Raw genomic sequence first — 288,358 nt, 5'->3', positions numbered from 1 at the left:
TTGCCCTACCCTTATGTGGGGCATGACATCCATGGGTGAAAGTGTCCCTGGCAGGATGGGAGATGACTCCCAGGGATGAATTGCCCTGGCACTGTGGGATCAACAATGCCTTCCTGACCAAAAGGGGGAAAAGAAGTGTAACTACTAAAGTATCAGTGACTGAGAGTGTTCAGAGCCGAGAGGGTACTCTAGAGGTCACTCTTACACAAGCTTCAGTTAGACATTGCTACCTGTCATGACTTGCCATTACAATTTACTTTGCAATGCAATAAAATAGATGGAATAGACTAACATGAATACATGGACAGATACATGGCAAGTCTTTGCAATGCAATAAAATAGATGGAATAGACTAACATAAATACATGGACAGATACATGGCAAGTCATGACAGGTAGCAATGTCTAACTGAAGCTTGTGTAAGAGTGACCTCTAGAGTACCCTCTCGGCTCTGAACACTCTCAGTCACTGATACTTTAGTAGTTACACTTCTTTTCCCCCTTTTGGTCAGGAAGGCATTGTTGATCCCACAGTGCCAGGGCAATTCATCCCTGGGAGTCATCTCCCATCCTGCCAGGGACACTTTCACCCATGGATGTCATGCCCCACATAAGGGTAGGGCAATGATTTCACTTAGTGTTGGGCTTAGAGAGAATGAATCCACATCTGAGGAACAAAAGAGGCCCTCCAGAAGTAACTGTTAGGCATACCTATAGGTGGGTTAAGCTTGTCCATTTTGGTTGGACTTTGCCCCAACAAAACCATTCCAGTCAATCCTAAAGAACACTAAAGTAACACATAAGATTCTACAGTTTCTATGCACTAGGGTAACTTTCCAGAAACTTACAACCTCCAGATGGGTCCATGGACCAGATAAATCCTGAAACCAAGAGGGCCCAGCCTTTCCAGAACATCAGCTAGTTCCATCTCCCTACCCCATATTATTGAAAGCCCCATCCAATATGAAAAATTAGAATGGCCATAGCCCCAATATCCCTAAATAATGGGATATAAAGAGCAAAGGTAATGATGGAGTTATACAGAGAGTGTAGGGTTTAACAAATAAATATGATTTCTGAATCATTGAATTGATATTTCCTTTAGTCTCCAGTATCTTAGAGCAGCTGGAAGTAAAAACCTAAAATTGTGGAATTGTAATCCATATGAAACTCTGAAATCCATTCTACAAGAAATTGTTGTGCTGTACATAGAAAGTTATTGCTTTTTTGTATGTGTGTTACTTTTCATAAAAAAGATGATTGTGATGATTAAATATATTTATTCCTTCTACCCTTCTATATTCCAGAGCAGCTAGAAGGAAAACTCTGATGTGATGGTATCATAACCCATGACAAACTCTGGGATCTGTCCTGTAACTACATGTTGAATAGTACTTTTAAAGCTATTGATTTTTTCTTTCTTTGCTTTGTATCTATGTTATATTATACAATTAAAAAGTTAGAGGTAAAAAAGGTTTATGTTACACAGATTCATGAATGGTCAAAATTTGCTAATACAGAGTTAAGATTTGTGTATTTCCTTGTATGTAAATTTTGCATTAAAAACCCTATAAATACTAAACTTTTGTCAGTGAAATGCAAACTGAAATATCTAGGGGAAGCATATGGATGTCTACAATTTACTTTACAATGCAATAAAATAGATGGAATAGACTAACATAAATACATGGACAGATACATGATAAAGCAAATAAAAGTAAATATATGTGGTAGACTCTAAGTGGTGGTCAGTTTAAAATTCTTTCAATTTTGTTATATTGTTGAATTTTTCATAATAAAATATAGAAAAATTTTCCAAATAATATGGATTTCAGGATTCATTCTTTCCCATTCTCAATCATTTTATATAGGCAGCACCCAGTAGGAGCCATACTATCAGCTTTTAGAGTCTGGGAGTTTCTTCTGAGGCATCTGAAATCCCAATGCACCAAAAAAGTAGAGATACCTTTTGACTCCTTAGGCTGATTGGTACTTTTCCCATTTAGGCAATTTTGGCTTTGGAAATCTTATTCAAAAGATTATTTACTTGAGCTTTATCTAAATACACATACTAAATGTGCCAGTTTGAATTTGTTGTGTAACCAGAAAAGCTAAGTTCTTTAATCATTCAGAATTGCTGGGTGGGATCTGTTTTATTGTTTCCATGGAGCTGTGACCCTCGCAATTGTGGCTGGTAACTTTTAATTAGAAGATTTCCATGAGATGTGTCTCCACACGTTCAAGGTGAGGTTGCTTCCTGGAACCCTTAAAGAGGGAAGCATTTTGGAAAAAGCTTGAGAGCCAACAGAGCTGAGAGAGCCACATAGTGATTTTTGGGGATGCACTTGGAAGCACCCTTAGGGAATCCTTATAAAGTAAGATGCCAGGAGAGAAATCTAGCAGATATAGCCATGTGTCTTTCTAGCTGACAGAGGTATTCCTGAGACATCACCCTTTCTTCAATCAAAGCATTTTCCCTGGGTGCCTCAGTTTGAACATTTTCAGGCCTTAGAAATGTAACCTTGTGAATAAATAGATTTCCTTGTATGAAGTCATTCTTGTATATTGTATTACAGCAGCTTTTACAAATTAAAACACTGAATATAAAGTATATTCCCAGGAGGATATCTAAATGCATCTCCCCTTCAATTTTACACAATAATGGCATACAAAATGAGGAAAAGAGGTTGGAGTGAAGGGAATCACTAGGTAGGAAGGGTGGTTTCTTTATCCCATTTCCTTTCAACTTTTATTAGGACTCTTAAAACCATCATAACGTTCAGCCATCCTGAAGTTAACACCACCATATTTATTCACTTATGAAACATTGATTTTATTCCTACTGTTTCTAAAGCATTGTGTTTGGCACTCTGGTCCCAGAGCTTTGGAAGTTTAGAGTTTGGTGAGTATATTTCTCACATAGAAAATAGTTTGGAAATATTAGTGGTGGTATAAAGTCTATAATAGGGAACCAAGAGAGCATCACCAAGGAGGGAGCATGTTTAGGATGAGAACATGTGGATAAAATTTTCTTTCTGTGTTCTTTCACATGGTTGGACTATTTCAATCAATGAAAGTAAACATTTTTCCCACAAATTTAAAACAGGAAAAGTAAATGAAGTGTAAGATCCTCTAGCTCCACTTCTGGCAGCAATATTTTCCTGAAAGTGAAATGTTGCCTTTGCAATTCCAAATGTCTCACTCACAGTTAAGAGGAGAGTTGAATAAAGAGATCACCTTTTGTGCTGGTTTGAAAGGATGCATGTCCCCTACAAAAGCCATATTTTAATCCAAATTCCATTTCATAGAGGCAGAATAATTCCTATTCAACACTGTATGTTTCAATCTGTAGTTAGATCATCTCCCTGGAGATGTGATTTGATCAACAGTGGTTGTTAAGCTGAACTAGGTGACGGCATGTCTCCACCCATTTGGGTGGGTCTTGATAAATTTCTGGGGTCCTATAAAAGAGGAAACATTTTGGAGAATAAAAGAGATTCAGAGAAAGCAGAGGAAAATGACATAGCCACGAGAAGCAGAGTCCACAGGCCAGTGACCTTTGGAGATAAAGAAGGAAAACGCCTCCCAGGGAGCTTCATGAAACAGGAAGCCAGGAGAGAAAGCTAGCACTTAATGCTGTGCTCACTGTGTGTCCTTCCAGCTGAGAGAGGAACCGTGACTGTGTTTTCATGTGCCTTCTCACTTGAGAGAGAGTGAGACTGAACTTCATCGACATTCTTGAACCAAGGTATCTTTCCCTGGATGCTTTTGATTGGACATTTCTATAGACTTGTTTTAATTGGGACATTTTCTTGGCCTTAGAACTGTAAACTAGCAATTCATTAAATTCATCTTTTTAAAAGCCATTCCATTTCTGGTATATTGCATTTGGACAGCTAGCAAACTAGAACACCTTTCATCTGTGTCTCCTTCCTCACTAGGTATAAGTCAAATATGGCTCTCTGTGTCAGCTGCATTGATCCACACTCTCTTATTTCTGCATTAGATCCTGATCTGTATTGGAGTATGCAATAGTTACATGATTCTTTTCCTCTGGTCTATTTATAAATGCATTTATAATGTTACTCCAAAGTCCAAGGATTTATGCAACACTAACAAAATAAAGAGAGGCAAAAATGATTAAGAGAACTGGATTTTGAATCAAGTTTCTATGTGTAAACTGGTCATATTATCTATATTAGTTGGTATAGTTTTTACATAGAATGGCAAAGGTAGAGGGTTGCCAACTTGGCATTTGCTTCTGAACTTCATCCATCCATGGGAAGGCAAAGAGAAACCAGTTGATGAGGTCAACAGTTTTCTCCAGAGAAGAGCTCCATGTCCATGGAGTCTGAAATCCTTCTCAAGGAATATCTCATTGGCATTCCTCAGAAGAGAAGAACTTTGGAGCAAATTGTGAAAGACTGATGGATGAAGGTGGTTCATGAAGATGACAAACCAGGGCATTATGTGGACATATTCCCCTATGAACAAGAGTCCACAGGGCATTGATTGGATGGTTTCCTTGGGTTACACAGAAAAGACATACCAAACTCCATAATGGGCAATTAGAGGAAGAGGTGGTGGGCATCTACCTATTCCTAGGGTATAAGAGATTCCACGTGGAAGCCTCCCTCCAGTTACCCATAATTCATAACTTTCAATTATCTCAAAAATTTCACCAGTCCTTCCACATGCAACAAATTAAAGCATATGATCTTTGGCAACCCTAAGCCACCTCAACCGTCATTTATCATCAATGTTCTAATAATACTCATAAGTACACAGATGCTGACTATGGGAGAAACACCACCATAGAGTAGATGCTGAATCAGAACAGACACATCCTTCTGGAGAACATTGCTCCAGTCCTGCAAGGTATTGCCACCTAATTGATACTGTAATTGGGGCCTCAAAAGGTCATTCCACTGTTCTATCAACCCAGCTGCCTCTGGACAATAGGGGACATTGTCATCAGAGAATTTCATGAGCATGTGCCCATCCCTGCAGTACATTTGCCATGAAGTGGGTGTCTTGATGAGAAGCAATGGTGTATGGAATACCATGATGGTGGATAAGGCATTGCACAAGTTCACATATGGTAGTTTTTGTTTATTCAGTACATGCAGGGAAGGTAAACCCATATTCAGAATATGTGTCTATTCCAGTTAGAACAAATTGCTACACTTTCCATGATGGAAGTGATCCAATGTACTCAACCTGCCACTAGAGAGAAGGCTGATCATCTCAGGGAATGGTGCCATATATCTAACATTCCAATCTCCTTGAGCCTCTGGATCCTCTCATCTACATCATACCAGGGTAATCCTGGCATTTCAACCTCAGTAAAATTTGCCACCTTTTGAACTATCTTTCAGCCAACCATCTAAACACACTGTGAATGTCTTTTCTAACTCCTTGAGTTACAACATTGAATGTAGAATCTCTACCTGGAGGGTCCATATCAGTAAATTCAGCTTGATCCAACTTTAAATTCCTTCCACTACTAACCCACACCCTTAATATCCATTCCCACACATATTCCCCTGATTTCTGTCTACATAGATTGGAAAACTCATACAGTTCTTTTGGTGTATTGTGTATCTCTTCATGGGTCACAAGCTTTGTATCTCACCTTTCTGGGCCTTATGGGACTTTATCCTACTTACAAGACTTGAAGAAATGCTTGAATAAGAGTCTTTTGAGCCTATTACTTCAGGACATTACACTGCAGTTTTGTCTAGTGAAACAGGATTCATCTCTACAGACAGAGGAGAGAGGGCTGTTTCCAAAGGGGAAGTGTTTACATGGTTAGCAGGCATTGAATTGTTAATCTCATTAGGTGTAGGTTGGACAGCAGACTCCTCTGGGGAGACTGAAGGTGGGGAAGACTGGAGGTCAGGAAGCTCTTTTCTCAGGGAAGTCTATTGCTGGTCCATCTAGGAGAGGCTCAGCTGATTCCAGGGATCCCATCTCCTCATTGTCATTATTATCGTGATATATCACCATCTCACATTTCAGGGTCAGATTCTTTTCCAATCAAAGCCCTTACTTCAACAGGAGACACCTTACAAGGCTGAGATTTTAGTTTACATTGTAAATCTGGTACTTGCATAATGAGGCTTTGTGTTTGGTTTTCAGAGATCTCAAGTCTATGACCATAGGGAATAAGAATTTTTTCAGGACACACGTGGCCATTTTAAATCATTCATACAGAGCTTCAGGTGCAAATTTGAAGTCTTCAGTTAATCTGTTTCCCTCATCATTATATCCAGCATATCTAACAACAATCAGCCATTACACTCTTAATCCCACAAAACTCCATAAAGGTGTCAAAATATTCTCATCCAGCGCAATGAGCAGAATCTAATGGTGGTATATTGAGTATATCTTTTGCTAACTCACCCCATAGACTGTCAGTGCCATCTTGATTACTGGAAATAGAGGCATTAGTGCCTCTGGGTCTAGTCAGAGTAGCAAACCAGTTGTTAAAACTCATTTTTAAGATTCTGTTTCTCAAGAACGACTTCTAGTACCAAGCTGTGTTAGTCAGGCTTCTCTAGAGAAACAGAATGAACAAGAGAGATCTGTAAATATGAGATTTATAAAAGTGTCTATGCAACCATGGGAATGGAAGAGTCCTAAATCCATATGGCAAGCTGTGAGGCTGGCAGCTCCAGTAAAGTGTTTGGACTAACTCCACAGGAGAGGTTCGCTGGCTGAAGAAGCATTAAAAAAGAGTCTCTCTTCCTTAAAATCTCTAAACTATTTGGATCATCACATTGTGGGATCCATGCCTTAGGTTATTGCAGAGGTAATCAGCCACATGCAATCACCTGGTAGATGATTTAATACATCAGCCTTCTGGTTTATCAATCAGCCATGAAATATCCTTGCAGCAATCATCAGGCCAGTGCTAGCCTGACCCAACAATGGGCATAATTACTTGGCCAAGTTGACACCAGAGCCTAACCATCACAAGTGGGACCAGAAAATAATTGACAAGGAATTGAAATTTTACTCTTATATCTCAGAAGTAAAGTGACTACATACCCAACTGTATTTTAACTAACATCATCAGAGCATATAATGTGGTTTTGTTTTACAGAAAGAGGAAATGTTTTATTTAGATAAATTAAAATAGTTGTTATTGTGATACTCACAATCAAAGATCAAATAAATTCCTGGAAATCTTGAGTTCACTTCCTAACCAGAATTTAAATTGCTTATTCATTAACAAAATAGACCCGCACAAAAACAAGGTAGATACATGTTTAAACCAAACAGGTAAGCTAAGCTCATATAACAAACAATACATGTTCAATCAAGTCTCAGAAACTCCGAATTGTATTCTGGTTTGGATATTAAAGATGGGATCACATCTAGCTAGTGTGGGTAAGTAAACCAAAGAGGGTTTTGCAAACAAAATCTGTCACTAAAAACAATACCAGGCCATTATGAGTATGCGCCTATCACAGTTAAAATCTTTAACTGTGACCAACAAGACCAGGCATGGGAGCTCAGGTGTTATGTCCAATAACTGTAAAGCAAACAGACTCCAATGGAAAGGAAACAGCTGGAGGCAGGTGAATGGTATCCACTCTGCAGGTACATTCTTTTGGTTCTACTTTTTCCACACTTTCTTTTTTTGCCTTTCTGATTTTATAAGGAGACTGTTTAAGTATATTATACCAGAGAGAACAAGGCAAAAGAATCAAAGACGCAAGAACTAGAGCTTTGGGTAACTTAGAAAAGAAGCACTAGGAGTTGTCAGAGTTAAAAGTTAAAAGGACTTAAAGCTAAACATAAATGTCAAGGTTAGCATCATTACTCAACCTTACTCATGTTGCAGGTGAGGCTTGACTACAGCAAAACAAGTCACATGTTGGGTAAGAAAAAGTAATATAAAGATAAAAATCCCAGGGCAGGCCACAGTAACTCAGCAGGCAAGAATGCTTGCCTGCCATGCCAGAGGGCCCAGGTTCAATTCCCGGTGACTGCCCATGTAAAAAAAAGATAAAAATCCCAATTTAAATATTGAATAAGAGGCTTATGGGGCTCTTTTCTTAAGCTAGTCAGTCTATCCAACTTGAACAAAGGAATTCAAGGTATCCTACTTCTGCCTGGGATAGATGGTACTTTCTCAGACACTATGACAAGAATATTCACATGTCTGAAAGCAGAGTATGAACACTTCTATTTACCTTCATAGGACAAAAGGAGAGGATGGTACTACACGGCTGGCTCAGGGATGATGCTAGCCAGACAAGCATGACATAGGGGGAAGAATATAAAAAGAAACTCTAAAAAACAGTGAAATAAGACTTCTCCACTTATAGCTAACTGTGTTGCTTTGAAACTGTTATGTAACTCAGATATGTCATGTCGTTTTCCTAATCCAATCTTGTGGCATGAGATGTATTGTTTATGATGGAAACTGATTAGATTGTTTCCATGGAGACTGACCCACTTATTGTGGGTTTGAGCTTTTGATTAGATTACTTCCATGTACTTCCAAAAGGTCACACAAAAGGTGACCTTTTGATTATATGGGGATGTGATTTTACCCTCTTCAGGTGGGTCTTGATTACTTTATTGGAGTCCTTCCAAGGGGAAACAGTTTGGGGAAACCTCAAATGCAGATGCAAGCACAGATGTTTGAAAATGCAGAAGCCCAGAAGATATAGCTGTTTCAGAGATGCAGACATTTGGAAATAGTTGATTGTTGATGGATGCCTAGACATGGATGTTTGGAGATGCACAGCCCAGTAGATGTTGCCATGTGCCTTTTCATGAGATGCTAAAGCCAGCCAGAACCCAGAATTGTGTCTCCGAGGGGCTAATTTAAGGCCCACATATACTTAGAAAGGGAACCAATGGCATTAGAAACTGGAAGGAACAGAACCAGGAACAAGGATCAACAGATAACAGCCATGATAGACACTGGCCTTTCTCGAGTCAACATATCTGTCTCTGGATGTGTTAATCTTGGACATTTTTATGGCCTTAGAACTGTAAACTTGCAACTTAATAAACTCCCTTTTAAAAGTCATTCCATTTCTGGTATATGGCTTTCCAACAGCATTTAGGAAACTAAAACACTACTGATGCAAAAGAAAAGTACACACAACAAAGAGGTAAAGCCCTCAAAGTATCTGCCTATGAATAAGAATTTGAAAGTGAACAGGGCAAGCTACATGACCCTTAAGTATATTTCATATACATAAATTCTCAAAAATACACCTTCCAAGAACAGACATAATACTTATGGCACAGTATATAAAAATATAACAGAGCGATGCAATTGTGGCTCGGTGGCAGAATTCTTGTCTGCTGTGCTGGAGACCTGGGTTCAATTTTTGGTGTCTGTCCATGCAAAATACAAAATAAATAAAATATATCAGCATAATTCAATTTATTCTTAGAATTTTATTTGGTTGTTAATAAATTTGTAAGATTTAAATGTTCTAAAAATGGTCATGGTGATGAATACACAACTATGAGATGATATTGTGAGCCACTGATAGTATACTATGTATGGACTGTATGTATGTGAAGATATCTCAATAAAAGTATTTTGAAAACAGTGTTTGTGGATGGAAGACAGCTACAATGTGTAGAAGTTGTCTTCAAGTTACCTGAAGTTCCAGGCTCATTTTATTCTATATTTTACCCCTTCCAGTTAGAGTAAAATAACTCAGGTGGGCATAAGAAATGTTTTTAAAAATTGAGAAAAGCATAAGCCACAATGAGATAAACAGATACATTCATGGGGAAAGTCTTGCTTTAATTAAACTTTAATTCTTCTAGAGAAAAAGTTAAGGTTAACTAACACCCCCCCCCCCGAACATCATTCAAGGGGGGAAAATTAAATGTTAAAGTGTGCTGGATTGCACTCCTGACTGACAGGGCAACTTGGACAAAAAGTTAAAATCGAAATGAGTGCTACTTAAGGCTATGCTATGAGAGGTTCTTTAGTATCTCCCTGACTTGACCTACAGCAAAGTTAAGTTTTGCAGTTTTTTTTTTTCCTTTTGTGTTGTCCAAAGTCTTCTTCTAGGAACAACACGGCAAATCCAGACTAAACATGTAGGTAACATTGTTATTTTTCTTCCAGCCCATGGACCTTCAATATAAGTCCACAAAGTATTTAAAGGGAGGAAACGTATTACACTGGCTTGTATTAGATTTCAGGAAACGTGCCACCATCACACAAAGCCCCCTACTCCAAACCAGTCTGCTGCCACTTGGCATCCTCTGGACACTCTTTCTGGCCTTAGATCAAAGAAAAACATATTAGGCCCTTCGTTATTCCCAAGGTAAAAGTCTCAATGGGTGGAGTTTCCTGAGTCAAAATCAGAGGCATAGCTCTCAAAATCTCCTAGGTTCTAGGCTAAGACAGGTACCGAGGGACTTACGGTCCTGCCACTCAGAATGAAGATGACATCAGACATGTAACCAGCTAAACTTTGGGTGGGTGAGGGCAGATAATCTAGCTCAGATAGGGGAATGGGGTGTGTGTGTATATGCAAAGGTTGCTACTCCTTACCAGATAAGTTTCTATAATCATAAATCCTGAAATAGGATTTAAAATGAAAAAAAAAAATCCCTAATGAGACATCTTTGGTTCACTACTTGATATTAGCTGAGGGTTTAGGAAAAAGAAAACAGAATCATACTCTACTGAGCCTGTGGTTGGCATTTCCACACACTGACACCAACAGAAGCTTAGACTAACCAAATATGAGCAGAAACATCTTTCTCAAAGTTCCAGAAAAGTTAAAGAATTGCAGTAACAGGGTGAGTGCTAAATCAGGAAAGGGCATCTTAAAGGTGGTAGAATTAATTTCCAGAAAGATGGTGGAATAGAGTAGCTCTAGATTAGCCCTGCTACATGGAAAAGGTAGATCAGGGACAAGAGGGTGACTGAGGTGGTGATTTGGGAGTGTGGTTGACTTGGGAAAGCCTTCTACACCACAAAAGCAACCCTAATTGCAGAGGCCAAGGAACTGACAGACAGAAAGTTGGAGCCTGGCATGGAGACATGGAGCCTGTGGGAGGGCACAGATGGGAGCCAGAGACTAGGAAGTAAACCAGGCCATGTTCTTTGGGCACGCTACCCTCACCAGTGCAGCCTCATGACCGGTGACTCACTCCACACCTCACACATGGGAACACCATCACTTGCTCCACTTATTCCCTGTGTGCCAGGTGCCCCCACTCCATCAGCTCTGAGTACATATACCTGCCACACGCCCCCACCACAAGTGCAGTCCAACCCACCTCACCTGCACCCCTCTTAAGCATTACCTCCTCCTCCCTGTTCCCTACAGGCTATTTCCAGTGCAGAAAGGCTGCTGGCACTAACCTCCATACCCAGGCTACCCCGACCCCTGTCCAGAGTGTCACACAGCCTCACTGCACCTCCTCACCCAAGGATCTCTGCACATCAGTTTACAGCACTCCTAGACTCACACACGCACATGGGCCTCTGATCACGTCATTCAGCTCTGGGAAGCACAGTTTACAGTAGTCCTAGAACCACACACATGCTCAACCTTCAGCCACATCTCCAAGCTCCAAGAAAGTGCTGACCTGTGCAGCCAGGTCATATCTGCCCCCAATCCATAAAGGCATAATGCCAACCTGCTGCCACAGCTATATGCATACACACAAAGAGCCCCATGCCTTAGACCTGCACACACCAGGGTTATGCCCCCCGGACCAGTGCACTGACACAGCTCCATCCTCCCTGGCCACTCGGCACCCATGTTCACAAGCATCTGTGTAATATCCCCAACCTGCATCTATACCTGTCCTGAAACAAATCACAACACTGAGTGCCCCACCCTGTACCCTGCTACATGTTGTACAACCAGCCCACACACACAAGGCCTTAGACTACTGAAAGAAATGAACCCCCAAAATAAATCAGTTAAGATACTTACATGACATAAAGATAGCAGAAGGTCACTAAGCATATCAAAATGCAGACAGATATAGCCCTGCCTAATGACCAAATTAAAACACCAGAGGAGACACAGATATTGGAATAACTAATCAAAGATCTTCATACAACTCTACTTAATAAAATAAGTAGGATAGCAAATGACATAAAGGAGATCAAGAAGACAGTAGAAGAGCCCAAAGAGGAATTTGAAAGAATGAATAGAAAAACAGTAGATATCACAGAGATTAAAGGCTCTTTTGACCAAATAAAAAACATACTAGAGACTCACAACACCAGATTTGAAGAGGCAGAAGAAAGAATAAGTGATATAGAGGCCAGGATAACTGACTTCAAAGACTCAAAACAGCAAATGACAAAATGGATGGAAATAATTAAATTGGATCTCAGGGAAATGATAGGCAAAACAAAGCACGCAAATATAAGAATCATTGGTGTCCCAGAAGAAGAGAAGAATAAAGGGTTAGGAATAGTAGTTGAGGATATAATAGGGGAAAACTTCCCAATCCTCATAAAGGAGATAAATATACAAGTCAAAGAATCCAAATGAACTCCAAACAGAATAAATTCAAAAAGGTCTTCCCCAAATACATGCTAATCAGTCTGTCAAATGTTGGAGAGAAATAGAAAATTCTGAAAGCAGCAAGAGAAATGCAATCTACCCCATAAAAGGGAAATCAAATAAGACTGAGTTCAGACTACTCAACTAGCACCATGGAGGCAAGAAGGCAGTAGTATGATAAATTCAAGATTCTGAAAGATAAAGACTCCCAGCCAAGAATTCTGTATGCAGCCAAACTGTCCTTCAAACCTGAGGGGGAGATTAAAATTTTGACAGACAAAGAAGTCTTGAAAGTGTCTTATGTAACCATGGGGATGTGATTGTGAGAACTTTGTGTTTGATGCTCTTTATATTCAGGATATGGACAGATGAGTAAAATATATCAATAAAAATAAATAAATAAGTAATAGGGGACACAAATGGTAAAATAAATTGGGTAGATGGAAACACTAGTGGTCAATGAGAGGGAGAGGTGAGGGTCTGGTATGTATGATTTTTTTCTCTTTTCTTTTTATTTCTTTTGCTGGAGTGATGCAAATGATCAAAAACTGATCATGGTGATGAATGTACAACTATGTGATGATATTGTGAGTCACTGATTGTACATCATGTATGGAATGTTTTTATGTCAAGAGTATATGTTTGTATGTTGTTTTTACAATAAAAATATTTTTTAAAAAAGCTTGGAAACAAAGATCTTCCATGGATCTTTGGAAGCAAATCAACAGACTTTGGAATATCTATCCTTGTACAGTAGTTAAAAAATGGATTATTCTGAAATGGGTTTATGTATAATAATTAATAATAAAAACGTTCATGAAAGCAAAAAAAAAGTGAAGACATTTTCAAAAATGATGAGACAGTACACCTTATACTAAATAAATAAATTTTAAAATGGTACCCTACGTTTGAACAGTGAATAGAGAAGTATTTGCAAAGTCCCCTGAGGGGAATGATGAGTAAGGGGGAAAATTCTACTTCCCCATGTGGAGAATTCCTGATATTCTCACAAGCAGTAGGGACAACTAAAGCAATAGGCCAAGCCCTTAATCCTGGGGTTTGTTCATATGAAACTTATCCCCACAAAGGATAGGCTAAGCCTACTTAAAATTAGGCCTAAGAATCACCACCAGAGAACCTCTTTTGTTGCTCAGATGTGGCCTCTCTCTCTCAGCCAACACGACAAGCAAACTCACTGCCCTCCCCCTCTCTACATGGGACATGCCTCCCAGGGGTGTAAACCTTCCTGGCAATGTGGGACAGAAATCCTAGAATGAGCTGGGACTCAACAACCATGGATTGAGAAAGTCTTCTAGACCAAAAGGGGAAGAGAGAAATGAGACAAAATAAAGTGTCAATGGCTAAGAGATTTCAAACAGAGTTGAGAGGTTATCCTGGAGGTTATTATTATGCATTCTATAGATATCACCTTTTCAGTTAAGGTATATTGGAGAGGCTGGAAGGAAGTGCCTGAAAATGTAGAGCTGTGTTCCGGTAGCCATGTTTCTTGAAGATGATTGTATAATGATATAGCTTTCACAACGTGTGTGATTGTGAAAACCTTGTGTCTGATGCTCCTTTTATCTATGGTATGGGCAGATGAGTAAAACATGTGGATTAAAAATAAATAAACAATGGGGAACAAATGTTAAAATAAATTTAGTAGATTGAAATGCTAGTGATCAATGAAAGAGAGTGGTAAAGGGTATAGAAAAGTAGGGGAAACAGGCTAAAATACATAGAGTAGATGGAAATATTAGCAATCAGTGGGAGGAAGGGGTAAGAGGTATGACATACATGAGTTTTTTTTATTTCTTATTCTGAATTGATGTAAATGTTCTAAGAAATTATCATAGTGATGAATATAAAACTATGTGATAATATTGTGAGTTATTGATTATATATCAAGAATGGAATTATCATATGGTAAGAATGTTGGTGTTATGTTGTGGTTAAAAGAAATTTTTTAATGGTATCCTATAGACTGTGCTGATTTGAAACTGTTGTTTCAAATTGCAGAAGAGCAATGTTGTTTAATCCTGATTCAATATTGTTGGGTGAGATCTTTCCATGGAGATGTGACCCACCCATTTGTGTGTAGGACCTTTTGATTAGGTGGTTTCCATGGTACCCAACGCACGGTCACTTGTTGGAGTCTTTTAAGAGAGAACCACTTTGGTAAAAGCCTCAGAGCTGACATAGACATGAGATGTTTGGAGATACAGATAGGAAATGACTCCATGGAAGCCTTTTGAAATAAGAAGCCAGGAGAGAAAGCTACCAGACATTTCCATATGCCTTTTCAGTAAAGAAACACCAAGCATCATTGGCTTTTTCTTGAGTCTAGATATCTTTCTCTGGTTGACTTAGTTTGGACTTTCTTATGACCTTAGAACTGTAAACATGCAACTTAATAAATTTCCTTTATAAAAGAATTCATTTCAGGTATATTGCATTCCACCTTCTCCTCTGATCTTTCTCCCAATATTTAGGGGATATTTGGGCTATGCCCATTCTAACATTTTCATGTTGGAAAGTGCTGTTGTTAATATGGGATGGAATAATTTGATGTCATGGTGAGTCTGGCTCCTCTGGATTTCAGGACTTATCTGGCCTAGGTACTTATCTGGAGTTTTAGGATTCTGGAAAATAAACATAGTGCATAGAACCTTTGTTGAATCTCAGATAAAGCCTAGGTGCTCTTTAGAGTTGGCAGAAATGATTTTGATTGGAGTTTGGCAAACCATGATATATAGTAATATCTAGCTGAAGCATGCATAGGAGAGGCCTCCAGAGTAGCCTCTTGACTGTATTTGAAGCTTCTCTGTCACTGATACCTCATTTGTTACAGTTCTTTCCTCCCCTTCGGTTGGGAAGGCATTGTCGATGCCACAGTGCCAAGGCCAGGCTCATCCCTGGGATTCATATCCCATGTTTCCAGGAGACTTTCACACCTGGATGTCATGTCTTTTATAGGGGGAGGGTAATTATTTTACTTGCAGAGTTGCAAACACTATCATTTTAACCTGGAACATCCCACTTTTCAAATCTTATTTTGTCAATACTTTAAAATATAGGCAATAAGCATACGCATGTATAATATTAGAATACTGTATATTTTGCATCTATATAAACCCTTATCTATAAACACAGATACATATGCAAAATTCTGAAAAGCATTAGAATTTCTCTCCAAGATATAATGAACATTACTTGATTTGAAATTACATTCAACACCATAAGATCTTTCTTCTTGTTATAAGGAACAATTACATGGAATATTATGATAATCATAATGTAATCAATTACAAAGTAATTCTTAACCAAAAGTAAGTTAAATTTAATACACCTCTGATAATTAGACTTGTGCTGTATGGAAGAAGAAATGAAGCAAATGTTAGAGGATTTCTCAAATAAATTTTCTGCCTCTTTACTTGCTGTTTTGGTAAAAATGTATTTTGTAAATGGAAATTTTAAAACCTATATAAATGATTACACCATATCTTTTCATCCAACAATAAATTGAATTATTTTAAAGATTTCAGTTTAGTGTCCCCTTCCTATTATATAGGAAAAAGACTTAGATATAGGAGTTTTTTGTTTGTTTGTTTGTTTGTTTTTATGGACAGGAACCAGGAATCAAACCTGGGTCTCTGGCATGGCAGACAAGAACTCTACCTGCAGAGCCACCGTGGCCCACCCTAAGATATTATCTTGAAGGTTTAGATGAGTCACTCTTTAAATATGAAAGGGGATGGACAAAAATGATCCTTTTGACACATTCTGCTGTTAAAAATCTAATCAAGCACTGAAGTAATAATTTTTTAGAAGCAAATATTCTTTTTAAAAAGAAACAAATATACATTACACAATTACTGAAACAACTTTGAAATGTACTCTTGCATTAAACTGCCAAATATGTGGGCACTGAATAATGAAGCTATATTAACAAAGGAAAGCCAAGTTCTCACTTGAGTATCAAGACAAAAAAAAACAAGAATTCCTGAGACAAATTCTGATAGGTGACAGGATTAGAAAATATCCAGAATCTGACACTGCATTTTACAGCCTCAAATTGGTATGCTATAACCAGCAATAACTTCAAAATATGAAAATCCTATAAGAATGCACTGTATTAGGCCCCAAACCATTCACACCCTCACCCTATCTCTGCATCAAAGCCCCCAAAATTTGAATAAAAGTTATTACTTCTTGAAAACCATGAAAAATTCAATGAAAAAATCTTTAAAATCTTACCAAAAGAGGGAAAGAAAAACAAAATGCTAACCAGGACTAGAATATAGCTTTTGAGATACATAGATAAAATTAACCTACCATATCATAAGCACATAAAAAGAAAAATATTAGGACATTAAAATGCAGTAATTCTGAATAGGCATCAGAGATTATAGTGGTACAGAAAATTCTTGAAATTAATGTTTTTTTCTAAAAACAAATCTTACCAAAAAACTTAAAAAAATCTACCAAAGTATGATAGACCTGAATATTTTCTTGAAGATTGTAAACTTTTTCCCCCAAAATAACTACAAAGCTGTTTTTCCTTTTAAATGGTCTAAGAACATGAGCTATTGCTAAAAAAAAGTGTCATTTGAAATTTCAGTATATTTTTCCTAATAAAATTATTAATTATTCTGATCTTACTAAATGCAGGTTGGCTTCCACTTAACTTCTTTGGTGACAATTGAGACACCTCATTTCTCCAGGTAGTCTAAAAACTAAAGATGTGCATTAGTCAAAGGAATATCTTCTAGAGGGGGAGGAATCAATAAAATGAAACCTACAAATTTATATAAATTTGCATCCAATACAATCTAATGCTTTGGGTAAGTTTTTTAAAATTGATGTCAATGACTGGATGTCTACATTTGGACCATGAGAACAGCTGTGTTTATGGGCTCTAAAGATTTTGAAATCTCTTACCCCTTTGATTGTCAAGACAATCATTTCAGTGAGATCAGACTGATACACTCTAAACAGCTATTAGCGAGGGAAAATGGGAACTATCTGGACCTCTATTTGACCCAGTGAACTACTATGTACAGGACCCTATCACCCTCTCATAAATATTGTTGCTACTTAGATGAAGTACCGTTTACTCTAAAATCATAAACAAAGCAAACACATCTGTTCCTACTGTTCCGAAATTTAATCATTGAGACAAAATATGTCCATCAGTGATCCATTACAGGCAAACACAGAAGCATATTCATTTACCTTAGAAAACTCCCACATCAAAGACTTCACATTCTCCTAACCCCAAAAAACAGACAGCATTTTCCACCACTGATTTATAACTCAGCCACCCAATATCCAATTATTTTCCCAATCCCCTCAATTTTCCTCACAGGAAACTCATGACCACAACCTCCCCTATTTTACATAAACGATTTACCATGATTGTACATTGAATACAGTCTTCATCATGAAATTCCTGGATCTCCCCAAAGGGGGCTCATTCTTCTAATAAATACCTTTCCCTCTTATTTCTTGTCTTTATAGCTTTCCCTCCTATTTCATGTTATTGTGCTTATCCATAAATTGAGTATTTTTAGCACACCAAGGGCATGTCACAGAATGACACTGTGCAGGAATTAATGTTGATTGGGTGGTGCAATCGTGTCTCAGTGGTGGAATACTTGTCTACCATGCTGGAGACCCTGGGTTTGATTCCCGGTGTCTGTCCATGTTAAAAAAAAAAAAAAAAGAAAAAACATACCCAGTGATTCATTCCTATGGAGCCTACTTATTTTATTTAAAGTATAAATTACAAATTAAGACACCCAATATTGAGTACAGACATAGACTCCTAACATACAATTTCTCTGGCTTGCTTATGTGAATGATAGATGAAAACTTTCCACACACACATATATATATATATTGTGAGTTGTTTCCTATGGTATATCATCAGACCAACTACTAGGGACATTGCTACAAAGATGACATTCATATGGATTGTTTCCTATATAAGCTTTCTTGTAGTAACTGAAGTAGTGCTAATGACAAAGGCTGATACCACATTGATTACAAATATAGTGAATGTAGTATTTCTTAAGTATGAGAATTCTCTGGCGTGTTTAAAGGTAAAAGCTATGACTGAAAGGTTTTCCATATGTGAGTTCTATCATTCCATCTAAGATGAGAATACTGACTGAGGGCTTTCACAGATTGATTACATTCATAGACTTTTCTCAAGCCTGAACAATTTCATGTTATCTAAGCTTGGAAAATTAAAGTGTTACCATATAGATAATTTTCTGTCCACTGTATAGTTCATGATGCCTGAGTGCAGAAATATGATCAAGATCTTTCCCACAGGGTGGACCACCATGGCTCAGCAGGCAGAGTTCTCATCTACCATGCCAGAGACCCAGGTTTGGTTCCTGGTGCCTGCCCATGTATTAAATAAATAAATAAATAAATAAATAAATAAATAAATAAATAAATAAATAAATAAATAAATAAATAAATAAAAATAAAGCCAAATTCCTTTAAAAAAAAAAAGAAAAGAAAAGCTTTCCCACATAGATGAAATTCAAGGTGTTTCTCTTGAGTCTTGGTTCTCTCATGTTGTCTGAGATTAGAATGGCTGAAGACCTTCCCATATGTACAGCATTCATAGGTTTTCTCTCCAGGTATGTGTTCTCATGTTGTCTAAGATAATATTGACTAGAGGATTTCGCACATGAGGTAGCATTCATACAAGTTCTCTCCAGTGTGACTTCTCTCATGTTGTTGAAGATGAGCATATTGACTGAATGTTTTCCCACATTAATGATATTAATAGGCATTTGCAATCAGCTAAGGGGAGAGTCCCCTGCAATGAGTGATGCTTAATCTAATCACCGAAAGGCACTTAAGGAGGACTCAGAAGACACAATCACTCTTCCTGCTTTAGCCAGCAAGACCCTCCTGATAGTTCATTGAGGACCTTCATTGCAGCTGCCACCTTGTGGCCTGCCCTACAGATCTTGGATTCTTATATTCCCATAGTTGCTCAGCCAGCCTCTCCTGAGTTTGTTGATGACATTCATTGGAGCTGCGAGCTTGCAGCCTGCCCTATAGACCTTGGACTCTACATCCCCACAGTTACATGAGGGCACTTATACAAATTTTATATTTACAGGTATCTCCTGCTGATTCTCTTTCTCTATAGAACCCTACCTAAAACAGCTTGGTACCAGGAGTGGCTCTTAAGAAACAGAATCTTAATCATGGTTTTTTTTTTTTTTTTTTTAATTTTGTAACTAATAAACATTTTTTGCTTTAGTCTCACACAGAAGGTGACATTTTAAAATATTAATTACCATCTATTTTCAGTACCCTGCAATAATGACATTCCTTTGTTCTTCTTCATGCAAAAACATTTTTAAAATTGTACCTTGTACATTTCGCTATTATTGTACACTCTAGGCATTTCTAGGTTATACCATCTCAATCTTTAACATCTATCTTTCTTTCTGATTTCATTTATGTCCCCAGCCCTCCTCCCTCTATCATTCTCACATGCAGCTTCATTCAGTGTTTTAACATAATTATATTACAGCTAGGTAGTATTGTGCTGTCCATTTCTGAGTTTTTGTATCCAGTCCTGTTGCACAATCTGTATCCCTTCAGATCCAATTACCCAATATCTTACCCTATTTCTATCTCCTGGTGGTCTCTGTTACGAACAAAATATTCCAAGTTTATTCACCAATGTCAGTTCATATCAATGAGTCCAAACAGTATTTGTCCTTTAGTTTTTGGCTAGTCTCCCTCAGCATAATGTTCTCAAGGTCCATCCATGTTGTTACATACTTCATAAGCTTATTCTGTCTTAAAGCTGCATAATATTCCATCGTTTATGTATATACCACAGTTTGTTTAGCCACTCATCTGTTGATGGACATTTTGGCTGTTTCCATCTCCTTGCAATTGTAAATAACGCTGCTATAAACATTGCTGTGCAAACGTCCATTTGTGTCTTTGCCCTTATGTCCTCTGAGTAGATACCTAGCAATGGTATTGCTGGGTCATATGGCAATTCTATATTCAGCTTTTTGAGGAACCACCAAACTGTCTTCCACAGTGGTTGCACCATTTGACATTCCCACCAACAGTGAATAAGTGTGCCTCTTTCTCCACACCCTCTCCAGCACTTGTCATTTTCTGTTTTGTTGATAATGGCCATTCTGGTGGGTGTGAGATGATATCTCATTGTGGTTTTGATTTGCATTTCTCTAATGCCCAGGGACGTTGAACATCTCTTCATGTGCCTTTTGGCCATCTGTATTTCCTCTTCTTAGAGTTGTCTGTTCAAGTGTTTTTCCCATTTTGTAATTGGATTGGCTGTCTTTTTGTTGTTGAGTTGAGCAATCTCTTTATAAATTTTGGATATTAGGCCTTTATCTGATATGTAATTTCCAAATATTGTCTCCCATTGTGTAGGCTGTCTTTTTACTTTTTTGATGAAGTTCTTTGATGTACAAAAGTGTTTAATTTTTGAGGAGTTCCCATTTATTTATTTATTTCTTCAGTGCCCTTGCTTTAGGTGTAAGGTCTATAAAGGATATTGGACAAGGATGTCCACTATCACCACTGTTATTCAACATTGTGTTGGAAGTTCTAGCCAGAGCAATTAGACAAGAAAAAGAAATACAAGGCATCAAAATTGGAAAGGAAGAAGTGAAACTATCACTGTTTGCAGATGATACGATACTACACGTCAAAAACCCAATTATAAGATTTAAAAGATATTTCCCTATATTTTCCTCTAACTGTTTTATGGTCTTAGACCTGATGTTTAGATCTTTGATCCATTTTGAGTTAACTTTTGTATAGGGTGTGAGATACAGGTCCTCTTTCATTCTTTTGCATATGGATATCCAGTTCTCTAGGCACCATTTATTGAAGAGACTGCTCTTTCCCAGGTGAGTTGGCTTGAGTGCCTTATCAAAGATCAAATGTCCATAGATGAAAGGGTCTATATCTGAGCACTCTATTCGATTCCATTGGTCAATATATCTATCTTTATGCCGGTACCATGCTGTTTTCACAGCTGCGGCTTCATAATATGCCTTAAAGTTAGGCAGCGTGAGACCTCCAGCTTCGTTTTTTTTCCTCAAGATACTTTTAGCAATTCGTTGCACACTGCCCTTCCAGATAAATTTGCTTATTGGTTTTTCTATTTCTGAAAAGTAAGTTGTTGGGATTTTGATTGGTATTCAATTGAATCTGTAAATCAATTTAGGTAGAAGTGACATCTTAACTGTATTTAGTCTTCCAATCCATGAACATGGTATGCTCTTCCATCTATTTAGGTCTTCTGTGATTTCTTCTAACAGTTTCTTGTAGTTTTCTTTGTATAGATCTTTTGTCTCTTTAGTTAAATTTATTCCTAAGTATTTTATTCTTTTAGTTGCAATAGTAAATGGAATTCCTTTCTTTTTTTTTTTAGGATCTTTTTTTTATTATTAATTAAAAAAAGAATTAACAAAACAATTAGAAATCATTCCAATCTACATGTACAATCACTAATTCTTAATAACATCACATAGTTGCATATACATCATTTCTTAGTACATTTGCATCGATTTAGAAAAAGAAATAAAAAGACATCAGAATAAGAATTAAAACAATAATAGAAAGAAAAAAAACAAACACAAAAACAAAAACAAAAAACCTATACCTCACATGCAGCTTCATTCAGTGTTTTAACATAATTGCATTACAATTGGGTAGTATTGTCCTGTCCATTTCTGAGTTTTTATATCCAGCTCCGTTGTACAATCTGTATCCCTTCAGCTCCAATTATCCCTTCTCTTTTTTTTTTTTAATTAACGGAAAAAAAGAAATTAACCCAACATTTAGAGATCATACCATTCTACATATGCAATCATTAATTCTTAACATCATCACATGGATGCATGATCATCATTTCTTAGTACATATGCATTGGTTTAGAAGAACTAGCAACATAACCGAAAAAGATATAGAATGTTAATATAGAGAAAAAAATAAAAGTAATAATAGTAAAATCAAAACAAAACAAAACAAAACAAAACAAAAACCTATAGCTCAGATGCAGCTTCATTCAGTGTTTTAACATGATTACTTTACAATTAGGTATTATTGTGCTGTCCATTTTTGAGTTTTTGTATCTAGTCCTGTTACACCGTCTGTATCCCTTCAACTCCAATTGGCCATTATCTTACCCTGTTTCTACCTCCTGCTGGACTCTGTTATCAAGGACATATTCCAAATTTATTCTCGAATGTCTGTTCACATCAGTGGGACCATACAGTATTTGTCCTTCAGTTTTTGGCTAGACTCACTCAGCATAATGTTCTCTAGGTCCATCCATGTTATTACATGCTTCATAAGTTTATCCTGTCTTAAAGCTGCATAGTATTCCATCGTATGTATATACCACAGTTTGCTTAGCCACTCTTCTGTTGATGGAGATTTCGGCTGTTTCCATCTCTTTGCAATTGTAAATAACGCTGCTATAAACATTGGTGTGCAAATGTCCGTTTGTGTCTTTGCCCTTAAATCCTTGGAGTATATTCCCAGCAATGGTATTGCTGGGTCGTATGGCAATTCTATATTCAGCTTTTTGAGGAATCGCCAAACTGCCTTCCACAGTGGTTGCACCATTTGACATTTCCACCAACAGTGGATAAGTGTGCCTCTTTCTCCGCATCCTCTCCAGCACTTGTCATTTTCTGTTTTGTTGATAATGGCCATTCTGGTGGGTGTGAGATGATATCTCATTGTGGTTTTGATTTGCATTTCTCTAATGGCCAGGGACATTGAGCATCTCTTCATGTGCCTTTTGGCCATTTGTATTTCCTCTTCTGATAGGTGTCTGTTCAAGTCTTTTTCCCATTTTGTAATTGGGTTGGCTGTCTTTTTGTTGTTGAGATGAACAATCTCTTTATAAATTCTGGATACTAGACCTTTATCTGATATATCATTTCCAAATATTGTCTCCCATTGTGAAGGCTGTCTTTCTACTTTCTTGATGAAGTTCTTTGATGCACAAAAGTGTTTAATTTTGAGGAGTTCCCATTTATTTATTTCCTTCTTCAGTGCTCTTGCTTTAGGTTTAAGGTCCATAAAACCGCCTCCAGTTGTAAGATCCATAAGATATCTCCCAACATTTTCCTCTAACTGTTTTATGGTCTTAGACCTAATGTTTAGATCTTTGATCCATTTTGAGTTAACTTTTGTATAGGGTGTGAGAGATGGGTCTTCTTTCATTCTTTTGTATATGGATATCCAGTTCTCTAGGCACCATTTATTGAAGAGACTGCTCTGTCCCAGGTGAGTTGGCTTGACTGCCTTATCAAAGATCAAATGTCCATAGATGAGAGGGACTATATCTGAGCACTCTATTCAATTCCATTGGTCGATATATCTATCTTTATGCCAATACCATGCTGTTTTGACCACTGTGGCTTCATAATATGCCTTAAAGTCAGGCAGCGCGAGACCTCCAGCTTCGTTTTTTTTCCTCAAGATGTTTTTAGCAATTCGGGGCACCCTGCCCTTCCAGATAAATTTGCTTATTGGTTTTTCTATTTCTGAAAAATAAGTTGTTGGGATTTTGATTGGTATTGCATTGAATCTGTAAATCAATTTAGGTAGGATTGACATCTTAACTATATTTAGTCTTCCAATCCATGAACACGGTATGCCCTTCCATCTATTTAGGTGTTCTGTGATTTCTTTTAGCAGTTTTTTGTAGTTTTCTTTATATAGGTTTTTTGTCTCTTTAGTTAAATTTATTCCTAGGTATTTTCTTCTTTTAGTTGCAATTGTAAATGGGATTCGTTTCTTGATTTTCCCCTCAGCTTGTTCATTACTAGTGTATAGAAAAGCTACAGATTTTTGAATGTTGATTTTGTAACCTGCTACTTTGCTGTACTCATTTATTAGCTCTAGTAGTTTTGTTGTGGATTTTTCCGGGTTTTCGACGTATAGTATCATATCGTCTGCAAACAGTGATAGTTTTACTTCTTCCTTTCCAATTTTGATGCCTTGTATTTCTTTTTCCTGTCTAATTGCTCTGGCTAGAACCTCCAACACAATGTTGAATAATAGTGGTGATAGTGGACATCCTTGTCTTGTTCCTGATCTTAGGGGGAAAGTTTTCAATTTTTCCCCATTGAGGATGATATTAGCTGTGGGTTTTTCATATATTCCCTCTATCATTTTAAGGAAGTTCCCTTGTATTCCTATCCTTTGAAGTGTTTTCAACAGGAAAGGATGTTGAATCTTGTCGAATGCCTTCTCTGCATCAATTGAGATGATCATGTGATTTTTCTGCTTTGATTTGTTGATATGGTGTATTACATTAATTGATTTTCTTATGTTGAACCATCCTTGCACACCTGGGATGAATCCTACTTGGTCATGATGTATAATTCTTTTAATGTGTTGTTGGATACAATTTGCTAGAATTTTATTGAGGATTTTTCCATCTGTATTCATTAGAGAGATTGGTCTGTAGTTTTCTTTTTTTGTAATATCTTTGCCTGGTTTTGGTATGAGGGTGATGTTGGCTTCATAGAATGAATTAGGCAGTTTTCCCTCCACTTCGATTTTTTTGAAGAGTTTGAGGAGAATTGGTACTAATTCTTTCTGGAACGTTTGGTAGAATTCACATGTGAAGCCATCTGGTCCTGGACTTTTCTTTTTAGGAAGCTTTTGAATGACTGCTTCAATTTCTTTACTTGTGATTGGTTTGTTGAGGTCATCTAAGTCTTCTTGAGTCAAAGTTGGTTGTTCATGTCTTTCCAGGAACCCGTCCATTTCCTCTAAATTGTTGTATTTATTAACATAAAGTTGTTCATAGTATCCTGTTATTACCTCCTTTATTTCTGTGAGGTCAGTAGTTATGTCTCCTCTTCCATTTCTGATCTTATTTATTTGCATCCTCTCTCTTCTTCTTTTTGTCAATCTTGATAGGGGCCCATCAATCTTATTGATTTTCTCATAGAACCAACTTCTGGTCTTATTGATTTTCTCTACCATTTTCATATTTTCAATTTCATTTATTTCTGCTCTGATCTTTGTTATTTCTTTCCTTTTGCTTGCTTTGGGATTAGTTTGCTGTTCTTTCTCCAGTTCTTCCAATTGAACAGTTAATTCCTGCATTTTTGCCTTTTCTTCTTTTCTGATATAGGCATTTAGGGCAATAAATTTCCCTCTTAGCACTGCCTTTGCTGCATCCCATAAGTTTTGATATGTTGTGTTTTCATTTTCATTTGCCTCGAGGTATTTACTAATTTCTCTTGCAATTTCTTCTTTGACCCACTCGTTGTTTAAGAGTGTGTTGTTGAGCCTCCAGGTATTTGTGAATTTTCTGGCATTCCGCCTATTATTGATTTCCAACTTCATTCCTTTATGATCCGAGAAAGTGTTGTGTATGATTTCAATCTTTTTAAATTTGTTAAGACTTGCTTTGTGACCCAGCATATGGTCTATCTTTGAGAATGATCCATGAGCACTTGAGAAAAAGGTGTATCCTGCTGTTGTGGGATGTAATGTCCTATAAATGTCTGTTAAGTCTAGCTCCTTTATAGTAATATTCAGATTCTCTATTTCTTTATTGATCCTCTGTCTAGATGTTCTGTCCATTGATGAGAGTGGGGATATGAGTCTCCAACTATTATGGTATTTGTGTCTATTTCCCTTTTCAGTGTTTGCAGTGTATTCCTCACGTATTTTGGGGCATTCTGGTTCGGTGCATAAATAGTTATGATTGTTACGTCTTCTTGTTTAATTGTTCCTTTTATTAGTATATAGTGTCCTTCTTTGTCTCTTTTAACTGTTTTACATTTGAAGTCTAACTTGTTGGATATTAGTAGAGCCACTCCTGCTATTTTCTGGTTGTTATTTGCATGAAATATCTTTTCCCAACCTTTCACTTTCAACCTATATTTATCTTTGGGTCTAAGATGTGTTTCCTGTAGACAGCATATAGAAGGATCCTGTTTTTTAATCCATTCTGCCAATCTATGTCTTTTGATTGGGGAATTCAGTCCATTAACATTTAGTGTTATTACTGTTTGGATAATATTTTCCTCTGCCATTTTGCCTTTTGTATTATATATATCATATCTGACTTTCCTTCTTTCTACACTCTTCTCCATACCTCTCTCTTCTGTCTTTTCGGTTCTGACACTAGTGCTCCCTTTAGTATTTCTTGCAGAGCTGGTCTCTTGGTCACAAATTCTCTCAGTGACTTTTTGTCTGAGAATGTTTTAATTTCTCCCTCATTTTTGAAGGACAATTTTGCTGGATATAGGAGTCTTGGTTGGCAGTTTTTCTCTTTTAGTAGTTTAAATATATCATCCCACTGTCTTCTAGCCTCCATGGTTTCTCCTGAGAAATCTACACATAGTCTTATTGGGTTTCCCTTGTATGTGATGGATTGTTTTTCTCTTGCTGCTTTCAAGATCCTCTCTTTCTCTTTGACCTCTGACATTCTAACTAGTAAGTGTCTTGGAGAACGCCTATTTGGGTCTAATCTCTTTGGGGTGCGCTGCACTTCTTGGATCTGTAATTTTAGGTCTTTCATAAGAGTTGGGAAATTTTCAGTGAAAATTTCTTCCATTAGTTTTTCTCCTCCTTTTCCCTTCTCTTCTCCTTCTGGGACACCCACAACACGTATATTTGTGCGGTTCATATTGTCCTTGAGTTCCCTGATACCCTGTTCAAATTTTTCCATTCTTTTCCCGATAGTTTCTGTTTGTTTTTGGAATTCAGATGTTCCATCCTCCAAATCACTAATTCTATCTTCTGTCTCTTTGAATCTATCATTGTAGGTATCCATTGTTTTTTCTATCTTTTCTACTTTGTCCTTCACTTCCATAAGTTCTGTGATTTGTTTTTTCAGCTTTTCTATTTCTTCTTTTTGGTCAGCCCATGTCTTCTTCATGTCCTCCCTCAATTTATCGATTTTGTTTTTGAAGAGGTTTTCCATTTCTGTTCGTATATTCAGCATTAGTTTTTTCAGCTCCTGTATCTCATTTGAACTATTGGTTTGTTCCTTTGACTGGGCCATATTTTCAATTATTTGAGCGTGATCCGTTATCTTCTGTTGGCGTCTGCGCATTTAGACAGATTTCCCTGGGTATTGGATCCAAAAGTTTGGAAGATTTTCCTGTGAAATCTCTGGGTTCTGTTTTTCTTATCCTGCCCAGTAGGTGGCGCTCGTGGCACACGTTTGTCTGCGGGTCCCACCAGTAAAAGGTGCTGTGGGACCTTAAACTTTGGAAAACTCTTGCTGTCCAGGGGGTTCGCTAGCCGAAACGGCTTGAGCCGGCCCGGGGTCCGAACGCAGGGAGGGTTGCTGGTCGCCGCAGCCCAGGAAAGAGCCCGTCCGAATTTCCGAGTCGGCCCTGGGCGACAAGCGTGGCGGGAGGGCGCCAGTGGCAGTGGCCCGCCCGAGAGAGTGCACGTTCCCCGGGAGTCACGGGTTTGGAAGGGGCCTCCCCCACCCGTCACCGTTCTCCGCGGCCTGGGGATTTCCGATCCAATTCTCTCAGTTGGTCCAGGGGGCTGCGCGTGGTGTGGGCGCCAGCCGCCTTGGTTTCAGGGGACCGCCTCTCCAATTCTCCCAGCCGGCCCGGGAAGGGGGAAGGGAGTATCTCCGGCCGCTTGCAGCCCCGCCCGGTGAGGCCCGCGCGCCTCCGCGATCTCACCCGAGCTGCTTCTCTCAGCCAGCCAGCCATTCCAGGATGGGGTACGCTGTCTTTTTTATCTCTGTTGTGGCTTCGGGCGCTTTCTGTATTGTTTCTACTCCCCTAGAAGCTGTCCTGGAGAAGAAACTAAGATCCGCGCGTCTTACTAAGCCACCATCTTCCAGGAAGTGGAATCAATCATGGGTTTTTATGATTGGTTTTCTACACTGACTGGACTTAAAAAGGCATTAATGACTCTGTTTCCTGTAATCAGAATGACAGTGCTAATCTATAGGGTGTGCTAACAAAAGCGATAGTAAAAATGTCGCCAATGGATTCTACTAAATCTTTGCTTATGTGAAGCCAGGCTTTGAGTGATGTTTTTGATACTTTTTTGGAGTTTTGTGGAATTAAAGTGTATAGAGATGTTGGCTGGTTGTTGTTAGAAATGCTGTATACATTGATGACGGAAAGGGATGAGCTGAACACTTTAAATGAGAAGTTTATGCACCATATGACAGATGTAAAACTTTCTATGAATGCCCTGAAGGAAAATCTTATTTCCTGTAGCTGATGATTTGAGATCTTTGAAAATCAGACTCAGACTCTCATTGTTAGGGTAGCAACTTTACAACATACAGTGAAATCTCAAACTTGCATAGTATCTGCCATAAAATGAGGGCCTTTATTGGAAAAGAGATGGATCCTGAAAAATGGGATGGTGCTATATAGATTAATAATGATGGCTGAGGAGAGGTTAAAACCCCAGAAAATGCTGAGTCTTTTCTAGATAACCATATAAGAGTCTGCCTGAGGAGTTGGAGGAATTAACTCTGGAGTGATTAATCCAGTTTCATTGATGAAATTGCAAATGTATGAGCTGAAGCAATTGGTTTGGAAAAGATACTTCTAATACTCTACATGAACCACATCACCACGCCTCATTTCTTCCAGACCTATAACTAGACTAAAGACCGAACAGGCTCAAAAAGGTGAGCTATAAAGTGTCGGCCAAGAGCAGGTATGCCATACTCCAAAGGAACAACAGGAGTTTTCCAATTTATATAGACAGAAATGAAGGGAATATGCATGGCAATGGATTTTAAGGGTGTGGGATAAGCATGGGAGGAATATAAAACTGGATCAGGATAAATTTATTGATATGGGGACATTAAGCAGAGGTTCTGCAATGAATTTTATACTTTGAGTGGTTAGAAAAGCATTAACAGTGTGTTTGGATGATTGGCTGAAACCTGGATCAAAAGGTGGCTGACATTTCCTGAGGTTTAAATGCCAGAACTACTCTGGTATAATGTAGATGAAAGAATCCCATGGCTTACAGAGATTGGAATATTAGAGTGGATTTATCAGGGAAAACCTGCTCATACACCTCAGGAATGTCTACAGAATGCAAATTTTATCAGACTGTGAGAAATAAAGTTGTGAGATTAGCTACATCATCTCTGAAGAGCTCTGTAATCACCCTTTTCTGTATGTCAGATATTACTGTGGGAACTGCTGTCACTAAGCTGGAATCATTAAACACAATGGGGATGATCAGATCCTGAGTTGGTAGAAGTCAGGTGGCAGTATTTAATCACCAAAGACAAGGTGGAAGTGGCTATGATAATGGAAAGCAGACTCAAAGCAGGGGTCAAAATAATCTCACTTGCAGAGACTTGTGTCATTGGCTAATAGACTATGGGGTACCTAGAGTAAAAACAGATGGACAGTCTACTAAATCTTAGTTTGAGATTGTTCTAGTTTACTATCTGCCAGGATGCAATGTAGCAGAAACAGAATGGCTTTCAAAAAGAGAATTTAATATGTTGCATGTTTACAGTTCCAAGGCTACAAAAATGTCCCAATTAAAGCAAGGGTATTAAAAAGTGCATCTAAGACATCCAGGGAAAGATATCTTGATTCAAGAAGACTGATAAAGTTCAGGTTTCTCTCTCAACTGGAAAGGTACATGGTAAACCTGGTGACATCTACTAGAATGCTCTCCAGGCTTCTTGCTTCATGAAGCTCTCCCAGGGGTATTCTTCTTCATCTACAAAGGTTGCTAGCTGGTGGACTCTGTGGTTCCCATCATCCTCTCATAATTCTCTGCTTTGTCAGAATCTCAAGCCTTTTCCAAAATGCTTCTTCTTTTAAAGGATTCCAGTAATAGAATAAAGATCCACCTGGAAATAGGTGTAGTCACATCTCTCTCGAATAAATGATTAATACCCCCAAACTGGGTGAGTCACATATCCATGGAGACAGCCCAACAAGTTTCCAAATTACATTATTAAATAGGGATTAAAAGAAATTATTGCTCTTACAAGACTGACTAGGATTAAAACAGGGCTTTTCTAGGGTACATAAATCCTCTCAAACAGGCTCAGAGCTTTATAAGCAAAAGAATTCTAGGTCAAGTGAACAGGAGTCTAATGAATTACAAAAGCAGAGAGTCACAGGCTCTCAATAAATTTCCATTCTTAAGACAGTTTAAAGATCCAGAGCCTCTTGAATGAGGGTCCCTTTGTGGGAGGACCCTGTTAAACTGCCACAAATTTATACTGTTAATATTCCTCCAAGCCTTCCCCAAAGAAACTTATAGCCTTTTACCAGGGTAACTGCATTGGGGAAAAGGAAATGATTTTATATTTAGGGGATTATTAGACACTGGTTTAGAAGTGACATTAATTTCAGAAGACTCAAAATATCACTCGGGTCTACCAGTCAGAGTGGGGGCTTCTGAAAGTCAGGTGATTGATGAATATTTAGCCCAGGCCCATGTCACAGTCGGCCCAGTGGGTCCCTGGACCTATTATGTAATTATTTCCCCAGTTCCAGAATGCATAGTTGGACTAGATGTACTGAGTAACTAAAGAATCCCCACATTGGCTCTCTGACTCATGGAGTGATGGCCATTACAGTAGGAAAGGGCAAATGGAAGCCAGTAGAAACTGCCCCTACCTAGCAAAATAGTAAATCAGAAGCAATACTTGATTCCTGGAGGGATTGCAGAGATTACTGCCACTCTAGAGGACTTGAAAGATGCAGGGGTGGTGATTTGAACCACATCCCCATTCAACTTACCCATTTGGCTTGTGCCAAAGATGGGTCTTGGAAGATCAGTGGATTATTGCAAACTCAACCAGGTGATGACTCCAATTGCCACTTCTGTTATGAATGTGGTATCATTGTTTGAGCAAATCAGTGCATCCCCTGGTACCTCATATGCAGCTATCCATCAGGCAAACACTTTTTTTCTGAATTGCTGTTAATAAGGACCAACAGAAATAGTTTGCTTTCAACTGGGCAGGTCAGCAATATACTTTCAAATATATTGAAATTTCAAGTATATCCAGCCCTATATCATAATCTTGTCTGCAGGGAGCTTTATCATTTCTCCATCCCACAAGACATCACTTTGGTCCATTATATTGCAGATATCATGTTGATTAGACCTAGTGAGCAACAAGTAGCAACTACTTTAGACATATTTGTAAGGCATTTGCATGTCAGAGGATGGGAGATAAATCTAACAAAATACAGGGGCCTTCAACCTCAGTGAAATTTCTAGATGTCCAGTGGTGTGGGGTCATGTTGAAATATCCTTCTAAGGTGAAGGGTAATTTGCTGCAACTGGCCCCTCCTACAATCCTTTTGGGAAACAGCTTTTGGTATGCTACTGGGCCTTAGTAGAGACTCAACGCTTAACCACCAAGTTACCGTAAGACCTGGGTTGCCTATCTTGAGGTGGGTGTTGTCTGACCCACCAGGCCATAAAGCTGGGCATGTGCAGCAGCACTCCATCACAAAATGGAAATTGCATATATTAGATAGAACCAGAGCAGGTTCTTGATGGCACAAGTAGGTTACATGAGAAATTGGCCCAACCATCCATGGTCTGAACACCTGCTACATTACCTTCTTTACCAGACCACAGCTATGGACTGTTGGGTAGGACCTAATAATGAGTTGACTGAGGAAGAGAAAACTCTGTCCTGGTCTACAAATCGTTCTGTACAATATGCAGGTACCACCTGAAAGTGAACACCTGCAGCATTACAATCCCTTTCTGGGGGTCCCTGATGGACAGTGATGAGAAGAAATCATCCCAGTGCGCAGAAATTCAAGCTGTGCACCTGGTTGTTCATTTTGCTTGAAGGAGAACTGGCCAGAGGTGCATTTGTATACTGACTCAGGGCTGTTGCTAATGGTTTGGCTAGATGACCAGGGAATTGGAAAGAGCATGATTGGAAAATGGTGACAAAGAGGTCTGGGGAAGAGGTATATGGACAGTCTTTTCTCAGTGGGCTAAAACCATGAAGATATTTGTGTCCCAAGTGAATGCACACCAGAGGGTGACTTCAGCAGAGGAAGGTTTTAATTATATAGTGGATAAGGTGACCAGGTCTGTGAATACCAGTCAGCATCTTTCCCCAGCAACTCGTTTTTGCCCATTGGGCTCATAAGCAAAGTGGTCATGGTGATAGAGATGGAGGTTATGCATGGGCTCAGTGACACAGACGTCCACTAATCAAGGCTGACCTGGCTACAGGCACTGCTGAGTGCCCAATCTGCCCACAGCACAGACCCACACTCAGCTCCAGATACGGCACCATTCCCTGAGGTGATCAGCTGACCATGTATGGTGGCAGGTTGATTACATTGGAGCACTTCAATCATGGAAAGGGCAGTGATTTGTTCAATTGGGTTAGACACATACTCTGGATATGGGTTTGCTTTCCCTGCACTCAATTCTTCTGCCAAAACTACCATCCAAGGACTTACAGAATGCCTTATACATTGTCATGGTATTTCACACAGCATTGCTTCTGATCAAGGAACCCAATTTACAGCAAATGAAGTGTGGGAATGCACATATGCTCATAGAATTCTCTGGTCTTGCTATGTTCCCCATTATCCAAAGGCAGCTGGATTGATAGAATGGTGGAATGGCCTTTTGAAAACTCATCTATGGTGCCAATTAGGTGACAATACCTTGCAGGGTTGGGGTGATGTTCTGCGGGAGGCTGTGTATGCTCTCAATCAGCATCCACAGAACGCTAGTGTTTCTCCCATAGCCAGAATCCATGGGTCCAGAAAACAAGGGGTGGAAATGGGAGTGGCACCACTCACTATTACCCCTAGTGATTCACTAGGAAATTTTTTGCTTCGTATTCCTGTAACATTAAGCTCTGCCGGCCTACAGGTTTTATTTTCAGATGGGGAAGTGCTTTCACTAGGAGAAACAACTGGAATACGATACTACCACCTGCTCACTTTGGGGTACTCATGCCTCTGGATCAACAAGCCAAGAAGAGGATTACCTTACTGGCTGGGGTGATTGACCCTCACTATCAGGAGGAAATTGGACTGTAACTACACAATGGAGGTAAAAGAGTTTTCCTGGAATATAGGAGATCACCTATGTGATCACAGGGCATCTCTTAGTACTACCATGCCCTGTGATTAAAATCAATGGAAAACTGCAACAATCCAATCCACATAGGATTACCAATGGCTCTGAAACTACAGTAATGAAGTTTGGGTCACTCCACCAGGCAAAGAACCAAGACCAGTTGTAGTGCATGCTGAGGGTAAAGAGAACATGGAATGGGTAGTGGAAAGTAGTGATAAATATGAACTATGACCATGTGATCAGTTACAGAAATGAGGACTCTAATGCTATGAATATTTCTTCCATGCTTTGTAATAAGTATCTGTGTATTTATACATCAATCAAATGATTGTTCTCCTCTTTATCCACTTTATAATATGACATAAGCTGGTGTGCTCATGTTATAGTATCTATGTAACATTATATCAAGTTATAAGAGTGAATATTACCAAAGGACTTCACCCTATTATGGAGAAATTTAATGCATTTCCGGTTGTATGAAGGACAGTTGAGTACTGTTAGATGAGGAAACAGTATCTGTTACTGTTTTCTATTTAGAGATTAAGTATGGTTAAGGTGACGTATATAGCTGCCAAGTGGACAAGAGGTAGAATGTCATGGTCAGGATCATGTGTCAACTTGGCCAGGGGGTTGTGCCCTATTGTCTTGTTCAACGAGCGCTGGACTGATTGTTATGAGGACATTTCATGGACTTAAGTCATTATCATGTTGGTGGCATCCATAGCTGACTGCATTTGTAATCAGCTAAGGGGAGTGTGTGCTGCAATGAGTGGTGCTTAATTTTTTTTTTTTTTTTTAAAGAGAGGGAGGAAAGGAAGGAAAGACAGAGAAGGAAGGAAGGATAGAAGGAAGGAAGGGAGGAAGAAAGGGAAACATCTTAAACATTTTCTTGTTTTTATTATATTTTGTTTGTTTGTTTGTTTTTTTACATGGGCTGGGGCCGGGAATCGAACCGAGGTCCTCCGGCATAGCAGGCAAGCACTCTTGCCCGCTGAGCCACCGCGGCCCCCCAGTGGTGCTTAATTTAATCACCAGAAGGCACTTAAGGAAAATTCAGAAGAGACAATCACTCTTCCTGCTTCAGCCAGCCAGACTCTCCTGAGAGTTCATTGAGGACCTTCATTAGAGACGCCAGCACATGGCATGCCCTACAGATCTGGGATTCTTACATCCCCATGGTTGTCCAGCTGGCCTCTTCTGAGACTGTGTTGTGGACATTCATTGGAGCTGCCAGCTCATGACCTGCTGTACAGACCATTGACTCTAGATGCCCATAGCTATGTGAGACACTTTTATAAGTTTCATATTTACAGATATTTCTTGCTGACTCTGTTTTTCTAGTGAACCCTAGCCAATATAGGTTGTTACTGGGAGTGGTTCTTATGAAACAGAATCTTATAAATGGGTTTTTATAATTGCTTTTGTACTGTCTAGACATAAAGGCACTAATGACTCTATTTCCTGTACTCAAAATGGCACTGCTAATCCATGGGGTGAGATGGCAAAAGAGATAGTCAAAATATGACAATTGGATTCTGCTAAGTCTTTGCTTATATGAAGCCAGGCTCTGGGTGATAATGTTTTTGACATTGTTTTAGTTTGCTAGCTGCCAGAATGCAAAATACCAGAAATAGAATGGCTTTTAAAAGGGGGAATTTAATAAGTTGTTAGTTTACAATTCTAAGGCTAAGAAAATTTTTCAATTAAAACAAGTCTATAGAAATGTCCAATCTAAGGCATCCAGGGGTAAGAGACGTTGGTTCAAGAAGGCCAATGAAGTTCAGGGTTTCTCTCTCAAGTGAGGAGGCACATGGCAAACACAGTCGAGGTTTCTCTCTCATCTGGAAAGGCACGTGGTGAACACAGCATCATCTATTAGCATTCTCTTCTGGCTTCCTGTTTCATGAAGCACCCTGGGAGATGTTTTCCTTCTTCATCTCCAAAGGCCGCTGGCTGTTAGACTCTGTTTCTTATAGCTATGTCATTCTGCTCTCTCAGAATCTCTTGCTTTCTTCAAAATGTTTCCCCTTTTATAGGATTTCAGTAAAATAATCAAGACCCAGGTGGGTCTAATCCAGTTTAACAACCACTCTTTATTGAGTCACATCTCCAGGGAGATAATCTAATTATCACCTAATCCAGCTTAACGGGCACCCTTGATTGAATCACATCTCCAGGGAGATAATCTAATTAAAGTTTCAAACATATAGTACTGAATAGGGATTAGAAGAAACAGCTACCCTTGCAAAATGGGGTTACGATTAAAATGTGGCTTTTCTAGGGTACATACATCTTTCAAACTGGCACAGACACCTTTAAAGACCGTGTAATTAAGAGGTATAGAGATGTTGGCTGGTTCTTGCTAGATATACTATATACACTGATGAGGGAAAGGGATGAGCCGAAGGCTTCAAATGAGAAATTTATGCACCATATGACAGGTGCAATAGTTCCTATAAGTGCCCTGAAGGAAATCTTATTTCCTGTAACTGCAGACCTTACGTCACTGAACATCAGACTCAGAGACTCATTGTTAGGGTAACAACTTTAAAACAAACAAATCTCAAGCTTGGATGGTGTCTGTAAACTGAAGGTATTGACTAGAAAGATGGCAATATATGGATTGATACTGATGGCTGTGGAGAGGTTAAATGCCTAGATCATACTGAATCTTTTTAGATAACCCCATAATAGACAGCCCTGAGGACTTGGTCACCCAGCCTCCATCTGAAAGGATTAACCTCACAGTGACAAATACAGTTTCACTGGATGGAACTGTAAATGAATGCCCTGAAGCAACTGGCTTGGAAAAGACACTTCTAATTATTTTCATGACCCACCCAAACCACCCCTCATTTCTTCCAAACCTATAATTAAAGTCCCAAAAGGCCCCAAGAGATGAGGTACAGAGTATTACTCATGAGAAGGTGTACTATACTCGGAAAAAACTGCAGGAATTTTCTAATTCATATAGACAGAAATCAGGGGAATATGTGTGGCAGTGGATTTTAAGAATGTGGGATAAAGGTGGGAGGGATATCAAACTGGATCAGGCTGAATTTATTGATATGGGCACATTAAGCAGAGATTCTGCATTGAATGTTACAACTTGAGGGGTCATAAAAGGCATTAAAAGTTTGTTTGGATGGCTGGCTCAAATATGGATCAAAAGGTGGCTGACATTACCCAAGGGTGAAATGCCAGATATGCTGTGGTATACTGTAGATGACAGAATCCCACAGCTTAGAAAGACTGGAATGTTAGAGTGGATTTATCAGGGAAAGCCTGCAGATATACTCCATGAATGTCCAGAGAATATAGATTTTACCAGACTGTGAGAAACAAATTTGCAAGACTAGCTCCATCATCCCTGAAGAACTCTGTAGTCACCCTTTTTTTGTAGGTCAGATATTACTGTGGGAACTGCTGTCACTGAGCTGGAATCATTAAACACAATGGGGATGATCAGATCCTGAGTTGGTAGAAGTCAGGTGGCAGTATTTAATCACCAAAGACAAGGTGGAAGTGGCTATGATAATGGAAAGCAGACTCAAAGCAGGGATCAAAATAATCTCACTTGTAGAGACTTGTGTCATTGGCTAATAGACCATGGGGTACCTAGAGTAATAACAGATGGACAGTCTATTAAATCTTAGTTTGAGATTGTTCTAGTTTACTATCTGCCAGGATGCAATGTAGCAGAAACAGAATGGCTTTCAAAAGGAGAATTTAATATGTTGCATGTTTACAGTTCCAAGGCCACAAAAATGTCCCAACTAAAGCAAGGGTATTGAAAAGTGCATCTAAGGCATCCAGGGAAAGATATCTTGATTCAAGAAGGCTGATAAAGTTCAGGGCTTCTCTCTCAACTGGAAAGGTATATGGTGAACCTGGTGACATCTACTAGCATGCTCTCCAGGCTTCTTGTTTCATGAAACTCTCCCAGGGGTATTTTTCTTCACCTACAAAGGTTGCTAGCTGGTGGACTCTGTGGTTCCCATCATCCTCTCAGAATTCTCTGCTTTGTCAGAATATCAAGCCTTTTCCAAAATGCTTCTTCTTTTAAAGGATTCCAGTAATGGAATAAAGACCCACTTGGAAATGGGGGGAGCCACATATCTCTCTAATGAAAGATTAAAACCCAAAACTGGGTGAGTCAGATTTCTGTGGAGATAACCCAAGTTTCCAAATTACATTAAAAAGAGATTAAAAGAAATGGTTGCTCTCACAATATTGACTAGGATTAAAACAGGGCTTTTCTAGGGTACATAAATCCTTTCAAATAGGCATAGAGCTTTATAAGCAAAGGAACTCTAGGTCAAATGAACAGAAGTCTACCTTGAATTAAAAAAAAAACAAAACAGGGCGGACCACGGTGGCTCAGCAGGCAAGAATGCTTGCCTGCCATGCCAGAGGACCTGGGTTCGATTCCTGGTGCCTGCCCATGTTAAAAAACAAACAAACAAAAAACAACAACAGCATCACAGTCCATTAAGCAATTTCAAGGCTTGAGACAGTTTACAGACCACAGACCCTTGAATGAAGGGGAGGCGAGGTCCCTAGGGGGAGGACCTTGTTCAACTGTTACAAATTTATACTGTTAATATTCCCCCAAGCCTTCACAAAGTAAACCTATGGTCTTTTACTGGGGTTACTATGCATTGAGGAAAAGGAAATGATCAGATATTTAGGACATTATTAGACACTAGTTCAGAAGTGACATTAATTCCAGGGGAACCAAGATGTCATTCTGGCCCATTAGTCAGAGTGTGGGCTTATGAAGGTCAGGTGATTGGAGGAATTGTAGCCCAGATCAAACTCATAATGGGTCCAATGGGTCCCTGGACCCATTCTGTAATCATTTACCCCGATTAAGAATGCTTAATTGGAATAGCCATACTGAGCACCTGGCAGAATCCCCACACTGGGTCTCTGACTGATGGAATGAGGGCTATTACTGTAGGAAAAACCAAGTAGAAGCCACTAGACCTGCCCCTACCTAGCAAAATAGTACATCAAAAGTACTACCAGATTCCTGGAGGGATTGCAGAGATGAATGCCACTCTTAAGGGCTTGAAGGATAGAGTGGCGGTGATTCCTACCACACCTCCATTCGATTCTATTTGACCTGTGCAAAAAGTAGATGGGTCTTGGAGGAACACAGCTGATTTTCATAAACTCAACCAGGTGGTGACTCCAATTGCAGCTTTTGTTCTGGACCTGGTATCATTGCTTGAGCAAATCAATATATCCCCTCATACTTGGTATGCAGCAGCTGATAAGAGAAATGCTTTTTTGCATAGTTGTCAGTAAGGACCAACAGAAACAGTTTGCTTTCAGCTGGCAAGGTCAGCAATATACTCTCACTATCCTACATCAGGGGTATTCCAACTCTCCAGCCAATTCTCATAATTCATGGTAGCTCTCAGCTTGTGGCTTGCCCCACAGATCTTGGTCTCTTAAATCCCCATGGCTGCAGGCCAGTCTCTTCTGAATGTTCACTGAGGAACTTCATTGGAGTTGCAAGCTCACAGCCTCCCCTACAGACCTTGGACTCTACATCCTCATGGTTACATGTGACACTACATCCTCATGGTTATGTGTGACATTTTTATGTATTTTATAGTTACAGATATTTCCTGCTGATTTCGCTTCTCTAGAGAACCCTAGATAATACAGTAGGGTTTCTCTCCAGTGTGAGTTCTCTCATGTTGTCTGAGGTCAGAAGAATAAATGAAGGCTTTCCCACATTTCACATCCATAGGGTTTCTCTCCAGTGTGAGTTCTCTCATGTTGTCTGAGGGCAGAAGAATAAATGAAGGCTTTCCCACATTTCACATCCATAGGGTTTCTCTCCAGTGTGCATTTTCTCATATTGTCTGAGGGCAGAAGAATATATGAAGGCTTTCCTGCATGTTTCACATGCATGGTGTTTCTCTCCAGTATGAGTCCTCTGACGCTGTATGAGGGCAGAATAAACAAAAGCTTTCCTGCATGTTTCACATACATAGGGTTTCTCTCCAATGTGTGCTCCCTCACACACTGTAAGATGAGAATGTTGACTGAAGGTTTTCCCACATGTATGACATTCATAGTGTTTCTATCCAGTGTGACTTCTCTCGTTCTCTGAGAACAGTGGAATAAAGGAAGACTTTCCCACATGTATTGCATTCATATGGCTTTACTACAAAGTGCATTTTCTCATGTTGTCAAGGAATAGAACATCAAATGAAGGTTTTCCCACATGCACAGCATTTATAGGGTTTCTCTACAGTGTGAGTTTCCTCACATTCTTGAAGTACTGAATATTGACTTAAGACTTTCCCACATTGATTACATATATAGGGTTTCTCTCCAGTGTGATTTCTCTCATGCCTTTTAAGGTAAGAATTTTTTACTGAATGACTTTCCACATGTATGGCATTTATGGGGTTGTTTTTCTCCAGTGTGAGTTCTCTCATGTTGTTTAAGATAAGAACATTGAATGAAGGCTTTCTCACATGTATGACATTTGTACGGTTCCTCTCTGTGAGTTCTCTCATGTTGTCTAAGATTAGAACATCCACTCAAGGCCTTCCCATATGTTTGGCATTCTTCGGGTTTCTCTCCCGTTTGAGTTCTCACGTTTTCTAAGAATAGAAAAAAGACTGAAGGCTTCTGCACATGTATGGCATTCAGAGGGTTTCTTTCAAGGTTGTGTTCTCTCATGGGGTCTAAAGCTAGACCATCCGTTGAAGGCTTTCCCACATGTAGCTTACTCATGGGGTTTCTCTTCCCTGTGAGTCCTCTCATGTTTTCTGAGGGTAGAACTAAGACTGAAGGCCTTCCCACATACATGGCATTCATACGATTTCTCTCCTGTGTGAGTTCTCTCATGTTTCTGAGCCTTTGAATATTGACTGAAAGCTTTCCCACATTGGTAACATTCATATGGCTTTTCTCCTGTGTGAGTTCTTTCATGTGTTCTAAGATTAGAACAAGTGCTGAAGGCTTTCCCACATGTATGGCATTCATAAGGTTTCTCTCCAGTGTGAGCTCTCTCATGTCTTTTAAGATGATAATTTTCTCGGAAGGCTTTCCCACATGTATGGCATTCAAAGGGTTTCTCTCCGCTGTGACTTCTCTCATGTTCTTTCAGGTGAGAATTTTGAGTGAAGGCTTTCCCACATGTATGGCATTCATAGGGTTTCTCTCCAGTGTGAGTTCTCTCATGTTTTCTAAAATCAGAAGACTGGCTGAAGGCTTTCCCACATGTATGGCATTCATAGGGTTTCTCTCCAGTGTGTCTTCTCTCATGGTATCTAAGTTGCGAACGTTGACTGAAGGCCTTCCCACATGGATGGCATTCATATGGTTTCTCCCCCATGTGAGCTGTCTCATGTTTCTGAACGTCTGAATACTGACTGAAGGGTTTCACACATCGATAACACTTATATGGTTTTTCTCCTGTGTGAATCCTCTCGTGTTTTCTGAGATTAGAACAAGTACTGAAAGCTTTCCTACATGTATGGCATTCATAGGGTTTCTCTCCAGTGTGAGTTCTCTCGTGTTTTCTAAAATCAGAAGACTGACTGAAGGCTTTCCCACATGTATAGCATTCATAGCGTTTCTCTCCAGTGTGTCTTCTCTCATGGTTTGTAAGTTGGGAACACTGACTGAAGGCTTTCCCACATGCATGGCATTCATATGGTTTCTCTCCCATGTAAGTTGTCTCATGTTTCTGAACCTTTGAAGATTGACTGATGGATTTCCCACATTGATAATATTCACAGGGTTTTTCTTGAATGTGAGTTCTTTCATGTGTTCTGAGTTTAGAACAAATACTGAATGCTTTCCCACATGTATGACATTCATAGGGCTTCTCTCCATTGTGAGCCCTCTCATGTCTTCTAAGTTGATAATTTTGTCTGAAGGCTTTCCCACATGTATGGCATTCAAAGGGTTTCTCTCCATTGTGACTTTTCTCATGTTTTTTTAGGTGAGAATTTTGTGTGAAGGCTTTCCCACATGTATGGCATTCATAGGGTTTCTCTCCAGTGTGAGTTCTCTCATGTTTTCTAAAATCAGAAGACTGACTGAAGGCCTTCCCACATGTATGGCATTCATAGGGTTTTTCTCCAGTGTGTCTTCTCTCATGGTATCTAAGTTGTGACCGTTGACTGAAGGCTTTCCCACATGCATGGCATTCATACGGTTTCTCTTCCATGTGAGTTGTCTCATGTTTCTGAACCTTTGAAGACTGACTGAAGGCTTTTCCACATTGATAACATTCATAAGGTTTTTCTCCCATGTGAGTTCTCTCATGTGTTCTGAGGTTAGAACAAATACTGAAAGCTTTCCCACATGTATGGCATTCATAGGGTTTCTCTCCAGTGTGAGTCCTCTCATGTCTTGTAAGTTGATAAGTTTGTCTGAAGGCTTTCCCACATGTATGGCAATCATAGGATTTCTCTGCAGTGTGACTTCTCTCATGTTTTTTAAGGTGAGAATTCTGAGTGAAGGCCTTCCCACATGTATGGCATTCATAAGGTTTCTCTCCAGTGTGAGTTCTCACATGTTTTCTAAAATCAGAAGATTGACTGAAGGCTTGTCCACATGTATGGCAATCATAGGGTTTCCCTCCAGTGTGTCTTCTCTCATGGTATCTAAGTTGACAACATTCACAGAATGCCTTCCCATAAGTATGGCATCTACAGGGGGTCTCTCCAGTGTGAGTTCTCTCATGGAGTTTAAGGTGGGAAACTCTACTGAATGCTTTCCTACATAAAAGGCATTCATATTGTTTATCTACATTTTGCATTCCATTATAATGTGTCTGTTCAGAGCATGTAAAAAAGGCTTTAGTACTTTGATGGCATTCATAGGATTTACTTCTAGTATGAATCTGATTATGTGGAATAAAAGGTGACTTGTCACCAAGGACTTTTCCAAGTTTGCTTAAATATGGTTTCTTTCTCATGGGAACTAAGGGATGTTGAGTCAATGTGGAGTTGAGAGTGTCATCTTCTTGCAAATAATTACACTGAAAGGAATTCTTTCGAGTGTGAGATATCTGCTTTGGGGAGATGGATGAGAGACTGTCAGACATTTGTCCATATACATACACTTACTTACTTACATAGAAATATTCAACTAGTTTTTAAGTTAAAAACTCTAATTAGAATCTTTCTCATTTTAATTTTATATACACATTATTCATCTTCATGCATGTAGATTTTTCTCTAATATACCATTCTTACTGCAGAGCTATTTGGTCCATTTTAAACTTCAAAATGTTTCAAAATTTAAGTATTTGAATCATGTTTATGCCATCATCTTTTATAAGAACTCACATTTTGCATTCAGTTTCATTTTTTCCTGAAGTCAAATGATTATAGATAATGTTAGATTAGCTTTTAACTACAACATTAATTATAGCTACACAATTGTACTGAATTCCTAATTTATTCAAACCCAAGACATTTATTTGGAAAACTATGGTCCACACCAATGAAGCTTACCAATGACATGATGTCAAAATTGTCTTTCTTGCAGGTAAGTTGCATGAATATCATTTCTTGGCTTTTACAGTCAATTTTCCTGCCTAAAACTATTTTGGGGAAAAACATAATAAATTGTTAGAGTATCATTATAGTAACAAAGTTTGAAAGTCCAAAATGTCTGTACATTTCAAACATTGACACTTGGCTGAGAAAGAATATCAAATTAAGGAATACTCTAGGCAGAAGAAAACACGATAAAACATTAAAAATCAGAGATTTTCAGGATTGAAATATGGCAAAACTAAAAAGAAGTTGGGATGACAGAGAGGTAAAAAGAGAAAATCTTCTAAGAGTAAGACCAGGACAGGGATCATGTGAAAGCTTAATTCCAAAGTACATGAATATTCCTTTCCAAATCCAAAGACACTTGAATAGAGCTTGATACATTTATTATATAAATGTACATATCATACATCTTTATATGGTAAGAAAATTTCACCAATATTCTCATCTATATTTCAGAAACAATGGCTCACATAAGGTAATCCGAAATTGATATTTCAAAGGACATACTCATTTATTCATGAGGCCCCTCAACTACTGATGCATGGGTTCCTAGAACTTACCTAGATTCTGCTTTTGGAGAAACTCCATTTCTTCTCTCCACGCTGTTTCTCCTTGTGCCAATTGGGAAAATACATCTGATTTGCAAACCAGACATCCTGTTTGTAGGGAAAAAGATAACGGGAGTTTGAATTAAGTGTTAATAATGCATTCTCATGTCCACAGTAGAAAAAGGAAAGCATGAAAGGACAGTAAGGCAAAAATATTTTGAATACAGAACACTAATACTTTACCAACAAGGGCTAACTTGTGACCATGTTTTGCATTGCAATGGGGACTTCTGTTTGCTATTGCCCATGCACAACTTGAAAGAAACACTGCAGAAGCCTCCATATTCTAAATGGGGAGAAATTCTGTTTCCACAGTTGATTATATTTAAGAAAATTATCCAGTAAGAATAAACTGTACTAAAACAAGCTAAATTCCAAGTGGGAAATGATAAATGCATTGTTTTTATTATTGTGTAATTATTTTAAAATGTATAGTGCCTTATTTAGCCTTTCCAAAATTATAAATTAACTTCCCATCATTGCTCTGAGTGCTGAAGACAGATTCAAGAAAGACATTTGTTGTGGTCAAGAATTTTAAATTCTATGGGGTGAACAAGATGTAAGTTAAAAGAAAACATTGCATTGAGGTGGCTGAATGTACATATAATATAGAGAATATAAAAAGGTTATATAAAACAATATAGAGAAGCTGACCTAGGTACTTGAAAAAAAGAAATACAAGATGATATATGATAGATGTGATAAACAAGTAGACATTAGATAGATTAGGTAGATGACTGAAAAATACTGGTGATAAATTTCTCACAGACTCACCAACTGAAACCAGATGATTGATAGTCTCCAGTATCACTTCTCTGAACATCTTTCTTTGGGATGTTTCTAGCAATGCCCATTCTTCATGAGTGAAGTCCACAGCTACATCTTTGAAGGTCATTAACTCCTAATATATCACAGAAATTTTCATTCACACAAAGCCATCTTTAACACAATTCTGAATGTGATGCTCAAAATGACATCTCTGAGGAAGCAGAGATTGTGCATATGTAAAGCAGAAATGTATTTGGAGTTCCAGTAAGGTCAAGCTCAATGCTCAACTGGTGTCTGCCTTTCGGATACACTCACAGACACATAGACATTCTGAATACATACAACTCCACTGTCAAGGAATACTACATGACATAGTGTGATATATATACATCTGAAAATTCTTCTAATACACTTGTAATCATGACTTCTTCATACTGAATATAATACTTGCTCTACAGTATCTGTGAAATAAATGACCTTTTCCATCAATTTCAGGTAAATCTACCGACTCATCATAAGGCAAGAAATATTCACGATTATGAATAGTTTAAAAATGACTAGTGTTGACTTACTCCCATAAATAAGTGACCTCACTTTCCTCACTTATAACACTGTTTAATGTATATTATGCATTTGTACAGACCCAATGTACTACTGTGTGAAGTGCTTTCTTATCAAAAGTCAATTCATTGGTCTCTTATTTATTAATGTGGCAGGGAATGTTGAAGTAATATGTAGAATTCTGCAGAAATGAACAGGATTTCATCGAGAATTCTGAATCAGTAAGTGCTATCTCCCTAATTCTAAATAACCCAGTTGTTCGGGACAATGTTAAACACAGTGAATGCAGGATCACACGTCAGGGACCATTGAGACAGCTGTACTGAACGATGGCCCTAATACGACCATTTCTGTGGTAGAATACCTCCAATCTCAACATTTTATCAGTCCCATAATGCTAGATTTCATTTTCCCTCATATCTTCAACTTATCTGTATGTTCAAGATTAAAAGACAGCCCTTTGTTGCTTCTGGTCTCTTCAAGTCTTGAAAAATTTTCAGAAACCAATAGTTTTAATTCCACATAAGGGAACAATACTTCTCATATATTGTATCCATTTATATAAATTGAATATCCATCTATATAAATTGAACAGTTAATTTACAAAAATTAAAGTTGGGAAATTGGGAACAATATTTGTCAGGTAAATTTTAATTTTTATTTAAGTATTTAAAAATGTGCAAATATATTTTATCAAGACTTTATTCCTTTTATTTCCTTCTTTGGTGCTCTGGTTAAAAATACCGACTTACACCCCAGCATGTGTAAAGCTGGATTAACTGAATGTACCTGGAGAAACATCAGTATCCCCACTGACTGTTAACTTCTGCTTTTATTAATTTCTATCACCTATGTTCCCTGCTTTCCTAAGCCAACCTGGCATTGATATGATCCATGAGGGCATTATTTCTCTAAAGAGGCCATGAGTTGAGTGAGAATACAAAAACATCTCTCTTCTCGTAAAGTAGTACAGAAACTGATTGAAGCCTGGAACAAACTACTGTAATACTGGAAAGGAGTTTACTTATTGATGAGCCCCAAATGTACTGTAACTATTCTACAGTCTAGATAAACTAAAATGAAGCTCAGATCCTTGAACAGCCATGAATGGATTCTGAATGTTTATGCAACTAGTAGAAACCTCCCCAACTTCTAGTAACAGTGGAATAACTTCAATTGAAGAATTTCCTACTCACTTGTGATTGCATTGTCAATAAGTCAGATGACAACTTTCTTCCTTTGGATTTTCACTCACAACAGAACAAGCAGTAGGTAAGCAAACCTGAGAAGAGATAGAACCATTTAAGTTCAAGACTTGACCACAAATCTGGACTCATCTGTCATGAATCTCAATCCCTTCACCTGGGAGTTTACCCAGTCCAATCAACAAGAATATGAAGTGTGTTCCAAGGGAAATAGGGGGAGGTTTCTGTTCTTGCTCCATCAGCACATAGGAGGCCTTGGTTTCTCTAGTAAATTCTGAAGCTATGAATACCTTCATTTTACAGATAAAGACATAAAAATCACTGAATTTTATGTATTAACTCATCATGTTCAGAGACTTTTAATTCCCTCCCTGATTCTAAAACATAGGATTCCCGATACATGTCTTATCGGGAATTAAGTTTCCACCATTAGAGAAAGCCATTTAGCATTCCTCACATTTAATTATGCTTGGTTGATGCACTAGTCCTGGTTCTCCAATATCCATTCCTGCCCTATGGACTCTCCATCCCTCCCTGCTCTAACCTGCTCCTGCCATCCTGGGTACACTTGCTCTAAATCATCTTGACTCTTCCAAATATGACATATAACAATTTATGACCCTCAACACTAAGTTCTAGATCTCAAGCCAATTGGTTTTGATAGCAATCAAGAAACTGATACTTAATTTTGGGATAGATATTTTCAAGGTCATGATCAATTTGGAGCATCAATGACCACTGCAATGCAAACTTAACCATAAAAGTCTCCTGTATCAGAGAATGGCAGAAGTATATGGGTCATAATGTCACAGTCATGTCCCACAATCATTATGGTATTTGAAGGCCCAGAAAATACAGAATGAAGAGATTTGGGTGAAAATCTTTTTGCTCATTGTGCTATTTCTGTGAAGCATTTTCATGCATTAATCATCATCAGCTGTGACATCTTATTTTTCAATATTTATATACGTGAACTGATTGTAAATTCTCTAAAACATCATTAATAATTATATGCATTTCTTGTACAAATAATGATAATGTGTCATAAACCAGAGGTAGGATTAACTTATTCATTTTCTATTGGGGAAAAAAGGTTGTATTAAATATATTTGGAGAATTACCTGTTTTTCCAAAGTTTCATCCTCATACTAACCCTGATGATAAAGGTCAATTTACTCCATGAATTTCCTAAGAACAATATTTATGAGGTATATTTCAGTATTTACCCCATCAGATAATAAACACCAGAGCACAGCTAAATGCTATAGAGTCTATTCATTTTATTTAAACAATAAATTATAAATTAAGGCACTCCAATATTGAGTATGTAGAATTCCTCACATGTAATTTCTCTGGCTTGATTATCAAACTGGCAGATGAGGACTTTCTACTTCCATTAGATTTATAGCTAATTATCTGCCTTGTACATTACTGCATCTAACAAAGCACAGCACTAAGCTATTGCTTTAGGGTGAAATGCAGAGTCACGACTCCTAGCACTGTTAGATATATCCTGATATCTGAATCATTCTTCCACATTCTATAATTATTTCAAGTCCCATACTTTTGAATCTCACACATGCTCACATTTCTTTCAGTAGACAGGATTAAACTCATACAAATCAGATGAATGATGTAGTTTGACAAATCCCCTCAGTTTAGCACCAAAACCTCTGTAACTATTTCTGCATACATACCTATTAATTATTCTTTCTTTCTCATTAAATGGGTAAATTTCCCCTGATTGAATTCCTGTCTTTCCTATCTTTTTAGAAACCATATTAGTAATTGTCATGGTCAGGTTCATGTATCAACTTGGTGGTGCTCAGTTGTCTGATTGGGCAAGTGCTGGCCTGTCTGTGGCTATGAGGACATTTCATGGACTTAAATCATGATCATGTTGGCTGCATACACAGCTGATTGCTTTTGTAATCAGCTAAGGGGAGTGTCTTCTGGAATAAGTGATGTTTAAGCTAATTGCCAGAAGGGTATTAAGGAAGATTGAGAACGGACAGTAACTCTGTTTCAAGCCAGTCACTTTCTCCTGAGAGATCACTGAGGACCTCCATCAGAGCCAGCTTGTGGCCAGCCCTTGAGAGCTTGGACCCTTACATCCCCATGGTTGCCCAGACAAACTCTCCTTAGAGTTTGTTGAGGACCTTCATCAGAGCTTCCAGTTTGCAGTCTACCCTACAGACTTTGGACTCTACATCCCTACAGTTACATGAGACCCTTTCATAAATTTTATTTTATGGATATCTCCTGCTGATTCCATTTGTCTAGAGAACCATAACTAATACACCTTGGTAAGGGGAGTGGCTCTTATGAAACAGAATCTTAAAATGGATTTTTATGATTGGTTTTCTACTCTGACTGGACTAAAAGGCACTAAAGACTCTGTTTCCCATCATCAGAACGAAACTGCCAATCCATGGGGTGAGCTGGCAAGAGATAGTCAAAATATCACCATTGGATTCTTCTAAAGTTTTGCTTATATGAAGCCAAATGCTGGGGGATAATGTTTTTAACAAATTTACAGAGTTTGTGGAAATAGGATGTATAGAGATGTTGGCTGGTTGTTGTTAGATATGCCATATACACTGAAGAGTGAAAGGGATGGGATGAAGGCTTCAAGGGAGAAGCTTACGTGCCATATGACAGATGTAAAAGTTTCTATGTGTGCCCTGAAGGGAAATTTTATCTCCTGTAGCTACAGACTTGAGATCTCTGAAAATCAGGCTCAGAGTCTCATTGTTAGAACAGCAAGTTTACAACATAAACTGAAATCTCAATCTTGTCTGGTGTCTGCCATTAAAGTGAAGGCATTGACTGGAAAGGAGTGGGACACTGAAAACTGGGATAGTGACATACAGATTGATGATGATGGTGGTGGAGAGGTTGAAACCCTAGATGGTGCTGAGACTGCAGATAACCCCATAATCGTCTGCACTGAGGACATAGCTGCTCTACCTCCAGACTGCCCTGAGTAGATGGCTACTGTACCTCCTCCTGAAGGGATTAACCCTGGAGTGATTGATCCTGTTTCAGCAGATGAAACTGAAAATGAATGCCCTGAGGCAATTGGCCTAGAAAATATTTCTCTTTCCATGACCCATTCACACCACCAATGATTTCTTCCAGACCTGTAACTAGACTAAAGTCCTAACAGGCCCAAAAGCTGAGGTACAAAGCGTCACCCATGAGGAGGTATGTTATACTCCAAAAAAACTGCAGTTTTCCAATTTATATTTCCAGAAATCAGAGGAATATATGTGGCAATGAATTTTAAAAGTGTGCAATAAGGGTGGGAAGAACATAAAGCTGGATCAGGCCAAATTTATTGATATGGGCACACGAAGCAGAGATTCTGCATTTAATATTATAGCTCAAGGGGTTAGAAAAGGCATTACCAGTTCATTTGAATGGTTGGCCAAAACCTGGATCATTACCTGAGGTTGAAATGCCAGAATAGCCCTGGTATAATATAGATGAGGGGATACAATGACTTAGAGAGACTGGAATGTTAGAGTGGATTTATCATGGAAAGCCTGCTCATACACACCAGGAATGTTTGGAGAATGCAACTGCTACCAGAACTGTGACAAATAAATTCGTGACACTAGCTCTATCACCCCTGAAGAGCTCTGTAGCTGCTCTTCTCTATAGGTCAGATATTACTATAGGAACTGCTGTCCCTGAGCTAGAATTCTTAAACACAATGGGAATGAGCAGATCCCAAGTTGGCAGAAGCCAGGTGGCCACACTTAATTGCCAAAGATTAGGTGGACGTGGCTATCATAATGTACAGAAGACTCAAAACAGGAGTCAAAATCTCACAGAGACTTGTGACATTGGCTAGTTGATCATGGGGTACCGAGAAGTACAACAGATGGGCTGTCTACTAAATTCCTGTTTGAGCCGTTTAAGCAAAAGACTTCTAGGTCAAGTGAACAGAAGTCTAACTTGAATTACAAATACAGAGAGTCATGGCCCCTTAATCAATTTCTAGAATTGAGACAGTTTACAGACCTACAGCCCCTTGAATGAGGGTAGGCCAGTTTCCTTTGGGGGAGGACCCTGTTACATTGCTACAAATTTATACTGTTAGTCTTCCTCCACGCCTTCCCCACGCAGACCTACGGTCTTTTACCAGGGTAACTGTGTATTGGGGAAAAGGAACTGATGAAATATTTCAGGGGATTATTAGACACTGGTTCAGAAGTAACATTAATTTCAGGGAACCCAAAACATCATCCTAGCCCACCAATCAGAGTGGGGGTTTATGGAAGTCAGGTGATCGATGGAGTTTTACCTCAGGTCCATCTCACAATTGGTGCAGTGGGTCCCCAGACCCATTCTGCAGTTATTTCCCCAGTTCCAGAACACATAATTGGACTAGACATACTGAGCAAGTGGCAGAATTCCCATACTTATTCTCTAACTCATGGAGTGAAGTCAATTATAGTAGGAAAGGTCACTGGGACTATTCCTACCCAGCAAAATAGTGATGAGAAGCAATATGAGATTCCTGGAGGGATTGCAGAGATTATCACCACTCTTAAGGGCTTGAGGGATGCCAGGGTGGTAATTCCCACCACATCTCCATTCAGCTCTGTAGGACCTGTGCAGAAAACAGATGGGTCTTGGAGGATCATGGTGGATTACTGTAAGCTCAAATCAGGTACTAACTCGAACTGCCACTCTGTTATGGATGTGGGATCACTGCTTGTGCAAACTAATACATCCCCTGATAACTGGTATGCAGCTATTGATCCGCAAATGATTTTTTTCTCAACTGCTGTTATAAGGACCACCAGAAAACAATTTGCTTTCCACTGGCAAGGTCAGCAATACACTTTCACTATCCTACCTCGGGGTATATCAACTATCCAGCCCTATGTCATAATCTTGTCCACAGAGACTCTGATCATTTCTCCCTCCCACAAAACATCACACTGGTCTATTATATTGATGATATCATGTTGATTGGACCAGATGAGCAAGAAGTAGCAACTACTCTACATTTATTGGTAAGGCATTTGCATGTCCGAGGATGGGAGGTGAAGCCAACAAAAATACAGGGGCCTTCCACCTCAGTGAAATTTCTACATGTCCAGTGGTGTGGGGCAAGTCAAGACATCCCTTCTGAGGTGAAGGATGAGTTGCTGCAATTGGCACCTCCTATGACCAAAGAAAAGGTCATACCTAGTTGGTCTATTTGGATTTTGGCAATAACATATTTCTCATCTGGGTATTCTGCTCCAGCCCATTTATCACATGATGAGAAAAGCAGCTAATTTTGAGTGGGGACCTGAACAAGAGGAGGCTCTGAAACAGGTCAAGCCTGCTGTACAAGCTGCTTTGCCACTTGAACCACATCATCTAGCAGATCCAACGGTGTTAGAAGTGCCAGTAACAAGTACAGATGCTACCTGGAGACTTTAGCAGGCCCCTATAAGAGAATCACAATGCAAACCCTTAGGAATTTGGAGCAAAGCCTTACCATTTGCTGTAGATAACTATTATCCTTTTGGGAAACAGCTTTTGGCCTGCTACTCGAGCATACTAGAGACTCAACACTTAACCATGTGCCACTAAGTTACCATGAAACCTGAGTTGCTTTATCATGAGCTGGGTGTTTTCTGACCCACCAAGCCATAAAGTTGGGTGTGCGCAGCCGCACTCCATCATAAAATGAAATGGTATATACAAGATAGGGCCACAGCAGGTCCTGAAGGCACAAGTAAGTTACATGAGGAAGTGGCCGAAATGCCCATTGTCTGCCCACCTGCCACATTACTTTCTCTTTCCCAAATCAGAGCTATGGCCTCTTGGGGAGTCCTTTACAGTGAACTGACTGAGGAAGAGAAACGTTGGGCCTGTTTTACAGATAGTCCTGCACGATATACAAGTACCACCCAAAAGTGGATAGCCGTTGCACTATACCCCCTTTCTGGAATGTCCCTGAAGGACAGTGGTGAGGGGAAATCCTCCCAGTAAGAACTTCAAGGAGTACACTTTGTCCATTTTGCGTGGAAGGAGAACTGGCCAGAGGTGCATTTGAATACTAACTCAAGGGCTGTTGCTAATGGTTTAGCTGGATGGTAAGGGACTTGGAAAAAGCATTATTGCAAAATTGGTGACAAAGAGATCTCAGGAAGAGGTATGTGTATAAATTTTTATGAGTGGGGTAAAAGCATGAAGATATTTGTGTCCCATGTGAATGCTCCAGAGGATGAATTCAGCAGAGGAAGGTTTTAAAACATGTGGATAAGATGACCCATTCTGTGGATAACAGTCAGCCTCTTCCCTAGCAACTCCTGTCATTGCCCAATGGGCTCATGAACAAAGTGGTCAGGGTGGTAGGCACAGAGGTTATGCATGGGCTAAGCAACATGGATTTACTTTACTACAGCTGACATGGCTACTCCTCAAATAATATTACAACATCCCAAGACGATGCTATCCTCTCCTTTCCCATTTTGAGAGCTGAAGTAACTATGGAAGTAAAAAATCACATACCAATAAAATTTAAATACTTTATGATACTACTTTGAAAGAATAATATATGGAAATGGTGAATATTGGTAAAACTGAAATGGGTAAAGACAATTTATATCTCACTGATTCCAAAATTAAGAGGGAACATTGATGATAATTTAATTCTAAGACAAGTTCCACAAAATAGTGAAACTGCTCTCCTCCTGAAGTTCTGAAGTATTCAGCTTCTTTTGCTATGGGATAATTTAATCTCTATGTGTCTTCCCTTCATTTAGGGAAAAAGATTTAATAAATATAGGAGTGATGCATTCCAGGGGACAAACGCTGACTGCATAGATACCGGACCTATGGTGTACAACATAAATTAAAATTGAATCCTCATACAATGTTGGAAAACAAAGGATAATTTTAAGGGCTAATTAATTACTAAATTCTTTGCAGCTAATTCTTTATTACAGGAAATATACAAAGACCTGGAAATACAACAGAGAACTAGATATGTTGGGTCTGTATGGACAAAGAGGTAGAATTCCTTGAAAGAAGGCTGGGATGAAAAATAAAGGGAAGATGAAGAAATATAAAAATTTGTGATGGATAAAAATGAAATAGGATACTCAGTTGGAAGATGGGGGAGGGAAGAGTTGGGGCAGAGGCCATATATTACTAAGTCTTGTTAAAGATGTTTACTAACTCTCCCAAAATAAGGTGGGAAGTCCTTTTCATAAGTAAGTTTTTGTAGAGCTAGAAATCCCAATTTTAGTAGATTTTTCAATCTGAATATGATTGCAAATATCACTAGGAAAAACAGACATATAAGCCTATGCTTCTATATACCAGAAAACAGGCAATTGTTTTCTTATGAGTGCATATTTATGTAGAAGTTTAGCATATTGGATCGCATAGAAAATGGAACTCAAAAGCCACCTCAACACTCCATGGAAAACACAAAGAAATCACATGAAAAAATGCTCAGAAAGAAGTGAGAAGGACACAAAATGGCTCAATGGAAAAAACTCAGGCATATGGAAATGGGCATTAACAGAAAAACTGAGGGTAAAAATGCATGACATATAAAGCCAAAAGAGCTAAACAGTAAAAGAATATACCTCATTATCAGTAGTTACTTTCAATGTAAATGGATTCATTATTCAGACAAAAAGCTGATTAGGAGGATAGATAAAAAATCATATCCTAACTATATTCTATAAGAAGGGACTCAATCTCAAACAACCCTAAAGAGAGGTATGGAAAGATCAAAGGTGACGGTGGAATTATACATAGAAGATAGGACTTAACAAATGAATATGAAGGCTGAATCATTAAATTGATATCTCTTTTAGTCTGCAGTATTTTAGAGCAGCTAGAAGTAAAAACCTAAAATTGTGAAATTGTAACCCATGCCAAAGTCTGAACTGTGGTGCTGGGCTTTGAAATTTATAGCTTTTTTGTATATATTTTATTTTTCACACACAAAAAAAGGGAAAAAAAAGTCTATGGTGATGATAAAAAAAGTATTTAAGCCCTCCCTCCTATATTCCGGAGCAGCTAGAAGGAAAAATATGAGAGGATCGTATGGTAGCCGATGACAAACTCAGGGAGCTGTCCTGTAACCACTTGTTGGAGAGTGCTTTGAAAACTATTGCTTTTTTATTTCTTTGCTTTGTATATATATTATACTATATAGTAAAAAAAAAGTTTAAAAAAAAAAGGGACTCGTCTTAAAATCAAAGATCTAATGGTTGAAAATGAAAAGATGGAAAAAAATGTATACCATGCAAGTAACAACCAAAAGAGAGTTGGGTTAGCTATATGAATATCAGATGAGACAGAATTTAAATGTAGTATCATTAAAAGGGACAAATAAGGCCATTATGTACTGATAAAGGGGCCAATTTAATAAGGATATCTAACAATTTAACAAGGAGACTGTTGTAGTTTACAAGCTGCCAGAATGTAATATAACAGAAATGGAATGGCTTTTAAAAAGGGGAATTTATTAAGCTGCCTATTTACATGTTATAAGTCTGCAAAAATGTCTAAATTAAAGCAAGGTTACAGAAATGTCCAATCTAAGGCATCCAGGGAAAGATACCTTGGTTCAAGAAGGACAATGATGTTCAGGGTTTTTCTCTCTTAACTGGAAAGGTACATGGCAAACATGGCAATATCTGCTAGCTTTCTCTCCAGGCTTCTTGTTTCATGAAGCTCCCCCCGGGGTATTTTCCTTCTAGATCTCCAATGGTCCCTGGCAGTATGGGATATAAAGCTTTTTCCAAAATGGTTCCCTTTTAAGCAGCTCCTGTAAGCAACCTCACCTTGAATGGATGGAGACACATCTCTAAGGAACCCATCTAATAACAGTTACCACTAACAATTGGGTGGGTCACATACCCATGGATAATCAAAAAGCACCTACAAAGCAATATTGAATGAGGATTAAATGGTGTGAGTTTTCTGGGGTACACCACAGATTTAAACCAGCACATTCCAACCTTAGGACCCAAAGGACATGTTCTTGCCAAATGCAAAATACAGTCATTCCATCACAATATCAGAAAGCCTTAAATCATTTCAGTAACAATAGAAATACAATACAAAGTCAAACAGTACAAAATCACATCAAAGTCAGCTACAGGCATGGTCTGTCCTAGGGCAAAAATTTCCTTTGCCTCTGGACCTGTAAAACTCAGAACAACTTATTTGCTGCCAATCCACAAAGGAGGGGCAATCACAGGATACATATTCCCATTTCCATAGGGAGAAATTGGAAGAAACACAAGGATCACTGGACCCAAGCAGTCTCAAAAACCTGCAGGGAAAACACCGCTAGATTTCAAAGTCTGAGAGCTATTTATCTTTGGAATTTTAGAAAGCGGCAGTTCCATCCATTCCAAGGGCCTAAGCAACAGTCCATCTCTCTCTGAATGCAACATTGGGGGACACTGGTGAGACTACCTTTTCTCAGCTCCACCCAATCCAAGCATCAGGGCCACACCATGCTCTTTACCATCTCCGAAGCATACACACATCCCTCCAGAACAATGGGTAGCCAGACTCTTCCCCCATCCCCAAGGAATGTGCTTTAGCCTCTCCAAGGCCTGAAGTGGCACAACTCCCATTCACTGCAATAAGGTAGATGGCCCACTCCCTACCTTCTGGGCAAACTCACCCTCTCCAAGTGCATGGGTGGGTCCAGTCTCCCAGCCTGTGGCTTCTTGACTTCAGACTTTAGCTTCCATTGTTCTGCCTCTGAAGTTATTTTCCCTCCAGTGTGTCATTTTTCTGTCCCTCTCACTCCAGACTGGCAGTGGTTGTGTTTATACAGATTCCACAACACTCTTGTTGACTTTCTATGCAGTAGGCTCAATCATCTCCATCAGACATAAGGAATTTCCACAGATTCTTCCTGAATAACACCATCTCTAATCCGGGCTTTTTCTGAAACGGCTGACTGGTTCAACTTTGGTTAAATCTCACATGGGGCACTATTCTCTATGGTTTTCCTGGAAGCCCAGAATTTTCCAAAACATCAATTTCCAGTTTCTCTGAATTCAAGAGTTCAGTTCTCAGTTTATCCCCTTCCAGTCACATTTCACTACAAGCTGCAAGGAGAAACCATGCTGCACTTTCCACATTTAATTCGGAAATCTCTTCTGCTAGGCATCCAAGTTCACGGCTCTTAAAACCTGCCTTCCATCCAAATCCACTAGTCAATTTTTCCAGATTATCTGTCATTTAAAAACAAGAATTGCCTTCCTTCCACTTTACAATAACACACACCTCGTTTCCGCTTAAGGCCTTATCAGAACTATTTTTAGAGTCCACATTCCTATAAACAGACATTTTAGGCTTTCTCTATCAAGCTCCTCACAATTCTTCCATCATCTTCACCTTATCCACTTAAAAAGCCATTCCAACATATTTGGTATTTGCAAACTGCAGCAGCACCCCCACTTCTCTGGTAGCAAAATCTGTTTTAGTTTGCAAAATCTGCCACAATACAATATGCCAGAAATGGAATGGCTTTTTTTTTTTTTAACTGTTTTTATTGTATAGTATAACATATATACAAAGCAAAGAAATAAAAAAGCAATAGTTTTCAAAGCACTCTTCAACAAGTAGTTATAGGACAGATCCCAGAGTTTGTCATGGGCTATCATACAATCCTCTCATATTTTTCCTTCTAGCTACTCCAGAATATAGGAGGCTAAAGGGGTTTAAATATATATTTTTTATCATCCCAATAGACTTCTTTTCCTTCTTTCTTTGTGAAAAATAACATATATACAAAAAAGCTATAAATTTCAAAGTACAGCACCACAATTAGTTGTGGAATATATTTCAGAGTTTCACATTGGTTACAATTCCACAATTTTAGGTTTTTACTTCTAGCTGCTCTAAAATACTGCAGACTAAAAGAGATATCAATTTAATGTCAGCATTCATATTCATTTGTTAAATCCTATCCTCTCCATATAACTCCACCATCACCTTTGATCTTTCTAAATCCGTTTTAGTTTGAAAAAGCTGCCAGAATGCAATATGCCAGAAAAGGAATGGCTTTTAAAAAGGGGAATTTATTAACTAAACTATTAACTAACTATAAACTTGCAAGTTTATAGTTCTAAGGCTGTGAAAATGTTCAATTAAGGCAAAGCTATGAAAATGTCCAAATTAAGGCATCCAGGGAAAGATACCTTGGTTCAAGGAGGCTGATGATGTTGGGGCTTTCTCTCTCAGCTGGAAAACCATATAGCAATGCATGCAAGCTTTCTCTCTGGGCATCCTCAATGGCTTCCCTGGGGGGCATTTTCTTTATTCATCTCCAAAGATCTCAGGCTGTGTGGGCTCTGTTCATTCTGAGCTTTTTAAAAAAATGGTTCCCTCTTAAAGGACTCCATTAAGCAACCCCACTTTGAATCAATGGAGACATGTCTCCATGGAAATCATGTAATCAAAACTTACCATCCACAAGTGGGTGGTTCACATCTCCATGGAAAATATCAGAAAGATCCCACCCAGCAATATTGAATGAGGATTAAAGGACATGGCTTCTCTGGCATACACAACAGATTCAAACCAGCACAGGCAGCATTAACAAACCATAAAATACCCAAAGTAGACTAACATCAGTTAATGATTTTTGAAAAGTTTAAAACCGAATCACTGTACCTAAATTACTAAGATTAATTTTACATATCTTATTTACCTAAGATCCAAAAGTTATTTTCAAAATAATTATCCAAAAGATAATTTCAGAGCTTTACACAGGCATAATGTAGGCAAAGATTTATCTTAGGGTAATAATTATTATTCCTCAAAAGAGAGATTTTAATAGTGCAACAAAATGTTTCTCTGCCCAATTTTAAGTCTCTCCAGGTGCAGGGACTCCAAAATATCTGAACTACAGGCATCCAAGGATACTTCAAACTTGTCAAAAATATGTTAAATGATCCAAAAATAAACACTTGATCCCAAATTAAATATTTTTAGATGTTTCTGAACATATGAAAGCACAACATGTGATAGGATTCAGGTTTCAAAGCTTAAACTATAAATACATATGTTCAAATGTCTTTATACTTAAATATGCATAAAATGTTATATTCTGTAACTATGACATTGTTTATTTTTAAATACCAAAATGAATGAAAGACGTGTCTACAAAATGAATCAAAATTTTACTCGACTCTCAAATCAAGCTAAAAAGAATTATGAATATGGTACAAGACATGAAAACAGAATGTAAATAGTAATTAGAAAGTCTTAGAAATAAGGTGACAAGAAAAAATAGAAATAAATTGTTAAAATCACTTCAGAAATTAAACTGTTAATAATCATTTCAGAAATGATGAGTACATTGACAAAACTAGATGGGGGCATAAGAGTGAATAAGGACAAAAGATAACGGAAGTTGAAAGAAAAACATTTCAAGTTAAAAAAATATGAGGACTATAATGATGATAAATTTTAGGAAACAGTGGCAGAAATAGGAAATTAAATTTAAAAAAAAAAGAAGAGCCAACATGACTGTGTTAGTTTCCTATTACTGTGTATCAAATATCCCCCAAGTCTAGAGGCTTTAAATAATAAAAATTACTTATTATTTCTTATGGTTTTCAAGGGTCAGAAACTCAGACAGAACATAAATGGGATGGATCATGTCTGCTCTGTGATGTCCGGAGCCTCAGCTAGAAGGCTTGAAAGTTGGCATCTGAAGATTTGTCCACTCATATGCCTGGAGGTTGATACTGGGCATTGGCTGAGGGTCTTCCTGCATCTGCTGGCTGGAACACCCTCTAGTGGTCTCTCCAAGAAACCTGGGCTGCCTCACAAGGTGGTAGCAGGGTTCCCAAGGCAAGTGCCCTAAGAGAGAGAGGGCCATAGGAAGCTGGATGATTTGGAATACAATCTCGGAAGTCATGCAGCATTATTTCTTCTGCAACCCAATAGGAGGGGTACTCACAAGGCCTGACCCAGATACAAGGAGAGAAAACCTCCATGTAAACCTACCTCATGGTGAGATATGTCGACCACATGGTGAGAAAATCATGTAGGTTGGAATAAATATACAGGTGCAACCATCTTTGGAAAAACTAGTCTGACACAAAACCTCTCCTTCTGAAGAAGAAAACTAAGGCGATGAAACACAGTAACAAAAACTTTAAAACTTTACTGAAATTCTGAAAAAAAAAAGTGACATGATATTTTGTAAAGGTTCACAGTCCTCCTAGGAAAATCAGTTCAGAAGAACCAAAAGCTAGTGGACTTTAAAGAAAAAGAAAACTCCTTTGCACATCCAAGCAAATTAACCAATTCCCCTATATGTAAAAGAAAATCAGTGTCATCAGGCTTTTTAAACCAATAGGCCAGACAATAATGGTATACTATATTTAAGTAACTAAAGGAAAGGAAATATGGAGCATTATTTTGCACAGAGCCAAACTGATTTTTAGGTATAAAACCAACAGATAAACTGATATAAGCATGCAAGAAGCTGAGAGAATGGGTTATTTTAGGCCTTTCCTAAGGAATCTACTAGGCAATGTGATCATCCAAATGACTGAAGAGACATTGACATACAGAGTACTGGGCTGGTGAACTTCCAGAAGTCATAGTCTATAGAGAAAATGAGCACAGAAAGGTTTAGCAACTGGTCTATGGTCACAGCAAGCAAGCAATAGAGCTGGATTCAAACTAGGAGTATGGCCCCACAGTTATCTTTATCAGTAGGCAATGGCGCCTTCTTTGGACTATACTGGCAAACTCTACAGTGCTGTCACAATGAAGTAAGATTTTGGATCCAGACACATTGGTCTAATTGAAGAGCTGTGGCCTGGTAGGCGGAGGCTCTAGTTTTAGTCCTGGATTGAACATTAACACTGTCTTTGAGCAACTCAGTGATCCCAGGTCTGCTTCCCTTTCCCTTCTCTAAATCCTCGTCCTTATTTATCACACATTTAGGCCTTACTCACACACTAGCTGCACCAGCTCATTGCTTTGGATTAGCGTCCTTCGTTGGATTATTATATAACGCTTAATCTGGGGAGAGTTTTTCACCTCAAGTTAGTTGGAAACAACCTGAAAGCAGGATCCATACATTATCTTCTTTGTTATTTCTCAGTGTCTAACAGAGCACCATACACAAAGAAGAAATTTGCCAAATAGTCCTGAGATTCATTAATAAATATGCTCTGAGATTCATTAATAAATCTGAATATGCTCTGAGATTCATTAATAAATTCATTAATAAAGCTCTACATTCAACAGACTCTTTAGTATCTATCATGTGCCCAGTTTACAATGAGCTAGGTACTTAAAGCATAGTCCTTGCCATCTAGGAGCTCATAATCTAGTGCGGGAAGAAAGAACGCAAACAAGTACCTACAATGAAAGAAAGTGCTATAAAAGAGTATAAAGAACTAAGGGCATGTAGCAGAAACATGAATAAAATTAATGAACTGCCCAGGTTAAAAAAAATCTAGCTTCTTCAGTTACTGGTCATGTGACTCTGGACAAACAACTTAATCTTCGTGATCTTGAGTTTTATCATCTGTAAAATTATGATAATAATAGTATGTACCTCATAGTGTTCTAATGAAGATTAAATGTGTTCATATATATAAAATGCTAGGGCGATGCCTTATCTCATTAAATACCTCATAGATGTTGTATACCTATTATTAATTATTGTTAATATTCCTTGTAAAGTACAAATGATAATATGGTAGTTGATATGCCTATACTATGAAATATTTTAAATGAATATTTAAAAAAGTTTTAAAAATGAGATAGATCTGCAAGCATTTTAAAAAGCACCATGTAACTTCAAGTGATATTATTTACAGAATTATATTCTCTTCTTTATCCTCTCAAATACAATCAATTAGTTAATGTAATTCCCCCTGTAACAGACTGAAGGAAGAACATATACAAGATCATCTATACAAAGGTAGAAAAGCATTTGAGAAAAGTTTGCATTTATTAATTTCTTTTTAAATGCTCAAAGCATACTGAGGACATGTTAAAAACACATAGAATCCAGCTTGAAATAGCTGGCCAAATTTGGAACAACTCAAGCACCAAAATAAACAATGAGAATAATGAATTATACCAAAACAAAATGAAATACAAGACATGAGTCCATATAGATTAGATATATAGATAGGTAGATAGAGGGACAGATACAATAATTGATGGAGAATGAGACATTTATATAGTTTCACTGAATCTCCCCATAAAATAATTTTCAATTACAAAAAAAATAGAGTAATTCCACCATGAAGAATCTTAGCAGACACCACATCAAACGAAATGACCAGTTATAATCAGTAAAGGAAAAAACAGAAGTCACATTACACCTGATAGGAGGTAATGGAAAGATTTTGAATCCCTTTCATGATATTTCTGCCAAAGATGTGTAACTTGAATTTGATAATGCACAAGTATCACAAACACAAGCCAAGGATAGTTTATAAAACAAATGGTCTATTTTATCAATGTCAATTTCCTGATTTTGATGGGTAAATTGCAGTTATATAGGAGATTATCCTTGTCTATAGGAAATATAAACTATTTAGAAGTGAAGATACAACTGATAAGTAACTTACTCTAAAATGCTTAAGGGAAAAGAAAATCTGTGTAGTATACCTTTAAATTTGCTATAGTTTTTCAAAGTAAAAAATAAAAGTTAAAAAAAAACCTCTTCACAAACTAGGAATAAAAGGCAATCTTCTTTAACAAAGACTTGAAAAAAACATCTATAGCAACACCTGGAAGAATCTCTTTAAAAGCACAATGCTCAGTATCACTATTTATAAACAATCCTTTGTATAGGTACTAGCCAAGACATTAAGTTGACTAGAGATTAGTATTAATTAATGTAGAGATTAAATTAATATATAAAAACTCCAAAGAATCTATACATAAATTTTTAGAAGAAGAGAGCTTAAATTAGACAAATACGCAAAGAGGAGTTTCATAAAGTTTAGTATATTAATATTAGAAACTTCTCATCAAAAGGTACTGTAAAAAAAGTGAAAAACAAGTCATAAAATGGGATAAGATATTATGATATGGCAATCATCAGCATCTAGACAATATGAAGAATTACAAGACATTTTAAAAACGACAATACGGGAGAAAAACAGGTAAAAGGCCCTTCATGGTTCCCAGAAAAGGAACCATGAAGGGCCCATAGACATACCAAAACGTGGTCAGATTTACTGAGAACCAGAGAAATGCAAATTAAGGTCAGCAGACACCATTTTACACTTACCAGATTGAAAACTTAAAAAGGATATAGAATAGCAAGAAATATTAAACATTGCTATTTGAAGGTTGTATCGTTTCGGAAAAATAAACATTGCTATTTGAAGGTTGTATCGTTTTGGAAAAATAATTTGGTATTAAACAATGATGCTGAACAATGCACTATTCATCACCTAGTAATTTTATTACAAGGGAATTACTGCAGAAAAACCCTTATTATATAAGCCCAGAAGATATGTGTAAGAATCATCCCTGGTACTTCAGAGTCCCTTTTCTTTTATTATTTTACTCTCTACTCAAGGGTCTACAGACCCTCGTCCCTAGGTGGGACTGCTGAGCTCTAAGGCCCTGATCTGGCTGGGCCATTCTTCTGAGGGACCCTAACTATCAGTTTTTCTTTTGACCTGGTAGCTGCTACAGAGAGGAGATTCCTCACCAAGGAACCTTAGAACAGGGAACTGTGCCGGGTAAGCTTCTGAACTTCTACCCTGGAGCTCACTTCCCAGTAACTGGTGGGTAGGGGGCCATGCCTGCCAGCCGCACGAGTAGGGAGAGAGGTCTACCTCTCAAGTCCAACAGCGGCTCGGGTAGGTAGAGACTTGCGTTTCCAGCTGCATGTTCATGCACAATGCCTCAGCCTCTAACCTCCATGCCCCTGTCTTCCACGGCAGGGGCCACTGCCCACCTACCTCCAGCTCCACAAGATTCCCAACTTATTACCCTCATTGGTTTTCTTTTCCTTTTTTTTTTTTTTTAACCCTCATGGGTTTTTGCCTTTATAAAAATACTTTCCTATCATATTAGAAGGGTCTCAGGAGGAAGAGGAGGTAAATCTACCACATTTATCAAAAGGCTTTCTATATTAAATTCTAAACTTTGTTCAGGATTACTGGCCCAACAATCTAGGGTGCCTGAGCTTACGGAGTTGGTTTCTCCCGGGTCAGAAAACTGAATTCCAAGCTTGGGACTGGGTCCACCACATAGCAACTGCCCAGAGAAACTTTTCCAAAGCCACGAATGACCACGATGAACCTTTTAAAAACAGCTGAGGGACTAAGAGGACTGTGCCTGCAGACCCTTCACAACAGATTGGTTCCACACGCCCCACCAATTGGGTTGATGTTCTTACTGCGTTGCATCGAATCTACACGCTATCAGTTTTAAGATACACTACTGTATCCTGAGTCACTAGCTGAGACAGAATGCTGACAATTCAGCAGGAACACACCGTTTATTGTGAGACATTCGTTTAGAGATGCTAAAATGCAAAGAATACGCACCTTAAAATCGAAGAAATATGGCGTTCCGTTTGTCACTTTTCTAATCGTGATGGTTTTGGGAGATGGGCTTCTGCGTCTGAGTAAGCTCCTACAGCCCTAGAAAGGTTCTGCAGTTCTTCTCCGCGCCTCACTGCCGAGAGTGAGACGACACCGGAAGTGCGTTTCTTCCTTTCACCTCGCGGGATTAAAAGTCTATTATCGCGAGCGTTCTGTGCTCCGGGGAGTTTCCGCCAGATCCCAGATCCCTCGAGGCTGCTAGGGGATATGCAACCTGAGGACTCCAGCGGGCTATCGATGCATGTAAGATTCAGACGGGGGTTATACCACGCAAGTGAGTCCACTGTTCTCGCGGGCCGCCCCTTAGCTGGCGAGCTTGTCACTGTTCTGGCTTGGGGCGCGGAGGGCCTCTCAGAGATGCGGGTGCCTCCACCCGGGGTCCAATGAACCCAAGCCGTCTTGGAGTGGGGGAATGAAGAGGCGGGGTGCGCTGCCAGTTAATGCCCGGGCGGGTACCAGGTGAAAGCTTTAAATTATTGAAAGGCAAACTCTCCAGGAACGAGACGAGTCGAGGAGTTCAGCTAAGTCTTTATTTTAGTGAGAAACGGAGCTGCCCGGCCAGCGTTTCAAGAGAAACGGCCGCGCCGAATTTGCCGGAGGTAGGGGTTTTTATGGCTTAGGGCGGGAGGTTGGGGCAAGGGTAGGTAAATCTCTATTTTCTAACTTTCAGAATTAGGTTGGGGGGGGTTGGGGGCAAGAGTTAGGTAAGGTTCTGTTATCTAGGTTTCAGAATTAGGGGGGTGATTTAGGAGTTTGCAGTGCTTCACTGGTAAAGTTAAAATTTAAGCGCTGCGTGAAGCATGCACGGATGTGATTGTCTTCTGCTGGAGGGTGGAAGTTGAATATGGGGGATTATTATAAGAGAGCAGTTGCTAGAGGGTGAAAAGGTGCAGGCTAGAGTGGAAGAACTGTTTGAAATATTTCCCAGGTCTTGTCATGCGGAGGAAGGGGTCCTGTTCTCCAGGCCTAACAATTAGGTTACTTAGCTTTCATTCCGTGGAAGCCAACGTATAGAGATATTGTTCTAATAAAAATGCATTAAGACTTCAAAAAGATAGTAGATGTTAAGGAAATTGTGAGCAATCGCTCATATATTCTAGGGGATTGAAATTACTTCATAGGTCTATTAGATTGCTAGCTCAATTCTTGCTCATGGTTCTTATCAATTTGCATACATTTTTCTAATTTGATAAAACTTTGTGAAGGTGAGTAACCTTTCTTTTGAAAGTGTGGGAGGGTTATCAGGCCATAATAAATCTAACAATGTACATCAGGCAAAATTGTTTGTACTTAGAATGTACTAACTCGTTATTTCTCACAAAACACTACGTAAGAGATAGTCATAATTATATTCACCTACATAGGTGAGAAATCTTAGGTCATAGTAATCCTCAGGGGTCTCCGGTTTGACAATTATAAACTTAAGCAATACCTAGGGTCTCCTATTGTTCCCATATCACAGAGTGGAAAATGAGAGCATAGAAACATCATGTCATCCCAAAACTCTCTCCTGTATATTCATATTTTCTCCTATAGCTTTCCTTCTGGTGACATATACCACCCTAGTCTTCCTCTTTCAATCCTACTCACAGTCAGCTTGGCTTATTACACATATGGTATTGAACTACCAACATACAGTATTGTGCTGTCCATTTCCAGACCTTTACACTCAACCCTGTTAAATATCCTGAACTCCTTAACCATCAGTTGCCCAGTTGCCACACTCTTTCTATCTCCTGATAATCTATGCTCTTGAATTAACTTCTAGAGTTTTCTCATTATAGTTAGTTCTCATTAGGGAGACCATACAATATTTGTCCTCTTCTTTGTGTCTTATTTTGTTCAACGTAATGTTATCCACAATCATCCACGTGGTTACAAGCATCATGACTTCATTCCTTCTTACTGCTGCATAATATTCCATTGCTGAATATGCCAGAGTTTGTTTTTCCACTAATCAGTTGATGGATATTTGGGCTGTTTCCATCTGTTGGCAATCATGAATAATACTGCTTGTAACTTCAATATGCAGATATGTATTCATGTCCCTACTTTCAGTTCTTCCATGTATAGTAACAGGATTGCCAGAGCATATGGCAATTTATATTTAGCTTCCTGAGGAATGACCAAACTGCCTACCAGTATGGCTGCACCATTTTTCATTCCCACCAAGAGTGAATAAGTATACCTATTTCTCCACATGCCTTTCAGCACTTGTGGATCAGAATGTTTCAAATAGTAACAGCAGGACTCCGGACCTTCAGCTGCTCCTGCCTGAACCTGTAAAAATGTAAAAAAGTAGAAAATTTTCCCAACTCTTGCTGTTATGAGGGCAGGCTGTTCACAGCTGGAAAGGCAACTGGACTGGAAAAAACTGCCCTCTAAAGGCACTTGTGCTTCTGCCTTCGTATTGGGAGTCTTCTCTTATGCAATTTTATGTGGGTAGAACACCAGTCAATTCTGAATACACGTGACCTTGGTGAGAACCCACTTATTTTTTTTTTTGCCAAAAGTTGAAGTATTTGTCCCCAGTAAGTTATATTCTATACAAGATTAAAAAGACTATGAAACATTTAGCTCATTAGAAAGAACAGTGAAAAGAAGATCAGGATATAGATACAACAAAAACCTGCATATAAAACTTTGAAAAAAGTTATGAAGTATTTACATATACTTCAGGATATGATGTGAAATTAATTCACTGTAATATCTCTTTATTCTGACACAAGAAATTTTACATAGCGTTGAAATGAAGTTTAAATTTTCTCATGGTCTTAAGTTTCGACAGTGTCGACTGTTCATCCTGGACAAGAGCCTGGGTTGCCAAATGGCTTTACTCATAAATAAAGCTGGACTCAGTACAGAAGGAGTGAAACAACTGCATTTCCGTGTGGCACTCTCACAGCTCAGGGCATCCACGTGGTTGTATGGCATTGCTGTGCGTGGGCTGTGCATGCTCTGGCCCAGGAGTCTAAGTGCTATGATTCAGCGCCTGGAATTTCAATTGATCTTCCTACAAGAAAACATCTGACATGCAATATTAAAACAAGCCCAATATTAATCATTTATTATGAAATGGACTGGCTCTTGTACAACAACAAAGTCCCATTAAAAATACCTTTGTTTAAATGGTGAAAATGATTTTTTATGACAAATTTGGGAAAAGCTTTCATGGGTACTGCATGAATGGAATATACCCTCTGAGAAAAACTACAGAGCATGTTGATTTGAAGGTGAAATAGTGATAAATGTGGACTGAATGATGTCTGCAACAAGTGCTAATGGACAAAGATAAGCAAAATGAACAGAGAACTGGTGACAGGGCAGTGCAAACATTGCTTCCTGCATTTTGTAAGTTTTGGTGTGTTCTGTTTTCATTTTCATTTGTCCTAAAGTATACTGATTTCTCTTGTAATTTCTTCCTTGACCCACTGGTTGCTTAAGAGCGTGTTAATTAGCCTCCATATATTTGTGAATTTTCTGGCCCTCTGCTTTATTAATTTCCAACTTCAATCCGTTGTGATCCAGAAAGTGTTTTGTATGATTTTAATCTTTTAAAATTTATTGAAACTTGCTTTGTGACCCAGCATATGGTCTATCCTTGTGAATGATCCATGACAACTTGAGAAAAATGTGTATTTTGCTGTTGTGTGGTGTAATGTTCTGTAAATGTTAAGTCTAGTTCATTTATCATATTATTCAAAATCTCTGTTCCCTTATTGACCCTCTGTACAGATGGTCTAGCTATTGATGAGAGCAGGGAATTCGTCTCAACTATTGTAGAGTTGTCTACTTCTCCTTTCAGTGTTCTCAGTGTTTCCCTCATGTACTTTGGAGCACTCTGGCTTGGCACCTAAATATTTATGATTGTTATGTCTTCTTGTTGAATTGTTCCTCTTATCAATATATAGTGTCCTTTTTCTCTTTTAATAGTTTTACATTTGAAGTCTAATTTTTTGGGTATTAGTATAAGTGCCCCTGCTCTTTTCTGATTGTCATTTGCATGAAATAGCTTTTCCCAACCTTTCACTTTCCATCTGTTTTAGTCCATGGGTCTTAAATAAGTCTCCTGTAGACATAATATAGATGGGTCCTGTTTTTTAATCAACTCTGCCAATCTATGTCTTTTGATTGGGGGAGTTTAATACATTGATATCTAATGTTATTACTGTGAAGGTAGTACTTTCTTCTACCTTTTGACTTTTGGATTTTATGTCATATCTTATTTTTTTTACTCTTTTTTACTTTGACTGATAGTCCTCATTTCTACACTGTTCCCCTGACCTCTCTCCTGTCTTTTCCTATCTACCTGCAGTGCTCCCTTTAGTATTTCTTGTAGCATGAGTCTCTTAGTCACACATTCTGTCAGTAACTATCTGAAAATATTTTGATCTCTCCCTTGTTTTGAAGAACATTATTGCTGGGTATAGATTCTTGGCTGGCAGTTTTTCTCTTGAGAATCTTAACTATATCATACCTCTGCCTTCTTGCCTCCATGGTTTCTAATGAAATATCTAGACATAATTTTATCAAGCTTCCCTTGTGCTGATTTGAAAGAATTTATGAACTCTAGAGAAGGCATGTTTTATTCCTAGTCAATCTTGCAGGAACAACTGTTTCTCTTAATCTCTATCCAGTAATGTAAGTTGGAAATGTGATTAGGTTATCTCCATGGAGATGTGACTCACCCAGTTGTATGAACTTTTTAGTAGCAAGAGATGTGACTGCATCCATTCCAAGTGGATCTTGATTACTTTACTGGAATCCTTTAAAAGAGGAAGCATTGTGGAAAAAGCTTGAGAACAATGGGAGAGCAACAGAGCAGAGTAATGAGAATGACAAGAATAATATACCCAAGAGAAGCAGAGAGCCCCCAGCCAACAACCTTTGGAGATGAAGAAGGAGAATGTCTCTGGGGGAGCTTCATGAAGCAAGAGGCCTGGAAAGGAAACTCGTAGAAACTTTGCCGTGTTCACCGTGTGCCATTTTGGTTGCGAGAGAAACCGTGAACTTCATTGGCCTCTCTTGAGTGAAAGTAATCTCTTGTTGCCTTAATTTGGACGTTTTTATGAACTTACCTTAATTGGGACATTTTCTTGGCCTTAGAACTGTAAACTAGCAACTTATAAAATTCCCCTTTTTAAAAGCCATGCTAGTTCTGATATATCACATTCTGGCAGCTAGCAAACTAGAACAACTAGTATGTGATGGATTGCATTTTTCTTGATGCTTTGAAAATTCTCTCTTTGGCATTTGATAATTTGATTAGTATGTGTCTTGGAGTAGGTCTGTTTGTATCTATTCTGTGGGGTATGCTGTATTTCTTGGATCTGTAATTATATGCCTTTCAGAAGAGATGGGAAATTTTCAGTTATTTCCTTCATTAGTCTTTCTGTTCCCTTCCCCTTCTCTTCTCTTTCCGGGATCCCCGTGACATGTATATTTGTGTGCTTCATGTTGTCATTCAGTTCTCTGAGAACTTGCTCATATTTTTCCATTCCTTTCCCTATGTTTTCTTTTGTGTGTAGGATTTCAGATGTCCTGTCCTCTAATTCACTGTTCCTTACCTCTGCCTATACAAATCTATTGTTGTAGGTATCCACTTGTTTTTCCATTTCTTTCAGTGTAACTTTCATTCCCATAAGTTGTGCAATTTGTTGTTTCAGATTTTTCAAGTTCTTCTGTATGTTTGCCCAATGTCCTCTTTATATCCTTCAGCTGTTTTGCTGTATCTTCCCTCAACTCATTGATTTTATTTTTGATGAGATTTTGCATGTGTGTTTAAACATCCTGAATTTCTTGGTTCTACTCCTGTATCTCACTTGAAATGTTGGTTTGTTCCTTTGACTGGGCCTTATCTTTGATTTTCCAAGTATTATTTTTTACTGCTGTCTAGACCTTTGATTTCCTTAATTAGTTTATTCTGGAGGTCATTTTCATTCTCTTACCACAGGTTTGCTTGTTAGGTGGCTTTGTTATCTTTCTGTTTTTTTTGGCATTCAGTTCAATTTATTGTAGACCTCTAGCCTAGATTCTGTTTGACTGATAGAATTTTATAGGTCTTGTTTTTCTGTTTCTTGTCCTGCCTATGTGGAACCTCTTTTTTGTTATTGTTGTTGAGGAGGTTCTCCTCAGATATGACCGACCCCAGGCATATTTTCTCAGACTGGAAAGGTCCATGTCTCAGGAGGAGAGAATAGCCATTATGAAATTTTCCTTAGTGTGAGTCCCAGCAAGTTCTCAGCCTTTCCTGTGAAGCCTCTACACTGTGTGTTTTCCCTACCCTATCCAACATGTGGTATTTGCCTTCCACAGCTCCCCACAGTGTAAAGGGATGTGGTGCCTTTAATTACTGCAGCCTCTCTCTCCCAGTGGTTTGTTCAAGCCAGAGGCTAAGGTAGAGAGTGGGCTTAGGAAACTTCTGATTTTCCAGCCTTTGGGACCTGAATTCCCTGAAGGAAGACTGCCACTTGAGCTGGGCCCCACCCTCCTTTTCTTGAATATACCTTACCCCAATCATATATTTACTTTATCTCTTAGACATTCCTTAATTCCACCCTTGTGTGGGGCAGTGTTGAAGCTTGAGTGAACTTGCATTTCTATCTAATGAGCTGTTAAGAACTAAAAGAAAAAAAGAACAAGGGAAAGAAAGCCTTTTCAAAACCTGGCCCCAGTAACCTGGGTTTCTCAATTTGGAGCTAAAGTTGGTACCTGGCTCTATGTGTCCCCAGGCCCTATGTGCACCCTTTTCTTGGAGTCCAGCCCTTTTCCATTATTTTGTGCTTCCAATCCAAAAAACCTCTTTTTTCCCCTATTACCCCTATTACTCTGCTTGGCTGAATGCTCCTGGCTCCTTATTGCTTTCTTCAGGTTTATCTGTGCTCTGGGCATATTTTTCAGCAGTAGGAATTTGTTAATTTCATAATTGGACTTTGGTTGAGCAAATTTCCATGTTACTGGTTAAGTCTGTTTTCTTTCTTCTTGGGTAACCAGCTTGTCATGCTCAGGGGGAAGAGGTGGCAACCTCATCTGATTTGGAGACTTAGAGTTCTGTGTAGGATTTCAGTCCTTCCACCTGTTCCAGACTGGTATATGATGTGGGCCCAGTCACTGATATCTGCCCCAACAGTTGTTCCATACTTTTCCTGGCTATTTACTAGCTGTTTTGGAGGATGAACTAAATTCCATCCTCAATATGCTGATGTCTTGTGCCAACCATCATTACCAATACTTTTTAATATATCCTGGGATATATCCAGGAATTACATTAAGCTATACAGAATTACAAGCCCTTATTCCCAATTTTGGGTTCCATGTGCTTGAATTGTTTAAATGAGCTATCTAGACATATAAGTTCAGTTGTGTGCGACAGAAAATTTAGGGTTTAGACAAAATAGACATCTCTTATATTGTTTTTATATAGTAGGTGAATTTGTTGCTATTCTACATTAACGCTCTTTTAGTTCAGTACACTTCTTTTATACCTTGGTTTTAAGAGTCTGTTTTGACTGAAACACCCCCTATCTTTGAGCTTTTAAATGCCACAGTGCCATAGGGTAGAGAATAAGAATTTTAAGAATCCAAATAACTTTACCCTTTCTCCTTCACAGGCAGAGAATCTAGCAGTAACGAAAATGAACCTGTAGACTGCACCAACATTCAAGGGGCTCAAGATTTTTTTTTTTTTTTTTTTTTTTTTTTTTTTATTAACGGAAAGAAAAAAAAGAAATTAACACAACATTTAGAAATCATACCATTCTACATATGTACTCAGTAATTCTTAACATCATCACATAGATGCATGATCATTGTTTCTTAGTACATTTGCATCAGTTTAGAGGAACTAGCAACACAACAGAAAAAGATATAAAATGTTAATATAAAGAAAAGAGATAAAAGTAGTAGTAATAGTAAAAAACAACAACAACAAACAAACCAACAAGCAAACAAAAACAAAAAAAAACCCTATAGCTCAGATGCAGCTTCATTCAGTATTTTAACATGATTACTTTACAATTAGGTATTATTGTGCTGTCCATTTTTGAGTTTTTGTATCTAGTCCTGTTGCACAATCTGTATCCCTTCAGCTTCAATTACCCATTGTCTTACCCTGTTTCTAACTCCTGCTGAACTCTGTTACCAATGACATATTTCAAGTTTATTCTCGAATGTCCGTTCACAACAGTGGGACCATACAGTATTTGTCCTTTAGTTTTTGGCTGGATTCACTCAGCATAATATTCTCTAGGTCCATCCATGTTATTACATGGTTCACAAGTTTATCTTGTCTTAAAGCTGCATAATATTCCATCGTATGTATATACCACAGTTTGTTTAGCCACTCTTCTGTTGATGGAGATTTTGGCTGTTTCCATCTCTTTGCAATTGTAAATAACGCTGCTATAAACATTGGTGTGCAAATGTCCGTTTGTGTCTTTGCCCTTAAGTCCTTTGAGTAGATACCTAGCAATGGTATTGCTGGGTCGTATGGCAATTCTATATTCAGCTTTTTGAGGAACCGCCAAACTGCCTTCCACAGTGGTTGCACCCTTTGACATTCCCACCAACAGTGAATAAGTGTGCCTCTTTCTCCGCATCCTCTCCAGCACTTGTCGTTTTCTGTTTTGTTGATAATGGCCATTCTGGTGGGTGTGAGATGATATCTCATTGTGGTTTTGATTTGCATTTCTCTAATGGCCAGGGACATTGAGCATCTCTTCATGTGCCTCTTGGCCATCCGTATTTCTTCTTCTGGTAGGTGTCTGTTTAAGTCTTTTTGCCATTTTGTAATTGGGTTGGCTGTCTTTTTGTTGTTGAGTTGAATAATCTCTTTATAAATTCTGGATACTAGACCCTTATCTGATATGTCATTTCCAAATATTGTCTCCCATTGTGTAGGCTGTCTTTCTACTTTCTTGATGAAGTTCTCTGATGCACAAAAGTGTTTAATTTTTCAAGATTTTTTTTGATATCACACTTTTATTAATGAATAAACCCACAAATTGTGCAGTATTCAAATCATGAAATTGATGGGGAACTCTGTAGCAGGAGAGCAAGAGCAAGGATTATATAGCCAAAACAATGTAATTATTTTTTAAAAATAATTTTTATTGAGAGATCTTCACACACACACACTCCATCCAAAGTATACAATCAGTGGCTCACAGTAACATCACATAGTTGTGTATTTATTTGCATGATCATTTTTAGAAAGTTTGCATCACTCCAGAAAAAAAACAATCAATAAAACAGAAAAAAACACAGTTCATACCCCTTAACCCTCCCTTTCATTGACCACTAGTATTTCAATCTACTCAATAATGATTAATAATTATCAACACTCAAAACTACATCATTATCAGAGGAAAACTGTTTCTTTAATGACTAATTACACTAGAAATATCCAGGACTTTATGGGATTTTTAATATGTACTAGGTTTGATGCATACCTAAGAGACAGGACACAGCATTGCTGGATCATTAGGGCATGACTTATAATGAGAAACAGTGATTTGTAAAACATTCTCTGTAATTTCACCCTGAAATTAAAACAGAAAATAAAATTTACCTTTATACCTAATTTTAGCTATAAATCATAGCGATCTCACTTGAAATTTTATGGTTTTAATGTTACTCTTTAAAAGGAGCTCAAGAGAAATTCAAAGCTCATTTTTAGATCAAGAATTTGAGTATTTGTGTTTGCAATAAAGTTGTGATCTCTCAGCCTCAAAATTTATTACACAACAATCCAGCAACAGAGACTGTTTCTAAAACAGCATTGGTTTTGCTTCCTTGTTTCTTTTCAGCACTGATCATTCTAAGGCGTTGTGAGTACATCCAGCAGTAGAGCAGGGGCTGCTGATTTGGTCACAGAAATCCCTCTTGGAGGAGCTACACTTTTCGTTTGGAAGAAATTGCAACTTTATTTTCTTCTGTTCCTTTTCTATTATGAGAACAGAGCTAAACAGAATCTTTGTTTATATATTTTTTTATTGTAAACAATGAACAAACATACAAACATTCTTGGCATACAAACATCCTTGACATTCAAATGTTCTTGACATGGTTACAATCAGTGGCTCACAATATCATCACATGCTTGTATATTCATCATCATCATCAGTTTTTGAACATTTGCATCTCCCCAACAAAAGAAAAAAAAAAAAGGAAAAATTCATTCATGCTATACCCCTTACCACTCCCTTTCATTGACCACTAGTATTTCAGTCTACTCAGTTTAACATTTGTTCCCCTATTATTTTAAACAGGGTCTTAAAATCTCATTTTCTGCTGAGTGTTTTAAAGTATCTTCGTCTCTTAAAATCCATTTGACATGGAGGAAAAACATTTTCACTGAAATATGGTTTTCCCCATTTTCTCCTCCATTCTCTCAACATGAAGTCAAAGCAAAAGTAGAGCCCCATAGAAATTTCGACATTGAATATTATTATCTCTTACAGGTAAGTAGGAGTCAAAAAGCTTTGTATAAATCAGTAGTGTCTGCATATTTGTTAGCTTAGTAGAAACCACAATCTGACAGACTACTTGTATTCAAAAACCCATCTTTCAAAAAGGTCCTAGTTTTCTAGATAGTCTGTTTAGACAGAATTTACTTCCTTATTCATGTAGGGAAGCAGTAAACAGATGACTCCCATTTGAGCTCATGAAAGTTACTTTACTGTGGTATATGAAGGATGAACATCAGAATCTGCAGTTTTTTTCAGTCCATAAGCATGCACGCAAATACATAGTTAACCAATTCTCTAATCAACATTTTTGACAACTCAAAAGCCTGCTTTTCTAATGGAATTCTAAAAGAAAAGTACCTTGAATTTAAATTTTTAAAAATTTCAGTCTTCAATATTGAAACTGCTAAGTTACTCCATTTTTCCATTAAAAAAATAGAAAAAATTTGGAACATAAAAATTTTTTTAAAAATTAGAAAACATCTGTTACTAAATATTTAAGGAAAGCACATAGAGAATATTCTGATTGAAGGAAAAGCCTGTGTACACAGAGTTGCCCACCAAAGCATTTCTGGCAATAAATAATAACTGAGATCAAATGAAATATCCAGTAATAGAGCTCTAAAGTAGATTAGGAAGTGTCCAATTGATAAAATATGTGACAATTAAAACTCATTAGAACAATGATTAAATAACGGGAAAATGCATGACAACGTTAAACTAAATTAAAAAATTATCCCTACTACATTTACATAATCCCTATTTTCAAAAACTACACAGGAACATGATTTGACATGCTGTCTCACTATTATGAGTATATCTTTTCCTTTGTTGAAGAAACAATGTGAAGTTTTTATTGTTCCTGTACATTAAAGAAAATAATCTCTGTTCCTGAGGGTGGCACACCACTGGCCTTGTCCCAAGATCAATTTGCCTCTACTTGGGAAGGCAGTTCTGTGACCAGCGATCCAGTTCTCTTGAGAGGGGTGCTCATGAATAGGACCAAAAGAAGGCGGGTGGAAGGCAGCTGGCAACCCAGATGAACTGGTTTAATCCCTGTCATCGATTTCATAAACTAAGCATTAATTTGTCCATTTTGAAACTTCTGTATTATGTATGTATATACATTTGAAGACAAAATGTCACATTTAAGTCTTTATATTTCTGCCTTCAAACAAATTTACATACATAACTGTGTCTTTGCCATAAAGCAGTTGTCGATTAGCTATCAAATTTTTTTTTCAATTGGTAAAAATTGGTGTTAACCATGACAATCATTAAAGACCTTCAATAATTATCATCTGGTGAGATCTATCAGAAATGATATGAAACAGAGGATTACTTACAAACACATTTTTCAATTGAAAGTTGAATATTTTCATTGGGTTTTACAGCTAAGTAACTGGGCAAAAGACTGGACTTCCTGTAAATGCAGTATAGCAAAATTATAAAAGCTTTCCTACAGGCTCCCAGAGTTTAAGGATGTGATACTTTCTATGGGTTTTATGATAACAACTGTAGGTTCCTAGGCTATTTTAGCTCTCTAAAAAAATGTCCATCAAAAGACTAAAAGCACTCAATATTTTCAAACAGTTGCTGAAACTTTTAAAATGTGAAATTATATCATTGAGTCTGTTTGTGAAATGTCTCAATAAGCAGTATTTAGATATGCTACGATAGAGAGGCTTATTACTGTGCTGCAGATTGTACACTGATAAAAAAATGCTCATAAAGAGTTTTACATACCCAGTGTAATGGTTAACGTTTCATTTCTTGCAAGTCGTGTGTCTTTCAGTTACAGTTTCCCAATTGAATACATTCCAAATAGCTTATAGATGATCAGATCTGACATTTTTATACTGAAGGTAATAAGCATGCGTCTGTACATCGGTTTCCAGCAGTGGAATAAAACCTGTGTCTTGCAATGGATCCTGATTAGAGCATGTAGCAATCTGTAAGTGTCCCTGTTCCTTATTGAATCCAAGCGAACCCCAACCTGAACCTTGAACATCAATAGATACAGCTGGCAACTTTTCCTTAAATTAATCAGAGGAACCGAAGTCACACTTGCTGGCTTCCAGCAACTCCCCTTTGGGTTCTCCGCCACCATTAGGGCTCATGTTTGTCAAAAAAAATGGTATGATTGCTATGGCCTCTACATTGAACTTCAGTGTAAGCTGCAGAGCTACCTGTATTGTAATATCACCCTTTACCAATGCCTCTTTATACTTCTCGGTGACATTTGTTATTCATGTATGCAGCCTGGTGTTTGCTGTGGTGCAGCTGCATGATTGCATTAATGTTGGGGCTCCAGGGTACCATAATCATAAGGCAAATCAGGGAGGCTGTGCTTTTGCCTGGAACTCCAAATTCCTAAAGCTATAATCAGCTCCCTGCTCTCGCTGCACACAACTTGGGACAGCATGGTGCAAGTGCCTGGACTGCTCTTGCAGCCTTTATGCAGCACAGGTACTGGAGCTGAGTTTGAGCACAGACCCAGTCAACTTTATTTTAGCCCTTATCCCCCATTATTAACTTTGTTTTTGTCATTTTTTATTCGTCTGTCCATAAAGGGAGCATCAGACTCAAAGATTTTACAATTACACGGTCACATAAAAGCTGTAGAGTTAGACAGTCATCTTCAAGAATCAAGACTACTGGAGAACAGTTCAACTGTTTCAGGTACTTCACTCTAGCCACTCCAAAACACCATAAACTAAAAAGGGATATCTGTATAAAGCATAAGAATAACCTGCAGGATAATCTCTGAACTCTGAAATCTCTCAGCCATTGAAACTTTATTTTCTCTTATTTCTCTCTTCTCCCTTTTGGTCAAGAACAATGTATTCTTTTAAAAATTCTTATTTGTTGATGCAGGATAGAATTCCTCATTTGGCTTACCCTTTACTTAGAGGTACCTAAACTACAGAAGGAAAAGTGAGCTGGCAAGTTATAATTGGCTCCCAGGTTTTAAGTTTTGGAAGCAGGAACACTTACAGTACACTGAACCTTAGTTAAGCAAAACTTAGCATGCAGGACTCCATCTCAGGCCTCCTTAACTTATTTATCATCTGTTATGCTTGCGTCTCTTAAAATAAAAATCCTTACTGCTTTCTAAAAAGTAAAATAAACTATAATTATTCAACAAATATATACATATGAAAATACCACATCCAAAATAGAACATCTGTCTTTTTTAAAGAGATCGTGAATTGGCAGATAAACGGTTCATAAATTAAGTTGGCAGAAAACCTAAACAATTTGGAAAGTTTAGCCAATATTCACTATTCAAAAGAAAATAAAATTATAAAATAGTGGCCAGCAAAAAAATATAATCTAGGATGTGAAAATTAACAGGGGAAAGACCTCTAAATAAAGCGCAAATTTTTAAAATACATGTTATGGGGGAAAAAATAGTTGAATACTACATAAATCTGCAAAAATCACAATTCTAAACCAGAATTCCCAGGGCAATTATTGGCCTTGTATTATGAAAAATTAATTAAGATAAGTCTAGACTCTTGAAGGAGGCAATTAAAAATAAATAGATTCAAGAGAAAAATGGGAATGGACACATATAGTCAAATTAGGAAATTAGTGTTGTGAGGCAAAAGTTGACATGATAAAATGTAAGATTGGTTTGATATTAAAAAGTATGAATATACTCAGAACTCATCCAAGTTTAAGTGAATGAAGCCTACTCAGGTATTTTTTGAAAAATTCATTAGAACTCAAAAATTGAAAGATTGGGAAAGGTCAATCAGGTTGTGAGACAGGTTCAAAATAAAAGCAGCATTATGTTCTCCCCAAGTTCTGCCCTGGTTCAGCTTCTCAAGGTGAATATGATCTATATTTTGTATTTCTTTAAAACATTCAATAAACCCAATAGGGGCTATTTTCCATGGGTCACACATTGATTACACAGATAATGTATCCAATGCCTCATTCTGTGGAACACACATTTGTTCATCTGAATTGGAAATACCAGAAAAATGCAAAATTGTAACCCTCATATGATGTTGGGTATGTATGACCACTGTAAAGGGAAGTTTTGAAAATAACTCATTTCTTCATTCATAAGTCCTTTTGACTGTATTCTGTGTACAAGGAAATAGTCCAGGTCCTGGAGATTCAGCAGGGAACCTAAAACACTGGCTCTCTATGGAGAAATGGCTGGAATTCTTTTAAATAAATCTGGAAATAAAAACTAATTGAAGATGAAGAGATGTGAATTTTCCCACATGCCTAATGATATGACAAAAATAATACAGGTTATTTAAGGTGGGAGGAGTAGGGTAGAGGACACTAACACTCTAGAACAGGTTTAAAATGTTAGTGATCATCCTTAGCAAAATTGGACACCAATTTTATACATTTTTTATAAGAAGTTGCAAAAAATATATATAGTGTATAACAGGGCAGGACAATTTTGTTGGCCTTTCATTCACAAATGAATTGGACATTTGAGAGGAATTCAAGTGTTTCTTTTTAGTTTTGTCATTTAAAACTTTTCTCTGAATATTGTGCTGTTTTTGCATGAAAAAGAAACATTAGAAAGTATTAAAATTTAAGTGTTTCTATTATATATATAGAGAAAAATGTTTTATATTCCATAGAAAATTAGATTTCTGTGAATAAAATCTCATGCAGTTATTCTGCTTGGCCTTATCTGACATTTTTTTATGGAGATGAAAGTCAAGTGACATAAATTTAACCATTTTAAACAGTATAATTCAGCAATGTTTAGTACATACACGATATGATACATCAGCTATATCTAGTTCCAGAGCATTTTCATCACCTCCAAAACAAGCCTCATACCCATCTAAAGAACCAATCCCCATTCTCCATGCCCTCAATCTCTGTCACCCATTAATCTTCTTTCTCTCTCTCTATTGATTTACCTATCTGGATATCGCAGGCAAATGGAAACTTTTTTAAAAAGTGACTTTTTTATCTGTCTTCTTTCACTTAACATGTTTCTGAGACTTGTCCCTGTTTTAGCTTGTACCATTACTTTATTCCTTTTTAAGGCTAAACTGTATTCCAAAGTACAGATTTAGAATATTTTTGTTACTCATTCAATAAATAATAGATATTTGATTTGTTTCCACCTATTGGACATTGTGAATAGTGCTGCCATGAATATTTGTATGCAATCATTTGAAAATGTTCTTTAACTTTGGGGTTTATGTTAAGGAGCAGAATTGCCAGATCATCTCCTAATTCTGAATGAATGTTATTGAGGGAGGCTGGGAAGATGGCAGAATAGGATAGGGCAAGTGCACCCCTGTTCCCAAGAACAGCTAGAGAAGGGATAGGAAGGCTACTGGGACAGTGATTCCAGGGTGTAAGTGGTCCCCTGTACGTGTCCCTATGCAAAAGAACACACCTGCAACTTGCCCTCCATGTGCCCCAAGCCCTGTGCCACCTACCATATACTCTGATATCCATGCACCCACCCACATCCTGCCTGCACACCAATTCCTGTGCATCTGTAGAGCACCCCTGTTCAGCTCCTGCAATGCCCTACCTTTGTATCCCCCACACTGCACCCTGCTTCTGTGCTCAAAAGGCCTGCCTAAGCTGCACCCCACCCAAATGGCCCCCACACTGCCCTTCCACAACCCTGCACCCAGCACCCCATGCTCACAGACACCAGTGTAGTGTCCCCAACCTGTGCCTATACCTGCAATGGAACCCATCACCACACTGTTGTGCCCTGCCTTACCCTCCACATCCTGATCCACATCCTGATCCACATCCAACCCACAAATACAAAGCTTGAAACTACTGAAAGAAGTCAACTTACAAAGTAAACCTATCAAGATATTTACATGCCTCAAAGGCAACAGAAGATCACTAAGCATATCAATATGCAGGCAGACATAGCCCAACCTAATGACCAAATTAAAACACCAGAGGAGACAGACATTGGAACAACTAATCAAAGATGTTCATATAACTCTACTAAATAAAATAAATGGGATGGCTAATGACATAAAGGAAATCAGAAAGACACTAGAAGAGCATAGAGATGAATTTGAATGAATAAATAGAAAATTATCAGATATCACAGAGATTTAAGATGATGTAGACCCAATAAAAACATACTACAGGCACACAACAGCAGATATTTAAAAGGCAAAAGTAAAAATAAGCAAACTAGAGGATAAGAACTGATTTTGAAACTTCAGAACAGGAAATGGCAAAAAAAGATGGAAAACTTTGAATTGGATCTCAGGGAAATGATAGACAAAACAAAGTGCACAAATATAAGAATCATTGGTGTCCCAGGGGAAAAGAGAAGAGTAAAGGACTAGGAAGATTCATTGAGGATAAAATGGGGGAAAACTTCCCAACTCTTATAAAGGACATAAATATGCAAGTCAGAGAAGTCCAAAGAACTACAAGTAGAATAAATCTAACTAGGCCTTCCCCAGATACATACTAATCAGTCTGTCAAATGTTGAAAAGAAGCAGAAAATCCTGAAAGCACCAAGAGAAAATCTGCATACAAGGGTAACCATGTAAGACTGAGTTCAGACTACTCAACTGGCACTACGGAAGTGAGAAGGCAGTGGTATCATGTATTTAAGATCCTAAAAGAGAAAGAATTCCAGCCAAGAATTCTGTACCCAGCCAAATTGTCCTTCAAAACTGAGGTAGAGTTAAAATTTTCACAGACAAATCCTAAAAGAATTTGTCAAAATGAGAGACCACCCATACAAGAAATACTAAAGAGAGTTATGCCAATTGAAAAAAAGACAGGAGAGGGAGGTCTGGAGGAGGGCACAGAATGAAGAGTACCAGTAAGGTTAACCTAAAGGATAAAAAGAGAAAGAGGGAAAAGAATATATAGATCTGACAAATAGAATACAAAAGATAAGATGGTGGATTCAAGAAATGCCTTTTCTGTAATAACTTTGAATGTTAATTGAATAAATTTACCAATTAAATGATACAGATTGGCAGAATAGATTAAGAAATATAATCCAGCTATATGCTGTTTACAAGAGACTTATCCTAGACATAAGTGTACAAATAGATTGAAAGGGAAAGATTGGAAAAAGATGTTCCATGCAAGTTGTAACCAAAAGAGAACAGGATTAGCTATACTAATATCAGACAAAATAGACTTTCAATGTAAAGACATCACAAGAGATGAAGAAGGACACTATATATTAATAAAAGGGACAATTCACCAAAAAGAAATAACAATCTTAAGTGTTTATGCTCTAATCAGGGAGCTCCAAAGTACATGAGACCAACTTTGGCAAAATGGGAGGCAACAATAGATGTTTCAACAATAATAGTAGGAGACTTCAATACACCACTATCCTCTTTAGAGAGAACAACTATGCAGAAGACCACAAGGAAATAGAGAAGTTAAACAACTTGATAAATGAATTAGGTCTAACAGACATATATAAGTTGCACACCCAAAACACCATGATGTACATTCTTCTCATGCTCATGAAACATTCTCCAGGATAGTTCACATGCTGAGGTACAAAACAAGTCTTTGTAAATTAAAAAAAAAAAACATTTAAATTATTCAGAGCACTTTTTCTGAACACAATGGCATGAAGCTGGATACCAACAACCACCAAAGAATGAGAACTTTCACAAAAAGATTGAATGACTCACCCTTAAAGAATCAGTGGATCAAAGAAGAAATTGCTAGAGAAATCAGTAGCTATCTGGAGACAAATGAAAATGAAACTACAACTTATGAGATATGGCAAAGCTGTGCTTAGAGGGAAATTTAATGCCCTAAATGCCTAAATTAGCAAACAAGAAAGAGCAAAAAATGAGGCCTACCTGCTCACCTGGAGGAACTTAAAAAAACAAACAGCAAATTACCTCCAAAGTAAATAGAAGAAGAGAAATAACAAAGATTTAAACAGAGTTAAATGAATGGGAGAACAAAAGAACAATAGAAGCAATAAAACAAAAGTTGGTTCTTTGAGAAAATCAATAAAGTTGATGGGCTACTAGCAAAACTGATAAAGTAAAAAAAGAGAGAGGATGCAAATAAATAAAATCAGAAATGGAAAGGCGTGTGTTACCAAAGACCCTGAAGAAATAAAGGAAACTATATGAGGATACTATGAACAACTATCTACCAGCAAATTATACAACTTAGATAAAATGGACAAATTCCTGGAAACAAACAACAACAACAAAAAAAAAAACAGCCACTGACTCAGGAAGAAATAGAAGATCTCAACAAACCAATCACAAGTAAAGAGATTCAATCAGTTAATCAAAATCTTCCTATAAAGAAAAGCCCAGGGCCAGATGGCTTCATGAGGGGATTTTGTCAAACATTCCAAAAGAAACTAACACCAATCCCATTCAAATTTTTCCCAAAAAAAAATGGAAGAAAAAGGAACACTACCTAACTCATTTTATGAAGCTAACATCATTTTAATTCCAAAACTGGGTAAAGATGCTATAAGAAAGGAAAACAACAGGCCAATCTTCCGAATGAACGTTGGTACAAAAATTCTGAATGAAATATGAGCACAACAAATCCAACAACGCATACACCACGACCAAGTGGGGTGTATACCCAGAATACAAGGATAGTTCAAAACAAGAACACCAATAATGTAATACAGCACATTAACAAATTGATAGGGAAATTTGTATGATTATCTTGATTGATACTGAAAAAGCGTTCAATAAAATTCAACATTCTTCTCTAATAAAAGCACTTCAAAAGATAGGAATAAAAGGTAATTTCCTCAATATGATGAAGGGCATATATGAAAAACCAATAGCCAGCATCATTCTCAATGGAGAGAGACTATAAGCTTTCCCTGTAATATCAGGAATGAGACAACAATGCCCTCTGTCACCACATTTATTCAACATTGTACTAGAAGTTCTAGCTAGAGCAATCAGGCAGGACAAAGAAATAAATGGCACACAAATTGGAAAGGAAGAAAGAAAGCTTTCATTATTTTCAGATGACATGATACTATATTCAGAAAATCCTGAGAAATCTACAACAAAGTTACTTGAGCTAATAAACAAATTAAACAAGGAATGGGATACAGAATTAATACACAAACATCAGTAATGTTTTTATTTTATTTTATTATTTATTTATTTGTATGGGAACCTGGGTCTCTGGCATGACAGGTGAGAATTCTGCCACTGAGCCACCATCGCATCACCCTCAGTAATGTTTTTATCCACAAGCAATGACCTAACTGAGGAGTCAGTTAAGGAAAAAATTCCATTCAAAATAGCTACTAAAATAATTGAGTCTTTAGGAATGAACTTAACTAGGGATGTAAAGGACTTATACACAGACAACTGCATAACTGTGCAAAAGAACTCAAAGATCTAAATGCATGGAAAGACATTACCTGCTCATGGATAGGAAGGTTAAGTATAGTTAAAATGTCAGTTGTACCCAAATTGATCCACAGATTCAATGCAATACTGATCAAAATTCCAACAACCTACTTTGGAGACTTGGAAAAGCTAGTTATAAAATTCATCTGGAAGGGAAAGAGACCCCCAATAGCTAAATGCATCCTAAATAAGAATTTAAAAGTGGGAGTATTAGTACTTCCTGACTTCAAAACTTATTATAATGCCCCAGGGGTCAAAACAGCATGGTACTGGCACAAAGATAGACAAATTGACCAGTGGAATCAAATTGAGGCTGCAGAAATAGACCACCAAATCTATGTCAAAACTGATTTTTTACAAGGCCCCCAAACCACTAAACTGGGATGAAATCATCTTATCAATAAATGGGCATGGAAGAACTGGCTATTATAGTCAAAAGAATGAAAGAGGACCCTTACTTTACACCCTATACAAAAATTAACTCAAAATGGATCAAACACCTAAATATAGGAACTAGCAATATAAAACTGGTGGAAGATAATGTAGGGGAACATCTTCAGGACCTAGTAATAGGAAGTAACTTCCTAAACTTTACACCCAAAGCACAAGCAATAAAAGAAAAAAATAGAAAAATGGGAACTCCTCAAAATCAAATGCTTCTGCATCTCAAAAGACAGTCAAAAAGGTGTTCTGGTTTGCTAGCTGCCAGAATGCATCACACCAGAAATGGATTGGCTTTTAATAAAAGGGGATTTATTTTGTCAGTTCTTCAGAGGAAAGGCAGCTAACTTTCCACTGAGGTTCTTTCTTACATGGAAGGCACAGGATGGTCTCTGCTGGTCTTCTCTCCAGGCCCCTGGGTTCCAACAACCTTCCCCGGGGTGACTTCTTTCTGCATCTCCAAAGGTCTGGGCTGAGCTGCGAGTGCTGAGATGAGGAATGCCAAGCTGCTTAGCTGTGCTATGTTGCGATCTCTCATTTAAGCCCCAGCCAATTAAGTCAAACGTCACTCATTGCAGCAGACATGCCTCCTAGCTGACTGCAGATGTAATTGGCAACAGATGAGGTTCATGTACCATTCACTCATGTCCGCAGCAACAAGACTAGGTATGCTCACCTGGCCAAGTTGACAACTGAATCTAACTAACACAAGGTGGTCTCTCCAACTAAGTGGGAGAACATATCTGGAAATCACATATCAGACAAGGGTTTGATATTCTGTGTATATAAAGAAATCACAACTGAAAAACAAAAGAACAAACAACCCATTTTACAAAATGTGCTAAAAATATGAATTGGCATTTTTCTGAAGAGCAAATGTGGATTCCTAAAAAGGACATGAAGAGATGCTCATTTTCATTAGCTATAAGGGAAATGCAGATCAAGACTACAATGAAATACCACCTCACACCTATAAGAATGTCTGCTATTAAACAAAGAGGAAACTACAAATGTTGGAGAGGATATGGAGAAATTGGGACACGTATGCACTGCTTGTGGGAATGTATAATGGTACAAGCACTATGGAAGACAGTTTAGTGGTTCCTTAGGAAACTAAATATTGAGTTGCTCTATGACACTGCAATAGCACTACTTGGTATATACCCAGAAAAACTGAGAGCAGTGACAAACAGACATTTGCACACCGATGGTCACAGAAGCATTATTCACAATCACTAAAAGCTGGAAACAATCCAAGTGCCCATCAACAGACAAGCAGGTTAACAAAATGTAGTATATACAGAATAATAAGATATTATGCAGCAGTAAGATGAATTGACATCCTGAAACACATAACAAGATGGGTGAGCCTTGAGGACATAATGCTGAGTGAAATAAATAATGACACAAAAGGATGGATACTGTTTGATTCCACTTTTATGACCATGGTAAAGGTAAAATCACAGGCTTATAAAACAGAATATAGGGGACTTAGAGATATATAGAAGTTAGAGTTGGGTTTATGCTTAGCTAATGAGGTTCACCTCAAATGTAACGGAATAGAGAGGAGTAAAGCTGGCTCTCTAGATGGTCTATAATTAATTTTACCATATTGAAAGTGAACATGATTGAAAAGGGTTGTATAGATTTATGTGTCCCACTGAGTAACACTAGAAATACAAATAAGTTCTTGCAAGAAATACTTCAAAAGTATGATTCATGTAGCAAGAGTGTTTATGTCCAGGATACAGGGAGAAAATTGCTATTGCATGCTATGGGCTATGATTATCAGAAAAACATGAGCAATACCACAGCAACTGCAGGGGTAAATAATGGGGGTAGGGCCAAGATTTAAGGGGATGTTTAGATCTATTTGGTGTGGGTGTGATTGTTGGTTATCTTTCTCTTGCGAACAATGAAATTATCAAAATTTGAGAGTGTTGATGATTGTGGACTTTGGGCATTATACATGATGCCTAATGAATACAGGTGGCTGAAGGATACACCATCTGAGAAGATTGGCCAATGATGGTGTATACATATTATCCAGTATTGTTCTGCTACAAAAAGGAATGAGATCATGAGGCATTCAATCATGTGAATGAGCTTGTGGGACATTTCGTGAGGCAAAATAAGCCAGAAACAAAAGAGCAATTATTGTATGGTCTCCTTTAGAAAATGCTTATAAGAAAACAGGGGCCTAGATTGTAAGCCCTTATAACAGACACATTTAGTCCAGAGTGGTAATTATTATCTCTGAATTTTGAGGGGATGTTTTATATACCTATAACCTGTTATTTAGAGATAAGGATGAAGCCTAGCAGGTCAGGATTAAAATAATTCAGAACACAGGGTTAAGGTAGACACTGGTCTATATTTAGAACCACACCTACTCTTTGAGACCAAAGGAAGAAAGGTTTACTTTGTCCAGTACCTAAAGTTTCTGTAGCAGATAATTGAACTCAACCTGTCTGGATATTTCATTTGAGTAATTGAAGAGGAGACCAGAAGAAGAATGAGAGCTTTAATCCTGTATAGCATAATGTAATACCTGGATACATCCTAAAATATATTAAGCAGATAACCAACAAGTGGAAATGTCCTTTGAGGGATGGGAGAAAAAATATGGAACTCTTAAACTTTACCATCAGGGAATACAAATCAATACAAATCAATTTGTATAGGGATATACAAATCAATAAGCCAAACCCTTGATCTTGGGCTTACTCTTGTGAAGCTTATGTAGGCAGTGGATAAACTTAACCCACCTATTCATATGCTTATGGGTTACTTCTGGAGGACCTCTTTTGTTTATCAGATGGGGACTCACTCTCTCTAAGCCCAATACTAAGTGAAATCATTGCCCTACCCCTATGATATCCATGAATAAAAGTCTCCCTGGCAGGATAGGAGATGACTCCCAGGGAAGAATCTCATTCTGACACCATGAAATCAACAATGCCTTACAGACCAAAAGGGGGGAAAGAAGTGTAACACTAATGAAGTATCAGTGGCTGAGAGAGTTCAGAGTTGAGAGACTTCTCTAGAGGTCACTCTTACACAAGCTTCAGTTAGACATTGCTACCTATCATAACTTGTCAAACTCCAACCAAAACCATTCCGGCCAATCCTAAAGAACACCTAGGGTAATATATGAGATTCTACAAAGTTTCCATGCACGAGGGTAACTTTCCAAAAGATACAACCTCTTATCCAGATGGTTCGCTGGACCAGATATGTCCTGAAACCTAGAGGACATCAGCTAGTTCCATCTCACTACCCCATATTATTGACAACCCCTTCCAACGTGAAAAATTACAATGGCCATAGCCCAAATACCTCTAGAGAGTGGAATAGAAAGATCAAAGATGATGATGGAGTTATACAGAGAATGTAGAGTTTAACAAATAAATATGATTCCTGAATGCTTTAATTGATATTTCTTTTAGTCTCCGGTATCTTAGAGCAGCTAGAAGTAGAAACCTAAAATTGTGGAATTGTAACCCATACCAAACTCTGAAATCTGTTCTGCAACTAATTGTTGTGCCGTGCTTTGAAATTTATTGTTTTCTGTATATGTGTTATTTTTCATAAAAAGGTGATTGTGATGATTAAAAATATTTATTCCTTCCAGCCTCCTATAGAGCAGCCAGAGGAAAGCAGCTAGAAGGAAAACTCTAAGATGACAACATAGTAGTCCATGACAAACTCTAAGATCTGTCCTATAACTACTTGTGGAAGGTGCTTTGAAAACTATTTCTTTTTTTCTTTCTTTGCTTTGTAAATGTGTCATATGATACAATAAAAAAGTTAAAGAAAAAAGGATTTGTGTTACACAGATTCATGAATGGTCAAAATACAGACTTAAGATTAGTGTATTTTCTTGTATATAAATTTTGCATTAAAAATCTTATAAATACTGAACTCTTGTCAATGAAATGCAAACTGAAATATCTAGCAGAAGCATACTGATGTCTACAATTTACTTTGCAATGCAATAAAAATGATGAAATAGATTAAGAGATAAATAAGTGTACAGATACATAATAAACAAATAGAATTAAATATAAGTACTAGGCTCTAAGAGGTGGTTAAGTGGATGTACACTGTAAAATTCTTTTAATTTTGCTGTATTGTTGAATTTTTCATAATAAAATCTAGAACATTTTCCAAAAAAAAAAAAAGAATCTCAGGGTTCCTTCTTTCCCCCTCTCAATCATTTTATGTAGGCAGCACCCAGTAATAGAGCCTCGTGGGACCATACTGTCAGCTTTTAGAGTCTGGGAGTTTCTTCTGAGGCATCTGAAATCCCAGTGCACCAAAAAAAAAAAAAAAAAAAAAAAAAATAGAAGTACCTTTGCCTCTTAAGACTGATTGGTACTGTTCCCATTTAGGCTAGTTTGACTTTGCAAATCTTATCCAAAAGATTATTCACTTGAGCTCTATCTAAACACCCATACTATACATGCCAATTTGAGTCTGTTATTTAACCAGAAAAGCCAAGTTCTTTAATCCTCATTCAGTGTAGCTGGGTGGGAACTTTTCTATTGTTTCCATGGAGATGTGACCCACCCAATTGTGGGCGGCAATTTTGTATTAGATGATTTCCATGGAGCTGTGTCTCTGCCCATTCAAGGTGGGGTTGCTTACTGGAGCGCTTTAAGAGGGCACCATTTTGGAAAAAGTTTGAGAGTCAACAGTGCTGAAAGAGCCACACAGTCAGAGATCTTTGGGGATTCGGAAGGAGAGCACCCCTAGGGAATCCTTATGAAACAAGAAGCCAGGGGAGAAATCTAGCAGATATTGCCATGTGCCCTTCTAGTTGACAGAGGTGTTCTAGTCCTCTCTGCCTTTCTTGAATTTTCCCTGATGCCTTAGTTTGGACATTTTCATGGCCTTAGAATTGTAACCTTGCAACTGACTAATTTCCCTGTATAAAAGTCATTCTGTTATATTGCATTACAGCAGCTTTTACAAACTAAAACACTGAATATAAAGTATATTTCCAGGAGGATATCTAAATGCATTTCCCCTCAATTTTACACAATTGGTATACAAAATGAGGAAAAGAGGTTGGAGTGAAGGGAATCACTAAGTAGGAAGGGTGGTTTCTTCATCCTATTTCCTTTCAAATTTTATTAAGACTCTTAAAACTATCATAATGTCCAGCCATCCTGAAGCTAATACACCATATTTATTCATTCATGAAGCTTTGGTTTTGTACCTACCATTTATAAAGCACTGTGCTTGGCACTGTGGTGCCAGATTTGGAAGTTTGCAGTTTGGTGAGTTTGCATTTCGCACATAGAAAATAGTTTGGAAATATTAGTGGTGGTATAAAGTCTATAACAGGGAACCAAGACAGCATCACTAAAGAGGTAGCATGTTTAGGAGAAAACATGTATATATAATATCCTTTCCACATTCTTTGGCAATGGTTGAACTATTTCAATCATTGAAAGTAGAAAATTTTCCCACAACTTAAAAACAGGAAAGTAAAGGAAATGTGAGATCTTCTCTTTCCGCTTCTGGTAGCACATGTTCCTGAAAGTGAAATGTTGCCTTTGAAATCCCAAATGTCTCAGGCACAGTTAAGAGGAGAGTTGAGTAGAAAGAACACCTGTCATCTCTGTCTCCTTCCTCACTAAGGATAAGTCAAATAATGGCTCTCTTGTGTCAGCTGCATTGTTTCACACCCTCTTGTTTCTGCTTTAGGGTGTTCCTTTATCTTGATCTGCACTGGAGTATGCAGTAGTTACATGATTCTTTTGTTCAGGGATATTTACAAATATGTTTATGATATAACTCCAGAATCCTAGACTTAAGCATCACTAACAAAAAAAGAGAGGTAGAAATGATTAAGAGAACTGAATTTTGAATCAGGCCTCTATGTGTAAACTGGATATATTTTCTACCTTAGTTGGTATATTTTTTTAGAGAGAAAGGCAAAGGCAAAGGGTTGCTAACCTGGCATTAGTTTCTGAACTTCATCCATCCTTTGGCAGACAAAAAGAAGCCAGTTGAAAAGGTCTAGTTCTTCTCTAGTGAAGGCCTATTCAGATTTGCATTGAGTGCTGCCAAACTCAGAGTCTGTAATTTCAGAGGACTGACAGCCACACAGGACTTGAGGGCTACATAGGCTGCTGTCATCAGCCCAGGTTTCTCATGGTCTTTTTTATGTTTTTCATCACAGGCAGATATATTGTTGGCTCGTTCTTTTTTGCCTGCTGACAGCATGCTGGCACTTTACTATAATAGTAACCAAAGCAATACACACCAGGATCTCCCAGGGAAATCTAAAGATATCTGAGATGTTTCAGGCTTTCGGACATCACTAACAGAACACTCCAAAGGTGCTTCAGAATCACCTGGAGACACACTCTGTGGGCCATCAGCAGGCTATCTATAGCACCAGACCTCACTACAGCTTTGCCTCTAAGTGCCAGTATCCTGTTAGCCACATGGACTCTCTGTAATCCTGTGGAGGGTTCAGTCACCATAAAAAAAAAGTGTCTGGTGACCAGGACATGCTGTCAGTTGGCCAGGGGAAGGTCAGCAAGGTTCCATAAAACAGGGCTCTCCAGCTTTGCTCTATTCTCTATAAAAACGGGTTTTCATTGTACTGTGAAATAATTAAAGAAGAAAAGGCTGATGGCAGCAGGATAGACCAGCCCATGAGTTGTGGATTCTCTGTGCCCCACCTGGGCCTACAGCAAACTAGAGAATTAGACAGTGCCATGCCATTACCCCTTCCCTGCACAGGAGCATGTCAAGGACTGATGGTGGGATACACAGCAGTAGACTACTCCTGTGCCCTTGTCATTGAGTAGGTTTATTTTCCTGTCTTTAGTTTTCCCTGCCTTTGGGAGGTATGATACAGCCTGAAAATGTTTTAGGGATCTCCTTTCCCTGAAGTTTCCCTTTTTGTTTAGTGATTGGATATGACAAGCAGGAGCAGAGGACTGCAATATCTCATCAAAAGTTTCAACTTACAAACTTGGATCTCAAGTGAAATATGTTAGAAACAGAAAGTCCTCAAAATTTGATAGATTTTCTGTGGAGCCAGTTTGTCCCCCTCCAATCCAAGTATTAATGGGTCAGGAAGTCTCTCCTGTGGTGATTGGGTGACCAGTCCCCTCTCTCCTGTGACCCTGCTATTTACAGCACATATTTCCCAAGGTTGCTTCAGAAAGGAGACTGCAGAGTTGAAGTTATTGTTTTCAGCTGGATTTGCCACCTTTTACTTCATTAAAGTACATCTCAGTCTCCTAGGATTTCACTGGAAGATTCACACTTAGTGCCTTTTTGTCCAACACCTGGGACCGTTCAATAGTGACTCATCCAAGTACCTTTACTTGTGATGGAATCAAGAGAATCTGAGGTAAGGCCAATGAGCGTTGATAGGAACCAGGGTTCAGGAGGCACAAGTCCCTCTTGGTTACAGAGATATAATCTCTGAGCAGTCTTGGTGGTGAGTTGTGGAGGTGGCAAATGCTTGAAGAGATCATTTTTTCTTTCTTTAAAGGTCATTTATTAATTAAAATTGAATTACCATTTTAAAGTTTTTTCTTTCTTTCTTTCTTTTTTTAGCTTTTTCTGAAAGTAAAGTATTTGGGAGTGGTCAAAATATGAAGAAAAGCATGCTGTAAGGGATTTTAGTCAGGACTGTTTAGTTGAGGATGGCAGAAAAACATCCAGAATTGCCTTACACAAAATAGTGGGTACAGTTTGAGATATTGGGGTCCACAGAACAGGACTACCTTGGAAACTTGGATCTAAATCAGGGAACCACCATGCACAGAGAGGATTCTGTGTTCCATCTGTGAGTTAGAAAAGGTTTCCAGGTAGCTTTGAACAGTTTTCTCCTTCTCATGTTGGGATTGATAGACTAGATTTTTAAAATAAGGTTTAAAAGAGAAGCTTTGAGTTCTATTTGGCTGTCCTCAAAGAATAGTATTTTGGAACCTCCCTATGATCTCCCATCAACAAGAATGCTACTGCTAATTCAATAAAATGATGACTTGTTTCTTAGGAAAGTATTGCAAATATTTTTAAAAGCTGATAAATTTCAATCGATATATTTTTTCTTTATTTAAACAGTTTTTTCCCACACCATACAATCCATCCTCCATGTACAATCTATGGCTCTTGGTATAATCACATAGTTATGCATTCACTACTACAATCAATATGAGAACATTATCACTTTCTTTAAAAAACAAACAAAAGTCCCTTTCCTTATATCTCCCTATTATTGACATTTAGCTTTGGTATAGTACCATTGTTAATGAAATAATATTACAATCTTACTGTTATCTATACCCTGTTTGCATTAATTAGACTTTTTCCTATATAATACCCTATTATTAACACCTTGAATTAGTGATATACATTTGTTCTAGTTTTTGTAAGAACTTTCTTATATTTGGACAATTAACTACCAATATTATTCACTCTCAGTTTGACTGAGTCCCAGTTTTTATCCTCTAGCTTTGTCTAGTGGCACATACAACCCTACCCTTCCTTTTTCAAATATACTCACATCCTGTTTTCTTAATTATGTGTTACTTACCTTATTAGTTTCATGTACAATATTGTGCTACCATCATACAGTATTTTGAAATGCATATCCAAACCTTTACAATCAACCATATAAAACATAAAGTACCTTAAGCACCAATTGCCCACTCTCTACCCTCTTTCTATCTCTTGATTACCTGTACTCTCAAATTTAACTCCCAGAGTTTTCTCATTATAGTTAGAACATTATATAGTGAGATTATACAATATTTTCACTTTTTTCTGCCTCATTTCTCTCAATGTACTGTCCTCCTGTTTCATCCACATCGTTTCACACATCAAGGTTTCATTCCACACAGGGAGTCATTGTTATAGAACTCCAAGCTCCTATAGAAGTCCCTGTATCTTAGGTTCTTGGTCTTCTAACCCAGAAAGCTATTTTTGGTGACCTTTATGATTGGACTAAACTCAACTTATTTATATCTTGTTCTTATGAATTTTTTATTTTGTTTTTATTCCTCACTAATTTTTCTCATTTTCTTTTTACTTTTCTTTTTGTTATGTTTTTCTTTCCCTCAAATTTCCTTTTCTTTATTTTGTATTTTTTAATTCATTTTACTTTTTTCGTTTCTGTGGAATATGGAGGTGTACAGACTACCAAGGCAGGGTTATCATAGGGTGTGAGTCAAAAGGATATCTGGGACTTCCAGACCCATCAAAACTAATCTAGAAAAGGAGCTTTAGCTTTATATGGCTCCCAGAAGCTGAATGGAGACAAGAGAGGGGACTGTAGGCCTTCGGTGTCAGGCAGATATTCCACATACCCCCTGGGCAAAACACCAGAGATTTGACTGGTATGTTGACCCTAGGTCCCTGCTCTTTTCTCCTGTCCTTCTTCCAATCAGTTGTCAAGGGACAGTGACCCTCATCTTCACTCTCACCTGTCTCCTTAAGGTCTGCTAACACAGAAACTCCTTTAAGATTTTCATGGTAGTGTTTTTTAATTCTATGGAGGTGGTGGGATACTCCTCAATGGAACCACACTGAGATCATGCCACAACATCTGCACAACTCAACTCTGCACAACACAACATTCCTTGGACCAGTGTGAAAACAAATCACAGCAGCATATTATTAGTTGTTCAGGTCCCATTCATGGCTGCTTTTTGTGTTCAGCAACAGTCAATCTCCCATATCATCTCTTTGAGCACCTTGGACCTTGTGATCTTCATCCTCCCTGGAATGTCTAGTGACTGAACCTTGGCTTCCTGAAGATTGAGTATATCCACTAGGTATTTATTTTAATGTTCCTTTTGGCAAATGTGACATGCATATTCCTACCTCTAACCTTGCAGAAGCACTGATGGCCACAGCTATTGGTAGAAGAGTATGGGGTCCCACCGCAGAGGAAGTTTTCCTGGCCACATACTGTGGGAAATGCCTAATGTGAACAGAAATCTCTTTAACTCAGCCCATGGAAGAATGGTCCTATTTGGGTTCCATCCTGCTGCTATTATTTAGGATAGAAGGTAAGCAATGGAGCCATGCTGCAAATTTTGCTGGGCCAAGGTCCCTCTCAGTAAGTCTCTATATGTCTGTCAAGAGACTCTGATGTGCTATTGTGAGTTGTGGTACCAGCTACCTTGGATTCTTAGTGCCAGTGAGTGGATCTGGGAAATAGCAGTCGAATCAGAAATAAGTTTTGTTTCTGTAAACCTGCAATGAACAGTCCAAAATGCAAGTTAAGAAAGCATTTCCATATATAATATCATCTGCTAGAACAAAATCGTGGGGAATAAATTTTCCCAAAGAGATTAAAGATGTGAATAGTACAAAACATTGCCGTGTAATATTAAAGATGAAAAATATATTGAAGGACAAACTTTGTTCATGGGAAGAAAAAGTTCATTTTGTATAATGTCTACACTACCCAAAACAATCTATTTATTCATACAATCTCTGTCAAAATTCCAAAGCCTTTATTCTATTAGAATTGGAAAAGCAGATCTTCAAATACATATGAAATTCCAAGGGGCTCTGCATAGCCAAGAAAATTTTCAAAGAAGAATGAACTAGGAGGACTCATACTTCTGCAGTCCTCCTAGAACTACAAACTTACTATGAGACTATAATAATCAAAAGCTACTATGAAGCTACAATAATAAAACAGTGCCATACTGGATTAATGACAGGCATATAGAGTAAAGGAATAGAATTGATATTTTAGAAATAAACCCTTACATCTTTGAGTATTGATGTTGAAAAAGCTTTCAGGTCCATATACTGGAAAATGAACAATGTATTTAAGAAATTGTTACGGGACAACTGTATTTCTACATGTAAGAGAGTGAAAATTGGTTCCTTCTTTGTGCCAGGAAAAAAAACAAACTCAAAATGGATCATTGACTAAATATAAGACATCCATCCATAAAACTCTTAGAAGAAAAGATAGGAAGAATCTCAATAGCCTTGTGTGCCAGTTTGAAACTGTCCTATACCCCAGAAAAGCCATGTTCTTTAATTCTTATTCAATGCAGCTGGGTAGGATCCTTTTTATTGTTTCCATGGAGATGTGACATGCTCAATTGTGTGTGGTAACTTTTGCTTAGATGGTATCCATGGAGATGTGTTGCCACCCATTCAAAGTGGAGTTGCTTGCTGGAGTACTGTAAGAGCGAACCATTTTGGAGAAAGCTTTAGTGCTAACAGAGCCACACTAGAGACCCCTAGCTCTATCTCTTCTCTTCCATGGGGAAGGCATTTGAAGAAGCAGATAGAGAAAGCTAGCAGACATGGGTATGTGCCTTTCCAGCTGAGAAAGAAATCCTGAACTTCATCAGTCTTTCTTTGGAGTTAAATTATCTTTCTCTGGACCCCTTAGTTTGGACATTCCTGTAGCCTTGGAACTACAAGCTTCCATCTTAATAAATTCCCTCTTTAATAAGCATTCCATTTGTCATATATTGCACTCAGCAACTTAACAAACTAAAACAGATTTTGGTGCCAGAGAAGTGGGATGCTGTTAGGTTTGCAAATACCTAACATGCTGGAACAGCTTTTAAATGAATAAGGGGAAGATCTTGGAAGTATTGTGAGGTGCTTAATAGAGAAGGCCTAGCATACTCTGAAGAGACAATGGGTAGAAATGTGGACTTTAAAGATACCTCTGATAAGGCCTTAGACAGAAATGATACATGTGTTTTTGCAAACTGGAAGGAAAGTGATCCTTGTTTTAAAATGGCAGAAAATTTAGCAGAACTGACTACTAGCTTTGTCTGGAAGGCAGATTTTAAAAGCCATGAATGTGGATATTAGCAGAAGAGATTTCCAAATTAAATATGGGAAATGCATCCTGGTTTCTCCTTGCAGCTTATAGTGAAATGCAACAGGAAAGAGGTAAGCTGAGAACTGAATTATTATGTACAAAGAAACCAGAAATTAATGGCCTGGAAAAATCTGGGTTTCCAGAAAAGGAGACCCCAGAGAATAATAACCCACATGAGGATATAATGAAATGTGGAGCCAGTCAGCCATTTCAGAAAATCCAGGATTGGAGATGGTGTTATCCAGGAAGTATTTGTGGAAAGTCCTCTTGTTTGATGGGTATGATCCCAGTATGCTTCATAGAAAAAACAACAAGAATGTTATAGGATCTTTATAAACAGAACCGCTGCTGTCTGTGAAAAAAGAGTCAGGAAAGGTTCAAATGAACTTCAAAGGGAAAATAACTTCACAGGGAAAACCATGGAAGCTAAGGTCTGAAGCCAAGAAACCTTGGGCCAGGAGACTGGACCCAACAATGCACATGGAGAGGGTGAGTTTGTCCCAGAGGCAGAGGGCAGGAGTTTCAGTGCCCCAGGCCTTGGAGCAGGTGGAGTGCAATCCTTGGAGATTGGCAGGGGCATGGCTGCCACCAAATTGTTCTGAGGATGTTGAGCATATGCTCTGGAGATGACCAAGTGCCCAGGTGTTGCTATGATGTTTGGAGAGGTTGGAGCCAAGAAAAAGTTGGTCTCCCAATGTTGTTCAGGGTTGCAATTCTCACCCCAGCACTTGGAGAGAGCCAGAACACTGCATAGGCCCTTGGAAAGTGTGGGACTGTAGATTAATGAGTCTCATTCTTTGAAATATAATGGAGTTTGCCCAGCAGGTTTTCAGAAATATTTGTGTCTGGTGACCCCTCAGTTCCTTCCAAATCCCCACTATGGAAATGGGAGAATTTTGCCTTAGGACAGACCATACCTGTGGCTGACCTTATTGGCATTTTGTACTTTTCTGACTTTGCATTGTATATGTATTTTCCTTTTTTTTTTTTTTAACATGGGCAGGCCCTGGGAATTGAACCTGGGTCTCTGACATGGAAGGCAAGAACTCTGCCACTGAGCCACTGTGGCCCATCTTGCATTGTATATGCATTTTTACTGAAATGTTTTACAGCTTTGTGATAGTGATGTAATGGATGTATTTTGCATTTGGAAAAAACATGTCTTTTGGGTGTCCAAAGTGTGGAATGTATTAATTTGAAATTGTCATGTACTCCAGAAAAGACACGTTGTTTAATCCTCATTTTATATTACTGGGGGGATCTTTTTATTGTTTCCATGGAGATGTGGGTGGTATCTTTTGATTAGATGGTTTCCATGGAGATGTGTCTCTCTCCACCCATTCAAGATGGGGTAGATTACTTGAGTCCTCTAAGAAGGAGCCATTTTGGAAAAAACTTCAGTGCTAACAGAGACCACACAGCCAGAGACCCCCAGGGCAGCCATTTAAAGAAGCCAGTAGAGAAAGCTAGGAGCCTTTGCCATATGCCTTACCAGCTGAGAGAGAAAACCAGAACTTCATAGGCCCTTTCTTGGCAGTTAAGTTATCTTTCTCTGCATGCCTTAGTTTGGATATTTTTATGACCTTAGAACTGTAAACTTGCAACTTAATAAATCCCCCCTTTAAAAGTGATTTTGTTTCTGGTATATTGCACACTGGCAGCTAAACAAAATAAAACACCTTGAATTTTGCAATGGATATGATATCAAAACCCTAAGCCAAAAGAAAATGTAGACAAATGAGACTTGATCAAAACTAAAGCCTTTGTACTTCAAAAGGCACTTGAGAAGATGTTTGAAATCATTAGTCATTAGGGAAATGCAAATTAAAACTGCAAAAACATATTACCAAATGTAATATGTAATATGTAATATGTTATTACATTTGGTAATATGTTACAATTCCTAAAATTGCTGCCCTGGAAACATAAACAGGAAAACAACAAGTGCTGGTGAGGATATGGAGAAAATGAAACCCTCACACATTGCTAGTGAGAAAGACTGGTACCTTGTCCTGGAGCACTTAAGTGCTTGGGAGGTATTTAATTATCTCATGGTTCAGTGCAGTCAGAAAGATAAGGCCTGAAACAAATTCCCCCCAATAGTGTCTGCTGTTGCAGTACAGTTACTAGAAATATAGTGTTCATAAAGTCTTAAAGGCCAAAATCTGCAGTTGCAGGTTGATGTGAACATTGAGAATGTGTACTTATGTAAAGCCATGAATTCATGTTTGGTAACAAGGTGGATACCTTGTGTGGCAGTCTCCCTTGTGCTTCCCTGCAACACTTATAGAACTAAGGCTGTGCTGGATCTGTAGGGGATGTGTGGGACCTAGGAGTCATCATCTATATGATGGTCAGTGAGTTCCTTTCTTTTGAAGTACAGAATGTCAGGAGATGTGGGAGAAGGTACTAAGCAGTGAAGACATGTTCTTTTTTCCATGCCCATAGAGTGTGTGAGAACATGTTCAAGGAATATCTTATCATTCCTTGAAGAGAAGAATGTTGGAGCAAATTGGGAAAAATTGATGGGTGAAGGCAGGTTGTGAAGATGACAAACCAGGGCATTATGTGGACATACTCTCCTAAGGACAAAAGTCCCAGGACACTGGATGGGATACCAAACTCCATTATGGGATATTACAGGAAGAGGTGATAGGCACCTGTCTATTCCTGGGGCACAAGATTCCACATGGGAGAATTCAAAACCTTCAATTACACAGAATTCAAAACCTTCAATTATCTGAAAAATTTCACCAGCCCTTCTTCATGAAAGAAGTTAAAGCATACAATCTCTGCCAACCCTAAGCCACCTCAATTGGTATCTATTACCAATGTTCTAATAATACTCATAAGCACACAGATACTAAGTGTCTTAATAGAGGGTTAGATGTGAGGTCAGTAAGCACAAGCTATGTACTTGCAAATTTTCTGCTTGACTTGGAATGGAGGAATACCACCCAAATTTCTTCAGGGAACAGTGACCTCAACACTAACAAATCCAAAGCAGGATTCCCCATTTTGGGGAAGGTTTAGCCTTAGGCCTCCATCCGAAAAGTCAGTATCCATGACTCCAGAGTTCCTCATTTTGAACCTGAAAGAAAAGAGTGAGTGAAGATCCTCCCACCACACATGGTGAGCAACTGAGCAGCTACCAGAAAAAGAAAACATGTCAAGAAGACAGACACTTTTCACTAGACTTTCAATGGAGGACAAAGTTCAAAACTTCCATGGATCCAAAAACCCTAGTGCAGGAAATGGGCAGGTACTGGATTCAATCAGCTGTAAGTTGGATCAGAACAACAAATTCAGTCTGCTGGGCATGGATGTCATGCAATTCTGGCTGGAGGACTTTGGTTAATGGAGGTCAGAGGAGTGCAGATGCTGCAGCAGGTTCTCAGTGGGATTCACCTGCAGGGGATATCTGCACCTCCATGGCTTTCAAAAACATTGAATGCAATATATCAAAGAGGCTTCAGCTTTCAAAATGTGTGAAGAACATCCTGGAAGACCACAGAATGGGATCACTGAACCTAGCTGCCAAATAGCCATTTACCCCCACCTGAGCAGCTACAGGGACTGGACTGGTGAGTTTTTCCTGACAATCTACTCCCCTCTCCTGCCTTTCTCCATCTTTTCCTGTTTGTTTGTTTTTTGTTTTGTTTTGGATGTTGGATTTGGTTCTTCAGAAATACATTGACTCAAAATGAAAACAGAATTTGTTTATTTAAGGATGGCTATAACAAGTGGGTCAGCAACCATCTCTTGCAGGACCTAAGGTAGGCAGGACCTCAGGAAAACTTCATAATTATTAGCAAGAAGGCTCAGGTGTGCTCCCATAGAAAGCTGTTGGTACTGAAGCTGCAGGAAGGCTAACTAAAAGCCTATATGATTGAGGGCTTTATTGTGCTTCCCCTGGTAAGTTCTAATTTGGAAGATGTGTTGAGTTGGACATCAAAATAATGAGGCTGCTTGTTGTAGTCCAAATTTCTCCCCTCTTGGGTCTTATGCTTGGAAAGGTTTTGGGTCTCTCAGCTCTTTTCCTGCCCAGAAATTTCCCTTCCCATCCTATGCCCTAGACAATTCTTAGGAAGTGGAAGAGGGGAACAGGTGACAGGCCTCTTTCACAAAAGAGGATGTACAGAGAATTTCCTCCAAACCACAAAAGAAATGTTAATAATAAAATAATTCTAGGATTTACTTTTTCTCTTGCTCCTGGGAGAGTCAAGATGGGACCCCTGGGGTTTACAGTTAGGCTGACTGAGGGTAGAACACTCTCAGATCCATTGGTGGAGTTCCCCATCATTCCTTCCCGTGGTCACTTAGGCTTCTATCCTCACCTCCCTCCCTTCCTTCTAAGCAAATGCTCAAGGTGACCTGCTGTGACCTCAGGACCCTGGTCTCTGTGGCTAGACATCTGTGGACTTGGTCTGATGCAGTCCTGAGCAGGTCCGGCTAGCTGCTGCTCTGGGCTGTAGAGATGAGGGTGCTCTGCTTCCTTTCACACACCTGGGCATGTTCTTCCTGAAGCTGCTAGGGATGTTTCCTTGTCCTCTGAACAGCCTGTGCCATCATATCCCACAGTCCTCCAGGATAGAAGGAGGAGCTAGCACAGGCTGGAAGTAGGCTGGTAACTTCAGAGATGATGGGCTACTCCAAGTCACCAAGAGGGTGCTTGAGTTGCTACTCTTGGTGTTGATTGTGACACTGAGCATTCTCCCTTCCAGAGAGGCTCTGTATGAAAGCACCCTACCCTACCCTCCTTTTCCCAAGGATTGCCCTTGGCTGTGATTCATCCAGCTCATTCCACACAGTGACTTCCTCCTACCCTCACCCCACTGTCCCCTCTCTCTGCTTCATGTCAGAATCTTCCTTCCATGAGTTTGTACAGCCAAAATGAAGTAGCTCCAGCCTGCTTCCTTCAAGAGCTTTGCGGGAGTGGGTGGTTATAGGCACTTAGCTGGCAGCAGCCACTGTATACTTATTTATTTTTCTTCTATCTTGCTTTTGAGATATTAGGGAAGGGAGCCATATACAGAGGTTTTCCCACCCTCACCTGGGCCGTCCAACTTATTTATGAGGGGATATTTTTTACTTTTAATTGTTTGATTCATGACAAATCCACAACTACTCAACATCATCCCCCTCCCCTGGTCACAAACCAGTATCTGAGAAGGACAAGGCTTTCAGAATGTGAAGGGGTCCTAGCCAATATCTGCCCTCCAGTTATAATACTGACCCTGGGCACACACTCCCTGCCTCTTTTCCTCCCCCGTGGAACAGCTCAGATGAGCTGTCTGCTTCCAAGGCTGTATCCAATTAGCGGAATTTACCTCATTTGACCATGCTCCAGCTGTAAGGAAGTCTAGGAAGGCAAGTGTCTGCAGTTCCATAGGTGCCTCCCTCTATAATAATAAACTTCTAATAAAGTTGGGAAATCCCAAACATACATGGGATTTCAGATGCTAAAATCACAAGTGCCCCCAAGAAAAAGTATATCAGATTAGGACCAGTGAATGTCTTATGGATGCATAATGAACACAGCATTTTCCTTGTCTAAGTTAGTGGTTCTGATCTACACTACCAAAAGGAAATTCTAAAATAAAACTTTAACAATGTTCCATCTTTTCATTCTATGAATTAGCTACTAGAGGGAACCATGTTAAATGATAAACTCATTGGATATTTGTTTTGAAAATTATTGTGATAAGAATGATAAAATTCATATGAAAAGTGCATTATGATTGTGATAAGAATGATAAAATTCATATAAAAAGTGCATTGTGTTGAGGGTGCAAGGATAGTTCAGTGGTAAAATTCTCACCTGCCATGTAGGAGACCCAGGTTTAACTCCTAGATCATGCATTTCCCTCCCCCCAAAAATCAAAAAATTGTGCTGCAATTATGGGATAGTTACATGAAAAAAGAATGGAATGTGATCTCCACTATATAACTACATATTGTATATATAATATGATAAAAGTGTATTATATATACCTATATACATGCACATACATACTAGGAGACATAAGTGTGTGTGTGCATATATATATATATACTAGATCCCTAAAGATATCATTTGATATTCTGCCTTTATCCAGGTGTACCTAGAACCAATTCAACATTGAAAGCTGAAATTTTTTAAAAAATAAAATTCAAGATATTTTTCTCTTAGAATTCAGTTTTAAAAGTGTTCAGGCTTTCTGAATTGTCAACAATGTTGATGAGAGTATTGTTAATTCTGTGTGCTTCCTTCTCTGTGTGTGTTTCTGTGTTAACAAGTTTGCAGTTGTGGGTTGAATAAATTTTGGAGACTTGATTGCCATCCTCCATAAACCACAGGAAAGTGACTCTCATAGAGCTCAGATGGGAACCATCTGCTTGCCTGTGTGAAAATGGCAGTGAACTTTGTGTAACAGATAATCGAGTAAACTAGGGCCTTTTGGAAAGAGAGGCATTTGATGACATGTAGTCTGTGAAATTATTATTTGTATTGAATTAACAAAGATATTCAGAGACTGGTGACATATATAAAATTTTTGACACCTACTGAGCTTTAAGACTTCAAAAGAAAGTCAAAGTTGAAATTTTTATGGGGCTTTACTTTTCCTTCGAATTTATATTGAGAGAACAGAGGAAGGAATAAGGGAAAGCATAGTCCTTCACTAGATTTTCATTTTTCCTCTCATACATTAAGAGACTAAAAGAAAAGATTTTATCATCCAGCAGAAAATTGGACTTTAAGGTTTTGTTTCTTGTGTTCCAAATAGAAAAGAAATAGAAGAGAATAAAATTGCAGTTTCTTCCATAAAGGAAAACTCCTTCTCATCCATGAGGGAATTTTGTGATCATACCAGCAGTTCCTGCTCTACTTCTGCACTTGTTTCTGAAGTCTTAGAAGAGTCTGTGCTGGAAATAAACAAGAAGACCAAACAAACACTATCTTTAACACAGTATCCTTTATTTGAGTGTTGTTTAATAATTAAACTTTTATGCTGAGAAATTTCAACATTAGTGCACACTTAAGTCCATGATATTAAAATGAAAGTTGAACCTCTATTGAGTACCTTTTACAAAGTAACAATAAGACCATAAAATTTCAAGCAAGATTAAGGTGTGTTGCAATTTATGTTCAAAGCTATGTTTATTCATTTCATATTTTAATTTCAGGGGGATTACGGTTTGGAACAGGTATACAGTGAATGTTTGATGAATTATTGTTTCTCATTATCAGTCATGCCCTAGTGATCCCAGTGTGCTTAGAAGACAAGTTCTGTTTCTAAAATACATACCAAACCTAGAAAAATAACTTATTTTCCTATTGTGTGTAGTTTTATGACCGTGTATAAAAAAACCTATCAGCCACCAAAGGAGTCTGCATTATGCACATGCCAAGACATAAATAATTGCATAATACCTTATCGTTTTTACTGCTAATGAGTAGTGTGACAGTCAGGATTCTCTAGAAAAACAGAACCAACAGGAGAGATGTGTAAGTATTGGATTTATAAAGGAGTCTCAAGCATCCATGGGAATGGAAGAGTCCTAAGTCCATAGGACAGGCTATGAAGCTGCTGACTCCAATGAACGGTCTGAATGAACTCCACAGGAGAGGCTCGCTGTCTGAAGAAGCAGGGAAAGAGTTTCTCTTCTTCCTTAAAAGCCTAAATTGGTTGGATCATCACATTGTAGGAAACACATCTTAACTGATTGCAGATGTACTCAGCCACAGATGCAATCAACTAACTGTTGATTTAATTCGCCAGGCTTCTAGTTTATCAACCAGACATGAACTATCCTTGCAACAATTGTCAGGCCAGTTTTGCCTTACACAAAAACTGGGCATAATCACTTGGCCAAGTTGACACCAGAACCAAACCATCACAGTTCACCCCTTGTCAACTTGGCAACTATACACATTATCTTGAAACATGCTTAATTTCCAAACAGAACAGAGTAACAGACATATATTTCATCAAACAATAGCCAACTGTCTGGCATACAACCAGAAATGAACTACAATGCTTCATAATAGGGTACAACTCCTTAGGCAACATCCACTCTTAAACTTCATATCCTATGACTTAAATGCTATAACATGTACAATGCAACTTATGCCATATGATAAAATAAATACAAGATATTTGCTTACATACAAATGCAAACATACTCATAACTAAAAAGGAAAGAAACATTCATACACTTATATTCTTTGTTTATTCTTTGTTTCTGTAACTGGTCACATGGTCATACTTCCTATTTAGGACTACCTTCTTCTACTACCCATTCCATGTTCCCTGTATCCTCAGAAAGAACTACAGCTGGCCATGGTACTTTTCCAGGTGTTGTGACCCAGATCTTCATTGCTGAAGTTTCTGGGCCACTGGTAGTCGTGCCTGGATTGAGTTGTTGCAGTTTTCTATTAGCATTAATCACAGGGCATGGTAGTATTAAGTGACACTCTAGGGGATCTCCTGTATTCCAGGAAAACTATACTTTACCTCCGCTATGTAGCTGCAATCCTATTTCCCCTTAATAATCCAGGTCAATCACCCCAGAAAGAACAGTAATCCCCTTTTGTGCCTTTGGATTCAGAGGTGTAAGAAGTCCAAAGTGCCCAAGTGGTAGTTTTAACTTCAGTTCAATGGAATCATTGTTGTGTCCTCTGGTAGGAGCACTTACTTTTGGAACTAAGACCAGTAGACCACCAGAGCATAATGTTTCAGGGACAGGAAGAAAAAAATTTCCTACTGGACCACTAGGGGTGGTAGTGATCTTCCATTTCCACCTCTTAATTCCTGAACCTATGAATCCTGACTATGGGAGACACAGCACCATAGAATGGATGCTGAATCAGAGCATACACAACCTCATGGAGAACACTGCCCCAGCCCTGCAAGATATTGCCACCTAGTTGATACTGTAATTGGGTCTTCAAAAGGCAATTTCACCATTTTATCAAAGCAGCTGCCTCTGGATGATGGGAAACATGGTAAGATCAGAGAATTCCATGAGCATGTGCCCACTCCCACAGTTCATTTGCTGTGGAGTGGGCTCTTTAATCAGAAGCAATGCTGTGTGGAATACCATGATGGTGGATAAGTACATTCCATAAGTACACATATGGTAGTTTTTGTGAAAGCAGTACATGCAGGGAAGGCAAACCCATATGTGGAGTATGTGTCTATTCCAGTTAGAACAAATTGCTACACTTTCCATAATGGAAGTGGTCCAATGTAATCAACCTGTCATAAGATAGCAGGCTAATCACCTCAGAAAATGGTGCCATATGAAGGACTGAGTGTGGGTCTCTGCTGCTGCAGATTGGGCAGTCAGCAGTGGCCATAGCCAGGTCATGCTTGGTGAGCGGAAGTTCATGTTGCTGAGCTCATGCATAATCTCCATTCCTATCACCATGCTCATTTTCTTCATAAGCCTATTGGGCAATGGCAGGAGTGACTGAGGAAAGAGGATGACTTGTATCCCCAGGATGGCTCATCTTATCCACTTGATTGTTAAAAACTTCTGCTGAAGTCACCCTCTGGTAAGCATTCACAAAGGACACAAATATCTTTATGTCCTTTGCCCACTCAGAAAGGTCTATCTGTATATCTCTTCTCCAGAACCCATTGTCACCAGTGTTTAAATCATGCCCTTTCCAAGTCCCTGACCATCCTGCCAACCTATTAGCAACAGCCCATTAGTCAAAATGCAAATGCACCTCTGGCCAGTTCTCCTTCCAAGCAAAATGAATGACCAGGTATACTGCTCAAACCTCCACCCACTAGGAGGATTTCCCCTCACCACTGTCTTTTAAGGATATCAGAGAATGGTGTTGTAGTGTTGCAGCTGTCTATTTCCAGGTGGTCACTGCATACTGTGCAATACCATCTGTAAACCAGGCATAAGTTTTCTCTTCCTCAGTCAACTGACTGTAAATGATTCCCCAACAGGCCCTAGCTGTTGTCTTGGAGAAAGAAAGTAAGGTGGCAGGTGTGGGAGTCATGGGCATTTGGGCCACTTCCTCATATAACTTAATCGTGCATTCAGGACCTATTCAAGCTCTATCTCTAATATACCATTTCCATTTTATGATGAAGTGCTGCTGCACATGTTAAAATTTGTGGTTTGGTGGATCAGACAACACCCAGCTCATGATGGACAACTCAGGTCTAATGGTAACTTTGTGGCCCATGGTTTAGCATTCAGACTCTACTAAGGCCCTGTAGCAGGCTAAAATCTTTTTCTCAAAAGGAGAATAGTTATCTGCAGTAGATTGTAGGGATTTGCTACAAAATCCTAATGGTCTGTATTGTGATTCTCCTATAGGGGCCTGCCAAAATCTCCAGACAGCATCCCTATTAGTCACTGAAACTTCCAGCACCATTGGATCTGCTGGATCATATAGCCCAAGTGGCATAAGAACCTGTGCAGCAGCCTGGACATGTCACAGAGCCTCCTCTTGTTCTGGGCCCCAATCAAAACCAGAAGGTTTTCTGGTCACTCAGTAAGTGGGCCAGAGTAGAACACCTGAATGAGAAATATGTTGTCTCCAAAATCCCAAGTGGCCAACTAGGACTTGTGCTTCTGTTTTGGTTGTAAAAGGAACCAAATGCAAGAGCTTACACTTCACCTTAGAAGGAATATCTCAACATTCCCCACACCCCTGGATATCTAGAAATTTCACTGAGGTGGCAGGCCCCTGTGTTTTTGTTGGAATTATCTCCCATTCCCTGACATTCAAATGCCTTACCATTAAGTCTGGAGTAGTTGCTAATTCTTGCTCACTAGGTCCAATCAGCATGACATCATCAATATAAGGGACCAGTGTGATGTCTTATGGGGGGGGAGAATTGATCAAGGTCCCTGAGGACAAGATTATGACATAGGTCTGGAGAGTTGATATAACCCTGTGGCAGGATAGTAAGGTATGCTGCTGGCCTGGCAAATTGAATACAAACTATTTCTGGTGGTCCTTACTGACAGCTATTGAGAAAAAAACATTTGCCAGATAAATAGCTGCTTACCAGGTATCAGGCAATGTTTTGATTTGCTCAAGCAATGATAACACATCTGGGACAGCAGCTGCAATTGGAATCCCCACCTGGTTAAATTGATTATAATCCACTGTCATCCTCCAAGACCCATTTGTTTTCTGCACAGGCCATACAGGAGAGTTGAATGGGGATATGGGTGAATCACCATCCTTGCATCCTTCAAGTCCTTAAGAGTGGCACTAATCTGCAATCCCTCCAGGAATCCGGTATTGCTTCTGATCCACTATTTTTGCTAGGTAGGGGCAGTTCTAGTGGATTTCACTTGGTATTTTCTACCATAGTAGCTCTCACTCCATAAGCCAGAGAACCAGTGTGGGGATTCTGCCAGTTGCTGAGAATGTTGATTGCAATTATGTATTCTGGAACTGGGGAAATGAGCAGCTAATGGGTCCAGGGACTCACTGGACATTTGTTTGTTATTTTTAGTTTTCTGAGTATTTTGTATTATCGATTTGTTGTGTTCATTCATCTCTAAGTATTTTATAATTTCCCTCATGATTTTTAAGGAGAGTTTTGTTTAATTTCTACTTATTTCTGAATTGTCCCTATTTTCTTCTGTTGTTGATTTCCAACTTCATTCTCTTGTAGTCAGAAAAGATGCTTTGTATGATTTCAATGTTAATAAATTTATGGAGACACATTTTGAGGCTTAATATATTATCTATGCATATGAACTTAAGAAGTGGCAGTATGCTGTTGTTGGATGTACTATTCTATATGTGTCTGTTAAATACAGTGTTTTTATGTCCTCTATTTCTATTTTTCTAGTTTGCTATCTACTGGAATGCAATATACCAGAAATGGAAGGCTTTTAAAAAGGAGAATTTCATAAGTTGCAATTTACCATTCTAAGGCTGATAAAATGTCCCAATTAAAGCATGTCTGTAGAAATGTCCTATCTAAGGCATCCAGGGAAAGATACCTTGATCCAGGAAGGCTGATGAAGTTCCAGTGTTCCTCTTTCAAGTGGAAAGGCACACAGGGAATACAGTCAGGATTTCTCTCTCAGCTGGAAGGGTACATGGCAAATATGGTGTTGTAGTAGTTAGATTCAGTTGTCAACTTGGCCAGGTGAAGATGCCTAGTTATATTGCTGCGGACATGAGCCGATGGCATGTGAACCTCAACTATTGCTGATTACATCTGCAGTTGGCTAGGAGGCAAGCCTGCTGCAGTGAATGATGTCAGGGCTTCTCTCTCATATGGGAGGACACATGGGGAACACGGCAACATCTACTGGCTTTCTCTCCAGGACTCATGCTTCATGAAGCTCTCTGGAAGATTTTTTCCTTCTTCACCCCCAAAGGTCACTGGCTGGTGGACTCTGCTTTTCATGGCTATGTTGTTCGCAGCTTTCTCCAAAATGCTTCCTCTTTTAATGGATTACAGTAAAGTAATCAAGACCTACCTGGAATGGGTGGAGACACATCTCCACCTAATCAAATTTAATACCCACACTTTAGTCAGATATTGATGGAGATAATTTAACTAAAGTTTCCAACATACAGTACTGAAAAGGGATTAGAAGAAACAGCTGTATTTACAAGATGGGATTAGGAATAAAACATGCTTTTCTAAGGTACATAAATCCTTTCAAACTAGCACAACTTGGTTCCTACATATGGGCTGCAATCCCACCACCATTTGGGAACTGCAGATACCATAGCCCCATCACAAAAAGCCTCACCAGTCCACCCTGCCACCCACCGGGTGCCTCCCTGATGTTGTTCAATGACCCATGGTGCTTTGTCTTTTAAATCTATATGTTCATCCATAAGCAATCCCCAACCATTTTGGATGGTGTGGTAGTTAGGTTTATGTGTCAACTGGGCTAGGTGAAGGTGCCTAGTTCTATTGCTGTGGACATGAGCCAATGGTATGTGAACCTCATCTGTTGCTGATTACATCTGCAGTCAGCTAGGAGGCATGCCTGCTACAATGAATGATGCTTGATTTAATTGGCTGGTGCTTAAATGAGAGAGCTCAACGTAGCAGAGGAAAAGCAGCTCAGTATACCTCATCTCAGCACTTGCAGCTCAGCCCAGGTCTTTGGAGATGCAGAAAAGAATCACCTCAGGGAAAGTTGTTGGAACCCAGAGGCCTGGAGAGAAGGCCAGCAAAGATCACCCTGTGCCTTCCCATGTAAGAAAGAACCTCAGTTGATAGTTAGCTGCCTTTCCTCTGAAGAACTATACATTAACTAAATAAATCCCCTTTTATTGAAAGCCATTCTGTCTCTGGTGTGTTGCATTCCAGTAGCTAGCAAACTAGAACAGATGGCACACCCAAAAATGTGGGGGTGGGGGAAATGTCCATGTTCCATATTAGCAAAGCATCAACTGCTTGCCATACTTCTCTCCCAAGCTGGAGAAATACTATTACCTCATTCCAGCCATGTCTAGTTTTGTTCAGTGGCTGGTGATATCTTCCATGGGAGTCCTTCAGCTGCATCTGCTGGAAACTCAGTACATACCTAGCAACAGGAGGCATTGTGGACCTTTTAATAGGTGTGTGCCCATTCCACAAGGTTGTTATCTGCAATCAGCCTGGTCAGAAAGATAATAAAGCTTTAGAAACCACTGGAGGTAGATTTCATTCCTCAGGCCTAAAACAGGCCACCTGCTCCTTCTGTGAAAGAATAGTGGCAGCCAGGGAATTCTGCCCCAGGAAGGAGTACTAAACCAGGTCCCCTTGGGCCATATTGGCATGATCAGGATGAAGTTCCACAGGTGTAAGAAGTATGGGCCAAAAATGTAGGACATGCATTCCTTGCAGCAGAGAGCCTTTCCCATCATTGGGCAAGGACACACATACAGGAACTGGCCACCACATATCCAAGTTTGTACCTGCAAACTTTGGATGACACTGTCTCCACAGGGCAAAAGACATACCCAGGAAGAGGTTGCAGTCATTATTTTCTATGGCCATGTCTATTCATCTGAGGTTCCTGGTTATAAAACATGGGGGGCAAAAAAGAAACATGGGGGGCAGATAATCTTATTTTCAGCACATCATTTTCTTTGACTTATATGTACAAGGACAAGGCTCATCCCCTTATTTATCAAGCCTAAAGGCTCTCTGCTGCAAGGAATGTATGTAGCCTAAGTGAACAGCTGCAGCCAATGGGGGTAGCCCAACACTTCATTGTTGGCTTCTCCAGGGCTAAAACCTGAAGCTTCTCTGTCAAGAGGCCATTGTATCTTTTAATCATTCCCAGAGCTTGTGGTTTAATGGGACATGCTGTACCACTGCATATCTAGACTTTGGCCCAATCCTTACTACACATTTGGCCCAATCGTGTCCACACCTCTGACTCAATCCTAGCCACACATTGGGCCCAACCTTGGAGCACAAACCCACTGCCATTCAGTGGGAGACTGCCTCTATTATTTGTAAATTCTACTGATCTTCCATTACAGACTGGTACTGAACTCGCTTGCAGGGCAGCATAGACAGTAGTTACTTGCTGCTCAATGGGGCAGCATCTCACTTCTGCTCTCTTCCCTAACTGGGACCAAAATCCTATGGGGACATTGTGTCTGCCCTGGAACTACCAGAGTCCCCACTCAAAGCCTGCTTCATAGACTGTCATATCCAGGTGGGAAATAATCACCTTATCCAACATCTGTAGCACCTGGGCTTGTGCTATTGATTTTTATTTTGCTACAAAAAAGCATTTTCCTGGTCATCTCCCTGTTGCCTTTCTTGACCAGGATCACATCCAGGTGGAAAGGAAATGCCTAATCCACTACCTTTAGTGCTTGGGTCTGCACTACTGCCCTTTTTCCTGTGGCAAATGCCTGCTCTTAATCTTCTTCCCAATCCCACGGGGCATCTTTTTTCATTAAGGCTTATAAAGGATGAAAGACCTGAGTGAAATGGGGGATAAACACTTTCCAGTACCCAAAAAGTCTACAAAAGCTTGTAGCTGCTTTATTGTGGTTGGTTTTGAATATGTTTGTACCTTATCTATCACACCCTCTGTAATTATTTTGGTTTTACATGACCAGAGAACTCTCAAGAACATTATCGTGGCCTTATTTAACCAGACACTTCCCAAGAGCATGAAAGACCATCCAGGCCCTTGGGCTTTGGCCTTGTTGATTGCCTTTTCCCAGGTATCTAGTGCATGGTGCAGGCCATCCATGGCTTCTAGATCTGTAAGAGAATCAGAGGCTAGCATAATATTATTTATACAATGATGTAAAGACACTGTATCCTTATATTGCCAGGTGGTCAAGTCTTGTGTCATCAACCCATGGCACACAGTAAGGCTATGTATCTAGCCTTGTGGCAACACCACAAATGTGAGAGCACAAATGTGAGAGCACAAATGTAAGAGCACAAATGTCCATTGCCTCTCTTTCCATGTGAATGCAAACTGATCCTGGCTCTCTGGGGCCAGGTCAATGGAGAAAAATGCATCTGCCATGTCCACCACATAGTGGAAATGTCTTAAGGAAAGAGTCAGATGATCCATCATATCAATGATGATATTGCAGCATGCATGGGAGGAGTGACTTTAATGAGCTTGAAGTAATTAGCAGTCATTCTCCATGTGCTGTCTGGCTCTTGGACAGGGAAAACTGGGGAGGTGTAAGGGCTATGGGCCATCCTCAAGATCTCAGCCTTTTCCAATTGTAGGATCATTTGCCCAATTTTTTCATATCCTCCAGGCAACTGCTATTGCATGACCTTGACAATTCTTCAGGGCTCAGGCAGGCATACCAGGGAATGGTGAGGATGATTTCTAAGCACAGGTTTTACTACCCATACCCATAACCAAAATTCTACTTGGGATGTTCTTAAAGTCAGTCTTTGCAAAATATTCATGCCTAATATATATTTAGGAATAGCAGAGATATATACTATGTAGGCTCGGGGCAGCAAGTGACCAATGCCAGGTACTACCATAGCTTGTCTTGCATGGACCATGCACTCTCCATATCCATCAAGGTGAGTTAGAGGGCCACCAAATGGTCTGGGTTGCCAAACAACCTGTGCACTCGGTCCCTCTATTCATTAGGGCCATGACAGGCTGTACATTGTGGGGAAACTAGTATTTTAAAAGTTCCCTTGGTCTCCCATTTCCCCTGCCCACTGGGCCCTGTGGCCAGTGCTTCAATCAAGTCATGTCATCCCAGCCTCACAGTTGTAAAATGTCAGATAAGTGCAAGCAGTGGGACTCAGCCTGCTTTTTTTTCTTTAGCTTAGTGAATTGCTGTTCAGGGGCAACTGTTTTTACAAAGCCAGTAAAACATCATTGGGCTGTTGATCAATTGCCTCTGGATTCACCCCTGTGGCTATTAAGTTACCCACATTTGTAACTGAGATACATTAGTGGGGCCACCAACTTTGCCAGCCCCTTTCTGCTCACAGGGTGGCTTTTATTTGGATGGCAGTTCAACCTCTTGCTTTACTGGGTGCATTCCCTTCTCCCATTCATGCACCTCTACATTGCTTAACTGTGGTGTTTTGCTTTCTGAGAGTTCCAGGCTGTTAGCCCTATCATCTTGCAGGTGTAACAGCCACACCAGAAGTTTTTTCCTGAGGCGTCTGCCATACTTATTTGATAAGAACTTAGAGTCCTTCAGAGTATATACCCTGTATGTTGTCTGTTGGCAGACTGGTGGAGAGCCGATAGGTCCACCCTCTGGAGCCAAGGGCTGGTTGCGCTCAACCTGTTGTTTTATTATGGGGCAGACATGAAATAACTGGTGTGTGCCTTTGACTGGGATGTCACTCACTCACTCCCAACTCCCTCCATTTCAGGTGGTCTCCACCCTGCTGCTTCCTTTTACAGGGCTCAGATCAGGCTTTTAGTTCATTTTGCTTCTGCTGCAGTCTCCAGACCTGTGCTTTCACTGCTAAACCTTCCTTATGCCACTCACATAACATAGTTAAGGAAACCAAGACATTTTACCTGCCATACTTTGTTGGGGAAACTGGATGCCAGCTTTGAAGTCATTTAAAGTCTTGGCACTTCCCTGTGGGTGGGATTCACATAATTCTGATCCTGCAAAGTAGACCACTTCCGGAAAACTGCCACTAAGGGATACCACAAGCTTGTGGAGTGCCACATCCCATCTGGTCCAGTGTCCTCTGGGGCAGAGGGGCCACTCACTGCAATCCTTCATGGAAATCCTGCCAACTACACCAATTATCAGGTTTTCAGATTAAGGTTTGGTCATTCTGGTCTGGTAGTGAATTTGAAAAAGCACAAGATGCTGCTGGTAGAGTGGTCATCTTTAATCATTTCCTCTACTCTGCTCTGATGCTTAGAGAACAGTAGTCCTTATGTATTAAATTACACAAAAGTTGTACTTTACCAACATATGGCATCATTTATGGATATATGATTGGACACATGTATATTACATCTTTGGTTATAAGTTATGCTGTATCATGCTTCCCCAGAAATTCAGACCCAGATGCAATTATGGCAGCCATATTAACCACTTATAATAACCACTTCCTTGGGTCCCATAATTAGTAACTTAAAGCACACAGGATAAAAAAGAGAGAAAAATAAATTTGACAAATAAAACCCAAATGATACAATGGCTGAACTAAGAACTACCCTTACAGTAATAACTTTGAATGTTAAGGGTTTAAGCTTCCTTTGCCCTCTGCTTTCATCACCTGATAACCTCTAATCTATTTTCTATCTCAGTAACTTTGCTATGTCTAGTCAATCCTGCCTTCAGAATATGTCCACAAATGACCACTTCTCCACTTTCCCCTTTTCCACATTGGTCAGAGCCACCATCATCTCTTGACAGGATAACTAAAACTGCCTCATAATCATGCTTTTCCCAACTCTTATACTTGCAGTTTGCTTTATACCAAACACCAGATTTAATGTGTCAGGTCACTCCTTGACCATAACATTTCCAGATCATCAAAGTAGAAGCAGAAATGCACACATTACCTAAGAGTTCCTACCTGATCTTACTCTCCTTTCACTTTCTGATCTCATTTCACTCCTGTCCCTCACTCATTGTTCCAGGCTCACAGGACCATTTGCTGTTCTTTCAATGTGTCAACTATGCTCCTACCTCATTTGTTATTCCCTTTGTATTTTCTGCTCCCTTTGTCTTGAATTCATGCTCCATTGCAACCATATATGTTCTTATTCTCCTCAGTTCTCCCTTTGCAAGTTGTTTAAATCTAAAACTTAAAACTATTTTTTGGCATAAATTGCTACTGACAAACGTGTATTACAATTTTTTGAAAATGCTGAATATATACACTCTGTTTAAAAGTCAAGACATCTTAAAAAATGAGAGACAGTACACCTTAAAATAAAATGAATAAACTTAGAAATAGTGTTCTATGGCAGAGTGTGTGGGTTTGAAACTGTTGTGTACCCCAGAAAAGCCATATTGTTTAATCCTGCTTCAATATTGTTGGGTGAAATCTTTTGATTAAGTTTCCATGGAGATGTGACCCACCCATCTGTGTGTGGGACCTTTTGATTAGGTGGTTTCTGTGGTACCCAAGGCACGGTCACTTACTGGAGTCTTTGAAGTGAGAACCAATTTGGACAAAGCTTCAGAGCTGACACAGACAAGAGACATTTGGAGATCGAGACAGAAAATGACCCCAGGGAAGTCTTTTGAAATGAGAAGCCAGGAGAGAAAGCTAGCAGACATTTCCATATGTCTTTCCAGCAAAGAAAGCCCAAACATTGACCCTTTCCTGAGTCAAGATATCTTTCTCTTACTGACTTAGTTTGAACTTTCTTATGGCCTTAGAACTCTAAGCATGTAACTTAATAAATTCCCTTTATAAAAGCTAATCCATTTCAGGTATATTGCATACCACCTTCTCCTCTGATCTTTCTTTCAGTCTTTAGGGGTATTTGGATTGTGCCCATTCGAACATTTGGAAAGGGCTGTTGATAATATGGGATGGAATTATTTGATGTCATGGAGAGGCTGGCTCCTCTGGATTTCAGGACTTATCTGGGCTAGGTACCTATCTGGAGTTCGTATGTTTCTGGAAAGTAATCATAGTGCATGGAACCTTTGATGAATCTCAGATAAAGCCACAGGTGTTCTTTAGGGTTGGCAGGAAGGAATGGTTTTGATTGGCGTTTGTCAAGCCTTGATAAATAGTAATATCTAGTTGAAGCTGGCATAGGAGAGGCCTCCAAAGTGGCCTCTTGATTGTGTTTGAAACTTCTCTGCCACTAATACCTTGTTTGTTACAGTTCTTTCCTCCCCTTTGGTCAGGAAGGCATTGTCAATGCCATAGTGCCAAGGCCAGGCTCATCCCTGGGATTCATATCCTACATTGCCAGGGAGACTTTCACACCTGGATGTCGTGTCCCATATAAGGAGAGGATAATTATATTACTTGCAGAGTTGCAAACACCACCTTTTTAAACAAGAACATCCTACTTTTCAAATCTTATTTTGTCAATACATTAAAATATATATAATATACATATGTATATACAATATTAGAATACTATATATTTTTGCATCTATATAAACCCTTATCTATAAACACACATAAATATGCAAATCTCTGAAAAGTATTCAAATGTTCTAAGATTTAATGGCCATTACATGGTTTGAAATTAAATTCAATACCATAAGATCTTCCTTCTTTTTATAAGGAACTCTTGACACACTTACACTAAATATTATGAGAATCATAAATTCATCAATTACAAAGTAATTCCTAACCCAAAGTAAGTTAAATAGTCAATCTTATACATCTCTGTTAATTTTATTTGTACTGCATGGAAGAAAAAATGAAGGAAATTTTAGAGGATTTCTCAAATAAATTTTCCCCCTCCTTCTTCAGTGTTTGGTAAAAATATATCTTGTAAATGGAAATTTTAAAAACCCACATAAATGAGTATACCATATCTTTTCATCCAATAATAAATTGAATTATTTTAAAGGCCTCAGTTTAGTGTCCACTTCCGATTTTTCCAACAAATTATTGTTAAGCTTTGGGTGAATTTTGATTTTAAAAACCTGTATCATTTTCAGTCTACAAATTTCTATAACCTTTACTTTGTAAGAACATACTTGTGTTCAAATTAAAGGCCGGAATATAGCAAAAAGACTGAGATATTGTTTTAAAGGTTTAGATGAACCACTCTGTAAATATGAAAGGGGATGGACAAAAATGATCCTTCTGGCAACCTCTGCTGTTAAAAATCTAATCAAGCACTGAAGAAATAATTTTTTAGAAGATTCTTTTTAAAAAGAAACAAATTTACATTATACAATTACTGAAGCAACTTTGAAATATATTCTTGCATTAACCCCCAAATATGTGGGCATTGAATAATGAAGTTATAGTAACAAACGGAAGCCAATTTCTCACTTGCATATGGAGAAAAAAAGAAGAAATCCTAAAACAAATTCTGATAGGTGATAAAGATTAGAAAATATCCGGAATCTGACATTGCATTTTACAACCTCAAATTGGTATGCTATAACCAGGAATAACTTCACAATATGAAAAGGTCTACAAGTGTGCACTGTGCTAGGCCCCAAACCATTCATATCTCTGCATCAAAGCCTGCCAAATTTGAATAAAACTATTATTTCTTGAAAACCATGAAAAATCTTTAAAATCCTTACCAAAAGGGGAAAGAAAAACAAAATGCTAACCAGGTCTAGAATACATCTTTCAAGATACTTAGATAAAACTCCAACCTACTGTATCATAAGCACAAAATAAGAAACATTTTAGGGCATTAATATACAGTAATTCTGAATAAGCATCAAAGACTATGGTGGTACAGAAAATCCTTGAAATTAATGTTTTTTTTCTAAAAACAAATATTACTAAAAATCTTTTTAAAAATCTACCAAAGTATGATAGACCTGAATATTTTCCTGAAAATTGTACTTTTTCCCCCAAAACAACTAAAAAGCTGTTTTTCTTTTTAAATGGTCTAAGAACATAAGTTATTACTAAACAACACAAACATTTTGAAATTTCTATAGATTTTTTTCTAATAAAATTATTAATTATTTTGATCTCAATAAATCCAGTTGGCGTCCACTTAATTTCCTTGGTGACAACTGTCATCTCTCCAAATAGTCTAAAAACTAAAGACATGCATTATTCAAAGGAGTATCTTCTGGGGGGGGGAATCAATAAAATAAAACCTGCACGTTTATATAAATTTGCATCCAATACAATTCAATGTTCTGGATAAGTTTTTCAAAATTGATGTCAATGATTGGATTTCCACATTTGGGCATTGAGAAGAGCATAGCCCATGGGCCTTATAGATTTTGAAATCTCTTACCCCTTTGATTATTAAGACAATTATTTCAGTGGGATCAGACTGATACTCTGTAAGCAGCCATTAGTGAGGGAAAATGGGAACTATTTGGACCTCTGTATGACCCAGAGAACTACAATGTAGAGGACCCTCTCATCTTCTTATAAATATTGTTATTGCTTAGATGAAGTACCTTTCACTCTGAGATCATAAACAAAGCAAACACATCTGTTCATACCCTTCAGATATTTAATCATCGAGCCAAAAAATGTCCATCAGTGATCCATTAGAGGCAAACACAGAAGCACATTCATTTAGCTTAGAAAACTCCCACATCAAAGACTTCACATTCTCCTAACCCCAAAACAGATAGCATTTTCCCCAACTGATTTATAACCCAGTCACCAAATATCCAATTATTTTCCCAATGCCCTCAGTTTTCCTCACAGAAAACTCATGACCACATTCTCCCCTATTTTGCATAAATGATTTACCATGCTTGCACATTGAATACAGTCTTCATCATGAAATTCCTGGATCTCCCCAAAGGGGGTTCATCCTTGTAATAAATACATTTCCCTCTTATTTCATGTCTTTCTAGCATTCACTTCCACTTTATGTCATTGTGGTTATCCTAAATTGAGTATTTTTAGCACACCAAGGGTTGTGGTTCACTGAATGACACTGTACAACAATTAAAAACCTAGTGGTTCATCACTATCAAGCCCACTCATTGCATATAAAGGGCAAATTATGAATTAAGGCACATCCATATTGAGTACAGATATAGACCCCACACATGTAATTTCTCTGGCTTGCTTATATGAATAGTGGATGAAGACCTTTCACTTACATTAGATATATATGGTGAGTTCTTTCCTGTGGTATATCATCAGACCAACTACTAGGGACATCGCTACAAAGATGACATTCATATGGATTGTTTCCTAAATAAACTTTCTTGTAGTAACTGAATTAGTTACTGATGACAAAAGATGATACCACATTGATTACAAATATAGTGAATTTAGTGTTTCTTCAGTGTGCACATTCTCTGGTGTGTTTAAAGGTTAAACTATGGCTGAAAAGTCTTCCATACTGAGTTCTAGCATTCCATCTAAGGTGAGAATACTGTCTGAGGGTGTCCCCAGACTGATTACAGCCATAGGCTTCTCTCAAGTTTGAACAATTTCATGTTATTTAAGCTTAGAAAAGTTTAGGTGTTCCCATGTAGATATTTTTTTGTCCACTGTATATCTCATGTTGCCTGAGTGCAGAACTATAATCAAAAGTTTCCCACACAGATGAAATTCAAGGTGTTTATCTTGATTCTTGGTTCTGTCATGTTTTCTGAGATGAGAATGACTGAAGGCCTTCCCACATGTGTGGCACTCATAGGTTTTCTCTCCAGGTGTGTACTCTTTCATGTTGCCTAAGATTATATTGAGTGAAGGAATTCCCACATGAGGTGGCATTCATACAAATTCTCTCCAGTGTGACTTCTCTCATGTTGTTGAAGATGAGCATATTGGCTGTATGTTTCCCACATTAATGACATTTATAGGCATTTGCAATCAGCTAAGGGGAGAGCCTTCTGCAAGGGTCAGATGCTTAATCTAATCACCAGAAGGCATTTAATCACTCTTCCTGTTTCAACCATCCAGACTTAATACTCACAACTGGGTGAGTCACATCTCCATGGAGACAATGAAGTTTCCAACTTACATTACTGAACAGGGATTAAAAGAAAGGGTTGCTGCTGCAAGATTGATTAGGATTTAAACATGGCTTTTCTAGGGTACATTAATCCTTTCAAACTACTCAGAGCTTTATAAGCAAAAGAGTTCTAGGTCAAGTGAACAGAAGTCTAACATGAATTAAAAAACAGACAGCCACAGTCTCTTAATCAATTTCCAGACTTGAGGCAGTTTACAGACACAGAACCCCTTGAATGAGGGGGAGGCTGAGTCCTTTTGGAGGAGGACCCTGTTAAACTGCTACAAATTTATAGTTACTATTCCTCCAAGCCTTCCCCAAAGAGACCTATGGCCTTTTACAGAGTAACTGTGCACTGGTGAAAAGGAAATGATCAGATGTTTAGGGGAATACTTGACATTGATTCAGAAGTGACATTAATTTCAGGAGACCCAAAACATGACTCTGTTCCACCAGTCAAAGTGGGGGCTTCTGAAGGTCAGGTGATTGATGGAGTTTTAGCTCAGATCCACCTCACAGTGGGTCCAGTGGATCCCTGGACCCATTCTGTAGGTATTTCCCCAGATCCAGAATGTATAATTGGAATAGACTTTCTGAGCAACTGGCAGAATCCCCACACTGGGTGTCTGACTCATGGAGTGAAGGTTATTATGGTAGGGAAGGGCAAGCAGAAGCCACGAGAACTGCTCTTTCTAGCAAAATAGTAAATCAGAAGCAATACCAGATTCCTGGAGGGATTGCAGAGATGAGTGCCACTCCTAAGGACTTGAAGCATACAGGGGTGATGATTCCCACCACATTCCCATTCAACTCTCCTATTTGGCCTGTGCAGAAAACAGATGGTTCTTGGGGGATCACAGTGGATTATCATAAGCTCAACCAGGTGGTAACTCCAACTTCAGCTTCTGTTTTGGATGTATTATCAAGCAATAGATGCTTGAGCAAATCAGTACATCAATTGGTACCTGGTATGCAGCTATTGATCTGGCAAATGCTTTTTTCTCAATAGCTGTTAGTAAGGACCAACAGGATCAGTTTGCTTTCAGCTGGTAAGACCTGCAATACCTTTTCATTGTCCTACCTAGGGGGTATAACAACTCTCCAAATCTATATCAAAATTTTGTCTTCAGGGGTCTTGATCATTTCTCCTTCCCATAAGACATCACACAGGTCCATTATATTGCTGATATCATGCTGATTGGACCTGGTGGGCAAAGAAGTCTGGGGAAGAGGTATGTGGATAGTCCTGAGTGGGCTAAAACCATTTAGACTTATTGGTAAGGCATTTGCATGTCATAGCATGGGAGATAAATCCAACAAAAACATAGGTGCCTTTCACCTCAGTGAAATATCTAGATCTCCAGTGGTGTGGGGACCTGTTGAGATATCCCTTCTAAGTTGACCTATAAGTTGCTGCAACTGGTCCCTCCTATGACCAAAAAAGAGGCACAATGCCTAGTTGGTCTCTTTGGATTTTGGTGACAACATATTCCTCATTTGGGTGTGCTACTCCAACTCATTTATTGAGTGACCAGAAAAGCAGTTAATTTTGAGTAGAGACCTAAAAAGAGGAGGTCCTGCAACAGGTCCAGGCTCTTCAACAAGCTGTTCTGCCACTTGTAACATATGATCCAGCAGATTTAATGATGCTGGAAGTGTCGGTGGCAAATAGAGATGCTGTCAGGAGCCTTTGGCAGGTCCATGTAGAAGAATCACAATGCAGACCCTTAGGAATTTGGAGCAAGGCCTTAGTATCTGCTGCAGATAACTACTCTCCTCTTTGGAAATAGCTTTTGGCCTGTTTCTCAGCCATAGTAGAGACTCAATGCTTAACCATGGGCCACCAAGTTACCATGAGACCTGAGTTGTTTATCTTGAGGTGGGTGTTGTCTGACCCACCAACCCATAAAGCTGAGCATGCACTACAGCACTCCATCATAAAATAGAAATAGTATATATAAGATAGGGCCAGAGCAGGTCCTGAAGGCACACATAAGTTACGTGAGGAAGTGGCCCAAATGCCCATGGTCGGCATACCTGCCACATTACCTTCTCTTTCCCAGACCAGAGCTATGGACTCTTGGGTAGTTCCTACCAGGGAATTGGCTGAGGAAGAGAAAACTTGGGCTTGGTTTACCAAGCCCAAAACATTACACGTCAGGTAAAAATGAACAGCTGCAGCACTACAATCCCTTTCTGGTGATCCCTGAAGGACGTGGTGAGGGAAAACCATCCTGGTGAGCAGAACTTTGAGCAGTGTACCTGGTTGTTCATTTTGCTTGGAAGGAGAACTGGCCAGATGTGTTTTTGTAAGCTGATTCATGGGTTGTTGCTAATGGTTTGGATGACCAGAGAATTGGAAAGAATATGATTAGAAAATTGGTAATAAAGAAGTCTGGGGAAGAGGTATGTGAATAGTACTTTCTGAGTGTGCTAAAACCATGAAGATATTTGTGTACCATGTGAATGCACACCATAGGGTAACTTCAGCAGAGGAAGGTTTTAATGATCAATTGGATAAGATGGCCCATTCTGTTGATACCACTCAGCATCTTTCCTCAGCAACTCCTGTCTTTGCCAAACGGTCTCATAAACAAAGTGGTCATGGTGTTAGGGATGGAGGCTATGCAAGGCTCAGTGACATAGACTTCCACTAATCAAGGCTGACCTGGCTACAGGCACTGCTGAGAGCCCAATCTGCCCACAGCATAGACCCACATTCAGCTCTCAATATGGCACCATTCCCTAAGGTGATCAGCTGGCTACACAGTGGCAGGTTGATTACATTGGACCACATCTATCATGGAAAGGGTAGTGATTTGTTCTAAATGGAATAAACACATACCCTGGATATGGGTATGCTTTCCCTGCATGCAATGTTTCTGACAAAACTACTTTCCATGGACTTACAGAATACCTTATTCTTCATCATGGTATTCCACACTGCATTGCTTCTGATCAAGTAACCCAATTTACAGCAAATGAAGTGTGGGAATGGGCACATGCTTATGGAATTCTCTGGTTTTACTATGTTCCCCATCATCCAGAAGTATCTGGATTGATACAATGGTGGAATCGTCTTTTGAAAACTGAATTACCATGCCAACTATGTTGCAATGCATTGCAGGGTTGGGGTGATGTTCCCTGGTAGGCTGTGTATGCTCTGAATTAGCATCCATGGTATGGTGCTGTTTCTCCTACAGCCAGGATCCAAGGCTCTAGGAAACAAGGGATGGAAATAGGAGTGACACCACTCACTATTACTCCTGTGATTCACTAGGAATATTTTTGCTTCCTGTCCGTGAGAACTTGAGCTTCCTGTGCCCAGCTCTGCAGGTTTTATTTCTAGAAGGGGGAGTGCTTCAACCAGGAGGAAAAAAACTGGAATCTGAGACTGCCACCTGTGTCATGCTGGGCTACTCATGTCCCTGGATCAACAAGCCAAGAAGGGGATTACCTTATTGGCTTGGGTGTTTGACCCCCACTATCAGGGAAATAGGACTGCAACTACACAATGGGGGTAAAGAAGAGTTTTCCTGGAATATAGGAGATTCCCTAGGGTAACTCTTAGTACTACCATGCCCTGTGATTAAAACCAATAGAAAACTGCAACAACCCAATCCAGGCAGGATAACCAATGGCTTTAAAACTTCAAGAATGAGGGTTTGGGTCACCCCACCAGGCAAAAAACCAAGACCAGCTGAATTGCTTTCTGAGGGTGAGGGGAACAAGGAATGGGTAATGGAAGAAGGTAGTGATAAATATGAACTATGATCATGAGATCAGTTATGAAAATGAGGACTGTAATGCTATCAATATTTCTCCCATGCTTTGTAATTAGTATCTATGTATTTATACATCAATCAAATATGTTTGTTTTGCTCTTTATTTTATCCCCTTTATCTTATGACATAAGCTGGTGTGTTCGTATTATGGTATCTAAGTAGTAAGATATCAAATTATAAGAGTGAATATAGTCTAAGAACTTGTACCCTATTCTGGAGAGATTTATGTATTTTGGGTTGTATGCAGGATAGTTGAGTATTGTTAGGTGAGGAAAAAGGGCATCTGTAATAGTTTTCTATTTAGAGATTAAGTATGTTTAAAATAATGTGTATAGCTGCCACGTTGACAAGGGGTAGACTGTCATGGTCAAGTTCATGTGTCAATTTGGCCAGGTAGTGGTGCCCTGTTGTGTGGTCAGGCAAGTGATGGCCTGACTGTTGTTATGGCATTTCCTGGACTTAAATTATGACATCATTAGTGGTATCCACATCTGATTGCCTTTGCAGTGAGCTAAGGGGAGTGTGTTCTGCAATGAATGATGCTTAATGTAATCACTAGAAGGCCCTTAAGGAGGATTTAGAAGAGACAATCACTCTTCCTGCTTCAGCCAGCCAGACTCTTCTGAAAGAGTTCACTGAGGACCTTCATTGGAGCTACCAACTCATGGCATGCCCTATAGATCTTGAATTCTTACATCCCCATGTTTGCCCAGTCAGCCTCTCCTGAGAGTTCACTGAGGACATTCAATGGAGCTGCCAACTCATGACCTGCCCTGAAGACCCTGGACTCTACACCCCCATAGTTATGTAAGAGACTTTTATAAATTTTACATTTACAGGTATCTTCTGCTGATTCTGTTTCTCTAGAGAACCCTAGCTAATACAACTAGGTACCGGGAGTGCCTCTCAAGAAACAGAACCTTAAAAATGGGTTTTTATGATTGGTTTTCTACTCTAACTAGATTCAAAGGCACTAATGATCCTATTTCCTGTAATAAGAACAACACTGCTAATCCATAGAGTGAGCTGTAAAAAAAGATAGTAAAAATAATTACCATTTTATTCTGCTAAATATTTGCTTATATGAAGCCAGGCTCTGGGTGATAATGATTTTGACACCTTTTACAGAGTTTGTGGAATTAAGAGGTACAGAGATGTTGGCCGGTTGTTGTTAGATATGCTGTATACACTGATGAGGGAAAGGGATGAGCGAGGGAAAGGGATGAGCTGAAGGCTTCAAATGAGAAACTTGTGCACCAAATGACAGATGTAAAAGTCCCTGTGAGTGCCCTGAAGGAAAATCTTATTTCCTGTAGCTACATACTTGAGGTCTCTAAAAATCAAACTCAGAGTCTCACTGTTAGTGTAACAACTTTACAACATAAACTGAAACTCAGCCTTGCATGGTATCTGCTGTTAAACTGAGGGCATTGATTGGAAAGGAGTGGGACCCTGAAAAATGGGATGGTGATATATATATTCATAATGATGGCTGTGGAGAAGTTAAAATCCTAGATCATGCTGAGTATTTTTAGATAACCCTGTAATAGACAGCCCTGAGGAGTTGGCCACCCAACCTCCATCTGAAGGGATTAATCCTGGATTGACTAATCTAGTTCCACCAGATGAAACTGCACATGAATGCTCTGAAGCAATTGACTTGGAAAAGATATTTCTAATTCTTTTCATGACCCACAACTGTCACCCCTCATTTCTTCCAGATGCATAACAAGACTAAAGTCACAACAGGCCCCAAAAGGTGAGGTACAAAGTGCCACCCATGAGGAGGTTCACTATACTTCAAAAGAACTGCAGGAATTTTACAATTTATATAGACAGAAATCAGGGGAATATGTGTGGTGATGGATTTTAAGGGTATGGGATAAGGGTGGGAGGAATATAAAAGCTGGATATGGCTAAGTTTATGGACATGGGCCCATTAAGCAGAGATTCTGCATTGAATGTTATAGCTCAAGAGGTTAGAAAAGGCATTAACAGTTTGTTTGGTTGGCTGAAACATGGATCAAAAAGTGGCTGACATTACCTGAGGTTGAAATGCCAGAACTTCCCTTATAATATTGATGAGGGGATCCCATGGCTTAGAGAGATTGGAATGTTAGAGTGGATTTATCAGAGAAAGTCTGCTCATACACCCCAGGAATATGCAGAGAATGCACCTTTTACCAGACTGTGGAAATAAATTTGTGAGACTAGCTCCAACATCCCTGAAGAGCTCTGTAGTTGCCCTTCTCTGTAGGTCAGATATTACTGTGGGAACTGCTGTCACTGAGCTGGAATCCTTAAACCCAATGCAGATGATCAGATCCTGAGTTGGCAGAAGCCAGGTGGCAGAACTTAATTATCAAAGACAAGGTGGATGTGGCTATCATAATGGATAGGAGACTCAAAGCAGTGGCAAAATAATCTGACTCATAGAGACTTGTGGTATTGGCTAGGGGTACCTAGAAGTACAGTAAATGGGCAGTCTACTAAATTTTAGTTTGAGCTTGTTCTAACTGCTAGCTGGCGGAATGCAATGTAACAGAAACAAATGGCTTTTTTAAAGGGGAATTTAATAAGTTGCAAGTTTACAGTTCCAAGGATGCAAAAATGGCCCAATTAAAGCAAGGACATAGAAATGTTAGATCTAAGACATCCAGGGAAAGATAGCTTGGTTCAAGAAGTCTGATAAAAGTTCAGGGTTTCTCTCTCATCTGGAAAGGCACATGGTGAACCTGGCAATGTCTATAGTGTGCTCTCCAGGCTTCTTGTTTCATTAAGCTCCCCTTCATGGGTGTTTTCCTTTTTCATGTTCAGAGGTCACTGGCTGGTGAACTCTGCGGTTCCCATCATTCTGTCATCATTCTCTGCTCTTTCAGAATCTCAAACCTTTTCCAAAATGCTTCCTCTTTTAAAGGATTCCAGTAATAGAATCAAGACCCACCTGGAAATAGGTAGACATATCTCCCTCTAATGAAAGGTTAATACTCACAATTGGGTGAGTCACATCTCTGTGAAGACAACCTAACAAGTTTCCAACATACATTATTAAATAAGGATTAAAAGAAATGGTTGTTCCCACAAGACTGATTAGGATTTAAACATGGCTTTTCTAGGGTACATAAATCCTTTCAAACTGGCATAGAGCTTTATAAGAAGAGTCCTTTGCTAAGGGAACAGAAGTCTAACTTGAATTAAAAAAACAGACAGTCACAGTCCCTTAACTTCCAGACTTGAAACAGTTTACAGACAAAGAGCCCCTTGGATAAGGGGGAGGCTGGGTCCCTTGGGGGAGGTTGTTGTTACACTGCTGCAAATTTATAGTGTTACTATTCCTCCAAACCTTCCCCCAAGGAGACCTGCAGCCTTTTACCAGGATAATTGTGCATTGGGAAAAAGGAAATAATTAGATATTTAGGGGATTATTAGACACTGCTTGAGAAGTGACATTAATTCCAGGGGACCCAAAACATCATTCCAGGCCACCATTCAGAGTGGGGGCTTCTGAAGGTCAGGTGATTGATGGCGTTTTAGCTCAGGTCCATCTCACAGGGGGTTCAGTGGGTCCCTGGACCCATTCTGCAGGTATTTCCCCAGATTCAGAATGCATAATTGGAATAGACTTACTGAGCAACTGGCAGAATCCCCACATTGGGTGTCTGACTCATGGAGTGACTCATGGTAGGGAAGGGCAAATGGAAGCCTCTAGAACTGCTCCTTTTAGCAAAATAGTAAATCAGAAGCAATACTAGATTCCTGGAGGGACTACAGAGATGAATGCCACTCTTACAGACTTGAAGGATGCAGGAGTGGTGATTTCTACCACATTCCCATTCAACTCTCCTATTTGGCCTATGCAGAAAACAGATGGGTCTTGGAGGACCACAGTGGATTATCATAAACTCCAGCAGGTGGTGACTCCAATTGCAGCTTCTGTTCTGGATATGGTATCATTGCTTGAGCAAATCAGTACATCAATTGGTACCTGGTATGCAGCTATTGATTAGGTAAATGCTTTTCTCTCACAGTTGTTAGTAAGAACCAACAGAAATAGTTTGCTTTCAGTTGGTAAGGTCAGCAATACATTTTCACTTTCCTACCTCAGGAATATATCAACTCTCCACCAAATTATCATAATTCATTACAGCTCCCATCCTGAGGTCTGCTGTACAGATCATGGACTCTTACATCCCCATGGTTGCCTAGCCAGCGTCTCCTGAGAGTTCTTTGAGGACCTTCATTGGGCCTGCCAGCTCATGGTCTGCCCAACAGACTTTGGATGTTATATCCCCATGGTTACATGAGACATTTTTATACATTTTATATTTACAGATATCTCCTGCTGATTTTGTTTCTCTAGAGAAACCAAGAGAATACAATAGGGTTTCTCTCTAGTGTGAGTTCTCCCACGTTGTCTGAGGGTAGAGCAAAGACTGAACGCTCTCCCACATGTATGGCATTCATTGGGTTCCTCTGCACAGTGTTCTCTCATGTTCTCTAAGATGAGAACATCAACTGAGGGCTTTCCCACATATATGACATTCATAGGGCTTCTCTCCAGTGTGAATTCTCATAAGTTCTCTGAGAACAGCAGAATAAAAGAAGGCTTTCCTATGTGTGGCATTCATTTGGCTTCACTCTAGTGCATGTTTTCTCATGGGGTATAAAATTAGATCATTAAATGAAGGTTTTCCCACTTGCATGGCATTTATAGGGTTTCTCTCCTGTGTGTGTTCTCCCATGTTGTCTAAGATTAGAAGATTGACTGAAGGCTTTCCCACATGTATGGCATTCATAAGGTTTCTCTCCAGAGTGAGTTTTCTCATGAAGCCCAAGAATAGACCATCCACTGAAGGCTTTCCCACATGTATCTCATTCATGGCATTTCTCTCCCATGTGAGTTCTCTTATGTTTTCTGAGGGTAGAACGAAAACTGAAGGCCTTCCCACATGTATGGCATTCATAGGGTTTCTCTCCAGTGTGTCTTCTCTCATGGTGTCTAAGATAAGAACGTTCACTGAAGGCTTTTCCACAGGTATGGCATTCATAGGGTTTCTCTTCAGTGTGAGTTCTCTCATGATGTCTAAGATTAGAACATCCTCTGAAGGCTTTCCCACATGTGTGGCATTCATAGGGTTTCTCTCCTGTGTGAGTTCTCTCATGTTTTCTGAGGGAAGAACAAAGACTGAAGGCTTTCCCACATGTATGGCATTCATAGGGTTTCTCTCCACTGTGTATTCTTTCATGGTGTCTAAGATGAGAACGTTGACTGAAGGCTTTCCCGCATGTATGGCATTCATAGGGTTTCTCTCCAGTGTGACTTCTCTCATGTTTTCTGAGGGTAGAATAAAGTCTGAAGGCTTTGCCACATTCATGGCATTCATAGGGTTTCTCTCCAGTGTGACTTCTTTCATGTTGTTTAAGTTGACAATTTTGAATAAAGGCTTTCCCACATGCATGGCATTCATAGGGTTTCTCTCCAGTGTGAGTTCTCTCATGTTTCTGAACTGTTGAATATTGAGTGAAGGCTTTCCCACATTGATAACATTCATAGGGTTTTTCTCCTGTGTGAGTTCTCTCATGTTGTCTGAGGGTAGACCAAAGACTGAAGGCTTTCTCACATGTATGGCACTCATAGGGTTTCTCTCCAGTGTGACTTCTCTCATGTTGTTTAAGTTGAGAATTTTGTCTGAAGGCTTTTCCACATGTATAGCATTTATAGGGTTTCTCTCCAGTCTGACTTCTCTCATGTTCTTTAAGTTGAATATTTTGACTGAAGTCTTTCTCACATGTATGGCATTCATAGTTTTTCTCTCTAACGTGAGTTCTCTCATGTTTTCTGAGAGTAGGACAAAGACTGAAGCCTTTCCCACATGAATTGCATTCATAGGGTTTCTCTCCAGTGTGAGTCCTCTCATGTTTTCTAAGGGTAGAACAAAGACTGTAGGCTTTCCCACATGTATGGCATTCATAGGGTTTCTTTCCTGTATGTCTTCTCTCCTGGTATCTAAGTTGAGAACTTTGACTGAAGTATTTCCCACATGCATGGCATTTAAAGGGTTTCTCTACAGTGTGAGTTTTCTCATGTTGTCTGAGGGGAGAACAAAGACTGAAGGCTTTTCCACATGTATGGCATTTAGAGGGTTTCTCTCCAGGGTGAATTCTCTCATGTAGTCTAAAATGGGAAACTCTATTGAATGCTTTCCTACATAAAAGGCATTCGTATTGTTTATCTATACTTTGCATTCCATTATAATGTCTCTGTTCAGAGCTTGTAATAAAGACTTTTGTACTTTGATGGCATTCATAGGATTTCCTTCTAGTATGAATCTGATTATGTGGCATAAAAGATGACTGGTTCCTGAGGACTTTTCCAAGTGTGCTTAAATATGGTTTCTTTCTCATAGGAATTAAAGGATGTTGAGTTGATGTGGATTTCAGTGTGGCATCTTCTTGCAAATAATTACACTGAAAGGAATTCTTTCGAGTGTGAGATATCTGCTTTGGGGAGATGGATGAGACTGTCAGACATTTGTCCATATACATACAGTTACTCCCTTACCTACAAAGAAATATTCAACTAGTTTTTCAGTTAAAGGCTCTAATTGAAATTTTTTCCATTTTAGTTTCATATACATATCATTCCTTTTCATGCATGTAGAGTTTCTCTAAAATACCACCCCTACTGCAGAGCTAGTTGATCAATTTTGAACTTCAAAATGTTTCAAACTTTATGTATGTGAACCACATTTATGTAATCATCTTTTTTAAGCTTTTTTTTGCAAGGGCAGGCACTGGAAATTGAACCTGAGTCTCTGGCATGGCAGGTGAAAACTCTGCCACTGAGCCACCATTGCCCACCTTGTAATCATCTTTTATAAGAACTCACATTTTGTGTTCAGTTTTATTTTTCCCTTAAGTCAAATGATTATAGGTTTTGTTGGATTAGCTTGTAACTCCAATATTAATTATAGCTAGGTGATTGTACTGAATTCCTTATTTATCCAATCCTGAGATATTTATTTGGAAAACTAGGGTCCACACCAATGAAGCTTACCAATGACATGATGTCAGAACTGTCTTTCTTGTAGGTAAGTTGCATGAACATCATTTCTTGGCTTTTATAGGGAATCTTCCTACCTATAATTATTTGGGGGGAAAAACATAATAAATTGTTAGAGTATTATTATGGTAATACAAAGTTTGAAAGTCCAAAATATTTGTCCATGTTTCAAACATTGACATTTGGCTGAGAAAGAATATCAAATTAAGGAATACTCTAGGCAGAAGGAAACATGATAGGACATTAAAAATCAGAAATTTTCAGGATTGAAATATGACAAAACTAAAAAGAAGTTGGGATAAGTGAGAGGTAAAAAGAGGAAAAATATTCCAGGAGTAAGACCAGGACAAGACTCCCATGAAAGTTTAATTCTAAAGTACATGAATATCCTTTTTCCAAAGCCAAAGACACCTGAATAGAACTTGATAAGTTTATATAATAATGACCACATATGAAGAAAATTTCACAAATATCCTAACCTACATTTCAGAAGCCATAACTCACATCAGGAAATCTGAAATAGATATTTCAAAGGACATACTCACTTATTGATGAGGTCCCTCCGCTACTGATGCATGGGTTCCTAGAACTCACCTAGACTCTGCTTTTGGAGAAATTCCATTCCTTCTCTCCACATTGTTTCTCCTTGTGCCAATTGAGAAAATACATCTGATTTGTATACCAGACATCCTGTTTGTAGGGAAAAAGGTACCAGGAATTTGAGTTAAGTGTTAACGATGCATTATCATGTCCGTGACACACTACCAAAGAAAAAGGTAAGCATAGAAGGACAGGACAGCAAAAATATTTTGAATACAGAGTACTGACAGTATTTTACCAACAAGTGGTAAATCTTGACCATGTTTTGCATCGCAGTGGGGACTTCTGTTTGTTAATGCGCATGTACAACTTTAAATAAAGACTACAGAAACCTCCATATTCTCCAATGTGGAGAAATTCTATGTTCCCACAATTGATTATTTAAAAATAATCCAATAAGAATAAACTGCACTAAAACAAGCTAAATTTCACATAGGAAATGATAAATGTAGTATTTTTATCATTGTATAATTACTTTAAAATGTATAGTGCCTTATTTAGCTTTAAAAATTATACAGTAACTTCCCAGCATTGCTCTGAGTGTTGAAGACTGAGATTCAAGAAAGACATTAAGTTGTGGTCAGGAAGTTTAAATTCTATGGGGTGAACTAGATGTAAGTTAAATTGAAACATTGCATTGAGGTGGCTGAATGTAAATATAATATAAAGAATATAAAAAGGTTATATACAACAATTTGGAGAAGCTGACCTAGGTACTTGAAATAAAGAAATAGAAGATGATATATGATAGATGTGATAAACAAGTAGATAGCAGACAGATTAGGTAGATGACTGAAACAGACTGGCGATAAATTTTTCAGAGACTCACCAACTGAAACCAGATGATTGATAGTCTCTAGCATCACTTCCTTGAACATCTTTCTTTGGGATGGTTCTAGCAATGCCCACTCTTCATGAGTAAAGTCCACAGCTACATCTTTGAAGGTCATTAACGCCTAATATATCACAGAAATTTTTATTCACACAAAGCCATCTTTAACACAATCCCGAATGTGATACTCAAAAAAGACATCTCTGAGGAAGCAGAGATTGTGTGTATATAAAGCAGAAATGTATTTGGAGTTCCAGTTAGATTATTCTCAATGCTCAGGCTCTCTCACAGACTCTCACACTCACAGACACATAGACATTCTGAATACATATAACTACACTGTCAAGGAATGCCACATCATGTGGTGTATATATATCTGAAAATTTTCCCAGTACACTTGTAATCATTGCTTCCTCATGCTGAGTGTAATATTTGCTCTAGAGTATCCATAACCTAAATGATCTTTTCCACCAATTTCAGGTAAATCTACAGACTCATCATAAGGCAAGAAATATCCACCATCAAATGACTTTTTAAAAATGACTAGTGCTGAATTATTCCCATAAATGAATGAACTCACTTTCCTCTCATTTATAAAATTGTTTAATGTATATTATGCATTTGTACAGATCCAATGCACTGATATGTGAAATGCTTTCTATCTAAATTCAATTAATTGGTCTCTTATTTATTAATGTGACAGGGAATGTTGAAGTAATATGTAGAATTATGCAGAACTGAACAGGGTTTCATGGAGAATTCTGGATCGGTAAGTACCGCCTCCCTCAATTCCACATAACCCAGTTGTTCAGGACTATGTTAAATACAATAGATGCAGGATCACAAGTCAGGGACCATCGAGACAGCTGTACTGAACAACGGCCCTAGTATGACCATTCCTGTGGTAGAATACCTCCATTCTCAACATTTTATCAGTCCCATAATGCTAGATTTCATTTTCCCTCTTATATCATCACCTTATCTGTCTGTTCAAGATAAAAAGACACCTCTTTGCTGCTTCTTCAAATCTTGAAAAAATGTCACAAATTTTCAATTCTACAAAAGGGACAATACTTATTATACATTATATCCATTTATATAAACTGAATAAAGTTAATTTACAAAAACTGAAGTTAGGAAATTGGGAACAATATTTGTCAGGAAAATTTTTATTTTTATTTAAGTATTTAAAATGTGCAAATATGTTCTATCAAGACTTTATTCCTTTTATTTCCTAAACTTCTTTGACGCTCTGGTTAACAATACAGACTTACACCCAAGCATGTGTAAAGCTGGATTGGCTGAATGCACCTGGTGAAACATCAGTTTCCCCACTGACTGCTAACGTCAGCTTTTATTAATCTCTATCACCTATGTTCACTGATTGCCTAAGCCAACTCTAGGCACTGTTGTGATCCATGAGGGCATTATTTCTCCAAAGAGGCCATGGGTTAGTGAGAATACAAAAATATCTCTCATCTCGTAAAAGAGTACATAAACTGATTGAAGGCTGGAACAAACCACTGTAATACTGGCAAGGAATTTACTTATTGATGAGCCCCAAAGGTACCATAACTATTCTAGAGTCTAGATAAACTAAAATGAAGCTTAGATCCTTGAACAGCTCATGAATGACTCAGAATGTTGATGCCACTAGTAGAAACCACCCCATTTTCTAGCACCAGTGGTATAACTTCACTTGAAGAATTCTCTACTTACTTGTGATTGCATTGTCAATAGGTCAGATGACAACTTTCTTCCTTTGGATTTTCACTCACAATGGAACAAGTAGTAGGTGAGCAAACCTGAGATAAGAGATAAAAGCATTTAGACTCAAGTTTTGACCACAATTCTGGGACTCATCTGTCATGAATTCCAATCCCTTCACCTGGGAGTTTACCCAGTCCAATCAACACGAATATGAAGTGTATTTATTTCAAGGGAAATACGGGGAGGTTTTTCTTCTGTCTCCATCAACACATAGGAGGCCCTAGCTTCTCTAGAAAAATACGAAGATATGAATACCTTCATTTTACAGATAATGACATAAAAATCACTGAATTATATGTATTAATTAACCCATGGTATTCAGAAACTTTTAATTCCCTCCGATTCTAAAACATAGGAGTTCCTGACCCATGTCTTATCGGGAATTATTAAGTCTCCACTATCAGAAAAAGCAGTACTAGGATTCCTCACATATAATTATGCTTGGTTGATGCACTAGCAATGGTTCTATAACATCCATCCCTGTCCGCTGGACTCTCCTTCCCTCCCTGCTCTAACCTGCTCTTGCCATTCTGGGTACACTTGCTCTAAGACATTTTGGTTTTTTCACGTGACTTATCACAACATAACACCCTCAACACTAAGTTCTAGATCTCACCCCAGTGGGTTTTGATAGCAGCCAAGAAACTTTTATTTAATTAAGGGGTAGATATTTTCAAGGTCATGATCAATTTGGAGCATCAATATCCCCTGTCATGCAAACCTAGCCATAAAAATCTCCTGTATCACAGAATGGCAGAAGTATATGGGTCACAATGTCATAATCATGTCCCACAATCATTATGGTATTTGAAGCCTCAGAAAATACAGAATGAAGAGATTTGGTAAAAAATCTTTTTGCTTATTGTAATATTTCTGTGAAGGGTTTCATGTATTAATCAGCATCAGCTGTGACATCCCATTTTTCATTATTTGCATATATGAACTGATACATATAATGTAAATTATCCTCTAAAACATCATTAATAATTATACGCATTTCTTGTACAAATAATGATAATGTGTCATAAACCAGAGTTAGGATTAATGCACTCATTTGCTCATGAAGTGCAGGGGGAAAAAAGGCTGTATTAAATATATTTGCAGAATTACCTGTTTTTCAAAAATTTGATACTCATATTAACCCTGATGTAAAAGCCAATATACTCCATGTATTTTCTAAGAAGAATATTTATGATGTACCTTTCAGTATTTACCCCATCAGATAATAAACACCAGAGCATAGTTAAATGCTATGGAGTCCACTTATTTTATTTAAATGATAAATTACAAATCAAGGCACTTCAATATTTGGTACATAGAATTCCTCACATATAATTTCTCTGGCTTGACTATCAGAATGTCAGATGAAGACTTTCTACTTCCATTAGATTTATGGCTAATTACTGCATCTGACACAGAACATGACTAAGCTATTGTTTTAGGGTGAAATGCAGAATCATGATTCCTAGCACTGTTAGATATATCCTGATAACAGAATCATTCTTTCACATTCTATAAAAATTTCAAGTCCCATACTTTTGAATCTCACATACTTTCACAGTTTTCAGTAGACAGGATTAAACGCATAAAGATCAGATGAATGATGTAATTTGACAAATAAATCACCTCAGTTTAGCACCAAAATCTCTATAATTATTTCTGCATTCACATCCATTAGTTATTCTTTCTTTCTCACTGAAGGGGCAAATTTCCCCTGATTGAGTTCCTGTCTTTCTTATCTCTTTAGAAACCATATTAGTAATTGTCATGGTCAGGTTCATGTGTCAACTGGGCCAGGTGTGGTGCCCAGTTGTCTGATTGGGCAAGTGCTGGCTGTCTGTGGCTATAAGAACATTACATTCCCACGGTTGCCCAGCCAATTTCTCCTGAGAGTTCATTAAGGACCCTCATCAGACCACCTGTGGCCTACCCTACAGATCTTGGAATCTACAACCCCACAGTTACATGGGAACTTTTTATAAATTTTATGTTCATGGATACCTCCCGCTGAGTCCATTTCTCTAGTGAACCTTAACTAATACAGCTAGATGCCAGGAATGGTTCTTAAGAAACAGAATCTTAAAAATAGGTTTTTACGATTGGTTTGCTACTCTGACTGGATTCAAGGCACTAAGGACTCTGTTTCCCATAATCAGAATGAAACTTCCAATCCATGCGGTGAGCTGGCAAAAGAGTCAAAATATCACCATTGGATTGTTCTAATGCTTCACTTATACGAAGTCAGCTTCTGTGGGATATGTTTTTGACAATTTTACGGAGTTTTGTGGAAATAGGAGGTATAGAGATGTTGGCTACTTGTTTGATAAACCATATACATTGATGAAGGAAAGAGATGAGGTGAAGGCTTCAAATGAGAAACTTGTGTACCATATGACAGATGAAAAAGTTCCTATGAGTGCCCTGAAGGAAAATCTTACTTCCTGTAACTGCAGACTTAAGGTCTCTGAAAATCAGACTCAGAGACTCATTGTTAGGGTAACAAGTTTAAAACATAAACTGAAATCTCAATCTTGGATGGTGTCTGTAAACTGAGGGCACTGATTGGAAAGAGGTGGGGCCCTGCAAAATGGGATGGCGATATATGGATTGATAATGATGGTGGTGGGGAGGATGAAATCCTAGATGGTGCTGAGTCTTTTCTAGATAACCCTGTAATAGTCTTCCCTGAGGACACAGCCACCCCACCTCTAGTCTTCCCTGAGTAGTTGGCCACCCTACCTCCACCTGAAAGGATTAACCCTAGAGGAATTAATCCTCTTTCACCAAATGAAACAGAAAATAGACACCCTGAAGCAATTGGTCTGGAAGTTATTCTAATTCTTTTCATGACCCATCCCCACCAGCTCTCATTTCTTCCAGACCTAGAACTAAAGTCCCAACAGGCCCTAAAAGGTGAGGTACAAAGTGTCACCCATGAGGAGGTATGCTATACTCCAAAAGAACTACAGGATTTTTCGATTTATATGGACAGAAATCACGAGAATATGTGTGGCAATGGATTTTAAGGGTGTTTGATAGGATGGGAGGAATATAAAACTGGACCTGGCTGAATTTATTGATAAAAGCACACTAAGCAGAGATTCTGCATTCAATATTATAGCTCAAAGGGATAAAAAAGGCATTAATAGTTTGCTTGGATTGTTGGCTGAAACATGGATCAAAAGGTGGAGGACATTACTTAAGGTTGAAATGCCAGAACTGCCCTGGCATAATATAGATGAGGGATCCAGTGGCTTAAGGGAGATAGGAATGTTAGAGTGGACTTATCATGGAAAGCCTGCACATACACCCTGGGAATGTCTGGAGGATACACGTTTTACCAGAACTGTGAGAACTAAACTTGTGAGACTAAATCCACCATCCCTGAAGATCTGCGTGGTTGTCAATTTCTGAAGGTTAGATATTACTGTGGGAACTGCTGTCACTGAGTTGGAATCCTTAAACACAATGGGGATGATCAGATCCTGAGTTGGCAGAAGCCAGGTGGCAGCATGTAATCACCAAAGATAAGGTGGACATGGCTATCAAACTGGATGGCAGGGTCAAAGCAGTAGTCAAAATCTAACTCTCAGAGACCTATGGCATTGGCTAGTAGATCATGGAGTACCTACAGGTACAATAGATGGGCAGTCTACTAAATTCTTATTTGAGCTGTATAAGCAAAAAAAGTTCTAAGTCAAGTGAACAGAAGTCTAACTTGAATTATAAATACAGAGAGTCATGCCCCCTTAATCAATTTCCAGACTTGAGACAGTTTACAGACTGAGAGCCCTTGAATGAGGGTGTGGTAGTTTGATTCAGTTGTCAACTTGGCCAGGTGAAAGCACCTAGTTCTGTTGCTGTGGACATGAGCCAATGGTAGGTGAATCTCATCTGTTGCTAATTACATCCGCAGTCGGCTAGGAGGCGTGTCTGCTGCAATGAGTGACGTTTAACTTAATTGGCTTGTGCTTAAATGAGAGAACGCAATGTAGCACAGTCTAGCAGCTCAGCATTCCTCATCACAGCACTTGCAGCTCAGCCCAGGCCTTTGGAGAAGTCACCCCGGGGAAAGTTGCTGGAACCCAGGGGCCTGGAGAGAAGACCAGCAGAGACCATCCTGTGCCTTCCACGTAAGAAAAGAGCCTCAGTGGAAAGTTAGCTGCCTTTCCTCTGAAGAACCAACAAAATAAATCCCCTTTTATTAAAAGCCAATCCGTCTCTGGTGTGTTGCATTCCGGCAGCTAGCAAACTAGAACAGAGGGGGAGGCAAGTCCCCTGGGGAAGGACCCTGTTACACTGCTACAAATATATACTGTAATGGTCCTGCAAGCCTTCCACAAGGAGACCAATAGTTGTTTTGTTGTTTTTTTTTTTTAATAGGCAGACACCGGGAATCGAACCTGGGGGTCTGCAATGGCAGGCGAGAATTCTGCCACTGCACCACCATCACTATGCACTGGGGAAAAGGAAATGATGAGATATTTCAGGGATTACTAGACACCGGGTCAGAAGTAATATTAATTTCAGGGAACCCAAAACGTCATGCTGGTCCACCAGTCAGAGTAGGGGTTTATGGATGTCAGGTGATCAATGGAGTTTTACCTCAGATCTATCTCCCAGTGGGTCCCTGGACCCTTTCTGTAGTTACGTCCCCAGTTCCAGAATGCATAATTGGAATAGACTTACTGAGCAACTGGCAGAATCCCCACACTTGATCTCTAACTCATGGAGTGAGATCTAATATGGTAGGAAAGGCCAAGTGGATGCCTAACAAAAATAGTGGATCAGTAGCAATACTGGAATCCTGGAGGGATTGCAGAGATGAGTGCCACTCTTAAGGACCTAAAGGATGCAGGGGTGGTGACTCCCACCACATCCCCATTCAACTCTCCTGTTTGGCCTGTGCAAAAAACAGATGGGTCTTGGAGGTTCACAGTGGATTATTATAAGTGCAACCAGGCGGTAACTCCAATTGAAGCTGTTGTTCTGGATGTGGTATCATTGCTTGAGCAAATCGATACATCAGCTGATACCTGGTATGCATCTATTGACCTGGCAACTGCTTTTTTTTCCTCAATAGCTATTAATAAGGACCACCAGAAAGTTTGCTTTCAGCTGGTAAGGTCAGCAACTTTCACTGTCCTACCTCAGGGATATATCAACTCTCAAGGCCTATGTCATAATCTTGTCTGTAGAGACCTTAATTGTTTCTCCCTTCCAAAAGACATCACACTATTCCATTATATTGATGATATCATGTTCATTGGACCTAGTGAGCAAGAAGTAGCAACTACTGTAGACTTATTGGTAAGGAATTTGTGTGTCAGAATAGGGATATAAATCCAACAAAAATACCGGGGCTTCCACCTCAGTGAAATTTCTAGGTGTTCAGTGGTGTGGGGCATGTCAAGATATCCCTTCTAAGGTGAAGGATAAGTTGCTGCATCTGGTCCCTCCTATGACCAAAAAAGAGGCAAATCCTTTTGGATTTGGTGACAACATATTCCTCATTTGGGTGCTGTTCCAACCCACTTGAGTGACCAGAAAAGCTGCTAATTTTGAGTGGGGACCTGAACAAGAAGAGGCTCTGCGACAGGTCCAGGCAGCTATATAAGCTGCTTTGCCACTTGTACCATATGATCCAGCAGATCCAATGGTACTGGAAGTGCCAGGGGTGAATAGAGGTGATGTCTGGAGCCTTTGGCAGACCCCTATAGGAGAATCACAATGCAGACCCTTAGGATTTTGGAGCAAAGCCTTACCATCTAAAGCAGATGACTCTCATTTTGAGAAACAGTTTTTGGCCTGCTACTGGGCCTTAGTAGAGACTCAATGCTTAACCATGGGCCAACAAGTTACCATGACACCTGAATTGTCTATCATGAGTTTGGTGTTGTCTGACCTACAAAGCCATAAAGTTGGGCATGTGCAGCAGAACTCCATCATAAAATGGAAATGGCATATAGGAGATAGGGCCAAAGTAGTTCCTGAAGGCACAGGTAAGTTACATGAGGAAGTGGCCCAAATGCCCAAGGTCTGCACACCTGCTACATTACCTTCTCTTTTCCAGACCAGAGCTATGGCCTTTTGGGGAGTTCCTTACAGTGAACTGACTGAAGAAGAGAAAACTCTGGCCTGGTTTACAGATCTGCATGATATGCAGGTACCACCCAAAAGTGGATAGCTGCAGCATTACAACCCCTTTCCATGATGTCCCTTGAAGGACAGTGGTGAGAGAAAATCCTCCCAGTGGGCAGAACTTTGAGCAGTGCACCTGGGTGTTCATTTTGCTTGGAAAGAAAACTGGCCAGATGTGTTTCTGTATTCTGACTCATGGGGTGTTGCTAATGGTTTGGCTGGATGGTCATGGACTTGAAAGGTGCATGATTGGAGAACTGGTGACAAAGAGATCTGGGGAAGAGGTATGTGGATAGAACTTTCTGAGTGGGCTAAAAATGAAGATATTTGTGTACCAGGTGAATGTGCACCAGGGGATGACTACAGCAGAGGAAGATTTTAATAATCAAGTGGACAAGATGACCCATTCTGTGGATACCAGTTAGCCTCTTTCCCAGCAACTCCTGTCATTGCCCAATGGGCTCATGAACAAAGTGGTCATGGTGGTAGATATGGATGTTATGCATGGGCTCAGCATCATGGACTTCCACTCACCAAGACTGACCTGGCTACAGCCACTGCTGAGTGTCCAATCTGCCCATAGTAGAGATGCACACTCAGCCCCTGACATGGCACCATTTCCTGAGGTGATCAGCCAGCTACATGATGGTAGGTTGATTACACTGGATCACTCCCATCAGAGAAGGGTCAGCAATTTGTTCTAACTGAAACAGACATACTCTGGATATGGGTTTGCTTTCCCTGCATGCAATTCTTCTGCAAAACATCTGTGGACTTACAGAATGCCTTATCCATCATCATAGTATTCCACACAGCATTGTTTCTGATCAAGCAACCCATTTTACAGCAAAAGAAGTGTGGGAATGAGCACATGCTCATGGAATTCTCTGGCCTTACCATGCTCCCCATCATCCGGATTCAGCTGGATTGATAGAATGGTGGAATGGCCTTTTGAAAACTCAATTACAGTGCCAACTAGGTGCCAATACCTTGCAGGTCTGTATGAGGTTCTCTAGGAGGCTGTTTATGCTCTGAATCAGTGTCCACTATATAATGCTGTTTCTCCCATAGCCAGGATATATGGGTCCAGGAAATAACGGGTGGAAATTGAAGTGGCACCACTCACTATTATCCCCAAGTGATCCACCAGGAAAAATTTTCCTTCCTGTCCCTGAGACCTTGAGCTCTGCTGTTCGGTTGGTTTTATGTCCAGAAGGTGGAATGCTTCAACCAAGAGAAATGATTCCACTGAACTGGAATCTAAGACTTTCACTTTTGTCACTTTGGGCTACTCATGTCCCTGGATCAACAAGCTGAGAAGGGGATTACTTCACTGGCTGGGGTGATTAACCCTGACTATCAGGGGGAACTAGGACTGCAACTACACAAAATGGAGGTAAAGAAGAGTTTTCCTTGAATATAGGAGATCCACTAGGGCATCTTACTACTAACATGCCCTGTGATTAAAATCAATGAAAAACTGCAATGACCCAATCCAGGCAGGACTACCCATGGCTCTAAAACTTCACGAATGAATGTTTGGGTCACTCCACAAAGCAAAGAACCAAGGCCATGTGAAGTTCGTGCTGAGGGTTAAGGGAACATGGAATTGGTAGTGGAAGAAGGTAGTGATAATATGAACTATGACCATGTGATCAGTTATAGAAATGAGTACTGTAATGCTGTTTAGTTCATGTTATAGCATTTAAGTTGTAAGACATCAAGTTTAAGGGTGAATATTATCCAAGAACTTGCACCTTATTCTGGAGAGATCTAATGCATTTCTGGTTGTATGCAGGGCAGCTGAGTATTGTTAGGCAAGGAAAATCTCCATCTGTTATTGTTTTCTATTTAGAGATTAAGTATGGTTTAAGGTGATATGTATAGCTGCCAAGTTGACAAGGAATAGACTGTCACAGTCAGGTTCATGTGTCAACTTGGACAGGTGGTGGTGCCCAGTTGTGTGATTGGGCAGGTGCTGGCCTGTTGCTATGAGGACATTTCATGGACTTAAATCAGGGTCACATTGGCTGCATTCACAGCTGATTGCATTTGAAACCAGCTAAGGAGAGTGTCTTCAGCAATGAGTGATGCTTAATATAATCACAAGGCTTTTAAGGAATATTCAGAAGAGATATTGATTCTTCCTGCTTCAGCCAGCCAGCCTCTCCTAAGAGTTCATTGGGAGCCTTCATCAGAGCCAGTGTGTGGCCTATCCTACAGATCTTGGACCCTACATCCCCACAGTTGATCAGCCAGCCCCTTCTGAGAGTTCATTGAGGACCTTCATCAGAGCTGCCAGCTTGTGACCTACCCTACAGAGCTTGGACTCTACATTCCCATGGTTACATGAGGCACTCATATAAATTATATATTTACAGATATCTCCTGCTGTTTCTGTTTCTGTAGAGAACCCCAGCTAATACAATTAAAATGGAAATCTTTATCAGCAACTTTTTCTCTTACTAGAATCAACCTCCTCATCACTTAAACTCATCTGCTCTTCTATTTTGAACAAAATACCCTGTACCAATTTCCTCTCATGGGATGTTCTTTTCATAAGTTTTTGCACAGGAAAAAATTCCAATTTAGTAGATTTTAAATCTGAACACTACTTCAAATATCACTAGAAAAAGAAGATATATAGGCCTATGTTTATATATAACAGAAAAAGAGGCAAATGTTTCCTTACGACTGCGTATTTAATGTAGAAGTTTAGCACATTGGATCACATAGAAAATGGACTTCAAAAGCCACCTCAACACTCCATGGGAAACACAAAGAAATCATATGAAAAAACTTTCAGAAAGAACTGAGAAGGACTCAAAACAGTTCAATAGAAAAAAAAATCAGGCATATGAAATAGGCATTTACAGAAGAAATGAGGGTAAAAATGTATGAGATATAAAGATAAAAAAGCTAAACAGCAAAAGAACGTACTTTATTAACAGTAGTTACTTTCAATATAAATGGATTCACTATCCAGACCAAAGGTTGATTAGGAAGGTAAGATAAAAAAGCATATCTAACTACATGCTATAAGAAGGGACTCATCTTAAATTTAAAGATCGAACAGTTGAAAATGAAAAGAAGGAAAAAGTATATACCATGCAAGTAACAACCAAAAGAGAGAGCAGGGGTAGCTATATGAATATCAGATGAAATAGAATTTAAGTGAAATACCATAAAAAGGGACAAAGAAGGCCATTATGTACTGATAAAGGGGCCAATTTAATAAGGAGATATAACAGTTTAACAAGGAGATTGTTCTAGTTTGCAAGCTACCAGAATAAATATACCAGAAATGGAATGGCTTTTTAAAAGGGGAATTTATTAAGTTGCATGTTTACATGTTCTAAGTCTGTGAAAATGTCCAAATTAAAGCAACATTATAGAAATGACCAATCTAAGGCATTTGAGGAAAGATACCTTGGTTCAAATAGGTTGATGATGTTCGGGCTTTCTCTCTCAGCTGGACAGGTACAGAGTGATGCATGCAAGCTTTCTCTCTGGACTTCTACAATGGCTTCCTCGGGGGCATTTTCTTTATGAATCTTCAAAGGTCTCTGGCTGTGTGGGCTCTGTTGGTTCTGAGCTTTTTCAAAAAATGGTTCCCTCTTAATGAGCTCCAATTAGTAGCCCACCTTGAATGGGTAGAGACACATCTCCATGGTAAAAATCAGAAAGATCCCACCCAGCATTATTGAATAAGGGTTAAAGGACATGGCATCTCTAGTGTATACAACAGATTCAAACTGGCACAGGCAGCATAATTAAACCAATAAAATACTCAAAGTATACTAGATCCATTAGTCATTTTTGGAAAGTTGAAAGCAGAATTACTGTACCTAAATTACTAAGATTAATTTTACATATTACAAATTATAGGATAATTTCAGAGCTTTAGACAGCCATCATTTAGGTACAATTTATCTTAGGGTAATAATTACTAATCCTTAGAGACTTTAATAGTGCAACAAAATGTTTCTCTGCCCAACTTTAGGCCTCTCAAGGTATAGACTGCAAAAATATATAACTACAGGGATCCAAAGACACTTCAAACTTGTCAAAAATGTGTTAAGTGATCAAAAGATAAATACTTGAGCCCAAATTAAATATTTTCAGATGTTTCTGACATCTGAGATCACAAGAAGTGATAAGATTCAGGTTTCAAAGCTGTAACTATAAATACTTATATTCAAATGTCTTTATACTTAAATATGTATAAATTGCTATATTCTGTAAGTACTGACATTTTCATACACCAAAATAAATGACATATACATACACATTCTCAATTCATACTTCAGAGACATCTAGGTGGTAAGAATCTCGCAGTAGCAGTGTAACTGACACACTATACATGCTCAATTGAACTGAAGACAAATTTCCTACAAATATACTTAGAATAGGTTTTATTCACATGGAACATTCTATTCAATGGCTTTCCTGCACACAGCTTCTAAAAGCCACATACTTTCTCTCAGGTAAGAATAGTGCTTCTCTAAGCAGGCATATAAAATACAGTTCAAGTACACTGTCACATTTCCCAGTTCAGAACAGAGTTTACTGATCTCAAAAACTATACTAATTAACTCCAAAGCATAAAAATCAAGTAATGATTTTTTTGATTGGCAACATGGTATCAACACATGCTGTTAATTTCCGTGAGGAAATGTACTCGAGTCACAATGAAAAAAAGGGTGGTGGCCATGGGAAGAGGAGAGATGATCCTTATGAATTACAGTCCTAGGACACAGTAGATATTTGTGTACTGTAGCCAGAAGAGAGAATCTATAAAGAGAATAAAATAACCTTTTTCTGTGAAACACTTTCAATAGAGTCTCTCTCAAAAAAAAAACTTTCAAAATGATGCTTATTTTCTAAATGCTTGTTAAAATCTTTTGATCTGGTCAGATTTTAGAAAATAACACTCACTCAGTTTTGGATTTATCATTTATACAAAGCACATGCACATTTGATATTCTAAACTTCAGGGAATAGTCCTAATCTTACACAAAATCTACCACAGAACAGAAAAAGCAGGAACATACTCTAGTTAAATCTGTGCAGCAAGAATAAATCTGATATGATAATGAGCCAAGTGGAAGAAAGGAACAGTCCCATTCATGAACAGAGATGTAAAATTCTTAAGAAAATAACATCAAATTTTATTTAGCAATGTGTAAAACTTGCATTAGCCCAGTAAAACAAGTTTTCTTACCGTTATAAAAATCAGACCTAGCCCCACACTGAGGAGGAACTTCCAAGCAGAGGGTCCCACTGAGCAAGGCAGGGAAGGTAGGAGCACAGGAAACAGAAGACGCTGAAAAAAGGGGGAGAGGGACGCTACCCAGGAGCTAAAAAAAAAAGGAAGGAACTCTAGAAATACGAAACTAGAGAGGTTATAGAGAAGAAATCTATAGGTCTTCCTCCACAGGTTTAGAAAAACAGCCTGAGCCTTCAGTTGTGGGATCAAAGTAAAATGCCATATAAAGTACTTATAAGCAAGAGGGAATGGGAGCAGAATAACATCCCTAATGAAAACTCACCAAAAAGATGTGTCCTCAAAACGAATCAAAATTATATTTGACACTCAAATCAAGCTAAAAAGCGTTAAGAATATGGTACAAAACGTGAAAGCAGAATATAAATAGTAATTAAAAAGTCTCAGAAACAAGCTGACAAGAAAAAATATAGTTAAGACAAATAAATAAATTGCTAAAATCACTTTAGAAATTAAACTTAATCATTTCAGAAATGCAAATTACATTGACAAAACTAGGTAGAGGCAAATCAAAAATGAAATGATTAAAAAAATAAAACAAAAAACAAATTAAAAAATTTGATGGGGGCATAAGAGTGAATAAGGACAAAAGATAAAGGAAGTTGAATGAAAACATTTTAAATTAAAAAAATGTGAGGAATAAAATGAGAATAAACTTTAGGAAATACTGACAGAAATAGGAAATTAAAATAGAAACAAAAGAAGAGCCAACATGACTGTGTCAGTTTCCTATTACTGTGTCTCAAATATTTCCCAAATCTAGAGGCTTTAAATAAGAAAGATAACTAATTATTTCTTATGGTTTCTGAGGGTCAGTAACTCAGAAAGAACATAAATGGGATGGATCATGTCTGCTTGGTAATGTCCAGAGCCTCAGCTAGAAGGCTTGAGAGCTGGGGGCTGGAGTCATCTGAAGACTTGTTCACTCATATGCCTGGAGGTCGATGCTGGGTGTTGGCTGAGGGTCTCCCTGCATCTGTTGGCTGGAGCATCCTCCACTGGTCTCTCCAGGAAGGCTTTGCTGCCTCACAAGGTGGTAGCAGAGTTCCCAAGGCACATGTCCTAAGAGAGAGAGGGCCACAGGAAGCTGGATGATTTTGATGACCACTGTTTGAAGTCATGTAGCATTACTTCTTCTGTAGCCCAATAGTAGGGCTACTCACAAGGCCTGACCCAGATACAAAGAGAGAAAACCTCCATGAAAACCTACCTCATGGTGAGGTATGTTGGTCATGTGGTGAGGAAAGCATGTAGTCTGGAATAAATATACAGGTGTGACCATCTTTGGAAAAACTACACAAAACCTAACACAAAACCTCTCCTTCAGTTCCTGAAGAAGAAAACTAATGCAATGAAACAGAGTAGCAAAAACTTTAAAACTTTACTGAAAAGCTCACTGAAATTAGGAAAAAAAAAAAAGAGTGACATATTTTGTAAAGGTTCACAGCCCTCCTAGGAAAATCAGACCAGAAGAATCAAAACTGAGACATCCTAGTAAAGCTAGTGGACTTTAAAGAAAACAAAAACATCCTTTGGACATCCAAGCAAACCAAACAATTCCCCTTTAAGTACAAGAAAATCAGTGTCATCAGACTTTTTAAACCAATAGGCCAGACAATAATGGTATACTATATATCAGTAACTAAAGGAAAGAAAATGTGGAGCATTATTTTACACAGAGCCAAACTGATTTTTAAGTATAAGACCAACACAGCAAGCAAGCAGGAGAGCTGGATTCAAACTAGGAGTATGGCACCAGAGTTATCTTTATCAGTAGGCAATGATGACTTCTTTGAACTATACTGGCAAACTCTACAGTGCCTGTCACAATGAAGTAAGAGTTTGGATACAGACACATTGGTCTAATTGAAGAGCTGTAGCCTGGTAGGTGGAGGCTTTAGTTTTAGCCCTGGATTGAACATTTAACTGTCTTTGAGCAACTCAGAGGATCCCAGGTCTGCTTTCCTCTCCCTTCTCTGAATGCTCGTCCTCATTTGTCACACATTTGGGCCTTATTCATATACTAGCTGCACCAACTCATTGCTTTCATTAGTGTCATCTGTTGGATTGTTATGTAACTTTTAATCTGGGGAGAGTTTTTCACCTCAACTTGGTTGGAAACAACCTGAAAACAGGATCCAGGATTATCTTCTTTGTTATTTCTCAGAGTCTAACAGATCACCACACAAAAAGAAGAAATTTGCCAAATAGTCTTGAGGTTCATTAACAAATCCACTCTACGTTCAATAGATTCTTTAGTATTTGCCATGTGCCTAGTGTGACACTGAGCTAGGTACTTAAGGCATAGTCCTCACCATCCAGGAGCTCGTAATTTAGTGGGGGAAGACAGAATGCAAACAATTACCTACAATGAAATATAATAAGTGCGCTTATAAAAGAGTATAAAGAACCAAGGGCATGAAGAAGAAACATGAATAAAATTAAAGAACTGCCCAGGTTAAAAAATCTAACTTTACCACTTATTCGCTGTGTTAACTTTATTATTATTATTGACAGAACATAACAACATACATGCATGAACATTCTTATCATATGAACATTACATTCTTGGTATATAATCAACGACTCACAATATCATCATCATGATCATTTCTTAGAATATTTGCCTCGCTCCAGAAAAAGAAATAAAAAGAAAAAATTCATACATACCATACCCCTTACCCCTCCCTCTCATTGACTGCTAATATTTCCATCTATCCAATATATTTTAACCTTTGTTCCCCCTATTTTTTTCCTATGCCCCATACCACTCCCTTTCATTGATCACTAGTATTTCAATCTACTCAATTTATTTTAACATTTGTTCCCCCTATTACTTATTTATTTTTAATCCATTTGTTTTATCATCTGTCCATACCATAGATAAAGGAAGCATCAGATACAAGGTTTTCACAATCACACAGTCACACTGCTAAAGCTAAATCATTATACAATCATCTTCAAGAAACACGGCTACTTGAACAGAGCTCTACATTTTCAGGCACTTCCCTCTAGTCTCTCCAATACACCTTAAACTAATAAGGGGATATCTATACAATGCATAAGAATAACCTACAGGACAACCTCTCGACTCTGTTTGAAATATCTCAGTCACTGACACTTTGTCATTTCCCTCTTTCCCTTTTTGGTCGACAAGGTTTTCTCAATCCCTTGATGCTGAGCCCCACCTCATTTTAGGATTTCTGTCCCACGTTGCCAGGGAGGTCCACACCCCTGGGAGTCATGTTCCATGTAGACAGGGGGAGGGTAGTGACTTTGCTTGCCGTGTTGGCTGAGACATAGGCCACATGTGAGCAACAAAAGAGGTTCTCTGGGGGTGACTTTTAGGCCTAATTTTAAGTAGGCTTAGCCTATCCTTTGCATGGATAAGTTTCATATGAACAAACCCCAAGATTGAGGGCTCGGCCTATTGATTTCGTTGTCTCCACTGCTTGCAAGAATATCAGGAATTCTCCAAATGGGGAAGTTGAATTTTCCCCCTCTCTCACCTTATGGTTCTTCTTGCTGTGGAATGTTCAGGAGGTGGGAGAAGAAGTGGAGGCTAGGTTGCGGGCTGAGGGCCAAAGGTGTGCTTTGGCATGGACCTCTGAGGAATTCACAAATTCTAAGTCCTTATGAAGTTATATTTGTCAAGAAAGTAAGGTAGAACATAGTTTATTCACTAGTTTATTATCTCAGTTTATAATTTTTAACAATCCAGACACAGGGTTTGTGTGATCCCAGACCCACTACTCAACCTCTCTCACCCTCAGTTTTATCATCTGTAAAATTATGACAATAACAATACCCACCTCATGGCGTTCTAACGAAGATTAAATGTGTTCATATATATAAAATGCTAGGACTGTGCCTTATCTCAGTAAATACCTAATAGATGTTTTATACCTATTATTAATTATTGTTAATATTCCTTGTAAAGTACAAATGATAATATGGTAGTTGATATACCTATACCATGAAATATTTTAAATGAATATTTAAAAATACTTTTAAAAATGAGAAGGATCTGCATGCATTTTAAAAAGTACCATGTAACGCCAAGCTACATAATAACTCCAAGTGTTATTATTTACAGAATTTTATTCTGTTGATTACCCTCATTAAAAAAAATCAATTCGTTAATGTAATTTGCCACAGTAACAGATTGAAGGAAGAAAAACCACGAGATCATCTATACAAAGGCAGAAAAGCATTTGAGAAAAGTTTGCTTTTATTAATTTCTTTTTAAATGCCCAAAGCATACTGAAGACATGTCAAAAAGACATAAGATCCAGTTTGAAGTATTGGCCAAATCTGGAACAACTCAAGCACCAAAATAAAGAATGAAAATAATCCATTATACTGAAATAAGATGAAATACAAGACATGCGTCCATATAGATTAGATATGTAGATAGGTAGATAGAGGGACAGATACAATAGTTGACAAAGAAGGAGATATTTACATAGTGTCAATGAATCTCTCCATAAAATAATTACCAATTACAAACAAAAAAGTAACTCCACCATGAAGAATCTTAGCAGACACCACTTCAAATGAAGTGACCAGTTATAATTAGTAAAGGAAGAAAGAGAAATCATGTTTAACCTGATAGGAGGTAATGGACAGATTCCGAATCACTTTCATGATATTTCTGCCAAAGATGTGTAACTTGAATTTGATCATGTGCAAGTTTTACAAACATAAACTGAGGATCATTCTCAGCTTATACAAAATGGCCTATTGCATTGATGCCAATTTCCTGATTTTGATGGTTAAATTGCAGTTATGTAGGAGAATATCCGTGTTTACAGAAAATATAAACTATTGAGAAGTGAGGATATGTCCGATAAACAACTTACTCCAAAATGCTTAAGGGAAAAGAAACTTCTTGTAGTATACCTTCAAATTTTCTATATATTTAAGAAATTTTTTCAAAATAAAAAACAAAAGTAAAAAAAAAACCTCTTCACAAACTAGAAATAAAAGGGAATCTTCTTTAACAACGACTTGCAAAAAACATCTATAGCAATACTTGAAAGAGTATCTTTAAAAGCACAATGCTCAGTATCATTACTTATAAACAATACTTTCTAAAGATCCTAGCCAAGACATTATGTAGAGATTAAATTAATATTTAAAAACCCCAAGAATCATAGATAAATTTTTAAAAGAAGAGAGCTTAACAGATTGCTGGAAATTAGACAAGTATACAACAGGAGGAGTTTCATTAAGTTTAGTATCTCAAAATTAGAAACTTCTTTTCATCAAAAGGTGGTGAAAAACAAGTCATAAAATGGGATAAGATATTATGACACTGGCAATTATCAGTATCTAGAGTATATGACAAAATACCAGTCATTTTAAAAAAAGACAACACAGGTTGTCTTTTTTCTGGTTCCCAGTAAAGGAAACACGAAGGGACCATAAACAGACCAAAATGTGTTCAGATTTACTGAGAACCAGAGAAATGCAAATTAAGGTCAGCAGACACCATTTCACATTTACCAGATTGAAAACTTAAAAAGGATATAGAATAACAATAGGCATTGTTAAACATCACTATTTGAAGGTTGCATCTTTTTGGAAAAACAATTTGATATTAAATTATGATGCCAAACAATACAGTATTCATTACCCAGAAATTCTATTACAATCAAAATACTGCAGAAAATCCCTTATTATATAAATAAGCCCTGCAGATACGTGTAAGAATCATCCCTGGTCTTTCTGAGTTATTATTTTGTTATTTTACTCTCTATTCAAATGTCTGCAGACCCTAGGATTTTCCATTACATGATAAATGAGATGCTCTCAGCAGGTAGGATTGCTGAGCAGTGAGGCTCTGATCTGGCTGGGCCATTCTTCGGAGGGACCCTAACTACCAGTCTTTTCTTTTGACTAGGTAGCTGCTAGAGCGGGGAGGTTCCTCACCAAAGAAACTCAGAACAGGACATTGCCTCGGGTCAGTTTCTGAGCTCCTCTCTTTGAGCTCACTTCTCAGTTACTGCTGGGCAGGGGGTGATGACTGCCAGAGTCTCGAGTAGGGAGAGACCCCAGTCTCTTGCATTTCCAGCTGCATGTTCATGCACGATGCCTCAGCCACTGACCTCCGTGCCCCTGTCTTCAAAGGCAGGGGCCACTGTCCATCTACCTCCAGCTCCACAAGATTCCCACCTTTTTACTCTCATGGGTTTTTGCCTTTATAATAACACGTTCCTATCATATTAGAAGGTCTCAGGAGGAAGGGGAGGTAAATCTACCACATTTAACAAGAGGTTTTCTATATTAAATTCTAAACTTTGTGCAGGTTTACTGGGTCAACAACCTCGGGTGCCTGAGCTTTACGGAGGTGGTTTCTCCCAGGTCAGAAAACTGAATTCCAGCTTGGGTCTGGGTCCACCACACGGCAATTGGCTAGAGCAGCTTTTCCAAAGCCACAGATGACCACGGTGAGCCTTTTAAAAACAGCTGAGGGACTAAGAGGACTCTGCCTACAGACCCTTCACGACGGATTGGTTACACACGCCCCATCAATTGGACTGAAGTTCTAACTACTGTTTTATTGAATCTACATGCCATCAGTTTTAAGATGCATCGTATCCTGAGTCACTAGCAGACAGAATGCTGACAATTCAGCAGGAACACACCATTTATTGTGAGACATCCGTTTAGAGATGTAAAAAATGCAAAGAATACGCACCTTAAAATTGAAGAAATATGGCGTTTCGTTTGTCGCTTTTCAAATCGTGACGGTTTTGGAAAATGGACATCTGCGCCTGAGTAAGCTCCTACAGTCGGAAAAGGACTACGGTTCTCCCAGGCGTCTCCAGATGCGCGTTCCTTCCTTTCACCTCGCGGGATTAAAGACCTATTATCGCGAGCGTTCTGTGCTCCCGGGAGGTTCCGCCAGACCCTGGAGCGCTTGAGGCTCCTAGGGGAATGGCAGTCTCCGGCGTGAAGGTGGTTATCGTTTCACGAAAGATTGGAATGGTGGTTAGAGCTCGCAAGTGAGTCCACTGTTCCCGCGGGCTTCCTCTTAGCTGGTGAGCAGGTCGCTGGCCCGGCCTGGAGCGCGGAGGGCCTCCCAGAGAAGTGGCTGCCTCCACCCGGGGCCCAGTGAACCCAACCGTCTTGCAGGGGTGGGAGATGGGAGGGAGAGGCGGAGTGCGCTGCCATTAGGTGCCCGCAGATACCAGATAAAAGTTTTAAATTATTGAGAGGCATGCTCTCCAGGAACGAGACGGAACGAGGAGTTCAGGCAAAGGCTTTATTTCAGGGAGAAACAGCTGCCGGAGCAGCGTTTCAAGAGAGAAACGGCCGCGCCGAGGTGGCAGGGACAGGGTTTTTATGGCTTAAGGTTGGAGGTTGGGGACAAGGGTTAGAGGTAAGTCTCTATTTTCTAACTTTCAGGATTAGGTTGGGGGATTGGGGGCAAGAGTTAGGTAAGGTCCGGTTGTCTAGTTTTCTGAATTAGGGGATTAGTTTAGGAGTTTGCAGTGCTTCGCTGATACAGTTAAAATTTACGCGCTGCGTGAAGCATGCAGGGATGTGATTGTCTCCTGTCGGAGGGTGGAGGTTGAGTAAGGGGGGTTATTATAAGAGAGCAGTTACTAGAGGGTGAAAAAGTGCAGGCTAGGGTGGGAGAGCTCTTTGAAATATTTCCCAAGTCATGTCAAGGAGGGAAGGGGTCCTGTTCTTCAGGCTTAACAATTATGTTACTCTGTTTTCAAGCGGTGAAAATCAACTTACAGAGATATTCTAATAAAAATCTATTAAGATTTCAAAAAATAGTAGATTTTAAGGAAATTGTGAGCAATCGCTCATGTATTCTAGGTGATTAAAATTATTTTATAGGTCTATTAGATTGCTAGTTCAATTCTTGCTCATGGTTCTTATCAATTTGCATACATTTTTCTAATTTGATAAAACTTTGTGAAGGTGAGTAACCTTTCTTTTGAAAGTGTGGGAAGGTTATCAGGTCATAATAAATTTAACGATGTACATCAGGCAAAATTCTCTGTACTTAAAATGTACTAACTCATTTTTCTCACAAAGTACTGCATAAAAGATAGTCATAATTATATTCACCTTTAGGTCATAGTAATCCTTGGGGGGGCGGGGCGCGGCGGAAATTTCAGGATCAGCAATTTTAAGCTTAAGCAATAGGTAGGTTCTCCTGTTGTTTCCACATCACAGAATGGAAAATGAGAGCATAGAAACATCATGTCATCCGAAACCTCTCTCCTGTGTATTCATGTTTTCTCCTATAGCTTTCCTTCTTATGACATATACCACCCTAGTCTTCCTCTTTCGACCCTACTCACACTCAGCTTGGCTAATTACATATACGGTATTGTACTACCAATATAAAATGTTGTGCTGCCCATTTCCAAACCTTTACACTTAACCCTGTTAAATATTCTGAACTCCTTAACCATTAGTTGCCCAGTTGCCACATTCTATCTCCTGATAATCTATGCTCTTGAATTAACTCCCATAGTTTGCTCGTTATAGTTAGTTCTCATTATTGAGTCCATACAATATTTGTTGTTTTCATTGTGTCTTATTTTGTTCAACATAATGTTATCCACAATCATCCACATGGTTACAAGCATTATGACTTCATTCCTTCTTACTGCTGCATAATATTCCATTGCTGAATATACCACAGTTTGTTTTTCCACTGATCAGTTGATGGGTATTTGGGCTGTTTCCATCTGTTGGCAATCATGAATAATCCTGCTTGTAAGGTCAGTATGCAAATATCTATTCATGTCCCTGTTTTCAGTTCTTCCAAGTATATACCTAGTAAAGAGATTGCTAGAGCATATGACAATTTATATTTAGCTTCCTCAGAAATGACCAAACTGCCTACCAGTGTGGCTGGACCATTTTATGTTCCTACCAAGAGTGAATAAGTATACCTGTTTCTCCACATGCTTTCCAGCACTTGTAGTTTTCTGTTTTTTGTTTTTTAGTAATGGCCATTCCATTACATATGGAATTGTATCTCACTGTGGTTTTGAGATGCATTTCTTTGACAGCTAGTGAAGTTGACCATCTTTTTGTATGCTCTTTGGCCATTTGTATTTCCTCTTTGGAAAAGTGTCTCCTTATACCTTTAGCCCATTTTATCCCTACAAATTTTTTTTTCAAAGTGAGAAAGTGTTCATTATTAGATGTGTAATGGAAGAGCAGGTAGCCTAGCAGTCCAGAATCTGTCTCCCTGAGTGATTCAGATAGTTTTATTAGATAAAAGATGGGCAGGGTTTAGGAGCACAGTGGCCCCAGGTGATGTAATTAGAGGTGATCTGATTATTGAGCATGTACAGATAGATTACATGCTTAGTCACAGAATGTATGAGAGAAAATGGTGGAATGAGGCATAGATGACTTGTAGGTTAAAGTCTAAGCTACTGTGCATGGCCAGCAGGCCCACTTTGGTTAGGTCTAGTCTCAGTCATTAAGATAACTTTGGTCTTAGGGTCTATTAGTTCTGGGCATCCAGAACTACAAACAGTAGGGGCTATCTTTAGTGATTACAGGACTTTAAAGTTGAGAAATTGGATAACTAGATATAAATGAAGGTTAATCACAAGGCTTTTACAATCACAGAGGCAGAAGATAAGGACTATTCAATTATTATCAGAGATCAAGGCAGCTGGATTACAATTTAGAGATTTCAGGTATTTCCTTCCCTCTGTCTGCTCCAGTATACCAGAAAGCAAAAAGGAATCTATCTATATCATGATTCAATAATCAGAATCACTGTTTAAATCCTGATTTCTGAGTTAAACTTCCTCTTTCTCATTTGATAATTCTCTCTCAATCTTGAGGGGTATCTAGATGGTGATTCTGTTTCAAGGCCGAAAAGGGGTGTTGTTATTAAGGGACAAAGGGAGGAAACAATGAAACTTATTATTCTTGGAGAGTCCAGTATCTCTGGGTTTCAGAGCTTCTCTGGCTTTGGAGAAATTTGGAGGCTTCAAGTCTCTAGTCAGATGTCCGGATGTGGAACTGGAATAGGTTTCTCTCTTTGAAACTTTCCTAAGGTGGTAGAAGTCTCTGGAGTGCTCGCAGAACAGAGAAACCTTGGTTGCCAAGCCTCTAGACTTAATTCAGTCCAATGGCGGCAAGAGGCATATTACCTGACTTTATTTGCTCTGTTGGGGCTCCAAAGATTTGGGCCTTCATCCGGTCACCAAATTGTGGTCATGGATTCTTTTGCCCAGTGTACTTAATAACCGATTCCTGAGACACCAGGGTTTTGAAAAGAGAGAGTTTATTGCTACGTGTTTAGCAGGAAAGCAGATGGCCAAGGAGCCCAAAATCTGTCTCCTGCAAATTGTATTGAGCTTTACTCGTATGCCATATAATCCATCCAGAGTATGCAGTCAGTATCTCACAGTATCTTCACGCGGTTGTGCATTCATCATCACATTCAATTTTCAACCATTTTCATTGCTCTAAAATAAAAAATAATAGGATATAAAAAGAAAATCCATTTGTATTTCCTGTTGGAAAAATGTCTGTCCATTTTCTTTTGCCCATGTTTTAATTGGATTGTTTGTCTTTATGTAGTTGAGTTGTAGGATTTTTTAATATATATTCTGGATATTAAACTTTATCAGATGGGTAGTTTCTGAATATTTTCTTCCATTGAGTAAGCTGCCCTTTTACTTTCTTGAGGAAGTCCTTTGATGTACAAATACTTATTTTTGAGGAGATCTCATTTATCTGTTTCTTCTTTCATTGCTTTTAGTTTGGGCATAAGGTCCAGGGAAACACCTCCTACCACAAGATCTTTTCCCTACATTTTCTTCTGAGAGATTTATGATCATAACTAATGTTTTAGGTCTTTGATCCATGTTGATCCAATTTAGGTCTTTGATCCAATTTCCTTATAATATATGAGGTAGGGATTCTCATTCATTTTTTTAGGTATGTATATACAATTCTCTCAGCAGCATTTGTTGAAGAGGTTATTCTGTCCCATTTGGGTGGACTCAGCCACCTAATCAGAATCATTTGGCCAGAGATTAGAGGGTCTTTTGTTAAACTTTCAGTTTGATTGCTCTGGTCAATATAACTAATTCCAGTAACGTGCTGTTTTCAGCATTGTCGCCTTCTAATATACTTTGAAGTCAGGAAGTGACTTCAACTCCAACTTCATTTTTCTTTCTAAAGATGTTTTTATGTATTTGGGGAAGATTTTGTACTTCAAATAAATTTGATTATCGGCCAAGCAAGCTATTGGAATTTTGAGTGATAGTGTGTTGAAACTGTAGCTCAATTTGGGTAGAATTGACATCTTAATGACATTTAGCGTTTCACTCCATGGAATGTCTTTCTGTTTATTTAGGTCGGCCTTGACTTTTTTTAGGAATGTTTTGTAGTTGTCTGTGTACAAGTCCTTTACATCCCTGGTCAGTTTATTCCTAGATAACTGATTATTTTAATTGCTTTTGTGAATTGAATTTTTTTCTTGATTATCTCCTCGGATAGCTCATTACTACTGTATAGGAACACCTTTGATTTTTGCATGTTGATCTTCTTTCCTGCCACTTTGCTGAACTTGTTTATTAGCTCAAGTAGCTTTGTCATGTTTTTTTCAGAATTTTTAAAATACACATGCTGAGTCCAGCTCAGCAAAGGGTGAGGCTGAATGGGAGGCAATGCAGAACTTAAGAAAAAACAACACAAGAGAAGATTAAAAGATGGGACTAGAGGATTAACAGTCTTAATGACTGAGAGCCTTGACCCTGAGTTCCTCATCATATTTGTTGAGAAGCTTCAAAACAGAAAGTATCTTTCAAGGTTGTTAGTAAGTTGTTTTTCTGCCCAAACTGTCACATCAACATTATTCTCAGGCATGCTGTACAAAGCTCGAATGTTTCCTTCTGCACACAATCATGTGTTGGCCAGGACATTATTCTGCCCTGGCAGGACCAGGTGTTCCAAAGTTGCATTATGGAAACATTCTGACTCTGGGGCATTTTCCCACGTATGGGATCATATCATCTGCAAACAGGAAAGTTTTACTTCTTCCTTTCCAATTTGAATGCCTTTTTTTCTTGCCTAAATGCTCTAGCTATAACTTTCAACACATTATTGAATAACAGTGGTGACAGTAGGTATCCTTGTCTTGTTACATATCTTAGAGTGAAGGCTTTCAGTCTTTCCCCATTGAGTATGATGTTAGCTGTATGTTTTTCACATATTTCCTTTATCATGCTCTATTCCTGTCTTTCAAGGTGTTTTTATCAAGAAAGGATGTTTGATTTTGTGAGATACCTTTTCCACATCAATCAAGATGATCCTTGGTTTTTTCCACTTTGATTTGTTGTGGTGATGTATTATATTAATTGATTTTCTTGTGTTGAACCTCTCCATTGCATACCTGGGGTAAAAGCCACCAATCAAATGGGTGTCGAATTCTTTTAATGTGCTGCTTGATGCAATTTCCAAGTATTTTGTGGAGGATTTTTGTATCTACATTTATTATAGAGATTCATCTGAAGTTTTCTTTCTTGTAGTATTTTTCTCTGACTTTGGTATTAGGGTGATGTTGGCATCATAGAATGAATTATGTAGCAATGAGCTACAGGCGTATGTGCTTCATCTTCAACAAAAAGGGTTATCTCAGAGACCTAGGCAAAGGGCCATGCCAAATTCTCTGAGGCACAGATTCTAATGACATTGCTAAAATAACTTTGGGAGCTTACCATTGAACTGAGCCAAGATTTCCAGAATTCTGGTGAAGAAGCTGATCATTTCATGAGATTGTCAACACTAGATGAAGTGGAGCTAGGATTAATTACCTAGGACTAAATGAACTAATAAAGAAATAATATAGTTTTGTTTGGATTCATGCTATTGTTTTAATATTCTACTTTCTAGATACAAGGGATCCTTTCTACTTTTACCTTAAACTACTTACAATTCAATAAGATTCATGATGCTAACTAAACCTCTCCCCCTTCAGTATAGAAATAAGTCATGCTGGCACCAACAAACTTTCTTATCCTCATTAAATAGCACCTCTGCTGCAAAGACTTTCTGCCTTTCCAAGTTTTTAAATTAATGAAACATGACCCAAGGATATCCTGCCCCAAATAACTGCTGTAGCTCACTCTGCCTTGCTCCCCCTGTCCATATGGACTGCCTAAAGTTTGCCTTTTGAACAGTAACTTTTTTTTTAACATTTTTAAATTGTGACATACAACATATATACAAAAAAAGTAATACATTTAAAAGAGTATTTTAACACATAGTTATAGGAGAGATTTCAAAGAATGGTATGGGTTATAGTTCCAGAATTTCAAGTTTTTCCTTCTAGCTGCTCCAAGATACTGGAGACTAAAAAGAAATAGCAATATAATGATTCAGTAGTCATACTCATTTCTTAAATCCTGTCTTCTCTGTTAAACTTCTTCTTTGATCCTTCTCCTAATCCTTAAGGAAATTTGTTCTATGCACGTTTTAACTTTTCATATTGAAAAGGGTCTTAGCAATATGAGATGGTGGATGGAAGGGGATGGTGTTCTTGGAAAGACTGGCATATCTGGTCTGGAATGTACTGAAAGTGTTAGTGAACTTTAGCATGTGAAACTTTCCTATAATTTCAAATAGAGCCCTTGGTGTTCCTTATGGTTAATAGGAATGATGTTGGTTGGGGTTTGACAATGGTAATTAGCAATATCTAGCTGAAGCTTGTATAAGAGTAATCTCCATACTACTCTCTTGATTCTATTTGAGGTCTCTCAGCCACTGATACCTTATTTTGTTGCATTTCTTTTATGAATTAATTATGAAATTGTATAGTTTTGTTTGGATTCACGTTAATGTTTTAATATTCTACTTTCTAGATATATGGGATCCTTTCTACTTTTACCTTAAACTACTTATAATTCAATAATCATTAATGATGCTAACCAGATCTCTACCCCTTCAGAATAGAAATAAGTTACACTAGAACCCACAAACTTTCTTATCCTCATTAGATAGCAGCTCTGCTGCAAAAACATGTAGGGAGAGGGTAATGATTTTACATGCAGAATTGGGCTAAGAGGGGGGGGTGTGCACATCTGAGCAAGAGAAGAGGTTTTCTGGGCATAATTATAGGTAGGCTTAGATTCTTTATTACGGAAATAAATTTCGTAAGAGCAAGCCTCAAGCTCCAGGTCTTTGCCTCTTAACTTACAAGTCCATAATGTTTGACAGAGCACCGGCATTGGAAAGCTTAATAGTTCCATATTTTTTTTCCAGACCTTCAAGGTATTTTGCCAATACATTTTAAAAATATATATTTTTATTATGATATTTTTACATGCATATATTCCATCCAAAGCATAAAATCAGTGGCTCACGATATCAACACATAGTTGTGTATTCATCACTGTCCATCATTTTTAGAACATTTGGATCACTCCAGAAAAATAAATAAAAAGGAAAAACCCATACATCCCATACCCCTTAACCTTCCTTTCATTGACCACTAGTATTTCTATCTATCCAGTTATTTTTCCCTTTATCTCACCAGAATTAACCTTTTTTGTGCTTATTTTTTAGTCATCTGTCCATAAAGGGAATATCAGCCACAGGTTTTCACAGTCACACGGTGATATTGTAAAAGCTTTATAGTTACACAATCATCTTCAACAATCAATGCTACAGGAATGCAGTTCAAAGTATACTTCCCGCTTTCGGGTACTTCCTGCTAGCAGTTCCAGTATAACATAAAATAAAAAGGTGTATTTATATAATGCATAAGAATAACCTCCAAGATAACCTCTCAACTCTGTTTGAAATCTCTTAGCCAGTGAAACTTTGTCTCATTTCTCTCTTCTCTCCTTTTGTCAAAAACAGTATGATTGCAAAGTCCTTTGCAAATATTTTTTATTCTCTGCCAAATTACTCTGGGATGTATCAGGACATCACACTAACATGTGCAAACCAACAAGCCCTCACAATCTATTCAAGATTCCATGTAATTATGGTCTTTGAATAAACTGACCATACAAGTTAAAAAAAAATAATGTGCAACCCAGAATAAAACTTTTGTACCAAATAAACATTTCTTCCATTGGGCGTACATAGAGTTAAAGTTTTAAGGTATGGATCATATCATCCTTTACCCTGTATTCTGATTTACCTTTGTCCCATCCCATTCTTCATTCATGTCTCTAATGGAAGTCTAATTACTTTTTCAATTTTTAAAACAGTTTCTATATAGGGTAGTGCTGGCTTTCATAGCTTCAGAGTTCTAATTCTGAGTTTCAGGTATCACATATATACCTGAAGTTTCTGGGAGTGACCAGGTTATACACATATAGCTCATTATCTTGGAATTTAGAAATAACATTTACAACTCCCAAATAGACGTGACTATTATAAGACCTTACAATCTGGGAACTGTTACAATAGGCCCAAAACTGATAACCTATGATCTCAACATCAGTTCTCTATGTTTGTATATTAAAGTTAGTCCATATGAGTAAGGCATGATAATATTTGTCTTTTTGTTTTTGAGATTTCATTCAACATATAGTCCTCAAGGTCCATTCACCACCTAGTTTTATCATTCACAACTTCATTCCTTCTTGAAACTGCTCAGTAGTCCATTGTGTGTATACACCATAGTTCCCCTTCCATTCCTCAGTTGTTGTACTCATAGGCCACCTCCATCCATTGCAAATTGCAAACACTTCCACCATAAACACCAGTGTGCAAATGTCCATTTGTGTCCCCACTCTCAGTTCCTCTACTTATATACCTAGCAGTGGGATTACAGGATCATCTGGCAGCCCCACCCCTAGTCTCTTATGGAACCACCACACTCCCCTCCAGAGGGCCTGTGCCTCTCATCTTCCCTACCAACAGTGAATAGGTGCATCTCCTTTGCCATATTTTCTCCAGCACTTGTTTCTCCCTGTTCATTTTTAAGCAGTTTGTTCACACATCATACAATCCAACCCAAGGAAATAATGAATGGTTCTTGGTATAATCACATAACCATGTCTTCGCCACCACAATCTATATGAAGACATTTCCTTTTCTTCCACAAAGAATCCCATACCACTCCCCCATATCCCCCACTTGTTAACATTTAATTTTGGTATAATGTCTGTGTTACAGTCGGTGGGAGCATGTTACAGTGTTAATGTTGACTGGAGTCTTCAGGTTGCATTGACTTATTTTTTCTTGTGTACTAATGTCCCATTTTCAACACCTTACAGTGTTGGCATTGATTTGTTCTCCTTCATGAAAAACATTCTTATGTTTATACATTAATCACCATCATTGTCCACTCTAGGCATTCCTAAGTTATACCATCTCAATCTTTATCTGCTGTGTTTCCTTCTGGTGTCATATGTGCAGCCAGCTCTTCTCCCTCAACCTTACTTAACTTCAGCTTTATTCCATGTATTTATATTATTGTGCTTTCATCAGACAGTACTGTGCTATCAATTTCTGAAGTTTTGCAGTCAGTCCTATTGCACATTCTGTACTCCTTCAACACTAAATACCCAAACTCTACCCTCTTTCTATATCCTGATAACCTGTGTCCTTAACATTTACTCTCAAAGTTCACTCATTAATATTAGTTCAAATTAGTGAGACCATAAAGTATTTGTCTTTTTATTTCTGGCTAATTTTACTCAGCATGATGTCCTCATGGTTTATCCACATTGTTAGATGTATCATGACTTTATTCTGTCTTACTGGTGCATAATATTCAATTGTATGTATATATCACACCTCATTTAGCCATTCATCCATTACTAGACATTTGGGCTGTTTCCATCTCTTGGCATTCATAAATAATGCTGCTGTAAACAACAGTGTGCAAATGTACATTTGTGTCCTTTTCTTTAGTTCTTCTGAATACGTAATTAGTAATGGGATTCCTGGATCATAGGGCAAGTCTATAATTAGCTTCCTGAAGAACTGCCAAACTGCCTTCCAGAATGCTTGCACCATTTTACATTCCCACCAACAGTGGGTGTGTGCTTTTTTCTGGACGTCCTCTCCAGCACTTTTCATTTTCTGCTTTTTTGATAACGTCCATTCTAGTGGGTTTGAGATGATATCTTATTGTGGTTTTGATTTGCATTCCCCTAATAGCCAGTGAAGTTGAGCATCTTTTCGTGTGCCATTTAGCCTCCTGTATTTCCTCTTCTGAAAAGTGTATGCTGATGTCTTGCCCATTTTTACATTGGGTTGTTTGTCTTTTTGTTGTTCAGATGTGTTATCTCTTTATATATTCTACATATTAAATCCTTGTCTAATATGTGGTTTTCAAATATTGTCTCCCATTACATAGGCTGCCGTTTAACTTTCCTGTCAGAGTTCTTTGATGGGCAAAAGTGTTTAATTTTGAGGAGATCACGCTTGTCTGTTTCTTATTTCATTGCTCATACTTTGGTTGTAAGGTCAAGGAATCCACTGTATCCCAAAATTTATGTATTTCTGTACATTTTCTTCTACCAGTTTCATTGTCTTAGCTTCACTGTTTAGGTCTTTGTTCCATTTCGAGTTAATTTTTGTGCAGTGTATGAGATACGGATTCTTTTTCATTCTTTTACATATGGATAGCTAGTTCTTCAAACACTATTTATTGAAGAGTCTACTCTGTCCCAGTTGGATTGGTTTGACCACCTTATGAAACTTCAATTGTGCATAGATAAGAAGGTCTCTTTCTGACCACTTAATTCTATTCCATTGGTCAGTATATCTATCTTTATGCCAGTTCAATGCTGTTTTGAACACTTTGGTTTGTAATATGCTTTAGACTCAGGTAGGGTGAGACCTTTTTTCTCATGATGTTTTTATATATTTGGGGCATTCTGCCCTTCCAAATAAATTTGGTTACAGGTGTTTCTGTTTCTGCAAAGTAAGTTGCTGGAAATTTAATTGGAATTGCGTTGAATCAGCAAATCAATTGGGGTAAAATTGACATCTTAACTATATTTGGTCTTCCAATCCATGAACATGGTGTGCCCTTCCATTTATTTAGGTTTTCCATGTTTTCTTGTAGTAATGTTTTGTAGTTTTCTGTGCATATCTTTTGTGTCCTTAGTTAAATATATTTGTAAATATTTGATTCCTTTGGTTTCGTTTTAGTTTGTAAGCTGCCATAATGCAATACCAGAAATGGAAACACTTTTAAAAGAAGAATTTATTAATTGCAAGTATCCAGTTCTAAGGCCATGAAAATATCCAAACTAAGGCATCCAGGGAAGATACCTTGATTCAAGAAATCCCGATAGATCCTGAACATCTGTCAGCTGGAAAATCACATGGTGACATCTACAACTTTGTCTACTTGCTCTTTGTTTCGTAAGGATTCCCTGGCATTCTCCTTCTGCATCTACAAAGATCTCTGGCTGTATGGGCTCTCTCAGCTCTGTTGTTTCTTTTCCAAAATGATTCCTTCTGAAAGGGCTCTAGTAAGCCACCCCACCTTGAATGGGTGGAAACACATCTCTATGGAAACGATTTGCTCCAATATTACCACCCACAATTGGGTGAGTCACATTTCCATGGAAACAATCAAAAGGATCCCACCCACCAACATTGAATGAGGATTAAAGGACATGGCTTTTCTATGGTACATAATCGCTCCAAACTGGTATACTTTTGTAAATGAATTTGTTTTTCTTACTTTCCTCCTCAGATTGCTCCTTACTAGTGTATAGAAACATTATGGATTTTTGGGTATTGATCTTTTACTCTGATACTTTACTGTACTCACTTATTAGCTCTAGTAGCTTTACTGTGGATTTTGTGGAAGTTTCAACATATGGTCATCTGCAAACAGAGTTTTACTTCTCCCTTTCCAGTTTGGATGCCCTTTATTTCTTTTTCTTGTCTCATTAATTTGGTTAGAACTTCCAGCATAATGTTAGGTAACAGTGGTGACTGTGGGCATCCTTGTTGTTCCTTATCTTAAAGGGAAAGGTTTCAGTCTTTCCCTTTTGAGTATGATGTTAGCTGTGTTTTTTTTCATATATCCCTTTCTCATGTTGTGGAAGTACCCTTCTACTTCTAACCGTTGAAGTATTTTCATCAAGAAAGGATGTTGAGTTTTTCAACTGTTGAACAGATGCGTGAAAAAGGGCTTGAAAAGAAAATAAGCTGCGGTGCTCACTGCAAAAGAGTAAATAATCATTTCAGCTCATTGGTAATATGGTCACGATGACTTCAAACTGGAGGAGGCATTGACCTTTCCACTTTTCAAAGAAAGCTAACTAGCATTGGGGAAACCTTGTCTCTGCAGTTGTATGGATCAGAATGTTTCAAATAGTAACATCAGGACTCAGGACCTTTAGCTGCTCCCACGTGAACCACTGAAAATGTAAAAAAGTAGAAATTTTCCCCAACTTCTGCTGTTACGAGAGCTGACTGCTCACGGCTGGAAAGGCAACTGCACTGGAAAAAACTGCCCTCTAAAGCCACTTGTGTATCTGGCTTCATATAAAAGGCTTGTCTTATGCAATTTTATGTGAGTAGAACACCAGTCAATTCTGACTATGCATGATCATGGTGTGAATCCACTTTTTTTTTTTTTTTTTTTTGCTAGATGTTGAAGTGTTTGATGCCAGAGACCTGGGTTCGAAGCCCAGTGCCTGCCCATGCAAAAAAAAAAAAAAAAAGTTGAAGTGTTTGTCCCCAATAAATTATATTCTGTACAAGGTTCAAATGACTATGAAACCTTTAGATCATTAGAAAGAACAGTGGAAAGAAGATGAGGATATAGATACAACAAAAACCTGCATATAAAACTTTGAAAAAACAAATAACGTACTTCCAGGATATGATATGAAATTAATTCACTATGATATCTCTTTATTCTGATACCAGAAATTTTACGTAGCATTGAAATGAAGTTTAAATTTTCTAATAATCTTAAGTTTCGACAGTGTCACCCATTCAACCTAAGCAAGAGCCTGGGTTGCCCCTTGGCTTTGCTCATAAATAAAACTGGACACAGTCCAGAAGGAGTTAAACAGCTTCATTTTCCTGTGGCGCTCTCACAGCTCAGGGCATCCATGTTGGTGTGTGGCATTTCTGTGCATGGGCTTGGCATGCTCTGGACCAGGAGTCAAAGTGCTATGATTCAGTAAATAGAATTTCAGTTGCTCTTCCTACAAGAAAACATCTGAGATGCAATATTAAAAACAAGCCCAATATTAATCATTTATTTAGAAATGGTTGGCTCTTGAATTGTGCAACAGCAAAGTCCCATTAAACATACCTGTCTTTAAATGGTGAAAACAGTTTTTTTTTATGAGAAGCTCTGAAATGAAAGCAAGATGGACAAAGAACTGGTGATAGGCCAGTGCAGACTTTGCTTCCTGCATCCCATAAGTTTGGATATGCTCTATTTTCATTTTCTTTTGCCTTGTGGTATTTACTGGTTTCTCTTGTAATTTCTTTCTGACCCACTGGTTGTTTCAGAGTGTGTTATTTAGCCTCCATATATTTGTGAATTTTCTGGCCTTCTGCCTATTATTGATTTCCAGCTTCATTCCTTTATGATCCCGAAAGTGTTTTGTATGATTTCAATCTTTTAAAATTTATTGAGACTTGCTTTGTGAACCAGCATATGGTTTATCCTTGAGAATTATGCATGAACACTTGAGAAAAAATTGTATCCTGCTGTTTTGGGGTGTAATGTTTTGTAAAGGTTTGTTAAATCTAGTTCATTTATCATATTATTCAAAATCTCTGTTCCCTTATTTATCCTCTGCCTAGATGGTCTATTCCATTGATGAGAGCAGGGATTTCAAGTCTCAACTATTATCATAGAGTTGTCTACTTCTACTTTCAGTGTTCTCAGTGTTTCCCTCATGTATTTTGGAGCACTCTGGCTTGGTGCCTAAATATTTATGATTGTTTTGTCTTCTTATAGAATAGTTCCTCTTATTAATACATAGTGTCCATTTTCTCTTTTAATGGTTTTATATATGAAGTCTAATTTGTTGGGTATTGTAGCTACCCCTGCTCTTTTCTGATTGTCATTTGCATGAAATATCTTTTCCCAACCTTTCACTTTCAACCTATATTAGTCTGTGGGTCTTAAGTGAGTCTCCTGTAGACCGCATGTAGATGGGTCCTGTTTTTTAATCCACTCTGCCAGTCTATGTCTTTTGATTGGGGGAGTTTAATCCATTAACATCTGATGCTATTACTGTGAAAGCAGTCATTCTACCATTTTGGTTTTTTTGGATTTTATGTATCATCTTATTTTTTTCACTTTTTAAAATTTTTTTCTTTTTGCATGGGCAGTCTCCAGGAAACAAACCCCAGTCTCTGGCACGGCAGGCGAGAACTCTGCCTGCTGAGCCACCGTGGCCCACCCTTTTTTCTCTTTACTGATAGTCTTCATTTCTACAATTTTCCCCTGACTTCTCTCTCCTGTCTTTTCCTATCTACCTGTAGTGCTCCCTTTAGTATTTCTTGTAGCATGAATCTCTTATTCACACATTGTCTCAGTGACTGTCTGAAAATATTTTAATCTTCCCCTTGTTTCTGAAGAATTTTGCTGGGTATAGGGTTCTTGGTTGGCAGTTTTTTTTTTTATCGGAATCGTAACTATATCATACCTCTGCCTTCTTGCCTCAACGGGTTCTGCTGAGAAATCCAGACATAGTCTTATCAAGCTTTCTCATGTATTGGCTTGAAAGAATTCATGTACCCTTTCCAGGGTACTGGTTTATTCCTAATTGGTCTTGTGGGAGCAATTGTTTCTCTTAATCCCTATTCAATAATGTAGGTTGGAAATGTGTTTGGGTTGGAGACCCTGACTCACCCAGTTGTGAGTATGAACTTTTGAGTAGAGGGAGATGTGACTCCATGCATTCCAGGTGGGTTTTGATTACTTTACTAGAATCCTTTAACAGAGGAAGCATTTGAGAAAGAGAACTACAGGAGAGCAACAGCAGAGTCACAAGAACATTATAGCCATGAGAAGCAGAGAGTCCACCAGCCAGCGACCTTTGGAGATGAAGAAGGAGAATGTCCCTGGGGGAGCTTCATGAAGAAAGAGGCCTGGAGAGGAAGCTAGAATATGTTGCTGTATTCGCAATGTGCCTTTCTGGTTGAGAGAGAAACCCTGAACTTCATCGGCCTTTCTTGAGTGAAGGTAACTTCTTATTGGTGCCTTATGTCCAAAATGTTGGACATTTTTATAGATTTGCTATAATTGGGGACATTTTCTTGGCCTTAGAACTGTAAACTAGCAACGTATTAAATTCCGCTTTCTAAAAGCCATTGTAGTTCTAGTATATATATATTGCATTCCAACAGCTAGCAAACTAAAACAGCTTGTATGTGATGAATTGCTTTTCTTTTGATGCTTTCAAAATTCTCTCTTTGATATATGACAATTTGATTAGTAAGTATCTTGGGGTAGGTCTATTTGTATCTATTCTGTAGGGTATGCTATATTCCTTGGATCTGTTGTTGTATGCCTTTCATAAGAGATGGGAAATTTTCAGTGATTATTTCCTCTATTGTTCTTTCTGCTCCCTTTCCCTTCTCGTTTGCTTCTGGGAAACCCATGACATGTTTATTTGTGTGCTTCATGTTGTCATTCAATTCCCTGAGACCCTGCTTATATTTTTCCCTTTCTTTCCCTATGTTTTCTTTTGTGCATAGGATTTCAAATGTCCTGTCCTCTAATTTACTGTTCCTTTCTTCTGACTCATTAAGTCTACAGTTGTAGGTATCCATTGGCTTTTTCATCTCTTTTATTATGCCTTTCATTCCTGTAGGTGGTACAATTTGTTTTTTCAAACTTTCAAGTTCTTTTTTATGTTTGACCAGTGTCTTCTTTATATCCTTCATCTCTTTTGCCATATCTTCCCTCCACTCATTTATGTGATTTTTGATGGGATTTTGCACACATGTTTGAACATCCTGAATTTGTTGTTTCTACTACTGTATCTCATTTGAAATGTTGGTTTGTCCTTTGGCTGAGCCTTATCTTTGATTTTTTCCAAGTATTATTTTTTTGCGGCTGTCTAGACATTTGATTTCCTTAATTAGTTTATTCTAGATGTTTTCATTCTCTTACCAAGAGTTTTTCTTGTTAAATGGCTTTGTTATCTATCTGTACTTTGGCATTCAGTTCAATTTATTGTAGACCTCTAGCCTAGATTCTATCTGACTAATCAGAATTTTACAGGTCTTGTTTTTCTGTTTTTTTGTCCTGCCTACATGGAACCTTTCTTTTTTTTTTTGAGGAGGGTCTCCTAAAATATGACCAACCCCAGACATATTTTCTCAGACCAGACAGGTCCATGTCTCCGGAGGAGAGAGTAGCCAGTATGAAATCTCCCTGAGTGTGAATACCAGCAGGGTTTCAGACTTTCCTATGAAGTCTCAAGACTGTTTGCTTTTCCTGCCCTGCCCAGCATGTGGTCTTTGTCTGCCCACAGCATCCCACACTCTAAAGGGATGTGGTGCCTTTAATTTCTGCAGCCTCCCTCTTCCAGTGGTGAGTTTGAGACAGAGGTTGAGGGAGTGGGTGAATTTCTGTTTTTCCACCCTGTGGGACTTGAATTCCCAGAAGGAAGGTGGTCAGTTGAGCTGGGGTCTGCCCTCCTTTTCTTGGGCAAAGTATACCTTTAGAAAATTGTCCCCAATCATCTCTTAGACATGCCTTAATTCCACCCCTGGGTGGGGCAGTGCTGAAGTTTAAAGAACTTGCATTTCTATCTATTGAGCTGTTCAGAACTAAAAAGAAAAGAACAAGGGGGGAAATGCCTTTTCAGAACCTGACCCCAGCAACCTGGGTTTGCTAATCAAGAGCTGGAGTTGGTACCTGGCTCTGTATGTCCCCAGGCTCTATGTACCCTCTTTTCTTGGAGTCCGGCCCTTTTCCAGTGTTTTGTGCTTTCCAAATCAAAAAGCCTCTCTTTCTCCCATTACCCCACCCACCTCTCTCTTCGGTTAAAAACTCCTGACTCCTTTAGTTTTTACTTCAGGTCTATCTATGCTCTGCATATATTTTTCAGCACATGGTCCACAATTGGACCATGGTTGAGAGAATTCCCTTGTTACTTGTAAACTCTGTTTTCTTTCTTCTTAAGGAACCAGCCTGTCATGTCTTCCCTCTTCCAGGGGAAAGAGATGGCAACCTCTGCTGCTCTGGAGACTTACGGTTCTGTGTGGGATCTCAGTCAGAGAAACTAGCAGTAACAAAAATGAACCTGTTGACTGTACCAAAAGTCCAGGGGCTCAGATTTTTTTTGGATATCACACTTTTATTAATAAATAAATCCACAAATTGTGCAATATTCAAATCATGAAATTGAGGGAGAGCTCTGTAGAGGGAGAGCAAGAGCACAGATTATAAAGGTAGAACAATGTAATCATTTTAAAAAATAATTTTATTGAGATATCTTTAGACACGTACAGTCCATCCAAAGTACACAATCACTGGCTCACAGTATCATCACATAGTTGTGTATTTATTGCCATAATCATTTTTAGAAAGTCTGCATCACTCCAGAAAAAGAAATAAAAAGAAAACAAAAAAAAATACATCCATACCTGTCATTGATTACTAGTATTTCAATCTACTTGACTTTATTTAGTGATTAATAGATTATTAACACTCAAAATTGTATCATTATTGGGGAAAATAACTGTTTCTCTAATGACACAAGAACTATCCAGGACTTAATAGGATTTTCAGTGTGTAGTAGGTTTGATGCATATCTTAGACACAGGATATACCCTTGCTGGACCATTAGGGCATGACTGAGAATGACAAACAGTAATTTATAAAACATTCTCTGAAGAGCTTTCTCAAACAGAAAGCTTTTTCACCCTGAAATTAAAACAGAAAATAAAACTTATGTTAATACCTAATTTTAGCTATAAATTGTAAAACACAATGATCTCACTTGAAATTTTTTGGTTTTGATGTTACTTTTTAAAAGGAACTCAAGAGAAATTCAAAGCTCATTTTTAGATCACAAATTTGAGTATTTGTATTCACAATAAAGTTGTAATCTCTCAGCCTCAAAGTTTATTACACAACAATCAAGCAGCAGAGACTGTTTCAAAAACAGTATTAGTTTTGCTTCCTTGTTTCTTTCCAGCACTGATCATTCTAAGGTGTTGTGAATGCATCCAGTAGATGTATCCAGTAGTAGAATAGAGGCTGCTGAATTGGTCACAAAATTCCCTCTTGGAGGAGCTACACTTTTCCTTTGGAAGAAACTGCAACTTTATTTTCTTCTGTTCCTTTTCTATTATGAAAACAGGGCTAAACAGAATCTTTTTATATATATTTTTTACTGTAAACAATGAACAAACGTACAAACATTCTTGGCATACATACAAACATTCTTGACATGGTTACAGTCATTCTTGACATACAAATATTCTTGATATGGTTACAATCAGTGGCTCACAATATTATCACATAGTTGTATGTTCATCACCATGATCACTTTTTGAACATTTGCATCTCTCCAGCAAAAGAAAGAAAACAGGAAAAGCTCATTCATGCCATACCCCTTAGTACTCCCTTTCATTGACCACTAATATTTCAGTCTACTCAATTTATTTTAACCTTTGTTCCCATATTATTTTAAACAGAATCTTAATGTCCCATTTTCTGCTAAGTGTTTTAAAGTATCTTAGTCTCTTAAAATCTATTTGACACAGAGGAAAAAACATTTTCACTGAAATATATTTTTCCCTGATTCCCTCCTCCATTCTCTCAACATGAAGTCAAAGCAAAAATAGAGCCCCGAAGAAATTTCAATGTTAAATATTATTATCTCTTACAGGTAAGTAGGAGTCAGAAAGCTTTGTATAAATCAGTAGTGTCTGCATATATGTTAGCTTAGTAGAAACCACAATCTAACAGACAATTTGTATTCAAAAGCGCATCTTTCAAAAAGTTCCTGGTTTTCTAGATAGTTCGTTTAGACAGAATTCACTTCCTTATTCATGTAGGGAAGCAGTAAATAGATGACTCCCATTTGAGCTTCATGAAAGTTACTTTACAGTGGTATATAAAGGGTGAACATCAGAATCTCCAGAGTATTTTCAATCCATAAGCATGTACACAAATATGTAGTTACCAATTCTCTCATCAACATTTTTGACAATTCTAAAAGCCTGCTTTTCTAATTGAATTCTAGGAGAAAAGTACCTTGAATTTAAATTTTTAAAAATTTCAGTCTTCAATATTGAAATTGCTAAGTTACTCCATTTTTCCATGAAAAAAAATAGGAAACTAAAATTTGAGGCATAAATGAAAACTTTTTTTAAAAATTAGAAAACATCCTGTTACTAAATATTTAAGAAAATTCCTACATAGAAAATATTCCAATTGAAGGAAAAGCCTGTGTGCACAGAGATGCTCGCTAAAGCATTTCTGGCAATAAATAATAATTGAAATCAAATGGAATATCCAGTAATGGAGCTCTAAAGTAGATTAGGAAATGTCCAATTGATAAAATATATGGCAATTAAAAGTCATTAGAAAAATGATTAAGCAACATGGGAAAATGCATGACAAGGTTAAACCAAATACAAAAATTATCCCTACTACATTTAAGTAATCTCTAAGTCTGTTTTCAAAAACTACACAGGAACATGATTCGACATGCTGTCTCACTGTATTATGAGTATAGTTTTTCCTTTGTTGAAGAAACAAAACAATGTGAAGTTTTTATTGTGGCTGTACATTAAAGAAAATAACTGCTAGTTCTGAGGGTGGCCTTGTCCCAATATCTGTTTGCCTGTACTTGGGAAGTAGTTCTGTGACCAGCAGCACAGTTCCTGTGAGAGGGGCGCTCATGAATAGGACCAAAAGAAGGGTGGTGAGAGGCAGCTGGGAACCCAGATAAACCGGTTTAATCCCTGCCATTGATTTCATAAACTAGGCCTTAATTTGTCCATTTTGATACTTCTGTACTATGTATATATTTATCTGTGTTTGAAGACAAAATGTCACATTTAAGTCTTTATATTTCTGTCTTCAAACAAATTTAAATACATAACTACCTCTTTGTAGTAAAGCAGTTATGATAAGCAATCAAATTTTTTTCATTGATAAAAATTGGTATTAACCATGACTACCAATAATTACAGACCACTAGGTGAGATCTATAAGAAATGATACAGAACAGAGGATTACTTACAAACAAAAACATTTTTCATCTGAAAGTTGAATATTTTCATTGGGTTTTACAGCTAAGTAACTGTTCAAAAGACTGGACTTCCTATAAATTAAGTGAAGCAAAATTATAAATGCTTTCCTACCGGCTCCCAGAGTATAAGGATTGGATTCTTTTTGTGACTTTTATGATGACAATTATAGCCTCCTAGTCTATTTTAGCTCTCTAAAAAAAAGTCCATCAAAAGACAAAAGCACTGAATATATTCAGACAGTTGCTCAGACTTTTAAAATGTGAAATTTTATCATTGAGTTCTATTTGTGAAATATCTCAATAAGCAATATTTAGAAATGCTACAATAGAGAGGCTTATTACTGTGCTGCAGATTCTACACTGATACAAAAATACTCATAAAGAGTTTTATATACTCAGTGTAATGGTTAATATTTTATTTCTTACAAATTCTATAATCTTTCACTTATATTCTCCCAATTGGTTACATTCCAAATAGCTTTTAGATGATCAGGTCTGACATTTTTATACTGAAGGCAATAAGCATGCATCCATACATCAGTTTCCAGCAGTGGAATCAGACATGTTCCTTGCAGTGGCTCCTGATTAGACCAATCAATAATCTGTAAGTGTCCCTGTTCCTTATTGAATCCAAGTGAACCCCGACATGAACCTTGAACACCAACAGATACAGCTGGCAACTTTTCCTTAAATTAATAAGAGGAACCAAAGTCACACTGGATGGCTTCCAGCAATTCCCCTTTGGGTTCTCTGCCAGCGTTAGGGCTCAGGTTTGTCCAGAAAATGGTATGATTGATATGGTCTCCACCACTGAACTTCAATGCAGGCTGCAGAGCTACCTGAGTTGTGACATCAGCCTTTGCCAGCACCTCTTTATATTTCTCCTCAGTGATGTTCATTATTCACATACGCAGCCTGGTGTTTGCTATGGTGCAGCTGCATTATCATGTTAATATTCAGTCTCCAGGACACTATAATCATAAGGCAAATTGGGGAGCCTGTGCTTTTGCCTGAAACTCCAAATTCCCAAAGCTGGTACCAGCTTCCTGCTCCTGCTTTATGGCACTTGGGACAACATGGTGCCTGGGCTGCTTTTGCAGGAGCCAAGTGTGAGCACAGACCTAGTAAAGTTTTTTTTACCCCTTATCCCCCCATTATTTATTTTTTTTGTCATTTTTTTATTCATCTGCCATAAAGGGAGCATCAGCCACAAAGATTTTACAATTACACAGTCACATTGTAGAAGCTGTATAGTTATACAGTCATCTTCAAGAATCAAGGTTACTGGAATACAGTTCAGCAGTTTCAGGTACTTCACTCTAGCTACTCCAATACACCATGAACTAAAAAGGGATATCTATATAAAGCGTAAGAACCTCCGGAATAATCTCTCGACTCTGTTTCAAATCTCTCAGCCATTGAAACTTTATTTTGTCTCATTTCTATCTTCCCCATTTTGGTCAAGAAGAAAAATGTATTCTTTAAGGAATTCTTATTGTTTGGTGCAGGATAGAATTCCTTATTTGGTTTAGGCTTGACTTAGAGGAACCTAAACTACAGAAGGAAAAGTGAGCTGGCAAGTTATGATTGATTCTTGGGTTTCAGGTTCTGGGAGCATGAGCACTTACAGCACACTGAACCTTAGTTAAGCTTTGGTTCGCTGGCATGGGGTTAGCATGCAGGACTCCATCTCAGCCCATCTTACTTATATTGACAATATAAATCCTTACTGCTTTCTAAAAAATAAAATAATCTACAATTATTCAATAAATGTATATATGAAAGTACCACTTCCAAAACAGAACATCTATCCTTTCTAAAGAGATCATGAACTTGGCAAGCAAATGGTTCATAAAATAAGATGGCAGAAAACCTAAACAATTTAGAAAGTATAACCAATATTCTCTGTTCAAAAGAAAATAAAATCATAAAATAGTGGCAGGCAGAAAATGTAATCTAGGATCTGAGAATTAACAGTTGGAAAAGCCTCTAAATAAAGCACAAGTTTTTAAAATATATGTAATGGAGAAAAATAATATTTGAATATGTTACATAAATCTCTCAAAGTCACAAAGCCAAACCAGTTTTCTCAGGAAAATTATTGGCCTTATACTGTGAAAAATATATTCATTAAGATAAGACTAGACTCTTGAAAGAGGCGATTAAAAATGACATAGATTCAAGAGAAAAATGGGAATGGACAGTCAAATTAGGAAATTAGTTTTGTGAGGCAAAAGTTGACACAAAAAATGTAAAATTGGTTTGATATTAAAAAGTATGAATATGCTCAGAACTCATCTAAGTGTAGGTAAGTGAAGCCTATTCATAGGTGGTTTTTCAAAAATTCATCAGAACTCAAAAGCTGAAAGACTGGGAAGGTCAACCAAGTTGTGAGACAGGTTCAAAATGAAAACAGCACTTTGTTCTCCCAAAGTTCTGCCCTGGTTCAGCTTCTTCTCAAGATGAATATAATCTGTATTTTGTATTCCTTTAAAACAAAATAAACCTAATAGGACCTAAATTCCAGGGGTCACACCCTGATTACACACATAATGTAGTCAATGCCTCATTCTGTGGAACACTCATTAGTTCATCTGGATTGGAAATACCAGAAAAATACAAAATTATAACCCTCATATGATGTTGGGTATGTAGGAACACTGTGAAGGGAAGTTTTGAAAATTACTCATTTCTTCATTCTTAAGTCCTTTAGACTGTATTCTGTGTACAAGGAAATAGCCAGGTCCTGGAGATTCAGCAGGGAACCTAAAACACTGGATCTCCATGGAGAAATGGCTGGAATTCTTTGACATAAATCTGGAAATAAAAACAAATTCTTCAAATGTTAAAATAAATTGAGTAGATTGAATTACTAGTAATCAATGAAAAGGAGTGGTAAGGGGTATAGAGAAAAAATAAGGGGAACAGGTTAAAATATATTGGGTAGATGGAAATACTAGTGATCAATGAGAGGGAGGAGTAAGGGGTATTGTATGTGTGCTGGTTTGAAAGGATGTATGGACCCTAGAAAAGCCATGTTTTAATAAAAATCCCATTTCATAAAGGCAGAATAATCCCTATCCAATACTGTATGTTTGAAACTGTAATCAGATCATCTCCCTGCAGATGTGATTTAATCAAGAGTGGTTGTTAAGATGGATTAGGTGGTGACATGTCTCCACCCATTTGGGTGGGTCTTGATAAGTTTCTGAAGTCTTATAAAAGAGGAAACATTTGGAGAATGAAGGAGATTCAGAGAGAGCAGAGAATGCTGCAACACCACGAAGCAGAGAGATCATGAGCCAGCAACCTTTGGAGATGAAGAAGGAAAATTCCTCCTGGGGTGCTTCATGAAACCAGCAGCCAGGAGAAGAAGCTAGCAGATGATGCCGTGTCTGCCATGTTCCCTTCCAGATGAGAGAGGAACCCTGATCGCATTGACCATGTGCCTTTCCAGATGAGAGAAAAACTGTGACTGTGTTTGCCATGTGTCATCTCACTTGAGAAAGAAACCCTGAACTTCATAAGCCCTGTTGAACCAAGGTACCTTTCCCTGGATGCCTTTGATTGGACATTTCTATAGACTTGTAATTGGGACATTTTCTTGGCCTTAGAACTGTAAACTAGCAACTTATTAAATTCCTCTTTTTAAAAGCCATTCTGTTTCTGATATATTGCGTTTCGGCAGCTAGCAAACTACAACAGTATGTATGAGCTTTTTCTTTTTTCTTTATATTGTTATGGAGTGAAACGAATGTTCTAAGAGATGATCAGGGTGATGAATATACAACAATGTGATGATGGTGTGAGCTGTTGTTTGTACACCAAGTATGGAATGTTCATATGTTAAGAATGTATGTTGTTTTGTGAATAGAAACATTAAAAAAAATTGAATTCCCGTAGCCTGCCCATGCGAAATAAAAATAGACAATGAAATTAAGTTTCCCACATGCCTAGTGGTATGACAAAAATACTCATGTTGGGTGGGCCATGGTGGCTCAGCAGACAGAGTTCTCACCTGCCATGCTGGACACCTGGGTTCAATTCCTGGTGCCTGCTCATGCAACAACAACAAAAAAGTACCCATGTTCCCATGGTTCATCCACTCTCCTGTATCTTACCTCCATCTCAGTTCCTGTGCATCTGTGAAGTACCCCCACTGACGTCCTTCCATGCCCTACCTCTGTATCCCCCACACCACATCCTGCTTCTGTGCTCCAAGGCTGCTTCAGCTGCACCTCACCCCAGTGGCCCCCACACCACATCTCTGCAACTCTGCGCCCTGCTCCCCATGCTCACAGACAACAGCATAGTATCCCAACCTATGCCTATCTGCACTGCAGCCCATCACCACACTGTTGCACCCTACCCACATCCTAGTCCACATCCAGCCCACAAATACAAAGCTTTAGACTACTGAAAGAAATCAACTTCCAAAATAACCTATCAGTATATTTGCATGCCTCAAAGGCAACAGAAGTTCACTAAGCACATCAAGATGCAGACAGACATAGCCCAGCCTCGTAACCAAATTAAAACACTGGAGGAGACACAGACTTCGGAACAACTAATAAAAGATATTCATATAACTCTACTAAATAAAATCAATGGTATGCCTAATGACATAAAATAGATCAAGAAGACACTAGAAGAGTATAAAGAGGAATTTGAAAGAATAAATAGAAAAATAGCATATATCACAAAGATTAAAGATGCTGTAGCTCAAATAAAAATATGTACTAGAGACACACAACAGCAGATTTGAAGAGGCAGAGGAACGAATAAGTGAACTAGAGGACAGGGAAACTGATTTCAAACACACAAAGGAAAAAATGGTAAAACATTGAAAATTTTGAATTGGACTTCGGGGAAATGACGAACAAAATAAAGCATACATATTTGTTCTTTCTAGCCTTCAATGTTCTGGAGCAGCTAGAAGGAAAAATCAGATGATGTATGGCAGCCCATGACAAACTTGTATCCGTCCTGTAACTAGTTGTTGAAGTGCTTTGAAAACTACTTTTTGCTTTGCTTTGCTTTCTATGTGTGTTATATTATACAATTTGAAAATGAAAAAATAAAGTGCACAAATATAAGAATCTTGTCCCAGATGGAAAAGAGAAGAATAAAGGGCTAGGAAAATTAGTTGAGGATATAATGGGGAGAAATTTCCGAACCCTTATAAAGGACATAAATGTACAACTCAGAGAAGCCCAGTGAACTCCAAGTAGAATAAATCAGAATAGGCCTGGCCAGGACTTATACTAATCAGTCTGTCAAATGTTGAAAAGAAGCAGAAAATCCTGAATGTGGCAAGAGTAAAACAATCTATGTCATACAAGGGAAACCACATAAGACTGAGTTCTCTGTGGATCTTCAGAGCACCTCCCCACTGCTTGTGAGAATATCAGAAATTCTCCAAAGGGGGAAGCTTAATATTCCCTCCTTTCTCTCTAGTCCCCCAAGGGGAACTTGTGAATACTTAACATTATTTACTGCCCAGATTACTGTGGGATATATTGGGGCATCGCACTAACCTGGACAAACCAACAAGATCTACTGCCCTATTCAAGATTCCATATATTTATGGTATTCAAATAACTTGACCATACAAGTTAAATTAGGAAATGCATTACCCAAAATATAAATTTTGCACCAAATAATTACATCTTTCTCTTTAGACTCACAGAGAACTTGAAGTTTTAAAATATGGATGGTATCTTTTGCCCAGTCTTCTGATATACCTTAGTCTTATTCAGATCAGCTTCATTCATATCTCTACTGTTATGTCTGATCATTTTTTTGACTTTTTAAACAGTTCCTGTATGGGGTACTGCTGACATTCATAGCTTCAAAGCTCTAACTCTGAGTCTCAGGTGTCACATAAATACCTGAAGTTTCTGGAAATGATTAGGTTATATACAAACAGCTCAGTATCTCAGAATTTAGATTTAACAGTTACACCTCCTGAATATATGGCTGTTGTAAGAGCTTACAATCTAGGATCCTTTGTGATATACCCAACCTGATATCCCATGCTCTCAGCTTTAGTTCAATAAATTTTTATATTATAGTCCATGTGATTGAAGCATGATAATATTTGTCTTTTTGTTCTTGACATTTCACTCAACATACAGCTCATAATATTTATTCATCTACTTGCATGCCTCACAACTTCATTTCTTCTCATGGCAATTCAGTAGGCCACTGTACATATACACCATAGTTCCCTCTTCCATACCTTAAGTCGTTGTACCCTTAGGCCACCTCCATCCGTTGTGGATTGGGAATACTGCTGCCAGAAACACCAGTGTGCAGATGTCCATTCAGGTCCCCACACTCTGTTCCTCCAAGTATATACTGAGTAATGGGGTTTCAGGATCATGTGGCAAACCCACCCTTAGTCTCCTTTGGAACCACCACACAAGGCGCTCCAAGGAGCTGCCCCTCTCATTTCCCTACCAACAATGAAAAGGTACGTCTCTTTCTCCACATTTTCCTTAGCACTTGTTTCTCTCTGTTCATTCTTAAATAATTTTATTCACACATCATAGAATCCAGCCTAAGTGTATATACTTGCCTTCCCCACCATACTCTATCGGAAGACATTTCCTTTTCTTCCACAAGTAGCCCATGTCCCTTTCCCAGTCCCCTCACCTGTTGACATTTAGTTTTGGCATAATGCTTTAGTTATATTCAGTGGAAGCATCTACCAATGTTACTAATGGGTATAGAGTCTAGCTTACATTGATTGTACATTTTCCCATATACCATCTAATTTCAACACCCTGCAATACTGACATTCCTTTGTACTTCCTCATACAAAAACGTTGTACATTTGTACATTTAATCACTATCATTGTACACTCTAGGCATTCCTAAATTACACCATCTCAGTCTTTCTCCTTTATCTTTCCTTCTGGTTTCATATGTACCCCCAACCCTTCTCCCTCTATCATACTCACATTCAGCTTCATTCAGTGTACTTATATTATTGTGCTACGATCAAGTAATATTGTGCTTTCCATTTCAGAATTTTTACAGTCAGTTCTGTTGCACAATCTGTATTCCTTCAGCACCAATTATCCAATCTCTACCTTATTTCTATCTCCTGATAACCTGTGTTCTTAAATTCTCCAAGTTCACTCATTAATGTTAGTTCATATCAGTGAGACCATACAGTATTTCTCCCTTTTTTTCTGAATAATTTCACTCAGCATCATATCCTCAGAGTCCATCCATGTTGTTACATGGTTCATGACTTTATTCTATCTTACAGCTGAATAACATTACATCGTATGTATATACCACAGCTTGTTTAGCCATCATCCGTTGATGGACATTTGGGCTGTTTCTGTCTCTTGGCACTTGTAAATAATGCTGCTATAAACCTTGGTGTGCAAATGTCCATTTGTGTCCTTGCACTCATGCCCTCTGAATATAGATACCTAGCAATGGGAATGCTGGATCATTTGGCAGTTCTATGCCTAGCATCCTGAGGAACCACCAAAATGCCTTCCGGAACAGTTGTACCAGTTTACATTCCTATCATCTGTGGATAAGTATGCCTCTTTCTCCACATCCTCTCTAGCATTTGTCATTTCCTTTTGTTGTTGTTGTTGTTGTTAATAACCATTCTAGTGGGTGGGAAATTGTATCTCATTGTGGTTTTGATTTGCATTTCCCTAATAACCAGTGGTCTAGTTTGCTAGCTGCTGGAATGCAATATTCCAGAAATGGAATGGCTTTTAAAAAGGGGGAATTTAATAAATTGCTAATTTACAGTTCTAAGGCTGTGAAATTATCCAAATTAAAACAAGTCTATAGAAATGTCCAATCTAAGGCATCCAAGGAAAGACCTTGGTTCAAGAAGGCCAGTGACACTCAGCATTTTTCTCTCAGCTGGAAGGGCATGTGGCAAACATGGTGACATCTGCTAGCTTTCTCTCCAGGTGTCTTCATGAAGCATGTGGCAATGTAAGAGGGTCTTCCCTGAAGGGACCTGGCCTCCCCCTCATTGTAGGGACTCTAGGTTTGTAAACTGTCTCAAGTCTGGAAATTGATTAAGGGGCTGTGACTCTGTTTGTTGTTACTCAAATTAGACTTCTGTTCACTTGACCTAGAACTTTTATGCTTATGCATCTCAAAACAAGAATTTGGTAGGCTGTCCATCTACTGTACTTGTAGGTACCCCATGATCTACGAGCCAATGCCAACAGTCTTTATGAGTCAGATTATTTTGACTCCTGCTTTGAGACTGCTGTCCATTATGACAGCAATTAAGTGCCGCCACCTGGCTTCTGCCAATTCAGGATCCGATCATCCCCATGATGTTTAAGGATTCCAGCTTAGTGACAGCAGTTCTCACTGTGACATCTGACCTACAAAGAAGGCCAACTACAGAGCTCTTCAGAGATGATGGAGCTAGTCTCACAAATTTGTTTCTCACAGTTCTGATAAAAGGTGCATCCTCTGGACATTTCCTGGGGTGTATGAGCAGGCTTTCCATAATAAATCCACCCTAACATTCCAATCTCTCTAAGCCATTGGATCCCCTCATCTACATTATACCAGGGCAGTTCTCAAATTTCAGCCTTAGGTAATGTCTTCCACATTTTGATCCATGTTTCAGCCAACAATGCAAACAAACTCTTAATGCATCTCCTAACCTCTCAAGCTATAATGTTGAATGCAGAATCTTTGCTTAGTGGGCCAATATCAAGAAATTCAGCTTGATCCAGGTATATATTCCTTCCACAATTATTTCACCCCCTTAAAATCCATTCCCACGTATATTCTGCTGATTTCTGTCTGTATAAATTGGAAAACTCCTACAGTTCTTTTGGAGTATAGTGTACCTCCTCCTGAGTGACCTTTGTACATTATCTTTTGTGGCCTGTTGAGACTTCAGTCTAGTTATATGTCTGGAATAAAAGAGGATTGCAGATGTAGGTCATGAAAAGTATTAGAAGTATCTTCCAATCCTGTTACTTCAGAGCATTCATTTGTGGGTTCATCTGGTTAAACAGGATTAATCACTCCAGGCAGAGGAGCAAGGGTTGTTTTCCCATGGTGGGTAATTATGTGCTTCACAGGCACTAAAGGGTTAATCCCTACAGGTGGAGGTTGGGTGGCCAACTCCTCAAGGCTGGCTGAATGTCAAGAAGCATTTCCTCAGGGCAGGCTGGAGGTAGGATGGCTGTGTCATCAAGGTAGACTATTACGGAGTTATCTTGAAAAGACCCAGAACAATCTATGGTTTCAGTATTTACACAGCCATCATTATCAATCCATGTCACATCCCATTTTTCAAGATTCTACTTCTTTCCAATCAGTGTTCTCACTTCAACAGCAGGTTCAGATTTCAGTTTATGTTGTGCAGTTTCTGCTCTAACAATGAGTCTATGAGTCTAGTTTTCAGAGATCTCATATCTGCTGCTACAGGAAATATGATTTTCCTTCAGGGCACTCATAGAAACTTTTACAATGGCTGTGTGGTGTAAGCTCATTTGAAACCTTCAGATCATCTGTTTCCCTCATCAAGATATCCAGCATATCTAGCAACAACTAGCCAACATCTCTATACATGTTAATTCCACAAAACTCTGAAGTTGTCAGAGCCTGACCTCATACATGTATATAATTAGCAGAATCAAATGGTGATATTTTGACTATCTCTTTTGCCAGCTCTCCCCATGGACTGTCAGTGCCATCCTGATTACTGGAAACAGTCATTAGTGCCTTTCAGTCTAGTCAGATTAAAAAACCAATAGTAAAACCCATTTATAAGATCCTGTTTCTTAAGAACCACTCCTGGTACCAAGCTGTATTAGTTAGCATTCTGTAGAGAAACAGAATCAGCAGGAGATACCTGTAAATGTAAAATTTATAAAAGTGTCTCACACAACCATTGGGATGTAAGTGTCCAAGATCTGTAGGGCAAGCTGCAAGCTGGCAGCTCCAATGAAGGTCTTCAACAAACTCAAGAGAGGTTGGCTGGGCAACTATGGATGGAGATGTAAGAGTCCAAGTTCTATGGGACAGGCTGTGAACTGGCAGCTCCAATCAGGGTTGACAATGAACTCTCAGGATTGGCTGGCTGGCTGAATCAGGAAGATTTTCTTCCTGATTGTCTCTTCTGAATCCTCTTTGAAAGCCTTCTGGTGATTAGATTAAGCATCACACATTGCAAAAAACACACCCCTTAGCTGTGGATGCAGCCAACATGATAATGATTTAAGCTCATGAAATGTCCTCATAGCAATGGACAGGCCATTGCTTGCCCAGCCAGACAATCAGGCACCACCACCTGGCCAAGTTGACACGTGAACCTGACCATGACAGCCTTCCATTTATTTTGGTGTTCTATGATTTCTTTTAGCAATTTCTTGTTTTCTGCATATAGGTCTTTTGTATCTTTAGTTAAATTTATTCCTAAATATTTTATTGATTTGGTTGCAATTGTAAATGGAATTTTTTTCTTGATTTCCTCCTCAGATTGCTCATTACTAGAATATAGAAACACTCCTGATTTTTGGGTTTTGATCTTGTACCCTTCTACTTTGCTGTACTTGTTTATTAGCTCTAGTAGCTTTGCTGTGGACTTTTGGGGATTTTTGACATACAGTATCATATCATCTGCAAACTGAGAGTTTTACTTCTTCCTTCCAATGCATTTTAAACCTAAGGACAAATATAGGTTGAAAGTGAAATTTGGATGCATTTTATTTACGTTTCTTGTCTAATTGCTCTGGCCACAACTTCCAGCACAATGTTAAATAACAGTGATGACAGATATCATTGCCTTGTTCCTGACCTTAGGGGGTGATCTTTCAGTCTTCACCCACTGAGGATGATATTAGCTGTGGGTTTTTCCTATATTGTCTTTATCATGTTGAGGAAGTTCCCTTCTATTCCTATCCTTTGAAGTGTTTTTACAAGAAAGGATGTTGAATTTTGTCAGATGTCTTTTCTGCATCAATTAAGATGACCATGTGGCCTTTCTGCTTTGATTTGTTGATATGATATATTACATTAATTGATTTTCTTATGTTGAACCATCCTTGGATACCTGGAATAAATTCCACGTGGTCATTGTGTATAATTCTTTTAATGTGCTGCTGGATTCGATTTGTAAGCGTTTTGTTGAGGATTTTTGCATCTATATTCATTAGAGAGATTGGTCTGTAATTTTCTTTTCTTGAGGTATCTTTGTCTGGCTTCAGTATGAGGGTGATGTTGGCTTCATAGAATGAGTTAGGTAGCCTTCCCTCCTCTTCAAGTCTTTTGAACAGTTTGAGCAGGATTGGTACTAATTCTTTCTTGAATGTTTGGTAGAATTCACATGTGAAGCCATTCTTTTTTGGGTACTTCTTAATGACTGATTCAATTTCTTTACTTGTCATTGGCTTGTTGAGGTCATCCAATCTTATTAATGTTGGTTGTTCATGACTTTCTAGGAAATTGTCCATTTTATCTACGTTGTCTAGTTTATTAGCATAAAGTTGTTCATTGTATCCTCTCATTGCCTCCTTTATTTCTGTGGGGTCAGTGGTTATGTCTCCTCTTCCATTTCTGATTTTATTTATTTACATCTTCTCTCTTCTTTTTGTCAACCTTGCTAAGGATCCATCAATATTATTGATTTTCTCATAGAACCAGCTTCTGGTATTGTTGATTTTCTCGATTGTTTTCATGTTCTCAGTTTCATTTATTTCTGCTCTAATATTCATTATTTCTTTCCTTTTGCTTGTATTGGTTAGTTTGCTGTTCTTTCTCTAGTTCTTTCAAGTGAACAGTTAACTCCTCGATTTTTGCTCTACTTTTTTGATATGGGCATTTAAGGCAATACATTTCCTTCTTAGCGCTGCCTTTGCTGCAACCCATCAATTTTGATATGTTGTGTGTTCATTTTCATCTGCCTCGAGATATTTATTGATTTGTCTTGTAATTTCTTCCTTGACCCACAGCTGTTTAAGAATGTGTTGTTGAGCCTCCATATATCTGTGAATTTTCTGGCCCTCTGCCTGTTATTGATTTCCAACTTCATTTCTTTATGATCCAAGAAAGTGTTTTGTATAATTTCAATCTTTTTAAATTTATTAAGACTTGCTTTGTGACCCAGCATATGGTCTATCCTTGAGAATGATCCATGAGCACTTGAGAAAAAGATGTGTCCTGCTGTTGTGGGGTTTAATGTTCTATAAATGTCTGTTAAGTCTAATTCATTAATTGTATTCAAATTCTCCATTTCTTTATTGACCCTCTGTCTAGATGTTCTGTCCATTTACATTTTAAGTCTAATTTGTTGGATACTAGTATAGCTATTCCTGCTCTTTTCTGATGATTGTTTGCATGAAATATCTTTTCCCAACCTTTTGCTTTCAATCTATGTTTGTCCTCGGGTCTAAAATGCATCTCCTCTAGACAGCATGTAGATCGGTGCTGTTTTTTTTAATCCATTCTGCCAGTCTTTTGATTGGAGAGTTTAATCCATTAACACTTAGTGTTATTAGTGTAACAGCAGTACTTCTTCTACCATTTGCCTTTTGGATTTTATAGGTCATATCTAATTTTTCTTCTTTTTACCTTTACTGATAATCTTCGATTCTACATTTTTCTCCACACCTCTCTCTCCTGTCTTTTCCTGTGTCTCTAGTGCTCCCTTTAATATTTCTTGCAGAGCCAGTCTCTTGGTCACAGATTCTCTCAGTGATCTTTTGTCTGAAAATGTTTTAATGTCCCTCTCAGTTGTGAAGGACAATTTTGCTGGATATAGAATTCTTGGTTGGCAGTTTTTATCTTTTAGAATCTTGAATGTTTCCTATTAGTGTCTTCTCACCTCCATGATTTCTGCTGAGAAATTTACACATGGTCTTATTGGACCTCCCTTCTATGTGACAAATTACTTTTCTCTTACTGCTTCCAAAATTCTCTTTTTCTCTTTCACGTCTGACATTCTGATTAGTTAAGTTTCCTGGAGTATGTCTATTTGGATCTCTTCTGTTTGGGGCATGTCACACTTCTTAGATCTGTAATTTTAAGTCTTTTTAAGAGTTGGGAAATTTTTAGTGATAAATTCCTCTATTAGTCTTCTCTTCTCCTTCTGGTACATCGAAAACATGTATATCCGTGCGCTTCATGTTGTCATTCAGTTCCCTCAGTCCTTGCTCATATTTTTCCATTCTTATCCCTATATTTTCTTTTGCTTGTCAGATTTCAGATATCCAATCTTCCAGTTCACTTATCCTTTTCTTTCCTTGTGTTTTATCCTCCAGTTTCCTTTTCTTTATTTTGTATTTTTTTTAATTCTTTTTCTTTTGTGTGGACTATGGAGGTGTATAGACTGCCAAGGCAGAGTGTTTCTGGGGTGCAAATCAAAAGAATATCTGGGACCTCCAAGTCCTTCAAAACCAATCTAGAAAAGGAGATTTAGCTTTAAAAGGCTCCCAGGAACTGAATGGAGACAAGAGAAGGGCCTGCAACCCCTTGGTGTCAGGCAGACATTACACACACCACCTGGGCAAAACACCAGAGATTTGACTAGTATGTTTACCCTCAGGGCTTCTATCCTTTCCTGTCCTCCCAATCACTTGTCAAGAGCCAGTGACCCTCATCTTGACTCTTACCTTCTCCTCGAGGTGTGCTAACCCAGAAGCGCATTTGGGATTTTCAAGGTAGTATTTTTGACATCTGTGGAGGTGGTGGAATACTGCTTAATTGACCCACACTGGGACCATGCCACAACATCCGCACAACTCAATTCTGCACAACACAGCATTCCTTGGACCAGTGTGAAAACAGGTCATAGCAGCATGTATTGGTTGTTTAGGTCCCACTTATAGCTGTTTGTGTTCAGCAATGGTCAATCTCCCGTATCATCTCTTTGAGCTCCCTGGAGCTTGTGATCTTCATCCTCCCTGGAATGTCTAGTGACTGTACCTTGGCTTCCTGAAGATTGAGCATTTCCCCTAGGGATTTATTTTGATGTTTCTTTTGGCAAATGTGACATGCATATTCCTATCTCCAACCTTGAAGAAGCCCTGATGGCCCTAGCCATTGGTAGAAGAGTATGGGGTCCCACTGCAGGGGAAATTTTCTTGGTCACATACTGTGGGAAATGCCTAATATGAAGAGAAATCTCTTTAACTCAGCCCATGGAAGAACGGTCCTGTTTGAGCTTCCATCCCTGCTGCTGAAACTGAGGATATAGGGTACACCATGGAGCCATGCTGCAAATTTTGCTGGACCAAGGTCCCTCTCAGTAAGTCTCTGTATGTCTGTCAAGAGACACTGATGTGCTATTGTGAGCTGTGCTGCCATCTACCTTGGATTCTTAGTACCAGTGAGTGGATCTGGGGAATGACAGTGGAATCAGAAGTAAGTTGTGTTTCTATAAACCTGCAATGAACAGTCAAAAATGGAAATTAAGAAAGCATTTCCATGTATAATATCTGCCAGAACAAAATCCTGGTGAATAAATTTTCCCGAGGAAATTAAAGATGTGAATACTATAAAACATTGTGGTGTAATAGGAAAGATGACAAATAAGTTGAAGGACAAACTTTGCTCATGAGAAGAAAAGTTATTCATTTTGTATAATGTCCAGCATTACCCAAAGTGACCTATTTATTCAATACAATCTCTGTCAAATTTCCAAATGCCTTTACTTTATTAGAATTGGAAAAGCAGATCTTTAAATACATATGAAATTGCAAGGGGCTCTGCATAGCCAAGAAATTTTTTCAAAGTAGAATGAACTAAGAGGAGGACTCATACTTCTGTAGTCCTCCTGGAACTACAAACTTACCATGAAGCTACAATAATCAAAAGTTAGTTTGAAGCTACAATAATAAAACAATATCATACTGGCCTAATGACAGACATATAGAGTAAAGGAATAGAATTGATAATCTTGAAATAAATCCATACATGTTTGAGTATTGATATTAAAACAAGCTTCCAAGTCCATATAGTGAAAAATGAACAGTGTCTTTAAGAACCTGTTATGGGACAACTGTGTTTCTATATGCAAGAGAGTGAAAATTGGTGCCTTCTTTATTCCAGGAACAAAAACTGAGCTTGAATCATTGACTAAATATAAGACATCCATCCATAAAATTCTTAGAAGAAAAGGTAGGAATAATCTCAATGGCCTTGTGTGCCAGTTTGAAACTGTCCTATACCCAAGAAAAGCCATGTTCTTTAATTCTTATTCAATATGGCTGGGCGGGATCCTTTTTATTGTTTCCATGAAGATGTGACACACTCAATTGTAGGTGGTAACTTTTGCTTAGAGGTATCCATGGTGATGTTTCTTCACCCATTCTTCACCCATTCCAGTTTCTTACTAGAGTCCTAAAGAGGGAACCATTTTGGAAAAAACTTTAGTGCTGATAGAGCCACACAGCTAGAGACCCCTACCTCTATCTCTTCTCTTCCCTGGGGAAGCCATTTGAAGAAGCAGGTAGAGGAAGCTAGCAGACACTGGCATGTGACTTTCCAGCTGAAAGAGAAACCCTGAACTTCATCAATCTTTCTTTGGAGTTAAGGTATCTTTCTCTGGACACCTTAGTTTGGAAATTCCTGTGGCCTTAGAACTGTAAACTTCCATCTTAATAAATTCCCTCTTTAAAAATAAGTCCATTTGTAGTATATTTCATTCTAGCAGTTTAACAAACTAAACCAGATTTTGGTGCCAGAGAAGTGGGGTGCTGCTAGGTTTGCAAATACCTAACATACTGGAACAGCTTTTAAATGGATAAGGGGAAGATCTTGGAAGTATTGTGAGGAGCTTGATGGAGAAGGCCTAGCATGCTTTGAAAAGACTGTGGGTGGAAATGTGGACTTTAGAGATACCTCTGAAAAAGCCTTAGACAGAAATGATACATGTGTTATTACAAGCTGGAAGGAAGGTGATCTCTGTTTTAAAATGGCAGGACATTTAGCAGAATTGACTAGTGGCTTTGGCTAGAAGGCAAATTTTGAAAGCCATGAATGTGGATATTTAGCAGAAGAGATTTCCAGATTAAAATATGCATAATACAGCCTGGTTTCTCTTTGCAGTTTATAGTGAAATGCAATAGGAAAGAGATAAGCTGAGAAGTGAATAATTGCCGTATAAAGAAACCAGAAATTAATGATCTGGAAACTTCTGGATTTCTAGAAAGGAGACCCTAGAGAATAATACCCCACATAAGGATTTAACCAAATGTGGAACAGTCAGCCATTTCAGAAAAGCCAGGATTGGAGTTATCCAGGAAAGATTTGTGGAAATTCCTATTGTCTGATGGGTATGATCCCAGCATGCTTCATAGAAAACCAGCAAAAGTGTTATAGGATCTGTATAAATGGAACCACTGCTAGTCCAGAACTTCATTGGCCCTTTCTTGGGAGTTAAGCTGTCTTTCTCTGCATGCCTTAGTTTGGACATTTCTGTGAGCTTAGAAACCTAAACTTGCAACTTAATAAATCCCCCCTTTAAAAGCCATTTGTTTCTTATGTATTGCACTCTGGTAGCTTAACAAACTGAAACACCTTGAATGTAACAATGGATGTGATATCAAAACCATAAGTTCAGAGAGGAAACTGTCTCTTTTAGTACAAATTGAAGAAAAAATTGTAGGAACAATAACTTCAAATAGAAGGAAAAATAACATCAAAGGGAGAATGATGGAAACTAAGATTTGAAGCCAAGAAAACTTGGGCCAGGAGACTGGACTGACCTGGGCACTTGGAGACGGTGAGTTTGCCCCAGAGGACAGGAGTTTCAATGTCCCAGGCCTTGGAGGGGGTGGAGCCCAATCCTTGGGGATTTACAGGGACCTGCTTGCCACCAGATTGTTCTCAGGGGGTTGAGCATGTGCCCTGGAGATGGGCAAGTACCCAGATGTTGCCATAATATTTGGAGAGGTTGAAGTGAAGGAAAATATGGTCTCCCAATGTCCTTCAAGGTGGCACTTCTCACCCCAGTACTTGGAGAGAGCCATGACACTGCATTGGCCCTTGGAAAGGGTGGGACTGTCAGTTTCTAAAGCCCTGAGGATTAATGAGTCTCATATCTTGAAATCTAATGAAGTTGGCCCAGCATGTTTTCAGGAATATTTGGATCTGGTGACTTCTGTCTTCCTTCCAATTCCTCCCTATGGAAATGGGAGAATTTTCACTAAGGCAGACCATGCCTATCGCTGACTTTGTTGATATTTTGTACCATTCTGACTTTACATTGCATTTGTATTTTTACTGAAATGTTTTATGGCTTTGTGATCTTGTGATGGAATGAATGTATTTTGCATTTGGAAAGAACATGTGTTTTAAGGATCAAAAGGGTGGAATTTGCCAATTTGAAGTTGTCATGTACTCCAGAAAAGCCATGTTCTTTAATCCTCATTCAATATTGCTGGGGGGATCTCTTAATTGTTTCCATAGAGAGTGGGGTGGTAACTTTTGATTAGATGGTTTCCATGGAGATGTGTCTCTCTTCACCCATTCAGGGCGGGGGGGGGTTGAGTCCTCTAAGAGGGAAGCATTTGGGAAAAAGTTTCAGTCCTGGCAAGGCCCACACAGTCAGAGACCCCTGGGGAAGCCATTTGAAGAAGCCAGTAGAGAAAGCTAGCTGACTTTGCCATGTTGTCTTACCAGCTGAGAGAGAAAACCAGAACTACATTTGCCTTTTCTTGGCTGTTAAGGTATCTTTCTCTGCATGCCTTAGTTTGAACATTTCTATGACCTTAGAACTGTAAACTTGCAACTTAATAAATCCCCCATTTAAAAGCTATTTTGTTGGGCGGGCCACGGTGGCTCAGCAGGCAAGAATGCTTGCCTGCCGTGCCAGAGGACCTGGGTTTGATTCCTGGTGCCTGCCCATGTATTAAAAAAAAAAGAAAGAAAGCTATTTTGTTTCTGGTATATTGCACTCTGACAGCTTAACAAACTAAAACACCTTGAATTTAGCAATGGTTGTGATATCAGAACCATAAGCACCAAAAGAAAAAGTCTAGATGAATGAGACTTGATCAAAACTAAAACCTTTGTACTTCAAAAGGCACTTGAAAAGATGTTCAAAATCATTAGTCATTAGGGAAATGCAAGTCAAAACTCCAAAATATTACTATATATACCATGTTATTATATTTGTAATATGTTACAATGACTAAAATTGGTGTCCTGAAAAAAAAAAAACAGGTAAATAACAAGTGTTGGTGAGGATATGGAGAAAGTGGAGCCCTCACACATTGCTTGTGATAAAGACCACTACCTTGTTCTGGAGTACTCAAGTGCTCGGGAGGTATTTGATTATCTCATGGCTCAGGCAGTCAGAGGGAGGAGGCCTGAAACAAATTCCTCCCAATAGTGCAATAGTGTCTGCTGTGCAGTACAGTTACTTGAAATGTAATGTTCATATACTCTTAAAGACCAAAATTTACAATTGGAGATTGATATGAACACTGAGAATTCATACCCCCATAAAGCCATGAATTCATTTTTGGCAACAAGGTGGATGCCTTGTGTGGCAGTCTCCCTTGTGCTTCCGCACAACACTTCTAGGACTGAGGCTGTGCTGAATCTGTAGTGGATTTGTGGGACCTAGGATTCCTCATCTATATGATGTTCAGTGAGTTAGTTTCTTTTGATGTACAGAATGTCAGGAGCTGTAGGAGAAGGTACTAAGCAGAGAAGACCATGTTCTCTATTCCATGTCCATGGAGTGTGAAAACCTGCTCAAGGAATATCTCATTTATCATTCCTCAGGAGAGAAGAATTTTAGAGCAAATTGTGACAGATCAATGGATAAAGGTGGGTGTTCTAGTTTGCTAGCTGCCAGAATGCAATATACCAGAAACAGAATGGCATTTAAAAAAAGGAGAATTTAATAAGTTTCTAGTTTACAGTTTTAAGGCCGAGAAAATGTCGTCTATAGAACTGTCCCATCAGGCATCCAGGGAAAGATACCTTGGTTCGAGAAGGCCTATGAAGTTCAGGGTCTCTCTCTTTCTCTCATGTGCCATGAGAAGGCACATGGCAAACACAGTCAGGGTTTCTCTCTCATATGGAAAGGCACATGGTGAACATGGTCAGGGTTCCTCTCTCATCTGGAAGGGCACATGGCAAACGTGGTATCATCTGCTAGCTTCTTCTGGCATCCTGTTTCATGAAGCTCCCCGGGATGCATTTTCCTTCATCTCCAAAGGTCACTGGCTGGTGGAGTCTGCTTCTCATGGCTATGTCATTCTACTTTACTCTCTCCGAATCTCTCCTTTTCTAAAATGTTCCCTCTTTTATAGGACTCCAGTAGCTAATCAAGATCCACCCAATCCAGTTTAACAACCACTCTTGATTAAATCACATCTCCAGGAAGATGATCTAATTACAGTTTCAAATATTCAATGCTGAATAGGGATTAGAAGAAACAGCTGCCTTTACAAAATGGGATTAGGATTAAAACATGGCTTTTCTAGGGTGCATACATCCTTTCCAACCAGCACAGTGGATCATGAAAATGACAAACCAGGGCATTATGTGGACATACTCCCCTATGGACAAGGGTCCCCAGGACAGTGATTGGATGGTTTCCTTGGGTTACACACAAGAGAGATACCAAACTCCATAATGGGTCATTAGAGGAAGAGATGATGGGCACCTATCTATACCTGGGGTATAAGAGATTCCACGTGGAGACATCCCCCCAATTACCCAGAATTCACAGCCTTCAATTATCTCAAAAATTCCCCCAGTCCTTCCTCATGCAACAAGTTAAAGCATACAATCTCTGTCAAACCTAAGCCACCTCAATTGGCATCTATAATTGATGTTCTAATAATACTCATAAGTATACAGATGCTAAGTGGCTGACAGATGGTCACATGTAAGGTCAGTAGGCTTGGAGCACAAGCAATTTGCTTGCAAATTTTCTACTTGATCTGAAGTGTAGGAAAGCCACCCAAAGTTCCTCAAGGAACAGTGACCTCAACACTAACAAAATCAAAGTAGGACTGCCCATTTTTGGGAAGGTTTAGTCTTGGGCCTCCATCCAAAAAAGATATTCCCAACCCAGTCAGTATTCATGACTCCAGAGTTCCTGGTCTGGAACCTGAAAGGAAAGAGTGAGTGAAGATGCTCCCACCACACATGGTGGGCAGCTGAGGCAGCCACCAGAAAAGAACATGTCTAGAGGACAGACTTTTTTCACTAGACTTTCAGCGGAGGACAAAGTTCAAAAGTCCCATGGATCCCTTAAACAAAATGCAGAAGATGGGCAGGTACTGGATGCAATCAGCAGTTAGTTGGACCAGAACAATAAATTCAGTCTTTTGGGCATGGGTGGCATGTAATTCTAGCTAGAGGACTTTGGTTAGTGGAGGCCAGAGGAGTGCAGATGCTACAGTAGGTTCTCAGTGGGGTTCATCTGGAGAAGATATCTGCACCTCCATGGCTTTCAAAAGCATTGCATGCAATATATCAAAGAGGCTTCAGCTTTCAAAATGTGTGAAGAACAATGTGGAAGACCAGAGCAAGGGACCATAGAACCTAGCTGCTAGATAAACCACTCACCTGAGCAACTACACGCTCTGGACTGGTATGTTTTCCCTGACTCTACTCCTCTCTCCAACCTTTCTCCATCTCTTCCTGTTTTTTTGGATATTGGAGTTGGTTCTTGAGAAATAAATTGAAAATTTATTAATTTTTTAAATAAATTTGTTTATTTAAGGCTGGCTATAGCAAGTGAGTTAGCAACTGTTCTACTTTGCTAGCTGCTGGAATGCAATATACCAGAAACAGAATGGCTTTAATAAGTTGCTAGTTTACAGTTCTAAGCCCGAGAAAATGTCCCAATTAAAACAAATGTATAGCAGGCGAGAAGATGGCGGCGGTGGGGGAGGCAGCGTGAGGAGTCCGGAGGAGCACAGAGCCCCATTGAAACGGGCCGCCATGGCCCTCCACAACCCGCAGATGAATAAGTTTAGAACCAGAGAGTTTGTGATTTGTCTGAAGTCAACACAGCTGATAAGAGAATCATCAGGAAGTTAAAAAACAAAGAGTATATTTTTGGAGATTTTAACCCTGATGAGTTCAATCAGTTCTTTGTGACTCCTCGCTCTTCAGTTGAGCTTCCTCCATACAATGGGACAGTTTTGTGTGGTACACAGGCTACAGATGAACTACCTGATGGACAAGAATATCAGAGAATTGAGTTTGGTGTTAATGAAGTAATAGAGCCCAATGATGCTTTGTCGAGAACCCCCAACTACAGTATTTCAAGCACATTGAATCCTCAAGCCCCTGAATTTATTCTTGGTTGCACACCTTCCAAGAAGACCTCTGATGACATAGATAAAGAAGCAAACTATAGCTCCATAGAATGCCAGTACCCAGACTCTACCCTTGTCTTGGATAGCAGTTCACATGTGGAAGCTAAAGTTTCAGAAAATGATGGCGTCTCAGGTGGTCTTGGACAGAGGGAGCATAAGAAGAAAAAACGGCCACCTGGCTATTACAGTTACTTGAAGGATGGCGGTGACGTGGGTATCCCCACAGAAGCCCTGGTCAACGGGCATGCTGGGTCAGCAGTACTGAATAGTGTAAGCCCAGAGGATGACGAATTTATGGGTGAATTACCACCATCTGCCACACCTAGGATTTGTAACAGCCCTCAGAGCTCTATGGACCTCGTCAGTGACACTGTGCCTGATGGCTCTTTCCCCAGAGTACTCGACAGCAATGCCAGGACTGCAGGGCAGCCTGAGGCGTGCCACCTGACTGACTTCAAGCAGTCATGCCTCCCTGCAGAGGCTGGCAGAGACAGCCTGGTAAGGACAGCTGTGGCTCAGCCTTGTGTTGGTACTGATACTACTGAAACCCTTGGTGTTGCTAATGGACAAATACTTGAATCCTTGGATGAGGGCTCGGATGCCAATGGGGTGGAGTTGCACCTGCTGGAGAGCATGGACTCAGACCCAGCTAAACCTGAGAGTGCTTCACCGCCTGCTGACCCCATGGCCTCGGTAGCAGGCTCCCTTCCTCTCAGCCAGCCTGCTAAGTCATGGGATAGTCTTTTTCATGATTCTAAGCCCTCTTCTTCCTCACCTGTGGCTTATGTGGAAGCTAAATATTCCCCTCCTGCCACATCTCCCCTGGTCTCTGAAAAACAGGTCGAAGTCAAAGAAGGACTTGTTCCAGTTTCAGAGGATCCTGTAGCCATAAAGATCGCAGAATTACTGGAGAATGTGACCCTAATACATAAACCAGTGTCATTGCAACCCCGTGGACTGATCAATAAAGGCAACTGGTGCTACATCAATGCTACGCTGCAGGCATTGGTTGCTTGCCCTCCGATGTATCATCTGATGAAGTTCATTCCTCTGTATTCAAAAGTACAACAGCCTTGTACGTCAACCCCCATGATAGATAGCTTTGTTCGACTAATGAATGAGTTTACTAATATGCCGGTACCTCCAAAACCCAGACAAGTTCTTGGGGATAAAATCGTGAGGGACATCCGCCCTGGAACTGCCTTTGAACCCACATATATTTATAGACTCCTGACAGTTATCAAGTCGAGCCTGTCTGAAAAGGGCCGACAGGAAGATGCTGAGGAATACTTAGGTTTCATCCTAAATGAACTTCATGAGGAGATGCTGAACCTGAAGAAACTTCTCTCACCAAATAATGAAAAGCTTAATGTTTCCAACGGACCCAAAAGCCTCTTGGTCAATGAAGATGAGCAGGAAGAATCAGGTGAAGGAAGCGAGGACAGATGGGAGCAAGTGGGCCCCAGGAACAAAACCTCAGTCACTCGCCAGGCGGATTTTGTTCAGACCCCAATCACTGGCGTTTTTGGTGGACACATCAGGTCTGTGGTTTACCAGCAGAGTTCAAAAGAATCTGCCACTTTGCAGCCATTTTTCACGTTGCAGTTGGATATCCAGTCTGACAAAATACGTACGGTCCAGGATGCATTGGAAAGCTTAGTGGCAAGAGAATCTGTCCAAGGTTATACCACAAAAACCAAACAAGAGGTTGAGATAAGTCGAAGAGTGACTCTGGAAAAACTCCCTCCTGTTCTTGTGCTATACCTTAAACGATTCGTTTATGAGAAGACTGGTGGATGTCAGAAGCTTATAAAAAATATTGAATATCCTGTGGACTTGGAAATTAGTAAAGAATTGCTTTCTCCAGGGGTTAAAAATAAGAATTTTAAATGCCACCGAACCTACAGGCTCTTTGCAGTGGTCTATCACCACGGCAACAGTGCGACGGGTGGTCATTACACCACAGACGTCTTCCAGATTGGCCTGAATGGCTGGCTGCGCATTGATGACCAGACTGTCAAGGTGATCAGCCAGTACCAGGTGGTGAAGCCAGCCACCGAGCGCACAGCCTACCTCCTGTACTACCGCCGTGTGGACCTGCTGTAGCCCAGCCTGGGTGTGTGTGCCAGACGCCCGCTTGTACAACGCCAATGCTCACTAACTTTCTTCCTCTCTTTAATGGCTCTTTAGAGAGAATCTTTTTCTCCCTTTTGCAAAAATGAGCTAGAATGGAAAAGAGGCTCCTTGGGCTTTGTGTGCAACGTAGTTTATGTTGACTTTTAATGTCCAAATCAGAATCGTTTGGTTGAAACAGACTGTCGCTTGATTTAAGAAAATACACAAAAACATATTTCTGAAATAATGCCAATTCCTAAAAAGGGGGAATTTGCATTTGATTCCAAGTCTAATTGCTTAGTAGAATAAATCCTGCACCAGCAACAACACTTGTAAATTTGTGAAAATGAATTTTATCTTTCCTTAAAAAATAAAATTTTTTAATCCGTCACTTTCCTTCTCCCCCACCCTTTAGTTTTTGATAAATGATACAAATGAGCCAGTTATCAGAGGAGAAATAGTTCTTACTTCAAAATAAATAAGTAAATAAATTAATGCAAAAAATAAGTTGCTGGTTCTAGCAAGATAATACATTTTAATAATTGTGCGATGAAAAACTGCTTATGTACACATTGCAGATCAAATACTTGGATTTAAGATGTTAGTCTACCTAGATGGGTGGTTGTTAACTTTATTGCCATTCAGAGATTTCAAATTGCGCTCATGCTTCTTCTGTGTACACATAATGAAAAATGAAGATGGATATTTCCTTAAGTCTGCTCTGTTTGATTCTGCTCTCTGCTCTTCTCTAATGCTGCATCTCTAATTGTACACAGTTCAGTGATATCTAGGAGTATAAAGTTGTCACCCATCAATAAAAATCACAAAGTTGGTTTAAAAAAAAAAAAAAAAAAACAAATGTATAGAAGTATCCAATCTAAGGCATCCAGGGAAAGGTACTTTGGTTCAAGTAGGTCAATGAAGTTCAGGGCTTCTTTCTCAAGTGGAAGGGCACATGGCAAACACAGTCACAGCTTCTCACTCATCTGGAAAGGCACATGGCGAACATGGTCAGGGTTCCTCTCTCATCTGGAAGGGCACATGGTGAACACAGCATCATCTGCTAGCTTCTTCTCCTGGCTTCCTGTTTCATGAAGCTCCCCGGGAAGTGTTTTCCTTCTTTATCTCCAAAGGTCGCTGCCTGGTGGACTCTGCTTCATGGTGCTACAGCATTCTCTGCTCTTTCCAAATCTCTTTCTTTCTCCAAAATGTTTCCTCTTTTATAGGACTTTAGAAACTTATCAAGACCCACCCAAATGGGTGGAGACATTTTATCACCTAATCCAGTTTAACAACCACTCTTGATTAAATCACATCTCCAGGGAGATGATCTGATTGCAGTTTCAAGCATACAATGCCGAATAGGGATTAGAAGAAATGGTTGCCTTTACAAAATGGGATTAGGATTAAAACATGGTTTTTCTAGGGTACATACATCATTTCAAACCAGCACAGCAACCATCTCTTACATTTGGCAGAGACCCCATGTTAGGCAGGATCTCAGGAAAACTTCATAGTTATTAGCAAAGAGGCTCAGGTGTGCTCCCATAGAAAGTTGCTGGCACTGAAGCTAGAGGAGGGCTAACAAAAGGTATCTTATATGATTGTTTGGGGACTTTATTGTGCTTCCCCTGGTAAGTCCTTATTTGGAAGATGGGTTGAGTTGGACATCAAAATAATGAGGCTGCTTGTCCTAGTCCAAATTTATCCCCTCCTGGGTCTGATGTTTACAGAGGTTTTGGGTCTCAGTTCTTTTCCTGCCTAGAAATTTCCCATCCTACCCTAAGCCCTAGTCAATTCTTAGGAAGTACAAGAAGGGAAGGGGTGATAGGTCTTTCTCACAAAAGAGGATGTGCAGAGAATTTCCTCCCAACTACGAAAAAAATATTAACAATAAAACAATTCCAGGGTTCACTTTCTGATGCTCCAAGAAGATAGTCAAGACTGTATCTCTGGGGTTTACAGTTAGACTGACTGAGGGTGGAACACTCTTGAGTCCAATGGTGGAGTCCCCCATCATTCCTTCCCATGGTCACTTAGATTTCTGTCCTCACCTCCCTCCTTTCTTTCCAAGTAAATGCTCAAGATGGCCTGTCTGTGACCTCAGAATCCTGGGTTCTGTGCCTCGGCATCTGTGGACTTGTTCTGGTGTGGTCCTGAGCAGGTAGGGCTGGCTGCTGCTCTGGACTGTAGAGATGAGCGTACTCTGCCTCCTTTCACACAGCAAGGCATGTTCTTCCCCAGACTGCTAAGGATGGGTTCTTGTCCTCTGAACAGCCTGTGCCATCATATCCCACAGTCCTCCAGGGTAGAAAGGAGGGGGCTGGCCCAGGCTGGAAGTGGGCTGGTAGCTACAGAGCTGATGGGCTCCTCCAGGCCATCAGGAGTATGCTTGAGCTGCTTCACTTTGTGTTGAGGTGACACTGCCCATTCTCCCTTCCAGAGAGCCTCTGTCAGAAAGTACCTCACCCTACCCTCCTTTTCCCAAGGGTTGCCCTTGGCTGTGATTAATCCAGCTCATTCCACACAGTGACTTCCTTCTACACTCACCCCATTGTCCCCTCTTTCTGCTTCATGTCAGAATCTTCCTTCCACGAGTTGGTACAGCCAAAATGAAGTAACTCCAGCCTGCTTCCCTCAAGACCTTTGTGGGAGTGGGCAGTTGTAGGCACTTAGCTGGCAGCAGCCACTGTATACTTTTTTTAGTTTTCTTCTGTCTTGCTTTTGAGATATTAGGGAGGGGAACCATATACAGAGGTTTTCCCACCCTCACCTGGGCTGTGTAATTTATTTATGAGGGGATAGTTTTTACTTTTAATTGTTTCATTCATGACAAATCCACAACCATTCGACATCATCCCCCTCCCCTGGTACCAAACCAGGACCTGAGGAAGGACAAGTCTTTCAGAATGTGAAGGGGTCCTAGCCAACATCAGCCCTCCAGTTATAATACTGACTCTGGGCATACACTCCCTGCCCTCTCTTCTTCCCCTGTGGAACAGCTCAGATGATATGTCTGCTTGCAAAGCTGTATCCAGTTAGTGGAATTCACCTCACTTGACCATGCTGCAGCTGCAAGGGAGTCTAGGAAGGCAAGTGTCTACAGTTCCACAGGTGCCTCCCTCTATAATAATAAACTAATAAAGTTGGGAAATCCCAAACATATATGAGATTTCAGGTCCTAAGCAGACTAAAAATCACAAGTGCCCCTAAGAAAAATATATCAGATTAGGACCAGTGAATGGCCTATGAATACATAATGAACACAGCATTTTCCTTCTCAGAGTTAGTGTTTCTGATCTGTACTACCAGAAGGAAAGTCTAAAATAAAACCTTAACAGTGTTCCATTTTTTTCATTCTATGAATTAGTCACCAGAGGGAACCATGTTAATTGATATACTAATTGGGTGTTTGTTTTGAAAATGATTGTGATAAGAATGATAAAATTCATATGAAAAGTGTGTTATGTCAGGAGTGCAAGGGGAGGTCAGTGGTAGACTTCTCACTTGCCATGCAGGTGCCCCAGGTTTGACTCCTGGCTCATGCACTCAACCCCCCCCCCCCCAAATCAACAAATTGTGCTGCAATAATGGGATAGTTACATGAAAAAAGAATGAAATGTGATCCCCACTATATACCATGCAAAAAGTATTATATATACCTATATACATGCACGTATAACTAGCAGACACAAACATATACAAATGTATAACTAGCAGCACAAAATAGTATGCACAAACACATATGCGTAGTATATATATATATATATATATATATATATATATATATATATATATAGTATATATATATATAGTGTATATATATATATATATATATATATATATATATATATATATATATAGTATATATATATATATATATACTAGATCCCTAAAGATAACATTTGATACTCTGCCTTTATCTGGGTGTGTTTAGAACTGATTCAACATTGAAGGCTGAAATTTTTTGAGAAATAAAATTCAAGACATTTTTCTCTTAGAACTCAATTATATAAGTGTTCAGGCTTTCTGAATTGTCGAAAGTGTTGATGAGAGTATTGTTCTGTGTGCTTCCTTCTCTGTGTGTATTTCTATGTGAACAAGTTTGTAGATGTGGATTGAATAAATTTTGGAGACTGTAATTGCCATCCTTCATAAACCACAGGAAAGTGACTTTCATGGAGCTCAGATGGCAATCATCTGCTTGCCTATATGAAAATGGCAGTGAACTTTCTGTAAATGAGGGCCTTTTGGAAAGATAGGCATTTGGTTATGTGTAGTCTGTGAAATTATTATTTGTATTGAACAAACAAAGATACTCAGAGACTGGTGACATATAAAATTTTTTGACACTAACTGAGCTTCAAGATTTTAAAAGAAAGTCAAAGGTGAAATTTTTATGGAGCTTTATTATTATTCCTTTGAATTTATAGTGAGAAAACAGAGGAAAGAGTGAGGGGAAGCATAGTGCTTCACTAGGATTTTCATTTTTCCTCTGTTATACCTTAGGAGACTAAAAAAAAAAAAAGATTTTTGTCATCCAACAGAAAATGAGACTTTAAGATTTTGTTTCCTGTGTTCCAAACAGAAAAGAAATATAAGAAAATAAAATTGCAGTTTCTTCCATAAAGAAAAACTCATCATCATCCATGAGGGATTTTTGTGATCAAACCAGCAGTGCTGCTCTACTCCTGTACTTGTTTCTGAAGTCTTAGAAAAATCCGTGCTGGAAATAAACAAGGCCAAACAAAGATTGTCTTTAAAACAGTATTCTTTACTTGAGTGTTGTTTAATAATTAAACTTTTATGCTGAGGAATTTCAACATTAGTGCACACTTAAGTCCATGATATTAAAATGAGAGTTGAACCTCTATTGAGCACCTTTTACAAAATAACAATAAGACCATAAAATTTCAAGCAGGATTAAGGTGTGTTGCAATTTATGTTCAAAGCTATGTTTAAACATGCTTCATTTCATATTTTAATTTCAGGGAGATTATGGTTTGGAACATGGATACAGTGAATGTTTGATGAATTATTTTTTTCTCATTATCAGTCATGCCCTGATGAACCTAGCAAATTTAGAAGACAAGTTCTGTCTTCTAAGACAGATATCAAACCTAGAATACACTATAACACTTATAAGGACACAAATAGTTTTCATTTAGTCAGTCATTAGATAATTTTCCTAGTGTGTGTAGTTTTATGACTGTTTATTAAAAAACCTATCAGCCACCAAAAAGAGTCTGCATTATGTATATGCCAAGACATAAATAATTGCATAATACCTTATCATTTTTACTGCTAATGAGTGGTGTGCTAATCAGGGTTCTCTAGAAAAACAGAACAAATAGGAGAGATCTGTAAATACCAGATTAATAAAGGGGTCTCATACATCCATGGGAATGGAAGAATCCTAATTGTATAGGGCAGGCTGTGAAGCTGGTGACTCCAATGAAGGGTCTAGATGAATGCCTCAGGACTGTCTGAAGAAGCAGTGACTGAATCTCTTCTTCCTTAAAAACCTTCAACTGATTGGATCATCACATTGTGGGAAACGTGTGTTAGTTGATTGCAGATGAACTCAGTCACAGATGCAATCAACTCACTGATGATTCAATTCACCAGCCTCCAGTTCATTAATCAGCCATGAAATATCCTTGCAACAATGGTCAGGCCAGTGCTTGCCTGACACAAAAACTGGGTATAATCACTTGGCCAAGTTGACACCAGAATCAAACTGTCACAGTCCATTCTTTGTCAACTTGGCAGCTATACACTTCTTGAAACATGCTTAATTTCCAAATAGAACAGAATAACAGACATATATTTCACCAAACAATATCAGTTGTCCAGCATGCAACCAGAAATGTACTACATCTCTCCAGACTGTGGTGCAAGTCCTTAGGCAACATTCACTCTTAAACTTCATATCCTATGACTTAAATGCTATAACATGAACAACACAACTTATGTCATATGATAAAAGGGAAACAACATATTTGCTTACATACAAATGCAGACATACTCAAAAGAGGGAAGAAATATTCATACAATCACATTCTTTGTTTCTGTAACTGATCACGTGGTTATAACATATATTTATCACTACCTTCTACTACCCATCCCATGTTCCCTTTACCCTCAGCAAGCACTTCAGCTGGCCATGGTACTTTTCCAGGTGGGGTGACTCAGACCTTCATTCCTGAAGTTTCAGGCCATTGGTAGTCCTGCCTGGATTGAATTGTTGCATTGCAGTCTCCCACTGACAGTCACAGGGCATGGAAGTACTTAGTGACACCCTAGGGGATCTCCTGTATTCTAGGAAAACTCTATTTTGCCTCCATTGTGTAGTTGCAGTCCTATTTCCCCTTGATAGTTCAGGTCAATCACCCCAGACAGAACAGTAATCCTCTTTTGTGCCTGTGGATTCAGTGGCATGAGAAGTCCAAAGTGGACAAGTGGCAGTTTTAACTTCCAGTTCAATGGAATCATTGTGTCCCCTGGCAGGAGCACATTACGTTTGGAACTAAGACCTGTAGACAATCAGAGCATAAAGGTTCAGGGACAGGAAGAGAAAATTATCCTAGTGGATCACTAGGGGTGATAGTGAGTGGTGCCACTCCCATTTCCATGCCTTAATTCCTGGACCCGTGTATTCTGATTATGGGGGAAACAGCACCATGGAGTGGACTTTGAATCAGAGCATACACACTCTCCTGGAGAACATTGAGCCAGCCCTGGAAGGTATTGCTGACACCTAGTTGATACTGTAATTGGGTCTTCAAAAGGTCATTCCACCATTCTATTAACCCAGCTGCCTCTGGATGATAGGGAATATGATCAGATCCAAGAATTCCACGAGCATGTGTCCAGTCCCACAGTTCATTTGCTATGATGTGGGTTCCTTGATCAGAAGCAATGCTTTGAGGAATACCATGATAGTGGATAAGGCATTCCATAAGTCCATATATGGTAGTTTTTCTGGAAGCAGTACATGCAGGGAAGGCAGGGAATGGTCCCATATGAGGGGCTGAGTGTGAGTCTCTGCTGCTGCAGATTGGGCACTCAGCAGTGGCCATAGCCAGGTCACCTTTGTTGAGTGGAAGACCATGTTGCTGAGCCCATGCATATCCTCCATCCCTATCACCATACCCACTTTGTGAGCTCATTGAGCAATGGCAGGACTGGCTAAGAAAAGAGGATGACTTTTATCCACAGGATGGGTCATCTTATCCACTTGATTATTAAAACTTTCCTCTGCTGAAGTCACCTTCTGGTAAGCATTCACAAAGGGCACAAATATCTTCATGTCCTTTGCCCATTCAGAAAGGTTTATCCACATATCTCTTCCCCAGGTCACTTTGTCACCAATTTTCCTATGATGCCCTTTCCAAAGTCCCTGATCATCCACACAAAACAGCAACAGCCCATCAGTCAGTATACAAATACACCTCTGGCCAGATCTTCCAAGCAAAATGAACAACCATGTGTCCTGCTCAAACCTCCACCCACTGGGAGGATTTCCCCTCGCCACTGTCTTATAAGGATATCCCAAAATGGGACTGTAGTGCTACAGCTGTCCACTTCTGGTTGGTCACTACATACCATGCTGAACTATCTGTAAATCAGGCATGAGTTTTCTCTTCCTCAGTCAACTGACTGTAAGTAATTACCCAAGAGGTCATAGTTCTTATCTTGGAGAAATAAAGTAAGGTGGCAAGAGTGGGAGTCATGGACACTTGGGCAACTTCCTTGTATAACTCAATTGTGACTTCAGGACCTGCTTGAGCCCCGTCTCTAATATACCGTTGACATTTTATGGAGTGCTGCTGCACACGTCCAAGTGTATGGCTTGGTGGGTCAGACAACACCGAGCTCATGATAGACAACTCAAGTGTCATGATAACTTAGTTGCCCATGGTTAAGCATTCAGACTCTACTACTAAGGCCCAGTAGCAGGCTAACACCTGTTTCTCAAAAGGAGAATAGTTATCCAATGTGCTGTGCTACATAATCCTAATGGTCTGCATTGTGATTCTCCTTTAGGGGCCTGCCAAAGGCTCCAGACAGCATCCCTATCAGCCACTGAAACTTCCAGCTGGATCATATGGCCTATGTGGAAGAACAACCTGCCCAGCAGCCTGGACATGTCACAGAGACTCCTTGTTCAGGGCCCCATTCAAAACTAGCAGCTTTCTGATCACTCAGTACATGTGTAGGAGTAGAACACCTGAATGAGAAATACGTTGTCTCCAAAATTCAAAGAGGCCAATTAGGCATTGTACTTCTGTTTTGGCCATAGAAGGGACCAGATGCAAGAGATTATCCTTTACCTAAGAAGGTGTATTAATTAAGGTGCTCTAGAGAAACAGAATCAACAGGGAACACTCACAAATATAAAATTTATAAGTGTCTCAAGTGACTGTGGGAACGTAGAGTCCAAAATCCGCATGGCAGGCTGTGAAGCCGATGATTCCAATGGACTCCACAGGAGAGACTCGCCAGCTGAAGCAAGAAGAGAGCCTGTCTTTTCTGAATCCTCCTTAAGAGGCTTCCAGTGATTAGACTGAGCATCACTCATTGCAGAAAACAATCCCCTTGGCTGATTACAAATGGAATCAGCTATGGATGCAGCTGATGTGATCATGATCTAATTCTATGAAACGTCCTCATTGCAACAGACAGGCCAGCACTTACACAACCAGACAAATAGGTACCACAACTTGGTCAAGTTGACACGTGAAGCTGACCATGACAGAAGGGATATCTCAATGTGCCCCACACCACTGGATACCTAGAAAGTTCACTGAGATGGAAGGCCCCTGTATTTTTGCTGGATTTATCTTCCATTCCCTGACAAGCAAATGCCTTACAGTTAAGTCTAGTGTGGATGCTTCTTCTTCCTCATTAGGTCTAATCAGTATGATGTCATCAATATAAGGGATCTATGTGATGTCTTGTGGGAGGGAGAAATGATAAAGGTCCCTGGGGACAAGATTATGACATAGGTCTGGAGAGTTGATATACCCATGTGGCAGGATGGTGAAGACATATTACTGGCCTTGCTAGCTAAATGCAAACTGTTTCTGGTGATCCTTCTTGACAACTATTGAGGAAAAAAATCATTTGCCAGATCAATAGCTGCCTACCAGGTACCAGGCAGTGTTTTGATTTGCCCAAGCAATGATACCACATCTGGGACAGCAGCTGCAATTGGAGTCCCACCTGGTTAAATTTATGATATTCTACTGTCATCCTCCAAGACCCATCTGTTTTCTGCACAGGCCATATAGGAGAGTTGAATGAGGATATGGTGTGAATCACCACCCTTATATCCTTCAAGTCCTTAACACTGACACTAATCTTCAATCCCTCTGGGAATCTGGTATTGCTTCTTATACACTATTTTTGCTAGGTAGGGGAAGTTCTAGTGACCTCCACTTGGTCTACCCTACCATAGTAGCCCTGAGTCCATGAGTCAGAGAACCAATGTGGGAATTCTACCAATTGCTGAGAATGTTGATTGCAATTATGCCTTCTGGAACTGGGAAAATGACCAGAGAATGGGTCCAGGGACCCACTGGACTCACTGTGCAACATAGTGGCTAAAATTCCATTGATCATCTGACCTACATAAGCCCTACTCTGACTGGTGGGCCAGAGTGATGTTTTAGGCCTTCTGATATTAGTATCACTTTGAACCAGTGTCTAATAAACACTGAAATATCTGATCATTTCCTTTTCCCCAATGCACAGTCATTCTGGTAAAAGGCCATTGGTCTCCTTGATGAATGCCAGGAGGAAAGTTAACTGTAAATTTTAGGCAGTGTGAAAGGGTCCTTCCCCAAGTGTACCCACCCCTCCCCTCATTCAAGTTCTATAAATTGTCTCAAGTCTGGGAATTGATAAGGGGCTGAGACTCTCTGTTTTTGTAATTCAAGTTAGACTTTTGTTCACACAACCTGGAATTCTTCTGCTTATGGAGCTCAAACACGAATTTAGTAGACTGCCCATCTATTTTACTTCTGTTTGTCCCACAATTTAATATCCAATACCGGAAGTCTCTTCAAGTCAGATTATTCTGACTGTTGCTTTGAGTTTGCTGTCCATTATGGTGGCCATGCCTTGTCTATGGTGATTAACTGCTGCCACATGGCTTCTGTCAACTAGGGATCCAATAATACCCATTGTGTTTAAGGATTCCAGATCAGTGACAGCAGTTCCCACAGTATTATCTGACCTACAGAGAAGGGCAGCTGCAGAGCTGTTCAGGGATTATGGAGCTAGTCTCAGAATTTATTTCTCCAGGTTCTGGTGAAAGTCCTGTCCTCTGGACATTCCTGAGGTGTGTGAGCAGGTCTTCCATGATAAATCCACTCTAACATTCCAATCTCCCTGAGCCTCTGGATCCCCTCATCTACATCATACCAGGGTAATTGTGGCATCTCAACCTCTGTAATGTTGTCCACCTTTAGAACCATGTTTCAGCCAACCATCCAAACACACAGTGAATGCCTTTTCTAACCCCTTAGGCTACAACATTGAATGCAAGATCTCTGTTTAGAGGATCCATATCAATAAATTCAGCTTGATCCAACTTTATATTCCTTCCACTATTATCCCTCATCCTTAATATCCATTCCCACACATATTCTTCTGATTTCTGCCTGTGTAGATTGGAAAACTCATGCAATTCTTTTGGCATATAGTGTACCTCCTCCTGGGTCACAAACTTTGTACCTCACCTTTTTGGGCCTTTTGGAACCTTAGCCTACTTATAGGCCTTGAAGAAATGTGGGGTGGGGTGGGTCAGTCATGAAAAGAAGTAGAAGAGTCTTTCAAGCCTCTTCACCTCAGGGCATTCCACTGCAGTTTCATCTAGTGAAACAATTAGTTGCTCCAGACAGAGGAGGGAGGGCTGTTTCCACAGGAGAAGTGTTTACAGGGTTAGCAGCACTGAAGTGTTAATCTCATTAGGTGTAAATTGGACAGAAGACTCTTCTGGGGAAGGCTGAAGGTGAGGCAGGGTGGAGGTCAGGAAGATCTTTCCTCAGGGAAGTCCACTATAGGTCTGTCTAGCAGAGGCTCGGCTGATTCCAGGGATTCCATCTCCCCATCATCATCATTATCAATATCATCACCATCTCACATTTCAGGGTCCCATTCTTTTCCCATCAAAGACCTAAATTTAACAGGAGACACCTTGCAAGGCTGAGATTTTAGTTTACATTGTAAATCTGGTTCTTTGCACAATGAGGCTTTGTGTTTGGTTTTCAGAATTCTCAAGTCTGTGACTGCAGGAAATAAGATTTTCTTTCAGGACACACATGGGAACATTTACATCATCCATATAGTATTTAAGGAGCAAATTTGAAGGCTTCAGTTCATCTGTTTCCCTCATTACTGTATCCAGCATATCTAACAACAATCAGCCATTACACCTCTTAATCCCACAAAACTCCATAAAGGTGTCAAAAACATTCTCATCCAGAGCCTTGACTCAAATAAGTGTACAATTAGCAGAATCTGATGGTGATATTTTGAGTATATGTTTTGCCAACTTACCCATAGACTATCAGTGCCATCTTGATTACCAGAAATAGAGACATTGGTACCTCTGAATCTAGTCAGAATAGAAAACTAGCTATTAAAAATAATTTTTAAGATTCTGTTTCTCAAGAACTACTTCCAGTACTAAGCTGTGTTAGGGTTCTCTAGAGAAACAGACCCAATAGGAGAGATCTGTAAATATGAGATTTATAAAGGGGTCTCATGCAACCATGGGAATGGAAGAGTCCTAAATCCATAAGGCAGGCTGTGGAGCTCCAATAAAATGTCTGGACTAACTCCACAGGAGAGGCTTGCTGGCTGAAGAAGCATTAAAAGAGTCTTCTTCCTTAAAAACTCTCAACTATTTAGATCATTTCATTGTGGGATCCATGCCTTAGGTGATCGCAGATGTAATCAGTCACAGATGAAATCAACTGACTGATGATTTAATACACCAGCCTTCTGTTTTTTCAATCAGCCATGAAATATCCCTGCAGCAATCATCAGACCAGTGCTAGCCAGACCCACTTGGCCAAGTGACAAAAGAACCTAACCATCACAAGTGGGAACAGAAAATAATTGACAAGGAGTTGAAATTTTACTCTTAAATCTCAGAATGAAAATGACTATATATCCAGTCATATTTTTAGTAACATCATCAGGTCATACAATGTATTTTTTTTTTTTACAGAAAGAGTAAATGTTTTATTTAGATAAATTAAATAGTTATTATTGTGGCACTCATAATCAAAGCTCAAATCAATTCCTGGAAACCTTGAATTCACTTCCTAACCAGAATTTAAACTGCTTATACATTACCAAAATAGTTGTACAAAAAACAAGGTAGATATATGTTTAAACCAAACGAGTAGGCTAGGCTCATATGACAAACAGTACATGTCCTATCAAGTCTCAGAAATTCCCAAATGTATTCTGGTTTGGATATTAAAGATGGGATCACATCTAGCTAGTGTGGGTAAGTAAGCCAATGAGGTGTTGTTCAAACAAAATCTGTCACTAAAACAATAGCAGGCCAATATGAGTATGAGCCTATCATAGACAAAATCCACAACTGTGCCCAGCAGAGCCAGCCATGAGAGCTCAGGCGTTATGTCCAACAACTGTAAAGTAAGGAAACCCCAATGGAAAGGAAATAGCTGGAAGCAGGTGAATGGTATCCACTCTCCAGGTACACTCTTTTGGTTCTCTTTCCACACTTTCTTTATTTGCCTCCTGATTTATGGGGAGACTATTTAAGTAAACATTATATCAGATAGTACAAGGCAAAAGAATCAAAGGACCTAAAACCAGAGCTTTGGGCAACTTAAGAAAGAAGCAGTAGGAGTTGTCATAGTTAAAATGTAAAAGGGCTTAAAAACAAAACCAAATAAAAATGCCAAGGTTAGCATCACTATTAAATTCAATCTTCCTCCTGTTGCAGGTGAGGCTTGACTACAGTAAAACAGTTCACAGGTTGGGTATGAAAAAGTAACATAAAGATTAAAATCCCAATTTAAATATTGAATAAGAGGCTTATGGGGCTCTTTTCTTAAGCTAGTCAATCTGTTCAACTTGAACAAAGGAGTTCAAAGTGTCTGACTTCTGCCTGGGAGAGATGGTACTTTCTCAGACACTGACAAGTTAAGGTTATCCAACACCAAGATGAACATCAGTCTCAGGGGAAAAAAATAAAATGTTAAAGTGTGCTGGATTGAATCCCTGACTGACAGGGCAACTTGGATAGAAAGTTAAAATGGAAATGAGTGCTATTAAAGGTTATGCTATGAAAGTTTCTTTAGTATCTCCCTGACTTGACCTACAGCAAAGTTAAATTTTGCAGTTTTTTGTCCTTTTGCATTGTCCAAAGTCTGCTTCTAGGAACAACACAGCAAATCCAGACTAAACATACAGGTAAAATTAAGATATTATTTCTTCCAGCCCATGGAATGTCAATGCCAATCCACAAAAGTAGTTAAAGGGAGGAAAAGTATTGCACTGGCTTAGATTTAGGAAACTTGCCGCCATCAAATAAAGACCCCTACTCCAGACTGGTCTGCTGCCATTTGGCATCCTCTGCACACTTTTTCTGGCCTTAGATCAAAGAAAATCACATTGGGCTCTTGATTAATCCCAAGGTAAAAATCTCAATGGATGGAGTTTCTTAAGTCAAAATCAGATGCATAGCTCTCAAATCTCCTGTATTCCAGGCTAAGACAGGTACTGAGGGACTTTCAGTCCTGCCATTCAGAATGGAGATGACATCAGACATGGAAAGAGCTACAGTAGGTGGAGTCAGATAATCTAGCTCAAATAAGGGAATGGGTGGTGTGTGGAAATGCAAAGGGATGCTACTCCTTACCAGATAAGTTTTTATAATCATAAATCCTGAAATGAGAAAAATCCCTAATGAGACATCTTTGGCTCACTAGTTGTTATTGGCTGAGGGTTTAGGGAAAAGGAACCAGAATCTTACTCTACTGAGTCTGCAGTTGGCACTTCCACACACTTTCACCAGCAGAAGCTTTGGACAACCAAATATGAGCAGAAACATCTTTCTCAAAGCTCCAGAAAAGAGCTAAAGGATTGCAGTAATAGAGAGTGCTATATCAGGAAAGGGCATCTTAAAATTGGTAGAATCTTAGGGTATAAGGGTAGTTCAGTGGTAGAATTCTCGCCTGCCATATGGGAGATCTGGGTTCAATTCACAGCTCATGCACTCCCCCCCAAAATCTCCTTGAGCTACAGTAATGGGATACTCACAAGGAAACAGAATGAAATGTGACCCCCACCACACAGCATACAAAATAAATGGTAGGCTCTCATGGTACCCCGATTAGCCCCACCCAATCCCTTCATCTGTTTAGCATGTAATAGATCTATACTCCCAATGTGAGTCCTTGGCCCTGGTAACACATGGAGCAAATTAGCAGTCTTCAACCTACTGGGACCATGTGTGTCTATCCAGTTATCACTGGTGGTGGCCTGAGGAACTGAACCAGGATGCTTGGCATCAGAAAGCCTTCCAGGAACTTGTCCTCCATGTAGAAGCAGGTAACAAATCTCACCTATAAAATGCTACAGAAGAATGGAATGATTTCTAAATGTTGTGTTAGTTAATTTTTTTAATTAAAAAAAATGCTACAGAAAAGCATTCAAGTTGTGGCCTCCCAAGGGAGGGGACTGTCAATTGCAGGACAAACAATGCAATGCCCAGGACTATGAGGAAGCTGTTTCTTAGGAAAAAATGGTACATTTGTATCCACATAAACAGGAATTCCTAAGAGCACACACTCATATCCAAGACAAGATACATGTGTAGAAAGGATAAGGAGACCCCCTAAATTTGGCTTTGAGTTATTCTCTAAACTTAATATATTGTTAAGTTCTGAAAGACAATACTAACAAAGGTCATTCTCAAAACATTGGGAAGAATATTTTCTTTTTTTTTTTTACTTCCTGGCCTTTATGAAAAGTTCTGTCATAACAGTAGCTGGATCCAAAGCTTTAGGAATAAAGACCTCAGTCTCAAATTCTAGTAATAACAGATTAAAATATCAAAATATCCAAGATTCAACAGAAGACTGCAAAGCATACCATGAAAAAGGAAAAAAGGAAGAGGAAAGCATTAGTATACAAAGAATTTTCTTTAAATGGTTTTAAATATGCTCAGTTAGGTAAAGAAGAACATGGACAAGAAATGAAGGAAATCCAAAAAAATGATAGATGACAATAAAGAGAATACCAATGGAGGATGGAAATAATGAACAGGAATCACACAGATCTGAAGAACACAATAACTGATTAAAAATTCCATAGAGAGATTCTAAAACAGATTTGAGCTGGCAGAAAAAAAGAGTTGATGAACTTACTGGTAAAACAATTGAAATCATTCAATTTGAGGAGCATAAGGAAGGAAAAATGAGGAAAAGTGAACAAAGCACAAGGAACCTATGGGATAACATCTCGCACACCAATATATGCATTGGGGAAGTCCCACAAGGAGAAGAAAGAGAAAATTGGGCCAAGAAATAATGGCTGAAAACTACCAATTTTAATGAAAGACATAATATACACATCCAAGATACTCAGTGAACTCCAAAGAAGATGAAACCAAATAGACTTACATTGTGACATTTTATAAACAAACTGATAGATGTAAAGATAAACAGAGAATGCTACTGGAAAACAAATTTAAAATTAAAAACACCATAGAACTCTACAATGAACACCAATGTAAGCTATGGACCATAGTTAATAGTATGATTATGATAATATCATTTAATCCTTTGTAATAAAGGTACCATGCTAATGCAAAATATTACCAATAGCGAAATCTGAACATGTGTTTGAGAGAGGGCATGTGGGAATTCAGTACTTTCTGCAGGATTTTTCTGTCAATCTACAGCTTCCATATTTTAAAAATGTCAGCTAATACTCTATATCTGGCCAAACTGTCTTACATTCCCACATAAAAACAAGGTAAGGGAGTTCAGCACCACAAGATCAGTCCTACATGAGATGCTGGAAAAATTAAAGGATATTTGGGTTTCTTTCAGTTCTTGATGATTATGAATTAAGCCTATAACCACTTGTGCATAGGTTACTATTGTTGCTGTTGTTGTGTAAGTGTGTGTGTGTAGGTTTTTGCATGAACATTGGATTTAACGCCCTTGGGTGAATTCATAGGAACTGTTATTGCTGAACCATATGTTAAATGCATGTTTCATTAATGGGACACATACATTTATCTGACAATCTCACCATTAATGCGCATGAAGTTTCTTGTTGCTCCATATCTTCTCCATTCAAATAATTCACTATTTAATTTAACCATTTTAATAGGTATGTAGTGTTATCTTGTAGTTTTAATTTTTACTTACCTGAGGAGTAAAGACATTAAGTGTGTTCTCACTTGCTTATTTTCCATCTCATTCTCACTTGAAGAAGTGTTTGTTCAGACTTCTTGCCCATTTTTTTCAATCTGGTTGTTCATTAGTTTTTAGTTTTCTGAATATTTTATATTATTGAATTGATGTGTTCATTCATCTCTAAGTATTTTATAATTACTCTCATGATTTTTAAGGAGAGTTTTGTTTAATTTCCACTTATTTCTGAATTTTCCATTTCCTTCTGTTGTTGATTTCCAACTTCATTCCCTTGTACTCAGAAAAAATGCTCTGGATGATTTGAATGTTTAAAATTTATGGAGATGTATTTTGAGGCTTAATATATTACCCATCCATCTGAACTTAAGAAATGGCAGTGTACTGTTGTTGGATCAAGTATTTTATACATGTCTGTTAAATATAGTTGGTTTCTAGTGTTTTTCAAGCCCTCTATTTTTATTTAACCTATTCATCTTCAATTTAGATGATGTAGCCATTATGGTAAGTATTATGTTAAAATCTATAACTATTATTGTAGAAATATCTTTTTCTCCCTTTAATTCTGCCAGTGTTTGCTTCTTGTATTTTGGGGCATGTTATTTGGTGTTAAGTGCTTTTATTGTTCTATCTTCTTGATGAACTGCCCTTTAATCGATATATAATGTTCTTTGACACTAAGTTTTTTTTCATTTTTCTGATCTTTGTTCATATTTTTAAGGTAGTTTTATTGAGACATCCACACCATACAAACCATCTAAGATGTGCAAAACTGGCTCACAGTATCATCACATAGGTGTACATACAACACCATAATTGATTTTAGAACATTTTAATTACTCCATAAAATAAATAAAAATAAAAAAGGAAACTCAAATCCGCCCGTACCTCTTAACCACCCTATTACTGACCCATAGTATTGATGTATTACATTTGTTGGTTGATGAAAAAGTTTAAAATATTATTGTTAATTATATTCCATAGATTGCAATAGGTACACTTTTCCATATTATTATCTACTTATAATAGTAGCATACTTTTTAATATTTGTACAGTTAAGCACAGACATTTTCAGCCACAAATTCACTGTGACATATATTTCCATATTTTAGCTTCCAAGTTTCTTCTCATGACATACATGATTCTAAACTTCCTCTTTGTACCATATTCACACATGATTCAGACCTGTAATTATTCTTACATTAATGTACTGCTGTCACTGTCCATTTTCAAACTTTTAAGTTCAACCAAGTTAAACATTCTACATATATTAAGCAACTGTTCCCCATTCTTTAGCCTCATTTTGTGATGAAAAGAAATGACAGGAGGGTACAGAATTGAAGAGTATTAGTGTTAGGCTTCAGCTAAAGGTTTGGTCACTCTGGTCTGGTAGAAAATTGAAATAAAGCACAAAGAGCCACTGCTAGAGTGGTCATCTTTAATCATCCCCTGTGCTCTGCTCTGATGCTTACAGACCAGTAGTCCCTTATATACCAAATTACCAAAAAAAAAAAAAAGTACCACTTTACCAATAGGTGGCATCATTCATGAGGTAAATGATTGGATACAGGTATGTTACATCATTGGTTACATAACTTATGCTGTATCATGCTTTCCCAGAAATACAGACCCAGATGCACTGAGGGCACCTATCTTAGCTGACTGTTTATAATAAGCAATTTCTTGGGCCCCACACTCCACCTTTTAAATGGTCTGAATTCTAGGGGACACCTTATCCAACAGGGCTACTCCTCAGGCCCATAGGCCACAATAGCAATAAAGTGAACAAAATATTATTAGAAATGTGGACAGACATGCTACAGTTACTATTACCCAATGCCAAGTCCCTGTCATGGAGTTCCACCAGGATCATAAAGGATTCTGTGAGAGGGAGTGAATGGCTAGCATTTCCTCATCAATTTCATGAAAGGCACCTTTAACAGAATTATAATTGTCAAGAATATACATGCAACATTCTATGTGTAACATTGCACAAGTTCTCCCTTGAGTGGTTATCAAGAGATCTAAAGCCCTTCTGTTTTACAAAACCTTTCTTATTTGGATAGTTTTATCCATCAGATAAAAGAGAAATGAAGAGACATTTTGATACACAACTTTGCTTGGCTAGCAATCTTTATAATTACTAATATTAGGGCATTGTATCAGATTTTTTTTTTTGCATGGGCAGGCACCGGGAATCAAACCCAGGTCTATGGCGTGGCAGGTGAGAATTCTGCCACTGAGCCACCATCACACCACCCTGCATGAGATTTTAAAGATGTGGATCACAATGGTAATGGGAAAAAAGGCCAGAATATGATTTTTTAAATAATACTAAATTATAGCTATTTAAATGTTTATTACAACTATGGCATAGAACCAAGAACTGAATATAAACAAAAAATCAGTGCTGATTTAAGCTTGCCCTAAGCTTATGTAATGGGATGTGAAATAGAAAAAGTTAAAACCAAGGGAACTTGGATAAACAATGGACTGTAGTTAATAATAATATATGTATACTTGTTTATTAAATGTACCATGCTGATATATATGACAGGAAACTAGAGCTTGTTTACATGATAAATCTCTGCACTATCATCTTATTTTTTCTGTATATTGGAACATATTTTATGATAAAAATACATTATAACACATTGTTATATTTGTCCTAACACAAACCTTTTGTTAGGATCTAGAGTGTCTTTTTCCATTTTTTTTTTTCTTTCAGGGCTGTCTGGGTTGTTTTTTGCTACAGTCCCACATATGCAAGATTGACTGGTTTTAAGATAGTCAGGAATGAGAAGGGAGCAGGTAGTGGCAGTAAAGGAGTAAGGCTGGCAGCTTAGTCTAGAGAAAGAAAAACAGTCTTTGTCAGGATCATTACTGTTTTGCTAACTAATATATCCCCAATGCCAAGTACATTGCCTGCGCTGTGGCAGATTCCCAACAACTTGTGCTGAATGAGTGAATGAAAGAAGTAATGTAATAGATTATGGAACTTGTTGAGCAATCATATCTATGTATATAATGGGAATATTTAAAACTGTATTGAGAAGAAATAAGGAGATGAGTCACTGGGAACAATTGTGAACTTCCTCATGGAGGATATTCTGGAAAATAAGTGAAATCTTTTTAGTGTCTGAAACATATAAATAAAATCAAAAGTTCAATTGGGAACATTATGGATATTACAGAAATAAAGAGTATTATAAAACAATACTATGAATAACTATATATCAGCAAAATATATAATCTAAACAGAAAAATGTCTAGAAACATACAAGTGCCCCAAACTGCCTCAAGAAAAATAGAAAATCTCAAGACATCTATAGGAAGTGTCTAGTTTTCTAGCTGCCAGAAGGCAATATAGCAGAAATGGAATGGCCTTTAAAAAGGGGAATTTAACAAGTTCCTAGTTTGCAGTTCTAAGGCTGAGAAAATATCCCAATTAAAGCAAGTATATAAAAATGTCCAAATTAAGGCACCAGCAAGAGGTTATCTTCACTCAAGAAAGGCCAGTGAAGTTCAGGGTTTCTCTCTCAACTGGAAAGGCACATGGTGAACATGGCCTCTTGCTTTATGAAGCTCCCACAGAGGCATTCTCCTTAATCTCCAAAGGTTGCTGACTGGTGGACTCTGTAGTTCTCTTATCTCTGCTGCTGTCATCATTCTTGTGACTCTGCTCTGTTGCTCTCCCATAGTTCTCAAAAGGGACTCTCTCCAAAATCAAGACACATATGGAATGGGTGGAGTCACAACTGTCTCTAATCAAAAGTTAAGTCCCACAATCGAGTGAGTTATATCTCCATGGGAACAATCAAAAAGCTCCCAGCCAGCAATATTGAATGAGGATTAAAGGACATGACTTTTCTGGGGTTCACCACAGATTTAAACTGGCACAAATAAAGAGATTGAATCAGTAAACAAAACCAAATGTCCAAGATCAGATGACTTCAGTGGTGAGTTCTAAATATTCAAACAAGAATTACCAAAAGTCCTTCTCAAATTCTTCCAAAAATTGGAAGAGGAGAGGACATTCTTTAACTTAGTCCTTGAGGCTAGCTTTACTCTGATTCCAAAGTCAGATAAAGACAGCATAGGAAAGGAAATTTTGAGACCAAATTCACTTATGAATACAAATGCAAAAATCTTCAACAAAATACTGGCAAACCAAGGTCAGCAGCATATTAAAAGCATTATCTACCATGACAAAAGAGGGTTTATCTCACGAATGCACTGGTGGTACAACTGAGGAAAATCAATCAATGTAATATACTACATTAATGGAATGACAGGAAAAATCAAGATCATTGCAATTGACAAAAAAAAAGCATTTGAGAAAAAATTTAAGACCCTTTCATGATAAAGACAAATAAAAATAGAATTAGAAGGGAATATGTTCAATGTTTAAGGATAGCTCCATAAAACCAATAGATAACATCATAATGGTGTAAGAATGTTTTCCCACTTATGTTGTGTATTAGACAAGAAAGCCTGCTTTTTCCTCTGTTATTCAAATGTGTAGAAGAAATTTGAGCCAAAAAAAGAAATAAAAGGCATCCACATTTAAAAGAAATAACAGTAAAAAAAAAAAAAAGTCTCTTAATGGATGATACAATCCTACATACAGAAAATCCCAAAGAATTCAAAGGAAAACTATTAGTCCTAATTAAATTAATGAGAAAATTTGGGAGATACATTTAAATATACAAAAATCATTTTTTAAATAAAAATAGCATTTATTTTACAAGTGCTTTTCTAAGAAACTTCATTTAATTGAATTACCAATAGTATTTCTATAAATGGGAGATGATAGGTAGGTTACAAAGTACTATCCTTTGAGTTCAGCCATATAGAATTTGAAGTTTCTCTTTTGAAACTTATTTTAAAAACCCAGACTACAGATGTGAACGTGAGAAGGAGAAATATGTCCAGACTCCCAGAGGCCTTTTATGACTCATAGATGGGACACAGATGGATGGACATGGTGTTTCCTTGATTTAGACCCGAAGTCCCAGGGCAGCCATGGCACCTGCAGCACTTCATTTCTGTTTACCCCAAATATCCCAACCTCAACTCCTTATTTTAGGTAAGACAATTTTGACTGTCTTCCTTCCATCTTCAACTAAACAGCCTCACTAAAATCCTCTTCAGCACTTTTTTCTTTATCTTTTGACTATGGTGGAATTCTTTACTTTCAAAAAAAAGCTAATGAACTTTTAAATAACAACCCAATTATAATAAATGTCTTGTAAATACAGAAACAATGATCTCTTCAAGCATCTTCCAGCTCTACCCTTCACCACCAAGACTGATCAGTGTGTTCTCCACAACCAAATGGAATCTGTACACCCTGAGCACTGGTTCCTATCAACATTCACTCACTGGCCTCACCTCAGGATTCCCCTGTTTCCATCACAATTAAAGGTGGTGGGATGAGTCACTCTTGGCAGGTCTCTAGGTGCAGGGCACAAAAAGGCACTAAATATGAGACTTCCAGAGAAATCCTAGAAGTGTGAGATGTAGTTTAGTGAAATAAAATGTGGTAAATTCAGCTGAAAAGAAGGGTGAGTCCGACTCTAAAGGCTCACTTCTGAAGCAACCTTGGGAGACATGTGCTTGAAAATGGCAGGGCCACAGGAGAGATGGAGCCTGGGTCACCCAGTCTTCCCCAGAAGGAGAGACTCCTCCACCCAGTAAGACTTGGATTGAAACAGGACCAAGTGGTTCCACAGGAAATCCATTAAATTTTAAGAATTTGCCAGTCCTAACCTATTTTACTTAAGAGCTTATGATTGACATGTAGGTTTGTAAGTTGAAGCTTTTGGTGAGATGTTGCATTCCTCTGCCCCTGCTTGTTTTATCCAAACAACAAGGAAAAGGAACCTTCAGGGAAGGGAGATCCCTGTAACATTTGTAAGCAGTACCATGCATCCCAAGGGCTGAAGGAAATTCAAGACAGGAGAATAAACCCACCCAGGGATGAGAGCCCAGGAGTCCAGAATTGCCATGGTCCCACCATCAGGCCCCAACATGCTCCTGTGCAGGAAAGGGATAACGGCATGGCACTGACTAATCCTCTACACTTCCTGTAGGCCCAGATGGGGCAGAGAGAGGCCAAAGCTCAAGGACTGGTCTCCCTGGTTGCCATCAGGAATTACCCCTTTCCTTATTTCACAGTACACAAATATCACTTTGTACAGACAGCAGAACAAAATTTGATGACCCTGTTTTACAGAACCTTGCTGGCCTCTCCCCTACTCCTGCCCAAATGACAGTGTGTTCTGGTTGCCAGGCACTTGCTTGCAATGGAGATGGCACATTTCACAGGATTCCAGAGAGTCAATGTAGCTAATAGGATACTGGCACTCAGAGGCAGAGTTGGTGGTGAGCTAATGAATTATGGAGGACCTGCTGATTGCCACCAAACTGTCTCACCAGGTAGTGCTGGAGCACCTTTGTGGTGCTATGTTTATGATGTCTGAAAGCTGGAAACATCTCTGAGGTGTCTTTGGGTTTCCCTCAGAGATCATGATATGTATGGTTACTCTTATAGAAAAGTGTCAAAATTCAGTAAAGAGGGAAAAGGATAGCCTGTGTTGAAGAACACTGCCAAATCCCTGAGAAGATTTGCCATATGACACTAACCTAAGAGGTCCTTGAGTCCTCTGTGGCAGAGGCCAGTACTCTGACATTACAAAATCTGTGCTAGGTAGTAGTCAATACCAATCTGAACAGCTCTTCATTCGAGGATACAGCACATCTTCTGGAAAAAAGAACAGATATGGCTCACCTTCAAAAACAGACTCAAGAGGGACAAAGCAGGAGACTCCCTCCAATCCCACATGATTGATGCAAAAAAAAAAAAGGCATCTCACATGAATGGAGAATACTTTCAGAAGAAAATAAAGGATGGTGTGAAGGAAAACAGTCATCTTCAGGAAAATCTACACATAACTACCCAAAAAAACTGTGGGGTGGAAACAAAGGGTATGAGAATTGAAGGGACAGATAAAACTGCTTGAACAGTCCAATGCAAGAAAGAAGCAGGGGCTACCCCCAGGTGCCACCAAGGGAGATTCATTGGTTTCATGACTGCTGTGAACCCATGGGAGATGGTATTAGAGCCAAATGCTGCTGGGCTACTGCTGGGATGTTTCCTAGTTTTAGGTTTGATCACTCAGGAGATGCTAAATTTATCTAAGAAATCAGCTTCTTGCTTTGTGAACTTCTCAAGAATACATCAGATCACAAATATTCAAGCTGAAATCTACCAGAAAAACTTTGAATTTGAACTCTTAAATCTAGAAAAAGATACACAGGTATTGTTTATCCTTTCTTTTTAGGTATTGCCCCAAAGCTAACAAAGTCTTCTAAATTTGTGTTTAAGTTGAAGCTCTGTTGGCTTGACTAATCCAAATAGCATGAAAAGTGACTAAGTTGAGAGCACCTGAAAATCAGTAGAATGAAAGGAATGGTGGAAACAGAGAATGGATGGTAGACAATAAGATTGAAACACTGAGACACAGAGGAATATAATGGGTGACTTCTTTGCTCATGTTAGAGACAGTCACATTTGTTCCTTCACTAAGCAATCTCACTCCTACAAACTGACCTGAAGGTAGACCTGGATAATACGAAAATATATATGCCCATGTTTGTTGATTGTAGCACTGATTTTTTGATTTGTAATTGCAAAATCCTGGAAGCAACCTAAATAACTCATGTATAGGAAATTGGTTGAACAATCTTCAGTAATCACACAATGGAGTACTCTGCAGGATGAAGACAGCTATGAATAGATAAATGAATACCAGGATATATTGTTACATAAAAAGAGCCAAGTACAAAAAGGTGTGCTACATTTTCTGTAAGAAAAGAAGAGAAATAAAAATGTGTATTGTGTGTGTGGGTGTATGCACCTGCTTGTTTCTGCAAAAAGAAACAAGTAAGAATAGGAAGAGTGGAAGAGATAAGAGAGGTAGTGATACTTTACTGAGTATAGCTATTTGTACAGTTTTGACTTTGGAACCTTGTTAATGGTTTAATAGTCAAAAATAAAATTAAATCAGAGGATCAGAAAAATCATGTAATGGATTAGAGACTAAAACACATAAACCCAATAGTTTCAAATGAATGAATAACAATATACAAGGAAAAAAGTAGTAGTCTAAATAACTTTTATTTAAGATGTTTTATTCACACACCATACAACCTATCCAACATGTACAATAATGAATGGTGTTCTGCTAAATAACTGTTCTTAATGTAATTTTGTTGAGATATATTCACACACAGTATAATCCATTCAAAGTATACAGTCGATTGCTCACAGTATCATCATATGGTTGTGCATTCATCAAAAAATTTTGAAATATTTTCATTACTCCAAAAAAATAAATAAAAATAGAGAAGACCCAGAGTAATACACACCTCTTACCTACCCATGTTATTATCATTGTTGTCTTTATTATTCATCTATGCATACACACACACTGGCAAAAGGGTGTATCACAGTCAAGGTTTTACCATCACACAATGAAAGTTTTGTGGTTGTATTGTCATTGTTGAGGGACAGGGATGCTGGACTGCAGCTCAGCAATTTCAGGTGATTCCTTCTGGGTACCCTAATATACTAGGAACTAGGGAGAGGTATCTGTATGTTGAGTCAGTGATCATAGTCATTTATTTCTCAGTTGCACCTTCTCCTTCTCAATTGATCTTTCTCTCACACTTCACAGATGTCAAAGCAATGACCATTTGGCATCTTCATGATGGATGGGGATATTGACCTTGTCAGGTAGGGAAATGAAGCTGGTTGATGTTCTTGGAAAGGCTGGTGCCTCTGGGTTTTGGGCCTGTCTATTGTGGGAACAGTCTGGCAGCCTTGGGTTTCTGAAGAGATGAATTTGCTAGAAGGAAGTTTTGTAGAGTCTTGGATGGACCTCAAGGTATCCTTTGGGGTTTTAGGGAATACTGATGGTTGGAGCTTGGCATACTGTTACAATTTGCAATGTCTGGCTGAAGTCTGCATAAGGGTAACCTCCAGAATTCTCTCTCTACACTATTTGAAATCTCTTCACCAATGAAACTTTATTTTGTTTCATTTCTTTTCTCTTTGATTGGGAGGGCATTCTTAATTCCAAGATGCCAGGGCCAGATTCATGCCTAGGAGCCAGGTCCCATGTTGCCAGGGAGACTTACACCCTGTGGGTCATGTCCCACATAGGGAGGATAGTAGGGATGGTATTGAGTTTATTTGCAGGGTTGGCTTGAAGAAAGAGGCCACATCTGAGAAACAAAAGTGATTCTCTGGGGTGAATCTGGGGCATGGTTATAATTTGGCTTGGCTTCAACATTGCAAAAGTAGTTTTGTGGGGTGGATCTTGGGATTGAGGGCACGGCTTGTTGAACTCAGAGTCCCTGATGTTGAACTCAGAGAGTGTCAGGGGTTCCCCAGGTGGAGAAGTGTGGTGGTTCCACACTTTTCCCTAGTCATTCGGGGGGACTTGCAGATATTTTAAAATTTTCTGTCCATAATACATTGGAATAGGTTGGGGTGTTACTTTAAGCTATAAGTAATGTTACAGATCTCATTTTATACAATAGAATGTTAGGATCTCATTCTCTATTCTATGCTGTATTAACTATGTTGTTTAATGCTGACTTTCAGAGCTGCAGAACTCTGGCTCTGCATCTTGGGTTTTGTATGGATGCCCAGGGCTCCAGGAAGCTGCTGGTGTGTACATGGTCAATGGGGCATCTCAGAGTTTGGAAATGGCAGTTGGAACTCAGGAATGGATGTGACTGTTGTGGGCTCTTGTATTCTGTGATACTTTACAGTGAGCCTTGTGGAACGTTCTGTGCTCCTTGGTGGTTGATTGCCCATTCTCCCACCACATTCTACCCCCTGCTAAAAACTTTAGAAAGTGACTATATACTACTGACTATATACTATAAGTCTAAAGGCAAAAAGAACTACAAAAAAAAAATCCTGAACTCAGCTTAGTAGATTTGTTGTCTTTAGTGATATGGGTATAGCAATTCATACACTATTTTTCAGGTATTGTAAGATTAAGAAAATGAGTAAACATATTATTGAAACCTATTCTGTGGGAGAAGGGAGATATAAATATGGAAGTGGGAAGCAAGGAAGAACCCTATGTTTGGACTGGAATTAGAAGGATCAATATGAAGTCATGATTTTTCAATATATATGTGGGGTTTTTTTAGATGCATGTCCCTGGAATCAAACCCGGGTCTCCTGCATGAAAGGTAAGTATTGTACCACTGAACAACCCATGCACCCATATATATGGGTTTTTGTTTTTATTTTTCCTGTCTCCATCCACTGTAAGGGTCTAGAAGAATGACACCCTATTGGTCAGCATACTTAGTGCCTGTGCTTGTTTGAAATGGTTATGCACCCTAGAAAAGCCATGCTTTAATCCTGATCCAATCTAGTGGGAGCAACTGTTTCTTTTAATTGTCACTCAGTAATGTAGGTTGGAATCTTTTGATCAGATTATCTCCATGGAGATGTGACACACCCAATTGTGGATATTAATGTTTAATTAGAGGGAGATGTGACTCCACCCATTTGAGGTGGGTCTTTATTAGTTTACTGGAATCCTTTAAAAGAGGAAACATTTTGGAGAGAGTGACAGAGCCACAACAGAGCCATGAGAACCACAGAGCCTGTGTAGCCAGAGACCTTTGGAGATGAACAAAGAAAATGCCCCTGGGGGAGCTTAATGAAACAAGAAGCTTAGGGGGAAAGCTAGCATATGTTGCCATGTTTGCCATGTGCCTTTCCAGTTGAGAGAGAAACCCTGAACGTCATTGGTCTTTCTTGAGTGAAGGTAACCTCTTGTTGGTGCCTTAATTTGGACATTTTTATAGACTCGTATGACCTTAGAACTGTAAACTTGCAACTTAATGAATTCCCCTTTTTAAAAGCCATTCTGTTTTTTGTATATTGCATACCAGTAGCTAACAAACTAGAACAGTGTCCATATCTTGTTTCTAAGCATTATTCATCACTAAGGAAAAAGGCTCTTTTGAGAAAACATTGAGGAGAAGGCTAGTATAGGGAATGTGCAAGATGAGCTTGGAATATGTTACAGTAGAATGTAAGGAAGTGCTCAAAAAAATGATTGTTATGATGTCAAAAGCACACAGGAACTAGCTTGAATGGGCTCCCACTGACCTACATGGATTTAAGCAATTAACTAAATAAGCACAGTAATGGATTATAACCTACTGAATTAAAAAAGAATCCATGATCCAAGTAAAGAATGGAGTTTAATTAATATTAATGTATCAGTGCCAGTTTCTTAGTTTGACAAAGGTATCATGGTAATATCAGATGTTAGTAATATGGGAAACTGGGTGAGTGATAAATGGGAACTATCTTTACAGCCATTCTGTAAATATAAAATTATCCCTAAATGAAAAAATTTTAAAGAAAAAGAATTAAGGAGGTGTAGGATAAAGAGGGGCACATAAAATCTCTCACTGAACTGTGCTGAAGATCATACATTTGCCTGATCACTTTAGAGAAGCTTACATGGGTGAGGAAAACATGCAAGTAGGCAAAAAGAGGGAATCAGAAAATGGAGATCACCTAGTCTATCAGGTGGCAGTCAATTTGAACAAACTTATTAATATAGTCAAATGTTTCTTTCCAAAATTCTAGAAGGAGAAAAACAAGAAATATTCAGAAAAGAATGTGAAGAAAACGAAATGATTGAAGAGATTATAGGGAAAATAAAAAATCCTTAGAACAAGGAAGCATCTTGTCCTCACAGCTATTAAATAAGCATGAACTGTTTCAGAAGACATGTCAAATACTTCCTGATGTCCATCAAGAGCATGTGCTGCAGCTTGAGAGAAACTGAGAAGGAATCCATCTGCTCTGAAATGGAGACGAAATTTTGTGAAGTGTATACATACATGAACTCCAAAATCAGAAGTACAATCTCTACATGAATATGGCTGAAGATTGGGCAAAGAATTAGAAAGAACCAATTCCTTCTATTACAGCCAGGCCATATACTATGAGAAGAAAGCTCAACAAAAGGGGGCTGGAAGCTCTGTCCATGAGGAGAAGTCTCAATGAGCTAAGAAAGGAAAATGATTACAACAGGGAAATATTGGCAGAAGTAGAGTTTTTCTCAGGTGGGCTTTTGTCCCAGATGTTCCAACTACAAACATCAGGGGCTCCAAGTTGTGATTCAGTTTTCATAGCTGCTGAACACTAGTCATCCCTAACTACAACAAGACATATGCCAGGGTTTTCTTCTTTAAAACTAATCTTGTTTAACCTAATTTTAGTTTAACTTCTGTCATTTACTAACTGCTATAATTGATGTTCTTTTGAACTTCTTTATTACTATAATTTCCAGGATAGTATTTTACAAATATATATTTGCTTAACAGAGCTGTTCTGAAAAATTCCATTTCATTAGGCCCTTTAGAATTAGATAATGTAACTATTGTGATTTAATTGAAAAAAAAGTCTAGTATTAGTTTTGTTTATGATAGTCTTGGTGTTTAAATATTAATACATTTTTTTGGAAAACAAACAAAAATAAAAAACAAAAATCCCAAAGTACACACACAAAAATACACTAAAAAGCAAACTGAACAAACAACTAGTGACATTTCCCATACCTCAAAACATACAGAATCGTTCATAGATTACTTTGCAGTTGATGTCTGCTTCAAATATGAGGTTTCATTTTTTAAAAAATACATCTGAAAACTTATCAGAAATATGCAAAGGATCCCCAATATAAATTTGCCTTGACTTCTTTCTGAATATATCATGGGGTCCTGCTCCCACAGGAGAGTTGAGCTCTCTCAACACAACACTATTTTGTCCCTGATGCTTCCCTGAGCACCTACAGTGGGTCTTTTTTTGTTTTTAATGTTTTTATGTTTTAATGTTTTGTGAAAAATAACATATATATACAAAAAAAGCAATAAATTTCCAAGTACATTTCAGCATTTTAGCAAGTAGTTATACAACAGATTTTAAAGTTTGGTACGGGTTACAGTTCCAAGATTTTTCATTTTTTTTCTTCCAGCTGCTCCAAGACACTAGAGAAAATCAATATATTGATTTTCACAAAAGAAATATCAATATATTGATTTAGTAGCCATATCCATTTGTTAAATCCTACCTTCTCTTTTTTCTTTTTTGTGAAAAATAACATATATACAAAAAAAGCAATAAATTTCAAAGTACATTGCAACAATTGGTTGTAGAACAGATTTCAGGGTTTGGTAGAGGTTACAATTACACAATTTTAGGCTTTTATTTCTAGCTGCTCAAAGGCACTGGTGACTAAAAGAAATATCAGTATACTGATTCAGCACTCATACTTACTTGTTAAATCCTACCTTCTCTGTATAACTCCACCATCTTTGATCATTCTCTCACTCTAAGAGTATTTGAGCTATGGCTAGTCTAACTTTTTCATGTTGAAAGAGGCTATTGATAATATGATATAGGTGGATGGAACTAGTTGATATTCTAGAAAGGCTAGCCCCTCTGTAGTTCAGGACTTATCTGGCCCAGGAACCCATCTGGAAGTTGTAGGTTTCTGGAAAGTTACCCTCATGCATGGAATATTTGTAGAATCTTATATAATGCCCTAGGTATTCTTTAGGGTTGGCAGGAATGGTTTGTTAGGGTTTGGCAAGTTATGATAGTAGCAATGTCTAACTGTAGTTTGCATAAAAATGAGTAGCCTCTCAACACTATTTGAACTCTTTCAACCACTGACACCTCATTTGTTACACTTCTTTTTCCTATTTTGGTCAGGATGGCTTTGTTGATCCCATGATGACAGGGCCAGACTCATCCCTAGGGGTCTGGGGTCATCTCCTATGCCACCAGGGAGATTTCATCTCTGGATGTCATGTCCCACATAATGCAGAGAGCTATGTTTTCTCTTTTATAGGACTCCAGAAACTTACCAAGACCCACCCAAATGGGTGGAGACATGTCATCACCTAATCCAGCTTAACAACCACTCTTGATTAAATCACATCTCCAGGGAGATGATCTGATTGCAGTTTCAAACATACAGTATTGAATAGAGATTATTCTGCCTTTATGAAATGGGATTTAGATTAAAATATGGCTTTTCTAGGGGATATACATCCTTTCAAACCAGCACAGGAGGTAAAGAAGAGTTTTCCTGGAATATAGGAGATCCCCTAGGGCATCATTTGTCAACTTGGCCAGGTGGTAGTTCCCAGTTGTCAGGTCAGGCAAGCACTGGCCTGGCTGATGCTATGAGGATATTTCATGAACTTAAATCATGATCACGTTGGCTACATCCACAGCTGATTGCATGTGTAATCAGCTAAGGGTATGTCTTCTACAATGAGTGATGCTTAGTCTAATCAATGGAAGGCTTTTAAGGAGGATTGAGAAGAGACAATCCCTTTTCTCACTTTAGCCAGCCTCTCCTGAGAGTTCATTGAGGAACTTCATTGGAGCTGCCAGCTTGCAGCCTGCCCTACATCCTACCCTTGAACTCTACATCCCCATGGTTACATGAGACACATAAATTTTATATTTATGAATATCTCTGCTGACTGTTTTTGTAGAGAACTCTAGCTAAAACAGCTTGGTACTTGGAGTGGTTCTTAAGAAACAGAATCTTAAAACTGGGTCTTTGTGATTGCTTTTCTACTCTGACTAGACTCAAATGCACTAATGACTCTGTTTCCTATAATCAGAATGAGACTGCCAATCCATGGGATGAGCTGGCAAAAGAAATAGTCAAAATAGCATCACTGGATTCTGTTAATTCTTCATTTATACAAAGCCAGGCTCTGGGGATAATATTTCTGACACCTTTATGGAATTTTCGTGGAATTAGGAGGTATAGAGATTTTGGCTGGTTGTTGTTAGATATATTGTATACATTGATGAGGGAAAGGATGAGCTGAAGGCTTCAAATGACCATATCACAGATGTAAAAGTTTTATGAGTGCCCTGGAGGAAAATCATATTTCCTATAGCCACAGACTTGACATTTCTGAAAATCAGACCCAGAGTCTCAATGTTAGAGTAGCAACTTTACAGTGTAAACTGAAATCTCAATCTTGCATATAGTCTGCCATTAAAGTGAAGGCGTTGATTGGAAAGGAGTGGGATCCCCAAAAATGGGATGGCAACATATGTTTGATAATAATGGTGGTTGAGAGGTTGAAACCCTAGATCATGCTAAGTCTTTTCCAGATAGCCCTGTAATAGTCTGCCTTGAGGACATAGCCACCCCACATCCAGACTGCCCTGAAGAGTTGGCCACCCAACCTCCCCTGAAGGGATTAACCCTAGAGTGATTGGTCCTGTTTCACCAGATGAAACTGCAAATGAATACCTTGAAGAAACTGGCTTGGAAGATACTTCTAATTCTTTTCATGACCCACCCCCACCACCCCTCATTTCTTCCAGACTATAAGTAGACTAAAGTCCCAAAAGGCCCTAAAATGTGAGGTACAAAGTGTAACCCACGATGAGGTACATTATACTCCAAAAGAACTTCATGAGTTCACCAATTTATATAGACAGAACTCGGGAGAATATATGTAGCAATGGATTTTAAGGGTGTGTGATAATGGTTGGGAGGAATATAAAGCTGAATCAAGCTGAATTTATTGATATGGGCCCATTAAGCAGAGATTCTGCATTCAAAGTTACAGCTCAAGGGGTTAGAAAAGGCATTAACAGTTTGGACGGTTGGCTGAAACATGGATAAAAGGTGGCCAACATTACCTGAGGGTGAAATTCCAGAACTGCCATGGTATACAGTAGATAAGGGGATCCAATGGCTTAGAGAGATTGGAAAGTTAGAATGGATTTATCAAGGAAAGCCTGCTCATACATGCCAGGAATGTATGAAGGAAGCATCTTTTACTAGAACTGTGAGAAATAAATTTATGAGACTAGTTCCATCATCTCTGAAGAGCTCTTAAGTCACCCTTCTCTAGAGGTTATATATTACTGTGGGAACTGCTGTCACAGAGTTGGAATCCTTAAACATAATGGGAGTGATTGGATCCCAAGGAGGCAGAAGCCAGGTGGCAGCACTGTGTTGGCTAGTAGATTATGAGGTACCTAGAAGTACAATAGATGGGCAGTCTACTAAGTTCTTGTTTGAGCTGTATAAGAAAAAGAGTTCTAGGTCAAGTGAATAGAAGTCTAACTTGAATTAAAACACAGAGCGACATGGCCCCTTAATCAATTTCCAGACTTGAGACAGTTTATAGACCCAGAGCCCCTTGAATGAAGGGGAGGCCAGGTCCCTTTGGGGAAGAAAGTGTACCAAAGTGTACCTGTTACACTGCCACAAATATATACTGTTTACCTTCCTCCAAGCCTTCAGCAAGGAGACCAATGGCCTTTTACCTGGCCATGCACACATTTAACTGTGCATTGGGGAAAAGGAAATGATCAGATGTTTTCACGATTATTAGACACTGGTTCAGAAGTGACATTTATTCCAGGGGATGCAAAACATCACTCTGGCCCACCAGTCAGAGTGGGGGCTTATGGAAGTCAGGTGATCGATGGATTTTAGCTCAGGTCTGTCTCATAGTGGGCCTAGTGGGCCCCCAGACACATTCTGTAGTTATTTCCCCAGTTCCAGAATGCATAATTAGAATACACATTGTATGAGTTAGGGCTCTCTAGAGAAACCTAGAATCAACAGGGAACACTTGCAAATATAAAATTTATAAAACTGTCTACGTGACCGCAGAAACGCAGAGTCCAAAATCCACAGGGCAGGCTGTGAAGCCGATGACTCCGATGGATGGTCTGGATAAACTCCACAGGAAAGGCTCACCAGCCAAAGCAGGAATGAAACTTGTCTCCTCTGAGTCCTCCTTAAAAGGCTTCCCATGATTAGATTAAGCATCACTCATTGTAGAAGGCACTCCCCTTTGACTGATTACAAATGGAATCATGTGGATGCAGCTGACGTGATCATGATCTAATCCTGTGAAATGTCCTCATTGCAACAGACAGGCCAGCACTTGCCCAATCAGATAAACAGGTACCACAACTTGGCCAAGTTGACACATGTCCCTAACCATGACACACATACTGAGCAACTGGTAGAATCCCCACCTTGGTTCTCTAACTCATGGGGTGAGGGCTACTGTGGTAGGAAAGGCCAAGTTGAAGGCACTAGAACTGTTCCTACCCAGCAAAACAGTAAATCAGAAGCAATACGTGGGACTGCAGAGATAACTGCCATCCTTTAGGACTTGAAAGATACAGAGGTGGTGATTGCCACCACATCCCTATTCTACTCTCCTATTTGGCCTGTACAGAAAACAGATGGGTCTTGGAGGATGACACTGGATTATCATAAACTCAACCAGGTGGTGACTCCAATTGCAGCTACTGTTCTGGATATGGTATCATTGCTTGAGCAAATCAATACATCACCTGGTACCTGGTATTCAACTATTGATCTGGCAAGTGATTTTTTCTCAGTAGCTGTTAGTAAGTACCACCAGAAACAGTGTGCTTGCAGCTGGCAAGGTCAGCAATATACTTTCACTGTCCTACCTCAGGGGTATATCAACACTCCAGCCATATGTCATAATCTTGTCTGCAGGGACCTTGAATGTTTTTCCCTCCCATAAGACATCACACTGGTGCATTATATTGATGATATCATGTTGGCTGGACCTAGTAAGCAAGAATTAGTTACTACTGTAGACTTATTGGTAAGGCATTTGTGTGGCAGAGGATGGGAGATAAATCCAACAAAATACAGGGGCCTTCCATCTCAGTGAAATATCTAGGTGTCCAGTGGTGTGGGGATGTTGAGATATACCTTCTAAGGTGAAGGATTAGTTGCTGTATCTGGCCCCTTCTACAACCACAACCAAAAAGGAGGCACAATGCCTAGTTGGTCTCTTTGGATTTTGGTGACAGCATATTCCTCATTTGGCTGTGCTACTCCAGCCCATTTACTGAGTGACCAGAAAGCAGCTAATTTTGATGGGTACCTGAACAAGAGGAGGCTCTGTGACAGGTCCAGGCTGCTGTACAAGCTGCTCTGCCACTTGGACCATATGATCCAGCAGATCTGTTCTAGTCTGCTGCCTGCCGGAATGCAATATACCAGGAAGAGTATGGCTTTTTAAAAGGGAAATTTAATAAATTGCTAGTTTATAACTCTAAGGCCGAGAAAGTGTCCCAATTAAAACAAGTCTATAGAAATGTCCAACCTAAGGCATCCAGAAAAAGATACTTTGGTTCAGGAAGGCCGATGAAGCTGACAGTTTCTCTTTCAAGTGAGATGGCACATAGTGAACACAGTCAAGGTTTTTCTCTCATCTGGAAAGGCACATGCCAAACACAGCATCATCTGCTAGCTTGCTCTCCTGGCTTCCTGTTTCATGAAGTTCCCCAGGAGGCATTTTCCTTCTTCATCTCCAAAGGTTGCTGGCTGGTGGACTATGCTTCTCGTGGCTGCATTGTTCTGCTCTCTCAGAATCTCTCTCATTCTCCAAAATGTTTCCTCTTTTATAGGACTTCAGAAACTAATCAAGACACACCCAAATGGGTGGAGACATGGCTCTACCTAACCCAGCTTAACAACCACCCTTGATTAAATCACATCTCCAGGGAGATGATCTAATTACAGTTTCAAACATACAATGCTGAATAGGGATTAGAAGAAACGGCTGCCTTTACAAAATGGGATTAGGATTAAAACATGGCTTTTCTAGGGTACATACATCATTTCAAACCAGCACAAGATCCAGTGGTGCTGGAACTGTCAGTGGCAAATAGAGATGCTGTATGGGTCTCTGGCAGGCCCCGATAGGAGAATCACAATGCAGACCCTTAGGATTATAGAGCAAAGCCTTACCATCTGCATCAGGTAACTACTTTCCTTTTGAGAAATGGATTTTGACCTGCTACTGGGCCTTAGTGGACACTGAACACTTAACCATGGACCATTAAGTTTCCACGAGATGTGAGTTGCCTACAATGAGCTGTGTTGTCTGACCCACCAAGCCATAAAATTGGGCATGCACAGCAGCATTCCATCATAAAATGGAAATGGTATGTAGGAGATAGGACCAGAGAAGGTCTTAAAGGCACAAGTAAGTTACATAAGGAAGTAGCCCCAAATGCCCGTGGTCTGAACTCCTGTCACATTACCTTCTGCTTCCCAGACCAGAGCTATGGCTTCTTGGGGAGCTCCTTACAGTGACTTGACTGAGGAAGTGACTTGACTGAGGAAGTGACTTGACTTAGGCCTGGTTTATAGATGGTTCTGCACAGTATGCAGGTACCACCCAAAAGTGGACAGCTGCAGCACTACAACCCCTTTCCAGGATGACCCTGAAGGACAGTGGTGAGGGGAAATCCTCCTAGAAGGCAGAACTTCGAGCACTGCACCTGGTTGTTCATTTTGCTTGGAAGGAAAACTGGCCAGAGGTTCATTTGCATACTGACTCATGGGCTGTTGCTAATGGTTTGGCTGGATGGTCAGGGACTTGGAATGAGCATGATTGGAAGATTGGTGACGAAGAGGTCTGGGGAAGAGGTATGTGGATAGACCTTTCCGAGTGGGATAACAACATGGATGTATTGTGTCCCAGGTGAATGCGCACCAGAGGATGATTTCAGCAGAGGACAGTTTTAATAATCAAGTAGAGAAGATGACCCATTATGTGGATACCAGTCAGCCTCTTTCCCCAGCAACTCCTGTCATTGCCCAATGGGCTCATGAACAAAGTGGTCATGGTGGTAGGGATGGAGGTTATGCATGGGCTCAGCAACACAGACTTCCACTCACCAAGGCTGATCTGGCTACAGGCACTGCTGAGTGCCCAATCTGCCAGCAGCAGAGACCTATACTTAGCCCTGATATGGCACCATTCCCCAACGTGATCAGCTACTACACAGTGGCAGGTTTATCACACTGGACCACTTCCATCATGGAAGGGGCAGCGATTTGTTCTAACTGGAATAGATATATACTCTGGATATGGATTTGCTTTCCCTACACACAATACTGCTGCCCAAACTACCATCTGTGGGCTTATAGAATGTGTTATCCATCATCTTGGCATTCCACACAGTATTGCTTCTGATCAAGGAACCCACTTCATAGCAAGTGAAGTGTGGGAAGGGGCACATGCTCATGGGATTCTCTGGTCTTGCCATATTCCCCATCACCCAGAGGCAGCTAGATTGATAGAATGGTGGAATGGCCTTTTGAAAACTCACTTATGGTGCCAATTAGGTGGCAGTCGCTGCAGGGCTGGGATGATGTTCTACAGGAGGCTGTTTATGCTCTGAATCAGTGACCACTGTATGGTGCGGTTTGTCCCATAGTCAGGATTCATGGGTCCAGGAACTAAGGGGTGGAAATGGGAGTGGCACCACTCACTATTACTCCTAGTGATCCACCAGGAAAATTTTTGTTTCCTGTCCCTGTGACCTTGAGCTCTGCTGGTCTACAAGTTTTAGTTGCAGAAGAGGGAGTGCTTCCACCAGGAGAAACAACAATGATTCCATAGAGCTGGAATCTAAGAATGCCACCTAGTCACTTTGGGCTACTTATGCCCATGGATCAACAAGCTAAGAAAGGGCTTACTTTACTGGCTGCGGTCACTGACCCTGACTATCAGGGGGAAATGGTACTGTAATTACACAGTGGAGGTAAAGAAGAGTTTTCCTGGAATATAGGAGATCTCCTGGGGCGTCTCATAGTGCTACCATGCCCTGTGATTGAAATCAAGGAAAACTGAGACAACCTAATCCAGGCAGGACTACCAATGACTGTAAAACATCAGGAATGAAGGTTTGGGTCACCCCACCAGGCAAAGAAATATGGCCAGCTGAAGTGCTTGCTGAGAGTAAAGGGAACATGGAATGGGTAGTGGAAGAAGGAAGTGACAAATATGAACTATGGCCATGTGATCAGTTATGCAAACGAGTACTGTAATGCTGTTTTGTTCATGTTATAGTATTTAAGTTGTAAAATTTCAGGTTTAAGAGTGACTGTTACCCAAGGACTTGCACTCTATTTTGGAGAAATTTAATGCGTTTCTTGTTGTACATGGGACAGTTGGGTATTGTTAGATGAAGAAAAAATGTGTTTAGAGATTAAGTATGGCTTAAGGTGATAATGAGTTGCCAAGTTGACAAGGGGTGGTGCCTAGCTGTCTAGTTGGGCAAGCACTGGCCTGGCTGTTGCTAAGATACTTCATGAACTTAAATCATGATCACGCTGCACCCACAGCTGATTGCATTTGTAACCAGCTAAAGGGCATGCCTTCTGCAATGAGTGGCACTTAATCTAATCAATGGAAGGCTTTTAAGGAGGATTCAGAAGAGACAGTCACTCTTTCTGCTTTAGCGAACCAGCCTCTCCTGAGAGTTCACTGAGGACCTTCATCAGAGCTGCCAGCTTGTGGCCTGCCTTATAAACCTTGAACTCTATATCCTTATGATTACATGAGACATTTTTATAAATGTTATATTTATGGAGATCTCTACTGATTCTGTTTCTGTAGAGAACCCTAGCTAATACATCATCCAAGCACATTTGCATATAGAACTCAAAATACTTGAAAACCTTACAGTATAAAGCTGTTGCTATTTGAGATTCTTGATTACTCTACCATATAGTTTGATACTCAGAAGGCCCTTGACTGCAAAGTTTCATTCAAAATATCAAAGAATTTAACCAAACTTTTTAAAGTCACAATATCTGCATGAAGATCAGCTGTATATCACTTAAATATACCAGTAATCTACATTTTATTTAGGTATAAAAAGTCCATTTTTAGTAACCATCATTCTAATTAACTTTTTTTACATTTATTTTTATAATGCTTTGTTCCTTCAATCACTATACCTTGAGTGTCCCCTATGTGCCAGGCACTCTTTTAGGAAGTGGGGTTACAATGATGGGTAAGCCAGGTAACAACCTTCCTCTAAGGAAGCTAGTATTATTCCTATTCTGATTAATTCAAAAGAAAAGCCTACAGGAAACTCAAGCATTCTTAATCCCCAATTTCATATTGAAGTAATCTAAGTTTTACAGAAGAATTCAAAAGAAAAGCCTACAGGAAACTCAAGCATTCTTAATCCCCAATTTCATATTGAAGTAATCTAAGTTTTACAGAAGATGAGTCACCTTTCCAGATCAGTTCAGTGGCAGTTAGGAAAGCCAGGCAGGCCAAGGGATGCCTGGTCCAGTGGTCTGTCACCAACAGCAGGGCCCCCAAATCAAGTCAGCATGTTTAATGTGAAAGACCTCAAATTCAGGTAAATATATTCCTTCTTTATAAAGGGTACCCCCACAAGTGTCTATTTGCAAAAAAAATACCCCAATGATTTAGACTGATTTCAATCTGCCTAGAAATTCATTCACTAGAGGGTCAAGGTGAGGTATTTTCAAAGCCTGCAGCAGGGCAGGCTCTCCTGAAAGCCCATAAATTCCAGAGATTTGTAGTCTTGTATGAAGAGGTAGGTGCAGAATCAGCACAGGCGTATATCCTGATGTCTAGGCACTACCTGGCATCTGCTATGACTCCTTCAAGCCTAGGAGATCTCTGTGGTAGGGTTTTGCAAACCCCAAGGGAGGGAAGGGGTCCCCTGCTCTTCAAACCAGCTGAATCTAGACTGCATCTGGACACTGGACTGCACTTGGCAGCCAACCCTGAATGATTGAGCATCACAAAGTCAGGGTTATGGCTGTGACTTTAGGATGGTGTTTAACTTTGGGGAAAGCAGCATGGCTATGAGGCTGTTCTGTGCAGGCATTCAGAGCTTAGGCCAAGAGTCAAAGGCCCTGTCAAATTTCAGACCAGGGGAATTGAGGAAAAGGGACAATCCTACAATAAGCACTGTGACTGTCCCACTGCAATTTCCTAAGCCCCAGTGGAGCATTTCTTCTTCCTCAAAATTACCTATGTTGAAACAGTAAACACTAATTATTTATGTTTGGAAATATGTCCACATGTGCATTACTTTAATGGGAGGTCAGTGGTATAATGGGAACCCTGATGGACCTTTGGTTCTCAGATTTTCCTTCCTTGGGATTCAAACCCCTCCCAGGCTCTGTTCCATTTCACTTATGGTTTTGTCCAATCTCACCAGCCTCGTGTCAGAAGGTCTGTGCAGTGACCAATGAACTTGGACCCCAGAGGAGTCTCTCCCTGGGTGTAGAGAACATGACCTGAACCGCCAAGAGATGGGAGCTCTGAAATCCCCGCTTCACAAGACCCTTCCCTTGAAGTAACCCTTTCACTACCTGCTCCTTGTTGGTGGCAAAACAACACTGGGGAAGGGGAAGACCTGTTTATTTATTCAACAAACAAAAACTAAGCAGAACAAGGTAACATTATGGCATATTTTAAGAGCTTATTATACTTTTTAAATGATCTTTTCACACATACAATTTAAGAATATACAGTCTCACATACAGAGAAAGTATCTTAATTTCAGACCTGGTGTGTATTTGTCAGCACCCTATCCATGACTAGTCCTGAAAGATCATGACAAAAAAATCTTGTCTTCTTTGCTCGTACTTGCTTTAAAATCTGGAGTATTGTACACTTAGGAACACTGAAAAACTGGCATCAGGCTAACAAATGGCCATACTGAAAGTACTTTATCCCTAGCAAAGGCAAAAAAACACAGCCACATGCAGAAGTGGAATAAAAAAGAATATTATATCTCCCTGGCAACGTGGGACAGAAGTCCAGGGATGAGCCCGGACCTGGCATCATGCAACTGAGAAACCCTTCTTGACCAAAAGAGACGAAGAGAGAAATGAGACAAAATAACGGCTCAGTGGCTGAGAGATTTCAAACAGAGGTGAGAGGTTTATCCTGGAGGTTATTCTTATGCATTATATAGATATCCCTTTTGAGTTTATGGAGTGGCTGGAGGGAAGTACCTGAAACTGTTGAACTGTGTTCTGGTAGCCTTGATTCTTGAAGATGATTGTATAACGATACAGCCTTTACAATGTGACTGTGTGATTGTGAAAACCTTGTGTGGGAGTAAGAGGTAAAATAAATTGGGTAGACTGAAATACTAGTGGTCAGTAAGAGGGAGGGGTAAGGTTTAATGGGAGGCATGAGTTTTCCTTTTTTTCTATTTCTTTTTCAGGAGTGATGCAAATGTTCTAAAAATGATCATGGTGATGATATTGCAAGCCACTGACTGTATACCATGTATGAACTGTATGTGTGTGAAGATTTTTCAATAAAAAAAAATATATATATATATGTATTATAATCACTAATAAAGGATGGCATGTTTACTTTACATAGATCTCCTTTCAAGGGAGGAAATGAAGTAACCTTCAGACTGAGACCTAAAAATGAGACCGAGGCAGCCATGCAAAGTGCTAATAAAGGAAAGAACATTATTGGCATTAGTCACAGGAAGGACAAATGTCCAGGAGGGAGAAAACAGTCTACCAATTTAAGTAACAGAAGAGTGGGGCAGAGGATGGGGATGTAGTTGGAAAGTTGGGGAGAAGGCAGATAACATGGGGCCTTAGAAGGACATGATTAGTGTGGACTTCATTCATAGAATCTCTCTATGGAAACAGGGCAGAGGAATAACATTGTGATGGTGTAGGTGCAGGGCAGAGCATCAAGATAAGCCTGGCTGGAGAGGGCAGCTATGATGGAAACAGCAGGAGACGGCTTTTCCTTTCTGCTGTGCCCTTGCTGGTCTCCTACATGCATGTCTACAGCCTCAGGATCCTCTAGAAGCCTACAGATAACCGAAGCCCTCTCCAGCCTCCACTGCTCCTACATGATGCCTCAGTTGCGCTTACCCTAGAACACATCCCCTTGCTAGTATCATCATTAGCCCTCCTCACATTCCTGTCTCTGAAACTGTCACTTCCAATGTTAGGATTGTATATATACAACAACCCATATTTACTGAGCCCTCTTCCACTGTGGGACAGGTGCTGTTGGTCCTGCCCTAGCAAAACCTCCACCCTGACCAAGCTGAGGTGGGAAGGAGAATAGGAGTAACCCTAGATTAGATGCCACAGACCCTCATTCTAAGAAGAATAAATGCTACAAAGACTGATATACGTGTGCGATCTCTTCTCGGAAGTGCTGAATTGATTGCTTTAGTCAATTTTTTCCAGTTATGGCCATATTTTGGAAAGAAGATATTCTTACTTGATTGTTGCCTTAAGTCCTGGGTGGTAAGCCTTTTAGTTAACAATGAATAAATCCATCAGGGAAGCGTAGATAAGACACCTCAGTAATTAAGGGCTGAAAGACTGAATGGTGGCACAAGATCAGAAGTTGAGTGGTTGGAGAAAAGTTACTCAGAGCCCATCCAGTCTTGTCAATCACTTTTGGCATGCACCATGGAGTTTAAAGCAGATTCCTAAATTAGGAGAAGGCATGATTTAGAACACAGTAAGTATCACTGGAGCCTTTCCTAAAATGTGAAGAACCAGAAATGACAGGGGGACAAAATTGAGGGTAAGATACCACTTAGGACTTATCATTTTAAAAAATAATTCCTCCTTCCTGACCAAAAAGCCTGATGTGACCAAAGGTGATCAAACATTAGAATGATAACCTTGTTAGGATGAAGAGATCATGACATAAATGGGTTGGAATTCATACTGAAGAGCAAACAATAGATTTTATTGAAAGGAATATCTAACCCAATAGACTGGATTGATGGTAAGAAAATAAAATTTGCATTTTGCATTTCAAAAGTCTGAATCTTCTCAAAGCAATGCTGAGATTCTGTGTGAAGGCAGTTTTTAGAATTTATGGTATGTGAACTTATGTGACAGTCACCTGTGATCCTTTGAACAAGCCTGATAATTTAACCAAAATCCACACAGTGTCTTGCCAAGGGTCATGTTTACTGTACTAACTGGTACTCTGTGAGATGGGTAGTCTGTTTTGGAATTAGACACATGCTCATAAGAGTGCGACTATAAACAATCAAACCCTGATTCTTCACCTGTAATTTGGATGCACATCCACTCTTCTGAGAAAATTGAAGAGTATTGCTCAGACAGATGACTAATGTCTATCAGATGCAGAGTTGTCAAACACAACTCTTTATCTAATGGCCACCACAAACCATGAACAAATCAGCAGAAAAATAAAATACCTGTGTCTTCTTCAATTTCTCTTATTACAAATGCAGTAAATAGTATAAGGGACTAGGAGATACCTAAAGTGTTTGGAAAAAGTGGATAAATAATACAACCAATAAAAAACAGGACAAGATAAAAGGAGTAATAAAATGTTATAGGAATGCAATAGGAACTTTTCTTTTTATGCATGAACTCCATGAAAGCCCATAACCTCGATCAAATAAATTGTTTACAGGAATACGAAGGTCATTAAAAAGGAATGTATTTTAAAAATTTAATGTTACGGATACCTTTAAAAAGCTATCTCAGAAATTGAAGGAAAGATGAGAACAATCCTGAACTCTAGCGTGGATAAAGAAGGAAACTGAGACACCCTGTCATGCCAGTGTGGGCAAAAGAATAACTTCTGCTTGGCCATATTCGTCCATTTTCTTATTCCATAATCATATACTGAGCTGACATCTTAAGCCTCTATGCATCCTACAATGCACTCTGTCATTGCTCCTGTTCACCTCTGCTGCCTCATCCTTCACAATTCCCTCCACTCACATTCTCCTCTGCAGGCACAGTGAACCTCACTCATTCTCTAAGGGGTCATACTCGTTCTTGCCTCTGGGCCTTTGCATGTGCTCTTCCCACTTCTCAGCTGCACATGGCTGACACCTTCTTGATTCCAAGTCCTCAATTTAGGGAATCAAAAGATACTGTAAAGAAAGTGAAAAGCAAGTGATAAACTGGGATACAATATTTATGACACTGACAAAGCATCAGTGTCTTGACTACAGGAAGAATTACAACTCACTTTTAAAAAGACAACAGAAGAAAAATAGGAAAAAGACATGGAAAAGCTTGTTACAAAAAAAGGAAACATGAAGGAAGGCCCCATAAACATACCAAAATATGCTCAGATTTACTGAGAATCAGAGAAATGTAAATTAAGGTCACCTGATACCATTTTACATTTAAGAGATTGATAAAATTAAAAAGGATGTAGAAAAGCATTAAATATTATACATTGCTGTTTGAAGTGGTTCTATCATTTTGAGAAAACAATTTGGCATTAAATTATGAAGCTGAACAATGCAGTATTTATTACCCAGCAATTCTACTACAAGAGAAATACCCCAGAAAATCCCTTAATATATAAGCCCAGAAGATATGTGTAAGAATTACCTCTGTTCCTTTTGAGTCCCTCTTCCTTTGTTAATCCCCTCCACTCAAGGTGTCAGTAGCATGACAAGTGAGATCCCCCTAGCACCTGAAATTGTTGAGCTTAGAGGCTGGGATCTGGCTGGGCCATTCTGCTGGGGGGCCCCTAGCTACCAGTCTTTTCTTTTGAGCTGGGAGCTGCTGCAAAGAGATCTTCTGTTCAAGGAGCCTCAGAACAAGGCTCTGCCTTGGTCATCTGGGCTTCAGAGTTCCTCTCCTGCAGAGCTGACTTCCCTGTCACTGCTGGGGCAGGAGGCCATACCTGCTAGGGGCACAGGTAGGGAGCGAGGCTAGAGTATCCTCTTTTTCCAGCTTCATTCTCATTCACGATGCCTCAGGCACTGGCCTCCACTCCCCGGTGTTCTAAGGTAGCTACCACTGTCCACCTTGCTCCAGCTCCACAAGATTCCCACCTTTTTGCTCTCAGGGGTTTTGCCTTTATAAAAACCATTTCCTATCATATTAGAGGAGTTTCAAGAGGAAGAGGAGTTAAATCTGCCATATTGAACAAAAGTTTTCTATATTAAATTCTAAACTTTATTGAGGTTTACTGGGCCAACAATCTCGGGTGCCTGAGCTTACAAAGTTGGTTTCTCTTGGGTCGAAGAACTGAATTCCAAGCTTGGGACTAGGTCTACCACATGGCAATTAACCACACCAGTTTTTCCAAAACCACGGAAGACTACACTGAGGCTTCTAAAAACAGTTCAGGTACTAAGGGAACTTTGCCTGTGTCTTAAATTCTCTTCACGACGTATTGGTTTCACACGCCCCATCAATCGGGCTGAAGTTTCACCTATTGTGAAATTCGAAATTTCATCGAATTTACGATGCCATCAGTTTAAGATGCACTACTGTTTCCTGAGTCACTAGTAAGAGAATGCTGCCAATTCTGCAAAAACACACCATTCGCTGTCTTTTAGAGATGTTAGAATGCAAAAAATACACACCTTAAAATCGAAGAAATATGGCTGTTCGTTCGTCATTTTTCTCTTGTGACAGTTTAGGGAGATGGGTTTCTGTGACTAACTTTCTTCAGCCCAGGAAGAGATACGTCTTAGCCCTCCCAGCCTCACCAGTGAAAGTAAGACGACATCGGAAGCGCCTTCCTTCTTACTTCCTGGAAAAGTCCTATTATCGCGAGAGTCCCGTGTCCCCGGAGCTTCTCCCAGCGTCCAGATAACGCGAGAGCGTAAAAGGAGCCCAGCTTGGGGTGCCTAAGGTGGCTGCGATGGCCTGAAGTGGCGAAGACGAGCATAGCTTTAAGTGAGTCCCCGCTTTCCAGGCCTCCCTTCAGCTGGCGGAAATGGGTCGCTGTTCCAGCCTGTCGCGCGGAGCATCCCGCAGAGGCTCAGCGGCGGCGACCCCGACCCGTGGCCCTTTGTCCCGGCGGGCCTGGTGAGAGTGCGCCAGCAGCATCCGTTCGCGGATACCAAGTTAAATTTTTAATTATGTTATTTTATTTTCAGTCAGTGAAAGCCCACTTGTAGAGATGTTGCCGTTCTAATAATAATGCATTAAGATTTCAAAGAGATGGAGTATGTATTAAGAAAACTGTGAGCAATCAATCGATGTTATCACCTCGAGTACTTGTATTGGTCTATTGGATTGCTAGTTCAGATCTTAACTTGTGATTCTTACCGATTTGCATATATTTTTCTAATTTGATGAAACTTTCCCAAAGGGGAGTTAACCTTTATTTTGAAAGAATGAGAGGGCTATCAGGTAATAATAAATCCTTCTTGAAACCTCAATGTATATAAAGACAAAATTCTGTGTTTTGAATGTACTCACTCGTTTCTCAGAAAATACTATATACGATGTAGTCATAATTATTGTTCACGTTGACGTATGAGAAATCTTAAGCAAAGAGAGGATAAGCAACGTGAAAAATTCTAACGGTTAATAAAAGTTGCCCCTCAGGGAGTCTTAGACGGTCACCAATCATAAGCTTAACTAATAGGTATATCCTCTTAGGTTCTCACTTCCCAGAGTGGAAGATGATGGCATAGATAAGCCAAGTTACCCCCAAACTGACCAGTGTGTTTAAACCTCAACTTTCCAGCAGATTATCCTGCTTCAGCTTTTGCAATGAGAGTTAGTATGCAAACTTTCTGTTCTTTTTTAACATTTGGGACTTGCATTTCATTTACCTCAGACAGTCCCCATTTTGAAAGATGCTAACATCTTGGTTCTGAGACATGGTCCTCATCATTTGTTTGGGGTCAGATATGATATTGCCTGAAAATGGGGCATCCAGAGCACATGTACCATTCTACACTCCCACCAACAATGAATAAGTGTACCCATTTCTTCAGCACTTAATCGTTTTCTGGGTTTTTTTTAATAAAGGCTGTTGTAGTAGGGGTGAAATATTTCATTGTGGTTTTGATTTGTATTTCCCTGACAGCTAGTGAACTGAGCATCTTTTCATATACTTTTTAGCCATTTTTGTTTCCTCTTTGGAAAAGCATTGTGTCTTTTGCCCGTTTTTTCAGTTGTGCTCTTTGTCCTTGAGCTGTAAGACTTCTTTATATATTCTGGATATACCTTATCAAATATGTGGTTTCCGAATATTTTTCCCCAATGAGTACCTCTGCCTTTTTACTTTCTTGACAAAGTCCTTTGATGCACAGAAGTATTCAGTTTTGAGGCAAGCCCATTTATCTGTTTCTTTTTTGATTGCTTGTGCTTTGGGTAGACAGTCCAGGAAACCACCTCCCATCACAACATCTTCAAGATATTTCCCTACATTTTTTCTGAGAATTTTATGGTCTCAGCTCTAATGTTTTATGTCTTTGATCCATTTTGAGTTAATTTTCGTATAAAGTATGAGATAGCAGTCCACTTTCATCCTTTTAATTATGGATATCCAGTTCTCCCAGCACCAGGAAGAGGCTGTTCTGTCCCACTTGTGTAGACTTGGCCATCTATTCAGAAATCAACTGGTCTTTATTTCAGCCTGCTAAAGTTGCCAGAATGCAATATACCAGAAATGGTTTGGCTTTTACAATGGGATATTGTAACTTAATTTATAGTTATAAGGCCATGAAAATGCCCCAGTTAAGATGTCAGGATGATACCTGGACTCTGAAGACACGCTGCTGGCATCCGGGACACTGTGTCACTTGAGAAGGCATGTACATGACTGGCATCTGCTGGTCCTTTGCTTCCGAATTTCATTGCTTTCAGCTTCGGTTTCCAGTGCTTCCTCTGTGAGTTCTTCCCTACTTCTCCAAGACTTTTCTCTGTGTGAGTTTCTCTTAATTTCATCTTTGAGCTTCTTTGGGTTCTCTGGGTCTTATCTTTCTGGTATCCTTTCATAAATGACTGTAGGAATGGGAGTAAGACATAACCAGAATGAAGTGTATCACATCTCAGTTGAAATAGCCTAACCAAAATACCCCACCCACAACAGTTCTGCACCCACAGGAATGGATTAAAAGAACATGGTCTTTTCTAGGGTACATAACCGTTCCAAACTACCATGGCTGTAGATAAGAGGGTCTACTTCTGAGCTCCTGATTCTATACCAGTGGTCAGTATATCTATCCTTATACCAATACAATTCTGTTTTTGTTGCTTTTTTTTTTTGATATCTCATAGGCATGTCTTTATTTTATTATTCATTTAACCATTCACTGGGTTAAAGGGGTGTAAGTCACAAGGTTTTTACCATCACATGGACACAAGATAAAAGCCATAGTTATATAATCATTATCAGAGATCAAAACTACTGGGTTGCAGTTCAGCAATTTTCAAGTATTTTCTTCTGGCCATTGTAATACACTATAAGCCGAGAAAAAATATCTGTAAAATGATTCAGTGGTCATAATCTTTTGTTGAATCTTAACTTCTCGGTTACAACTCCTCCCTCTCCTTTGATCATTCTCTTAATCTTCAGGGATAAATCTGGGCAGTTAGTATTTTAACTTCATGCTGAAAGAGGGTGTCGACATTATGGGGTAAAAGAATGAAACTGGTTGATGATCTTGGAGAGACTGATAACTTTGGGTTTCAGGACTTAATCTGGCATAGAAACCAAGTGGAGACTTTAAGTTTCAGCAGAAATAAACTTAGTAAGTAGAACTTTTATAAAGTCTTAGGAAGAGCCTTAGGATATTCTTTAGGGTTTTCAAAAATAGTGTTGGTTGGGGCTTAGCATACTGTTGCAATTTGCAATGCCTGGCTAAAGGTTACATACAGGTAACCTCTAGAATGACCTCTCAGTTCTGTTTGAAATCTCTTAGCCATTGAAACATTATTTTGTTTTCATTTGTCAATCCCATGATGCCAGGGCCAGTTTCATTGTTGGGAATCACGTCCCACTTTGTCAGAAAGACTTAGACCCCTCAGAGTCATGTCCTACATAGGAGGGAGGGGAGGGAGTTTATTTACAGAGTTTGGCTTAGAGAATGAGAGGCCACATCTGAGCAACAAAAGAGATTGTCTGGGGGTGACTCTTAGGCATAATTATAAGTAGGCTTAGCTTTGCCTACTTATATGCATAAATTAGTTTCACAGGAGCAAGCCTCAAGGTCAACGGTTTAGCTTATTAAATTGTGAGTCCCTAAATAGAGAATATCAAGACTTTCCTATATGGGGAATTTTAATAGTTCCACATTTTTTCTCCAATCACTGAAGGGACTTGCAAACACTTTTAATATTCTGCCCAAAATACTCTGGAATATATCAGGGCATTCCATTAACCTCTACGGAATAACAAGATCTCATTCCCTATTCCAGGTTTCATGTATTTAGGTTGCTTAAATAAACTGACCAGATAGGTTAAGTTAGATTGTGTGGAACTGAAAATTTTAATTTTTTAAAATATAAACATCTCTTCCTTTTGTCTCACACAGAAAGTGAAGTTTTAAGATATAGACAGTATCATCCTTTATTCTGTATTCTAATTTACCTTATTCCTAACCAGATCAGCTTCATTCATATTTCAAATTGAAGTCTTGTCTCTTTTTTTTTAACTTCTTTAATAGTTGCTGTTTGTAATAATGTTGACTTTCAAAGCTGCAAAATTCTAATTCTGATTTTTAGGTGTCACACAGATACCTAAAGTGTCAGGAAACTACCAGGTTATATGCAAAGAGCACAGCATCTCAGAATTTAGAAATAACAAGTAAAATTTAGGAATAAATGTGACTGCTGTAAGAGCTTATAATCTAGACCCTAATTTTCTTATAAACATTTTCTAAGCGAGACTTTACAATATTTGTCCTTTTGTTTTTGCCTTATTGTGCTCAACATAATGTCCTCAAGTTTCATAACCTCATTGCATGCCTCACTATATCATTCTGCATCAGCACAATATTCCATTATATGTTTATATTATAGTTTGCCCTTCCACTCATCAGTTGATAGACTCTTAGGCCACCTCCATCCATTGAGAATCATGAATAATGCCACTATAAATATTTGTGTACAAATGTCTGTCTGTGTCCCTGGCTTCAGTTCTTCTAAGCATATACCTAGTAGCAGGATTTATGATCATGTGGCAACTATACGTAGCCTGCTGTGGAATCACCACATTGCCCTCCCAAGGGGCTGCACTTTTCTACTTCCCAACCAACATGAATAGATATTCTTTCCCTACATCTTTCTAGCACTTATTTATTTTTTTGAATAGTTTTATTTACACACCATAAGTCCATCCTAAGTGTACAATCAGTGACTCCTGGTATATTCACAGTTATGCATTCACCACCACAATCTATATGAGAATATTTCCTTTGCTTCTGCAAAGAAAAAAAATCCCATACCCCTCCTTTATTGACATTTAGCTTTGGTATATTGCCTTTGTTACAATTAATGAAAGAATATTACAATTTTATTGTTGACTACAGACTCTAGTTTGCATTAGTTGTATATCTTTCATAGACCATCCCATTTTTAACAGCTTGCAATGATGTCATACTTTTTTCTTGCTCATGTGAAAACTTAATTATATTAATACACTATCATGCTGTTTTGACCACTGTAGATTTGTAATATGCTTTAATGTCAGGAAGATGATCATGTGGATTTTTCCCTTTCAGTTTACAAATTGATGTATTATATTAATTGATTTTCTTGTATTGAACCACCCTTGCATACCTGAGATAAAACCCACTTGATTATGGTATATAATTCTTTTAATGTGCTGCTAGATTTGGTTTACAAGTGTTCTGTTGCATATTTTTGCATGGAGATTCATTAGAGATTTCTTTGTAGTTTTCTTGTTTTATTTTTGTCTGGCTTTGGTATTAATGATAGTATGAAATTGGCTTCATAGAATGTCAGGTAGCATTCCTTTCTCTTCACATTTTTCCAAGAGTTTGAGCAGAATTGTTATTAATTCTTCATGGAATTCCAAGTGCACAACTTAGGCTGTTCTTCTAGATCTCTTCAATAGCCACCATGAAGCAGGTATTATTTCCTCGTTTGGGCCTTATGTAAGTGCATTACCTGCTGTGCATAGGTAGCATGTGGTTGTCCAGCCCTTCCTAGACTTTGTGAATACATTGGCTTGGTGCTGTGGTCCGATATTAGGTACCTGTGCTGGTTTGAAAGGAAGTATGCCCCCTAAGAAAAGCCATGTTTTAATATAAATCCCATTTCATAAAGGTAGAATAATCTCTATTCAATACTATATGTTTGAAACTGTAATCAGATCATCTCCCTGGATGATGTGATTTAGTCAAGAGTGGTTGTTTAAACTGAATTAAGGGACAACATGTCTCCACCCATTTGGGTGGGTCTTGATTGGTTTATTAGAGTCCTATAAAAGAGGAAATATTTTGGAGAATGAGAGATTCAGAGAGAGCAGAGAATGCTGCAGCACCATGAAGCAGAGAGTCCACCAGCCAGTGACCTTTGGAGATGACGAAGGAAAATGCCTCCCGGGGAGCTTCATGGAACAGGAAGCCAGGAGAAGAAGCTAGCAGGTGATGCCTTGCTCACCATGTGCCCTTCCAGCTGAAAGAGAAACCATGACTGTGTTCACCATGTGCCTTCTCAGATGAGAGAGAGAGACCCTGAACTTCATCGGTCTTCTTGAACCAAGGTATCTTTTCCTGGATGCCTTAGATTGGACATTTCTATAGACTTGTTTTAATTGGGACATTTTCTTGGCTTTAGAACTGTAAATTGCCAACTTACTTAATTCCCCTTGTTAAAAGCCTTTCTGTTTCTGGTATATTGCATTCTGGCAGCTAGCAAACTAGAACAGTACCTTTTGTTCCCATACAACAAAACTATTTTATGCTCCCAAAGCTCTGTCAACAAAAATCGAATGTCTAATATCCATTCAGCTATCATTTGTCTTCCTTAAAATTTGGAAATACAGCAGGGAAAAGATGATGCCGAGTGGGTCTTCTTGAATTCCATCCCTTGTAATGGGCTAAGGCATGCATCCAGGCACTAAAGACTTAAATGGACAGTTAAACAAAAAGACATATTCATGCCTCTTACCTTATAGCAATATAGAGAAATGCAAAGACTAGCCAAGGGATGAAAGAAAATAGCTTTAATATGAAGAAAGTATTGACTTCAAACAAAAATATCTGCTAGTAAATAATGTAAAGAATAAGCCCGCCTCCTCAGACTGGATCATATATCAAATCCCAACCTTTCTTGATGTACAGCATCAAACATATCCATAGAAAGTCAATAATGATGAAATTAAGGCTTTATTGTGAAGTGTCATGGCCCACCAGCCTGTGCTCTCTGGATAGTACCCAAGACCTTCAGTGTCCCCACCAGCACAGGGCCACTTAGAATGTGGCTTGTGTCGAGATTTTATGTACCCCTGCGACTAGGGAGATGTGCGTCCTTGGAGCCTCTTTAGTGCCAGAGTTCAGGCTACAGGGAGCCCTGTAGTGGTGGTGGAACAGAATCTCTGGATGAACTCTTCTCTTTTAAGCTTTGCTAATTTCATCAGCTGGAAAATAGTCCTCATTATTATCTGTCAGCATAATCATTACATCATCATACTATGGTGGCAGGGATTCAGCTCTAGAATTCTGTCTAAGAACCTGGATCCCAGTCTTTCAGTGGCTTCCTGACAACCAAAAGTTACTTCCTCTTGAGCCTAGCTGTCCTCTAGGCAAGATCCCTACCCATTGTAAGGTAGTGGTGATGATCCCCTCCAGGGCCCTGTGCCTATGACTCCTCCTCCATCAGACCTGGGCAGCAACCTCTGGTAGTCAGTGAGGCCAATATGTTCTCCCCTGCCATGTCCCTATCACTAGCCACTGATAGTATGGACATGATCCTAATAGTGAATGCTAAGCTACGAACTGTGTTCATGAATTCTATCATAAAAAAGATCCAGAAGAGCAGTCAGCGTTTTGAGCAACAGTCAGGGCTGAGAGATGCTGGATAGATGTCCCACGAGGGCCTTACCATCAGAGGCACCAAGTACCTTTGAATGGCAGAAATACTCCAGAAACTAAAGCTTCATACTGGAGAGACTTCATTAAGAAAAAATGCAACTGGCATCAGCCCAGTCTCTTCCAAGAAATATCACGCACTCTTCCCTTAAGCAGAAAGCACAGGCCGATACACTTTTGATTCTTCCACAGCTTTACCTGGTCCAAATGCTAGCTCCACAGAATCTGGAACTGGAGACAAAGAAAAACATTCATTATAGTAATGAAACCTCTTTGGACCAGTATCCTACTAGATATCTGATTCAGGAGGCTTGGCTGCGCAGGCCTATACAGGAATTCAGAAGCCCTCTCCAGTAGAACTGATCCATGTCCAGGCCACCTGAATAGCTGAGGATCCAGTAGTCTTCAAGCTATGCGAGATCAGCATGTAATGGAAGGAAAAAAACAATTAGCACATACTCATAATGGCATGCCCTGTGGCTTTAATGTGCATATGCCCACTGGGTTGTGAAGTATGATTCTGACATACTAAAGGTATATTTTGCAAAAACCTGTTTTAACTACGGCTAGTGCTCTTGACATATTGGCTTTTGTGAAACATTAGTGCAAAACTTGCCTTTATAATATTGAAGAAGCTATTTTATATTATTAGTTTAAAGTTAGACTAAATAATCTTAGCATTGGGTACATTGGGAACTTCATTAACTAATTTTGTGTCATTTGCCTTAGAAAATAACTTTAATTATTGCTTATTAAGTAACTAATATTGGTGATGTTCCAAAACCCAACCCTTCTTGATTTGTTTACAAATAGCAACATAGACATGAACAAATCATAGAGTAGAGATGTTCCATGACTAGTGAATGACCTTAGCTCTCTGTTCTGGAACAGTGCTCTGCCTTGTCAGTGAAGGGGGCTTAAAATCTGTCTGAGATCTGGGTACAATTAGAAGCCAGACTTGCTTGGGCCCCCTTTTCCTATGCTGCAATTGCACTCTCCTTTTTTATAGTTCTAGTGAGTCACTGTATCGTACATCCAGTGCTTCGTGCATTACTTCTTGGGCTTGTGCTGTTGAAGGGATGCTTGTCGTTTATGTGTTACACAGAGCAAACAGTAGCCTTGCATATCCTTTCTTGTACTTGAAAATGATATTAATTTAACTCTAATTTCATTTAAAACTTGTTCTAGTTTGCTAGCTGCTGGAATGCAATATACCAGAAATGGAATGGCTTTTAAAAAGGGGAATTTAATGAGTTGCTAGTTTACAGTTCTAAGGCCGAGAAAATGTCCCAATTAAAACAAGTCTAAAGAAATGTCCAATCAAAGGCATCTAGGGAAAGATACCTTGGTTCAAGAAGGCTGATGAAGTTCAGGGTTTCTCTCTCAAGTGAGAAGGCACATGGTGAACACAGTCAGGGCCTCTCTCTCAGCTGGAAGGGCACATGGCGAACACGGCGTCATCTACTAGCTTTCTCTCCTGGCTTCCTATTTCATGAAGCTCCCCGGGAGGTGTCTTCCTTCTTCATCTCCAAAGGTCGCTGACTCTCTGCTTTGTAGTGTTGCTCTCTCTGAATCTCTCCGAATCTCCAAAATATTTCCTCTTTCATAGGACTCCAATAAACCAGTCAAGACCCACTCAAATGGATGGAGACATGTCATCCCCTAATCCAGTTAAACAACCATTCTTGACTAAATCACATCACCTAGAGAGATGATCTCATTACAGTTTCAAACATACAGTATTGAATAGGGAGTATTCTACCTTTAAGAAGTGGGATTTATATCAAAACATGGCTTTTCTTAGGGGGCATACTTCCTTTCAAACCAGCACAAACTTCAAAAGGGAAAAAAATTTCAGTGTACTGACTCAGATAAAAGGATATTAAACTTTTTTAAAGTAAAAAAGATAGTTACTACAGTTAGATTATAGTCTTGAATTTTGTGCTGTTGCTATGTTTTTATTTCCTTGCACAGCATAGGACTGGAGTCTGTTTTTTTCTGGTGCATAGAGTAAATTAAGATTTTGCTATGCAAAAATATTTTTCCCCAAAATGAACCTCATACATTTACAAACATATATTTGTGAAAGGAAAAGGGGTAACTTCCTTTTTATTTCTCTTCACTATGAAGTTCAGTCACTGTCTTGAAACTGGCTCAAATTCCTGCTCTTTTATGTTTTGAATATTATCTTATTTATATAAGAGCTGACCTTTCCGAGGAGAGATCTGGGAGTCTGGAATGATCAAAACATGTAAATTGTGTCTTCTCTCTGTCAACAGACCAAAAAAATAGTCCAAAGGAAATTGTGTGGACCTCAGAGATTCATTAAGTGATTCATGAATTGGGTAGTATCCAAACCATAAAATGGAGAGAAATTTTGAAGAGCAAGAGGGAGGCTTATACAGGCAAAACCAGAAAGGCTTAACGAAAATAATCTTATTGGTTGGTACAGGAAGTTTTTCCTGGCTTAGCCTTGAGTTAGAGAAACTAAGCTACAGAAGAAAATGGGAGCTCACAATTATGATTAGGTAAGATTTGAGGTTCTGGGAGAATAGGCACTTAGAAAAAATAGAAACTTAGTTTAGCTTCAATTTGTTGACATAGGACTTAGCATGAGGGTGTCCGTCTTGGGCCTACTTCATATATTTAAGTTTCCCTCATTTTGATCTGGTTCTCAGCCATTGACAGGTGCAATAAAAATGTTTGGTATTGAGCACAATTCTCAGTTACTGCCTAATATCTCTGAGTAGTAACCGTAGTGTTTTAATGTTAAGCTCGTAAGTGGTCATGATGATGTCACTTTTTCCTTGTTCATCTCTTTTTTGTCATTCTGGGCATAAAGAAAGCATTTGCTAGTTCACAGGTGGTTGCATATACCCATTTAATACTTTTGAAAGAAAACAGTGCACCAGGGAGACTGTGATGAGTACTATCAGTAATAAAATGTCCAAATTCCCACCTTCTTACTATGCTCCTAAACTCAGGTGTTGTGATTTAAACCAAGTACAATCAAAGTAGTTTAAAATTGGTCTTGAGGAAGACCTTAACCTGTTTGAGCCATGTCACTTGTTCAGTTATTTCCTGCAATTGTCTCAAATTCCCCAGAGGTGTTTACCCAAGTACAAGAGGTAGTATTGGCAATGGCAAAAATGCCTCCTTATTCAACTAATAAGTAGTCAAGGACAACAATGCTGTTGTTTAGACAAGGTTAGGTAGTGAATCGAATAACCATTGCTGTGTAGCTATAACTCTAGTGGTAGATTCAGCAAGTTCTCCTGTTGTGACTAATAGGTTTCTAATCATGTTTTCATGATTATCCAATCCAAGGTAAAAACAGTCTACCAAAAGAGGCAAACCCAGAATTGTGAACTTCCTGATAAATCCCATTTTTTTTCTGAGAATATAGATTGAAGGGACTAGTCCAGTTAGAAGATTCTGATTGATTATAAACTGCTAAGGTGGCAATGAGGAGACCAAGAGCACACTGCGTAGGCATTTACCAGCTGTTAAGGCCATTTAATGCCAAGAAAATACCTTATCACAGCCTCCTCAAATAAAATAATATCCTGGCAGAACAAAATAACTCCAGCCAAGGTGATGCTATTTATAGACCCATTATTATGAGTGCTATCATTTGTCCTTAGTAACCAAGGGTCTATGATATTGGGAGTACAAATGAGGAGTTGGTGAACATTTATTTGTTTTGAATCTTTCTTATAGCCTTTTAAACCTGAAAGTGGACATGTGTTTTTAATGCAGATAATTACAGTACAATTACAGTAAGGTCTCCAAGCCCTTCTATGATATCTGTGTAATTCTATAGGATAATTGTGTCTATAGTGAGGTTACAAGTCCAAGAAAGATCAAAGAAAGGTAACGAGGACCTTTGGTCTAGTTTTTGTGTTTGTTATGAAACAAATGGTGCAGTTTGATCCAAAGGGACTGAAGCATTTGGGACAAGAAAAATTTGTTTATGGATAGAACAGTGGGGTCCCCTGCAGTATGCATAGATCAGGGTTTATAGTGACAAATCCAATATTCTGTGAGGGTACCTCCTTTTGAAATGGCCTGGGAGAAGTAGACACTGGTGTTGCCTTTCTAAGCCACTGTAAGGACAAAGCATAGGGGAGTAGAAATGATTTTATGTATTAAAAGTATTGATAAAATAAAGACTTGATCCATCATCTTGGGAATAAATAGTCTACCTTGTGACATGGTCTGCTTCACCTCCTAGCTAGTTTAAGTCTGCAGAGTTAAAACAAATCCAAGACTCTGCTGGAGCCTTATTCAGTTGAGATATGTGGACCCATGGTTCAACACCCTGTAATTTAATTGCAGTGTCTGAGGTTCAAAGCAACTGGTAGATTCCCTTTTAATGAGGGTTTTGGGCTGTCTTTTGTTGGTGTCATTTCCAGTAGACCCAATCTTCTTGTTCCAGATTATGCTTAATGGAATGTCTCATGTTAGTCAGGGAAAGTATCCTTTATCTATTGCAGCATCTTAGACATAATGCATTAAGGAGTTCAAATTGGGTCATGTTGTGGTGTGAAAGTAAGTGATCAGTGTCAATTTTATTTGCAGAGCCATAGGTCTGCCAGTAAGAATTTCATATGGGAAGAGTGTGTGTTTCAGAGGGAATGCTATGAATAATCATCATGGTCTAAGGTAAATCTGGGGCCAGGGAAGGCCAATTTCTTCAGTTAATTTAGATAGTTTAAGTTTAAAATCCCAACTGGTTTAGGCTGTTTCCACATGAAAATCTGCAAGAGCATTTATTTTTTATGTTCAGTCTCAGTTCTTTTTGTGTGAGCTTTTTTCTTAATAATAGCAGCCATGGATGGGGATGAAGTGGCAGAAAGGATATTATTTACTTGCTTATTTTTATTTGCAGTACCAGAGGAAGTGAGAAGTTGTCTGTTTCCATGGCATGTTGATATCATGGATTGCAACAAAGGCATATGTGTTATTAGTATAGATTTTCCTTCAAATAGAAAACAGTCCAGGATAAGAGCATAAAGTTCGCTCTGATAGGCAGAAGAAAGTTGTGGAAGGCTACCTCAGTCAGTTCATAGTAGTAGCTGAATATACTGATTGGAATTTCCCTTCAGAATTTCTGTTATAAGAAGCAGTAACATAAAAAGACATCTGGGATGGTTAAGGTAGGATGTATGGAGTCATTAATTGTGAAGTTACCAATTTCCTGTCATGGGATTTTGCTTCATCAGATAATGGTAGCTGAGTAACAGGGTTAAGAACACTGAACACTTTAGGTGAAGATTAAGAGGTAACAGTAGAAGGTTTACAATAAGAACTCAGATTTCTGGAGAAAAAAGTGTTGGATCTGCTCGGAGTTAAGTTTGCTGAAGCTTTGATTAATTGGCAGCTCCTGCTTTAACTTGAACGCAATTTGAGTAAGCACAGGCAACTGTATCAAGTTGCAAGGTATCTTAGGTTTAGAATGTCCTGTGTTCTTGAATTCCTATTCCTAAGACTTGGTTATATAATCAGTGTCTTGTTATTTCTTGTTATTAAGGAGGACAGAGTCTGATTAAACCTATACAAATAATTGCCAAAAAATCAGTATTAAGTTTATATATTTTGGAGGGGTCAGGCAGGGGAATAAAGATGAATGTTTCATGAATTAAGATATTTCAGGGAAAAGGGTAAGGGATTCCTTGTATCTGGAAAGTGGAACAGTAAAATATTAGCATTAATCCCAACAAAATTGCAATAATTCTTTATCGATTCATTTAGTCCTAGGTAATTATTCTTGCTTCACTTGATCTTGTGTTAGCAATCTCATGAATCCATCAGTTTCTTCACTAGAAGTCTGGAAATCTTGACTCAGCCCAGTGATAGGTTTTCAGTTATTTAAGCAATGCATTTGATTCCTCTGCATCAATGAACTTGGCATGGTCCTTTTTATAGGTCTTTGAGATAATCCTTTTTTGTTGAAGATGAAGTGCACATTCTGTAGCTGATTGCAGATGTTTTCCGTGAAGCATCAGAAAAAAAACTGTAATAACAAAAGACTTAAAATGGCCATTTTTTAAAGTTACTGCTGTTTTACAAATGATCTGATGAGAGCTCATTAAACATTATTTTAGGAATAACTGAACTTATGGCAATAATTCTATCATACAATATCAGGCACATAAATACTTGGACATCTCATGGACAGTGTAAGTACTGACAGATCTCTAAGAACTTTATATAATTTCTGAAATGTTTATATTTTGTAACATTTTATCCTATAGATTTAACCCACAGAAGGTTGCAGAATCCTTTTTAATTTGATAACACTTTCCATGCAGTTGATACCATAGTAAATAAACCTAACTATTTTTAACATCTCTTGTTTACAGAGTAAAAGGACAAATCCTTTGTGATTTTCCAGGGGTTCCAGGAAAAGTGCAGACCAATAATCCAAGTAAACTGTCATTGTAACAGAGAAAACTAAAATCTACTTTTGCATGAAGATAGTCTCTTGATAAGAAAACCCTTAAAAAATTTTTAAATCTATCATGTCTTACCCAACCTTCATCATGTCAAATAAAATTACTTTTCTGTAACTTTCTACATCCATTTAGGATGGTTCTATATATTCCTCTTTCTCATCCTCCAACAACCAGTTATTTTACTTTAAGACAAAACTATTTTGTTTTCTCAACAAAACACACCTTGTGTACCTTATATATTTAAGTTATTGAAATATTTTGGAAACTGTCCTCAAGCTAACACCCAAGATAACTTCTCTATAAATACAAATTACATTTTTCATCTTAAAGGTCTAGTAGATATAATGGTAGCTTATTTGATTAGTAATCCTATGTAAATAAAGGAAGGATACACCAAAGTAGAATATAATTATATACTTATATTGTACTTACTTTGATAATTCCTGTCATGGTCAGGTTCATGCATCAACTTGGCCAAGTGGTGGTACCTGTTTGGTTGGGCAAGTTGCTGGCCTGTCTTTTACTATGAGGACATTTCATAGAATTAAATCATGATCACATTGGCTACATCTACAGCTGATTCAATTTGTAATCAGCCAAGGGGAGTGTCTTCTTTAATGAGTGATGCTTAATCTAATCACTGGAAGCCTTTTAAGGAGGATTCAGAAGAGACAGGCCCTCTTCCTGCTTCCACTGGCAAGCTTTTCCTGTAGAGTTCATCCAGACCTTCCTTCAGAATCATCAGCTTCACAGCCTGCCCTACAGATTTTGGACTGTGTTCCCATGGTTATGTGAGACCCTTTTATAAATTTTATATTTACGAATATTTCCTATTGATTTTGTTTCTCTAGAGAACCCTAACGAATATAATTCCAGACACAGCTATATTCATTTAACTAATAATATTAGTCCTTTTTGTCAAAGATTTATCTGAATCATGATTCAGATAAAAAAAATTCAGATAAAAAAATCATTTTTTTTCTTCACTGCACTTAGATATAGTTCTGTGAATTAACCTTTTCTTCATTGGAGATATTAGAAGTTTGGTTTCCTAATCCTAGAATTTTAGTAGTGTTAATTTTTATATAAGTGCTTATTTATCTTTTATATAAGTGCTTATTTATCTTTAAGTTACTTTGAATGATGCTCTTTTAAGGAGTTGTTTTTAGTTCATTTTTTTTAAGACAATTTTTTTAAATAAGGAGGCATTATCTAAAACAATAAGGAAGGAAATTTTCAACATATGTATCAATAAATATATTGGTTTAATAAGATCTTTGGTTTAACAGAATCTTTGTCATATAGGCAGATTACTCAGATGGTTGAAAACCCTTTATAGCTGTTCTAAGAGCAAACAAATAATCCAAGAAAGTATTGTCATTTTAACAGCATGAAACCCAAATTCTTGTTTTGCATGAAAGTACATCTCATAAGAAAACTATTAAAAATTTTATGAAACTTTAAAATCTTAGCCAGCCTTAACCACAACCAATGAAATTCACTTCCAGCAAGACTTCTACAGCTTTCTGTATCTATCCATTTTGTTCTACACATTCCTGTTTCTCATGATGCAACAATCAGTTGTTTTACTTTAGGGAAAAAAGTACTCTCTTTTTCCTTAACAAAAGCATTTCCTGCGTATTTAACATATTTAAGTTACCAAAAAAAGATCTTGAAATCAGTCTTCAAGCCAACATCCTACAAAACACAATTCTTTTTTGTTGTTTCTATTTTGTGTGTGTATGTGAAAACTAACATAAACAAAAAAGCAGTAAATTTCAAAGCACATCATAACAATTAGTTGTAGAACAGATTTCATAGTCTGGTATGGGTTACACCTCCACAGTTTTAGGTTTCTACTTCTAGCTGCTTTAAGATATTTAGAAATAATAATATAATGATTTGGCAGTCACACTCATTTGTTAAACCCTACCTTTTCTGTATAATCCCACCATCACTTTTAAGACATTTTATGTTAATTTGACAGTACTCTTCAGACATCCGAAAATATGCACCAAACCTACAAAAGGACACAAATAGAGGGCTTATAAGCTTCAATTAAAATATTTTTGCTGTCAGATATAGCAAATTTCATGAGCTTTTGATTTCTCATTTGCCTTTTGCAAATACTTTAATGAAACTATTTTAGAACATTGCAATTTCTTAATGTAATCTGAGTATCAGTTAACAAGCATTCCATTTGATGGGTTGGGAGCTCCCTCCTGGAGTGCCTTTCTGAAATGAGTCATTTTGTCTACTTGTAGTATTTCCCATAATGGGCATTGGAATTCTAGGTTGTCTTTGGTGAGATGTTGCCGTTTTGTTAGATAGGCACAGCTTCTAACCCTTCAGTTTTTTTGTTTGTTTTTTTTTACATGGGCAGGCACCAGGAATCAAACCCAGGTCTCGGGCATGGCAGGTGAGAACTCTGCCTGCTCAGCCACCATGGCCTGCCCTAACCCTTCCGTTTTTGAACATGTAGATGCCACAGTGTCAGAGGGTGGAGAATCAAAATTTTAAGAATTTGAGCATTCTGTCTTTATCATTTCATTTCTTCACTTTTGCATGGTTAAAGAAGCTAGCAGTAAGAAAAATGAAACTGGGACAGTGTGGCACTCTTCAGCACAGAGTATAGTGAGGCTCGCTATGCTTTGGCTGCTTGGGGCTTTTCCACACTGCCCACCGGCCTGTGTTGCCCGCAGCATCCACTTCCTCCTCTGCTTCTGTCATACGCTCCTCTGGGGCCGGGGCCTCAATCCCTAGTCACCAAGTAGCTTCTGTTGGATCTGTGGGCTGAAAGACACACCGCTGCACATTGTGGAAGCCACAAGCTGGTGGCATCAAGAGTTACCTGCCCTCCTGCTGCGGCCAGGTAGTGTGGGCTTCTGTCGTGGCTCCAAGCAGTGGGGCGTCCCCACTGCTAACTTTCCTGGGCAAGTAGTAGACAGTCTTCGAGCTGATACACCCACTGTCATTTATTATCATTGAGCCCGTGTTGGAAGTGGAGATGTCTATAAAGTAGTGGTAAGCGTGTGATAGAACCCATACTACAAGAATACAAAAAAATCCATGGATACTCACATGCATATATTCAAAGAGGAGTTCTATGGGGAAATCCTCAATTTGGTGGCTACCTCAAACCAGAAAAGAACTTTGGTTCTTTAGAGTCACTTATTTCAGCAATTCAAGGTGATATTCAGGAAGCTAAGAAGCAGTAATGAGTAATCAAATGTTCTATATTTGATTGGGCTCTATGTACAACCTTGTGATGATACTGTGAACCAGTAATTTTATACTTTGGATAATTCTATGCTGTGTGAATATGTCTCAATAAAATTACATTAAGAGAAAAAGAAAAATAACTAGAATTACCAGAACATTTGAAACTCAAAGGAGACAATTTGTTCTACATTCCTTAAAACAAATTAATGAATGACCACTGCTAAAAAATAATTTATTCATTCACTGTTTTCTAATATCTCACTGCTCATAACTACACCTTCTCCTGTTGGCTATATTTTAAAAATCAGTCATTTTCCAATAGCTGTGAATTAGTTTAAACAGTACAGTGGAATTATAGTGTAAGTGCAGGTGAAAGACATATCTCTAGTTTTAGAAGAGACATGATTTTCATGGTAAAATACCAGTATGTATGTACATTTTTGTTTTCAGTGCCATTCTAGAGTGCCTGTAGCTTGGGAGAAAAGCATAAATGAGAAAGTTGTAGTTAAATAATATTCATTTTATGTAGTTTCCTTCCTGCTAACTATGTAATTTTTGGTCATTTGAGTCTTTTGTTTATGTTGGCAGAAATTTGAAAATGATTTTTGGAAAATTAGGGCTATAGATTGTTTTGTGCCCCTGCAATAGTACATCATTTTTCACTTTAGCACTGGATTTACTGGAAAGGAGGGGTAATATATCAAAGGTAATTTTAAAGATGAAACAACTCATCATAAATTAGCTTTTCCTAATATGCTTAGATGAATTAAACTAAAGTATATTGAAAAATATCTAAAAGTCACACTGGATTGGGGGTAACATGGATAAATCCAGTAGGTTGTGTTTTATTTATGGTATATGACTTTTCGGCAAACAGCAGCTATGGCATTTTTTTCATTTCTGTATAAAAAATATTTATATAATGTAATTTAACCATAGAAGTAAAATACATTAACAAAAGATTTCTCAGTTCATTAGGCATATGTGCAGTCAGATGCATCTGTTAGTTATCTGGGCAATCTTTGTTTGTTTTCTGGAATATAGCACTCAGATTTATTAAATGTTTTCCCCTGTGCAAAGGAAATACAAACAGCAGTTGAATTCTCCCATAGGAAAAGAAGCTGAATAGTTGAGAACTTTGGGAGGAGAGCAAAGTCACAGTATTCTATGTTACTTACCTCAGAATTAAGTTAGCCTCAATGTCCCCTCTTATTTTTGGATTCTGGGAATTTTTCGAAGCAATGGGATGAGAACTGGACTTATCCATTTCCATTTTACCAAAACTATTAATTTCCAGTTATGGTTCTATCCAAGTAGTACCTTAATTTAATTTAAAAAAATATATATTTAAATTTTTTTGGTATGTGATTTTTTATGTCTCCAGTTATACTCTAGAAATGGGAGACAAGAGAGGATAGCTTTGAATCTTGAGAAGTTTTAATGTTGTTTGAGGGGGTACCATGCAGAATACAAGAAGAGGTGACTAGAATAGCTTGAATACAGTCATGGGACTGAGATTCCAGTTAAGTCTAGGAGGAACAAAAAGTTACAAAAAGGAGGTAATGTTCCAGCTGTTCTTTGGTTCCAAGTTATAGATTGAGACCTGGATGTATTTATGGGGAGATTATTAGAACTGGTAGCATGGTTTATTTAAGAGGAATCTTTAATGATGGTGGTAAGTCATCATTTTTAGCTGTGTGAGGAAAGGGTAAAAGTGCTCATGCAGTTTGATTGTGAGGGGAGGAACAGTATTATCAACCATAAGAAAGAAAATTGGTACAGGTATATTTTGTTTCAAAATAGAAGAGAAAATGAGTTTAGATCATGAAGGGATTGATTGTGATAAGAGGAAAGGTTGTGGGTAAAGATTTTAATTTTATTCACTAATATAGTTTCCAAAGAAGAAGAAAAGACAGGAAATCAATTAGAGAAGGACAACTTAGTCAAGGGTAAATTGCCCCTTCAGTGAGAGAGAAAGAATAACTAATGGATATGAATGCAGGAATAATTGTAGAGATTTTGGTGCTAAACTGTGATTTCTTAAATTATATCATTCATCTAATTATGAGTTTAATCTGTCTGCTGAAAGAAATGTTAAATGTGAGAGTATGTGAGATCCAAGAACTATAGAGGACTTGAGTGACTAAAGAATACAGAAGAATGATTCAATTAACAAGATATATCCAAAAGCAGTAGGAATTGTGATGGCATTTAGACCTAAAACAAATAGCTTAGTAATGCGCTGTCAGATGCAGTAATGAATAAGATGGATAGAGACATGTCTTTTGGGTGCAGATCTGATAAATGCTCAGATGTTTATTGACTGATGGGATAAGTAGAGTGACATCAGAAATATTGTTCTCAGGAAGCATCTGGTGTCAACTAATCCTTGTCATCAGTGTTAATATGAGGGCTAAGCTTTTAAAATATGTAATTCTCCAAGTGTATCTGATACAACCATTTTTTCTCTGAACTTTGGATGCGAATGGGTAAATTAACACTGTCTCCATTTATGACATATTGTCATTCATTGTCCATGAAATGCATGTAATTAGTGATGTTTTAGAAGAGAATTTACAATATACACATCTGTTCACATATATAAGGAACTGTGGTATGTTGCAGCTGATGATAATTAATATAGGAAAAGATTTCACCTACCACTTCACAAAAATATTGTGCTGGTTTGAAAGGAATTATGCCCCCTAAGAAAAGCCATGTTTTAATATAAATTCCATTTCATAAAGTTAGAATAATCCCTATTCAATACTCTATACTTGAAACTGTAATGAGATCATCTCCCTGGTTGATGTGATTTAGTCAAGAATGGTTGTTAAACTGGATTAGGGGATGACATGTCTCCACCTATTTGGGTAGATCTTGATAGGTTTATTGGAGTCCTATAAAAGAGGAAATACTTTGGAGAGTGAGAGATTCCAAGAGAGCAGAACGATGTAGCCACGAGATGCAGAGAGTCCACGAACCAGCAACCTTTGGAGATGAAGAAGGAAAACGCCTCCCAGGGAGCTTCGTGAAACAGGAAGCCAGGAGACAAAGCTAGCAGATGATGCCATGTTTGCCATGTGCCCTTCCAGCCAAGAGAGAAGCCCTGACTGTGTTCGCCATGTGTCTTCTCACTTGAGGGAGAAACTCTGAACTTCATCGGCCTTCTTGAACCAAGGTATCTTTCCCTGGATGGATGTCTTAGATTGGGCATTTCTATAGACTTGTTTTAATTGGGACATTTTCTCAGCCTTTGAACTGTAAACTAGCAACTCATTAAATTCCCCTTGTTAAAAGCCATTCATTCCGTTTCTGGTATATTGCATTCCAGCAGCTAGCAAACTAGAACAAGTATCAAAACAAGAAAATAGATTTTTTTCTCAAATCTCTTCATTTATGGTTTCCATGCCTCCTAGTCTGATGAGGATTGTGGGACATAACAATGACATTTTATAATTCTGTTTTCTGATGCAGGGATATTCGTGATGAGAGTTGCATGATGGGAGTCATTGGTCCCTCCAAATTGATCAAGCTCTTGGGTAAATTAACCCCATAGTTATATTAAGTTTCTTGGTTAATAACCAAATCCACTGGGCTGAGATGTTGAGGAGTTACGTTGTTACACATAAATTGTGAAAGAACCAAGATGGATAAGTGTACCCAGAAGGACAGGTGCAGGTAGAGCAGGGAGGGAGAGTTCAGAGACAGGGATGGATGTTGGAGAACAAATGCTAATGCATCATCCAGTTATTATTATTTGTGAGAAATTCCTAACTGCTTTCTCTGATCATTGAGATCTAATTCCAGAGGACCCGTGGGTCAGGAATTCCTGTTTTCAAATCAGGGAGAGAATTAAAAGTCTCTGAAAACCATGGGTATGTTAATACACACAATTCAGTGATTTTCATATTCTTATCTGTAAAATGAAGGTATTCATATTTTCATTATTTGCTATAGAATTCAGGACCTTCTTTGTCTTCAGCCTCAGAAAGACCTCTCCCTATTTCTCTTAGAGCACTCTGTATTTTCCTGTTGACTGGACTGGGTTTACTCCCAGGTAAAGGAGATTCATGATAGTTTAGTCTGGAAGTTGTGGTCAAGACTTGATTCTGAAGGATACTATCTCCTTTCTCAGCTTTGTTCATCTACTCCTTGTCTGATTTTGCATGAAGATCTAGAGAAAGACACTTGTCATGTCAGCTATTTACAATGCAACCACAGGTAAGTAGGGAATTCTTTAACTGAGGCCAGACCACTATTGCCAGCAAGATGGGAAAGTTTGCAGATTTTGAAATATTCAAAAAAGAAAACTACAATTTTCTTTAAACTGTTGTACCCAATTTCAATTTTTTTAAATGAACTTTTAAAATTTTATAAATGTACACAATGTGTAGGAAATACTGTTCCCTTGGGTAGAATAAAAGCTATGGCATTGTAAAAATTTTTCAAGATCTTAAGAGACCAGAAGCAATAAAGGGGCTTCTTTTAATCTTGGACAGACACATGAGAAGAGGATATAAGAGGGATAGTGAAACTGGTGTTCTAGGTCCTAGAAAATGTTGAGAATGGGAAGTCTTCCATCAGAGAAATGATCAGACTAGGATCATCTTTCAGTACAGCTGTCTCAAAGGTCTCTTACTTGTGATCCTGAACCAACAGTACTTAACATTATCTCAAACAATTGAGTTATATATAATTGAGGGAGGCAGCATTTACTGATCCACAGTTCTGTATAAAACCTGGTCAGTGGGCCATGGTGGCTCAAAAGGTAAGAATGCTTGCCTGCCAAGCCCGAGGACCCAGGTTCGTTTCCTGGTGCCTGCCCACGTAAAAAAAAAAAAAAAAAAAAAACCTGGTCAGTTATGCAGAATTCTAGATAATGTTTCAAAGTCCCCTGATATTTTAATGAGTAATAGACCAATGAATTGAATTTAGATAGAAAGGCCTACACACATTAGCACATTGGGTCTGTTCAAATGCGTAAAAAGTATTTTATAAATAAGAGGAAAGTGAGGTCATCCATATACAGAAATAATCTAATCCTAGTCATTTTTTAAAAAGTGATTATATCATGGGTATTTCTTACCTTATAATGAGTCTGTAGATTTACTTGAAATTGGTGGGCAAGAGTATTTTAGTTATGAATGATCTAGAGCAAGTATAATCAGCATCAGGAAGTCATAAGTCTGTTGAGAAATTTCTAAGTGTGTATCATACCACATCACATGATGTTCCTTTTCAATGGAATTGTATGCATTCAAGACCTCAGTGTGTTTCTGAAAGGCAGGTGGTTGTTGAGCATAGAGAATGATCTTTCTTGAACTTTAAATAGATTTTCAGCTTTTTAGTCACAGTTCCTGCTTCATCAGTGCTGCTATTTTGAGTATCACGACTTTGGTAAGGATGGCCCTGTCTATACCGAAATTTCTGTCATATTTTAGGAGTTACGACCTTCAAAGATATAGCTGTAGACTTCACTCAGGAAGAGTGGGCATTGCTAGATGCATCCCAGAGAAAGCTTTTCAGAGAAGTGATGCTGGAGAATATCAGTCATCTCATCTCAGTGGGTGAGTCTCTGGAAATTCATCCATCATTGATATGTATCTGTCAGTCATCTAATCTTATCTACTACCTATATATCATATCTATCGTATATCATCTACTGTTTATTTCAAGTAGTTAGGTCAGCTTCCCGTTATTATATAGGCTTTTTCTATTTTATGTCATTATGTTTTATATTGTGTATAAATTTATTTTATAACTCAATCAGCCACTCAAATCAAGTATGTTCTCTAACTTTTTACTTATATCTACTTCATCCAATAAAATTTAATCTTGGCCACAACTTAATGTCCTTCTTGAATCTCAGTCTCCAACATTCAGAGCAGTGCTGAAAGTCAATAAATATTTTGAATGGACAAATAACTGACTAAACATTTTGAAATAATTCTGTTGTAATAGTTATACTGCAGCTTGAGAAACAGTTGTAAAATCACCACATATATCATTTTCCTCATAGAATGTAGATTGTTTTGGTGGAATATATGCTTATTGGATTAGTTTTGAAAATAATAATCATCAACTGTGGAAACATAGACTTTCTCCATTTAGAATATAGAGGATTCTGCAGTCTCTCTTTGAACTTGCACATAGGCAGCAACAACCAGAGGTCCCTACTGTAGTGGGAACAAGGTCAAGAATTACTTAATGTTCTGTGTTCAAAGTACTTTTGCCTTGCTGAGCTTCAGTGCTTACCTTTTCTTTGGTAGCCTGCCATGGACTTGATAAAGCCCTATTAGCACTTAACTGAAAACCTGGGTATTTTTTTTTCTTATGAACAGGATGTCAGATTTGCAAATCAGATGTACTTTCCCAGTTGGTGCAAGGAAAGGAAGTGTGGAAAGAAGTAACGGGATTTCTCCAAAACCATAGTCCAGGTGAGCTCTAGGAACCTGTGCATCATTAGTGGAGGGGGCCTTATCAGTTGGTGAGTATGTCCTTGGAAATATCAAGTTCAGCTTTCCTTAAGTGAGTTATAAGTTCTGAAATGTAGGCAAGGATGTTGGGAATTTTTTTTTCATATGTCATCATTATTCTATATACTTATCAAACTATTCAAGTATCTTTGACTTTGGAAAAGGGATATTCATGTACTACTGGAATTTAACTTTCATATAATGAGCCTTCTTCTGGTCTTATTACTCTTGGAAGATTTTCCCTCTTTTTCTCTGATTGTTAATGTCCTATAATGTTTCCATCTGTCAGAGTACACCTTAATTTGATATTCTTTCCCACCCAAGTGTCAATGTTTGAACATACTAACAGGGATATTTGGGACTTCCCAGCATTTTCATTCCCATGATGCTACTCTAATAATTTATTGTTTTTCTCCCCCAATACTTACAGGCAGGAAAAGTGCCTGTAAATACCAAGAAATGATATTCATGCAACTCACCTGCAGGAAAGACAATTCTAACATCATGTCATTGGTAAGCTTCATTGGTGTGAACCCTAGTTTTCTGAATAGTTCTGTAGGGATCGAATAATTTAGGAATTCAGTGTAATCACCTAACTATAATTAATGTTGGGGTTAAATGCTAATCCAGCAAAAATCTGTGATAGTTTGAATTTAGGGAAAAATTTAACTGAACACAAAACTCTAAAGTGAGTTTTTATAAAAACATGATTGTATGAATATGATTCGTGTACATAAATTTTGAAACACTATGCAGTTCAATATTGATTGGATAGCTGTGCAGTTGGGATCATATAATAGAGAAATACTCCATGCATGAAGGTGTATAATGTGTATATGAAACTAACATGGGAAAGATTTGAATTGGAGACTATCACTGAATGATTAGTTGTGAATTCATATGGATGGAAATAAATAAATCTATGTAAATGGGCAAATGTTTGACAGTTTCTCATTCACCTCTCTACAGCAATCTCACACTCAAAAGAATTCCTCTCAATGTAATTATTTGCAAGAAGAATCCACTCTCAGATCCGCAGTGGCTCGACATGCATTAATTCTCATGAGAAAGAAACCATATTTTAACAAACCATTTCGAAAAGTCCTCAGTGACAAGTCATCTTTTATTCAACATAAGCCGATTCACTATAAAAGTAAGGTATATGAATGCCATCAAATTGCTAGTGACTTTATTGAGAGCTGTGGCCACAAACAATATAATGGAACTAAAACTGGAGATAAACCATATGAATGTCTTCTATGTGATAAAATTTTCACTAGATTTTCTCACTTTAGACAACATGAGAGAACTCACACTGGTGAGAAGCCCTATAAATGTCATCTGTGTGGAAAAACCTTTAGTCAGTCTTCTAATCTTCGACAACATGAGAGAACTCACACTGGAGAGAAAGCCTATGAATGTCATCTATGTGGGAAAACCTTCGTTTCTTGTTCTACCCTCAGAAGACATAAGAAAACTCACACAGGAGAGAAACCCCATGAATGTCATCTATGTGGAAAAGCCTTCAGTCTATATTCTGGTCTTCGACGACATGAGAGAACTCACACTGGAGAGAAACCCCATGAATGTCATGTATGTGAGAAAGCCTTCAGTGAATACTCTGGTCTTAGACGACATGAAAGAACACACACTAGAGAGAGACCCTATAAATGTCATGTATGTGGTAAAACCTACAGTCAGTATTCTCATCTTAGACAACATGAGAGAACACACACTGGAGAAAAACCCCATAAATGCCATCTCTGTGGGAAAGCCTTCACTCTGTGCTCTACTCTCAAACAGCATGAGAGAACTCACACTGGAGAGAAACCCCATGAATGCTATCTCTGTGGGAAAGCCTTCAGTCAGCATTCTGTTCTTAGACGACATGAGAGAACTCACACTGGAGAGAAACCCCATGAATGTCATCTATGTGGGAAGGCCTTCAGTAGGTATTTTCACCTCAGACGACATGAGAGAACTCACAGGAGAGAAACCCCATGAATGCAATCTATGTTGTAAATGCTGTGGTCAGTATTCTTAAACAACATAAGAGAACACACCAGAGAGAAACCCCTTAAATGGAGTTCTCATGTTGTTTCAGTGCTCTGCCCTCAAACAACGTTAAAGAACTCACACTGGAGAGAAGCCTAAATATCATCTACATGGGAAAGCTTTCACTCCGAGTTTTCTCACTGTGAGAGAACTCACAGTGAACATAAGCCAAATGAATGTCATCTATATGGGAAAACCTTAATTTTTAGGAGACAATATGAAATTACTCAAACTCGAGAGATACCCTGTGAGTGTCATGAATTTGGGAAAGCTTTCAGTCAATATTCTGATCTTAGATGGAATGAGAGAGCTCACACTACACATATTTTGAATGTGGAAAAGACTTCAGACATTGCATTAATCTTTAATCACACCAGAGAACTCCCATACTGAAAAAACATTAATCAATATGCTTTTAATCACCTTTACTATTAAAGTTAATGAAAGAAGTTCATACAGGAAAGAGCTTGTATGAATGTCATCTATGTAGCAAGGCCTGTAGTAGATGGTCTGATAATATAACATATGAGGGAATTCACAGTATGAATGTAATGGATGTGGAGGGTCTTCATCTATCACTCTAACTGATAAGCCAGAGAAATTGCACATGTATATACTTGTTGTAGGAATGCCTTAATTTGTAATTTATCCTTTAATTTTAAAGGATAAAATGAGTGATCAGCACAGGATAGAAACATTAGGTCTGTAATTACTGTATGCTCTCAGTGAAGCACAAGACTTGGTGTGCAAAAAGTATTCAATTTTGGGAAACCACAAAAACATGAAGTAGCAGGCAGAAGTCATGAAGTAAGAGGGAAAAGTCCTCATTAGGAGGATGAAAGCTCTTGGGGGAGATCCAGAAATTTCTTGATGGAGAATATATTCAGTGTAAAATCAAGGGAAATGATAAATGATTTATTCATAAATTGTGGAGGTTCTGGGCATGAGTTAATGTGTCTGTATTAAGGATAGTGTTTTGGGGGAGTGGGCAAATTATTGGATATTTAGTGGCCAAGTTATAGAGATAAGTGGGAAAATGGTATTGGTGTTGGAATAGGAGAATGTGAAATCTATGATTCAGGAGTCTTCTAGCATAAATGAATATGCTTCTGTGGTTACCTCTAACGGATCAGTGATGGACATTTCTTAGGTCTGTGATTAAATATCTGAATGGTAGGTACAGATGTTTGTTTTGTTTTTGATCTTAGAAGGAACAGTACTTCATCTCAGCAACTATAGTCTTTGCCAGGTGGGATGAGAGGGTCTTGAACACTATACTTCACTGAGTCAAGCAGAGGTCCAAATAGTTCCCATTTCCCCTCAGTAAAGGCCCATGTATCAGAACCTGCTGATAGATTCCAAAATTTACAATATTTACAGGTTAATAGATTCCAGAATTTACAGGGCCCATATGTAATGCCATTATGATGGCCCAGATATGTGAATCCAGTCTGTGACATTAATTTTGGAAAAATCACAATCCAGAGCATGCATATATGAATATGGGATATAACAAACTGCTTTTCACACACAGTGAGGCTTCAGATCCTAGTGGGGGAGAGGCTGAGGATAATCCTTCCTGTAAGATGAAGATAATGGACTTAAGTTCAGTGACACCCATGAAATAGCTGAATTTCTGATGACCACTTCCACTGCTGGGTGTATCCACGACTACTGGACATGTAAATTCTGACTATGAAATTTGGGGCCCAGGAAACACAGATCATTTTTCAGTTATCATAATTTTATGATTGTGAAATTCTTTCCTACTAAAATGGGGACACCAGAAGTATTTCTGTTCTCATTGCTATATCATATTTTATGAAATACTGAAAGACATTACTTTTCCCTAAATAGAGATCAAGAAAATGTTTTTTCTCTTAACACCCATTGTGTATAGATATTAATGGTGGACATATGTAGTGAAATAAGTCAAAGAGTGGAAAGAAAACAGAAAACTGGGAGGTTAGGGCAGGAAGAAACTTTGCTTGCAGATGACATATTTGTGTATATAGAAAACTATTAAAATTGCAAAAGAAAATTAGATGCTATATTAATTTTAGGAATGTCACAGGGTCTGAAGTAAAAATAAAGTTCAATTTCTGTATTTTTGATGTTTATTGAGAAGTGATCCATGTTGTATCCCAGACCATCACAACCAGCTGCATTGCCTATGACTGTTTCTCCATGGAAGCCCTGGCTTTCATACAAGTAGAATGATTAGTTTCTTTAATTTTTAAGAACCAGGAGTTGGTATTCTCACTTGTGTTGGTAACAACTATTTTGAGAAAGTGCCGTCTTCCTTCTTAACCAAATGTGAGGTATCATTACGTATTATTTACAGTTCACAGTACTATACACATATTAAAATATTTACCCTTTTAAATCTCTATGAATTAATTTCTGTTCTTTTCCTCAAATGGAGGAACAGAGCAGTCACATAATTTGTTCCAAGGATATTCAGATAGTGGGTGGCTGAGCCGAGATGTTGCCAACTATTGCTCAAGAAGTCAGTGTATTAAACACAATACTACACTGCCTGCTCATACACAATACATACTTCTGGATTGGTGGAGATATGTGGTACCAAGCCCTGCCCACCTGAGCTTCTGAAGGTCACTTCCACACATATTTTAGGTTAATCAATTTAGGATCCTGAAATATGCCACAGATGTTCAAAAGTCTTAAAAAGTTAATGAAATTGTAGTAGTTATAAAATATATTATTGGTTTATAAAAATAATACAGTACAAGCAATGTAAGAAACATTTCAAAAATTAAGAGTTCATTTTCTCGAATATAGGTCCAGTTTGCACATGGAGGACAGGAAAATATAGGAAGGCCATGGTATCATGTTCAGACTTCCTTTTTTGGGTTGCACTATCTTTAAATATTATATGCCAAGTGAGTTTGTTTAGATTTTCTGACTCCACAAAGTCCAGACCAAGACAGAGATTTCTTTTTCCATTACTTAAAACGGAGAAAATGAGATAATTTAGGGAAACAAAACCCTTGGGAGTACGTTGGTGACTGTAAATAATATCTTTGTGTAGTTTGGAACTAGTCAGTCACCTTTATGTACATTTCGTCTGTTCTGAATCCCAGATCCAATATCCTATGTTAAATGCATTAATATGCATATATTACCACATCAAATGAATTACTAGTTTCCATTTCTGAACAAGACAAAGTGAAGAGACTGGATTTAACCTCAAGCTGAAAGCAACTAAGGCAAAGTATATGAGAATAGTTTTCATGTATTGGATGTTGGGCTGTTAATCATAGTGGACTCTGAAACAGAAAGAAAAAATGAAGTGAGGACTACTGTCACTTAGCTTACTCCCAGTCCTGGCAACATTAGCTCTTATTTCTATATTAATGAGCTTCTGTATGTTCTGAATTTTTATTTAGTTATCATGGGGCTTAAAGTTAACATCTGTATTAGCTAGCATTCTCTAGAGAAACAGAATCAACAGGGAACACTCGCAAATATAAAATTCATAGAATGTCTCACATGACTTTGGGAACACAGAGTCCAAAATTCGCAGGGCAGGCTGTGAAGCTGACAATTCGATGGAGGATCTGGATGAACTCCACAGGAGAGGCTCGCTAGCTGTAGCAGGAAGAGCCTGTCTCTTCTCAATCCTCCTTAAAAGATTTCCAGTGATTAGATTAAGCATCACTCATTGCAGAAGACACTCCCCTTTGGCCGATTACAAATGGAATCAGCTGTGTATGCAGCTGACATGATCATGAATTAATTCTATGAAATATCCTCATCGCAACAGACAGGCCAGCGCTTGCCCAACCAAACAGATACCACCACTTGGCCAAGTTGACACATGAACCTGACCATGACAGTCCACCCTATGTCAACTTGGTAGCTATACATACCACTTTAAACCATACCTAATTTCTAACAACAAAACGCATTTTTTCTTTCACCTAACAATACTTAACTGTCCTGCATATAACTGGAAATACATTAAGCCTCTCCAGAATAGGATGCAAATCCTTGGGTATTATTTACTTTTAAACTTGATATCTTACAACTTAAATAGTATAATATGAACAAAACAGCATTACAGTCCTCATTTCTGTAACTGATCACATGGTTAAAGTTCATATTTATCACTACCTTCTTCCACTATCCATTCCATGTTCCCTTTACCCTCAGCAAGCACCTCAGCTGGCCGTGATTCTTTCCCTTGTGGGGAGACCCAAACCTTCATTCCTGAAGTTTCAGAGCCATTGGTAGTCCTGCCTGGACTGGGTTCTTGCAGTTTTACATCGATTTTAATCATAGGACATGGTAGTACTAAACACCCCCTAGGGGAGCTCCTACATTCCAAGAAAACTCTTCTTTACCTCCATTATGTAGTTGCAGTCCTACTTCCCCCTGATAGGGTCAGTCACCCCAGACAATAATGTAATACCCTTCTTGGCATGTTGATCCAGTGGCATAAGTAGCCCAAAGTGACCAGGTGGCAGTCTTAGATTCCAGTTCAGTGGAATTGTTGTTTCTCCTGGTGGAAGCACTCCCTCTTCTGAAACTAAAACTTGTAGACCAGCAGAGCTCAGGGTCGCAGGGACAGGAAGCAAAAATTTTCCTAGTGGATCACTAGGGGTAATAGTGAGTGGTACTACTCCCATTTCCACCCCTTGGTTCCTGGACCCATGGATCCTGGCTATGGGAGAAACAGCACCACACAGCGGACGCTGATTCAGAGCATACACAGCTTCCTGGAGAACATTACCCCAGCCTTTCAAGTTTTTGCCACCTAGTTGGCACCATAATTGAGTTTTCAAAAGGCCATTCTACCGTTCTATCAATCCAGCTGCTTCTGGATGATGGAGAACATGGTAACACCAGAGAATTCCATGAGCATGTGCCCATTCCCGCACTTCATTTGCTGTGAAGTGTGTTCCTTGATCAGAAGCAATGCTATGTGGAATACCATGATGATGCATAAGGCATTCTGTAAGCCCATGGATGGTAGTTTTGGCAGAAGCATTGCAGGGAAAGCAAACCCATATCCAGAGTATGTATCTGTTCCAACTAGAACAAATTGTTGCGCCTTCCATGAAGGGAGTCATCCAATTTAATCAACTAGCCAACATGTAGCTGGCTGGTCACCTCGGGGAATGGTGCCTTATCAGGGGCCAAGTGTAGGTCTCAGCTGCTGGCAGATTGGGCACTCATCAGTGACTGTAGCCAAGTCAGCCTTGGAGAGTGGAAGTCTATGTTGCTGAGCCCATGCATAACTTCCATCCCCACCACTGTGACCACTTTGTTCATGAACCCATTGGGCAATGATAGCAGTTGCTGGGAAAAGAGGCTGATTGGTATTCACAGAACAGGTCATCTTATCCACTTGATTATTAAGACCTTCCTCTGTTGAAGTCACCCTCTGGTGTGCATTCACATGGTACACAAATATGTTCATGTTTTTTAGCCCACTCAGCAAGGTCTATCCACATACTTCTTCCCCAGACCTCTGTTGCCAGTTTTCCAGTTAGGTCTTTCCAAGTCCCAGACCATCCAGCCAAACTGTTAGCAACAGCCCATGAGTCAGTATACAAATGCACCTCTGGCCAGTTTTCCTTCCAAGCAAAATGAACAACCAGGTGCACTGCTCAAAGTTCTGCCCACTGGGAGGATTTTTCCTCACCGCTGTCCTTCAAGGACACCCAGGAAGGGGTTGTAGTGCTGCAGCTGCCCACTTTTGGGTAGTACCTGCATATTGTGCTGAACCATCTGTAAACCAGGTCTGAATTTTCTCTTCCTCAGTCAATTCACTGTAAGGAACTCCCCAAGAGGCCATAGCTCTGGTCTGGCAAAGAGAAGATAATGTGGCAGGAGTGAAGACCATGGGCATTCGGGCCAGTTCTTCATGTAGCTTACTTGTGCCTTCAGGACCTGCTCTGGCCCTATCTCGTATAGACCATTCCCATTTTACAACAGAGTGCTGCTGCAAATGCCCAGTTTTATTGCTTGGTGGGTCAGACAATACCCAGCTCATGATAGGCAACTCAGGTCTCATGGTAACTTGGTGGCCCATGATTAAGCATTCAGTCTCTATGAAGGCCCAGTAGCAGGCCAAAAGCTGTTTCTTAAAAGGAGAGTAGTTATCTGCAGCAGATGGTAAACCTTTGCTCCAAAATCCTAAGGGTCTGCATTGTGATTCTTCTATAGGGGCCTGCCAAATGCTCCAGACAGCATCTCTATTTGCCACTGACACTTCCAGCACCATTGGATCTGCTGGGTCATACAGCCTAAGTGGCAGAGTGGCTTGTACAGCAGTCTGGACTTCCTCTTGTTCAGGACTGCACTCAAAATTAGCAGCTTTTCTGGTCACTCAATAAATGGGCCAGAGTAACACACCCAAATGAGGAATATGTTATTGCTGAAATCCAAAGAGACCAAGTAGGCGTTGTGCCTCTTTTTTGGTCATAGGAGGGGCCAGATGCAGCAACTTATCCTTCACCTTAGACTTATCTCAACATGCCCCACACTACTGGACACCTAGAAATTTCACTGAGGTGGAAAGCCCCTGTATTTTTGTTGGATTTATCTCCCATACTCTGACATGCAAATGCCTTACCAGTAAGTCTAGAGTAGTTGCTACTTCTTGCTCACTAGGTCTAATCAACATGATATCATCAATATAATGGATCAGTGTGATGTCTCATGGGAGGGAGAAATGATCAAGGTCCCTGCAGCAAGATGATGACATAGGGCTGGAGAGTTGATAAACTGCTGAGGTAGGACAGTGAAAGTATATTGCTGACCTTGCCAGCCGAAAACACACTGTTTCTGGTGGTTCTTACTAATAGCTATTGAGAATAAAGCATTTGCCAGATCAAAGCTGCATACCAGGTACCAAGGGATGTACTGATTTGCTCAAGCAATGATACCACATCTAGAACAACAGCTGCAATTGGAGTTACCACATGGTTGAGCTTACAGTAATCCACTGTCATCCTCCAAGACCCATCTGTTTTCTGCACAGGCCAGATAGGAGTGTTGAATGGGGATGTGGTGGGAATCAACACCCCTGCATCCTTCAAGTCCTTAAGAGTGGCAGTAATCTCTGCAATCACCCCAGGAATCTGATATTGCTTCTGATTTACTATTTTGTTCAGTAGGGGCAGTTCTAGTGGCTTCCACTTGCCCTTTCCCACCATTATCTCACACCCTTAAAATCCATTCTCATACGTATTCCCCTGATTTCTGTCTATATAAATTGGAAAACTCACACAGTTCTTTTGGAGTATAATGTACCTCCTCATGTATGATACTTTGTACCTCACCTTTAGGGGCCTGTTCAGACTTTAGTTTAGTTATAGGTCTGGAAGAAATGAGGGGTGGTGGGTCATGAAAAGAATTAGAAATATCTTCCAAGCCATTTGCTTCAGAGCCTTCGTTTGCAGTTTCATCTGGTGAAACAGGATTAATCACTCTAAGGATAATCCCTTCAGAGGAGGTTGGGTGGCCAACTCTTCAAGGCAGGCTGGAGGTGGGGCAGTTATTATGTCCACAGGGAAAACTATTACAGGGTTATCTACAGAAGACTCAGCATGATCTCAGGTTTCAACTTCACCCCCAACATCATTATCAATCCGTATTTCACCATCCCATTTTTCAGGGTCTCACTCCTTTCCAATCAATGCCCTCACTTTAATGTCAGACACCATGCAAGATTAAGATTTTGGTTTACATTGTAAAGTTGCCGCTCTAAAAATAAGATTCTGAGTCTGATTTTCAGAGATCTCAGGTCTACAACTACAGGGAATAAGATTTTCCTTCAGGATACCCATAGAAATGTCTACATCTGTCAGATGGCACTTAAGCTTCTCGTTTGAAGCCTTAAGCCCATCCCTTTCACTCCTTAATGCAGCCAATGTATCTAACAACAACCAACCAACATCTCTATACCTCTTATTTCTACAAAACTCTGTAGAGGTGTCAAAAACATTATCCCCAAGAGCCTGGCTTCATACAAGTGAAGCATTAAGAGAATCGAATGGTGATATTTTGACTATGTCTTTTGCCAACTCACTCCATGGATTGGGAGTGTCATTCTGATTATGGGAATCAGAGTCCTTAGTGTCTTTGATTTCAGTCAGAGTAGAAAACCATTCATAAAAACCCATTTTTAATATTCTGTTTTTTAAGAACCACTCCTGGTACCAAGATGTGTTAGTTAGGGTTCTCTGGAGAAACAGAATCAATAGGGAACACTCGCAAATAAAAAATTTATAAAAGTGTCTCATGACCGTGGAAACACAGAGTCCTAAAGCCGCAGGGCAGGCTGTGAAGCCGACAATTCTGATGGAGGGTCTTGACAACCTCTACAGGAGAGAATCACCAACTGAAACAGGAAGAACCTTTGTCTTCTGAATCCTCCTTAAAAGGTTTCCAGTGATCAGATTAAGCATTACTCATTGCATTGCAGAAGACACTCCCCTTTGGCTGATTACAAATGGAATCAGCTGTGGATGTAGCTGACATGATCATGATTTAATTCTATGAAATGTCCTCCTCGCAACAGATACGCCAGCACTTGCCCAACCAGACGAACAGGTACCACCACTTGGCCAAGTTGACACATGAACCTGACCATGACAAGAGGCTTACTGGTTGAAGAAGCAGTGAAAGTGTCTTCTTCCTTAAAAACCTTCAACTAATTGGATTATCTCATCATGGGGGACAAAGCTTGATTGATTGCAACCAAGTGATCATCCACAGATGCAATCAACATACTGATGATTTAAAAAAACAGCCTTCTGGTTTATCAACCAGCCATGAAATATCCTTGCAACAATGGTCAAGCCAGTGCTTGCCTGACCAGACAACTATGCATAATCACTTGATCAAGTTGACACCAGAACCTAACCATCACAATCTCTATATGATTTTTTTATTATTTTTATTGTGAAATATAACATGTATACAAGAAAGCAATAATTTTCAATTACATATTAACAAGTAGTTATAGAACACATTGTAAAGTTTGGTATGGGTTACAGTTCCAGGAATTTTTATTTTTTCTTCTAGCTGCTCCAAGACACTGGAGACCACAAAAATGTCAATATAATGATTGCACAGTCATACTCATTTGTTGAATCCTCTCTTCTCTATTATACTTCTCCTTATCTTTAAATAACATATATACATAAAAGTAATAAATTTCAAAGTACATCACAATAATTAGTTGTAGTACAGATTTCAAAGTTTGGTATGGGTTACAATTCCACAATTTTAGTTTTTTTTTAATTTCTAGCTGCTGTAAGGTACTGGAGGCTAAAAGAAATATTAGTATAACAATTCAGCACCCATACTCACTTGCTAAGCCCTAGCTTGTCTGTATAACTATCATCTTTGATCTTTCTCCCACTCTTTAGGAATACTTAAGCAATGGCATTTCTTAAGCAATGTTGGAAGGGGCAGTCAATAATATGGGATAGGGGGATGGAACTAATTGATGTTCTGGAAGGGCTGTACCCTCTGCATTTCAGGGCTTATATGGTCCAGGGACCCATCTGGATGGTGTTGGTTTTAGAAAGTTACCCAAGTACATGGAACCTTTGTAGACACTTCTATAATATCTTAGGTATTCTATAGGATTGGCAGGAATGGTTTTGGTTGGGGTTTGGCAAGTTATGATAGACAATGATGTCTAACCAAAGCATGTGTAATAGTGACCTCCTCAGTACTCTCTTGACTCTATTTGAAGTCTCTCAGCCTTATTTGTTACACTTATTTTCTTGCTTTTGGTCAGGATGGCATTGTTGATCCCGTGGTTACAGGGCCACCTGACACATGTCCCACGACCTCCATGACCTGTGCCCTTCCCTTACACACTCATGCATCCATATCCCATCCCACCTGGACCTTCCCCCCTGTGCAAAGACACATGCATGCCCCAACCTCTGTACCCTGAATTCTGTTCCCTGTACCCCACACCCTGACACCCACAACCTCCATGCTTCATGTGCCAACCAACATCCTGCCCACATACCAGTCTTCATGCATCCATTCAGTGCCCCCCATGCCTCCTGCTGCACCCTACATCTGTGTCCCTATGCTGCACCCAACTCCTGCAATCCAAGGCCTGCCTGAGCTGCATCATGCCCCCACAGTCCCTACAACACATGACACAACACCGTGACCCACACCCCATGCTCACTGGCACCAGTATAGAGTACCAGACTCATGCATATACCTGCACTGCAACCTGTCACTATACTGTTGTGCCCCTCCCCACACCCCACATCCTGCTCCCCACCTGTCCCATAAACACAAATCTTTAGATTGCTGAAGAAAATCAACATGCAAATTAAGCCTATCAAGATATTTACATGCCACAAAGACAACAGAATATCACTAACCATATGCAGATGCAGGCAGATATAGCCCAGACTAATGACCAAATTAAAACACCAGAGAAGACACAGACTTTGAAAAAATGAATCAAAGATATGCATATAACTTTACTAAATAAAATCCATGTGATGTCTAAGGACATAAAAGAGATCAAGTAGACACTAACGAGCATAAAGAGGAATTTGGAAGAATAAATAGAAAATTAACAGATATCACAGAGATTAAAGATGCTGTAGATCCAATAAAAATACATTACAGATACACAACAGCAGATTAGAAGAGGCAGAAAAAACAATAAGTGAACTAGAGGACCAGGACAACTGATTTTGAACACAAAAAAGAGCAAATGACAAAAAAGATGGAAAATTTTGAATTGGATCTCAGGAAATGATGGACAAAACAAAGCATACAAATATAAGAATCATTGGTGTCCCAGAAGGAGAAGAGAATAGTAAGGGCTAGGAAAATTAGTGGAGAATATAATGAGGGAAAACTTCCTAACCTTTATAAAAGACATAATAATGTAACCAAAAAAGCCCAATGAGCTCCAGATAGAATAAATCCAAATACAACTGGCCCAGACACATAATAATCAGCCTGTCAAATGTTGAAGAGAAGCAGAAAATCCTGAAAGTGGCAAGAGAAAACAACCTATTACACACAAGGGAAACCACTTAAGAATGAATTTGGACTACTCAACTGGAACCTTGGAGGCAAGAAGGCAGTAGTATGATATATTTAAGAACTGAAAGAGAAAGACTTCTAGCCAAGAATTATGTACCTCACCAAATTGTTCTTCAAAACTGAAGAGAGATTAAAATTTTCACAGACAAACAAAGGCTGAGAGAGTATGCCAACAAGAGACCAGCTCTATAAGAAATACTAAAGGGAGTTCTGCCGGCTGAGAAAAAAAAATAAAGACAGAAGAGGGAGGTCTGGAGGAGGGCATGGTATTGAAGAGTACCAGTAAGGGTAAACTAAAGGATAAAAAGAGAAAGAAGGAAAAGAACACATAAATCTGACAAATAAAATCCAAAGGTTAAAAATGGTGGACTAAAGAAATTCCTTTAGAGTAATAACTTTGAATATTAACAGACAAAACTTGGCAATTAAATGATACAGACTGGCAGAATGGATTAAGAAATATAATGCACCTATATGCTGCTTACAAGAGACTGATTTAGACACTAGGATATAAATAGATTGAAAGTGAGAGAATGGAAAAAGATGTGCCACACAAGCAGTAAGCAAAAGAAAGCAGGAATAGTCATCCTAATATCATAAAAAATAGATTTTAAATGTAAAGACATTATAAGAGATAAAGAAGGACACTATATATTCATATAAGGGGCAATTAACCAAGAGGAAATAACAATCATAAATGTTTATGCTCCCAATCAGGGAGCCCCAAAGTACATTCTATTGATAGAAAAACCAGACAGAGGATCAACAAGCAAATAGAAAACTTAAACAATTGGATAAATGAATTAGACCTAACAAACATATAAAGGTCATTACACCCCCAAACAACAGGATATGCATTCTTCTCTAGTGCTCATGGACCATTCTCCATGTTAGGTCATATGCTGTGGCATAAAACAGATCTTTATAAATTTGAAAACATTGAAATTATTCAAACTACCTGTTCACAATGAAATGAAGCTGAAAATCAATACCACCAAAGAACAAGACCTTTAACAAATATATGGAGATCAAATAACACACTCTTAAGCAATGAGTGGGTCAAAGAAGAAATTGCTAGAGAAATCAGTAGCTATCTAGAGACAAAGGAAAATGATAACACAATGTATCAGAACTTATGGGATGTGGCAAAGGCTGTGCTGAGAGGGAAATTTATTGCCCTTAATGCTTATGTTAAAAAATAAGAAAGAGCAAAAATTGAGGACTTAACTGCTCACCTGGAGGAACTTGAGAAAGAACAGCAAACTAACCCCAAAGCAAACAGAAGAAGAGAAATAACAAAGATTAAAGCAGAGCTAAATGAGTGGAGGGAAAGAAAGAACAATAGAAAAAATCAATAAAACCAAAAGTTGGTGCTTTGAGAAAATCATAAAATTGATGGGTCACTAGCAAGGCTGCAAAGAGAAAAGAGTGGCTGCAAGTAAACAAAATTAGAAATGGGGGGTCATTACCACAGACCCTGAAGAAATAAAACAATCATTAAGGTATACTATGAACACCTATATGCCAACAAACTAGACAACTTAGATGAAATGGACAAGTTTCTGGGAACACACAAACTACACTGATGCAAGAAGAAACAGAAGATTGCAACAAACCAATCACAAGTAAAGATATCAAACAGTCATAAAAAATCTACCTACAAATAAATGCTCAGGGACAGATGGCTTCACAGGGGAATTCTATAAAACATTCCAAAAAGAACTAACACCAAACCTACACAAACATTTCCAAAAAATTTAGCAAAAAGGAATACTACCTAATTTTATGAAGCTAATATCAGTTTAATGCAAAAATGGGGTAAAGATGCCACAAGAAAGGAAATCTCAGACCAATCTCCCTAGTGAACATAAATGCAAAAATTCTCAACAAAATATTAGCAAATTGAATCCAATAGCACATTAAAAGAATTTTACACCACAACCAAGTGGGGAAGGATAGTTCAATACGAGAAGAGCAATTAATGTAACAATCAATTAATGTAATGTGGTCAAAGTCAATGTAACAATCAATTAATGTAATGTGGTCAAAACAGCACGGTACTGGTACAAAGAAAGAACCATTGACCAATGGAATCTAATCAAGAGTGCAGAAATAGACCACAAAATCCATGGCCAACTGATTTTTGACAAGGTCCCCAAAACATCTGAACTGGGACAAAATAGTCTTTTCAGTAATTCAGCATGGAAGATCAATAGTCAAAAGAATTAAAGAGGACCCCTATATTACACCCTACACAAAAATTAACTCAAAGTGGATCAAACACCTAAATATAAGAACTAGCACCATAAAGCTTCTAGAAGAAAATGTAGGGAAACATCTTCAATTCCTAGTAATAGGAGGTAGCTTCCTAAACTTTACACCCAAAGCACAAGAAACAAAAGAAAAAATAGATAAATGGGAATGCCTCACAATCAAATGCCTCTGCACCCCAAAGACTTCGCCAAAAAGGTGAAGACGCAGCCAGTTCAGTGGGAGAACATATTTGGAAATCACATATGAGACAAATGTTTGATATCCTGTATATACAAAGAAGTCATACAACTCAACAACAAAAGAACAAATGACCCAATTATAAAATGAGCTAAAGATATGAATAGACATTTTTCTGATAAGCAAATACAGATGACTGAAAAGCACATGAAGAGATTTTCATTTTCATTGGCTATAAGGAAAATGCAGATCAAGACTGCAATGAGACACCACCTCACACCTATTAGAATGGCTGTTATTAAACAAACAGGAAATAGAAATATTGGACATAATGTGGAGAAATTGGAACACTCATGCACTGCTGGTGGAAGTGTATAATGGTGCAGCCACTATGGAAGGCTGTTTGGCGGTTCCTTAGGAAACTAAATATCGAGTTTCCCTATATCCCAGCAATAGCATGACTTGGTACAGACCCAGAAGAGTTGAAAGCAATGACACAAATAGACATTTGCACACCAGTGTTCAAGCAGCATTATTCACAATAACCAAAAGATGGAAACAAACCAAATGCCCATCAACAGACGAGTGGATCAACAAAATGTGGTGTATACATACAATGGACTATTATGCAGGAGTAAGACAAAATGACGTCCTGAAGTACATGACAAGATGGATGAGCCTTGAGGACATAATGCTAAGTGAAGTAAGCCAAACCCAAAAGGGTAGATACTGTTTGACTCCACTTTTACAACCGTCATTATGGTATAATCAGAGGCTTATAATACAGAATATAGGGGACTTAGAGGTACGTAGGAGCTAGAGATGGGTGAACAGTTAGCTAATGAGATTGAACTCCAATGTAAGTGAATAAATAGAAGTGAAGGTGGTTCTCTAGAGGGTCTATAAGTAATATTACCATATTGAAGATAAACAAGATGAAAGGGGTTGTATAGACCTATGTATCCCACTGATTAACACTAGATATATGAATTAGTTCTTGCAAAAATTGCTTCAAAGATATGATTCATGTACAAAGGGTTTTTATGTCTAGGGTACGGGGGAAAACTGCTATTGCATGTTATAGGCTATGTTCAAAAGTAAAACATCAGCATTGCCACAGCAACAGCAGAGGTAAATAATGGGAGGAGGGCCAAGATTTAAGAGGAGGTTTAGATTTCCTATTTGGCGAGGCTGTGTTTATTGGTTTTCCTTCTCTCGTGGACAATGAAATTATCTAAAATTGAGAATGTTGATGGACTGTGGACTTTGGGCACTATGTAGGATGCCTGATGAATGCAGGTGAATGAAGGACACACCGACTGAGAAGTAGATTGGCAAACAATGATGTGTATTATGAATGAAGGTTGTGCTACTATAGAAAGGAATGAAGGCATGAGACATGCAAAAACGTGAACGAACATGTGGGACATTTGGTGAGTCAAAATAAGCCAGAAACAAAAGAACAACAATGGTATAATCTCCTTTAGAAAATGCTTATAAGAAAACAGAGCCTAGATTGTAAGTTTTCACTTTCCCTTTTATATCTTCATCTCATCTGTTCAAAATTAAAAGAAGCCATTTTGTTGCTTCTGGTCTCTTCAAATCTGGAAAAAAATTCATATTGCTATAAATTTTATTCTACATAAGAGAACAATACTTCTTATATATTGCATTTATCTGTAACATTTGAATAAGTGATTTATGAACAAATATATTCTATCAACACTTTATGAAAATTAAAATTGGGGAAAATGATAAATTGTTCCTCATTTCCTTTTATGTCCTAATCTTTTCTCATGCTCCCATCAACAATATACAGTCTTGTGCCCCAGCATGCATAAAGTAGAATTGATTGAATGCATGTGCTGAAACATCAGCCTCTCCACTGACTGTTAATTTCTGTTCTTACTCGTGTCTATCATTTATGTTCACAGCATGCATAAGCCAACTTCAGACACTGACATGATCCATAAGTACATAATTTCTCCAACGAGGCCATGGGTTAGGTGAGAAAAAGAAAACATCTCTCATCTCTTAAGAGAATGCACAACTTTAATGTAGGCTTGAAAAACTACTGTAATATTGGACAGTAGATTACTTTTTGAAGGGCCCCCAAACTTACTATAACTATCCTAGAGTCCAGATAAACTAAATTGAAGCTCATATCCTTGAATAGTTCATAAATGGACTCAGAATGTTTATACGAATAGGACAACCTTTCCCATTTGCTGACAACAGTGGTATAACTTCAGTTGAAGAATTCCCTACTCACCCGTGGCTGCATTGTCAATTGCTCAGATGACAAGTGTGTTCCTTTGGATTTTTATTCACAACCAGACAAGCAGTAGGTGAGCAAGGCTGAGAAAAGATACAGAAGCCTTCAGACTCAGTCTTGACCACAATCCCCAGACTCACCTGTCATGAATCCCAAACTTTTCACCTGGGAGGAAACCAAGTCCAGTCAAAAGGAACATGAAGTGTGCTCCAGAAGAAATGGAAGGAGGCTTCTCCTCATGTTGGTTCAAGATGTAGGCTTCTCTAGCAAATAATGAAGACAGAATACTTTCATTTTACAGATAAGGATGTGAAAATAACTGAATTGTATGTACTAATTACCCCATGGTGGTCAAAGATATTTAATTCCCTCCTTGATTCCAAACAAAGGAATTCCTAACTCATGTATTATCAGGAATTAGGTCTCTATCATTAGAGAAAGCAGTTGGGAATTCCTCCAGCATAATTATGCTTGGTTGATACACTAGCATTGGTTCTCCCACATCCAATCAATGTCCCCTGGGCTTCCTCTCTCTCCCTGCTCTAACCTGCCCCTGGCCTTCTGAGGACACTTGCACTAAATCATCTTGGTTCTTTCACATGTGATTTATAACAATGTAACACTCTCAACACTAAGTACCAGATCTCACTCCAACGGATTCCCATATCAACAAAAAAGCTTAATTTTAATATTGGGACAGAGCTATTCAAGATCTTGATGAATTTGGAGGATCAATGGCTCCTTCCATCATTCAAATCTAGCCCCCTCCAAGGCCTGAAGCTCCATGACTCTTCCACTACAATGAGGTGGAAGACCCACGCTCTGCCTTCAGGGCAAACTCATCATCTCCACATGCTTGGGTGGGTCCACTCTCCTGGCCAAGGTTTTTTGACTTCAGACCCCAGCCTCCATGGTTTTTCCTCTGAAGTTATTTTTCCTCCAATGTGTCCCTTCTCTGTCCCTCTTAGTCCCAAATGGCAATGGTTCTCTTTATAGAGATTCCACAACACTGTCATTGGCTTTCTATGCAGTAGCCTTAGATTATGCCCATGAGACCCAGGGAGTTTCCACAAATCCTTCCTGGATAACTCCATATCCAATCCTGGCTTCCTTTGAAATGGCTGACAGCCTCCAAATTTGGCCACATCCTCACATGGGGCACTACTCTCTGGGATCTCCACTCCTGGGAGCCCAGAATTTTCCAGAACATCAATTTCTGTTTTCTTTGTATCTGAGAGTTCAGTTCTCAGCTTATCTTTCCTGTCACAATTCAGTATAAGCTGCGAGGAGAAACCAGGCTGCACGTCCCACATTCAAATTGGAAATCTCTTCTGATAAGTATCCAAGTTAATGGCTTTTAAAATATGCCTTCCAGCCAAAGCCACTAGTCAATTTTTCCAGATTATCTGGCATTTTAAAATGAAAGTTGCCTTTCTTCCAGTCTGTAATAACACATGCCTCATTTCTAAGGCTTTATCAGAAGTGTCTTTAGAGCCTGCATTTCTATCAACAGGCTTTTCAAAGTATTCTAGGCCTTCTCTATCAAGTTCCTCACAACTCTTCCAGAATCTTCCCCTTATCTATATTAAAAGCTATTCCAACATGTTTGGTATTAGCAAACCACAGCAGCACCCCACTTTTCTGGTACCAAAACCTGTTCTAGTTTGCTAGCTGACTGTGTTAGTAAGATTCAGTTGTCAACTTGGCCAGGTGAGCATACCTAGTCTTGTTGCTGCAGACATAAGCCAACGGTATGTGAACCTCATCTGTTACCAATTACATCTGCAGTCAGCTAGGAGGCATGTCTGCTGCAATGAGTGATGTTTGACTTAATTGGCTGGTGCTTAAATGAGAGAGCGCAATGTAGCACAGCCTAGCAGCTCGGCATTCCTCATCTCAGCACTTGCAGCTCAGCCCAGGCCTTTGGAGATGCAGAAAGAAGTCACCCCGGGGAAAGTTGTTGGAACCCAGGGGCCTGGAAAGAAGACCAGCAGAGAACATCTTGTGCCTTCCACGTAAGAGGGAACCTCAGTGGAGGGTTAGCTGCCTTTCCTCTGAAGAACCAACAAAATAAATTCCCTTTTATTAAAAGCCAATCCGTCTCTGGTGTGTTGCATTCCGGCAGCCAGCAAATTAGAACACTGACAGAATGCAATATACCAGAAATGGGAAGGTTTTTAAAAAGCAGAATTTAATAAGTTGCTACTTTACAATTCTAAGGCTGAGGAAGTGTCCCAAGTAAAACAAGTCTATAAAAAGTCCAAATTAAGGCATCAAGAAGAGGTTCTTCACTCAAAGGCCAATGAAGTTCAGGGTTTCTCTCTCAGCTGGAATGGCATGTGGTGAAGTCTCTCAGCTTTCTCTCCTGACTTCTTGTATCATGAAGCTCCCCAGGCGGCTTTTTCCTTCTTCATCTCCAAAAGTCACTGGCTGATGGACTCTCTGTTCTGTAGTTCTGTGGTGTTCTGCTGTGGCTTTCCCATGGCTCTAAAAAGGGACACTCTCCAAAATGTTTCCTCTTTTAAAGGATTAATGGGTGGAGTCAAGACTCCATGGAATCTACCTGATCAAAAGTTACCACACACAATTGGGTGGGTCACATCTCCATGGGAACAATCAAAATGTTCCCCACCAGCAATATTGAATGACGATGAAAGGACATAGCCTTTCTGGGGTTCACCACAATTTAAACTGGCACAAGGTATTAAGATGAAAATTCACAAAAAGCAATGACAAATTGATTGTTTGGGACTTACAATATATGAAGACATAATTTGTAACAAACACAAAATGTGGGGATAGAGAACTGTTTTTATATGGACTGAATATTTGTTGTTGTCTAAAGAAATATGACTGTTATGATTTAGGGTAGTAGATTTTAATCCCATAGCAAGTACAAAGAAAACACATGAAAAAGATTTTCAGAAAGAAATGATGGCTCAAATGTTTCAACACACAAAAAGAAGATATATGGAAATAGGCATTAACAGAAGAACTGAGGATAAAAGGCATAAGACATATAAAGACAAAATAGTAAAACAGTAAAAGGATGTACTTCATTATTAGTAGTTACTTTCAATGTAAGGGGATTCACTCTCTAGCCAAGAGGCAGAAACTAAAAGGATAGATAAAAAAGCATATCCCAAACTTTATGCTGTTTACAAGCAACTCATCTTAAATTCAAAGATATAACTAGGTTGGAAGGGAAAAGATGGAAAAAATATACACCAGGCAAATAACAACCAAAAGAAAACTGGGGTAACTATATAAATATCAGATGAAACAGAGTTTAAGTAAAAAACATCACAAGGGACAAAGAAGGCCATTATATACTGATAAAGGGGTCAACTTAACAAGAATTACTAACAATTATAAATATAAATATATATATAACAATGGTAAATATGTATACATCTAGTAGCAGAAGCTCAAAATATGTAAGTAAATGTTGATGCATTTAGAGAGAGAAGTAGATGGTTCAATATGAAGAGGAGATTTCAATATACCACTTTCAATAAGAATCCATCCACCCATGACTGAATAAAAACTATCTTATACAAACATGCGATGGAATATTATTCAGAGAGAGTAAGAAGCCAAAAGTCAAAAGAAATGAACCTGGAAAAGAAGAGAGAGACCAGCAGATAGTGTCATTGTACCTTGCCATGTGGCAAAGGAACCAAAGATCACCAGCAGCCAGTCTTCAAGAAGAAAACAATTTGGACATTTTCATGATCTCAAAAAGCTTCTTATCTAATAAATTCCCATTGTTTACTGTAAATTAGCTCATGGTATCTGCTTTGAGCAACCAAGGAAACTAAAACAGATTTTGGTACCAAGAGTGGGGTGCTGGGCGGGCCGCGGTGGCTCAGCGGGCAAAGTGCTTGCCTGCTATGCCGGAGGACCTCGGTTCGATTCCCGGCCCCAGCCCATGTAACAAAAACAAAGAAACAAAATACAATAAAACAAGAAAATGTTTAAAAGATGTTTCCCTTTCTTCCTCCCTTCCTTCCTTCTATCCTTCCTTCCTTCTCTCTGTCTTTCCTTTAAAAAAAAAAAAAAAAAAAAAAAAAAAAAAAAGAGTGGGGTGCTGCTACTGTAAACACCAAAAACGCAGAAATTCTGAAGTTGATAATGGGTAGAGGCTGCAATTGTGAACTGATTGATAAAAAGACTTAGATTGCTTTGAAGAGGCTGTTGAAAGAAATATGGATGTTAAGACTACTTCTGCTTAGATGGAAAATGATGCAGGTGCTATTAGAAACTGGAGGAAAGGTGATCTTTAGTTCAAAATGGTAGAGAACTTTGTAAAATTGAGTTCTGATGTTTTGTGAAAGACGAATGTGAAAGTGATGAGCTTGGGTATTTACATGGACAGATTTCCATACAGTGAAGTATGGAAAGTGCAGCCTGATAGCTCCTTGCAGATTACAGTAAAATTTGAGCAGGAAGGGATGAGATGAGAACTGAACTCCTGGGATCAAAGAAACCAGAAATGATGGTTTGGAGAATAATGTTTCACTATCTTTGGAAAGTCCTACTGTCTGGTGAATTGGACCCCTGTGTAGTACTCACACAATGAACATGTTTTAAGCAAGAACTGTATGAAATGAACCACTGACAACCCGGATTGTAAGGCTGGAGTAAAAGGGACAGAAAAGGATACATTGAAGGAAAAATCACTTCAAAGGCAGAACCATAGAAGCTGAGCCCTGTATGGAAAACACCTTTTCAAGCCAAGAATCCTTTAAAAATGGAATAAATATAGAGATGGAGAAAGATAAAGGCACAGAAAGAAGAAACTGTTCTAGTTTGCTAGCTGCTGGAATGCAATATACCAGAAACAGAACGACTTTCAAAAAGGGGGAATTTAATAAATTGCAAGTTGACAGTTCTAAGGCTGAGTAGATGTCCCAATTAAAACAAGTCTATACAAATATCCAAACTAAGGCATCCAGGAAAAGATACCTTGATTCAAGAAGGCCGATGAAGTTCAGGGTTTCTCTCTCAAGTGAGAAGACACATGGTGAACACAGTAAGGGCTTCTCTCTCAGCTGGAAGGGCATATGGCAAACACAGCATCATGTTCTAGCTTTCACTCCTGGCCTCCTTTTTCATGAAGCTCCCCAGGAGGCATTTTCCTTCTTCATCTCCAAAGGTCAGTGGCTTGTGGGCTGTCGTGGTTATGTTGTTCTTCTCTGGCTCTTTCTGAATCACATGCATTCTCCAAAATGTTTCCTCTTTTATAGGACTCCAGAAACTTCTCAAGACCCACCCAAATGGGTGGAGACATGTCATCATCTAATCCGGCTTAACAGCCATTCTTGATTAAATCACATCTCCAGGGAGATGATCTGATTACAGTTCCAAACATATAGTATTGAATAGGGATTATTCTGCCTTTACACAATGGGATTTTTCTTAAAACATGGCTTTTGTAGGGGACACACATCATTTCAAACCAGCACAGATGTTAAATTTAAGCCCTGTGTAAACAACAAAAATATGAGAATATGCAAGGTCATACAAAGAGAAAGAAAAGTATCTGTTGCCAGAGGTGGGAAGAATGGGTAGATGGGAAAATTTTAGTAATGAGAGGTACTGAGGGTACCACAATATTGTGAATGTGCACCTAATGCTATGCTTGGGAGTGCCTGATGTGGGAAGGTTTATATTGTGTATATTCCTACCATTAAATGCAATATGACCTTGGATGTGATCAAACAAGGGAGGAGAAAAGACCAAGAAAGAAATTACTAGGCAATCTAAATATGGAATATAGACTGTAATCTTCATAATATGTTAAATTTTTTTAATTTGATAACTTCACTTACAAAGAGTACTTAAATGAATATCCTATTTCTTAGGAAATGTACATGGCAGAATTAAGTCTTCAGTGGGCATGATGTATACAACCTATACTTGCTTGTTCAGAAAATGAATTGGTAAATAGATATATAGGTAAATGGATGCATAGGTAGAGTTATTTATGGATGTGTATGGAATATGACAAAGTTGGCAAAGAAATTAGTAGAACTGGAGATCTAGGGTGAGATGGGTGGTAATTATTGTTTTTGCAAATGTGCTGCAAATTTGAAAGTATTCCAAAATACATCTGCATCCCTTGGTTAAATTTATTCCTCAATATTTTATTCTTTTAGTTAACTGGAATGCACTTGTTTTCTTCATTTCCTTCTTGGATTACTCACTGGCAGAAAATAATAACACCTTGATTTTCATGTTAAACTTTAACTCACTGTTTAGTTCAAGTAGCTTCATTCAAGATTCTTTTGTATTTCTATACCTAGGATTATGTGATCTGTGAATAGGAAGAGCTCTATTACTTATTTTCCAATTGGTGTGCATTTTCATTCCTAATTTTTCTGACTAAAACCTCCAGTAAAATGCTGAAAAGCAGTGGTGAAAGAGGGCACTCTTTCCTTACTCTTATCTAAGGGAAAATCTTGCAGTCTTCCACTATTCAGGAAGTTACCTGTAGTTTTTCACATATGCCTTTTTTCATAAGGAGGATTCCAATGCTCCTTCTAGTTATTTTGTGTATTTTAATCTAGAAAGGGTGCTATATTTTGTCAAATGAGTTTTCTGTGTCAAATATCATGACCATATTGTTTATTCCCTTCATTCCTTTAATGTGGTTTATTGATTGTCTTATGTTGAGCCTCCATTCCTTTCCTGGGATCAGGTCAAATTGGTGATGGAGTATAATAATTTTAATGTGCAGTTGGTTTTTGTTTGTTAGTATTTTATTGAGGATTTTTGCTTTTTATAGTCACTAGAGATATTAGATTTCATTCTGTTTTTTTCCTGAGATGTCTTCCACTGACTTTGGTATTAGAATGATGCTGGCCTCATAGAATGAGTTTGGAAAAGTTACTTAATCTTCAAATATGGAAGGCTTTGAGAACCATAGTTGCTGGTATTTCTTAAGACTATTTAGG

At 38.7% G+C, this 288,358-nt stretch overlaps 4 protein-coding genes, 2 long non-coding RNA genes and 3 pseudogenes across 11 annotated transcripts; 4 read left to right on the top strand and 5 right to left on the bottom strand.

Moving 5' to 3' along the window:
- Window positions 1-34,660: 34,660 nt before the first annotated feature.
- On the bottom strand, window positions 34,661-64,110 carry LOC143647080 (uncharacterized). 3 transcript variants are annotated; one of them, XM_077116705.1, is made up of 7 exons: window positions 63,886-64,110; window positions 56,004-56,562; window positions 46,325-46,410; window positions 44,574-44,700; window positions 43,752-43,847; window positions 43,144-43,232; window positions 34,661-42,698 (listed from the first exon to the last, which is right to left on the bottom strand). In XM_077116705.1, the coding sequence occupies exons 3-7, from the start codon at window positions 46,334-46,336 to the stop codon at window positions 40,398-40,400; spliced, it is 2,625 nt and encodes an 874-aa protein (XP_076972820.1). In that variant the 5' UTR covers window positions 46,337-46,410; window positions 56,004-56,562; window positions 63,886-64,110; the 3' UTR covers window positions 34,661-40,397. The 3 variants fall into 3 exon arrangements, with proteins under 3 accessions (XP_076972820.1, XP_076972819.1, XP_076972821.1); XM_077116704.1 differs by lacking the exon at window positions 56,004-56,562; XM_077116706.1 differs by lacking the exon at window positions 56,004-56,562 and having other exon boundaries at window positions 34,661-42,695.
- Window positions 64,111-76,174: 12,064 nt separating this feature from the next.
- LOC143647084 (superoxide dismutase [Mn], mitochondrial-like) lies at window positions 76,175-76,918 on the bottom strand (annotated as a pseudogene).
- A 46,469-nt stretch (window positions 76,919-123,387) lies between these two features.
- Window positions 123,388-224,152, top strand: LOC143647079 (uncharacterized). 3 transcript variants are annotated; one of them, XR_013157821.1, is made up of 11 exons: window positions 123,388-123,689; window positions 124,604-124,641; window positions 126,743-126,889; window positions 129,918-129,973; window positions 132,081-132,146; window positions 133,118-133,172; window positions 150,481-150,540; window positions 150,886-151,585; window positions 220,364-220,422; window positions 221,856-221,897; window positions 223,321-224,152. It is a non-coding gene; the product is annotated as an uncharacterized LOC143647079 (long non-coding RNA). The 3 variants fall into 3 exon arrangements; XR_013157823.1 differs by lacking the exon at window positions 124,604-124,641; XR_013157822.1 differs by lacking the exons at window positions 220,364-220,422; window positions 221,856-221,897; window positions 223,321-224,152 and adding an exon at window positions 199,775-200,263.
- Window positions 127,646-151,676, bottom strand: LOC143647074 (uncharacterized). The gene is made up of 7 exons (XM_077116701.1): window positions 151,279-151,676; window positions 142,718-145,637; window positions 133,097-133,182; window positions 131,375-131,501; window positions 130,540-130,635; window positions 129,940-130,022; window positions 127,646-129,383 (listed from the first exon to the last, which is right to left on the bottom strand). Exons 3-7 carry the CDS (start codon window positions 133,106-133,108, stop codon window positions 127,755-127,757), a joined length of 1,947 nt encoding a protein of 648 aa, XP_076972816.1. The 5' UTR covers window positions 133,109-133,182; window positions 142,718-145,637; window positions 151,279-151,676; the 3' UTR covers window positions 127,646-127,754.
- Window positions 172,179-172,726, bottom strand: LOC143647076 (superoxide dismutase [Mn], mitochondrial pseudogene; annotated as a pseudogene).
- Window positions 190,733-195,900, top strand: LOC143647077 (ubiquitin carboxyl-terminal hydrolase 10-like). Its single transcript, XM_077116702.1, has 2 exons — window positions 190,733-192,720; window positions 192,783-195,900. The coding sequence occupies exons 1-2, from the start codon at window positions 192,587-192,589 to the stop codon at window positions 195,175-195,177; spliced, it is 2,529 nt and encodes an 842-aa protein (XP_076972817.1). The 5' UTR covers window positions 190,733-192,586; the 3' UTR covers window positions 195,178-195,900.
- LOC143647078 (uncharacterized) lies at window positions 219,821-240,120 on the bottom strand. Of its 2 annotated transcripts, XR_013157820.1 has the most exons (4): window positions 239,953-240,120; window positions 238,343-238,497; window positions 236,847-237,060; window positions 219,821-224,726 (listed from the first exon to the last, which is right to left on the bottom strand). It is a non-coding gene; the product is annotated as an uncharacterized LOC143647078 (long non-coding RNA). The 2 variants fall into 2 exon arrangements; XR_013157819.1 differs by lacking the exon at window positions 219,821-224,726 and having other exon boundaries at window positions 230,921-237,060.
- A 65-nt stretch (window positions 240,121-240,185) lies between these two features.
- LOC143647082 (uncharacterized) lies at window positions 240,186-273,380 on the top strand. The gene is made up of 7 exons (XM_077116708.1): window positions 240,186-240,400; window positions 259,944-260,247; window positions 261,205-261,290; window positions 262,511-262,636; window positions 263,411-263,506; window positions 263,976-264,058; window positions 264,515-273,380. Exons 3-7 carry the CDS (start codon window positions 261,263-261,265, stop codon window positions 265,547-265,549), a joined length of 1,368 nt encoding a protein of 455 aa, XP_076972823.1. The 5' UTR covers window positions 240,186-240,400; window positions 259,944-260,247; window positions 261,205-261,262; the 3' UTR covers window positions 265,550-273,380.
- On the top strand, window positions 242,963-247,817 carry LOC143645672 (putative monooxygenase p33MONOX pseudogene; annotated as a pseudogene).
- Window positions 273,381-288,358: the final 14,978 nt, after the last annotated feature.

Source organism: Tamandua tetradactyla, chromosome 9 (assembly GCF_023851605.1).
Source record: "Tamandua tetradactyla isolate mTamTet1 chromosome 9, mTamTet1.pri, whole genome shotgun sequence".
In the NCBI taxonomy this organism is placed as follows: domain Eukaryota; kingdom Metazoa; phylum Chordata; class Mammalia; order Pilosa; family Myrmecophagidae; genus Tamandua; species Tamandua tetradactyla.
Note: the sequence above shows the minus strand (reverse complement) of the source record. Positions and strands in the feature narration are given on the sequence as shown.

Excerpts from the sequence above, each read along its gene's own strand:
- LOC143647077 (XM_077116702.1), top strand. The coding sequence starts at position 192,587 with ATGTCCCAATTAAAACAAATGTATAGCAGGCGAGAAGATGGCGGCGGT. Across the intron at positions 192,721-192,782 it reads CACAACCCGCAGATGAATAA|GAAGTTAAAAAACAAAGAGT; the intron begins GTTTAGAACCAG and ends GAGAATCATCAG.
- LOC143647080 (XM_077116705.1), bottom strand. Across the intron at positions 43,233-43,751 it reads TCTCCAAAAGCAGAATCTAG|TTTTAGGCAGGAAAATTGAC; the intron begins GTAAGTTCTAGG and ends TCCCCAAAATAG. Across the intron at positions 42,699-43,143 it reads ATTTTGACATCATGTCATTG|CAGATATCTCACACTCGAAA; the intron begins GTAAGCTTCATT and ends ATCTCCCCAAAG.
- LOC143647082 (XM_077116708.1), top strand. The coding sequence starts at position 261,263 with ATGTCAGCTATTTACAATGCAACCACAG. Across the intron at positions 261,291-262,510 it reads TATTTACAATGCAACCACAG|GAGTTACGACCTTCAAAGAT; the intron begins GTAAGTAGGGAA and ends GTCATATTTTAG. Across the intron at positions 262,637-263,410 it reads CAGTCATCTCATCTCAGTGG|GATGTCAGATTTGCAAATCA; the intron begins GTGAGTCTCTGG and ends TCTTATGAACAG.
- LOC143647074 (XM_077116701.1), bottom strand. Across the intron at positions 130,023-130,539 it reads TCTCCAAAAGCAGAGTCTAG|GTAGGAAGATTCCCTATAAA; the intron begins GTGAGTTCTAGG and ends AAATAATTATAG. Across the intron at positions 129,384-129,939 it reads GTTCTGACATCATGTCATTG|CAGATATCTCACACTCGAAA; the intron begins GTAAGCTTCATT and ends ATCTCCCCAAAG.